General features: G+C 42.4%; 6 protein-coding genes, 1 long non-coding RNA gene and 2 pseudogenes across 7 annotated transcripts; 1 reads left to right on the top strand and 8 right to left on the bottom strand.

Moving 5' to 3' along the window:
- Nucleotides 1-10,323: 10,323 nt before the first annotated feature.
- On the bottom strand, nucleotides 10,324-58,223 carry basp1 (brain abundant membrane attached signal protein 1). The gene is made up of 2 exons (XM_004078753.4): nucleotides 57,951-58,223; nucleotides 10,324-12,946 (listed from the first exon to the last, which is right to left on the bottom strand). The coding sequence occupies exon 2, from the start codon at nucleotides 12,935-12,937 to the stop codon at nucleotides 12,311-12,313; it is 627 nt and encodes a 208-aa protein (XP_004078801.1). The 5' UTR covers nucleotides 12,938-12,946; nucleotides 57,951-58,223; the 3' UTR covers nucleotides 10,324-12,310.
- A 13,230-nt stretch (nucleotides 58,224-71,453) lies between these two features.
- On the top strand, nucleotides 71,454-189,265 carry myo10 (myosin X). The gene is made up of 41 exons (XM_011486183.3): nucleotides 71,454-71,863; nucleotides 109,683-109,781; nucleotides 121,998-122,156; nucleotides 135,917-136,104; nucleotides 150,087-150,221; nucleotides 150,294-150,418; nucleotides 151,729-151,742; nucleotides 151,828-151,912; nucleotides 152,692-152,795; nucleotides 153,561-153,690; nucleotides 153,891-154,009; nucleotides 154,105-154,251; nucleotides 154,377-154,477; nucleotides 155,794-155,860; nucleotides 156,093-156,185; nucleotides 156,873-156,941; nucleotides 157,023-157,105; nucleotides 158,031-158,139; nucleotides 159,758-159,838; nucleotides 169,413-169,537; nucleotides 169,850-169,964; nucleotides 177,355-177,461; nucleotides 177,536-177,757; nucleotides 177,945-177,984; nucleotides 178,545-179,480; nucleotides 180,446-180,566; nucleotides 180,930-181,173; nucleotides 181,269-181,364; nucleotides 181,893-181,986; nucleotides 182,386-182,441; nucleotides 182,720-182,862; nucleotides 182,936-183,127; nucleotides 183,203-183,360; nucleotides 183,437-183,560; nucleotides 183,627-183,924; nucleotides 184,011-184,218; nucleotides 185,384-185,520; nucleotides 185,598-185,718; nucleotides 185,818-186,294; nucleotides 187,905-188,096; nucleotides 188,180-189,265. Exons 1-41 carry the CDS (start codon nucleotides 71,843-71,845, stop codon nucleotides 188,288-188,290), a joined length of 6,246 nt encoding a protein of 2,081 aa, XP_011484485.1. The 5' UTR covers nucleotides 71,454-71,842; the 3' UTR covers nucleotides 188,291-189,265.
- Nucleotides 189,266-191,716: 2,451 nt separating this feature from the next.
- On the bottom strand, nucleotides 191,717-200,435 carry LOC101160348 (E3 ubiquitin-protein ligase MARCH11). Its single transcript, XM_023965397.1, has 4 exons — nucleotides 199,806-200,435; nucleotides 194,494-194,649; nucleotides 192,873-193,065; nucleotides 191,717-192,612 (listed from the first exon to the last, which is right to left on the bottom strand). Exons 1-4 carry the CDS (start codon nucleotides 200,085-200,087, stop codon nucleotides 192,290-192,292), a joined length of 954 nt encoding a protein of 317 aa, XP_023821165.1. The 5' UTR covers nucleotides 200,088-200,435; the 3' UTR covers nucleotides 191,717-192,289.
- A 4,483-nt stretch (nucleotides 200,436-204,918) lies between these two features.
- On the bottom strand, nucleotides 204,919-213,208 carry znf622 (zinc finger protein 622). Its single transcript, XM_004078751.4, has 7 exons — nucleotides 213,079-213,208; nucleotides 211,287-211,869; nucleotides 209,765-210,025; nucleotides 209,529-209,691; nucleotides 209,336-209,451; nucleotides 208,290-208,433; nucleotides 204,919-207,597 (listed from the first exon to the last, which is right to left on the bottom strand). Exons 2-7 carry the CDS (start codon nucleotides 211,861-211,863, stop codon nucleotides 207,464-207,466), a joined length of 1,395 nt encoding a protein of 464 aa, XP_004078799.1. The 5' UTR covers nucleotides 211,864-211,869; nucleotides 213,079-213,208; the 3' UTR covers nucleotides 204,919-207,463.
- Nucleotides 213,209-213,950: 742 nt separating this feature from the next.
- On the bottom strand, nucleotides 213,951-216,199 carry LOC101159852 (tripartite motif-containing protein 16). The gene is given in 1 exon segment (XM_023965385.1): nucleotides 213,951-216,199. A coding segment is annotated over 1 exon segment (1,665 nt). The 5' UTR covers nucleotides 216,158-216,199; the 3' UTR covers nucleotides 213,951-214,492.
- Nucleotides 216,200-239,227: 23,028 nt separating this feature from the next.
- LOC111949094 lies at nucleotides 239,228-241,678 on the bottom strand (annotated as a pseudogene).
- A 7,097-nt stretch (nucleotides 241,679-248,775) lies between these two features.
- On the bottom strand, nucleotides 248,776-249,679 carry LOC111949047. The gene is made up of 3 exons (XR_002875070.1): nucleotides 249,537-249,679; nucleotides 249,311-249,420; nucleotides 248,776-249,222 (listed from the first exon to the last, which is right to left on the bottom strand). It is a non-coding gene; the product is annotated as an uncharacterized LOC111949047 (long non-coding RNA).
- A 10,834-nt stretch (nucleotides 249,680-260,513) lies between these two features.
- On the bottom strand, nucleotides 260,514-262,840 carry LOC111949046 (tripartite motif-containing protein 16-like). The gene has a single exon (XM_023965055.1). The coding sequence runs from the start codon at nucleotides 262,797-262,799 to the stop codon at nucleotides 261,132-261,134; it is 1,668 nt and encodes a 555-aa protein (XP_023820823.1). The 5' UTR covers nucleotides 262,800-262,840; the 3' UTR covers nucleotides 260,514-261,131.
- An 11,874-nt stretch (nucleotides 262,841-274,714) lies between these two features.
- On the bottom strand, nucleotides 274,715-283,290 carry LOC101160049 (annotated as a pseudogene).
- Between the last annotated feature and the right edge of the window lie 5,068 nt (nucleotides 283,291-288,358).

Here is a 288,358-nt window from a genome sequence, read left to right as displayed (position 1 = left end):
GTAGATGCAAAAATAACCCCTGATTACTTTTTTATTAACCGCTTAATTGTAAATCATATCATCCGAATAAGTCCAGATTCTCTTCCCAACATTTTAATCATGGTCTGTGTTTGGACTGAGGCCAGTCGCATCTGAGATGTAACTGAATGTTCTTCTGCTGTTGGTAAAATGTTGGATTAAGTTTACAATAATCTCCATTTACATAACTTTAAAAGGATTGGGGGCATTTTAGCACAAAAGCAAGGTCAATGACAGCCCCAACAAACCAAATGTGCTCCTGTTTTCGTTTCATGAAATGATACACTCATTCAGGTCAAATGATAATGAGCTTGGATTAACTTCCTGTTGGTCAACAGTGTTCAAGCTCTCACAACAGGACTACCAATGAAGAATTTTAATGAAACTGTTTATGGAACTGACCTTGAAACAGGGACTCTGATCTTTATACATCCCTGAGCTGCTTCAACTCAGTTCCGTCAAATCTTTGTTCCCATGATAAAACAGAGAGAATTTCCAAATCTAAGGCATAGCCCTCATGAAGGGCTTTATCTGAAAGTTAGACTGAACTGCAGATGACTGCCTCATCTTGACTGAACCCAATGCTCTCTCAGGCCTGTCAGTCTCTGTAATCGTCTGCAAAACTTGAGACATCTAAATTTAGAAAGTGTCGAGGCCAGTGGGTTTGCTGGCTGCACCAAAACAAAAGGTAGCTCAAAGCGAACACATTATGATATATGATGAATATGGATTGTTTTCCTAATACAACTGGAATCCTGTCATAATTTTACCTTTTCAAAATGAAAGCTTCTGTTTTACCTTCATGTGAAAAGGAATCAGCCTCTCTTCTGTGCTGCAGAGATGTTCTTTTACTCCAGACCAGTTCATGAGGGCTTGTGGGGGTCATTAGTCTATCATTATCTCTCTGATGGGTTTATCACCTTTTAATAAGTCCCTCTGTACTAAATACTTTGCTTTGCTGGAAGTCATTATCCTGCTTTATGACCCCATTCAGGCCAAACTGTCACTTTTTTTTATAAAAATGTTCTTCTTTTACAATTTTTTGCCAAGTCTCAAATCTGTGTAACATCTCCAACTTAATGTTAAGTCAATGTCCTGAAGGAGTTTGCATGTGGTATTTTATTTTGCTGCTCAATTCAACTCAAGTTTTTATGTCTTTTAGAAGCAGCTCCGAGTTAATCAGAGAAAATGTCAATGCAGTTCAACTAAAATGTATGTCAGGTATCAGATTCTAAGACAGTAAGTCCAGTCCTGAGTCACCTTGGTCCCAAGTCTCCTTGAGTGGACATACCTTTGACTGTATAGGACAACTGGAATTGGGTGTGATGTCACCCATAGAAGATGACTTACTTCCCGCTCCAATCAAACAAAGTCAAGGGACTCGCCATTCTTTCAGAATACGGACGGGGCTTTTTTGGAGCCAGACAACGTCAGAAAGCACTTGTTGGTCCGGAATCTGTCAATCAAACATGTAGCATGTTCAACTTAAGACCAGATACTTTTTATGAGGCATCTTATTGGTCAGTTTAAAGTTTTAGTTTTAAAAAATGTTGTAAAAAAAAATAGGAAAAAGCAAGAACATGTTAAAAAAAAGGTAGCAGAGCAACAATGGTGGTTCTGACAAAGAGAATGACTGAGCAATGTATGTTCTGCACTATAGGGCAATGAATGTTTTATATTCAAACTTATGTCATATATCAGGTGCATTAAGCAAGACAATAGAGTCAGAGAAGAATCTGTCATTCCATCTCACTTTATTAATTGCGTTCACAGCTGTTTGTAACATGCTACACGTTAGCCGCCTTAGCATATTTACAATACCTGTAACTCACAACCTTGTTTGCAACATGCAAAAAAAAAAACAGATTGATAAAAAGCAAAACAAATAGCATTGTGATCATGCTAACTCTCAACCGTGTTAGTAACTGGTAAAAAAAAAAAGGTCCAACACCGCTACACGTTAAACGTGTTAGCACGTTTACAACAACACCCGGCCTTGTTAACAATTCGTAAACAAAAACTGACATTTTGACAGAGCGCCGTGTTACTCTCAAAGTCGCTTCGACATCAGTAAACACAACCAATTTAAAAAGCACAAGTCATTTTTTTTTTAAATTAAGAATTTTAAATTAAGAAGTGTGCTTTTTAGTGCAGAAAATACAGTAATAGCTGTCTATGTGGTTTTGGCCTCTCGAAACAGGTACTTCCTGTTTGGATTGCGATGAGGGGTGGGGTCACTCAGTCCGGTTTTTACATAAAGCACAGACTCTTCCTGGACCCGATCGTTTTCGTGGATCAGGCAAGGCTAGTGTTTAGAGTGCAGGTTTCTAGAGGATGACTCAGAATGCGTGAACAGACTAAAACAACGCTTTGGGGTTGTTTTTTGTGGGTAATTTACATTATAATACACTTAAAAGCTCAAAAAGTTAATTTTGCACGATTTAGGCCCTTTAAAAGGTTTTTTGTTGGTAAACCAACTTTTTGTTAGCTTAATAACCATCTCTGGGTTTTTATTTTAACCATCTGACTTTCCATTGATGAGTGCATAGAAGCTGGCAGAGACAGGAATAATCTGCGGCTGCATGTTCCAGGGTCACGTCTGAACTGCGCTCACACAGCTGTTGCTTGAAAATTAGAATTCAGAGTTGTGGGTTAATAAGCAGTCAGTGATCAGTGTTGTGTGTTTAACATCCCAGCTGCTTCTGCAAAGCTTATGTAAGGGTTAAAAAAGACGTGCCCGGTGCAGATGAATGCATCTCCAGCACACTGGTGTGTGTCACAGAAATGTGTCTTTACATCTTTTTGTACACTTAGTTGATCATCTGTTCCTTGCGCGTGTTTGTATGTGTTTTGTGGCTCTTGTGTCTGTTGCTAGGCAAAAGTTTACAGCTGCAGCATGTCTACAGCCAGTGGTGACAGTCTAGGAAACTCTTGGACCAATGAGGCGGCTCAGAGTCCATACACGCCAATTATTTGACGGAGGCTGTTGAACATTTATAGTTTTCAGTGCCTTCATGCATTTTCTTGAAGTGCAGGTTTCTACCACGGCATTAATCGCTAACACTCATACCACAGTCTGCTTTATTTGACATGGCAGATCTGCCATCACTGTGCGCAAAGACACGAGGAAACATCTGTTGATATTTTTCCTCGCACAGCCCCATCACTGTACAACTCTGCTCAAACAGATCCAACGCTCGTTCTGGTTCCTTCAGAGGCAAACAAGAATTTGAGCTAAACCTGCTTTAAATATTCAACATATTATGTAAGATCATGCAAGAACCAGGGAGGGGGGGTTATTAGTGGGGAGGGGAGACACGCCAAACAATGAATATTTGACGAAGGCCTCACGCTTCGATGCTTTTTTCCTACATTTAGCTTTCACTTTGGTTTCATGAGAGAGGAGCAGTCACTGCCGGGAATGTTTAAGACGAGGGTCTAACTATCTGCTGCATGTTTTTTGAGGTCACCAGAGTTTTGTCGTTTTGTCCGTAACCACAAAACTCCAATTATCAGATTATTTCAATTATTGTTAAGGCCATTTTCTTCTTCTTTGTGGTGGTTGGTGACGTCGTTGCATTTGGATTCAGAAAACTTCTCAGAATTCGGATTTTATAAAAACCTGACCAGTGTCTTCAGATGTTATATTTGCCCAAAGTCATTAGTCTAACTTCTACAGTTTCAATGGATCCTGGAGTTGGATCTTCTGTGAAAAGGTGGATTGTTGTCTATGTAGTTGAGTTACTTTGTGTCTAAGTTTTGCAGTTTCAAAGGAGGTTTGACTTGTCGATTCTCCTCATCTGTTCCCTTTTTTTTTAATAGTTTCTGTTGGGCCGAATCCGAGTTGCTTACCTACCCCCTAAGGCTCTTCCCTCTTGCTCCAATTGTAGGGGTATTTGGAGTTGTGGTTGTGTCTGAACAGGTGTTTTTATGGAGGAGCCGTAGCAACTTAGGGCTGGATGTCCCTTCACCGGTAGGGGGATTCTTGTTGCGCTGCAGCGCAGAAGAGAAACGCATTTCTTCACGTAGGATGTGCTTTGTAGCACAAAATTTTCCATTAAAATGTGAGTATAGAGTTTTTGTTTTTGCATGACTTTTTAAAGTGATAAAACCAATTTATTTTCTGTGTGCTGGCAGCTACGGGCTAACGTAGATGACCAGCGACTATTGATGAAAGTTAAGCTGTTGTAACATCTCAAATTAAAAACATTCATTTTTCTATATCTTTCTGTTTGGAGGAATCAATGTAGGGAGAAGCTGTAGGGGTAGGGAAGCAATTCAAATTTGGCCTTAGAGCCTAGATTTACAGATTATCTTTGTCATTCTTTTTTCTTTCTTGTTTCTGGCTTTTGCAGTTTAGTTGAATTTTTTAAAGTGTTTGTCAAGTTTATGTTCGTCCAAGAAAGTTTCCAGTTCCCGCCACAAACCCGGTCTTTGGCTTCGGGTACCGCACCAATTCTGATATCAACTGTCATGTAACACAAGTGTTGAATTGTTGATGTATCAGACACACAAATGTCACATTTCACAACACAAAGGAAAAACACAAAGCCAAGCCACGTCTTGAAGTGTTTGAGGCGAAGAGTCTGTCCACATCTGTCAGTGAATCTGTGCACAAGAAGAGGACAAAACAGCCTTTAGGCTGAAACAAAGATGAGGTCAAGACAACAACAAGCCAAGATCAACATGAGGCCAAGAACAAGACAGTAGGAGAGACGACGCCTGGCTTCATGGGGTGTAACAAAAACAAAGAGCAATGAGCACAAACTATAAGAAAAAGAAAAGTAGACAGAGCAGTGAACCCTGTTGTCTCACTGATGGAAAGATAACATCCGACCCCTGTAGGAATAGCCAAATAGAAACATCCCATAAATTTATTGAGTCTTTAAATATAAAGTTATTTTTACCAGCCCTCCTTAACCCTGTATCACCAGACCTTTAGCTCCAGTCTTGACAGTCCTTTAACAACTAGAGCTATTCAATTGTGTATGAAATGAAACACATCCATAGCTCCCTCTCTTCGTCAGCCCGTGACCCTCCCCGGCAACCGCAAAACATTGAGACAGAGGACCGGGTAGGACCACATCACAGAGAAGGATAGGACCGCTCTAACAGTAATTCCTCACTCAGGTTTCAAAGTCATCGAGGGAAAGGTGGACACCCCATTGAGAGAAGCCGGCAGCTTGTTGATATGGGCGCAGAAAAAACCCTAAACTGTGAGACACAGAAGAACACAAACAGACTCGTTCAGATGTCCATGTAACACCAGGTGAAACAGCTCCATCAGAGACTGTTTGATAGAAAATGAAACTCTCTGTCTCTTTTTTTTTTTTTTACAACAATAGATTGTACTAGAACTCCAGCAGTTCTGATGAAATTGATGGCTCATCGTGGTGACAGCATTGTGCTTCTGTAATCACAGCCTGTCTGCATCTTTTGTTCTGATCCTCTACAAGAACCAGAGGAAGGACGTGTGATTAGACAGAAGAAGCAGGCAAAGACAAAAAGGTGTCTTTTTGATTGTTTTAAGCTGTCCGTGATGCAGCAGCGATGCAGCAGGGATGCAGCACATCATTCAGCGTAGACTCACCAATCTACCTTTATGGAGTTCAGTGCAAACTGGGATCATGCTAGGTCTGGAGGTTCTCTCATCGCTCAGAACCCCTTTTCCTCACTGTAATCTTTTCTCACCAAAGATTCAGTGTTGGTTCTGTGTTGGTGTCAGTCCGAGAGTTCAGAAAGCGTTTGTATGTCAAGTTATGCTTCTGACCTGGCGACATTCTCGTTCGGATCTTCTTCTTTCCCCTAGCTTGCAGTCTTCAGCTGACTCATTATGATTTGTCCCATTGTCAACCTTGGTTCTGTCCTTGACCAAGTTAGAACTTGGTCCAAATTCTTTAATCCTCCAGAAGCCTGAAGCTGTGTTCACTTTGAACTTGATTCGCGTGTCAGGAGCGGCCAATTTGAATTTTAAGTCAGTGGCACAGACGTGATCAGAGGCCGTACGGCACGGTTTAAGCATGCATTGGGCGAGATTTGAGCGGTGAGGAAGGATTTGAGCAGTGTGGGCAAAGCTCAAATATTTGAATCATTTTTCCATGCATTTTTTCAACCTGCTGTGTCCCTTTCAGATTAAATGAGTTTCTGGGGCCGTCCCGGCTACTGTTGGGAAAAGGCAGGCGCGCCCGTACAGTTTGTCAGTCGGTCGCAGCGTATTCGTCGCGCGGCGAAAGAGGGGCGGCTGACGTGAACTTGACACATGAATCAAGTTTGGTGTGAACACAGCTTTAGACACAACTGCCCTTACAGGTGGACATGGTCTGACTGCAGGCGTAACATGGGTCAACTTGTTCAGGTGGCCCGCAGGAAACCTTTCCTGCTGTGGGCTGCAAGTCGTAATTTACACTTAGACAACAAGTAAGAGGACGTAAGGGTGAAGTAGGTGAGACGCAGGTGTGTCGTAGGGATTTTACTTTTTTTGGTTCCTGCGAAACCCAGCGCAAGGAAGCCATTAGCGCTGTTCCGCTTATAAGTACACACTTCTTACACATAAACTAAACTCTGACTGTTAGAAATGAGGAAATTAAACAATCAGAGTTTAGGTTAAATGGACATCCTATGGACCTACGTACGGGTGTGCACTTCCGCATCACATGCACACCCTATGCATGCAGTATTTGTGTGCTGTCAGTAAGCAGTCAGTCACCCCTTATTAATGGCGGATGTGGTGTAAGGCCACTGTACCACAGCATCACCTGTATGGAAGTGTGTCCCACTTCCACTATCCAAACGGAAAAATTGAAGATACTCTTACCACAAACACAACAATGGTCCATTCAACTTTTATGCCACCCTTGAGGCGGCTGCAGGAGCCTCAGGAACTGTAAGAAAAACCTGTGTTCCCTTTATGATGCATCCGCTAATCTCCACAACCATCTGCAGACCCCAACAACCCAAAAGCCTGAAGCACCTGTACAAGTCAACCCTCCATACAAGTGCATGTGACAAAAGCTTTAACTGAATGCAATTTAACCCCTGTGCTATCTTAGATGACCCCACCCTTACACCGTGACAAAGGTGGATAAAGGTGGAAAGATTTCATGTAATCCATGGACACCAGTGAAGATCACAAATCATTGAAGAAAAAAGGTTCAGCGCACTGTCTAGTGGGTCTAGATGACCCAACTCCCAATGTTACAGTGCCTAGGATAGCACAAGGGTTACATAGACAAATCAGTAAAGCATTACTTAATGAGAGTTTCAAGCTGCTGTTGTTGGGAAAAAATTTAGGGTGCAGACTGGGAAAACCAAGACTACCTCATCTTCACCCTACATCACATGGACAGACTCCAGCAACCTGATGACCCAAAACAGGTTTTTTTTTCCCTTTCCACCTTTTGGGGTCGTCACAGCCTTCAATGATTCGCACAGGTGGTTTGGTAGAGAGTTTTTAATGCCAGATGCCCTTCCTGACACAACCCTGTATTTTTGAGGGAGACCCAAATAGGCAGCAGTGCAAAGGGAACCCACACTGGATTTTTACCTCATTGCACGCCCTAGTAATGGAACCCAGGTTTCCTGAGTGACAGCCAACTGAGCTATCCAGCCGCTTCAGAATAGGGTGGATGCTTTTTCCATGGACACCATGAGGATTCTCTGTGTCCCTTATCTAACCGCTCTGAGGTGGACGGAATTAATGAGTTACAAATGCCATTAAATAACATGAATCTCTCCATTTAGATGGAGTTTATGTTTAACGGCCCTTCCTCTGTGTGACAAAGGAAGAAAGAGGAACAGATCAATATTTGCTGTTTGACTGAACCTTTTCACATTTGTCCTTGTTCTTCTGCTCCCATCAATAGCTGGAAAACTGCAGGTCCTCAGAGGCAGCATGTAACAGTGAGTCAGTGTGTGAGTCAGAGGACCGGAATCAAACTTCTGGAAGATCCAAGGCCACATCTCCTGTTGATTGTTAGGCAACAGGAAAAACAATAATTCCAATCTGATGAGAACAGGGAAGTTTTTATCATGCTGCTGGTTATCATGGCGTCAAATGCCATAAAATAATCCCTTTCTTCTAATTTTTTAGTCAATCATTTAAATCATTGTTTGAAAACTAAAGTAAATGGAGCCAGATCAGTTTATTAATTAGCCACTTATTGCATCTCTTTTCACTCTTGTTAAAATAGACAAAAAAAATAAAATATAAAGTAAAATATCCACTTTGTTAAATTAATTTTTAACAAAATTGTGCTTGACATGAAAATGGTCTTTTGGCTGATGGGATTATTAAATGTTAAGCTTTTCAACTGTATTAACAAGTGTGTTAAAACAACTGATATCCATGTTGATCCCTCCATGTTTCCCCGCTTTTCTACCTTCCTCCGAGGCCCAAAGCGCTTTACAGTCACAAACCCGTTCCCTGTTCACATGCACATTCACGCGCTGGTGGCGGCTCAGCTGCCGAACACTAGCGCCAACCTTCCACCAGGTGGGGAGTGGGTGAGGTGGGAATCGAACATGCAATCTTCCAATCAGACGGCTTCTGCCCTTCCGCTGCACGTCTAAATGTTTTTAGAAGTGCGTTTAAATTGGCCAATAAGAACAAAAATTATTTCGGAAAGCATTTTCAACATATCTGTGTCAAACTAACATTGTTTAAGAAAAAGAACAGTCATGTATGGTGGAAGTAGTGTGATTATGTGGGATTGCTTGCCCTGATTGATTAAAGACGTAAATGAAATTTATGCTGATACCAGAAAATCCTGACAGAGAATGTCCTCCATACGTCAAAGATCCCAAACTCTAAGAGCAATTGGCTTTGATTATTGTGCAGAGGTGGAGTGCATGATTGCAGGTTCCCCTCCCGCCTGCGTTGAATTGTCCTTGGGTAAGACACAGAACCCCTCATTTCTCCTGGTGGTTGAGGTTGGTGCCAGCTGAGCCACCATCAGTGTGCGAATGAGACTGTGACCGTAAAGTGCTTTGGGGCCTTCAAGGAAGATTTTCACGGTTTTAGTTTCCTTGCTTTTGTGTTCTAGTTGTCTTTTGTTTCTGTCATGTTTTGAGTTCAGTTTCCTGTTTTATTTTGAAAGGTTTCCTGTGTTGCTGTTGTTTCGAGTTTTACTTTTGTCCCCATCTGCCCTCATTGTTTCCACCTGTGTCTGGTCAGTCCTGCATGTATTTAAGTCCTGTCTTCCCTTCCTCCTGTGCTGATCCATAGTCTCATGTTAGTTTGTTCTCGAGTTCCTGTGTCGTTGTAATCTAAGTCTTGAGTTTGCTTGCATGCTGCAGTGGAGGTTTGTTTACTTTTGGACTTTCAGTTATTAAAGACCCTTTTGCCTGGAACCTCCTGCCTCCTCCTCCTCCTCTCTGTGCCTGGGTGCTTCCCTCATTGCCCCTCGTAACAAAGATAGAAATGGGCCACATAACTAGACGCCGTTATCCAAAGTCACCAGCAGGGGAATTCTACGAGTTCTGGTCAAAAGTCTAGACGTAAATCTCAGATTCTGTTTTCTAACCAGAACAGCCACAAAAAAAACCAAAAACATCCCAAAACACGAACTTCTCAACAAACTGCTGCAGCTACTGTCACTGATCCCCAAACCGTGTATTATTGGGCTGCTTCTGAAGCCTGCATCTTTGGAGGATGTTTTAGTTTAGAAACACAGTTGCATAATAAAAGTGGTTTCAGGGTTGTAGTGGTTAGCGCTTTTGCCTCACATTTTGGACCTTTCTGCGTGGAGTTTGCATGTTCTTATTGTGCATGCGAGGGTTTTTTATCCAGGCACTTCAGCTCACTGTAAGAGTCCAAAAACATGCTTAATAAGTTGATTGATGATTCAAAATTGTCCCTAGGTGTGCATTTGAGAGTGTGTGGCCCTGTGACGGAGTGCCGACTATGTGTGTACCCCACCTTCACCCAACAGTAGCTGGGATAGGCTCCAGCAACCCCATGATCCTGAAAGGGACTAAGTGGGTTCTAAAGATGGATGGATGTTTTTGGATTTGAATCCGTGTTGGGCGTTGTTCAGTATTTGCATTATTTTCTATTTAACTCCTAAAAAAGAAACCACGTTTGCCTCAATTCTTCTCAGTTGATGCATTAACATCACTTTTTAAAATATTTATGAAAGATTTGAAAATGTGTTATCTGGTTATATTTAAAGCACTCATAAAAATGAGTGTTTGTGTCTCTTATGGGTGGAATAGCATGGAGCATCTCAGTCCTGGTGTCCATTTTCGGATCCAACTCTGAATTATTTTCTCTTTGTTCATGAAAAATAAAACTGACTCGCACAAGAATAACAGTTTCTTACATTTTATTACTGTTGCACCATTTATACAAGTACATATAATTTTGAATGCATCAAATTTCCATATCATCTTTTCTGTTTATTTGAACAAACGTGTTGTGTGGAAATAGCAGTGGTGAGACATGGAATGAAAATATCAACTGTAGTTTCCATGGATACAAACCGAGAAATTATTATTTACTCTTTTTTTTCTTTTCTTTTTTTTTTTACTTTTTTTTTCTCACTTGACCAAAAAGACAGGACGACAGGTTCACCCAACCACAGACATGCAATTTACCGAGTCAAGAGAGGAAGAAAAACTGAACGGAGAGACACACGGCGCTCCTCCAGTGATGCTCTGTTGGTTTCTGCTACGGTTTGACGAGTGCTGGGAGGAAGACGCCGTGAGTCGGATGGATGGATGGATGGATGGATGGATGGATGGATGGATGGATGGATGGATGGCTGGCATGACCACACGTATCTCTGCCTTGATACAAAGGTGGTAAAAGAGGAAAGTTGGTCTGGAATGGGGGTGGATTTTCCCTCAGGATTTTCCCTCAGGGTGAATCCGATTAGGGGAAAAGAATCATGGAACCATAATTTACACGACTTGCTGCAGATGTTGACCTTTACATCTAACTTTTTTCTACACACGATTCTGCCAACTCTAATTTATGTATTTTTAGACTCCAAAATGCAAAGCAAACACTTTCTCTTCGCCTGTACTTCTATGTAATTTCTGCAGTGGGGGGGGGGCTAAAGCAGGGGTGTCAAACGGGAGGCCTCGAAGGCCGGCTTCCTGCTGGTTTTCCAGAAATCATGACTTATCCGCTGCTGAAAACCTTGATCAGGTGTGTTTAGCTAAGACGGAGGTTTGTCAAACATGTCAAACCGACCTTCAAGGCCTGAAGTTTTTATAAACCCTGCCCTAAACTCTTTAGGCTGGGAAACTAAAGGGCTTTTGATGTGAACCGCACAGCACCAACACACGCTTCAATAGACACCGAGCTACAACGTTCTCGTTTCTGAAGTCCGTCTGCTCATCATTGGGTTCGGAAATAAGACTTTTCTACCAAAGTCTTGGATGTCTACAACCATGGTTTGGTCCCAAAACAGATGCTTTTGTGTTCTGCAGGGCGGGAAACACAAACCACAGAGTGAAGATGATCAGGAGGTATCTGAGTGCTGGTTCTGTTCACTATCTCATAGTTGGGATTGAGGATGAGAGATCTGCTTTCTAAGATCTTTCCAGCTGAAGTGTTTTGCAGATTCCATCTGTATTACAAACGTTTAAAAAAACCACTAGAATATATCTAAGGGTTCCAGTACAAAACGTAGAAGTCTATCTGAAAAAATCCCTACGACTGGAGGACATCTAAGAGTGTTTTGCTTTGCCAAGAAAGGCGGTTTTAATCCTGAAAGATCTAAGAAAAGCCTGAACTTCCTCCACTGAAATAAACACATATTTTCTCTGTTTCTAATGTTTCCAAAAGGAGGCAAAGAGGTGTTTGGACAGCAACAAAAGGGGGAATCACTGCACTGCATCAGAAAACAACACTCTCTAGAAGAGGATAAGGATTGGATGAAGCAAGGCTGAAGAGTGGACTGATGGAAGTCCAGCTGGTACTTAGACCCCTCCCCTGTCCTCAACCGTGGACATCCGAGGAGCGGGGAGGGTGAATGTGGGCCGGGAATGGGAACCTGGGCCGAGGTTCGGTGAGGATGGCGGAGGTGGGATGGCAACAAAGACTCGTATCAAAGTTCAAATACTACAGCAGAAAAAATAGAATAAAACATAACAATAATAATAGCAATAATCTTCTGCAGTGGCTCCAGTCCTCAACAAATCATCACCTTCATCATTTCAATTATTATTATTATTGTTATTATCATAATATTGGCGGGCTAGTAAATTCACCTTCTTGGTTTTTTTTCTTCTTCATGGTTGCTGAGTTAGATAATTTATTTCTTCATTTCCGAAAAGAAGCTGTCCATTAATCTTGAACTGCTACGGTTTGATCCTTGCTTGGTGCCTCTGTGGCGTTCGCTTCCTTGGCCGGGGGTTCGGCAGCTGGTGTAGAGCTAGGCGCAGCGGCGGCATCCTTTGCTGGGGCGAGAGCCTCCGTGGGTTTGGGCTCAGCAGCTGGGGGCACAGCTTTGGCTGCTGGTGCTGCGGGGGCCTCAGTCTTTTTGGCGTTGGCCTCACCTTTGTTCTCTGTCACCGGGGCGGGCGCCGCAGCCTTAGGCTCAGGCTCCTTGGCTGCGGGGGCTGACTCTTTGGCTGGGGCCGCAGCGGCTGGTTTCTCCTCGGCTTTGGCGGGCTCTGCTGACTTGGGGGACTCGGTTTTCGGCTCAGCGTTGGTGGCAGGTTTTTCAGACTCCTTTGCTGCGGGTGTTGCATTCTTTTCCCCATCTGCCGTGGCATCGGCGGCGGGTGGATCCTTGGCTGCCGTGTCGTTCACTGCCTCATTGGCGTCGGTGGCTGCTGAAGCCTCGTCTTTCTTGTCTTTCGGTACTTCGCTCTCCTCGGCAGAGGCGCCCTCTGCTTTGGCGTCCTTGTCTTTGGTCTTCTCATCGTTGACACTGTATCCCTTCTTCTTTTTGCTGAGCTTTCCTCCCATTTTGGATCTCTGGAAAAGAAGATAACAGTTTAGGAGTCTCATCAAATTTAGCTACAAAACGCTGTGTTGAGAAAACTTGACTTCCAACAATGACTCCTAAGTATTTGAGTATAGACATAAAGTATCCTTGGTAGGCCTGCATAGTAAATCGCAAATTTATCGTCATCACAACATCAGCCTGTGCGATACAAGTATCGCAAAAGTCCATATAGGCCGTAACAAATGGGTACCTTAAATGTTAACACACATGCTAAAACAATCTCATGGCAGCTTGAAGTATTTAACGAATCAAATGGAGGCGTTTATGCATTTGCTCATGCGGATGGAGCCCTTACATTGACAACAAATCAAATGGAGCCCTTTTATGTTAGATGTCTGCCCCCTCTGTAGACATGGGTCATTTGGAGTTCAATTTAAGTCATTCTGACTTTTATTTCAGCAAAACTGGTGAAAAAAATAATGTATTGGTTGTTTTTTGGATTGCAAGTCATATCGTCATTGCCATATTGATCACAAATAGTGCACGTCGCAAGTATTGCTTATATTGCGCAGCCCTAATCCAAAGGTGAAAATAAATATTTTCACAGGAAATCTTGAGTCGCTTGATAGAAGTGATCAACCCAGAAATGCTTTGAGTACTGGACTGAAATCCACCTCTAACATCTACAGATCATACAGCAACAAAAAATCAGAAAAAAACACAAATCTCGACAGTCTTTACATGTATTACTGAAGGAAAGTCAAGTTTATTCTTAAAGGGCCTTTATCACGCAAAGTCAACTTTTTGAACTTAGAGCTGTATCATAGTGTTAAATCTTGACCAAAGCCTTATTTTGATCCATTTAAACATTTCTGAGCATTCCTTTAAACCCTGCTCTCTGAGCACCAGACCCTCCCAACCCACAGAAATTAGCTTTTTTTTCACATCGTGACGTCGATCAGTGAGAACAGCCCCTTCCAAGAAGAGTCAAAACCAACAGCAGGCTTACAAACACACCCACTTTCTCCACGGAGCTAGCATTGATTAGCAAAATGCTTTCATTGCACAATATGCACATTCATCTTTGCAAAACTTTGGATGTTGTTCGTTTTCATGTGCGAAACACAGACCCGTAGCCGAGGCCGACTTTAGGGTGATGTCATGAAATGGCATCACCCTAAAGAGAGAGAGATCGAGTCGTTTTACCTCCTGGTAGGAAAATAAACTGCAAAAATAAAACATATTTTATTTAAACAATCTTTCTCTTGTGTGCCAAAGGTAATATATCATCATATATATGGATATAGTTTACTCTGAAAGGCTTAAGAAAAGCATGACATAGACTTTATACACAAGCTTTCAATTTAGCAAACAATAACATAAAGATTTTGCCAGAAACAACCAAAAGTCTTGACACACGCACAGCCCAACAGGATTTTTTGGTGTTCCTCAACAATGTCCAGTACTTTTTCTCCTTGTCTGGACTTTACTAGAATATCGAACTTGGTGCAGATACTTGTCTTTCTGCCCAAAGTCCCCTTCTGGCTCCTACCAACAATTTCTTCAATCTGTCTTTTACACTGTGTATTTGACAGCCAGAAAGCCCTATCAGTGAAATATTGATTTAAGTAATCTCTCATAAAACACATAAAACATGAAAAAACACATTTATTCATGTGCAGATACATGGAACACATCCAGTATTGAAACTCTTGAAGAATATAAACTTTTGTTTTATGCTGCTCATCTCCTGTAAATCTAACATCTCACTGGTGAGCATGTTAGAAAAGATCCCTGCAGGAATTCCTCTAAGTCCATAAGAAGTAAAACCACACGTGTTCAACTGAAAGTGGATTAATAGACTGTTTTTGACTTCCAAATAGAAGATAGAAGGTAATAAATCTTTTTGCTGATAAAAGCTCAATTCCAGGGGGATCTGGTTGATCTGCATTCAACAACTCTGCTTGATGTATTTTCAAAAAGACGTGAACTTGTACAGTATTTTGGGGTAATAAGTAACACTGGAAATGGCTGGTTGGCTCAGTTGGCTGCATGTAAGACTGACACATGGGAAACCAGGGTTCCTTTCCCAGGGGGAGGCATAAAAATCTCTGCCAAACCGCCTGTGTGAATCAGTGAAAGCTGATTCGCTGTGGCGACCCATGAAGGAATATGCTGAAAGGTGGACAATAAGTAATACTGAAAATATCCCAATGCAGAAGTTCTTAATCGTTTGCTGAACGATGGTGTTTGATGGCACCTGTCAAGATCTGGCCCCTCCCACCTGTAGATCAAGTCATCATTTCATTCACCTGTTGCCCTGATTGCTTTAAAACTTCCCTCTAGCATCTAGCGATGTCTAAAAAAAACTTTTAAGCACCTTTCATATTTACTGCTTCGTGGCTCCTTATGAATTCACTAGAATTAGGCCCCAGAAGCCAAACGTATTAGACTGGCACATGGGAATCTTGGGTTCGATCCCCAGCAATCCTCATCCAGTGCGGGTCCTTGAACAAGACTGTTTGCGCTATTGCCTAACTGTGAAGCAACAAGGGGCCTACATTGGGATCCCCCATAGAAAACATAAAAACAAAGGACAGATCGAGGTTTGACGTCACCCATAGAAATGGCCTTACCTCCAGCTCTCGCGAAATGAGGCAAAATCCCTCACCATTGCTTCCTGATAGAGGCGCCTCCATGTTGAAACCAGTCAACGGGGATCGGTCCGAGTCCTTCTAAGTCATCGTATCTATGAAAATGGCAACAGAAGTTGCCATATATAGGATGACTCAAAGCGAATAGGACGAATCACTGTTGACAGGTTTCAACATGGCGGCCCCCGAATCAGGAGGCAATGGTTCTTCTTATTTGAGAACACGAGAAGGGAGGGGTTGAGCTGTCCATTGTTTTTCCAGGCAATGAGATCCCCCTGTGCCGGTCCCCATACCAGATAAGACACAGGTTGTAAAAAAAAATCTCTGCCAACTCACTTGTGTTAGTCAGTAAAAGTTGATTCGCTGTGGCGACCCCTGATGGGATAAGCCGAAAGGTGAACAACAACATAGATTTCAAATAAGCAGCAAATACTTAAAAAGAGATTTAACCCTACAAAGCAAACAGATCTGCAAGGTCGCAGCCAACCCTGAAGGCCGTCTGCAAGCCCACTCCCAGGTCCACGTTCCCCAAACATGAGTGGAACCCACAGATTACTGGCATAGCCTCTAAGCTGGAGACCTTTGAGCAGAGAGATCACCATCTGTCCTCCTCGCAGGAACACGGCACACTCTGACTGTGATGGTGATGTACACGCAACAAATCGGCAAAGTCTCACAGTCTTTAGTTTTTACTGAACAACCTGCAACACTATTCCCTAACCAGTTTTCAATGGTTTTGTGCAACTGATACAGTTTTTAGGGTTAAGAAAAAGATATATGTTGTTACATAAATGTTGTCTATCAGTCAGCAAATTTGTATTAATAGGTCATAAGCTGTGTATCACATACTGCAATACTGTTACATTTGTGAGACACGTGCCTGTATCTCAGCTTGTAGACGGGAAACTGATTTTGGGTTGAGCTCTAAAGTTGACTTTATCATCATAAATGTCAAAGGGTGTGAGGACTTGGATCTCCGATTTGGAATTTTTGATTATACTTTCTTTGTTCTTGTCATGTTCTGTTTTCAGGTTTCCCACTCAGTCACACCGGGTCTAGGTCGCCAATCATCTATAGCTGTCTTTGTTAGTAATAATGATCCTAATTGAATCGCTTAATTCACAAGGGGCTCAAGTCAACAATTGTTCAAAATAGAGATATTATATGTTCTATGGTCTTCAAGGGAAAAGCTATCTGATTATGTACAAAAAAGTCTGTTGTAATGTATTGACTATACTTGACATTTAAAATGCATTAAGTGTAAAATTCCTGGACTTGCGTCTCTCTTGCATGGGTTTAGCTTTATCCCATAGATGGCAGCACTAGTTATTCAATATGGCAGCGCCCCTGTTTAATTCAAGAAGGGTCAAGTCCAGAGACTTTAGTTTGCCAGTCCTCTGAAATTATAAAAGTGAGGTGCTTCATATTATAGCATTTGTAAGCTATGAACTGGTGCTAAATCTGGGTAAAGTATTAAGCATTTGGTGTAGCCTCCCTTTAAGCCATGCAATTAAAATCATTTCCTGGAAAAACAAACCTCTTGGACTTCGGCCCCTTTTGAACTAACCGATTCAATTACAGTATAATGAATGGTTTCCCGTTCTAAAGCGTCAGACCCTCTGCTTTGTTACTCTTTAGTTGCTCCTTTGGTCTTGTCATGTCTAAGTTTGTTAATGTTAAGGTTTCTGCCACTAAGCCAAGCCAACCAAGCCTGCCTGGTCTTCTGCACTTCGAGGTTCTACCCCACCATTTCCTGACAAAGCGTACTTTCAGACCGAGGGAGTCCTTAAGACTTGAACTGCAAAATTTGTCAAAAAACTAATTTTTGACTTTCTTTTACATCTGCCGATTGGTTCATTGGTTGTCTGCCTGTAATTGTTCACGCTAGAGATGGAGTCACCTCGCCGCCACTGAGTGACTTCCTCCACTATCAATGCGGCACTCCCGTGAGAGTCCGGCGCTCGGTGTCTGCCTCATCTTTATACCAACCACAAAGAAGCTCTCTCTACTGCCTCGCACCATTTGACTCCCGGCTTGCGCTGCCAGGACAATGACTCACAATCGTATGTGCAGACAAAGGGGGATTGAACAAAAAGGCAGGCTTCTCGCCGCGAGCCGTGAGGTTTTAGTTGTTTGAAGAGCTGAGGCAGGGCCCAGACAACCTGGAGAAAATACTCCCCGCTGCACAAAAGCAACTGGCAGGCGGGTACATGGAATGGCAAGGAAGGAAGATAACGTAAGCTCACAGCAGGAAGCAATTCATTTACGTCCAGAAAAATGGGAGGAGCTTCATTAGACTGTATGGCAAGTTGTAGATACCCGTTTAGAAGACATAGTTTTCAAGATTTAAAGATGTAAAGATTCTGATTTTCTTTTGCTGAACTAAAAATATTTGTTCTTAAGCCATAGGTCTTTAGGGATCCACTTGGTGACAAATACGACACTGAGTGGGATTCCTATGATTTGTAGTTCCACCTACAAGGGAGACATTTTTGAATAGAAGTGCCTTTTAGCACAACTCAGATTTGTGGAACGTCCTTCTCTTTTGTTTATTACTATGCTACAACCCTACTGATTTAGAGCAACACACAGAAATTAGATCATACCTTTGTTACTTCAGGATTATTCTGCTGTAATAACTAATCATCTGGTGGTTCTTGGATTTGGCCTCAAATTGACCCATAATTCTGATGAGACTACAGGGTTTCATTCTTTAGGGTTAATACTTCTATAGTTACTTAAGGAAGCGGTCCCTAACCTTCAGGCCATGGACCGGTACCAGTCCATGAAACAGTTGGTATCGGGCTGCAAAAAAAAAAAAAAAAAAAAAAAAACTCAATTTTTTCCGTTTTATTTATAACTTTATTTTGAAGGAAGTTTTATTTATCTATTTACTGAATTCTCCCTCAAAACATCTAATTCATTCTTGACCCATGTCAAGTCATGGAAAGTTTTGTTTTAAAGTAAAGGAGCCGTGAGGAAACAGAAGGAGAGCCTTTGACTTCAAAATAAAGGTATTCTCTATTTTAAAGATAAAAATCAAATCAAATTTAAAGCAGCTGCAGATATTTTATAGAAGATGAAGATAAACTTCATCCTCAAAATTGAAGGGAAACTGGAAACTATAGGAAAAAATCAGATGCACACTTCAGCCTCGTACGGACCGATTCATTAAAATATCGTCTGACAATAAACCGGTCCGTCACCTGAGAACCACTGACTTAAAGTACGCTGTCCTGCTTGTGTTTCAGCTCCTGTTCTCCTACCAACGCATGACAATCAGTCATCAGACAATCAGAAGATTCAGTGGCTGAGGTGGTCTTTTTGCACAGCGGACTATGCGTCTCTGCATTTCAGTGTATTCATCATTGCAACAGTTCTGTCTTTGGTCTTATCTTTTGATGTTTCTTTGTTTTTTGCATTTTTTTGTGTCTTTCCTGTCCCTTCTGATTTGGAATACTGGAGGTTGAAAGATAGAAATTTACTACAAATACCTTCTTTGACCCTTTTGGATGGAGGGTCACAGCTTGAAAATGCAGGACTAGCAGGATCATACCTTCATGAGCCTATTAAACCCACCAGGGTGCCTTTGAGCAAGGCCCCATCCTGTGTCAAAACTCAGAGAAATGTGCGAGACACTGTGATGGGGCACAGGTGAAATCCTCCTGGGCAGGTTGGAGGACAGTGAAGATGAAGATGAGGAAGAACGCTGGTCTAGAATGATCACTTTGTGTAAATGTGAAGCTAAAAATGAGCAGAAGTCTCTGGATGGACAGATGGCTCGGTTCTCTTCCGATTTTTCCTCCAACTCTCACCGTTTCTGGCGAGTCATCTGTCACGGGCCCCCGTGCCAACTGCTGCTCCGCTTCAACCTTCGAGTTGCCACACACCCCCACCACCACCTAGGAACAGATTCCACCCCATCTCTGCCTCACTTCATCTGCACTCATAGAAAGGACTTAAGGACTTCCAGTTCCTCGTGAAATGGTTTCCTCTATCCAGCAGATGGGGGGGGAGGTGTCTCCAGGAAGTCCGGGATCTCTGCAAATCCTCGGTCACTGAGCTGCTGTCAACCTGGCGAGCCCGGCAGGTTCTGCGTTCCCGCCGTTCAAGCTGACACCTTAAAGGTTAGGGCTGTCACCGCCCGCCCCCCCCCCGGTCCCACTCACACTCGCTGTGTTTCCACGCCGGCTGGGAAATCGAGGTGACAGGAGAAAACAGGAGGAGAAAAGCACAAAGCTTTTTTTCCCCTTTCATATATATATATATATTTATATATATTTGAAATCCTGTCAAAAGGATCTATTTTTGCTTCTGCATTTGCATGATTAGAACAGGAAGCCAGAAGCTCATTAGCACGAGCATCTCAAATCGGAATCTTTTCTGCTGTTTTCCTTCACAGCAGGATCCTGTTTTTCACCTGGAACATCTGCGGAAACTCTCCTTCCCTCCCACCCATCACCCCTTTTTTCTCTCTGCAAACTAAAACGTCAAATATTTTGCCCTGAACCGTATGAAAGCACATGGACACGCGCCGTCCAGCTGGCAGTTCTAATACGAGCTCCGTTTCGCCAAACTGCAGTAGGCCGGTGGGGGGGTGAGAGGATGGGCGGGACAACTGGAGCAGAAAATCTGGCCCTGCCAAACAAACACAAATAAGAAAACACTCTCTCTGCTCAGCACTGACATGGGAGAAAACATGGAGGTGAAGGATCCTGGGGGAGAAAATCCCCACGGAAGAATAGATTTAGTACATCTCCTGGTTCTGATGGAGGCTTCTTCTAGGACAGGTTCTGGCAGGAGTTCAATTTAAATTTGCCTCTGAGTTGCGGGCGGGAGTGCTGGCGCAAAAATATGATCTTTTTCCAGAAATCAGAAATGAAATTGTACGTTTAATTTTCTGTTATATAATGTTATATTATGGATGGGTTAAGACTCACTGCACTTGTCTCAGACAGAAATGAACATTTTCACACTTTTCTCTCTTTTAAACTGTCAAACTTCAAATCTCTATAGAAAAACATGTCCAGTATTATAGAACGAAAAGAAAGCTCTGCCAGCGATTAAAGGTTTATGTACAATTGCAAACTGCCCAAATTCTGTGCACGAGAAGAGATTGATTGACAATCAGGATGCAGAACACAATGCACTGTAAAAGAAAAATGTTTTTTCTTTTCTTTTTCATAAAGGATGCCAAATTGTACCAAAAAAACTCACGGAAAAGGTGAACCGTGATCCAGTGAGGGAAGGCTGTACACAGCTCTTTTGTGGAATTACAAACATGTTTCTTGTCTGACATTAAGTTTAAATAAATAGAAGATTTTAACAGTTTTAAGTTAAATAATGCATATAACCCCAGAAAAGATGCACATATATTCTTTATATTGTGTTCCCAGCACATTTTCATAAAGGTGAAGTAAAATAGGTTTGCCTTTTTCAAAAAATTTTATAGTTTTCCCAAAAACCAAAGAACAACACCTTATCCAAGCAGGGCCTTCATCAAATTCTGCACAAAAAAAGTATAAAGACTTTATAAAATCGCGAAAAAAGTTATTTACTTTTCTTCCTTTGTAAACTTTTTTTGATTTCCTTGACAGGAACATGTAGATGAAACCCCAAAAATACAGGTTCAAAGTTCAAATAAAACACAAAGTTCACCACAATGGCTTGACCGCTTTTGTTATTTTAGACCACTTGATGTCAAAGCAAATGAAGCTTCAAGAAGCTTTTCCCTTTAGTGAATCACTTTGACATTAAATTGATTTAAATGCTTCGTGAGGCTTCATCATTCTTGGTAAAGGCAAGATAACAGAAACTTTATCCAAACTGGAGCAGTTTTCAAAGGATACATTTTAAAAAACAACCAAGAACCTGCACTTAAAACAATTAAAAGAACTAACAATTTCAGGACAGAATCAATAAAGATCTGACTAGTAACAGCAAAAATCATGGACTTATATTGACTAGAATATGAATAAGACAGCAAAATCAGCAGAAAGGAACTAACGGGATAAAAGGCAAAGAAGAGGAAACAAAGTCCACTGGATTTTACCAGAACAGAAAACCCTTTTATTGTGAAAGTTGAGTGCTGAGTTACAGACAAAAGATGGTTTGCTTTCCACTCAATAGACTTTAGCGCCCTTGATTCTTTAAAAAAAATATTTAAAGTCAAGTATGCTTTCTACTTTTCCAGCTGTAAACTCCAAAATAAATAAATAAAAATAAAGCAGACAAACCGAAAGCAAAAACGATGCAAAGCTAGATCCCGATTCTCTGAGGCCCGCAGAGCTGTTTTTTGCACCTTCTTTGCATGATGTTTGCATGCTTTTCATATTGCTGTGTGGGTTTTTTCCCATGTTTTGGATTTGACTCCATGTTCATAACATGGAAATTGTCCTTTCATTGAGCCTTTTCTGAAAAAGGCTATTGAGGACTCTGACGTTTTTCAAAAGAAATGATTATAACAGATACCGCTTCCAATGCTAACAAGTGTTTCATCAGCCGTGCCGAGAAATTACCATAAACAGAATTTCATCTTATAGTGGTGAAGATCAGTTTATGAAAGGGCACGAGGCTAAATGCTAAAACACTGTTTTGTATAAATGTTTTCCCCATAGAATAAGAATTTGTGAGACGTTTAAATGCATGAACCCTAATTTCTCTAAACTTTAACAATGGACCATCAAGCCGTCCAGTATGTACAGATCCTGCATTTTGCACATCTTAATTATACGACGAATTTTCAGGAAAATACAGAACTTGAAGTCAATGGTGGGCTGACAGTCCAGCCTTAGGGAGGAGGGTACAGTTACATGTTTGCTAGACTTAACAAAACCTAGTCAATCTCCTTCAGGAATCTCAGTGTTGCTGGAGCCTATCCTATTGTTGAGCAAAGTCGGAGTACATCCTGGACTCTGTTGCATCGCTAACCCCATTCACATGAACACCTTGGTATTAACCCCTGTGCTATCTTAGATGACCCCACCCTTACACTGACGTGTTCTCCCTACCATGAAAAAGGTGGATAAAGGTGGAAAGATTTCATGTAATCCATGGACACCAGTGAAGATCACAAATCATTGAAGAAAAAAGGTTCAGGGCACTGTCTAGTGGGTCTAGATGACCTAACTCCCAATGTTAAAGTGCTTAAGATAGCACAAGGGTTACGGTAACAGGGGGGAAATCAACATTACAATAGAAGTGTCAGGTAAAGGTTTTATGGTTTGGGCTGTTTTCCCTCCCCAGGCTTTAACATCAAGCAGCTACATTTCGTAACCGGAACAGCATTTTGCTTTCGAGCCCTTCCTGGGTAACTGACTGCCTGTCAGCCTGCCCCCAAAGCAGAGAAAATCCCAAAGACGAGTGTGTTAGAAAAATTTCCACAAACATGCACACATGTGCATTGGTGTTTAAAGGATCAATTTTTAAATTGGCAGAGCTTGAAAAAACGCCTGCGCTGGAAATGGATATTGATCGGAGCGACGACAAAGAGACGCTGTGCCCTCAACTGCTGCTAACCAGTCAGAAGATGCCGGCAGCTTGGCTGAAAGCCAGCGGGGCTCTTTTCTGCTTTCGTCGAGACATTTAACGGCCAACAGAAAATCTTTTCCAATGCTTTGTTTGCTGGAGGAAACTGAAGGCAGACCAAACAAACGGAAACTGATTTTGAGCGTCTCTCTGGACCCGGTGACATTTTCATGTATTCTCCCCCCTCAGACAGGCACATGACCACCAAGTCTGCAAAGCTCTGAGGAAACTTCACAATTCAGACCTTATATGCAAACCAATTTACCAATATGTAAAGCATTGATTGGTTTTGATGCTTTTACTGGTGTGGACCAGCCACAAGTGTGACGTTAACAGCTTCAGTCTGCTAGAAGAAGATGCTTTTAAATAATATAACCTTTGTCACTGGACATCATCTGGTATTTAACCAAATTTCCCTGGGCTGGAATTAATGTAACAGTCACTGAACTGTTAATTTGATAATTCAGTAGCTATTATAAAATTCTGTCAATGGAGTTTGAATGGACATTTTAAGAACCAACTGTTTTTTTATTAGAGAACCTTTTTACAGGAGGACATGTGTTGGTCATGTTAACATCAGACATCAATCCTTTAACACCAGTGTTTACATTATTTATGGAGAAAGGTAGCTTTGGACATGCAACACTTGACATTGGTTGATCGCATTAACGGTCAAAGATGTAGCGCATGCGCAAAGAGCCTGTGTTCTTTGCGCACATTGCAAAACTGAGTCTAATTGTGTCACTGAGTTCTGAGACGGAGATGTTCATTCACAGTTTTATATCCTCCCGTCTCGATTATTGCAACTCCATCTTCACATGTTTAAGTAAAAAATCTCTAGAACGGCTCCAGGTTGTCCAGAACGCTGCTGCCAGGCTTTTAACCAAGTCATCCAAGTTCTCACACATCACCCCGTTGTTAAGGCAGCTGCACTGGCTCCCCATCCACTACAGAGTGGATTTTAAAATCCTGGTCTTAACATACAGAACTCTTAATGACCAAGCACCATTCTACATAAAAGACCTGGTGCAGCCATACACTCCCAGCAGGTCACTGAGGTCATGTGACCAGGGTCTGCTGGCTGTTAAGAGAACCCGGTTAAAAACTAAAGGAGACAGAGCCTTTGCCGCAGTGGCCCCATCCCTCTGGAACTCTCTTCCTCTCAGCCTCAGATCTGTGGACTCAGTGTTTTCTTTTAAAAAGCAGCTAAAAACATATCTTTTTAAAATAGCTTTTTCTTAATTTCTTTTTAACATGTGTTTTTACTGTGTTTTACTGTTGTTTTATCGTGTTGTACTGTGAAGCACTTTGTGATTTTTATCTGGAAAGGTGCTATACAAATAAAGTTTATTATTATTATTGTTATTTAGGTGTTGCAGGTGTTAAAGGGCTGAAATACTTTTCCATGTAGCAGTACAGTACACTTTGTACTAACGTCTGGATTTTTTTGTGAGCAATACTGCTTTTGCTTGTTGACTGTATTCTTTGTCGTTGTTCTTGCACAAATTATAAATAAAGTTGTATTGTCCATTATTGGAACTGGTCGGAACAGGACGTTGTGCTAGAAAAATACCGCAACCGCGTCTCATCTGACACTCCTCATAAGGAGGTGCAGGGATGTTGTTGTTGGTGCAACACGGGGAGCTGGCATTCTTTACAAACACCTGTTATCTGATCTATATCAACCTTCCTTTGTCCAAACCACAACCATGCAGCAGAATCTGCTACTTTTTTAGGAACAAGGGCTGCGGTTTGGGTTGACTGGTCATTTTGTTTGAACCAATTCAGGTTAAAAACGTGTCTGCTTCCTTCTTCCTTCCATGTAAACCTTCTGCACGTTTTACATTTTCATGTAAAATAGTACTGTAAAGCATAACTGTGACGTAAATGATGGATATTTTCAATCATCAATCCTTCAATCCAGCTTCAATTCGACAGGTATTTGTGTTCATTCCTAAAATGTATGTGTGTAGATCAGCTTTAATAAGAATAAAAGAAGGATAAAAGAATGAACTTTACATGAATTTCTGTTGGCTGATTTAACAAAGAATATTTGAAATAGCGGTAAAGGAAAACAGCCATTGCCTGTAGTTTCTTCCATGCAATGTGCTGCTCTATTGTTCCTGTTTAGTTGACTCAGCACGCAGTGAGATGCTTTGTTCTGCCTCTGCAGGTATCATTACAGTCCTGCATGAGGCGGCATGCGATGGTGCTGGTCTGAGGGCGGCTGCTAAGGCGTGGCTGTCTGTTTCTGGCTGCTGCTTGTAGCTGTGGCTGAATGCTGGAGACCATGTGACACGCCGGGGGCTTCTCTGTCTCCAGCCTTATCCGAGTCTCTTCTGTCTGGGAATAAAGAAAAAAGAGGAAAAAAAACAGAGCGAGCGGCCGGAGCGCCGAGCACGTCTGACAAATTCAATCAGTCACATTAAGTGCAGGGTGGAGGGGATCTGCTGTCTCTGCAAGAGGCCTCAGCGGACACCTCTGACGCGAGTGTTCGATACTTTTAGTCTGCCAGCAGCTTAATTAAGACCAAGATTTGTTTTTGCCATCTAGGTTTAACTGCTCGAAAGCCACGTTTAAAAAAAAAAAAGACTTATTCTCAATTCCACCTGCTTTTTGTGAGCGTATATTCAGCTTTGACAACCCAACTGCAGAAGCTCTTTCTTCTCTCCAACTTTCATCTTTTCATTGACATTTTCCTCACAAACGCACCCATCTGTGTGGATCCTATACTATCCATAAGCTGCTGCAGCTTCAGCCGCACCTACTCCATCACTTAAGTGAGCCTGAAAGGCTGACCCGGATGTGTCAGAAAACAACGGAGTCTTTCAGCCTTTTTTTTTGTTTTTTTTCCAGCAGAAACAGGGCCGCAGGCTTCGCTGCTTTTTTCAATAACTCAGGCAGAAATGACAAAATACTCCAGTCTGCTGCGCAAAGAGAGGAAATGTCTGTGACTGTTGGACTGCAGGAAGAAAAAACCCACAAAATAAATGCAACCCAACATGCAGCCGACTTCTGAATTCTGAACATCAGCGAGCATCCTTACTAACCATTTTTAAAAAACCTCTTCAAAACCAATTTTATGGCCAACTAGTAAACCCAGCAAGAGGCTCTGCTCTGGTGCACTGTTTTATTTTGCTTTTAAACTGTGTTACGTTTTTGCTATTTAAGCCTCTTATCCTCTCAATTGTTTTGGTGTTTGAGCTTTTAAAGTACGCTGTCTCCCTTGACTGAGGTCAGGTTAAGGCATCATTGACATAAACTGATCAGTTTCAGAGATGGCGTCAATATTTCCTGATCAAGAATAACTCCAATAGTTTCTGACAAAAGTCCAAAACTACGGTAGCTCTAATGGTCAGAAACAGCTGGAAGTGGGCCAACTGGGTCTGGAAATGGAGCCCCTTTTTAGAAATAATGTTTTATTTTCACTTAAGTCTTGAATTCTAATGTCAGAAGATGATGGTTTCTGTGAAATGCCTCAAAAGGGAGCTTCACTCATCAAATTTGAAAATGTTTTGTCTTTAACCCTTGTGCAATCCTAAGCACTTTAACTTTGGGAGTTGGGTCATCTAGACCCACTAGTCAGTGCTCTGAACCTTTTTTCTTCAATGATTTGTGATCTTCACTGGTGTCCATGGATTACATGAAATCTTTCCACCTTTATCCACCTTTGTCATGGTAGGGAGAACACGTCAATGTAAGGGTGGGGTCATCTAAGATAGCACAAAGCTGAAACTCGGATCAATGGTTAAGAAATCTTTTTTATCTGTTTTTACATAACAGGTGATTTAAGCCTAACAAAGGTGAAACTTTTGTTGATAAAAGTATTTAATGAGAAGCTATAAAAAATCTTTTTGTAACTAAAAAAAAGTGATCTAAATGAATTTACAAGACAATGAATGAGATATATAGATAGATTGGCTTTATTATTTATTTATTTATTTATTAATTTATTATTGAATTTGCTTTTTTTTTTTTTTTAACCCAGGCGTACTTGTGTGCATTGTTTTATACCAGTTTAATGATCCTTTGTTCTGTAATACAAACTATAAATTTTAAACGAATAAATCCAAAAACTCTTTAGGAGTCTTTAAAGAAAAAGCCTTTGTAGCTGAAAGTTTAAGATGTCTGGAACTCATGTACCCCTGATTTAGATCAGAGCAGTTTTCAACATCAAACTGTCTTTTCTTCAGAAAAGAAAAAATATAATTTCATTTTGTCGCTTCTATCTAGACTATAATAGCATGAGAGCGACAAAATGCTAACTTTTTTAGGAGGGAAGACCTAAAGAGTTTAGTTTTAGAATAAAAAATCCTTTTTGATGAAAAAACACCAAAACCGTGATTTAAGTTTTGAGAAAACTTGGCTTTTTGTTGCCTCTGGTCTGGCAGCTATGTTAGTACGGTTCTAACCACAGACATGTGTTCATTATGTTGCTAATCTCTGATGCCAAATTTACGATTCTGAAGAGAGAAGATAAAACCTAAAGTGGCTTCTTGAGTGTGTATTTTAAAGCAAAGACAACAAAGTTAACAATAAAAGAAAGAAATATTCTAATAACACATTAATAAAATAAAAACCAAAGTGCTCTCTTTTAAAAACTGCTTCTAGTGGTCATTTGAGGATTTGCCACATTAGGAACTACCTGGTTTGCCTTGAATTCTGGACTGAAAAAACATAGTTAGGATTTAACCTTTCTTTGTTGCCTCACTTAAATTTTAAACATGTTGAAAAAAATCAACACAAGGAAATTTGTCTCACAATATGATCACTGGTGTCTCAAACCCGTCTTAAACTTGTCTCAGCCTCATCTCAAAGGTGTCTTAAACTCACATTAAACCTGCCCTACACTCGTCTAAATTTCGTCTCAGACTGGCTTCCTGTAGGTTTACAAACATCAGAAAATGCTACCGAGGTGCAGGACTCACAACTTTGTTGCGTTAATGAAGGAGATGAGCAAACTTTAATTAGCACATCAAGACAACACCAACAAAAATAACCCTTTAGACTGTCGTGTGCAAATGCATTTTTTTCACCGGTGGTTACACACAAGTTTTATCAAATCTGAGTTGCAATTTTGCTAACATAGGGCTGCACGGTAGAGCAGTGCCTAGCGCCCTACCCTCACAGCAATAAGGCCGCACCTGGCGGGGACCCACGCATGGCATGTTCTCCCTGTGTATGTGTGGGTTTTCCCCAGGGACTCTGGTTTCATAGGTGAATTGACAACTCTAAATTGTCCTTATGTGTGAAAGTGTGTGTGTGTGCAAGGGTGTGTGATTGTATCCCTGTGACAGACTGGCGACCTGCCCAGGATGTACCCCAACTTTGACCTACAGTGGCCGAGTTAAGCTCGGGCAGCCCCGTGACCCTGCAAGGGTTAAGAAAATGCTAATCCAAAAATCCACACTCATGGACTGAATTTGAAAGAAGCTGTCTAGCATTTATTAACACTATAGCAAGTAACACAAAAAAATGTAACGTTTAAAACTTCACAGGCAGTTGTGTCTCTAAATGGTGGTGATCGGTTGATCAGTGACCCATGAGTTCCGTCTGAAAGTTTCCTGTTCAGATTTCTGCACAAATGATTTACAAATTATCAAAGCTGCTGGAGGAATCTTTACAATGTCCTCCAAAAAACCTCCAGTTTTCTGCAACATACATGAATATGACCCATACCTGAACTCTTGTCTGCTAAACACATTCCAGATGGTTGGAGTGGAGAAAAAGAAGCTAGGAGCACGCACCAAATCTTCTTGGAAGAAATCAAATATATGTGCAAAGCTTTGGTTTCAGAGTCAAGAGTTCAGCTCTGAGTTTCTCTCCCACGGGAGATGTTGAAGGAGGGAACACGGGTGAAGGTATGTGTGGAAGCTAGAACTGGAATCTTAACTGAATTCAGAAAGAGATTTATGAACGCTTGGTCTATGGAGGCTCTCCTCCTCAAGATCTGGACGTTTATGAAGACACCTCAACATGTAATCAGCAGATGTTTTCTTGAAACATGTCTGAAAAACCTCCTTCCTGCTCCAGACGGATCCTCGGGTTAGAACCAAGAACAGTCAAAAAGGCTTCTGACCCCAACGGTATCAAGAAAAGAATGAAAAGAACTTTTGAAGTAAATACCTTTAAGAGGCAAAGTTCATGAGCAAACAAGTCCAAGTTTCAAGAGTTTTTGATGTCTTGACACACATGAGAGGTGAGAACATCACACTTACCAACATGCCTGAAGGCCTTTACAGTTCATGTGGCTGAAACCGGACAACAGCCAGTTTTGTAGCATTGCTATAACTACTTAGGGAATGAGATAGACAATTTTAAATGAACAACTTGGGAAATCTCTACATAAAATCCTTAAATTAGATTTTTCTTTTGATGCCATATTCTTGTACTTGTGAAGCTCAAAACTGCTTTATCAGATTTTTCACTAGAGATTGGGTAAATAAATGTATTGGTCAAGGTTCGTTTAAATCTACTCAGAAGGAAACGAGTTATAATGATTTAGTGTTTACTAAGAAAAGGTGTTCTTTGAATGGAAATCTCATAAATGAAGTCAAAGTGATTCATTGCTGCATCTGTCTGTAATGACCCTCTGGTCACACATATGCAGAACATTTCCAATAACATCTTTCAACTCTTTTGGACGAATGGACATCACCTCCAGATCTGCTCCATTCCTACACAACTGCTGCTGAAACCAGCTAGGGCAGTGATTAGAAACACAGCTGCTTTGTGCTGATATGCAATACTTTACAGTAGTGAAGTACTTACGCAATCACCGGGAATCAGCTGATTTATGTTGATAACGTAAATGGTCAAAAAGCTTCACAGACACATTTGGGTGTTGCCGGTGACATCTCCGGTGTTAAAGGGTAAATAGAATCACTAAAGCTTAGGGTTTATTCAGACTAGAAAAATCCTCTGTTCCAGATCGAGTCCCAAACGTTTTGTTTGGTCTGTATTCAGACCGGCAGCAAGCGGACCATTCTGTTCGGGACCATAGCTTGTAAACAATACAACGTGACTAAAGATATCTTCAGTCATTGGCCAGGAACAAGACAAAGACGAATGCGCTGCGCTTTACAATTCTTATCGGGACAGTTAACTTATTCAAACTTTATATGTAAATTACCAGTTTTGCACGTCAGGAACTCAATATTTCACTTGTTACTTCGGCACAGCAGAGGCTGTAAGGCGGTTACTGGCAAGGTGACGTGCTGTGTGTGCTTTAACTCAGAGGTTACTAGCAACTGCAGTGATGAGGAGACGTCGGGTATGAAAGTATGCTGATGAGTGTTTATGACATATACTGTAGATTGTTCGGGAAAACAGGGAGAAGCAATTTGTTGTTTTGATGAGCCTACCTTCATCCAACCACAATTCTATGAGTTGCTGTGTCTCATCGTTGTGGTATTATGGAGTTATTTCGAGAGAAACACCTCCACAGATGGGTCGTGGTCCTGGACCAGGAACCGCTTGGCTGAAAATGTGTTCCGGATAATCAAGGGACACAAACTGTGGTTCACTTTCATTTTTCTGTTTTAATCCTCTCTGCTGTATTTCCTATAATCCTCTACGTCCCTCTAAAATAGTGTGGTCCTAGTCTTATTGATGCATTCACATGCAGTTTGGCCACAGCAACACGTCTCTGTCCGAGGGCTTTCTGGACAAATCTCCCCCACCGTTCTGTGCTTCTGTGCACAGGCATTAGGGTTGGGGGAATGGGAAGAATCAAAAAATGTCTGCTTATGTGGAACATTACTTCTTTAACTAACCCAAAAATGTACACTAATATCAAGAAGTTTCAGGTTAAAATGAGATAAAACAACATTCTATGCTAAGTGTCTGCTAATTTAAGTTTAAAATCTGTGTTTAACTGCAGCCCTAACAGTAATTTAGCTGTGAAATCGGTAGAAATCTACTTATGTTTATGTTGTTAGAAGATTTCTTTCTTTAAATAATGTTATGTACAACAGAAACCAGGAAATAAACTCCAGCCGGTTAGCCGACGTGACTGTCTTTGTGTTTCAATCATTAACGCCGTGTTTAGCGTCTCTAGCGTCTTGCATTGAGGCGCCACTTTCCTCAGTGGAGCTTTTTATTTTCATCTTCATGCCTGCGCTCGCTCTGTTGCCGCCTCATTCATCTCCTTGTGGTTTTGGACATCCTGCTGCAGCAGCATCTTTTCTCTTTAATGAAGCCGATTCCTTTCTGCGTTCACCTGCCCGCTTCCTGCTGAAGTCTGCATTTGGCTCTGCGGCATGAAAAGATCTCCAGTTTGGTCCCAGTTTCACAGAGAGGCAGTCTGACGTTTGAATAAAGATGAGTGGAGAAGCTTTCCATTGATAACAGACACAAAGATCCTGTTTCAAAAGGAGACGGATGAACTGCATCACCTACATGTACATATTTGGACTTTTTCACAAAAGATATTTGGTTTGTGTTTTTTTTAAAGTGGTCCTTTAAAATTCAAACTTATTAGCTACAACTTTCCAGCATAAATTTAGCTTATTTTAATAGAAACTCCTTTAACAGGCACCACTAAATCACTGCGTAATATTCAGTTTCAGCTTGACCTGCGGTGTGCTTCAGCCACAAACTGTAAAATATATATATTTTTAAATGTCCACCTCTAGCTCCTTTTAGCTGCACGTCCACTCTGTTGATGGAGTCAGATTTAATTTGATGCAATAAAGAGCCGCTCTTTGGCAGTCATCCATTTCCTGATAGGGCTGACAGAGAAGCGGCTGCTGCCAAAGCCCTAACACAATAAACACGGAACACACACAGAAAAATGACACAAAATGGTTTCCAAGGAGTGAGAAACTCTTCTGATCCGTGCATGAAAGAGGATCTGCAAAAACTCTGAAAGGAACACTGTAACTTTCAAATAATAAACTTTATTCTGTAAAGTTTTCAAAAAATGAAGCAGTGAAGTGCATTCAAACTCTACAGCCTAATTGTTTATTTGTTTTCTTGAATAGCAGACTTGGAGGTTCTTAATTTTTTACGTACTAAATTTATTATTTTTCAATAAAAAGAATCTTAAAAGGTAAGAAATGGATCATAGATGAGGAAGTGTTTTGTTTTAGTGATGTACAGACATTTTGATTGTTTTCTTTGGTATCTTTTAAACTGGATTTTAATCTGCTGGTTTAATAAAAGTGACACATAAAAGAGCATTTAAAGGTGTCCAAATACAGGCCTCAATGTGCCTGTATGTTTTCCAACCAACCTGCCATTGAAGCTCCTTCTTGGCTAAACACACCTGAACCAGGTAATCAGCAGCAGATAAAGCAGGACCTCTGGAAAACCAGCAGGAGGCCGGCCCTCGAGGGCAAAGTTATAATAGTTTCGGATTTTTTATTAGTTTTAGTTTTTATTTCGTTTTGAATTTTTGTTTTTAAATTTATTTAGTTTTAATTAGTTTTTAGAGGCAGTTACTAGTTTTACTTAGTTTTTATTTTTTGAAATTGCTTCGTTTTAGTTTAGTTTTTATTAGTTTTAGTGTTAGTTTTAGTTTTTTCTTTTTTTTTGTAAATTAGGATATTTGTCAGGTGCATGATGCAAAATCACCAGAATAAGTATTTTATAATAAAAACTCAATCAAAGATACATTTTGAAACAGTTATTCTTCAGAGGACACAAGGACAACCATCCTTAAATTAAAATACAACAGCCGATAACAGCATTACGTTACGTGCTCTCGCTTCTTTTTCGGGGGAGGGCGGGCGACAGGCTAGCTTGTTTAGGTACTGTTGATTTGCGTTTTTGTGTGCGCCTTTTAAGTGTACTTTTAGATTCGTAGGGTTTTTCCCTTTGAGGAGCGTTCCACAAATTTTGTCTCCTGCTTCGACTACAAGGCACTTACTTTAGTTTTCGACGCTGTTATATTCAAAAAAGTCCCAAATAGGACTCTGCCGCTTTCTCCCAACTTTCAATGCAGCCATCACGCTCATGTAAATGTCTATGACCACGCTAGCTGGCAGTATCTGACAGACATCATGTGACGTCACAGACTACGTGATGCCGTAGGGGTTAAATACACAGTAAAACTAGCAGCATGAAGTAAATAGATTTCATTTCAACCCAAAAGACTTATGTATTAACAAAGACGAAAACGAAGGATTTTTTGGGGTTAATATTAGTTAGTATCAGTTCGTTTTATACACACAAAAAACAGTTTTAGTTAGTTTTCGTTTTTTTTAAAACTCTAGTTTTTATTTTTATTTCAGTTAACGAAAAGGTTTTTTCAGTTCTAGTTTTAGTTTTTTCGTTCGTTTTCATTAACTATAATAACCTTGCTCGAGGGCCTGAAGGAGATCACATTACGTTAAATAAACAAAGAGGAAAGACCTCATAATAGTAAAGGCTTTTTATATAAGGGCTGTACAGTCCAGCTTAATAATGACATCCTCTTTATTGAGCCATAAAAAAGTAAAACAGCTAAATCAGCAAATAATGACCAAAAAATGAGATTAGGCAGCATCTAAACTGAAAAACAGTTTTGGTTTGATCTCACAGGAACATTCAGTACGAGCCGCGTCATTTAAAACTTGTTATGGATTAACTATTTCTCTAACAGGAAGTCTGATCTGATTCACCCACGAGTTTGATAAATGTTCCTGCCTTAGATCAACACCATAAATCAGTTACCAATGAGAAGCAGAGGCCAACTTCCCCACTGTGACCCGTTGCTGAAAAAACTTTAGACCATGGTCAAAAACCAAAGAGATCGGATGTAGTCTGATTCACCATCTTCTTTCCACAGATCACCATCTACCAAAACGTATGCGTCCCATGATATGATAAAGCACAAAGGGTTTGTGTTATTTAATACATTTATAGGCAATATTAATTGAACATGTGACTTTAATGTGATGGGACTGCCTGCTTATTTCCACAGACGTCACATACATCCCTGCGGCATCGTTATGCTGTATCGGTTCTGCTGAGTCCCAAAGACCGCCCATCCGTTGGGCGAAGGTGGGGTACACCCTTTGACTATAAGAGAGCTGGGACGAGCGAGTGTGGCGTCACCCACAACAATCCAATGAAATGAAGTAAATTCAGTCGCCGTTTTTCTCCGAATGCGGACACCCCCATTTGGAGCCAGACATGATTAGTGAGCAGTGATTAGTCTGAGTCTGTCTGAACCTGTATTTCTATGGTAACTACTGTGGCCAATCAGGAGTGAGCTTGTTGGAAGTGCCCAGCCCTTTCACTGAAAGCAGGCTTGAGGGAATCTGTCATCTGAGGTGGGGGCCAGCGTTACAGGATTAATAAACACCTCAAGGAAAAGTGTACTTTTTAAAAAAACTCATAGAAGGTCTTTTCAGAAGCACAACTGAGAGCTTAAGTGTGTGAAGACACACACACAGACACACAAACAGTTTACTATTGACAAATGAGCACAGTGTGTCTGAGAAATGTGCAACCTCTGACCAGACTGCAGTTTCGCTCTGGCTAAAGCACACAAACACACACATAGGCCTGAAGGTTGCCATTAAGAAAACAAAACAGGCTCTTCCTCACAAAACATAAACTTGAGCAGCCAGCCAGCACTGAGGAGAAAAGGGAAGCAGAGGTCCTCAGTCATTCCCAGATAAGACCTGGAAGTCTGTACCTGCAGCACAAACACACCAGAACGTTTCCAATGCCTTTCCTTCCAAACATTCAGTGTTACAAAAATGGTACAACTACTTTTAAACACTTTTTACAAAGTGAGTCATGACAGTATTTTGAAAACTTGGATTGACAAGGAGGGAATTATCTGAAAAACCAGAAGAACGGGAAAGTATCAGGTTACGTTTTGGTCAAAAGACAAATTACCAGAAAAGTTTCCATTGCATGAAATATTTGTAACTCTATATTTGGACCAATGATAAAACTTTGACCTTTAGCTCCTTTGTTGACATTCTAATAACTACTGTTCATACATTTAACAGAATTTCAGCACATTCTGATGCAGAGAAAAGCGCCCACTTCCAATGCTTCCACGTTCAAAACTCTCGTCTCCATGTGTAACCACACAAGTTCCTATGACCGATTTCAGGCTCGACGTACAAAACGTTTGGCCACTGAATGAAAGTTAAGCCAGGTCAAACTTTGACCAATCAGGGACTTGGATTTGGAAGGGACAAGTCAATGGCGTTCCTATCAAATCACGAAAATGTCAATTGTTTGAAAATTGATTATGGAGGACAAATTAGTAATTAGGGTTTGTGCCCAGCTGGAATTCTATGACACCAAGTCTTTCATATAATGGAATAGAGCCGTGAAAGCAAAGGCCTGGACCAAGATTCACCAGATTTGTACTACTTTGACATTTCCGACCAAACCTTTTTCTAACTATAGGGAGGGGTCATGCGGTAGTAAGCGGCTTTGGCTGCTTTTCCAGTGTGAACACCATGGGCTACACATGTATTCAAAAAAACCTGTGTGTAGCGGTTCCTTGAACGCGCATCAAATGTTGGGTGTGTCCATAGCTTTATAGAGGTAATTCTCATAATTGTAATGCTTTTTAAAGATGTAAGAACCATACTGAAAATGGAAAACCACAGTTTCCTGTGTTACTGTTTAGCTGTTCATCACAGTGTACATATTTTAACATATTCGTCAATTCATTGACTTTTTTTGTTAATCAACTCTGATGTTAAAGGATTCAGTTGATGAAATGGTTGAGCTTTAGCTCCTGGCAATAAGTGCTGTGAGGCTCATGGAAGAAAAGGTTTATTTTTAGGCTACTGTAAGGTTATTTTAAGACAAAGAGGATAATTAACTCAACTCAACTTTGTTTATATAGCACTTTTATACAACAGCAGTTGACACAAAGTGCGAAACACAAGAAATAAAAGAAAACAAACACTAAAACACGTTAAAACACAAGATTAATTATAAGGAGATGAAACAATAACAAGAAAACTAAAATAACAGAAGTCTTATGTTGGATTAAAAGCCAGAGCATAAAAATGCGTTTTCAAACAGGTTTTTAAAATGGGCACTGATGGAGCTTCTCTTATGGGCAGCAGCAAAGTGTTCCAAAGCTTTGGAGCAGCGACAGCAAAAGCTTTGCCCCCTCTGAGCTTCCGTCTGGACCTCGGTACCTCCAGAAGCAGCGGATCAGCTGATCTGAGGCACCGGGCTAGGAGGGCAACAATCCCTAAAATGCACAGGCAGCCAGTGGAGTGCTGCTAAAATCGGCATTATGTGGTCTCTCATACGTCCTCCAACCAGGAGACAGGCAGCTGCATTTTGAACATGTTGGAGAAGTGAGAGAGACGACTGGCTGAGTCCAAAATAAAGAGAATTACAGTAATCCATCTGGGACCTGATGAACTGGATTACCGTTTCAAAATGTGCAGCTGTTAAGAACGGTTTTACCTTTACAAGCAGCAAGCCTTGGCGAAGATTTAAAAAGCTTGACATCAGCATTGAGCTTATTTGCTGAGCCCGTTTAAAATCACTGTCCAATTTAAAACCCAAGTTAGAAACAGTTGGTTTTAAAAAGCCAGTCAAAGGACCCAAAACCACTGGGGACAGTCCACTAAAATCATTCGGTCCAAAAACTAAAACTTCACTTTTCTTACATCCTTAAAGTTGAAAAAGATTTAGAGAAAGAATAGATTGGGTTAACTGATGAAATACGGCAAGTAACTTAAATTTAAAAAGGCCTTTATGAGTCATAAGTTAAATGAAAAAACTCCAGAAATGAATGAAATCTCAACAAGTGGCCGATTTTTCTGTTGCTGAACCTCCTGATAATCCAAAGCCCCAGGTGGCTCTGAGTCATCACTTATTTAGAGGAACACCAGCAAAGAAGAACATGTTTAACCAGATGCCACAGGGAGGAAGTCCCTTCCAGTAAACAAGAAAAACTTACTTCTGGTTTCACTTATGAAGCAGCAGGTCATCTTCAATGACTCTTCAATGACTCGCCACTAAAAAAACTGAATAAGGAAGAGATGACAACTCATTCCTGTTCAGACCCTTCTTTTCTTTAAAAAGAAAAAAAAAGATCCAGCAAAAGTCTGACTCAGCAAATCTGATCATGAAGCCGCTTCAGGATTCGTTTAGGGGGTGATTTACTCATGATGAGAATCACCACGGATCTCATTGCTGTGTCCTGCAGACAGCTAGACAGCTGACTGCACAACTTCATGGGTGAGTCACAGCCAACGCAACACATCTAAGACACCCAGGAACTGATGAGCATGCCAAGTTTCCATGGTAACGGTGGGGGTCTGAATGAAGAAGATCTCCTTCTCTTTGGTCTTGGGTCTTATACACTCTACCTTCTACCTCTAGAAGCTCATCAAGAGAATGCCAAGAGTGTGCAAAGCAGTAATCAAAGCCAAAGGTGGCTACTTTGAAGAACCTACAATATGACATATTTTCAGTTGTTTCACACTTTTTTAATATGTATATAATTCCACGTGTTAATTCACAGTTTTGATGCCTTCAGTGTGAATCTACAATTTTCATAGTCATGAAAATAAAGAAAACTCTTTGAATGAGAAGGTGTGTCCAAACTACTTGCAGCTTAAATTACGAGGAGATCCTAAGGTACATTAATGCCAAATTTGGTACTACAAAATTAATAACCGGCTCCAATACTAGTGAGCAGAACACTGAGACAGCAGCCTTTCCTCCCACACATTTAACACATGATATTACGCTAAACATTCATTCATTCATTCATTCATTCATTCATTCATTATCCCCAGAACTTTATTCCAACATCTTTTTGCCATTCTGCTTTGGTCTAGAAAGGCTTTCCTTCGTCATCCACTCTATTCCCACTCACTATGTTTTTTTTTTTTTTTTTTTCTTTTCTTTTAAAGTAAATTTTACGTTGATTATTTCTATGATGTATTGTGATTTTAATGCATTTTTCTGTTTTGTGAAGCACCTTGAATTACTTTGTGTACGAATTGTGCTATACAAATAAACTTGCCTTGCCTATGTAAATGTCATACCATGACCACAACAGATCTGTACCACCTTTCAGGTTTGGGCTTTTAGTAACAGAGGGAAAACAGCTTTGTCTGCCAGCAGCAGTACAGAAAGTGGAGGTCAAACAATAATAAAAACCCCTAATGTGCTTGAGATGACTCAAAGACCTTGGCAAGATGAAAGACTTGGTACTCTACTGTCTTTGGCTTCCCACAGTTTGGAATTCTTTCCCTGAGTAAAGCAAAGATAAGCCAGGTCACTCTGAACCACAGAGATGACTAACGCTCTGCAGACATAGAAAAAAAACTGTAAAGTGAGGTTAGGTATCTCTTATGGTATTTTTTACCCAGACAAACAGAGAAGATAACCTCCCCAGTAAAAACAGACATTTGGTTAACCTTATTGCTAGCTTGATGGTACAAAAACAAACTTTTGTCTAATAAAACTATAGTTTAAGAGCTTAACCCATAAAATCAACAATGAAAATGTGTTTATATCATAGATGTCACCTCATTTATGAACTTTGAATGTAAATGCAAACACAGGAGGCAGTTGTTAAGCCACAGGTGGAACTAAAATTGTGTTTTGTTTCCTCTCTGCATGTTTTTGTGTTGCACACTATTGTATAGTTGTCCAATTGTTACATAAATAGCGTAGCTCAAATAAAAAGGTTCGAGGCCTTACAGTAAAGTGATTTTTTATGCTGTTGTGTTAGCGCGTTAACGCTAACAGGATTCTAGCTAGCTCCCGTCTGTTTATTTAAATATGAGAACCATTTCTCTTCTTTTTGTATACCCTAGAGCCATAAAGAATTGATATATTAACATGTTTAGAATTTAATACTATTTTCTATCTGAGTAAGACTAATTTGTTAAATTTAGATTTATTTGTGAAATTTTGGCCCTAAACTAATTTTGTTTGGTTTTAAATAAGCCAAGTCACCAATTTAAACTCGCATTAGTAACATTTATTTGGGTATTATTTGTTTATAAAGTCATTAAAAGATTTTCTTTCCAAAAAAAAAGAAAGAAAGTAAGGAAATCACCAAATAAATTAAAAGTGAAATTAATTTAGGAACTTGATAAATCGATGTTTTAAAAAATTAATCAATTTGACTAATTGTTGTCTTGCACCTAGCTGTATTGGATTTCTAAAGGTTACATAGATTTAAAATTAGATTTACAAAGTCATACAAGAAGGCAAATCAAAAGCTTATCCATACATATTAATGAAAGTGTGATTTTGCTAAAAACTCAACTGTTATAGAAAAAACATCAAAGAAAATGTCTCTCTGCTTCTTTTAAAGTTGATGTGGTTAAAAAAAATCAAAAATAGATATTTCCGAATAATTGTGTGTAATTATCTAATCCAAAATAGTAATAAATAAATTAAAATCACTGCATCTCATGAACACCTTTGGCTTGAAGACTTAAACTGATTAATGTTTTTCTTCAGAATTTGTGGATTTGCTAATTATGTCACATCGTTTTATTCTTAGGTAATGACAAGAATTCACCTACACAGAGCCTACACTGATATTTAGTGAGTTACGTTTTTTTAATTATAATTTTGTTTATTTTACACCTTGCAGGTTTATTCAGCTTTAACTGACCTTTGAATAAAGGTAGAACTGTTTTACAATGTCGGCCAACAGTAAGTAAGAAATCGTAAAAGTTATTTTTTAAATTAACTGAAAAGTTGAAAGTTGTTGTTTATAAATGTACAGATTTGCTGCACAGTAAAGCTGAATAAAAAAACTAAAATATACCAGTCTGAAAGTAGGTTGCAGCTGCATGCGTTCACTACTTCTTTATTAAAACTTCTACGTGCGTAACCCACCATCATTTCTTTCAGTTTTTATGTTTTCTTAGAACAGAAACAGTTGACAAAATATGCAACCATGATGAAGTGAATTCCAGCATCTGACATGCTTTAGTTTGAAAGCTGCTTGTCTTTGAGAGACGAAATAAAAAAATAAAAAAAAGTTTTTTTAAAAGAACTGCAAATTTCATGGGAATTTGACCAAAGGATGTTGGCTGCAGGCTTGTTGTCCATATTTCTCCACAAAAACTGGACATTTTCTTTCACAGAAATGCTCTCATCTATCTGTCCTCCCTGTGTGTTTCTTGCTGCATTTCACAAATGTAAAAGTCTTGACAATTTTAGCTTTTAAACTCCTGTACAAGGGAAATTTCAACGAAGGAAGTCTTCAACATCTTAACAGGAACATTGGTTCTCTTTATGGGATGAGCAATTGATGAAATTAGTGCGCAAAGCAAAAGAGCAGCTCAAATTAGCATTTTTCCACCCCCACGTGAAAATTCCACGTATCTGGATGCTCGCAAACCGCTGGTTCTGAAATAGCCGCAAAGCCTGCGGGAAATCACAGATCTCTGGGAATAGAAAGTGGATCCAGTTCATACAAAGTGGGAGGTTTTCTCCTGAAAACACAATCACTTATTACCAATAGGATTTTTCCACATGGAGCTTTTAAAAAAATCCATCAAACAAGCTCCTTTACTGGGTTTTTTTTTCTGACAGGAGACTCTTGTTTGTAAAGGTTTATTGAAAAAAGAATTTGGCTCTCATTTCACTAAGGCAAGAATCCCACAAAGTCTTAGATACTTGTTCTCTGCTGGGTTTCATCTACATACAAATTCTTACTTGTCTCCTATTGACATGACTTGCAGTATCATTAAGTTTACTTTTATCTAAAAAACATTGTTGCAGTGAATTGGAAATGATGCATTTGTTGTTTTGCTATTTGTTCATGTATCTGAAGTTATATCTTCTTTGCAATATTGCTCACTAATATCACACATTTTCTTCCTGCATTGTTGTTGTTTTCATCCACTTGGTGACAATTGTTCTTTAAAGGTGCAAAGGGCTGAGAGCTTTTTCTCTGATATTAAATGTTTGGATTCATCTGAAAAGGCTGAGGCCAGGGGTCTAAGCTGTGTTGGCTTTGGGACAACATTGAGCAACAGGAAGACACGCGTGTTATCGTAACTGCAGGGTCACACGTCACCGCGCTGAGCTACAGATTAAGAAACCAAGTTTGACGTGTCTGAAAAGCACCAACAACTTCATCTTGAACAGAGGAAGCTCTGTGAACCACAGCCACCACACACAGGAACCTCAGAGCATCAGATCGTCCCGGCGTGAAAAACAGAAACCCATCATTCACATCTGACCGCTGAAGGCCGCGGCGCAGGAAGAGGACATAAACAGGAGTGCTAAAGGCCGAGGATTTAGGACGCTGATAGATTTCCTCTTATCGAAAAAGTCATCGCTTCTTTATCTGAGGGTGCAAAAGTAGACGCTAGGATTTAAGAAGCAGTCGCTATGTGTGTATGGAGAAAAAAACTGCAAAACACCACCTTCTATTTGAGTTTTTATGAATCTAGCATGAACTCACATTTATGATACCAGATTCAAATAATAAACATGGCTATCAACTAAAAAACTAATAAATGAAAACTAAACATTGGACTAAATCAGGAGGAAAAGACCCAATGTGGGGTTGAGTGCTGTAGTTTTTGGTCTTGTTCTGTTTGCTGTTTTTTGTTTTTGTTTTGTGGAGCTTTGTATTTTTCAGCATTATCTGATGACGGGATTGTTTTCTAACATGAACATGATATTAAAGTCGGCCCCGTTCAGGACCTGAAAGATGATCACGTAACTTTATGAAATTTTGTTGCTCAGTAGTGTTTTAGAAACCTGATGGATGGAGATTCAGGAAAAGGACAAAATTCGCTCCAGTCAACCAGCATTAAGAACATAATTTTAGAAAAAAATGGCTAAAACTGACAAAAGTCTAACGTAAATGGTTAAAAGCATGTTCATCTCTATAGAGAATAAAAGTGAAAGAAAAATATCTACTTCTATTGAACCCATGAAATCACTAAATTTTGGGTGGGGATATTTATATCTTCTCATAGTCGCTTAAATACATTTTTCAAACTAATTCCTATTTTGTTGCTGCTGAAGACAAACAGCCCAAACAGACTTGTTCTTGGCTCCGTATCAGGCCTTTGGAGTTTTTTTTTTTTTTTTGGTTTTCAATTTGCTGCAGTTTTCCACTTGTGCAGTTACATGTCACAATTTCCTAAAAGCCGGAGCTTCTCAGTTCATAATCTAAGATTAGGAGCAATTACACATTTTTTATTTTTTTTTCAAAACAAAAGCAACAGAAGAAAAGCTTAGAAATGTTTATTTGAAGCTGACGTCTGGAGTGCAGAAAAATTTGGATAATACGTCTTTTAAACATCTAGCATTCATTTTTTTTACATTTTATTATTTGTAACAGAGACGTTAGCTATCAGGTATCAACAAAGCCCAAATTGTTGTAACTCCAGAACAAACCAGTATCAGACTAAAATCTGGATGGAGATCAGTGATGAACAGGGCAGGCTTATCCTTCGAGTGCTCTGGATGCTGCCAATCCCCTGAAAGCTCATGGAGGCCCTAAATCACGCTGTGCACTGCAGTCCACTCAGTCTGTCAAAGGCGCCCTGAATCATCTCAATTAGAAAAGCTACAGAAAACCGCCAAAACGCCACCGTGTTTTCATCCGGACGCATCTGCCAAAGCCATTTATTTATGAAACCAGTTATTAATGCAAGATCTCTGCTTCAAAGAGGAACAAAGCAGCCCACGATGAAGAGCGAGTCCACATCAACTGATGACGCCTCCAAGTGCTGGGAGCTCTCAGATCTACATCAATCATGAATTATTTGATGTACTTTTTAACAGAATGCGTTAGCTGAGATGGATTATATGGAATATCCTTCCGGATCTCAATGCAAATGGAAAACCACAAAACATTGAACGGAAATCAAGTCTTCAAAAATCTTCAGTTTGAGGATGTGCTGTAAAGCTTTAACAGTTTTCACAGCTGGGTTGTTCATTTCTGTCTTCAGACAGTCAGCTTTGTTCTTTGGTCCTGAAAGTCCTGATGTTTCTGCAATTGAACCCTGCTACAGTTTACTGCTGTGTGACTGCCAACTTAAACGTCATGCATTTTTAAGTGTGTATCGTCAAAAATAAAGAAAGAAAAGTGTAAAAAAAAAAAAAAGTTCATATCTGATGATGTTTATGGAGGCCGTGGTCAGTCGGACAGTTCTGGCAGGCCACAGCTCTTACAGTCTCATGACCAACCTCGCTAAGACCAAATGCGGGCCAGTCTAAGCTACATTTTCCTACAATGCACAACAAACCGCATATTTATCGTTATCGCCATATCAAGCTGTGCAATATGCACATATCACAAAACATGGTGGAAATTGTAATAAATGGTTACCTTAAATGTGCTAAAACAATCCTATGTTAGCTTGAAATATTTAACAAATCAATTAAATCCATTCAAGCATTTGACCAATCAATTGGACCCTTTCACGTTGTTGACCAATTGGATGGAGCTTTTTATGTTAGATGTTCGCCTCCTATGTGGACTAGGGTCAGTTGGAGTAGAACTTAAGTTGTTTAGACTCTTATTTAAATTCAACTGTCGCAGTTAAATGGAATTGATGTTTTTTGGTTGTTTTACTGTTTGCTCATGTCTCGCAAGTTATATCGCCATTGCAATATTGATCACTAATATCGCATATCGCAAGTTTTCCTCATATCGTGCAGCCCTACTTTCATATGTTTAGTATAAGGAAAAACCCTTAAATTTGCACACTAAACTGTCATGAATAGAAAAAAGAACCAGTTGCATTTATGACAATAGATTTGTTGCAAAAAGTATTGTCCATCTGTAAAAAGGTTTCGTGTACTTGTAATAAGAGATTTGTGTGTCTGTAAAACATTTTAGGATTTGTAGAGAAAAATTGTCCGTCCGTTAAAATGTTCTGTACCTGTAAAAAGAAATGTGTGTAAATGTGTGTATCTGTAAAGCCGTTTCATCACTGTAGAAAAACTGTTTAATGGAGTCACAATTTTCTTCTAAAACTACAAAATCTCTGTACAGACTGACAATTTCTTTTCTACAGATACAGAACATTTGTATATGCGCTAAACATGGGTTTTGTTTGCGCTTTTATCATATGGTGTTCACATTAGACTGTCGCTACCTTTGTGCAAAATGTCAAAATGGTGCAAATCTCACACATCTTGGCTCCGGCTTTTTTTTCTTTCAAAGCTCAATTACGATAAATGAAAGACTTGGTGTCCTTTAATTCTGGCACAAACTGCAAATATTAAATTCTCCTTCACGATGAATATTTAAACGGTTGGTACTTCCATGTTTTGAGAAGGACGCCATCCATATGCACTACCGAGTCCCTGACTGGTCCAAGTTCAATTGATTCAACTTTTGACGCCTGCACGGTCACCCCGCATTTTCTACGGAGAGCCCAAATTTGTGTAGTGGCGCTTGGACACGTGGGTTTTGAATGCAAAAGCCTGAAACCCGTATAAACATGCGTTAACGTGAACTTTTCATTGAAAGCGGTCAGTCAAATGTGCGTTTTCAGGCCAGGTGTGAGTGTAGCATTACAGGTAGTTCTACAACAGATCTAACCTCATCTGTACAAAAACAATCAATCATCAGAGTGATGCTACAGGTAGTCAAGTTCTTTCAACCTGTCAACTTCACCAGATTTTGCCAGAAAGTTGTTTGTTTTTATCTTTACATTTGGCATGACGTCTGGTAACAGTTTTTTTCATATATATATTATGCTGACCTCCATTCTTATTTTCAGAAGCATTTAATAAATTATTTCTTTAAGCAGTAAAGCATGAAAGCAGCGCCTGGCACTTCCTCGTCTCTTCCCTGCCCACATACTCAGGTATGTGTTTGTTCTGTGTGAGCAGCAAAATGCACCATAAAGGGAAAGTATTCAAATAATGTGCAGAACAAAGCCGCCGTACAGAAAATGCAAACACAGCTGAGCACACAAACCTCTGTCCTCCTGACGGCGGTCCAGTTGATGAAACACCCTTTAACGCTGGTGCTGTGTGCAAACATGACGTGATTTGACGTGCTGGATTCACTTTAGGGTGGGTTCCTCTGAAAACGTGCACCCGGACCCCCGCCTTTGAATTCTGCACCAGCGGGCAAGAGACGTCCATGACAGCCCCCCAAGCCTCTCGTCCTCACAGCATGTTTTGATGGATGCCGGGGAGGGGCGTAGGGTTTGTAAGGAGAGGAAGATGGAGGTGGCTGCCACGACAGTTTGGAGACGGAATGATTGGCACCTCCAGTCCATCCCATCCCTGCTCAGGGTTGGCGCTGGTTTGGCGTGTCATGGAGCGGCTTATCTCACGTGTGTGTCATGAATGTTGGAAATTTACAGCTCATCAGCGGGTGGAAGCCCGATTTACTGCACAGCGCATAAACAAAGGAAAATTAAAATCTGATAACGTATTTTTTTTTATGGCTGGAGGGCAGAATTAAAGCGCGATATGACTAAAGGCTTGGAGGAAAGTGTTGCTTTGACTCTGAAAACCTAGTTAGACTTGACTGACGTGAAGCTATCTGTCCTGAAAAAATGAAGGGAAATGGAGCCAGCATTAGAATGAATGTTTTATGGAGATGGAGGAAGTCAGTGCAGAAGCCGTCCCACACAGATGTCCTTGTCACTGCTGGTGCTGTACTAGAACTTTGTGTCTCACTCAAACTATACAAACTGATGTTGACTGGATCCAACGGTAAAACTTTATTTTAACCTCACATTGGTCATATTTATTTACTCAATGCACCTTTTGGATGACAAAGTATTCATTTAAGGAAAATAAATTTTAGTCAGAGTAGAGTCCAGACATTTCCAGAACACTCTGAAACCCATCCATCCATTTTTTTAACCCGCTTGTTCCTGGTCAAGAGTCGCTGGAGCCCATCACAGCTACTTTTTGGCAAAGGTGATTTTCAAAGGAGGATTTGCTGATGACTTTGGACTATGGTTCTGGTCTGATGAAGAACACTCATTCAGATTGTCCAGCAAAGAACAGAAATTACAGTTCTAGCCCCATACCATCATACTACCACCGTTTCTGCTAGTTGCTCTGACATTCTGTATTTTTGTCCTTCCAGTCTTCATGATTCTATTTTTTTTAGATTTCTACTGATCTAGTTTTCTCCGCACACCGATCGATGTCATTCATAAATTGAATCTGAAAGCGTCAAAACTTTCTTAAATCTAAACCAAAGTAGTCCAAATGTTTTGCTGGACGACACCGTGAGGTGTTGAATTCTGGAGGAACGAATTCCCTCCAAACAGAAACAAGAACACAACCCCAAAAGGGAGATTCCAGCTGACGTGGAGGTGTATTTACCCTTTATTGCTCAGCATTTTTTTTGCACCAATAATGTTAGGTTGGGGGTGTGAGGGTTGAAAGCTAGCGGGAGGGCACACTGGATGAATTTCTATGAAACTCCTGCTGCTCTGCAGAAACTATGTCCTAGAAAACGACACGTTTTTTGATTTTGTCAAGTAAAAAATGGCATAATCATGATTAAAAGACCACTGGAAACGCTTTTAAAAGAGATCAAAAGATGATCGGAGTGGGACTTTGAAATGACAGATGTTGCTTCCCACAGTGTCTGTTACCAATGATTCGCAGCCCTACATGTGTGCTGAACTTCCTCCTCCAGTTGACACATTCACTGAAACACTGGGATGTGTGAGTCGACATCGCTGACACTGGAGTAGCTCCTGATCAAGCGTGGATCTGTGTTTGCGCTCAGGCCTCACTCCCAGCAGGGGGTAATCGCATTAGCATTATCATTTCCCTGCGAACGGCAAACGCAGCACCAGAACACGACGTAATTACTTTTGTTCCTCACTTCATGTCTTTGGTTTGCATGATTGCCTGCTGCTGGTTCCCTCGCCTGCAGTGGTTTGGAACTCCGCCCCCATTGAGTGTTTTGTTTTATGTGGTTACAAACTCTTGACTGAACGTTTGCCGTCACAGAGGTTTAGTGTCTACGACTTTGACCTAATGGCTCAATGTGAGCAAGCAGGCGCCGGGAAAATGTCTCCAACAGTGAAAACAGGAGTGTTGATACGGCAGACGTTCCGGCAGACCGCAGTCCAAGTCTGTGACAGGTTGAGTAATTGAGGAAGGGTTCATTCTAATTACTGCTTAGCTGTTTCCTGGCGGAATTGTCCGACGACAGCAAGACCACTGCCGAGTAATCTGCCGATGTCAGGTGAGGATGTCAGCTTCACCTGGCCCCCCACCCAGCACCGCCCGAGGACGGTTCCTGAGCACAGTGTGTCTTTTCTCTCCGTCAGCTCGCCTTCTATCTCTCGTGTCAATCAATAGCACTGCAGTGCTGGGCCACCGCGAGCAGCTCTGCTCCTCCGGCGTCCCACACGACCTCCTTTCCATCTGTCTGCGTGGGTCCCTGAGGCCCCGAGCTGGAGCCAGACGCGGTCCAGCATCAATCAATATCTCAACAGAACGGGACTTTCGAAGCAGCTTGGAGCCAACTCATGTTCCCAGTTGCTCTTAGTTTCAATTAATTTCTGAATTTTGGCCAATTTGCCGCAAACAAGGATTTCCTACAGTAAGGACTTTATTCCTGAAATACCCACAAGCCCCATGGTAGAAATGGTAGTAATGTCTCGATTTGCAGACACTATTATTCCAAGACTCCCTGCTTGGAGGGCTAAATGGTGGCGGCATGGAGAGGGGCTGCGTTAAGGAATGAATTATGATCTGGCCTTGGAGTTAGGAAAACCAAACAGTAACTGAAGGTTTTGACCTTTGATTTAGCGCCACATGGCCTCAAACTCTTGGTGTCAATGACCCATGACGGTCATCTCCGCTGTGCTACAGTTTAACTAGACATTAAGCATGTCGTCTTGAATCAGTGAGAGGTGAGATCCAAGCTGTCTGCTCAAACCAGATCCTTCCCCTTCTTGCTTGTGAGCCCTGAGAATGGTGGGCAACAACCCTTTGCTGCTTCCTGGGGATTTTTGCTTGATGTTCATGATCCGCTTTTCCTCGTGAGATCCGACTGCGCATGAAAACGTAAAGTACCTCACCCAGAATCATCTTCCAAATCTTCTTCTCCCGTCAGTCGTGGTGCGTGAAGAAGGGCGAAGACTCTCTGAGACGTTTCAATGAGGCTGCAGATGAGCGTAGAAACAGCTCCGGCTGAGAGCTACTGCCCACGCCGAGCAGACAGGCAGCCCCCCCCCAGCTCTGCATTTCTCTCCTCAGAATATCTGTCCTCAAGTTCCTGCTGCCAGCAAACCCAGTGACTTCAGAGGCGCCAACACTCGGCAGCATACACACGCCAGAGCGTCTTTTGCTATTTGAAATAAAAGATCTTGCAGCTTTTTGCATCAAAGATTTGTGTCACAATTTTAATGTCATTTCTCTATTAATAGAAAAAATCAGTAAAGCTTTAGTCACATGCACTCTTTGAGCTTCTCCACCTGCAAGCCGCATCCCTGATGATCTATTGGTTCTTCATGAAGCCTTATGGCACATGTGTCAAACTCAAGGCCCGGGGGCCAAATGTGGCCCTCCATGTCATTTTATGTGGTCTGCAAGAGCATAAAAGATTTTATTTCTTAAAATAAAAAATAAAAAATTGGTGTGTATTTATTCATATCTAGGGGGAATTGGACTTGAAATATCGGATTGGGCAACTATACATTTGGACTTAAACACTGTCCATATAACCAAACCTGACAGAATCAAATTTAAAAGGATTTATGCTAGAATAACAAGCAAATATATGTTTTCTATGCAACTGTAATTGTCACTTTAAAAAGTTATAGTAAATAAATAATGAGTTATATAACATAAAGGAGTAGTTACATTTATTTTTCATTGCATTTAGTTACATGTATAAGTTATATCTGGCCCTTTGAGGACAGACACTATGCTGATGTGGCCCTCAGTGAAAATGAGTTTGACAGTCCTGCTTTAAGGGAACCCCGCTCCAAAAGAACGGTCATCTTCTGGACGAGTCTGTCTCGTCTGGATCGAGCAGCACCTCTCAGCGCTGCGTCTGACCCCTGACACCGGCACGTCTTCATCCCGCAGCCAGGATCTAAATTGGATGTGGCGGCCGTTTGCTGTCTCCAGCCAAAAAGTTAGCCTGGGAGGGTTAGACAGGAAGGGGTCGGCCATGCTGAGTGGCGGGCCAGGCGAGGACGTGGGACAAAGTGGACTGTGAACTCCCACTGACCCGGAAAAGGAGCCAGTGGGGAGAAGATGCAGGACAACGATTATTCAGCACAATAGAGGCAACAGCACGCTCATCGTTGGTCATTCTGCAACATCCCTTCACCTTTTTTTATTTTAGAATAAAATAAATCAATTCAGTAGATAAAAAACGTATTATAATTACAAATAAAAACTTGCCCGAGCTACCTACCGGATCCTGTCAAATATCAAATTTAAGAACACCAGCGTGTTCAGTTTTCAGGAAAACAGTTCATTACTGTAAGTGTGGGCTCAAAACCCGCCTATCCAGTGACTTCTCGCCATTGCACGCCGCCCACACACCGCTGAGTGTTTCTGACAGGCCCTTGATTACGCCTCACATTACAGGAGAGAAAAATCCAGCCAGAGATATTGTTGCAGTTCTGCTCCCCTCCTCAGTCTCTCCGTGTTGATGGGAGCTGACAGATCTGGGACTGCAGCACAAAGGCGGGCGAGGCCAAACACCTAAGAGTCCAAAACTCTGCTACAGCGCCTCGTTATTTCCAGACCAGTGTTGGTACCAATTTAGAGACAGGAGGAGGGAGAAAGCAAACGCACACAAAGAAAGATGTCTGAGACAAACACCATTGATGCTGGATTCTTCATAATCGAACCACAGAAGCAGGATTTCTAACCAAGATAGCTGAAGAACCGATGAGTTAGGAATCTGCAGGATTTTATTTTAAAAAATTTAGAGAAATTCATCCTCTTTTTTTGCCGCTGAACCAGAAAGAACCATAAAACCAGAATATAAAAATGTAGAAAGTTTTATTCAGATACCAATTATCATAATTAAAATGACCTATGTTAGATTCTAAAATTATTCTAAAATAGGTCATGATTAATACAATTTTGATCTATTTTAAAATCATTCTTAGTGGTCTTTTGATTAGGATTATGCTGCTGTTTTTCATCGTATTCAAAAACCTGTTGGCTTTTCTAGGACATAGTTTCTGCAGAGCGGCAGGAGTTCTTTCGAATTTCACCTCTGAGTTTTGTTGTGGCAAAGCAACCCTCTTTGACTCTTAGCTCTCTATTTACACTCACTCCCGTCTCTTGTTTTTTGGAAAAAAAAAAAAATACACTCTCTCCCACTAGCTTACAGCCCCTCCCACTCCAGCCTAACATTAGCGGTGCAACAAAAACGGCGAGCAACGTTGGAGCTGTACAGTTTGGAGCCAGATTCCAGCTCAGACGAGGAACACAGAGTCGGACATGGATCTAGTCGTGGACGCATCAGAATGGAGCGGAGCAGAGAGCTTGTGGCCCCGCCCAGCATATTTTCTACGTCACAAATACGATCTTTTTCCTACAGCCTTACGATTTAAATAAAGAAATATCCAAATATTAAGCTTAATTGTCTTTTTTTATTTCCTCTATCATTAGAAAAACAGCAAAAAACACTATTTTCAGCATCTTTAAATCTCTAAATGTAATTGGTGAGAGCTAGTTTACAAGTTGCTCCTCCCCTTGGCCTCCTTCAATTGGCTGCCACTGTTCAGCAGCTTTCTGATTGGATGATGCTCAAGGTGATGACAAAAAATGCAGATTTTTTATAATTACCGGTAAAGATAAAGACGTAAAAAACCTTTTTTTACTGCTTCTACATGCTTATGCAGTAGAACAGGTGAAATCTGTGATGTAGGGTTACAGATGTTTGACAGCTGGAAAACTCCTCAGTAGACACACTTTTCTCAGATAAACATTTTCACACTTTTTTTATTTCGTTTAAACTCTCAAAGTTCAAACTTTCGTAGAAAACTAAGTCCAGTATTGGAGAATATAAAACAAAGATTTGATCACAATTGAAGATTTGTGAGATTGATTGACAAGAACAAAATACAAGAACGCCCTGAAAAAAAATCTGTGAAACAGCGAGAATGCAAACGAGAATGCAAAAGTTGAACCGCAACATCGCGTGGGAACATTGCACTACATCGTCTATTGCATAAAACCTGTTCCAACTTTTTTATCTTTCTGTCAAATGAGAAACTAATTCCTTCACTGGTCACCTGGAAAAGCGGCGGAAACTCTGGGATTGGGCTGTGACTGGATCGTCTCCTGTGGAAACAAAATGGCTTTTCTGTCGTCTCTGTGAGCTGAGAAGAGCTTCCCTCTGATCTATAATTCACACTGCATCCCCAAATCCGAAAAACCTATGCTGTTAATAATTGAGTCCTGCATCTAACAGGAGAAATAACCTCAAAACACGATTGCCACAAATTTCTGTAGGTTTGAATGACGCTGAATCCCGAAAATGGGAATAAGAGGCTGAAATAGTCGTGTGCCAAAAGGCAGATATTTGCATAGATTTGGATTTGTGAGCAAAGCCTGGTGTGGATTGGCTGTGAAAAAGCCAGAACTGTGACCATCTGCTGCACATTCAGGAAGAAATCAGCCTCCTCCTCGAACACGGGGTCAGGCTATGGGGTCGCCCGTTATCTGCCCCAGCCAACTGATTAAAGGGCGACTGAGTGGATTTGGGATTCAGCGCAGAGGAGGAATGAGTTTTCTGAGTTCATTCCCTCCCCACCGCGGTACAGATCTGATAGTCATGTCGCTGTTGGTTTGAGCTGTAATTTTCTGGAAGACGAACGGCGATGTGACAGATTGTTCTGGCGATGGACGCGCCGCAGCGGCATCAAAGCGGACTCCACACTTCTACCTTCCTTTGCTGCAGAAGTAAAACTCTCAAAAAAAAGCTTTATGCTTGAGAAAAAAGTAGGGGTGACTCTTTTGAGCCAAGGGGGGGGCAAAAGAGGACTTCACTGAGGTGACTGTGACAGCTCTGGGTGAGAATGTGACAGCTTGAAAGACGATAAACGGGGTTGGATTGGTCACTTAAGGCCTTCTTCCTGATCCGTCTTTGTTCTGCTGCACTTTGACACCAAAATGAAGCCAAAAAAAAGAAGTTTAGAGTCATTTCAGACAAAGTCCGGCTTCCTCAGTGAGGAAAGTAAAACCTTTGACTTCCTCATTCCTGACATGGACAGTGAAAGATCAGTAAAGCCAGCAGCTTCGGCTAACCACATCTGAACGCCACAGATGTCAATCAGCTCCAGTTTCACCCCAGTTCGTCAAGAAATTTGAAGCAGAACAACATTTTCCTCTGCTGGTAGCCAAACTCTGAGCTGCTATGAATCCTTTTTTTAGCTTTTGCCGCTCAGGATGACTTCAAATAAACTTTACAAATAAAGATAAAAGCACACAAAAGGCTAGAGTAGCTAACATATCCTCTTTTCCCCCCCACAATGCATTTTTTTATTCCAACTTTTTTTTTAAATTAGTTCCTTATTTACCAATGTAAACAGGAAATGACTGAAAGAATCGCGCACATTAAATGTAATGTGGCTAAACTTTAATGATCGTCTTCAATGATCGTTAAATTGATTGCTAAATTATGGTATAGATCTTTTAACACCAGAGATGTCACCGGTGGCGTCTAAATAAGAAAGTCTCTTTGAAATACTGTACTTCTTTGACCATTCAGATCCACGTTAATCTGCTGATTCTGACGCAGAAACAAAGAGGCTCGTCGTATTAGCATTGTGCCAGTATGCAACACATTACAGTAAGAGTTGCATATAAAACACAAAGATGCTTTTCTCTGTGACAGGATCATTAGGTCTGTCCGAATTCCCACCCTAACCCCTACATAGTGCACTATATAGTGCATTCGCCATTTCTAGTGCTGTCTGGATCTACAATTCCAAAACCGAGTGCCATGGAAACCAGTGTGCATTGATGCACACTAGATCGGCGAATATAGACCACAATGCATTGTGTCAGAACATTTATTTTACCAAAAAAATGTATTTAAATGTATTATTATAATAAACCATCAACATTTTTATCTTCAAAAGAGAGAGGACTCATAAATGATCGTCGCAAAATACCCATATTGATTAGATTTTCACTTCATAAAATCGATGACGTCATATCCGCCATTTTAAAAAAAGAAGTAGTGAGCATGGAGTCCGAATTGCTTTTAAAATTCACGGCACTACATAGCGCCGCTCTATCTCGTTTTTTAGTAGTTAGGGGTCAGGGTGGAAATTCGGACACAACGATTGAATGTGTAAACCATTCACTGCTGTAAAGCGTTGCAAATCAACACAGAGCTGCTTATCTCCTCTCCAGAATCTGTTGGAATTATGGTAATTTGGTAGGCGGTTGAAGAGTCACGGTAGTCAAAAGAATGTTAGCTCTGGTGCTAAAAGGTTCCGTCATTTTGTAGCAAAGCCAACGCCAACTAGCCATTTTGGCTACATCTTGTTCTCGATAAAACTTTACTTCGAAAGCGAGGACGCTTGGGTTTTTTTGATTTTCTGAGACAAAGTTTTGGTGGTATATCTGTTTAAAATGAGCAACATTCGGCGAGAAGCAGAGTTGAGTCGCCAGCCAACATGGACTCAAGCTTTTTTTGGTCAAAGCAGAAATGTGAAGGCATTCATGAAGACTTCCTTTCACAGAGAAACTACTTCGTTACAAAGCTTAGTCCAATGCAAAGATGCTCTGATTATACGACATAAATAAGCTTACATCCTGGTTTCTCAAACATTTTTCACTCGCGGCATATCGGCGCAAACCCGCTTTTCTCCGTCTCGGAATATGTTGAAGGTCGGTTAATTGGGTAAAAAGCGGTCAAAGAGTTGCGATAGGTCAATGTGCGTTTTATAGGTGTTACCGGTGACGTTGCCATTGGTGACGGGTTAAAAACTGCACTGAAACGGACCCTTAACCATGGTGCTATCCTATGACACCACCCCCCCCCTTACATTGATGTTTTCTCCCTACCATGACAAAGGTGGATAAAGGTGGAAAGATTTCATGTAATCCATGGACACCAGTGAAGATCACAAATCATTGAAGAAAAAAGGTTCAGAGCACTGTCTAGTGGGTCTAGATGACCCAACTCCCAATGCTAAAGTGCCTAGGATAGCACAAGGGTTAACATATGATCATCCGTGTGTTTTCATTTTCCTGGTTTTCTTTTGCAGTTTGAGTGGCGAACATGTTTAATTAAAAACACTTGAACAACTAACTCTTCTTAATATCAAACACAAAAAACAATAGAGCAGTTTCATGGTTACTTTGTGCAACATTTGGTCCATTTCTGGACAATCCTCAGTAGATTTCAGCTCAATATGGACATGACAGTACTATAGAGAATATCACAACTGTGGAGAAATAACTTATAACAAACTGATGTCATTTCTCTGTGCTCGGACTTTAAAAACCTTAAACATTTTTTGGTGACAGAACGATGTTTTATTGTCGTGTGATGGAGGGTATAAATATTTTAGAGGAAGTACGTGTAACACTGGCTCAGTTACAGGAGAACAAGCTTTTTTTTTTTTTTAACCCTGAAAGCTGTTGCCTCGTGGCTTCTTTTAGCTAAAAGCATCTTGTGCATCATTTCACACCTTCAAATAGAGCAGGAAATGCTGCAAACTCACCAAAAATAGACTCAAATGTCCTGAGGTGACAAAAGCGTGTGTGGAACTTTAACATCATATTTTCCTTTTTGGGGGTGTTTGTATTAAAAAGTTACAGGTTAGCAGGTTGAATTGCCCCTATAAGGCTCTCACTTTGGCCCAGAGTTAAGGAGGTATGAGACGGGTGGAGGAAGGCGGAGGCGGAGCCTCGCTTTACCGCTGCTGCAGAAGCGATGAGTCACCGTCGAGACTCCTCATCAAGTTACTGTTAGTCTGTGTGCGGCCAGATGAATGAACTAGACCTAACACTGATCGCCATGCCAGAGTGGTTACCATGGCAACTATTTTAATAGACCATTACTGCAAAAAATTCAAAGAGCTGAAATCAGCAAAGGCGTCATTTATGGAGTTTTTATCAAGCTAAATGACCTGATAACGATGCTCAAGGATCAAATGATAGAAGTTCTGCCGCATGTGGAATTTAATACCAAAGTTCTACGTGGTTCTGTTGGAGCTGGCGGTCCAGAAATGAAAAGCTAACACTTTTTTCTTATGGTTTTCAGCACTTTTGTCAAAATCTTCCGACAAATCCCATTTATATGATCTATTAATACAATCTAAATCATCAGAAATTGTGATTTTTCTTTTTTTTTCTGTCTGAATGGAATAAACCACAAATACTTCCTGTTATATAAACCCATTGGTTCCAATTGAACATTTCAACCAAAAGTTCAGAAAAGTCACAACAGAATGATGAAATTCACCACACAGGTTCTAACCCACACTAACAAGTGGGACATAACAGCAAAAGAACTTTAGGCAGCTTTTCTGGAAGGATCACTTTCATTTCTGCTTTGGTCAGCTTCATCTACAGACACATAACATCAAAAAGTAATAAACTGAAGGAAGCTTTAGCAGATTTTTAGTGGTTATAAAAATATGATCTTCCACATGAAGCCAAAACCAAATCGTTCACATATTTTACGAAACACCAGTAAAACTGATCACAAAAACCATTTTTCTGGAATGCTAAAGGTTACAGCGTGCTGTTTTGTGGGAGGAACTCTTTCATTTGAACATGTAAAGAAAACCCAACCCTCCCAACCAACCAATCAGGAGGAAGTTTCTCTGCAACCACAGTTGGGATGAACAGGTTTTCTCTTAAATGAAGGAAAAACCCTGAAGAAATGGGTCAGAGGTCAAGCTGATGAGTTGATGCTTTACTGATCGATCAGCAGAAAAGCTGTTTGCTGCTTCTCTCACATCTCACTTTGCTGTATTTCCAGTTGGATCTTTGACTGTATAAGAGACCTGGAGCGAGTGAGTGTGATGTCACAGTAGATGTGAGTAAGCAGCGATTGGGCCGAGTCGTTCTGGAACAACCAATCAGGAGTGAGCTTGTTGGAAGTCCACACCCCTACCACTTAAAATCGGACTACACAAAATCTGTCAAAGGTTTCGAACGTTGGATGTGAAACCACATACTTTTATTGATGCATCTGATTGGTCAGTTTATAACTTAAGTAACTTTTACTACAGAAAAAAAATGTGAAAAAAATTAGGATAAGTTAAAAAAAAAGTGTCACAGCAAGAATGGTTAACAGAATGACTGAGTTATAGGCGTCTATGGCATTTTGGACTTTTGGAACCAGCGGGTACTTCCTGTTTGGAACATGCACATGGAGGGGTCACTCAGTCCGGTTCTCATGTACAGTCATTGATTGGACACAAGACTCCCAGATATAAAAACACCCAGCCTTATTTAAATCGGACAATTTTTAAGAGTTAAATAAAGTCATAAAAGGATCATGATCGCAAAATAGATTAGGTTAAGAATAAAATAGCAGAAAAAATAATAAAAATCAACCAAATGGCATCTTAAAATAATGTCCTAGAAATTTGATCAAATAAAAAATGCTACATTTTTCTAATGAGTCCTCCACTTTATATCATGCAAGGATCAACTCAGCAACAGTTATATGGGTTGAACATTTTCGATTTTAAGGAGCTTAATGCAAAAATGTTCATTTATAACAGCCTTATATAGGCAGACACAGGAATGCACTAATTCACTGAGGTTGTGGGGTGATTTAAAAAAAAAAAGAAATATAGATGTGCAAAAACCAAAGCAGATAATTTCTCACTTTATGGCTCTAACAGAGGAAAAAGCTACAGATGTCAATAAAAAAAGTAAATCTTTTGATTTATATAAAGTATCCTCCATAAATCATTTTAAATGCACCCCCACCGATACGTGCGCGCGTGCACGCACACAATAAATCTGACCAGGTTCATGCAGCGCTTGTGCACCAATTCAAAAAAATTCGCGCGCCAGGAGCATTTTATTATTGCTCATCTTTTTTTTTCATTTTGGAGTAAAATCCAGTTTACACTGAAATGAGCCTCTTCCATCCTGTTTTTTGTTCTCTCCTCCATCATTGATAGTCAAGGTGGCATCTCTCCCATCCACACCCTACAGCCAGTGCGCATGCGCCCCGCGGTGAACAAAGGACCGGACAATGAAGGTGTCGGAGGATGAAGAGGGGGAGAAAGATGAGGGTGGCTGATAAAGTTTGACTCCGCAGTAGGGGGAAAAATCTGTCTATGAGGAAAAGAAAAAAAACATAAATGAGCTCGAGGCGCGGGGCGAGAAAAAGAGGAGGGGAGAATGCACGTGCACCCTCGGTCCTCCATCACACCCCTTTCTCCTCCTCCTCCTCCTCCTCCTCCTCCTCCTCCTCTTGTCATCCCAAACTCCCCTTTTTCCCTCTTGGTTGCAATCGCAGAGAAAACATCAAAAAGAAATGATTAGATGTGAGAAATGACAGCTAGAAGAAGCCGCGTGGACTCAGGCGCGCTCCCGCCTTCTATGGATGAGAATTCTGACAAAACCCCATAAAAAGGGCTCCTCACACCCCCTCATCAGACGGGGAGCGCGCGGAAACTCTCTATCAGTGATCGATGATTGATGACAGCGTGCGTTAGGAAGTCAAAAGTCCTTTTTCTGAGGAAAAAGTGGGGAAAACGTGAGCGCGTGCACGCTAGCGGTACACACCCCTTTGTGAGCACGCGCTCAAAAGGAAAAATGGGTTGTTAAAATAAAATGGTGTTCTTTTTTCACATTTTGAAACCCTTTTAGTTGTTTTTTTTAACCTTAGAACATTTGTCTCGTGCCTCCATTCACGCGCGCGTTATAAACACACCAGCTCAAACAAAAAGAAAAACCTGTGTTTTTTAAAGAAAAGGAAGAAAGCAGTAAGAACATGAATGTAAAGAAGGAGCGCTCTTACCGTGCACACCAATTCCCTGCGCTCGCGCTGCTCTCCTCGCGGTCTCCACTCGCGGTGGCTGCGTTTCCCCCCCTTTTTTTGCGGCTCTTCCGCGCGCGCAGCAGCTCGTGCTTGCTTGACGGTGCGGCTCCGTGCACGCGCGGGCGCTGTGCTAAACACTGTTCCGGCGTGCGTGTTTGAGCGTGTCCGTGATTTCCTGAAGATGCTCGACAGATGCGTGGTGCGTTCAGGGTTTTCACGGCGGCATGTTCCTCTACCAACTCCTACCGAAAATAAATTCCTGGTTTTCAGTTTCATTAAAAAAAATTACACTTGTCATACAAAAAGTCCGGAAGTTGTTTCCCTTCATATTTTTCCGGACATAAACTGAGATCCTGACAGCGCGTTCGTTGCCTTCGCGCGCCCCCTGCCCCCCGCAGCCCGTCACTGGAGGACCTGTTGGTCTGTGATGCTTTGAGAGGAACTTATGAGAGGAAGTCATCTCGACGCCTTATATCCGACGCTACCTACAGATAGACGCTGAAAAAATGTTTCTGCTGCAAAAAAGAAAAGTCGATTTTTATTGTGTTGACATAAGCAGCAGAACAGGAAGCTGAGGTTGGTGTGACTGTAAGATGGAGACCAGAAGAACTGATCCAGCAGCCAGTGCAGAAACCTGATCATGTGTGTGACATGTGTGTTTTACAGTTAGCAGTGCAGAAAATTATCTGCAGGATCTTGATTCTCCAGGCTCGTAAAGCTGGTAATGAACCTCTGCAGGCAACTAAGATGTGACATTTTTTACACCCAAATTATAAAAACGTGGTTTTAAATTTAAAAGTCAATTACTTGTGATTTTCAAGACGTTTCTCATGAATTACAGATAATAATTTAGTTTGGGATTCCAGTTTTTTTCTTGTATGCAGTACCTACAGTTGGTCACTAGATGGCAATGTTTATAAATGAAACTCAATTTTTGCAGCAAGAATAGCCCTGAATGGCTTGAGTCTCCCCTTTTCATGAAACCTTTATAATGTCAATGTTTGTGGTTTCATAGTTTTAAATAATCTATAATTAAATTTATAATAATGGAGGTAGACGAAGATAACTTTACAAATAAAACCTAAAATAATTCTAGAGAAAGCCATTCATTCACCTTTTTTCTGAAGCTGCTTAATCCTTTTTGGTGTCATGGGGCTGCTGGAGCCTATCCCAGCTACTGTTGGGCGAAGGTGGGGTTCACACACTCACATGCAGACCTATTTGAATGGACTTAAGTGTTTTTGTCATTTTTAATCATCTTGTTGCATTTTTCTCATGGAGGACGTGTATATGAAGAAAGTAAGATTAAAAATGTAAGTATTTTTATTCAAATTTTGGTGCAGATCAATGCACCAAGGGCTTCCTCTTAACCAGGAAGAGAAACGCTTAAAAAAAATAAACAAGCAACAAATATGAAACTGTGAAATGCTGGACCGTGAGCTAAGACACAGCAAAATGGCAAAAAGTCTGAGGAACAGTCACTCCTGAATACTGTGGCTCACAGGTGGGCTGAATGACAGGTATTAGGAACACCAGGTGGAGAATGGAGAGCATGCAAAGTTTGCCATGACACCCATAGACGTCTATAGAGAAATAAACAGCTGTTTATTAGTTTTATTAGTCAGTATAACCATTGTTGTTCTACTACTCTTTTAAAGGGCCTATATCAAGCAGAACCAACTTTTTTGAGGTTTTGAGTGTATTATAATTTTAATTCTCACAAAAAACAACCCCAAAGTGGGGTCCTAGCCCCCCTGTAGCTCCACCCCTGGTCAAAGATAACATATTACTGTAGAAATGGATTTAGTTTACTCTGATCTTCTTGCTAATCCTAATTTTTTTTCTCATATTTGTTCTGTAGCTCAGGTTCTAAACTGACCAATCAGATGCTTTTATGTGGTTTCACGTCAAACATTTAAAACATTTGGTTGACAGATTCTCTGTAGTCTGCTTTCAGGTGGTAGGGGTGTGGCCTTCCAACGAGCTCACTCCTGATTGGTGAGTGGTCGATCCAGATCGACTCAGCCCACTCGCTGCTCACTCACGTCAACTGGATCCAACATGTTGGCATCCATGTCGCGAAAAAAATGGAGACTGAATTGACTTCATTTGGTTGGAGCCGGAGGAAAACCATTTTCTATGTGTGACATCACACTCACTCGATCCTGTGCTAGTATATTATCCCTTATGCTATCCAAGGCACACTAACGTTGGGAGTGGGGTCCTCTGGAACACACAAGACAGCGCGCTTTTTGAATTATCTTTACTGTTGTCCATGGCATGAAATTCTGTCCACCTTTGTCCAGGGAGGGATAACACATCAGTGTAAGGTGGTGGAAACAAGATAGCACAAATAGAGTCAATTGTGATAATAAAGTATCTATAAGTAGATCATTACTTTTGTTATTAATTTTTTTTTTCTTGTCACTGTGGTTGCTGTAAAAAATCAAATCCTGGTTGCTTTATTGGGCTGCATGCTCCTAAAATCTCAAGAGTTAAAAAAAAAACTTCTTTGAACCATCAAAGTGCCTTTCTGTTCTTTTCCCTCAACTTTTTTTCCAGGAACAGGTATTTGTGCCTTGAAAACGTGCACGTTTGGCTCGGCTGCTCTGTGGGATTAAGGCAGGAAGAAGGTGGGATCAAACAGAGGTCAGTTTGTTCTGGATGATGCTGCACCCTAACCTCGGCCGACCTCAGATGACCTCTGGGCCGCGTTGCTGATAAGTCCTGCATGGAAGCAGAGCCTTCAGATCCTTCAGAGCGTCTACAAACACTGTTTGCCTCAAAGGGTCGGGTCAGTCAAATGGAAATAAAGCTCAGCGAAGGTCGCACAGTTTTAGTGTTGGCCAGAAAAAACACTGACAGGAAGCAGGACTCGGCTGAAGATGAAACAAGATAAAGGTCATTGACTGCTGTTTGTTATAAACTGAACTCTCCAGTGTGAGTACACACTATAACCGTAACTGGGTTTTCTTTGGAGACCCACTACAATGAAAATCATGTTTTTGGAGTTTTTAACACATTCATGTAGTTTTGTTTCTCACGACGGAGGACTTTTATGAATATTAAAAATGTCTTTCTGAGTACTTCCTTATTTAAATTGTTGTGAATGAGGAGCAGAAATCATATGCCCTTTGAAAAAGATTGTATTTGTGGCGTAGAAAATATGGTGGGCGGGTCACAAGCATCATTCTGTACCCGACTTGTGTACGTACGTCTTTGTTTTCCTTGTCTGAACTAGCATCTGGCTCAAAATTTTACGGCTGGATAGCTCCAATTTGGTTGCAGCGGTAATGTTAGGTTGGGGGTGTTAGGGGCTGTAAGCCAGTGTTTCCCAACTCTGGTCCTCAGGGCACAGTGACCTGCATGTGTTCCATGTTGCCCTGCTTAACCCTTGTGCTATCTTAGATGACCCCACCCTTACATTGACGTGTTCTTCCTACCATGACAAAGGTGGATAAAGGTGGAAAGATTTCATGTAATCCATGGACACCAGTGAGGTTCTAAAATCATTGAAGAAAAAAGGTTCAGAGCACTGTTTAGTGGGTCTAAATGACCCAACCCTCAATGTTAACGTGCCTAGGATAGCATTAGGGTTACACACACCCGAGAATGGGAGTCATCAAAGGCAGATGTGCTTGAACAGGGTAGGATTGAAAAAAGGCAGAACAGTGTTCCACAAGCACAAGGTATAGGGAAGACTGTTAAATCTACATCCTGAAAACAACACAGTTTCTTTTTTAGTTGACCTAAAAGTGAAATAGTCATAATTAAAAGACCACCGGGAACGCTTCTATGATAGATGGTAAAGTGGGTCTCCAATCTCTATTTTTTGAAGGTAAAAAGTTTACAAACTGGACAAAAAGCTGTTTGCACTATAGTAATCGCTATCAGGAGACAATTTAACTCTAAAAGTTGTTTGTTTGTTTACTGAAAAACGTCTTTCGCAAAATTGAAGGAACAGTGTTATTTTCGCAGCTCTCCAGGTCCTTTTTGTCGATCACTACCAGGGAGAATCATAGTCTATATCCACCAGATCCAGCCAATCAGCAGCTAGAAGAGCAGAGATTTCTGGAATCAGGCAGCTCATCCAAACAAGGAGCAGAGACCACAGGGCTGTAGGAATCAGCTGAGTGACATTGACAAAGTTTGAGTGACTGCTGTGGCCAAGAGACCGCCTCAAGACTCATGTTGGCTCTTTCACGATCCCACAAGAGGAAGAGAGGCCGAACAGAGACAAAATGGTATCTTAGAAATATCTCAACGAAGCCCTAAATATTAGATAAAAATGCATTGAAGAATAGATAAAAAGTTGTTGGTTATTGTGAGGATTGTGAACTTTGGTTTGTTTTTTGTCTGTTATGTTGTTGGTCATGTTCTGTCTTGAATTACCCCTCAGTCACAAAAGTTTCTGGTTTTCATGTTTCACAGCTCTTTATTTTAGTTTATTATCCTCAGTCTAAAAACAGTCGAAAGTGTCTGGTTTTCAGTTCTTCCTTGTCAGGTCATCTGCTCTGTTCTGTTGAGTCACTTTTTTTGTCTTGCCATGGGTTTTTGTTTTTAAGTTGGTTAAATTTCTAACTTTCTGTCATCAAGCCTAGTGTCCTGCATTTTGGGTCCTTCACCACCAGTTCCAGAGCTGACCACCTTAGACCCAGCAGGTGAATGTCCTCCCAACTCGTTCCTGAGGGGGATGCTTCCTGTTCCTGTGAAGGGTCACGGGGGCCGCTCCACTGCATGTGTCTGTGCCTGTGGAGGGTCATCGGGGCCGCTCTACTTCACGTGTCTAATGCTGTGGAAGGGTCACCAGGTTGCTCTACTTCTTGTGTCTATTCTTGTGGAGGATCACCGGGGCGCTCCACTCTATGTGTCTATTCCTGTGGAGGGTCATCGGGGCCGCTCTACTTCACGTGTCTAATGCTGTGGAAGGGTCACCAGGTTGCTCTACTTCTTGTGTCTATTCTTGGGGAGGATCACCGGGGCGCTCCACTCTATGTGTCTATTCCTGTGGTGGGTCACCGGAGCCGCTCTACTTCACGTGTCTATTCCTGTGGTGGGTCACCGGAGCCGCTCTACTTCATGTGTCTATTCCTGTGGAGGGTCACTCTACTTCATGTGTCTATTCCTGTGGTGGGTCACCGGAGCCGCTCTACTTCACGTGTCTATTCCTGTGGTGGGTCACCGGAGCCGCTCTACTTCACGTGTCTATTCCTGTGGTGGGTCACCGGAGCCGCTCTACTTCACGTGTCTATTCCTGTGGAGGGTCACTCTACTTCATGTGTCTATTCTTGTGGAGGGTCATCGGGGCCGCTCTACTTCACGTGTCTATTGCTGTGGAAGGGTCACCAGGTTGCTCTACTTCTTGTGTCTATTCTTGTGGAGGATCACCGGGGCGCTCCACTCTATGTGTCTATTCCTGTGGTGGGTCACCGGAGCCGCTCTACTTCACGTGTCTATTCCTGTGGTGGGTCACCGGAGCCGCTCTACTTCACGTGTCTATTCCTGTGGTGGGTCACCGGAGCCGCTCTACTTCACGTGTCTATTCCTGTGGTGGGTCACCGGAGCCGCTCTACTTCACGTGTCTATTCCTGTGGAGGGTCACTCTACTTCATGTGTCTATTCTTGTGGAGAATCACCGGGGCGCTCTACTCTATGTGTCTATTTCTGTGGAGGGTCACCGGGGATGCTCAGGGTGAACTCTGGTCTGGTTTTTGTCGGTTAGTTATGTAATGGTTCTTGTCATGCTCTGTTTTGAATTGACCCTCAGTCACACCAGTTTCAGGTCCAGTTAAGTGTCTGGTTTTCCGTTCTTCCTTGTCAGTTCATCTGATCTGTTCTGTTGGGTCAACTTTTTGTCTTGCCATGAGTTTTTGACTCAAAATGTATTGATGTCTAAGTTTCCGTCACCAAGCCTGGTCTCCTTCATTTTGGGTACTTCGCCATTAGTTCTTGACAGTCATCTTAACTTTTTCTTTTTATTATCTTCATCAACTTCACTCCTGAATTATTGAAGATGTTATGTTAACTTCTCCTATCTCATCTTCTTCGAATGCTTCTCCTGTTCATGGTCACAGGGATGCTAGAGCCTTTACAAGATACTGGAGGGTGAAAGTGGGGTACACCCTGGACGGTTTGCCAGTCCACCATAGGACAACATAAAAACAAACAACCACGCACACTCACATTAACACCTGACGGATTTACCAACTGACCATGAAGCACGTTTCAGATTGTGGGAAGAAGCCAAAGGACACAGCTGGGAATTGAAACAGAGTCATCTCGCTGTGCAGCAAAGAAGGCCAAAACACCACCATGCAGCCCATTACGTCAGCAAAAAATCAGTTGTTTCAAAAGATGTAGGTGTTTAGGACAGATAGACCAAATTAACTAAAAAGTTTAAGTTTTTTGCAGCCACCCGTGGGAGGGGCTGAGTCATCTTCCAATGGAGAGAAATATCTATTTTTATCCAGATAGAAAAGTGTTACGGACCAGACCTTATCAACATGACTTGGAAATAACAGTCCATACTTCACAAAAAATGTAGTTGTCACTACAACTAGTGAGTCTCGAGCTTCAAGGTTCAAAGAAAGATGTAAAAAATTATGACATATTTACAGTTATAAATAAGACCAATGTTTTTCCATAATATAATTTTATTTTTACCAATGACAACAAATCATGAAGAAGAACACATCCGCTTGTCATTGCCAGAGTGTCTTTGCCACATTTAAGCCTTGGTTGAGATAAAGAACAGGATCAGGAACAGAAACAATTTAATGGCTGCTTTGAACCGTTAATTTTAAATTTGTTTTTGACAGCTCCGTTCATTTTCAATCGAAGATGTTCAAAACAAGCAGAGATCAAGCGGACCACAAACAACCGTTTTCTTCTCCTTCAGCCTTTTCATTTGCAGCAGCGTTTCCTCACCTTTGACCAAGAGGACTGCAACACAGCCAAAGCTCTTCTGAGGAAGACGAGGCCTGAGGTCACAGGAAGAAAAACGACCGCTTCAAACAACGCAGGTGATTTCAAGACAAGCTTTGAGGCTCGGAGTTCTGCTGATCCGGTGGAGACAAGTCAGGACAGACAGTTTACGCTGTTAAGAAGCTCTGATCTGGCAGCACAGGCTCTCCCAAACATCTGTCATGACCAATTTGACTGAAATAAGTTTTTAATCTGTTTCTCTTTAAAGAATTTTGTTATGTTTTTTATTCCAAGACTTTAGTGTTCGTTAATATGTAACGTGTCCTTTTCTCTTCCGTCCATGGCACAACAAAAGAGCTTGTTGGTGGGTGGTCAAGATTATCATCAACAGTAGGAGGCCGTTAGAGACCCTTTTGACTGAAAATCCCTTTATTTTGCATCTCCTGCCTTTTTCTTTTATTCTGAAGTCCACTGGGGTCCTTCAGAGGGGCCTGGAGTACCAGGGGGGGTTCCAGCTCCTGCTAATGAGGCTTCAGGGTTGCTGAAGGTATTTGGAGGAACAATTTGTCCAGGGGCTGACTCTACCTTTTATAGAGAGTAACTCCAAACTCAAAAGATGTTTCTGGAATCTGCAGATGAAGTCACTGTCTGTGGCGCTTCATCTGGAACAGTTTGGCAGCGGCGGCTGCATATATATGTGAGATCCTCCAGTGCACATGAGGAGTCGTCATAAAGGATTTGCAGTAAACTCTAAAAACTAATACTGCACATTACTTTATTAAAAAAGTGAGTTCAAACTGAGTAGATGCACCTCAAATACTGTGTAAACCACATAGAAAATATTTGCAGAAAGAATTGAAGGAATTGACTTGATCTAACTGAAACCATTCACAGGAGATAACTTAAAAAATGAGCTGACTATCAAGAAAATCTATTTAACACTTTAAAAAGTAATACTGCACATTATTTAATTAATTAAGTGAAGCATTTTTACACTTTAAAATATTGAGTAAATATACAAGCTCTTAAATCAGACAAAACACATGATTATTGAGTAAATTTGCTTAATATTTTCAATTCCATTTGCAATGAAGTCATTTGGCACCTCACTCATACTTGGTGATGACAGAGGCGTGGTGCCAGTTTGCACCTATGGTCCCTCTGGCCATCACAGGGACATTCGTTCCCACTCACACACCAGTGGAGCCACCTCGGAGGCAGAGAGGGTGAAGTGTCTAGCCCAAGGACACAACAACAATTGACTGAGGAGAGCTGGGATTGAACTCCCGACCCATGGTCATTGGACAACCTGCTCAGCCACTGCTGCCCAAATTAAATCATCTACCGGTACTTTCCTTAAGTGGTTATTTCTGCTGATGAAAAGCTCATTCTGAACACAGAGTGAATGCTCGAACTTATCTACACAACATGCCAGCATACATCAACCTAGAGGACAAGGTTCGGCCGGTACTTGTTGAGTCCGATGAGTTGGCGACTGTAAAAGTCATGATGGCCTAAAACTTTAAAGCTTTCCACGGGTGCTCCCACCTGGCGTGAGAATGGATTATGACTCTAGTCCCAAACCTGTCTCCAAAAAACGTCAAACAACATATTGAAATTATACAAAATATTCCAAGTGGCATAACCTGTAAAATAATTCTATTAGTAACATAAAGTAGCTGCTGCAATGTTAATACAATTCTATTCAATTCAATGTTATTTATAAACAATATTTAAAAACCTCAGTTAGCCAAAGTTCTGTACAGCATTAAACAGGAGAAATTCCAGACTGACATATAAAAACCAAAATAAATCAATTTTAGTGTTATTAATATAAAACATTACATAAAACATAACTATACAATTATAAAAGCAATTAAAACAACAACTTGTAATTTAGAATATTTAGAACTCAAATACAGAAATATATCATAATAAAATAAAATAAAAGCCAAAAATATAGCCAATAAGATAAAAGTAAACGTTAATCAGACAGGAAATTAACAAGCTAATGTAGTTTATGTTCGTGATAATCATATTTCTGAATTGATATTTTATGCTCACGCTTAGTTTCTTAAACTATGGAGGCTAATGCCAACATTACTTACCGTAGTATCAGGTTGACAGTTCTGTTCGAGGACCCGCCCATCCCGCTGTCAGTCAATCTGTCTCTGTCTCTGTCTGATGTGACTTCTGCTTGTTTGATTTAGATTATTTAAGTTTAGGTGGATTTCTAACAAAGTTGAGTTAAATTCTATAATAATTACAATTTTTTTTAACTAATTTAAGTTTGTAGTTCATTCTAAAAAAAGTTACTGAAAATTATATTTCAAATGAAAACATTTTAAATGATTCATTTTGTTACTTGAACATTTGTTTATTTTGAACACATCAACTTATTTATCACATGTTCATTTTACACAAATGCTCTTTTGTTGCAGGGAACTCAAATAGTCTTCACGCCGATATTCACCAATTTTATTATGAATTCATAACCATGTTTTTCTGCACCCTTGAAATGTTTCTTTTGGAGTGTATGTACCCTTACCTCCCTCTAGGTCAGGGGTGTCAAACATACGGCCCTCCCAGATGGTTTAATCTGGCCCAGTCATGAAGAGTAAAAATTATAAGGATGTTTTTAAAAAAAAAAACACGGACGTTTGCAGTTCATTCCTGCGGCGAGTTTTGATTTTTGTTTCACTTTAGACCATCAAGCTGAAAAACTATTCAATTTTTCCAGAGGCAAAGAAATCTTTGACATGCAACAAACATTTTATATATATACCGTGTATGTATATATATATATATATATATATATATATATATATATATATATATATATATATAGCATACCATGCACGTTTTTTTTAAACTTTAGAAAGAAAGAAAGTCCCACTATCTGTCACACACCTAGGTGTGTGAAATTTATTCTCTGCATTTGACCCATCCCCTGGGGGAGCAGTGAGCTGCAGACGAGCCGCACCCGAGAGTAAGCCACGTTAGGAGTCTCTCCCAAGGACCCGCACAGGGTGATGTTAATTGCTCCATTACCATTGTTCATTCCCCACCAGGAATCGAATCCTGGATTCCTGCGTGGCAGCCCTTTACCTCACCAACCGAGCCAGCCAGCCGCTTGGTCTGCATGGTCCACCTTAAAGTGTATAATAATGTTCATTCCTCACGAAAACAAAGCCCCAAAGCGGTATTTAAATGCACACTGTGCACATCAATCTTTGCAAAAGTTTGAATGTTGTTTGTCTTCGTTGGCAAAATGCAGGCACGCCGCCACGTCTGACTCTAGGTTGACGTCAGGAAATGAGCGGCACCCACAAGGAGCAAAAGGCGGTGCCTCAGAGATCAAGTCGTCTGACTTCCAGGCAGGAAAATGAGCTATAAAAATAACTGATATTTAATAAAAACGTTTTCTTTTGTGTGCAAAGGTAATACACCATCATATACATTGAAATAGTTTACAGTAATATAAAAGGGTTCAGAATAGCATGGTATAGGCCCTTTAATTAGATTTATTTTAATTAGTTTACCTCCATAATGTGTATTTTTTCTGTGGTGGGACGATTAACATATTAATTTATTTTTTTTGGTTAGTTCTTCTGCAAAACTCATTTTTTACAGGCCTACATCACACATCTAAAATTTTAATTAAAAATATAATTGAAATAAACACCATTGCAATAGGAGTCTAAAATGAACTTTAAATAAACAGAATTCCTGCAGAACAAGTTTTAGTTGTCAAATAAATTAGTATAAATGAATCTAAATCTTAAAACGTTGAATGTTTGCAAAAACTGACATTTATTTTTGATTATGAAAAAGGTGAGGAATGACAACTTGAAACAAACAGAGGATTTTGTATGTTTTTTTTTTTTTGGTCTGTTGTAATTTAGAGACTTTGTTAGGAAACAGCAGATTAAAAAACTTTTGGAAGAATCTATTGGTGATCAGTTGGACATAGCGCTGCAGTGGTTAACATATTGCATGTAACATTTAAAATTGCACACATAGCCGTGGGGAGAAATGAACAATGGTGGCATTCCGTCCAGCATTGATGGTGCAATAGTTGAAATGAGGACACGAACTGAATATTTTGCCTCTTGTAACCCTTGTACTATCCTAGGCACTTTTACATTGGGAGTTGGGTCATCTAGACCCACTAGACAGTGCCCTGAACCTTTTTTCCTTCAATGATTTGTGATCTTCACTGGTGTCCATGGATTACATGAAATCTTTCCACCTTTATCCACCTTTATCATGGTAGGGAGAACACATCAATGTAAGGGTGGGGTCATCTAAGATAGCACAAGGGTTAATAACAGGTTAAATTTAATAACAGAGTTAATCAAAGGAATGTTTGGTTTCAACGTATTCTATTCTTACTCTGCAAAAACAACAAGCAACTCCAAAATGAGTTTTAATCTTTGGACATGAATGGAGACAAACATGAACTTAGATGGAAACTCAGCACGCCGGGTAAAGCTCAGGATGAGGCGTGCAGATGGGAGCCTCACGCTAATGGTAGCTTTCCCGGCTCAGCACCAACATGTCAGCACCTCAGTTTTTGACACAAAAGGCCAGGGGCGGAGCAGCAATCCAGCTAATGTGAGTTTTAAAGAAGAGGTGGAGCTCATAGATTGAGGCTAAATGCAGTTTGGCCCCAATTATTTAATCTTAAATACAGATGAAGCATGGCTGACGGGGGAATGATACACACAGGGGTTGCACACCTGAGACAAACACTGACATTGGTGAAACTTCGCACATGCTCAGAACCAGACAAAAAGTGCATGTCAGTGGAAAGGAGACCTCCCTCTTAAAAAGTGCATCACCTGCAAATGCCACAGAGACAAAAGCTTTGAAACCTATCATTTCCTCTCAAATACACACTGAGGGTGAAGGTCAGAGGGCAGCTGGCTGCTCTGCTGATCTCCTTCAGGTCGAGCACTGAGTGCTGAAGACTGCAAGGGGAGGTCAGGGTCCAAAGCATCAGGGGTCAAACGTCTAATTGCACGGCAATGAATGAAGTCACACACACATGGATACACACACAAACACACACAAATAACTAGCTACAAAGAAGTTAGTGCAAGTAAGTAGTCTAAAACTAGCATGTTAATGTTTAACCATATAACTAAATAATAGATAATAAACGAAAAAAACATTTTTAATAAACATCTTGGCTTATAGTTTGACATAACTTTGCTGCTTTAGTTGTCTTACAATAGTCACAGAGTGCATGATTTAACATTTAAAAATGAAATACACTTTTTCCAACACAAAACCATCTTTTGCTCCTGATCTTAATATCATGTTTAACTTTTTTGATACACTCAGTGATATATTTACCGATTTTCAGCTTTTTTTATTTTTATTTTTCAATTAACAAACACATTAGCTGTTTGTGCCACCTTTCGAAAAACCTTTAAGCACAAAGTCAAAGTTGTGGAGATTGAATGTACTTTTTTGAGTTAGGATACAACTTTAGATGTTGTAGATTTTAAAGGTATTTAATGTATATTAGATTTACAAGTAGAAAAAAATATTATTATTTTTTTTAACTTGTCCTGTCCAACAGCTGAGCACACAGAGAGGAGCTAAAGGCCTCTTGTGTTGGACATATTTTAGAGTTACAACAGGGGGTTCTGGATTTTCTAACACACTAGGTGTTTATTTGTATAAACTCCTTTTGTAATTTAGGCTAAAGTCTATTTATATTGATTACATTTGTCTCCTTTTTTTTTTTTCGGACCGGACTGAAAAGAAGAAGCAGAGGAAAGAAGCGATGTTGGAGACAGGGGGTAAGGGCACAGAAGAAAGGGGGAAAAGGGGATTTAAGGAAATCTGGAGGAGGATTAGAGATGTGGTGGTGGTGGGGGGGTACAATCGTTAATCAACAAGACGTGTGTCCACGCACATATACTCAAATGTTACAAACGTACCTGTTGGCTCCAAAAATCTTCATGTACAATCATGTCAACATGTACTCAACACAACCACCGTTCATGCACATGTGTATACAAACCAACACAAAGCAAGAGAGCAAGGTTTTTGCCTTGTTTTTTTCTACCTGTGTCCTTTTTTAATTAGAAACTATATATTAAGCTTTTATGACTCTTTATTTTTTATGTATTTTATCAGTATAAACAAGTATTTAGCATCTTCTATTACAGTCCTTAGTACGACAGAGTTTTATGGCCACACAAATATTGCGAGATTTAAAGTCGTAAATTTACAAACTGAGAAATTGAATTTTAAGCTTAATTTCCTTTCCCATGGTTATGAGAAAAATGCCGGAAGAACATGTTAAAAACATCAGAAACAGCATTTGCATTGGAGTGCGCATGTGCGTCTGTTTTATCTATTCCTTGACCGTTATAGCAGGTTTATTTTAATGAAGAATCTGAGTGGAATTGATGTATTTCTGTCATGTTCGGGAGCTTCAGACCTCCACATGGTGACAGCAGGAGGAGTAAGTGAGACGGCATCAGAGGAGGAGGAGGAGGAGGAGGAGGAACGGGGGCAGGGGGCGGAGCTTGGGCAGCATTGTCCCGTTTGACTGACTGAGTCGTGCGGGTTTCCAAAGTTTCACCGGCGACTCTGTGGTGTGCTCGCTCGCCTGCGAAGGTTCGGCCCGCGGGTCCAGAGACACGGAGGTTCGGAGGCAGGCCCGGAGGAGGAGGAGGAGGAGGTCCAACCGCAGGAGGAGCCCGCATGCGTTAAAGGGGCTCCCAGGGTCCTTCCTGCTGGATGAGTGACTCAGGAGACAAAGACAGAGTAACTTCAGTCGTGTGCGCGTCTGCAGCGGTTGTCAGGAGGAAGAGGATGCGCTGAAGATCCCCTCTTGTTGACTTGGAATCGAACCGACAACTTATGCCTGCACGGGCGCGCGCCGTCCACGCAGCAGTCCTCCTGGATTAAACTCAGCCGGGGCGATGGATAACTTCTTCACGGAGGTAAGAAGCATGTTGCATCCCACGGGTATAATCACACCTATAGGTGTGACGCGTGCGCACTAGGGAGCAATGCTGTCGCTTCTGAATAGTAAAGCAGTCATAGAGGTCTCAGAGGAGGTCTGAGGTGCAACTCTGCAACATGAAACATCACAGGAACTTTTCCTGGTGGGGGTGTAGGGGGGGTCCCAGTGGAGCTGTGGTATTTCCGTACCTCTTTTTCTAGTTTCCTTCCAGAAAAAAAACATGTAAAGCTATTATTAGAGCTTTTTGGCAACATGGATGTTATCTCTGAGGACAGTCTGGATTGGGGCTGGGGGAGGAGTGGGGGTTAGTTCTGCTCATTTTACAGCTCAATCTTTGCTGTTTAAACTTGACAATAAAAAGCTTTTGATTTAAAGTCTTTTGGTGCAGAAACAAAACACACACTGTACAAATCAACAGGTAGGCTGGTGATTCTGTTGAAACTGTGCCTTTATTGTTCCAATAAACTTTATTGAGAGGTTACTGCTGCCAGAAGACTTGTAGACTTCACTCAGGTGATCACAGCTGACTCATTGGGGCTCCTGTCACTGCCCCCCGCTGACGTCTCAGGCTCAGGTTGGTTTGGCGCAGCGGTTTAAATCCAGTTTCTTCACCTTATTGGTTCTCCTGCTTTGTTGTTTATTTTTTATTTTTTCAAAAGCCTGCAGTGCTTCGGAGGAGCCGAAGGTCACTCGGCATCACGCCAGCTCACAGGAGCTGCAGAGTTTTCCCCTCCACGTGCCCGACCCATGATGAGCTTTCAGCACTTCTTGAAGTCAGTCTCTCCTCGGGAGCTGGAGATAGCTACCGCTCCCCAGAGCGAAGGAGGAAGCAGGCGGGCAATCAACTCAAATGTTGGCCTTCGTATCAGTCGGCTAATCACAGCTGGAACAAAGAGGCCAGTCTTCAAGGAAGAAAACGCTTGACGAGGAAGTAAAGCTGCGTCAGTCTGAGCAGAGAGGAAGCTGGAGTGTTGATAGTTGGAGTTAGGAGAGCTCTGGTCTGGGAAGCTCCATCAGAAGCCGTGGTCTTCTCCGTCATTCCAGCTCTGACTCTACGATCCGCACTAGATGGGATGCATTCGGGAGTAGCTGTTGTTGAGTAGAGGGGCCCTTTGCTTATGCAAGAGTCTAAATATTAACGTCTAATCTTGATGAGGATGCTGCTGCTGTGCTGTGGGTGCAAACAGAGCAAACATCTTCACGGTCTCTCCTGGGGTTTTGGTTTGGCTCATTAGGGCCTGATGCAACTTGCACTAGTAGGACTTCCCGTGTCCCAAGGCGTCTCTGGCGGTTATTGTTTTCTCTGCAGATAGGAAAGAAAAAAGACGTGAAGGATATCATGATATCGTCCAACCACTTCTCTCCATGCTTTCTTCTAGGCCAGTTCTGCTGGCAGCGCTGTCGGTGTATGTGTGTCATGACCGTGCTGGAATATTATGGATATCTGCCAGCGGCAAGCTGGTCAAGAGCATTTTCCTATTAGAAAAAGACAACCCGACTAAAGAAACTTGATGTAAAAAGTGGGAGGTGTCAGATAACACAAGTACAATGCAGGCTTTAAACCATGACGTTTGCGTTGGATACATTTCTACACCCCAGCTTAAAGCAAAGTGTTTTCAGGTGAAACATAGTCTGCCATCTGATGGCACTTTAGCAAAGAAGCACAACCAAAACAATATGGATTCAACTAAAACAGTAGAGTTACAACCATTGAGTGAGAACTGGACTCTCGCATTCAAAATGGGAAGTACCGTCCTGCCAGAATCCCATCCATAGAGAAATAAACAGCTATTATTAATCAGTCAATCTATTGGTTAGAAGAACAACCATTCTCAATCAGTTTATTCATGATTTTTTTTCTGTAGTGCAAAGTATTGAAGTTAAATACAGACCAGGTGCCTCAATAAAAGTACGTGGTCTCACAGCAAACGTTTAAAGCGTTTGATTGACAGATCCTCCAGAGTCCGGTTTCAAGTGGTTGGAGTGTGGCCTTCAGACAAGCTCACTCCTGATTGGAGACTCTGACTTATGGTTCCAACATGGCAAAGTCTGTGTGGCAAAACAATGATGACTGATTGAAACCGTTATTTTTAACGGTTGAAAGCAGAAGCAAGTTCTTTTCTATGGGGGACGTCACACTCACTCAGTCCAGTTCTCGCATACTGTCAATAGTCGGAACTAATTAGTTGTACCAGTTCCGGTTTCTTAATAAAGAGGATGATACTTTGTAAAAAAAAAATCTAAACAGAGTTGTAGACAGATATAGTCTTTTATAAATATTTATAAAGTAAGAACAATCATATTTCTGAGGAACACCACATGTTAGATGTTTTGTAGACAAATGCCGGGAAACCAGATTTAGATGGTTTGGACATGTTGACATGTTGAGAGGAGGAACAGTGATCATGTTGGTAAAAGGATCCTGAGGTTGAAGATAACAAGACAGAGGACGTTTACGGATGTAAGGAAGGGGAATGTGAGGATGATTGGTGCTAGCAAGGACGATGCAGAAAATAGGGTTAGATGGAGGCAGATTCACTGTAGTGACCACTAAAGGAAGCAAGAAGAAGACATTACATTTGCTGAAACTTTTTTACACACAGTTGGTTCCTCTAACAGACTACGACTGTCTAATAATCACATCCTGTTCTTCTGCCAGGATACGACTTTGTCTCACAGCACTAACCGAACATCGTCTGAAATTTCATGGCATTTGTTGATCACAACTCTGTCTACCTTGAACCCCTAACATTTATGGGTGTCATGACATCATAGTTTTGGGAGGGTATGACATGGTCTTTCAGCTGCCCAGTACAACTATAGACCAGCCTGAGCGATTCATAGGAGTTTTGGGTCATAAGGCTTGCTCAAAGGCATTGCAGTTGGGCCAAACACTCCCGAGCTTCTGCTGGTTCCATGGCTTGAACCAACAACCCTCCAGCTGGAGAGCTTTGTCCCTAAATGCTGGGCAACCACTGCTTACTACTGCCAAAATAGATCTGCAGCTGACCAAAGCCAAAGAGGCCTTCACAAGTAAACAGCAACACCTACTGCTAGGAACAATACGACACAGACACGGTGTCTTTCACTTTCCTCCACCAAGGTGTAATATCTGCAGACAGCAGAGAAGAGTCAAAGTCCGGACTGGAAAGTCGGGTTGGTGTGTTCATGCTAGATGTTATCAAACTCATTCCTCCTTGTTTTTCCGCATGACAACATTTCCGGTTGTTGCTTTTTTTTGAAATCTCACGAACACTCCTTAAAAATGAAAACCGACTTCAGCGCTTGAGTCCTTCTTTTACCGCCATTTTTCAAATGTGTTCATCAGACAGCAGAATCTACCCGCTCTTCCATTTCCCTTGTGTACCTTTGACTCTTCCACTCTGCTGACAACAGCAATAAGAATGTGCGAAGCCGCCCTCCGTGTTGTAGGGGGCGTGGTCTTCAAAGAAGCCGAAACACTTTGGGTATGATGTTCATCAGGTCAAAGCTGGACCTGGCAGCACTGCTAAGTCTCTTAAGGGTTTTGATGAAGAGTGGAGATGCTGCCTTCAACAGGAGCTTCCTGCTCTCTAATTATAGGGCTGCAGCCAAAACCGCTCCTCTAAATAAACTCAGACTGCTGCTTTTCACCACTCAGTCATTCTGGTGAAGCACGAGCCGGCCTTTCCCGTCCAGGGAATGCTTCACCTCTTATACCGTTTGGTCACTACGGGTCCAACTTGACCCAAAATGTGCTTGGGAGACCCGCAGCTCAACGTTTGTCTTGTTCAGTGTCCCGTGAAAAGCCTTGTTGTGGGAGACAGGAGGACCTGCAGAGCGTGTTTGTGTTGACACTGCGATCTCTGTCTGTGACGGTTGGAGGGTTTGTTTTTATTTGAATTGGAGGGTGTGGAGCGCAGCGAGCTTCACCTGCCCACCAATCGGAGAGCAGTTCTGCTTCTGTCGAGTCTTTGCAGTAAACGAAGCAGGTCAGAGATAAGTCGGGCTTCGGGAAGCTCACCTGCCCCGAGGGGTATTTAAAGTCAGGTTATTATGCCGGATCATGCCATGTAAATGTTTTCTCTACTTCCAGAGTTTATGTTGGTAGCGCTTCATTAAATCTGGAATCAAATTGACATTTACATGTTTGTATTGAAACTTAAAAATGGCTTTCCAAATTTTGAGCAAGTGCAGACTATTTCCTATTTTACTCACTAAAAACAGAAACAATCAAAGATCTGGGAAATTTTGAATAAATTCCTTGTTAATCTGATAAATCCCTAATTTTGGCCAATGTTTGTGCCAGATTTTCTCGCTCCAGCTTCTTGATTTAATTTCAAACCAGTCTTAAACAGGAAGTCAGTCAGTTGCCATATTTTCCACACTTAAAAGCCTGAATTTTCTTTCCAAAAAACAACAGTGCGCTTCTGTAATCCGGAGTCTGTAGATTAAATCTACTTGTTCTTACTGGTGTAAAGCAATTTTCAGAAGTACACGGCTCTCCGTAGAAATACTTGGTTGGGGATTATTGTGAATACGCTAAGGCACCTCACTTGTAGCGGCGGAGGACTGTTTAGTTTTAAGGCCCGTACACACCGGGACGAATATTCGCCAGGCGTTATTCGCCAGCGTTTTTCGCCACGTCTTTTGTGTTCACACCCAGGCGATTTTCGCTGACGATGAGCCGAGCGAACATGCAATTACCTTCCCTGACATTAGATGGCGCTTAATGTAAACAGAAATACTCCTGTACACAAGGTGGCGCTGCGCAACTTTACGCTTCTTAAAGTCGCTTTTCACTCAGAAGAAGAGAGCAAGTATTTACGCGCTTGTCAGAATCATACAAAGAAAACATGAATATTTCAAGCATCAGTAGCTCCAACTGGTACTTGGTAAGGGGATATTTAAGAATGTCCGTCATTATTTCTTCGCGGCAGTGTAGACGCTACATGGCCTCTAACTTCTTCGCTGGTATGTGTGCTCAGCAAGGCAGTTTTGTGTTTGAGCGCCCCCAAGTTGTGTTTTACTGTAACTTCAAAAGCTCCAGACACGTGTGCAAAAGCGCCATTCTCATTGGTCGAATAGATTTTGACGCGACGCGTCGAAAAAAAAAAAACGAACCCGAGGCGTTTTTTTTTTTGGGCGCTTGGCGTTTTTTCGCCTCTGTGTGCACACTCACATTGGTGCCCTTTGTTTAGTCACGAGGCGTTAAACGTCGGCGAAAATCGCCGGCGAAATTCGTCCCGGTGTGAACAGGCCTTTACGTGTTACTAACAAGAAGTCACAGTAACATTTGTTCAGTGGTATCAGTCTGTTATTTTACGTGTTGCAAACAAGGTCAGGAGTGATAAGTATTGCAAATATGCTAATGCATCTAACACTTCTAACGGGTAGCATGTTACATAAAGTTTTACAGTTACTATGAACACGGTTGAAAGGCCTATATATCATTCAAAATTAACTTTTTGAGCTTTTAGGTGTATTATAATGTTCATTCCTCTTTATAAACAACCCCAAATCGGTGTTTTGATCCATTCAGGCATTTCTGAATATTCCTCTAAAAACCTGATCTCTGAGCACCAGCCCCTCCAAATCCAGAAAAACAAGCATGTTCTTGAATTGTGATGAAGACAAGTGAAGAACTGCCCCTTCGAGGAAGTGTCTGCGCTGCCAGCACCGCCCACAGGCTAACTCACACACTCAAACACACTTTCTCCACAAAGCTAGCGGCTAACGCTTTCCTTTTAAATGCACAATTTGCACATCCATCTTTGCAAAATTTGGATGTTTTTTGTTTTGGTGGGAGAAAGGCAGCCGAGGTCGGCTCTAGGCTGACGTCATGAAATGGGCGTCACCCACATGGCGGTGGCTCAGAGATAGTGTCGTCTTACATCAGGATTGGAAAATTAACCCCGAAAATAACATGTATTTCATTCAAAATTTGTATAGTTTATTCTAAAAGGCTTACAGAAAAAAGGATATTGGCCCTTTAATAAATTTTGATCTACTGACTGACCTTTTTCGGACTATTTTGTCTCGCTTAATGGGCCTTATAATTCTGTGCGGCTAATATATGACATAATTTTGAAATTATACCCTTCATTGACGGTGTGCCTTATAATCTGGTGTGCCCCATAGTACGGAAAATACAATACTCTTGAGTAATTACATGAGTTTGGATGGGGAAAAATGTTCTACACATTTTTTTTGGAGGTTTAAATTCTTCTCCATTAAAGTTTTAGTTTTCATGAAGGTTGGACTTCCTGTGCTCAAATGTTAACAATTTCAGGTCTATATTCTGCCTTCAATGTCTGCATTTGTCATTTAAAAGCCATAAAAAGTAATTGCCCAATCATAGACTTTAGACGCCCATAACACAAAGTCCCACTCTATTTAACCTAGCAACAGTTTTATGATGATCATAAGCAGAGGAGGCTCATGCTTTCATTTCCTCCCTCAGTTTTCTCCTGGACTTGTTGAAATGCTGAAACTCGACACCCGTGGAGCTGGGGGGAGTTCAGACAGCCTGCAGATTTGTCGTTTGTTTGCCACAGACGGCCCCCGGGCCTTGATGTCATTTAAGAACCGCCGTGTTACACGTCCAAGGCAATGTTTTCTGTTCTCTAGAGTTTCCTTCAACAAGTCACCATTAGGAGTCGGGGGAATGCTGGAAAAACACCACTATCTGTGGTTTTCTTTACATGTCATGGTCACAGATTCCTGTCATTACAGGAATTTTCTCCTGGCATTCCAGTTTGTTTGTTAACGATACGACCCATTTTTACCAAGAACTAAAAACCTTCTTATAAACTTCAATGTTTACAACCTCCTAAACGTAAGTGCCACATGTGAACTTTATTCACAACTAACAAGTGGAGAAGGTCTTTAAAACTCCCCAGTTAGACCCAACAGAAACATACAGAGAAAAGGGAAGCAGGGACTCCTAACTGCTTGAGCCTTTAAAGTTGGGTTGATTTGTTGGATGAGAAAGTAATTTAAATATTAATTTATTTACTTTTTCCAGAGGAAAAGGACTGTACACACTGGTCACTTATTTATCGCGATGTTCTAAAAAATAACCGCGATATGTGAAATCTGCAAAGTAGGTTTTATAGGTGGTTTAAAATCCCTTAATAAACACTTTCTACACTTTTCTCAGACAGACTTGACATTTTCACACTTTTCTCACTTTTTCAAACTCTCAAAGTTCAAACCTTTGCAGAAAATGAAACAACTAATAACTGCTCGCAATCAACTCTGGCAAACTGAACGCACTCTGCACAGGAGACACAGCACGGAGGTAACTGATTGACAAGGTCAAAAGCCAATCAGAACACTGTATGTTGGACCAATATAACCAAATGGGAAATGATCTGTCTTTTTTCAAACACACAAGCACATTATCTGAAACAAAACAGTCATATAATATGCTTTGACTACACTACTCAGAATGCCCACTGGGGCCAAGAGGCAGGCAGTTGGTCAGATGGATTGTTGGGAAGTTTTTCTGTTGAACTGGGTTCATATTTACCTCCTTAATCTGCCTTTGCAAAGAGTGCCACCTTACAGATATGTCAAACGTTATGTAGATGAACTCCCAACATTGTTCACTTTTAACACATAAACGACAAAACGATACAAGACTTTTTTGGAATTCATTATATTGAAGCACAGAACCTGACTCCACAATGCTTCTATGGTAGCTGTAATGCTCCCAACAATTCATCAAGTGGTGCGACTTCGTAGTTCACTAAAGTTGTACTAAAACACTTTGATAGATTTTTGAGCGCCGAGTACCACAAAAAATCGGTTTCAGGTCAGTAAACACAACCAGAATTAAACGGATTCTTAAAACTGCCTCTGTCTTTAAAGGGCCTATGTCATGCTATTCTTAAGCCTTTCAAAGTAAACTATATTCATATATGTGATGATATATTACCTGTGGAACACGTAAGAAGAATTTTTAAAATGAAATATGAGTTATTTTGCTACCCGGAAGATTTCTGAGTTACCGCCTTGTGGGTGTTGCCCACTTCATGACCTCAACCTAGAGCTGGCCTCTGCTGCGTGTCCACGTTTCGCTCACTTAAAAAAACAACATTTGAACTTTTGCAAAGATGGATGTGGATATTGTCCATGTAAAATGAAAGCCTTTTGGCGATCACCGCTAGATAGTGTGTGTGTGTGTGTCAGCCTGGGGGCGGTACTTGCAGGGCAGACTCTTCCTGAAAAGGGCGGTTCTTCACTTTGTGACGTCACAATGTTAGAACCCGCTTGTTGTCGTGGATTGGGAGGGGCTGGTGCTCAGAGAGCAGGTTTGTGGAGGAAAACTCAGAAATGTGGGAACGGTATCAAAATACCGCTTTGGGGATGTTTTTTGTTTAAAATTAACATAATACACTTAAAAGCTCAAAAAGTTGATTTTGTCTGACAAAGGCCCTTTAAAACCTGATTGTATTTATTTCCCATTTGTTAAAAGATGTTTCTGAGTTTTTCCTTAAGTAGAAATGAGGTAACCACCAGGATCAAATGGCCGGACTAGACGTCTGTGGTTAATGGGTTCTTTGATATTTTGCAACAGTCCATGACTGTCCTGACTCGTAATACTTTCATTACCATGATGGACGAACCTTCATGGAACAAACCCGAACCCAAAGTCTTGCCTTATTGTAAACATTTGGTTGAATTTGGAACAAAAAATGTCTTTCCATATTCTCATGGTGACATACTTTTTCCCAGCATCACTTTGGTGTAGAAGGGAAGAAGAAGAAAAAAGGCCAAGAATAACTGCTAGCTGAGTTTAAATGTAGCTCCTGAGTTAACAGCTACTCGGAGTCTGGACATGAGCCAGAGCGGTCTGCACTCAGTCTGTAGCTTTTTCCTGCTCAGCTGGCAAAGTGCAGACGGGACAACTGGGACTGTGGGAAATCAAACAAAGCCAGAACTGCAGGTCCAGACAACAGGTCTCTTTATTTAAAATCCCTACATTTTCTCTCATTTATCTAGATTTTTTTTTTTTTTTTTTTTTTTTGGGGGGGGGGCTTATCAGGCTTTATATGAAAACAAGAGGAGGTGGTTGGTAAATCACAGCATTTAACTTCAGCTGAAATAAAAATCTTCAAAGAATCAGAATAAAAGCAACAAAAAATGTTTTAGTGTCGCCAAAGCACCATAAAATTGTGTAGCATAAGAAAAAAGGTCAGTTTGTTGGACAACTGTCCCAACATTTGGGAGGTTTTCTGTGATTTCCAGCATTTTTAAAACAAAAAAAGTGAATGCCACGTCATGGAGGCAGATTACCCCCCAGAAAATTGTTTTAAATCAAGATGGCTCAAACATTTTCTTACGAGTTTGGACAAATATTAGAGCTGCCACTGAAGATTAGTCTGGTGAAAAGTCCGTCCAAGCACAACTGGGAAGCCATTCATGCTGGATCCTGGAAGATTCTCTGGCATTCTGAGAAACAAATCAAAAATGACCCAAACTAAACAAACCTTACACCTTCATTCTGACCCCGCGGTCTCCAAATTCCAGAAGAAAGAGATCCCTACAGGAAGGGTCCGTGGGATGGCAGCCATCTGTGTGCCGGTTCATCGGATGTCAAGGTCAGAGTCGGCGTTGCACTCCAGGGTGGCATTAAGGCGCCTCTCACTCATCTTTTGACTGTAAACACAAGGGTGTGTAGATTAGGATTCGAGGATAAGAATTAAAATTGTCTTCCAGATAAACTGCTTAACCTGGTTAAGCTTCCTGAAGGGTTTATCTGCCAGTGCCTGAGGGAGCAGTGTCTGTTGGTCCTGCTGAAAAAAGGACCCGCATTGGGGGAATGGTCTCTTTTTGTGCTTTTTGCTTGTTCCTAAACATAAAAATACACGGATTGCCCTTTGACCAAAGAGATGGACATGTATTTTATGAAAATAGAAGTTTCAGATGAAAGCATTAGCGCTTCTAAAAAGTTGAATGGAAATTCGAGGCACCAGGTTATCACACAACAGATCAAGTCTCTCCTCCAGGCTGCTCCCTGTTCCCTTCTCTACCTCTGCCGGTTCCAAGCCCGGATAATTCTTCACTCTACTCGTCTGTTTTTGGTTTTTACTCTGAACTTTCTCACAGAGGTGCTGCAAGTCTGCACTCGCCTGAACAAGAACTCATTCACCTCATTAGCGTCTGGCGTGGATATTTGTGGTGAAACCTCCTGAATAGAAGTGAAAGTTTCTCGCCATAAGCAGAAAAAGGCGTCTAGATATTTGAGATGAGATGCTTGTTACCTGCTGTAATATACTTTCTACATTTCTCCACTGTGTACTTTCGGGTCTTCTATTCATATCCTGATTAGTCATTTTCTTCTTTATTTATATTTGTCTTTCACAAACCTGATCCTCAAGGCTCAACATGTTTTCTATATCACTATGTTGAAACACATTTGTGAGATTTTTCTAATGATGGAAGACATATCTCAAAAAAAGGAAGCTTGAAAATGTTTGCATTCCTGAGTAGTTATTATAATCTTTGTGAATAAGGGCAGACAAAAAAAATGCAGTTTGAAAACGATCATATTTGCGACGAGGAAAATACGCTGGTTGTGCCACAAGCTCCCTGCTCCGCTCCATTCTGATGCTGCTACTTGTAGACGAATAGATCCATTAACGCAATTTGTTTTCCTCGTCTGAGCTGGGATCTGGCTCATAACAGTACTGCTGGATAGCTTCAATATTATTCACCGTTTTTGTTGCGTGAGGGGCTGTTAGCTAGCAGAAGAGCATGTAAACAGAGACAAATTTCTAATGAACCACTGCCGCCCTCCAGAAACTATGTCCTAGAAAGCAACACCGGTTTAGGATTTTTTTCATCATATTTATAAGACGACTTTGGAAAAAGATCAAAAGATGATTCAAGTGGGACTTAAAATGTTGATTCTTTTTAAAATATTTTTTATTTATCTTACAAACCACTTTAATTTGGTCACGAAAAACTTTTTGCACATTTAGCGGTCGACCATCAGAAGGTTGCAGGTTCGATTCCTGCCTCGCCTGCCCATATGTTGGGCCAGACACTAACACCACCTTGCCTCTGGCGGAAGGTTGACGCCAGGATTCCGCAGCGGCGCCGCCATCAGTGTGTGAATGTGTGAATGGGACTGTGAAGGCCTTTGGCCTTTGAGGAAGGTAGAAAAAAACGCCATTGTTACAATGATCCTTTTTTTGTCATCAAAATAATCTAAAAGCTGTTTTTGCTAAAAAATAAATAAATAAATGAATCACTTAGTAAAGCTCAATTTGATTTTGATTAATCAATGTTTTTTAAACGTGATGTCATGTGACTAAAATGTGGTAAACTGCCGTCTCTCTACTAATTGATAATGACAGATGCTGTTTCCCAATAATTGATCAAATAATTGAAACACTGCAACGCAAAAGAAATAATGTTTTTACCAGGATTATTTTTTAAACTGTGCAAATTTTAAACTTGAAAAAAATTGAAAATGCAACTAATACATCAATCCTCTAAGGCAGTGGTTCCAGACCTCTTCTAGACTACGACCCCGGTTTGAAATTAGACAGTTCTTTTTATGGACTGTCCTGTATGTGCCTGAACTTTTTGTTAGCCTCCAGTTTCCCTCAACTTTTTGGGAGATTTTTCTGGTTAGGAGTTCTGTGCAGATTTTTCAGATACAGCATGTAGGACTAGAATCCGTGCTAAGATGTAGCTGCAGCTCAGTAGTACGATGTTTGTACCGTCATCATTCTCATGGAGGGTCTTCTGCGAACCTTCGCAGTAACACTGGAATCTGTGACTCGCCACATGGGGGCCATTTCATGGTTGGACAGAGGCTGGGGGTATAATAAAGAGGAAAAAAAAAACAGTAAAATGAGGAGTGGGGCCGGTTGGCTGAACTGACACTGATCCACTAATCCTAATTCGTCCTGTGGCTGCGTGGTTCCCTGCTGATGAAATGCTCAATTAAAACCTGCTGTCAAAGTTTGTGGATTACAACACATTTGACTGAACACTATGAAAATTTATTAAGGAAAAACAAAAAGTCTAAATATAACATTGTAATGGAGGGACAGGTTTGAGCAGGACGAGTCTGGATATGTTAGTTCTTACTTCCGCACGCCGGGTTTGCGTTCGTCCCAGCTGTCACTGATGAGAAATCTAGAGGAAGCGTTCCATTCAAGTTTGATTTCTCACCCCAGCATTTTTTATTTATTTTTTACGATGCATATCTGAAGGCGCTGTTCACTTGTACTCAGGTCGTACACACCTGACGCCCAAAACTAACCGCACATAAAATTGATTGATTTATGAATTGCGGCAGTAAATTAGCAGAGAAAACTGCAGGAAGGAAGCGATTTTCCACGTTTAGAGCAGAACAAAATGCCTTAAAGGCATGCCTGGGGCAGTTGTCAGGTCAAGCATAAGGAAATGTGGAGGAAGGTTCTTTCTGGGATTCAAGAGTGATGAATTTTCTTGACAAGTACAGCCTGTGTTCAGAACTCGTTGGTTCCCTAGTTTCTTGTGTTTCCTTAAAAAAACTGTTGCTTTAAAGGGCCTTTAATTTGGTGAGCTGTAAACTCTACATAACAGAGACAGTTAATCAATAGCTGCGTTTCCTTTGACTATAAATTTACACAAATTGAATGGAAATACAACAAGTTTGAAAAAAACTCGCATTAATCGGAAAAAGTTTTTGCTCTTAGAGGAGGTGGTTTTTGAGATGTATCGAAATTGACATATTTTGCAAATCTGCCATGGAAACACTTTATTCAAATTAAATGAGTCATGTGACCGGAAGACACCAGATGCACAGCGGGCGCCACAACAGCATCACACACCTCATCAGAAGTTTAGCGTGGCGTGCCAACCAACCATGATTTTCCGCAATCATCAGGAGCTCGCCGCTCCACGGCCTGAATAAGACGCCAACGTCTCCTTTGATAGATGATAATGAGTGCCAGTGGCGTGGCAGAAATGGGAAAGTACGTGCTTTAAATCACTGTTCACATCCATTACAATGCGTTTGGTTTATCGTCTGAGTTGGTTTGTGTTTATTCACATAATTGAGATTTAATGAAAACACTGTAATTGTGAAATTGTGTTTTTGCACATACATGTACTGGAAACACAGCTACTGACCAGGGAAGGACATTTTGTGGGATTTGTTTGCCTTTACAATGGTTCTTTATGGAATGCACACTAGAAAATCAAGCACTTGAAATGATTTAAATCTTTGGTCTTGTCCAAATTACTTTAAATCACTGTAAGTATTGTGAATTTGACTTGGGATTGAGTCTGTCTGTCTGTCTACAATAATTGTAAAAAAAACTTATAAGAAATCCTTAAAAAGAGCATCTGCTGAATGCTCTGGAAATTAATTATGAATATATTATATTGGGCATCCACATTTTTGCATCTCTGAATGTTTTCCTTAAAACATCGATTTCAATTTAATGCTACATTTACTGAATCTTGAAAGACCTTTTATCTTATGCTTTGATAAATGGCATATACTGTACATACCGCTTTTCTACCTTCGTAGAATGCCCAAAGTGGTTCACAGCTACATTTACCCATACACACAAACAGTTACACACTGATGGCAGCTTTGCTGCCGAACCCTGTCGCCAACCTATAACCAATGTGGGGTTCAGTGTCGTGACCAAGGACACTTCCATGCATGGGCCGGCAAGGTGCAGATGATATTCTAGTTTATCTATACCACTTCAAGTAAAATAATAAATAAGTAATATAACTTACCTTTAATGAAGAGTCATTGTTTGCTTTGTCATTACAGCGAAAGTTGATTATATGGCTAGTTCATGTCACATATATTTTTCAAATTTTGCCTAATCAGAAGCCTTATTCCTCTATCAGCTTTTAACTAATACATTTCTTTGCCCCTAATTTCCCACCACATTTTATGAGGGTCTGGTGTCTTCTAAAACTCTACAAAAAAATAGATTTGGAATTTCCCCCTGATGAATAAATGACTTGTGTTGTAGCAGTCATACACATCCTGAGTGGAGCATGGATTCAGCAGCAAAGAGAAAAGGGTTTCCACTTTCAAAACTGATCGTTAGAGCTTGAGTGGCTTCACTGTTTGTATGGATGAAGCATGTGGAGCTTTTGGGTTGTTCGGTTCTTTTTCAAATGCAAAATACACACACACACACACAATGCAACTGTGCTGACAAAGTTCAACCCCGAAAACGCCAAACCTCCTTTTTCCCTCATAAACTCGCTCTCGTGTAACGCTGCGAGCTTGTGAGAGTGCAGGTCTCATCTCTGAGCTCTAGTCATCTGCCTCATTGAACAAGATACAGTGTTTATTTAGACCAAGGCAAAGAATGTGTGTGACAAACTTAAAATAAAATCATTAAACAGTTTACTTATCAGTAATTTAAATATGAGACACATACTGGGTCCATTTCGTTTTATGTGGTTTTAATAACTTGGAGACTTTGGAAACCAGAAACGCTCTGCCTTCACTTTAGCACATGTTGATTCTATTGATCTTGTTGAGCAGAAAACTGGTTGGTATCTCAAATTCTCTTTCATTGTTACTTACAGTGGGACAGCAGTGGTCTATGTGTTTTTTTCCCCCTTTTTATTGTTATACCTCAGTGAAATATGTTCACTTTAACCCTTTAACATCAGGCATGTCACCAATGACACCTACCGTATTTTCCGGACTATAAGTCGCCCTTTTTTTCATAGTTTGGCAAGGGGTGCGACTTATACTCCGCAGCGACTTATATTAGAAATAAATTGAAATAAATACATTGTTAACCCTCCTGTTATGTACATTTATGAGGAACAGAGATGATGTTCCTGGGTCAATTTGATGTATGAGGTATGTTAAGTGTTAAGAGTATGTTAAGTGACTCAGAGAATCAGCAAACTTTTTTTTACAGTAAGATCTTGAAGGCTAAGGACATAATATTCTATTTTCCAATGATTGCATAGATTCAGAAATGCAATAAAAATGATTACATTCTACAAATACAGGAAAAAAACAGAGTATTAGTTGGCCAATGATGCTTCATGAAAGGAATAAATAAATAAGTTTGAGAAAAAATTACTGTGAAATTATTAGATAAACAGTCTGCTATGATTGTGTTATATAAGGTTGTGAAAGTTAAAATGCGACTTATAGTCCAGTGCGACTTATCTGTGTTTTTTTCTACTTTATAATGCATTTTTGGGCTGGTGCGACTTATACTCCGGTGCGACTTATAGTCCGGAAAATACGATATTCTCTTTGACGGACCGAAACTATTCGATTGTTCCAGCTCTCCCACAACTGCTTTATGCTTACAACCTAAATCAGGTGTGTTCAGTCAATCGGGATGTGGAATCAGTCAGCTAATCAGCAGCAAGCAGGTCAGGGAGGACTGGAGAACAGGCAGGGTTGAGGCTCTTCAGGACCAGGGTTGGCCGGCCCTTTCCACCAATAGCAATAAAAAGCCGCCTTTTCTCTACCACAGAACCAGCCGATTTACTTTGATTGTGTAAAACTCTTCATTAGTGTAGTGTAATGTGTAAAGCTGTTTTTCTTAGCTTCAGAATCCGCTGGAATTATGTTAATTGTGTGTTAAAGCGTTCTGGTAATTGACAAATTGACATTCTGAGCTGGTTTTTGCTGCCATTCCCTGATGGGATATGCTAAACGCCTTAGCTGTAACATTCATGTATGCTGTTCAAATAGGAAACCCGGGTGGATTTGCTGACAGAAGGATGTCAAAGTTTCACATGCCAGTTTCATGTCAGTCCTAGCCATGGGAAACGGGGAAAAACGCTGTTTAAGTGTCCTTGATTAATGCTTCCCTAAAGTTAAGCGGTTCGAAGTCTGAATAAGCTGACTGATCATTTAGGCAAACAGATTTACAGCTCTGTTCATTTTTTAACCCTTGTTTATATGTTTGCTCGGCTCATTGTGGCGTGAGAAAAGTTGATGGATGAATGAAACATTTGTTCCTGGTGGGCTTGCTGGTTTCAACTCTAAATTCCTAAGAGTTTGGACTTGTTTAGAGTTCATTCGGTGATGGGAAACTCTCCTGGTTTTTAGATTTTAATCAGATGGAGTCATACTTGAGATTTGGACACAAAAACAAACTTTAATTTTGATTTACGTCCTGGTCTACCAGTGAGATTCATCTCTACATAGCTTCCATTAAGTTCATATCATAATTTGAATATGGAAGTGTTTCATTTGGTATGGTTGTTTTCAGAGTGGATACTCCAAAGGCAAAATATTTTTTAATAAACACATATTTTTGTGGCTCAAAGCTCAGAAATCCTTGTTTTAAAGATGTTCCAGCAGCTGCTGAAGCTTTCAAACAGACTGACTATCAAACCTTCACAGGCCAAACCACCACAACCATCAGTCTTCCTCATGAGGATGTTTGGCGACTCAGAATCTGTTCCAGAAAGTCATGAGAAGAAGTAAAAGGCTCCCTGTGTTTATTTCTCACACAGAATCGTGCAAACACACCAAGACAGAACAAACAAGGTTATCTCTGGAGTTTAGTGGGTCAGGCTGCCTCAGAGGGATTTTATGATGGAAAAACTCAGGAACCTTTTTTTTTTTTTTGGTTAATGCCAAGCCTGTAATGAGAAATGGCTAACTCCCTTGTCAGAGGTGGGGGGTCAGCTGCAACTTCAGTTGCTGTTATGGGCTTGTCTTCAGAACATGGTGGCGTTAAAGGAGAAGAACAGCTTCTGTCATCTTATCGTGGACGTTTATTAAAAGTCCATGGATCTTTAATTTGTCTTTGAATGCTCACCTTCTGTCTATTAACTCCCAGTTATCTATTTCTGGGTCACGAGGGCGGCAATTTATTCAGAGGCCCAGTATCCTTTAGTGTGAGCTGTTGGGAAAGTTTTCTCTCACTCTTTATTACTTTAGCCACTTAAAAAAAATCTACCAAACTTTGATTTAAGGTCATGTGTTTTGTTTCATTTTCATAATCAGAAATCCAGAGAGACCTTCCACTCGGTTGTATGATTGCAGCCTTGGTTTGCGTAAGCCTCGTCCCATTACTGATGGAAAATAAAAACATTCAAGAGTGGTCCTCCCAAATAAAACCTGTGCCCAACCAAGACCCAAGCAAACCGCCACATTTTGCTTTAAACTTGAAGCAATTTCCGAATGTTGCAGTTTCTCCCCGAACCACAGGAGACTGGTTCAAAATTTCCCATTGACTCTAAAGCAGTACATAACACTTAAATACACGTTTAGGCACAGGCTTTTCCCTTCACTTTACTTCACACAAAATGACCTTTTTTCTGCTGGACAGAGTTGGGCGGTGTGAACTTTATGGCCACTCCACTTCATGCTTCGTATTTGCCTTTTTCTTAACCCCGTAATACTGGAACTCAAGCTTCAGTGTAGCCGTTCTTTGAAATACTGCAATAAATGTAATTCCAACTGATTCTGAACATCAGCATTGTGGTGATATGCAACACTGTACAGCAGTGAAGTGTTTACGTAAATTACAAATTCAGAATCCGTTAGAAGTACGGGATTTGGGTAAACAGTAAACTAACCCGCCAGCGACAGCTGTGGTATTAAAAGGTCAAAGTAGAAACAATTAAGATCGACACACACCAGCCTAACCGTAAGGACCCACTCCGAAACTCTTTTTATCAATTGTAAAAGCGTTCCCAGTGGGCTTAATCAGGATCATGCGGTAATTAGTCCAACACAAAACAAAAAACAGTTTTTCTAGGTCCGGCACTGGTTCATTAGAAATGCACCTCTGAATTGTGGGTGGGACAGTTAGTGCGATGTAAGCCTGCCCAAACTTCCCATCATCCCTTTGTTTAGGCCCTCTTCCACTACCCACAACAGTATTGGTGCAACAAAAATGGCGAGCAATATTGGAGCTATCCAGCCGTTTCGTTTTGGTCCAGATGTCAGATCAAACTAGGAAAAAAAAGACGCACATGATCCAGTCGTCTACAAGTTGATGCCTCAGAGTGGAGCGGAGCAAGGAGCCTGTGGCCCACCGATTGTCACACCTAGAGGCTTTTTCAAATGGCATGTTTTTTGTCTGCTCCTAATTCACAGTGATTTGAATAAAGAAGTACTCATAAATGCAATTTTCAGAATAATTTTCTTAATTTACGTCCTCCATCCTAAGACAAATGCTACAAGAACATCTTAAAACACCAAAAAGACTATTTTCATTGGAGTGCATCTTTAAATGCTCATAACTATAGATCACTATATGAACTATTTTGTTTATAATCTTCCAAGAAATGGAAAAAATGAAGTAAAAATATAAAAGTTTCTTTTTCGTTTTTCACTATAGTCTGTTCTGTAAAGCATGTAGTGGTTTGCAGTTTGGTTCATATGGTGATTTTATACTAAGTGACCTTTAGCCCCTGAAACTTGTTACCTAGTTGATGTCTCTAGCTCTTTGGAGAGCTGGCCTCATGTCAGTCCTGAGCACGATTACAGGATCCCACAAACCAAACAAAGCAGAGTTGGGAGTCAGATGTCTTCTGGTGTCAGAAGGCTTTTAATTTTGCTGAGAGTCCACAGGAATGCAGAATGTGACCCCATGTCTGTGAAGAAACGTCCACCGCACTCAAGGACAGAAGCAGATGTGCTAACCCAGATTTTCACCATTCCGACAAATTAGAAAACAAGCTGAGATGTTTCTGACGGAGCTTTGTTTGTGGTGACACTGCTTCACAATATACAGGCCATCAATTGTGGGATTTAACCAGCAGCTGAGGACATAAATGTCTGTTGGTGCTTTCAGGTCCCAGTGAGGTACTGCTTTAATTTCTGCAGCCACACAGTGACTTTTGAAGGATACAATTGCCTCGTTGCATACATGAGGTGCCTGTTCTTTGTCTCCGAAGAGAACCTGAGACAGGAAGACGGTGTTTATATTCCCACAGTTGCCGGTGCAGCCGGTCTGCCATGCCAGGCCGCTGCAGCTGGAACCCACATGGGTCCTGCCGTCCCGACTGGCCGCCTGCAGCTCCCAGGTTTCATACTAACATGTAGAAATACTCCTTGGAAGCTCGTGCGCCACTTTGTGTGCTTTGTTTTTATTTCTTTTATGTTTTTTTTTTGTCAGCCCCATTTTCACACACTTGTACAAACAGTTCAAACTGAAGGAATGACTGTGCGCACACAAACACAGGCAGAAAGTAGGTCAGGTGGGCTTTGGTGAATGAAGTTTGGACATCTCCTCTGACCCGAGCTCAGTTAGTTCAGCTTCGTCATTGTTGATCTTGAGCTGTTGAAAGGTCAAGAGGTTTTCCTCCTCTGACTTGAGATTTCTCCGCCTGTTTGAGTTTGGCTTTTGCTTCAGAGGCGCACAGAAATCCCTTCCTGATGGATGTTCCTAAAGACTCATGAGTCGCAGTCAAGACGTTTACTTTGTCTGTAGCAGCTCAATCTAATTTTCCTCTGATGGTTTCGGACTGTTTTATTGAGGGGTTTGATTCTTCCATGTTCTCAAACCGTCCTCCAGTTTGATTTCCAACATGAACACATGTACACCAACTCCTCTTTCCAGCCTGGCTTTGATCCGACTTTGTGTCAAAGTGCCTAAATGGGGAAAAACTGGCTATATTTAAACCAGAGCCCGGCTTCCTGTGGTCTGGTCTGACTTAGAAAAATCTGGAAAGCATAATCTGGATTGTTGGAGAGAGGAGACAATGCAGAAACACTGATCTTCATTCTTTGGGATGGGAAAACAGTGTGGAGATTCATTGCATTGATTGAATACTTCAACCAAGGTTCTAACTTCCCATTGGACCATATCCCACAAAAGAGAAAAACAGAAAGGATCCTGTGCAGTATGGTAGTTTTCAGTTAAAGACTCGCTCTGATCATCTTTTGATGTATTTTAAAAGCGTTCCCAGTGGCTTTTTCAGTTAAATAAAAAAAAACGTGTTGTTTTTGAGGACATAGTTTCTGTTTATGACCTGGAAAAGGGGAATTCCTATCATGGGAGTTTGGAATCACCTGATCCAACTAATCAGCAGAAAGTAGAGCTAAAAAAAAATCCTTCGCTGGGATAGAAAAAAAAAGAAGCTTTTTAATCAATATTTTATGTATGCCAAATCATTGAAGTAACTTCTCCTAAAAGATTCAGGAAAAACCAGGACCTTTGATGGCAGAACAGGAGAAAATTCTAATGATCCGTACTTGCAAACAAAAGCCCAGTTTTTGTGTGGACACTGCTTTTGTGAGTCAGCGAGGAGGAGAAAACCCAGAAGCTGTCCACAATTGTGATTAGGAGCTGAGCTTGTGGGCCTCACAAACACCCACCAAACCGTGAATTTACATCCAAACTGCATTCAAGCTGCCACCAACACTCCTAAGTGGACCAAAAGTTACCCCGGAAAAGCAGGAAGCTCATTAACAAAGATCCCAGTCCAGACAGGAAGTGTGATGGAATTTCTCCACCTCTTTTGAACGTGTTCCTCTCTTTGGCATGAAGAGAAAAGCGAGTTTACGTTGGATGGTTGGAAGCCTCTCGGCTTGTTTTATGTGGCTGCCTTGTAATGGGAAACCAGACTTCGTCAGCCGCCAGGTGCTGGCCCTAAATAACCAGGAAATTCAAAGAAAAGCAGTGAATGTGGAAAAGGTCACAGTGCACAGGTGCTCAGACTGCCACATAAAACCACTTTAGCTCTTTAGTTTTTTAGAAGCTTTTTCAGAGATCTGAAGGAGATGGATTAGTTGAACCAAGCGTCTTTACCTCCTTTTTTCTCTGAGTTTTTGTTTCATTCTAAAGAGAACAAAGGAGGCAAATCAAGTTACTACTTTAGCTGGTCTGTAACAGCGAAACAGTCAACAGGAATTCAGCAGTGACTTTCCAGAATGCCCAAAAGGCCACACAGTTGATGCTGGTGAATAAAGTTGTTACTGTTTTTGCTTCTCCAGCTTGGAAACTGAAAAGTGAAGCTAAATTACTTATTTGTGGTGAAGGTTTTGGGGTCATTCCAAGGTAAAACGTTTTCCTCACAGTTTTGTTATCCAGTGACAGTCCAGAGGAAACCCTTCAAAAGCACAGCAACTACACAGAAAAAGGTTGGCGATGGTTTTAAGAACACCGGCTGCTTTGCTTTGATTTGTACGATGGTTTTGTTTCCTAGTTTTTTGGCAAAAGCTTGGACGGCAAATAATTCCATCAGTTAGTTGAGTGTCTTTAATATTTTTAATAGGTCGACCAAAAGAAGTGGCAAATTTAAAAAGGTGGGAGGCCCCGCCTTAATAAGCGTCTGACATTATCCATTTTAATTAGAATTATGACACATAAAGCGCGATGCTATAGAAACGAATAAGCATTACACTAGGGGGCGCTGTTTTGCAATTTAAACTTTTTATTTTAATTAACCGAAAGCAAACCATATGTTAAATTGTTATTTTTTTAATATTGTGTAGTAAATTGCAAAATGGATTGTCATTTGAATTTTTCCATCAAAAACCCGTGACAATTTAAAATGTAATTGACTTTGTTTATATTAGATTTTTTTTTATTGTTTTATTAAAATGTAATTTGTAAGACTGAAATCTAAATTGCAAAATGTATTTTTATATTTCAAGCCTGAATTGCATATTACTTAGAATTATGACTCAAAAAACTATACATTTTTTTTCTTCTCCTGCTTCACCAGATTGGAATAAAGAAATACTGAGAAAAGAAAGTTTTAATTTTGAATTCTTTTATGTATGTCATCATGAGAAAAATGCTACAAGAACATGTTAAAATTACGATTTTCATTGGAGTCTGTCTTCATGTACATTTTAGTAAGTAAAGTTTCTGAGTCAAAATACTTTCATCTTTGTGAAAGTGCAAAAACATAGATTGACTGAGGCTTGAAAACATAAATGTATGCAGTCATGCAGAAATGAAGCTAATTTCAGTGTTTTTTCTGATAAACATCTCAAGCAATTTTTCAGGAAGGCAACAATAGCACTTTTACAACGCTTGGTTTGGTCTTAAAAAGCCTTAAATGTAACTTCCTGTAGACTCACTCTAAAAAGAGCTGCCGTTGGTATTTTGTAATAATTTTGTTCCATTTCCAAGACTTCAAGCTTCCAGTTCAGAACAGCTGTTTTCATCATCCACTCAAACTCGGCCCTTTTTGTTGCAGCCTTCCAGGGAATCACCAAGATTTCCTAATGTGGGAGCAAAGAAAGCTGCACGTTTCTTCTGTGTTGTGTTCAGTTCTGCAAAGACAACAGCACATCCTGTTTACTGGCATCCCAGGGAATGTCGCCCTCAGATTAGTCAGAACGCTCTGCTGTTCAGCATAAAGAGACCTGTTGAGACTGAAGAGATGCTGACCTGAACAAGAGGATGATGATGAGGATGGGAATGATGATGATGATGATGCTAACTGTGACTCAAGTGCAGACAAACAAAAGCTGGCAGTCATCTGGACTCTGTGAAGAAGCCCAAATGAGTCAAAATCAGCAATTTGTTTGTTAAATTCTGATAACTGGCTTCCTTCTTTTTCGCTGCATGATCTTTATGGCTTCACACTGCAGGGCTTAATGCTCCGATTTAAAAAAAAAAATTCGATTCTTTTGCAAGGCTGCTCACATTTCCAATTAAATGCGAACTTTTTTGATCTCCTGTGTGACCGTGAAATGACCCAGAAGTGACCCGCATGCGCAGAATAGTACTCAAGGGTGAACGACGTCACTGTTGTTTGCGGAAGTAGCTAACGGTAACAATGGATGTCACCAACAGTGTTGTCAAAGCGGAGCTCTTTTTGCATTATTAAATTCATTTTCACAAAGGAGCCAGCACAATTACGATCTTCTCATTTTAAGAAGGCATTGGAGCTGGGATAGTCTGTGCTGATATTTTTTCTAAATGATGGATTGTTTATTTATGATCTCATAAAGTGCAGCTGTTTTCCTGCATTACCTGCTGTCTTTATGTCAAATACTGACACCACCGCCCACTGTTAAATTTGCGCCCCGGACAATGGCCCGTATTACCTGTGGCTAAAACCGCTACTACTGCCCCCCCCCCCCCCCCCCCCCCCCCCCCTGGCATCGCATCCACTATTTGAGAAGCACTGATTTAAAGGCACATTTCTTCAAAACCGCTCGCTTCAGACACAAGTCTGTAGGAGGAAAGACTTGATGGTTCAACGCCATTGAAGTCCAGATCTGGGAATTTCTTCATATCTAATCTTTTAATCATCTTTGTCAGTGACTCTGCTTCAGTGAAACTTCTTAATCCCAGCTGAGTCATCAAATCCCACCATTTCATCCAGAAGGCGTCCCTCACTCCGACATGCTTTGACAACTACCCAAAAAGAAAAGAAAACATTTTAAAATTGCGAAAGCACGTCTGGAAAGTGACAGTTTGACGGGATGTCGGCATGAAATTCCAGTATTCTCCCACACACGTGGAACAGCGGAACAGGCGTGTTACTAGTGGCGGTTCACGCAAGTTCCGGCGTCCGACAGGCTGGCAGAACACAGTTTGGGAAGTGCTGACTCATCAGATGATAAGCAGGTACAAGCCCTCATCCCAAGTCAAGGAAAACGGGAAAATCTGGATTATGAAAACATGGATAAATGGATTTTAAACACCTAGGAGTTCAACCACAACTTTACCCCTTGTGTATTGGGTGTTGGGTCATCTAGACCCACTAGACAGTGCGCTGAACCTTTTTCTTCAATGATTTGTGATCTTCACTGGTGTCCATGGATTACATGAAATCCTCTCCACCTTTATCCATCTTTGTCATGGTAGTAATAACACGTCAATGTAAGAGTGGGGTCATCTAAGATAGCACAAGGGTTAACAGAAATCTAAAATGTGTACAGCTCCATCCCCATAAGCCCTTGTGGTGTCTTTCTGAAGGTTTGGATTGAGTTTCAGTCACAACTGCCCTTATGGGGAAATATAGGCTGTCTAGAGGCAAATAAATGGTACGGGGTACGCAGGTGGCCTGCACAAAATATCAAGGCTGTAGACCGCTCATTGACCCTGTTAAGAGAAAATGTTCATGCACTTTTTTTTTCTCTGGGCAGGCTGGTAGCGACACGTCGTAGATAAAACATGTAGGGGTAAAGTAGGAGGAAATAGTTCAGATAGAACAGATTTTTTACTTTTTCAATTCCCCTATATCCTGTTAATGGCGCAAGGAGCCCATAAGGAGTTGGCACTCACACCTAGAGTGTGGCATACGACAGTCGTAAGTGCGTGTAACAAATACTTCACGAAACACTTAGCACACACAACACTGGTACGTTCCATTTTCAGCAAACCTCAGAGGAACTGCAAGACACAGCTGCACTCCCATTAAGATGTTCAACCGTCTGTCGTCTCTACAACCAGACGGCCTAAAAACCGACAGCACCCGTATAGCGGGTTGACCAGTGTGTGCATGCATTTTGCGAGATCTCACAAAATGGGATACAAGAAATAGCTTTTGCTTTGAGGGTTTGATGCCTCAGGAAAACAGTTTTTCAGACAGAAGTTGGGTAAAGTGAGACCAGATAGGAACAATGAACTGTCATGTGGAGCATGTAAACACGTCCATGAACACCAGTGTTTGCTGGCAAACTCTGCTCTGCGGTTCTGCTGTGTTTGAGGCTGTCGCTCTGAACTTTTGAAATGAAGTCTGCTGAAATGTCCAAGCAGACAGGCGTCCAAGCCTCTCCTAAGTCAGCTGCACGCTGACACGGATCCACCCTACAGCTGCTCGGCAGATCCACACAGACGCGCCTTCTAATTACCCCAAAGCAGCTGAGGAGAGTTTCATCTCAGCGAATTTCACGAGGTTTGAGGATTTAGTGTGGGAAAGTGCTGCTCTTTGGTTCAAGGCGTCCTGAAAGCATATCTGTGGAGCTCAGAGGTTTTTTCTTCCATCGCTGGATCCTCGCCGGGGCGTCATTGTTAAAATGCTTCTCCATAACATGATCGTTGACAACAGGGGGACGCTGAGCAGCTGCTTCCTGTAGTGCATCCACTCATCACTTTTGTCCCGCCCCCTCTCTGACACCGGAGTCCACCGCGACCTCTGACCTCCCCCGCCAACAACCGCTTTTGTTAATAATTCAGGCCCACCAGGTGTTATGGACTGGCAGGAGGTTTTTCCTTGCTTAGGGAGCAAACAAGAATAAACTTAGAGCCATCAGAGCTCAAAGTGTGTTATTGGAACGTCAAAAGACCAAATGATGAACAATAAACAGAGATAAAAGAACAATAAAAATGTATTAGAGCTTCAGTAAATAGGAAAGCTCCTTCCTGATGATTTGTCAAAAACCATCAACATCAGAGCTGCTCTATTGAGAGACTAATAAACCACAATAATCAGATGTTCTTTATCTGTGACAGCAATTTTAGATAGAAATTTACTACAAATATGATTATTATTTTTTCTTCTAAAGATCATTAGCTATAGAGTACATGCCAGGATTTTCCTTTGCACCTAAATGGGTTTAAAACCTTGCAGTCTGGACTAAAGTAGAGGATTTAGCTTGATGCCTTCAAGTCGCTCCTCTTTGATTCACGATCGGAGCAAACCGATCCTCCCTGACCTCGCGATGACACATCTAGAAAATAAAAACAACACTTGGACCGCACACTGGCCCTCTGACTGACAGCCATCTAAGAGCTGAGTCTGGACTCCGAATATATTCCGACCACAGATCCGAGCGGCTTTGGATGACGTCATCAGTGGAGAACGAAAGGCTGAGCCACAAAGTGGGAGAAGGTTCTTAAAAATGGAGAGTGTGGTCAGGGCTAGCTGGAAGGTCTGGATGAAAGAGATGTCTTTGTTCAAACGTGAACCTGAGCTGTTTTCTGTTGCCTGCTTTTCCCTGACAGTTAATGTAAGTCATACTAGAACCTGGAAGCACCTTAAAAAGCTTACCTTTAAGGGCCTGACATTTACCCTAAATGTAAATAAAGGCAACACTACAATGGCAGATTGCTGCTCAGAAGACTTGCTAGGCAAATTTTTCTGGGCCATTAAGGTGAGGCGGCCAACATCCTTCAGCTTTGCATAGTGTCATTTGATAGAATGGTAATGACGTTAAAGTGAGTCCATCTGTCATTCTGGTCCTTGTGGTTCGTAAAACCCAACCTGAACACGTTTGAGGGTCTTGGACCTGGAGGAAAAAGCACAAACCGAAATGGTGTTTCTCCTAACAAATTTGCTGTTTGACCATAGTTTTTTTTGTCTGGTGTGTTAAAAACGTTGTCAAATAATGACATTTGCTTCTATGTCAGCTTCTCATCATTAATGAACAACCCTGGGAGTATTTCAGGCAGGCAACTCTAGCAGTGCGTTTACCTGGTTCCTCCTCCCTGCTGGCGGTTCAGTCTAATCAACTCACCTGTTCAGCGTCCTACTTAAGTTCCAGGTGCGGTCCAATCCCTCTTCATCCATTTCCGCGAGCTCTGGGTTCGTCACCGCACCCTCCTCCCTGGCTTTCACCTGTGAGCTCCGTTAGGGGTATTTTAATACCCAAAGCTTTCTATGGAGATCTTTGTTTTATGAATCTGAACGGAGCCTTATGCCAAACTAAAAGAAGTATGGAAATACATTTTCTGTACCGCATGAGTTGTCTGACTAAAATGGTTATTGAGCAACTTTTCAGGAAGTTTACATTGTGTCATCTAAACAGCTTAATACCTGATCCCTTAGTCAAGGAAAATAAGACTTAAGGAAGCTGCTTTACACATAAGTCATCAAAGTATAGTTGGCTTCTTTTGACGCGGCTTAATTTGCTGCTCGTCCAAAAATGTGTTTATAAACCCAATTGTCTCCCCACATGTGGGAGGAGCTACTGTCAAAACATTTAACCTCATCACAACATGGAAGCAGTGACAGTATATGTCGCTTACAATGCATTAAAGACACAAAGAATGTTGAGAGATCAGGTTTATTTATTTTGAAGAGCTCTACAAAAGCATCAGTGATCACGTCTCCATGTCTGCATTCATGACGTCATTAAGAGATTCTCCCAGTACGGGGAGCTTCACCATCTAATGCAGGAACGCCGTCCTAATGACGGCCGATTTCAACGCTTCTTCTGTGACCCAGTTTGACAACACGCTGTCCCGCATTAGTCCTTATTATTTTTGCCGAGTTATTTTTCCTCATTTTCAATGCCTGCCTAACTCGTCCAGCCTCAGGAGACAACGGAGGACGCTGGACAGTCCCAATCATTTAACTTCTTTTATTTTCCACCAAGAATAGATGAGAGCTTGAAAACCTTAAAATAAACAAACATGATTAAACAGATAAGATAATACTGTGCCGTTTAACTACTTTTCTTGTTTTTTACTGTTCCATCAAATATCAGAAATTGAACTATACATACCAACGGCGTCCAGATGCCAAAAAAGTCATACAAGCATTGAAATGTTTGTCTCTCAGGAGCTCACCATGACTGCCAGACAAAACCCTCACCTGCACACTGTCACCTAATTTAAGCCTTCTTCTTACCTCCACCTACTGGGTAGGGGTCACACTCCCTCTACACTGCCCCCTGCAGCTGTGGAGGTGTACCCTACCTGGAACAAATATCTAACTCAATGTCAGGAGCAAAATAAAGAAAATAACAAAGGAGAATAGATAAATATTAATTGTCTTCATACTAATAAGACAAAGATTCTAAAGTTTAGGAGGAAAACAAACGGCCACAAACAGATTCTCCTCCATGTTTGTTTTGGACTCCACCCGCTGATTGCGTCATCAGCACGTCACTGGCCAAAACTGAGTTCCTGATTGGTTGACACTTCACAAATTCCTCACCAAATTCAGCTGTTTGGACTCTGGAAACTTTGTGAAACGAATCCGCTACACCACCACGCCTAACGCACAAAACGCACCACAGGACGTCTGGACACGTCTGTAAATTGACCTAACAATGAGCCTGGACACTCGGTATGAACGCAGCTTTAGCTCTTCATGTGAAGCTTGATGCCCTTATTAAGGATCGCGATGAGAATGTGTTTTGTGTCTGAAATTGGAATAAGAACAATTTCACCACAACATCCACAATTCCAGGAAAAGACTAAAAAACCCTTTTCCAATGCAACATTGGAGAGTTCAGTTTGTGTAATACCTAAATAACAGTCCAAAAAGCTGGGGGAAGGTTGTAGCAACACCAGCAGCTTCAGTCATGCAGGGGTGCAGGACCAGTGCTTCATCCGCACGCTTGTAACCGAGCCAGAGTATTGCAGCCCAAAGAAAACTATAATTGTAATTTAAATTTAGTTTAATCAGCAACTCAGCAGCCTCTGAGATGAGTTTATGTGCAATGCTGCAGCTGACCTGCGAGTTCCTGGAGTGGTAGGTCATCCACGTGCGCCCCTGCTGCATAAATGGGAGTTTCCATCTGCAAGTGTGCACTCCGGCATGAGTTCTCCCTTGTCCTTCATCGTCTTCATCAGTTTTCCCACAAAGGGCCTCTGCAATTCAACACTCTGGGAATGGCGAAGAGGAGTAAACAGGCATTTTGGAGAGGGTTACCGTTTCCCAACGTAAATCCATTTAATAAATCAAAACTGCTGCTGTGGTTATTCGAAGGCCCAACTGAGATTGGGCCTCAGAAATGATCCCTGCTGAACCTGTGGCATGTTTTAATAAAGAACAGAGAAGGGGAACTTGGTTCTGGATTATGGACAGATAGTCTGAATATTCAGAAGGAGCTGGATGTGGCTGCAGAAGCTTCACACTCACAGATGGTTTCATTTAACTCACGAAATAGCTGAGTTTAGCACTCTACTCCTAAACTAAAACACTAGAATTCAGTGATATATATTTTTTTTTAATTTCCTGATGGCCTGATGGGTTTCTTTGGGAGCAACAACTGCATATTAATTTCAGGGACATCATTTTTTTTTTTTTTTTTCAGGCGTTTGGGGCTGGCAGGCTCTCTGCTTTTAGAGCTGAGTGGTCGGTGGCGCTGCTCACCGATCTGGGTGGTTACCGGGTTTGTAACGTCTAATTAGGTACATTAAGGTCTGGAAATTCAATAAGCAGGAGCTGAAGTTTGGGCAGCACTTGTGATGACAAATGATGTGCACTCCGACATTGAAGCAAATGCTGTCTGGGACGCCATGGACCAACGGAGCACAGAGACAAACTCATGTTCCTTTTTTTCTTTCTTTTCCATTTTATCCAAAGCAGATGGCAGAACTTCCCAAAGAGAACTTAGTTTTCTGAGCAGAAGAATTCAGTTTGGGGTGAAGTTTTTATAAAGGATCTTTTCACAGTAGAGATACTTTTCGATAGATGCATAAAGGATTAAGAAGAGATGAAGATTTTAAGTGTCTCTTCAATGTTGGATGCTTTTGAGTGAATTACATTTTTCTCCGTGATTATAAAAAAAAAAACTTTTCGTGTTTTCCTTTTCCTCTGTTTCAAGTACTGGTATATTTTAAAATCTATACACTGGTTGGTTTTTATGTTTCATTTCTGCACTAGAAGCTTGATTTCTCGTAGTCAAGGACGACTCTGAACAGAGAATTTCAAACATGCTAACAGTATTTGATAGCAATTCAAGATCTGGAAATGTTTCAGGTAAGGGAAGAGATTCCTATGGGGGACATGAAGAAGAGAAAGTAGTGGAATTGTATTCCCTCATTGTCAAACTTTTGGTGTCTGTGCTAATAATTGACTGTATAAGAGAACTTGTGTAAGCGAGTGGGACGTCACTTACAGAAAACGCCTTACTTCCGGCTCCAACGAAATGGAGTCAATTCAGTCGCCATTTTTCTGCGATGCAGATGCCGCCAAACGATGTTAGTCAGTAGTGATTGGTCCGAGTCAGTCTGAGTCAATGCTTCTATGGGAACTACTATCGCCAATCAGGAGTGAGTTTGTTGGAAGTCCACACGGGAGAATCTGTCAATCAAACATTTTGGATGTTTGGGGTGGGGCCCAATGGGCGCCACTTGCTTTTATTGTGGGATTGAAATGGATGATTTGGGCAGTTTATAACTTGAATAACCTGCGACAAAGAAAAATATATAACGAAAAAACAAATAAAATTAGCAAAAACATGTTAAAAGCTGTTTACTTCTCTATAGAAGTCAATGGGATTTTGGCTTCTTGGAGCCGGGGAGTGCTTCCTGTTTGGAACGCGAGGGAGGAGGAGTTACTCAGTCCAGGTCTATCATACAGTCACTGGTGTTGATGTGTGTAATGATGTACGATACCCAAACTCTCAGAGTAGTAGTGAACATTTCCACTCCAGCTTCAGCAGTAGTGAAGTGAAAGTGCTGATGGCTCTCATGTTTGTTGATTCTTTCTCTTCAGCTTTTGTTTTGGATCACTCATTCTTGGCTCCTTTGACACCGTCACAGACTGTTCTCCGAGTCAACACAAGAACTAAAACCTGTCTCTGAAACTCCTGTCCTTCAAATTCCATATCCCTTCTCTGCATAACTGCAGCTGATTGCTTTCTCTGCAGACGTTCACAGTTATTCCTTTATTTCCTCTGGGCTCTGCATTTACCCAGCGAACCCCGGTTCTCTCATTATTCCTATTGTGTTATCACATGGAGGGGGTCTGAAAACATTTCCTCCAGTTAAAGAAAGACGCCTCAAACAGTCTGACGTCTTCTGTGAAACGACTAAATGCAGGAAGGAACATTTTTCACGTTTGGTTGAAGTCTTCTCTCTAAGAAAAGCCTGGAAATCAGTTTTTCTATTATGAAAACAGAAGTCTTATCAGACCCGCCCTTCTTAGCTGGATCTTTGTTCACTTTATTGTCCTATCAAACTTGATAGGTTCAGGCGAAATCATGCCGTCTTTAGCCTGGGAACTCCTTGTTTTTTTGTTAGTCGAAGTTTTCCCACATTTAAAGGAAAGCTCAAACTTTGACATTAATGTCTGTTGTCCAGATTTCCATAAACCCTGTGCTGTTTTCTTTTCTTATTGTGGTTCTAGCTTTAAGCTTTAGCAGTACAACATTTTAAACACGTGGATATGACACTTGTGGGTGTTTTAGCATTGTATACGATAGAGGAGACTGCATTGTTTCTTTGAAACATCTGCTTTGGACGGATTTGTTTGTTAAAGCAGAATGCAGAGGAGCTGACCTGTGATCAGTCGCTTCAGATTAAAAAAAAGAGCAAAGGCTTTTTTCAGACATAAAAAAAACAATGTTTGATGCTCCGTTTCTGAACCAGTGTTCACCTTTGTTCTTCTTAAAACACTTTAAATCACCCTTTTCTCCTCTCAGACATCCATGTTGAGCTTCTATAAACACGAAGTAGACGATTTGGTCTTTTTTGGTCTTCTGCAGGCGGGACGGATCATCATCTTCATCATTCAGCATTGTTGAGAAAGTGCAATTATTGTACAGCAGAGATGCCTGAAAGTCGTCGTCAAAACTCCAGTAGGTTGTGCTGAAATGATGAGAGGGCACTGGAATAAAACTCAAAAACAAAACATCAAGTCTCAAACTAGGTATCATCCTTTATGGCTTATGGGTGGATACAACTCTCTGCGGGAGGAAAATGGGCAAACCTGTACGAGACACGCAGAAAATATCTGTTTTATTCTACAGGTATTCTGTGGGCCACAGCTCAATGTACCTGTGGTAGAGTGTGCACCCTGAGATTAGAAGGATGTAAGTTCAAATCCACGACCGAGTCATACCAAAGAGTCTGAAAATGCCTCCCTGCTTGATTAAGGGGTTGGACTGGGAAGGCAAACCAGCAAATGATTCCCGATCATGGCTGTGTCTGCAACTCACCGCTCACCCGGGGGATGGTTCAAATGTGGAGAACAAATTTCAGACACCTAGGCGTGTGACAACCAATGGGACTTTGTCTGATCGTAGTGAACACTTGATATGCTACATACTATACGCAAAGGTGAAGTAGGTGGGACGCAGATGCATCGTACAGGTTTTTTACATTTCTCAACCGCCCTAAATCCTGTGGACTGTGCAAGGGTTCTTAGGTGCTTTTCATGTGATAAGTCTGTACTCCTTGCATACTACGAAGGATTGTCTTTTTCATTCCTTCCGACAGCCTATGTCTAGGGTTGTTGTGACAAATGTTGTACTAATGATTAGTCTTGCGTAAGGGCACAGTGTTTTCTATTGGCATGCTAGGATCGACAGTTCGTAGCAAACACTTACATGTATATAACATGCAAGACTAAAACAGGGAGAAGCAGGTCAGTCGCAGGAGTGTCGTACGGATTTTTCATTTCTCCTCACTACGACCCTTTATGCACCCGGAAAATCCAAAATCCCACAGTTCCCTTTCAGGTCAACCCCTGTATGGGTGCAGGTGACTATGAGATGAGATCATGTTTTTTTTTTTTTTTAGCCTCCTGATGACAAGACTCAACTTGTTAAGGAAACATCTTAGAATCATCCCCACTTTGTCTGTCATGGTTTGTACTTTGGGGTCAGATGTGCCCTGGTACAGAAGTACGGTGGCTTGTAAGTCAGTCCTAATTGCTGATTGTTGGGTTTTGTGTCTGATCAGAGCAGATCGCCCATGTTTTGTTTTCCTGTGATTTTCAACAGCTTTAAAATGGTTCATTTACTAAAACTTTAGCCAGAAAGTTCTTGCAAAATTTCAGTTTGAAGGCAGCAGCAGAGGGGCTGCAGCTGCTGGGGGAGAGAGCCTGCTTTGTTGCACAAGTGGTGCAGACGAGGTGAAAGGTCAGAACCTGCTGCTTGGATTATTGACGGAAAACAGCTGGACCTCTCCTGCTTCTTCACGTTTTCGCTCTGGCCAGGCTTTACATGCACTGGCTGCATGTTTCTCTCACAGGCGGTCACTGGGGGGGGGAGTGATGCTTGTTGGCTAGAGTGAGAATGCAACGTCAAACCCTCACAGACATTCCCATTGAGGGCTCTCATAGATGGCATGTCTATGGTGAAGAACAAGACTCAGTTTGTTGCACCAGAGGAAGTGGAATCTCTCAGACGAGACAGCTGCTCATTTCCAACCCCGATGGCGTACGAACGCCCCCCCCTGTCTTTGGCACCCTGCAGAGAGAGCTTCAGACGCTCGTGTAGAGGCTATGGAGACAGGTCAGTGCTTTCAGGTCAGGAGGTCTGTGTTTTGGTTCTACCTGGGAAGGGCTAACAAGCTGGAAATAAAGGCCAGGAAGAAGATTCCCTCTGGATAATGGATGCTGTTTGCCAAAGAACAGAATGATTGCAGAACCTGAGAAGCAACAGCAGATATGAGCTGCAGGAGCCATATCTCCTCTCCAGAGTCTTGAGCGTCTTCTGGTTTAAGTCTTGCTCGGATGAGCCTCCATTTGGTTTCACGTTAGTGTTGGGAAGTGAACTTCTTAGCAGGTGGATCTTAGAGGATCCTAAAATTGGGTTTTGATCTGAGAAATATGGAAAATGTTATAAGATAAAGGATCATTCATAGTTTCCTGTGACCTCACATTGTTACCGTGAGCGCCCCCTGAAGTCCAGAAAGCTGCAGCCCGCCGTCTGTTAGGGGTGGAGCCTGTCCATTTGTTCCTGCTACAGTAGTGGCTTGCCTGATAATAAAAACAAGACCTAATCATATATTAAAGTTGCACTTCAATCATTTTTTGATCTATTGTGAAAGTGTTGTGGTTACACTGTTTTTAGCCAAAATCAAAGAACCTTTGTCGTTTTCCAGATCATACACTGCATGTTTAAAAGGGCAATGTGATTGTCCAGTGAAATGAATAAAGAAACAAACAAAAAAGAAATCTAAACTGTCTGTTACTGTAGACACATAAGTATCGGTATCGGCAAATTTAGGCTATCGGCCACAGTTGCAGGGGAAATATTGGTTATTGGTATCGGCCAGAAAAAATTATTTCGGCCCATCCCTAGTTTTAAGCCTAAAGTTAAAAAAATCAAATAAACAATTTAATTTGGATCATCAAATTTCTCATATTGATGATTCTAAATTGTTTCTTGGGTGTAAGTGTGTGGCTGTGTTGGGTGCACCACACACCAGCTAGGATAGGCTCCAGCAACCCTGTGATCTGTGACCTAGAAAAGGATTGAATGTGTTGGTTGGATGGATGGATGGATGGGTGGATGGATGGGTGGATGGATGGATAAGTAGATAAATAAATGGATGGAAGATAATTAAATGGATGGATGGATGTATGGGTGGGAGGGTGGATGGATGGATGGATGGATGGGTGGGAAGGTGGATGGATGGATGGATGGATGGATGGGTGGGTGGATGGATGGATGGGTGGGAGGGTGGATGGATGGATGGATGGATGGATGTATGGGTGGGAGGGTGGATGGATGGATGGATGGATGGGTGGGAAGGTGGATGGATGGATGGATGGATGGATGGGTGGGTGGATGGATGGATGGGTGGGAGGGTGGATGGATGGATGGATGGATGGATGTATGGGTGGGAGGGTGGATGGATGGATGGATGGATGGGTGGGAGGGTGGATGGATGGATGGATGGATGGATGGATGGATGGGTGGGTGGGAGGGTGGATGGATGGATGGATGGATGGATGGATGGATGGATGGATGGATGGATGGATGGATGGATGGATGGATGGATGGATGGATGGGTGGGAGGGTGGATGGATGGATGGATGGATGGGTGGGAGGGTGGATGGATGGATGGATGGATGGATGGATGGATGGATGGATGGATGGATGGATGGATGGATGGATGGATGGTCTTGTCTTTGAATGTATCTGAAGAATCCCTTCTTTCAGTTCTGGTGTTGAATTCATGACGGGAGGTTTGGAAGGTTGTGGTCTTCATTTTCAGATGCTCTTAAGTTGGCTCCTTTACGACACTGATGCTGTTCGTCTGCATCCTCTCCACCTCGTGAGCGTGTCACCTGTCCTGTGTAATCATTTTTGTGTGGCCACGACTCATGCCCCTAAAGCGCACCTCCTTCCATTAACGGACATTTCAGTGTTTGTTTTCTTGAGTTTATCATTAACTACAGAGGAGTCCAGACAGTCAGCAGTGATGGATGAGGGGGAGTGGACGGGAAGGAGAGAGGGTGGGGGGGGCCTGAGAAGATTAGAGGAGAAGGGCACAATGAGAGCCTCCTCCTCGTCTGTCAGCACAAAGAGGCACACGCCGCCTGCAAACAACAGGAGTGTGCCCGCTTGTGCGATGGGGGGGGTCTTGTAAAGTGTGCCGAGGGGGAATCTGGATGGCGGCGGCAGATTCCTGCCGGAGCTGGAGCGCGGGAAGAATGTCCACAGAGCTCTGTGCTCGCCACAGTGGAGCATCTCCCTTTGTTTGCTCTCTTTTTGGAGCATCAAAGAGCCGAGGTCAGCCCTTCTGATGCCTCACTCGCAGTTTTCCTCTTTGTTCCACAAAACCAACAGCTTCACCTGACTGTCAGCATTAAAGGAGGGGCGGGAGGGGGGGCTACTCTGTGTCGCATTTTTTATCTCCTCAGGAGATCACAGAGGCTTTTAATCATGCCGCTAAACTCCACACATGGGGGGGGCAAACAGGCAGACTGATCCACTGCTGACTGTGCAGACCTGAGCTTTACTCCCACCTGTTTTCTGCCTGTCCACAATCATCCGTCCAGGTGGGATGTGTGTGTGTGTGTGTGTGTGGGGGGGGGCACTCCACTTCACTCCAGGGTTTTTCTTTGCGCATCACAAACAGTTCCACCACAAAATTCAGAAATCTGTGACAGCAAAGAAACACTTTTCAGTCAGACTGTCTCCTTAATTGTTGAAGCCTCTTCCTCTGCAAATGTGCAGCCTTTGACACAGTTGACCACTCTATCCTTTTAAACAGACTTCATGGTTGGAATTACTGGGACAGCTTTTAGTTGGTTTAAATCCTACCTCACAGATAGAGATTTTATTGTTAATTTAAATGATTTCTCATCTGAAAGGCACAAACTGACTTGTGGGGTGCCTCAAGGCTCCATCCTGGGTCCCACACTTTTTAATCTTTACATGCTTCCACTTGGTAATGTCATCAGTAGACACGGCATTAACTTTCATAGCTATGCTGATGACACTCAACTGTATGTAGCTGTGTCTCCTGATGACACTGGACCCCTGGATAACCTTTTAAACTGTATTTTAGATATTAAAATGTGGATGGGAGAGAACTTTTTGCGGCTCAATCAGGACAAGACTGAAGTCTTGGTTATCGGTTCTGAAGCTGAGAGAGATAGGGTCCAATTTTATCTGTCAACCCACTTTATGCACATATGTGATACAGTAAGGAACCTCGGTGTGATTTTAGATGCAGATCTTAGCTTTGAAAAACACGTCAATCAAGTAACTAAGACTGCATTTTACCATCTCAGAAATATCGCCCGAGTGAGACCCTTTCTCTCTAGAGCCAGTGCTGAAATCTTAATTCATGCTTTTATTTCATCAAGATTAGATTACTGTAATGCCCTCTTTTCTGGGGTAAAGAAAACCACTCTCAATCGCCTGCAGCTAGTCCAGAACTCTGCTGCACGCCTTTTAACGAGAACCAGGAAGAGGGAGCACATTACACCAATCTTAAAATCTTTGCACTGGCTCCCTATCGGCTTCATGATTTTTTAAGATTCCTTTAATAGTTTTTAAGACAGTCCATAAGCTTTTAGCTTATGAACCTCCTAGAGCCCTTAGATCCTCAGGTGCGGGCCTGCTGATGGTCCCTAGAGTCAAGACAAAAATCCATGGTGAGGCCTCGTTTAGACACTACGGACCTCGTCTGTGGAACAGCCTGCCTGAGGATGTGAGGGCCTCATCCTCTGTTGAGGTTTTTAAAAAGAAACTAAAGACTTATCTATTTAACTTAGCTTTTAATTAGATCTTATATGTGGTATCTTTACTCTTAAATTTTGTATGCTATTTTATCAAATATTTATTTGTTTAATGTCTTTTACTCCTTTTATATCTTAACTTATTCTAACTTATATTTTAGACTTTTTTTAAATTAATTAATTAATTTATTTATTTATTTTAGGCACTAAATCATCTTATCTTATTTTATTTTAAGTAATAGTTGCATATTTTAACCGTTTTTATATTTTAACTTTCTTATTTTATTATTTTTACATTTTAGACTGTTTGAGTGTTTTCTCACCCTTGGCCGGGGTGTTAGTGTTCGGGCTCCAAGAGATTTTGGCCATGCTTGTCCTCTGGCATCTCTTGTTCTGACTCCCCGGGCTGCCGGGCCTGGTGCGCCCATGTTTGGTGCTCTGGGCCTGGGGGTTGGGGGTCTCTGGGGCGTTGGGTGCTGGGGATGAGTTGTGCTCGTGTTGCATACATGCTGACACCCCGGCCAACAGGAGGACAGGGCGGACGGCGCCTTCTGGGTTCTCTTTTCTTAAGCTCTGTCATTTCTCTTTTACATGTGCTTGTTTTTGTGTGTTTTATTATGAGTGGCTTATTTAATGATTTTATTTCATATATGGGGTTTGTTTTTATTGTATTCTTGTTTTTTTTTTTTTTTTTATTGGAAAGCACTTTGAGCTGTCTGTTTGACATGAAAGGTGCTTTACAAATAAAATTAATTTGAATTTGAAATTAATTTGAAATGTCTGATGTACCGGTTAGTGATCTGGGGGGGTGGGGGTGCTCCTGTGTGGCCTCAGGCAGAGAGAAACCCGAAACTCCATCAGATTTGTTTGGATTGGAACAGATTCTCTGTTTTTGCTCAGAGAAAGGTCACTGCCTTGGTATTCCCATGGCAACCTCAGATGCAGGTTAACAGAATCCTGCAGCAGCTGGACGTGAATTCAATCTGATACGTTGTTATTTTCTCGCAGATTTGTTTGCTTCTGATCCCCCTTATTCTCGTTTTCTTCACTGTTGGCGGCGTGTAGTGACGTGTCTTCACTAACATGCTCTTCTCTCTCCTCAGGGTGACCGAGTGTGGTTACGGGAGGAGGAGCAGTACCTCCCCAGCACCGTGTCCTCCTGCTCCGGGGGGGTGGTTGTCTTTGCCACCGACTATGGCCAGGTAACCGATGGAACGAACGGTAGAAGATCATGTCTCCACAACTCTGAATTCACATTGCCTTCGTTAGATGATGTTGACCCGGTCAGGTACTGCAGGTTTTTGGGTTGTCCAGGCCTGTATAGGGATGGAGAGAGGAACGGCTGCATCTTTAGTGTGTCGATCAGTTCCCTTGAGGCTCATGCGGCCACCTTAAGGATGAAAATGGAACACATCATTGGTGTATTTTAAGTGTATCATGAAGTATTTGTAAGGATAATGTAAGCTGCACGCACTTATGGCTGTCTTACGGTGCTCTTACACCACACTTATAGTCAATTGAATGCTAAATGCTGAATGCAAGGGGTTTGTAGGTGATATATAAGAGCCCGTAGGATACCCACGCAAATCACACTCTGGTTTACTAGTTTCTAACAGTCAGGATGCATGCAAGGAGTCCACACTTATCATGGGGAAAGCGTTAATGGGCTCTTTGCACAGTCAGCCGAGTCTGGGTGAGGTCAAAAAATTGAAAAATCTATATGTCGTGCCTATGTCTCACCTACTTCCCCCCATGACCTGTCGTCTGCAGCATGCCCCTAGAAAAAAATGTCCATTCACCAAGCGGACTACGGCTTTGATATTCCGTGTGAGCCACCTGTGTCCCCCAAACAGGTTCACACATTTTTCACCTGCAGACAGCCCGCATCTACCTCTACGGGTATCTGTGACTCAGGCTCAAACAACATGATGATGTCCTTTTGACAAGGTCCTTCCAAAGACGGGAACGCCTCTTACTTATTTCTGCGCCTCAAAGGAGGATGCTTGTCCTCTACTCCTCGTCTCATGGTGAACAGAAAGCAAAGGCTTATAGAGATCTTCCCATAATTTGGGATCAGTTCAAGATGCTGCAAATCCCCTAAACCCCATCTGGTTCTGCATGACGTCTTTGATCCGCGTGTTGTCACAACAGAGAAACAAGAGGATTGGGGGGGGGAGTCAGATGGTGCTCGGGTCACCGTTGTTGCCATGTATGGTTAGGGTCGAGTCTCACAAATGAACTTGAATCCACTCATGCAGGACTTTCTGAGGTCAGTGGCTGGTGTTTACTTTCAGCTCCACATTTTTACATTTATTAGATTTTGGAATTCTGTTCACCTTTCAGCGTATCCCATCGGGGTCACCACAGCGAATCAGCTTTCCGTGATTCACACAGGTGGTTTGGCAGAGACTTTTACACCGGATGCCCTTCCTGACACAACCCTGTAGTTTATCTGGCGTGACGGAGGAGGAGGAGGGTCTCAGACAGTAAAGACCTTGAATGTTGGGGAAAACACACCAAAGAACACTGGTCTACCTTTCTGTTAGTACTGGCCCAAACTAATATGAACTGCAATCAAGATCAATGCAGGTAGTGTGTGCTTGGGCGTTTTTTTTTTAACAATATTTTTTCTGCTTGTGAAAGTATGCAAACGTTTATGGTAGCCTTTTATTGTGTTTTACGCCGTCTATTGTGATAAGCATCTTGCACAAGCTGATATTAAAGATTTTGAAACAAAGATTATTTGTTTAATACAAAAGAAAAATGACTTGACAATGGCATTTAGTCCCACCTTTTTGTGCCCCATAATGTTATTTTTACAGTGTTCATTATGGTAAGGCCATGTACACACTAGGCATGTGTGGCATGTTCAAGAACGCGCTGAATGTGGATTTTTAATGCGCTTTTAGCAGATGGTGTTCATGCTGGACTGTCGCTAATCTAAACTGAAATGTTGAAGTGGTGCAAATTTTGCCCCAGGGCTTTTATTTCGCCTGCATTCTGATATGTGGAAAAACTTGGTGTCATATAATTTTGGCTGGGCACAAACTGTAAGTAATTTCTCCTTCAAAATGAATTTCTAAATGGTTGGACAGCATTCATATGTCACTCCTAAACCTAACCCAAGGTCCTGATTGGTCAAAGTTAAACTGGTTTAACATTTGACGCTCGCATAACCGCCAAACGTTTTGTACATAGAGCCCAAAACAGATGACAAAAATCATGAAGCTACGCGTAAATGTGATTGTTTTAAACACGGAAGCCTAAAATGCGCATATACGTGCGTTTACATATACTTTTCATTGGAGGCAGTTGCTTGAACTGAACATTCGCAAGCCTGGTGCGACTTTAGATCAACACTTTATTTTAACCTTTTTAAGGGACAAAAGATTGACTTCCAAAATATCTTGATAAGTCTGTCCAACATATTGTTTTTTTCCAAAAAGTTTGTATCTATGAGTGCTTTCATTTTAAAGATGAAAAAAAATGTTTTGGCAGATCAAACAACTATTTTGACAACCGGCCACTTGTGGGCGAAGGCAAACAACTATCTATTGGAATAATATCTAAAAATCTGAAATTTGTGAAAGAATATGTTTTTTCTGGAAAAGTCAAATCATCAATTTTTCCATCTGTGTGACAAACACATCTCTAGAGGAACATGAAGTCATCAGCATTATGAGTGTACTTTAATCAAATAGGCTAAGCCTCAAATCCTATTTTAATTGTATTTAATACAGTTGTAGCTGTAACCAAAGCAGAAATGTCCACCCACATCCAGACTCCATCACTACCACATGGATCTTGAGAAAAAAAACAAGTTCTTCTCACACTTGTGGTGAGATCCAACGACCCCTGTGGAACCCGGGAAAGATTTCCTCTGAGTTCAGCCTTTTTGTCAGTTGTTCTGAGTTACACCACGGCCTTCCTGTGCTGACAGCTCCAACAAAGACTTCCTGTTTGGAAGTAGAAGGTTAGGGCCTGCGAATGTGGTCACTGGGGGATTTAGAGTCGTGTTGAGCTGGAATATTGTCCCCAAGATTTACAGATTACAGATTAAGTCATTCTTATCTTCTGGGTGGAGTTTACTGGAGTTTGTATAGGAAATATTTTCATTAGAGACTTTTATTTGATCAATTTCAATGATTGGTTGGGTTTACATTGATTAAACAGAGCAAACGGTTGACTTTTTCTGCTGCCAGACATCAGATAACTGGGGATTATAATCCTGTACGGCCACAGGAATTTAGCACCAGTTTGCTGAAAGAACGTGCTAATCTATCTGGTTGCATTGTATTGATCTGAACAGACGGTTTTGGGTTTATTTTTAAGGTTTTTGTTTTATTTCTCTAACTTCCTTCCTGTTGTCCTCAAAGCTTCAGTGAAAAAGAAATCAATCCAGAGTCATTGTTTTTGTGATTGACATTTAAATTATTATCTGTATTTTCTTTCTTCTGTTTAACCAAAAGATTTTCACTTAATCGTTTACAAAATAAAACAACCATATTAGAAGTCATTTTGTTTCTTTTTATGTTATTTTATTGACTTTTTTTTTATTCTAAATTCTGTGGATTATCCCTAAATGTTTATATTGATTTAAATTCAAGGTGCACTTCTGTGCTGAGTGTTGCTGCCAAACTACTGGACCCATTCGATTTTCATCCTCGAGTGTGTGATTGGATTCAGCTCAACATGAATCTTTTCCTCAAGCTTAGAGGTTGGACCATGAACTCTGTGGACTGAGTGAGTGAGACGTCACCCACGGAAAACAATTTACTTCCAGCTCCAACCACATGAAGTCAATTTGGTCGCCATTTTTACACGATACGGATTTCTGAACCAAAAAATTGTCGGTATGCAGTGATTTGTCCGAATCGATCTGAGTCATCATTTCTATGGCAACCGACGAGGCATCTGATTGATCTGTTTATGTCTTGAATAATTTGAATTGAAGAAAAATATAATTAAATAAATGAGGATTAGCAAGAACATGTTAAAAAAGTTGCAGAGTGAGGAGGGTTAGAGTAATAGCGGATTATTTCTCTCTGGCTTCTTGGGATGAGCAGGTTTTTTCTGTTTGGAACGCCGGGGGGGGAGGGGTCACTCAGTCCAGCTCTTTTATACAGTCAGTGGGTTGGACATAATCATGGTTTCACAACAGCAGGGCAGTGGCGGTGTTCTCTGCTGCTGTTTCTATGGAAACAGTAACTCTATGACCCTCTTGTGGTGTTGGAGACCACTGGTTCTGGTTTCAAGGGTGGGGGCAATGAACAGCTCATGGGTGCAGGTTCCTCTGGTGTTGCTCTGACTTTATTGTTTTTGACAGTGAAAACAGACCCCTTCCACCCCCATGACTCCAGGACAAAGCCAGAGATGAAAAGTATTCAAAGAGCACCTGTTGCTTTTAAAGATGACGGGGGGTGGGGAGATTACCTGCCTGTCAAGGGGAGTTTGTAGACATGCGAGAGGTGGAGATGCCTGAATCCAGCTAAAACTGTTAACGCTAATAGCTTCCATGATGTTAACACAACGAAAAACAAATGGAGGCTGAAGATTCACGATGACCCCGTTACCTGCATCCCACATTTTACTATCAACACATTACGACCTATCGCTTTGTCACAACTGCCCTTCTGGGTTTATACGGGCGGTTTGCGGATAAAAAATGAACAACCTTGGGAGAATCTCAGGCAGGAAGCTCAGCAGTGTGTTTACACCTACCTTGTGGACAGTTCAGCCCAATTAACTCACCTGTTCCGTGACCTACTTAACTCTTGTGCTATCTTATGTGGTCAAAATGACCCCACCCTTACATTGACATATTCTCCCTACCATGACAAAGGTGGATAAAGGTGAAGAGGATTTCCTGTAATCCATGGAAACCAGTGAAGATCACAAATCATTGAAGAAAAAAGGTTTTGTGGGGTCTAGATGACCCAACTCCCAATGTCAAAGTGCCTTGGACAGCACAAGGGCTAAAGAACCAGGTGTGTGCTCTACACCCTCTGTCATACATTTGTCGCCCCCCCTCTCCCACTTCCACCTGTGAGCTCCGTTAGGGGTAGTTTTATGGAAGATCTTGTTTTATTGTATCTGAACGGAGCCTTATGCCAAACTAAAAGAAAAATCTGGAAAATAAAGCTTTCTCTACTGCACGAGTTGTCTGACTGAAATGGGTAAGACTATAGGGGCCTCGCAGGTATCGCAAATATCAAGATCGTGGAGTACCTGTCGAGTCCATCGACTGAAAATATTCATCCACATTTTTTTATGGACATACCGCAGGTGGCAGGTTGTAGCCAACATTAACACAACATGCAAGTGTAACTAAGTGTGTCCTTGCTTGCCCTGTACAGGTTTGCCAATTTATCGGCCATGAATAGCCCATATCTAGCAGCAAGGATAGCAAAAAGGATTGTTTTCCACAGAATTAGACACCTGTCAACAAATTATTGGAATCCCTCGTCAGTTCGTTTATTTTACATGTTGTAGCCTCCAGCTGTTCTTCGAAAGTGTCCATCAACTTAACTGCATGATGGTCTTCCTATCCTATAACTTCGCTGCCTTTCGTCTTTGAATTTAGATATATCACACTCATGGCTGACTGGAAGGTTTTTTATCTTGGCGATGTGTTGTACATATTTAATTCTTTGTTCTAAGTCCAGAAGATCCTGAACTCTGTGGGTAAACTTCTCAAGATCTTCAGTTTGAAACACAAACAAACTTCAGAGGAGCAAACGGAGGTTGTTTTCCTCTCAGCACTAACATTTATCCGGAATGGGACAGGACTGAAGGTCATGGCATCAACAAGAACGTCCGTCCTGATATTCTACTCAGTGAAGACCAACTGATGGATAGATCAGGAGGAAATTCTCTGTTAAGGATTCAGTTTTCAGTCTGGTTTGAATTCACTTTCCTGGTCTGTGTGAGTGAGAACAGCAGGTTTTATCCTGACTAATCCAGGAACAGATCCTGTTGATCCAGAAGCCCCTGACCCCCCCATCTTCAGAGATTTACTCCTGCAGCATCTGCCGCTCCACTTATCGGCTGACCCCTGTAGTTTTGGTTTTGGGATGCCGGAACCCCATTCGTGTCTTCAAAGATGTAGTAATTATTTGAACATTTGCTCCTCCTGATTGGATTGAGCTAAAAAAGGAAAGAGTTTTTACTTTTGAGCCTCTTAGGTTGAAGAGAATGAAAAACTCCACAAACCACATTAAAGTCCCACTCCAATCATCTTTTGATCTATTGTAAAGCGTTCTCAGTATTCATGAGAATAAAATAAAGGTTTTGTTTTTCTGGGACGTAGTTTCTGCAGAGTAGCAGGAGTTTATCAGAAATTTGGCAGCAGATCAGGGCAGACTTGAGGTTTGGTAAATATGACTTTATGAGGAAAAGCAAACTTTGGAAGTGTAAGTTAAAAAAATATTAATTGAAGATTTTCTTTAAAAACGGAGTGGAAATTTGTGCTTAATTTCCAGATGTTCCACCACCCTTATTCTTTTAATTATAAATAGGAAAGATCTGTATAATTTTGCTGTTGTTTTAAGTCAAAATCTCCAATCTGTCTGCAAAGAATGTATGAAATTAACAACAATACAGATTAATGGTAATTTTACACCACTTTGGACAAAAATCACAGAAAATCTGCTAAGATTTACAGTTTTTGACAGTAATACTCTCTAAAAAATTGCTTAATTCCAGGACAGTTCTAGTTAAGGTATAAAACCAACAGCACTAAGGATCTAACTTTATTTTTCCTTATATTCAGTCAATTTGAGTTTGACTTGTTACACTTTGTTTGATTAAATATATATATTTTTTCTTTTAAATTGGTGGAAACATTTAAATGATTTCGGCTATTTGTGTCCAATAGGAAATTTCTAAACTGAACCAAAGTCCACAAATCATTGGGATAAAAAACAAACAAACAACTGATTTGTTCTTCTCTGCAACAAAGATTAGAACAGGAGGGTTCCTCTGATATTATTCCTGCTGCTCCAGCCTGAGGTGTTTTACTGCTGGCTGTAAATAAAGCCAACTACGGGGCTCGTCTAACAGGTCAGATCTGCGGTTTGCTGGTTCACCTCCGAGTCAAAGGAAACTCGGACTCGCTTCAGGTTTTATTTGCGAACATCCGTGTGTCTTTGTAGCGCTTTCACCTGGATGGGACAATGAATCTGTCAGGACGGGCGGGTCTTTCTACAGTCAGAGAAGCGTTGCTTCCTCCTGCGGTGTCACTGCGGGAGGAATGTGGGAAATGATGTCTGGCAGGATGCTGGGGGGCGTTTTGGGTGTTAATGTGTGAGGTCACATGTGAGCGACTCTTCACACAGAAGCCGCCTTTCTTTGGAGCTGCAGCTACAGCTGCTCCAGAAACCTCCAGGGTCACCTGATGAGGAACAGGCTCCATTTGAATTTCTCTCGTGGTTAAAAACCAGATTACTGATCCAAGAGAAGAACAAAAAAGAAATGCAGCAAACAGCAACACTTACATCCAAGACCAGAAATCGTAAAAATGTGCGATAAATGTGTTTAAAATGACCACAAAATGACTGAAACGTCTATTTGTTCATGGGAGAAATCATCTGTCCTTACATTTGATGGACTTGTTTAATGTCTCTTGAATAATGTGTATCAGAGAAAAATTGCAGCGATGTTCTGCAGGGTTTGATCATTTCTTATCGGTTCTGCAGAGCACCTAAAATCTTCTGAAGCCATTTTGCTAAACTTTTGCAGACCTGCTGCAGCTTTTATGCAGACTTTCTGCAACCTCACTGCAGACCTACAGTCCTACTACAGATCCTGTGTAGACCTCTTACAGATCCCTCCTAAATCTTCAACAGACATCCTGCAGACCCACTGTACCCTCTGCAGTGGAAACCACCTGATCTCCTCCTGCGGAGGCGGGATCAGGCGAGCTGTGCTTGGACCTTCCTGACCTTTCCCTATGAGCAGAGAGGTGTTGGCCAGTAACGAGCAGACAAATATTTGCAGGACAAACACGCCTCCTTGTGTGAACACAACACAAACTGCCATTACGTTTCCATACTTTTGTTGGAGACGCAGCCTCAGATCTAATTGTTTCTGTCTAGCATCTTTGTGTTTTGGGCTGTTTACTCTGGGCGGTCAAATGTGAACGTTAGAAAGCGAATGCTTAAAAGATCAGTAACTTTAAAATACTTCAGTTCCAGCTTACAGAAAATCTTAGTACTGATCCAAATCAGCTTAAAAGTTTATTTTTGAGGAAAGTGAATCATATTTTCAGGACTTTTTCTGCAGCAGCTTAGTTAGCAGTTCATCTCTGGCTTTATCTATGATAATTTACCTTAAGTCCAAAAGTTAGACTTTAGTTTTTTGAAGTAGTTAGTTCATAAATGACTGCTTACACAACACGCCTGCTTTTTTTTTTGTAGCTTCTTAATCAAATTGATGAAACAATTTATTACATTTTGATATTAGTGCTTCGTTTTTAAAATTAATTTGTGTTTCTGTGTGTTTTTTCCGTCAAAGTACAAAGACTAAAATAATCAATATGGGGTTGATATTTGGGGACTAAGATGTTTGATAATTATTACTTTTTAATACCTCTAACTAAAACTTATGGAAGTGCGATGGAGGGCTGTTTACTTCTTTTTTTAAATTATGACTTTAAAGTCCTAAATTTATGAGAAAAAAGGCATAACTAATAAAATAAATGACTTTTATGACTTTTTTCCTCCTAAATTTATGGCTTTAAAACACATACATTTACGAGAAAAAAAAGTCATAAATTGACGGGAAAAAACACCAAATTTGTCTGTTTATCTGAGTCGTGTTCGAAGATGAAAGCTGTGGAGAGTTTTGTGCAGCTTTATTTCTGGATAGGATTCAAAAACAAAGAAATTCTGGACCTTTCTGAACTCAAAATCAAGTTATTGTCAGTGAAGCGGCTTTCCAGGGTTCAGTGTTGGTAAAACTGAGTTTCATATGTGAAACAAGGAGCTCAGAGACACGTCTGGGTGTGGAGGACCTTACGTCATGAACCTGTCATGTGCAGAAGAAACACACGCCTACACACGCCTCCTCCTGCAGATAAAACATCTCGTTTCAACTTTTCAAACACAAAGATGAATGAAAGTAACCTTTAGTATTAGCATAAGAACATTGAAAATGCTAAAAGCTGGGCCTCCTCACACGGAAGCATCACACAGACTTGTGGGTGTGGTCAACTTTGTCAACTTCGCTAAAAAAATTCTGATCTTCGCTTAAATTTATTCTGTTGTTTCGTTTTTATACTTTTGTCTTGTTATAGACACAGACTCCGATCCATTTGTTTATGTTTTTGGCTGTTTACTCTGGTATAATAATCGCTACAATTCTCTTTTTTAGGACTATGACTGTTGTTGTCCTAAGTGAGGAGCTAAGGACGCGTCTACAAATTTGATTACTCAAACACACTGGTTCCCTCGAGAGAAAGAGTAATATTATCAGGGATTTCTGTGGAGTTTGTTTTAACAATCCTGAGTTCTTGGGATGTTTTTGAGATTATTTATTGTGTGTTATTGAGAAACAGTTATTATTTGTCTCGGGTGTTTTCGTCTACTTTTTTGACGGTCCCTGTCTCCGTCTGCAGGTTCACATCAATTCAAACTCCTTCTGTAACTCGTTTTCTGCATCACCACAGACAAAATTAACAGTTCATACTAATTAATAGAACTACATCCAATGTTTTACTCTGTGATGTTTGTTGATAAAGTCAATAGGGGAAAAAAGCAGACTGGCGATATCCGGAACAGCACATAAACAAAGCGAATCACGTCAATAGCCGCATTTCCACTAACTACGAAATTGTGCAAATTAGATTTCCAATAATAAATTACACAAATAAAAACACTACAATTTTGAAAAAACTTGCATTAATCCAAAAAAAAAAAAGCTTTGCTCTTGGAGGAGGTGGCTTTTGCGACGTATTGAAATTTCCACGCACAGGGATAGGTCCCTCAACATCACACAGCTCATCAAAAGTGAAGCGTGTCATGTGGAATTGTTGGATCCACAGGTCTTCTTTAAAACCACCTGCAACGATTTCCCAAAATGTTTTCATCCGTAGCCGCTCCCGGCCTGAATAAAGACGCAGACGTCTCCTTTGGTTGATGATGATGAGCACTAGTGATGTGGCAGAAATTTGAGTGTATCTGCTGTAAACAAAGTATTGTTCACATCCATTACCACGTTTTTGAAAGAATTATCGCGTGAGTTGGTTTGTGTTTATTTGCATAATTAGGATTTAATGGAAACAATGTAATTGGAAAATTGTGTTTTTTTGTCATGTCTAGAATTTCGATAAAGTTTTGTGCACATGTGTCATGGAAGCACAGCTGATGACACGAACACATTGAGGCTTTACTACTTCTAATTGCAGGTCATCTTACAGTTTCATGAGCACATGAGGTTAGTTAGTTTGTAGTTCTTTGCTTTTGTAGTACTTAAAATTATTAGAACAAAATCATAGAAAAAATTATTAACACACTAATAAATAAGAACGAAGATCATGCTTTGTTTTTTGTTTTTTTTGTTTTTTTATTGAATGCAACACGCTTCCCTAATAGCTGCATTCTCATGAAGTAAAAGACAACACTGTTTAAAGCAGAATCTTTTTATGAGTTTTTTTTTATTTTTTTTATCAGTGACGGGACCGTGGGTCAGGATTCACCCCAACATCCGAACCTCTCGTTTGAGTTCACTCATATGTTTCTTCTGCATGTCTAATCTTTAAATCATAAAAAAACAGGGTTTGAGTTCTGACCCTTCGACCTCTAACACGGAGCTGCATTCCTGCGTGAAAAAGTCCCAGCCTTCGCGCCTCCCTGCTTGTGTGGGGTCTATAAGTCAGACAAAGTTTTGAGATAACCGATGGGTCAGCTGTCCTCATGAGTCCTGCTAAAGGAAGTCCACGTGTTCCTGGTTTTAATGAGAACTCTCAGTGAATCCGTCAGTTTCCAGGGAAAGACAAAGAAGATAACATGGTCGTTTCCAGTTCTCTTGTTCCTGCCATTGATCATCATCAGTGTGACATTAGAACATGTGCGTTTCAAACTTTCCTTGTGCTTCCCTAGTTTTAATCAGAGTTTGATCCTGACAAAAGAAAAGTTAACTCTTTACTGAGCTTCCAGTTTGCGCCGTATCTGGGACATCTTTTGCTGTGAATCAGTGGTTCCATTTTTATCAGGAGCTGGGGAGAAGCTCTGATGAAGAGTTTGGATTCTGATGTTCTCTAAAGCCTTACTCCCAGCTACCCTTATGGTTGGATACAGGCTATCTGCGGGCAAAAAATGGGCAAACCTTAACATTATTAAGGTCGTAGACGTAGACTGCTCTGTGAACCCGTACAGCAAAAATGTTTATGCACATTTTCTCCACTCTTTATGTACTGCCCATCTGTACGCTTTTAGGATATGGTGTTCACACTGGACTGTTGCTACGCGATACGGGCTACAGTTGGAAGAGGCTTGGTGCAAAATTTTAAAGTGGTAGAAATCTGGTGAAGCTTAACTCAGGCTTTTTCTTTCACAGCTGTACTCCATTATATGAAAGACTTGATGTCATAGAATTCCAGTCAGGCATAATCCGTAATTATTCATTTCTCCTTCATGATCAATTTTGTAAAGGGTTGGTATTTCCGTGTTTTGGAAAGGACACCACCCATACGCCACTACCAAATCTGAGTCCCTGATTGGCCAAAGTTCAACTGGTATATATTTTAACACGCGTGTTAAAAAACACGGATGTGTTGTACCTAGAGCCCTAAATGGAACTAAAATATTACATTGAGACAAGTAAACATGAGAATGGATCAGCCTAAAACCTGCATTTATGCCATTTATGCACGTTAACATTGACCTTTGATTGAAAAGTGGTGGCTTGAACGGGCATTTCCCCACCCGGTGACAACGTAGCTTTACTTCATAAGTGTGTGCACTTTGCATTACCTTACAAATGCATCTCAATACACTACCATACACGTGACAATTGGACGTTCCATTTTCAACAAGCCTCAAGGGAACTTTGAGACATAACTGCTCTTCCCTAAAGATGCAGCCACTCCTCTCTATGACCCTTCCCTGACCCAGACAAACCAGAAACCCGCAGTACCCGTACGGGTCAACAGTTGTGCGCTTGCATGTGACTTAGGCTTTAGGTATGGATTTATTCTGTGCCAATATCAAACTGACCAATGGACTGGTGCTTCTGTGACCCATGGTTGGGGACCCCTATTCTTATTGATCTTGTGTAAACAGGAAGTGGACGTCCTTCAACTCACAGTGGAATGTTTCCTAAACTTTGACAGAAGAAAGTTCAAAATGAGTAAAAGCTAACTTGAAATGCTTCAAAATATTTGGGCTGAAACCTTTTTTTGTTCTCGGTGCTTTCTTTAGGTGTACACCTACAAGCAGAATGCACTGAGCTGGCAGAAGGTTCAACCCATGCACCACAGCAGCATCAGAGGCGTGGAGGACATGGCGACCCTCGAGGACCTCCACGATGGCGCCATCATGCACAACCTCTTCCTGCGTTACCAGCAGAGACAAATCTATGTAAGTGGCTTCCGGACTGGTCTCTGATTCAGGCTTGATTCCAGGAAGTGGGCCTGAAGTGTGACGGAGTGTTACGAGAATCCTGATCCGATCTGCCTTTCAGAGTGGGGTTTGCGTTGTCGCCGTCTGTTTGTCAGAGCCATACCGCAGTCACCTGTGAACAATTGCACTGGCTCAACCGTCGTGCAACCACAAGGAAGCCTGTGCGAGACAGTCCATGCTTTTTGACTAAAATAAATACTTTGGAAACTTTTAAAAGTAGAATAAAGAAGAAAAACCTCATTTCTGTCGTCTAACAAACGTCTGGCTTAGGTTATCACATTAACAAAGAGGCTCTGCTGACCTCAGTTTGAGTGAAATCGTGGAAGCTCTGCTTCACTGCCAAACAAAGGAATACGTGGAGCAAACGTCCCTGTCCCGTTTCAAACTCATGGATTAATGGACAAACCTGACCCGCCACATTCCTCTGGAGAAGCAGCCGGCGACAAAGGCGGCTTTGTGCTCTCTGCGCGCATCAGCCACACTAACCTTTGACAGATGCCATCTCGTTACTTTAATGACATCTGAATGCTCCCGTATGGTTGAAATTATCCAATCAGTTCATCACAGACGTCCATCTGCAGCCTGACTGCTCTCTTTACCAGAAAAACCAAGTGCAATACAACTGTAATTAGGGGAGAGTTTTGGTGCTAAATTTTAACAGAATTATTCACATTCCAGAACATTTTCCAAAAGGCCACTTTTAGCATACATGTCCACAAGCATGAATAGAGAGTAGTACTGGAAAACATGGAAAACATGGATGATGTTGAGCAAGTAGCATGGGTTTATATGTTTTGGAGAGCTCTACAGCGGTACTGGGAATCAAGTTGCCGTATGTGGGTTAACCAGATCCTTTAGAGACGCTACTTCCGTCTCTCTGTGGCCCAGTTTGAAGAAATTCTGTCCCGCATTAACCCGAGGGGGGAAAATAATTTCTAAAACTGGAGGATCTTCTTGTTCTGGCATCCATGAAAATAAGAAAAACATCATTAACCCGTGGAGCTGGAATGATCGCGCTTGCTACGACGGCACCCACGGAGACTCTGCGTCTACCAGGCGGCTGGTTACAAATCGGTCCGACTCCGTGGACCTTGTGACTGGAGAGCGACCTGTCCAGGCTACCCCGCCTTAGCCCAACAGTGGCTGAAATAGTCTCTGGCGATGCCGCGGGCCCAGCAGGTTGAGAAAATGGATAGGATGGATGGGATTAACCCACTGATCAAGTCACTAAAAACGTCTTTTGGCCACAGCTGAGTTCCTAATTGCCGCCCAAATCGCGCCTCAACGTCTGCCAGACTGACCTGCCACTTGTATCACGTTGCAGGACCTCAGATTGCGCCTTAACATTGAAACGTGACGCCTGTGACCCGCGAATCGCACAAGTGAATGAATCTTTAAAACTAAGTTCAGAAACACATGTTTTTATTGTTAAGAAATAAAAAGTAAAACTGTATTATTCATCCAGAGCCCTAGTTGACAATTCTCTGTCCCCCCATGCCTCCCTGCTCTCTGGCTTTGGGGGCCCCTGTGGCGGTCCTGCTGGCCCTGGCTTGTGTGGCGGGTGTAATTACCCGGCGGGCGGTTTTCTCTGTCTGCTACAGTGTGGGTGTTGGGGGGGGGGGGGGGGGGGGGGGTCCTGGCTGCTGTTGCTGCTGCTGCTGCGGTGGGGGTCTTGGTGTGGGGATGAGTGGGCACTTTCCCTCCTTCTTTTTGCATTCCATCATCCACCTTAGAAGAACAAAAATAACCACTCGAGCACAGGCGTTAGCTCACTTTTGCACAAACAGTTTACGTGGCTGAATGAAATGTTTCACACATGTTAGTCTGAATGCATAAGTATACGTGTGAACATTAGTTGTATTTTTTACATGTTGACTTGTTTGTATGTGAACATTTTTGGAGCAAACAGGTATGTTTATAGCATTTGAGTGTGTCAGGCCCCGCCTCTCTTAGATCTGTTATACATCTAAACTTGACAGTAATGATTATAAACATACAGCAACTTGTTGCTTTATGCTGCTTTATGATTTTACCCCCCGCCCTTCTATAACCACCCTCCTACCCCCCGTCTCTAACATCAGTCTCTCTTCTTCCCTCCTTTTCTTTCCGTCAGGTCCAACAAAAAACTGTTACAAATATAATTAGTATGAATAAAGTTTAGCCCCAAATTCAAAAGGGGTTTATTCAAATACACACATTGTGTGTCAGAAGATTCATAACCCTTTGTTGTTAAGTAAAATATGGCCAACACAAGAGGCCTTCAGCTCTCATCTGTTTGCTCAGCTGTCAGCTGTTGGACAGGACAAGTTAAAAAATATATATATATATATATATATAAATAAATAAATTACAAAAATGTGATACAGACCAGGAAGTACCAAAGAGTGCAGTTCCTCAAAAGACCACTAGAGGGGGGTTGCAACGGTCTCATTTTCCCATTGACTCCAATGTTAAAAATTTGAAATCATGCCAAGAATAAACCTATACAGTTTGTACACTCATTTAGGGACGTGTTGTTAAATGTCAAATGTTCAATGTTAAATGTCTTATATAGAGACACAGAAATTGATACTGATATTATTCAGCCATAGACATGAAAAAACAAATGATTTGTACAGACAAACAAACAAAAATTAATTGAGCCATTCTTATAGAGTGTGGTGCTAAAACAATGGTTGTATACAAATTCCCTCACTAGTTCACTAAAGAGGGCAGGACTGGCCGACCGTGGTCCTCAACAGCTTCAACCCTGCCTGGTTTCCAGCCCTCCCTGGACTGCTTGATGTGGACCTCAATCAGGATGTGGAATCACTTGAGTCAGCCATTCAGCAGAAAGATGGTCAAGGAGAACTGAAAACCTGGCAGGATTGTGGATCTTGAGGACCAGGGTTGGCCAGCGAAGTGTCTGAATCCACAATTCCAAAATCCAGTGCCCTGGAAATTCTCTGTGAAAAACTGGTCACCCACAATGCACTGTGTTTGAGTTAATTATTTATCAGCCAAGTTTTCATCAGCAGAACTCTGTCTTTGTTGCAGACATGGCGCACAGACATCATTAGCCGAGGTCTGAAACTGCAAGAAGCTCCGGTGCAACAGTTTTACAAATCTCAACACTTTTTTTATATCCTTTTGAAAATTAATTTAAAAATTACAGATTTTGTCTCGTTTTAAGCTCATGCTGCACACTGAACTGTTTATTCACAGGAAAAAGTTTTAACAAAATGTGCCACAGTTCTGAAGGCTTGTAGAATTTCAGTTTCCAGCTAATGATGTCTGGGCGCCATCTTGTCTGCAACCAGGTCCCCCTTGCTTTTTTGTGAAATGGATGACATCATATTTGGAATTTATGAAAAATTAAAAGCAGTTAGCATGTGTCCGAATTGAGTTAAAATCCAGAGCGTTGGATAGTCTCAACGCTATGGAGTCTTTCAGGGGTTAGGGAGTGGTGAGGGAACCTGGCCAGTGTGTAACGTCTTTCTACAGTCCAGCTCAGACAGACTGCAGAGGGCGCTGTTCATGAAATCTGAACACTGTGTGCAGCTTCCAGTTGTCGTTTTTTTTCTCCCTGTGAAAATATTGTGCTTGTCTAAAGTGCATTACAGCCACTTCACTTAAGCGCAGTTGAAATTCACCCCGGAGGCCGCGTTCAGCCCTCAGTTGCTGTGATTGTAACCAGCTGTGCCGTGGAACGGTGCACTCATTCGTCTCCCCCGGCAGATTCCAACAAATGAAGCCCCCCCATACCCATACCCACCCCCAGCTCCAGCACCCCCTCACTTCCAGCAGGGGGTCAGTCAGACCAAGAACTCCAAGAATTCCCACCACAGGAATTTTCATCCTGCATTTGAGCCACCATTAGTTATGTGTCACGTTTAAAAATAAGAGAATATTTAAAGGTGAGTTTAATTGTGAACAAAAACAATCTGTAAACACAGTTACAACTGACCAATGAAATATTAGAACCTTTTTGAAAACATTTAAAGTCCTTTTTTATTGCTTACAGTAAACGTAACAGTCCCAAATGTTGATATAAGTTGAGAACAGCGTTTAGCAACACTCCCACAGACGCAGAGAATCCATCTGAGAAATCCTAACTATGCTTGTTTCATGATCCCTTTCTGGGCAAGGCGACACGCGGCAGACATTTATGGGCTTGTTGGAGTTTCAGCTTGACTAATTCACCAAAACCTTCCTTTAGTTTCCAAAAAATCTGTCTCAACTTGAGGAGAAATGAACATGCAAATCCTGTCTCACTGAGATAAGAAACATCTCCATCCCCTTCACTGCAGACCCCCTTAACAGACGTTAACAGAGTGAGCCCCAAAGACCTGCTGTTAGCCCAGACACAAAGTGGAATCTTTGGGCCCCAAATATTTTCATAACTATGAGAGATGACAAAAACTGAAGAACATGGAAAGAAGTCCAGGCCTCACTTGTCTCCAGGAGTTTGGATCTTTCCTTCCCGCGTGTTTTGATACTCATCTCAATGCAGCGTCCATGAGTCAGCACATAAAAATACCAGCTCACTTTGTATTGATACAATACAGTCCAATGCTTTTACCTAAATGGATACAATTTAGATATTTAATATTCATTTGGTGTCTGAAACGATAAATGAAAATGTGTTTTAACAAAGAAACTTTTTTTGTTCTTACTGGCCCTTTTATCTCAAGCAATAAAAACAAAATGCCTATAGGACAAAACAGCTTCAGCAATGAAAACCTGGCATTTTGGGCCTATTAGATGGTTTTGTTCTTTGTAGTTAAATCATGTCATATTAAAATATTCAGGTATTGTTTGCAGTGCTGTGTTAAAAAGAGCTATCATAAGTTTAGTTCACATGACACCCTCACTGGGATTGACCCGACTTGGTAGACGCAAGCTGATTGGAAGTCTTTTTGCTTCCGTCAAATGTAAACAAAAAGACAAAACAGGAAGAGAGTTTGCCAAAACTGATCAATGTTAAACCATTTTTTTAGCTTGTCCTGTCCAACAGCTGGGCAAACAGATGAGAGCTGAAGGCCTCTTGTGTTGGACAGATTTTACTTTAACAACAGGGGTTATTAATCTTCTGACAAACCAGAGGTATGTCTGAATAAACCTCTTTTGTAATCGAGGCCAAACTTCATTTAATTTATTTTAATCATATTTCAAAAGAGGCTTTTGGGAGAATCGTAGAGATGTCCCTTATGGACACTGCAGACGTTGGCACACATGGTGAAACAGTCCAAGAGAACCAGCTGCTAGTTTTGGACCAGAATGTCTGGATTTCTGTTTGGCAGATTAAACCAGAATGGAGAGAAAATGCTGACATATGTTTGAGATCTTAGGAATATGAATAAAAAAAGATTTATTTGTGATACAAAATATGTGCATGAATTAATAAATAGTCTTTGGCAGTTTGGCTCTGGGCCGATCACGTCTGTCATGCTGGTGGGATAAGCTCGGACCATAAATAAAAGTCAAAAAGTTAGGTAAAACCTAGTTGTGTGACATTTGTTCTCCCCATCCCCTGGGGTAGCGGTGAGCTGCAGTCGCGCTCAGGAACTATTTGGTGTTTTAACCCTTCCCAGTCCAATCCCTTAATGCTGCGGGTCAAAGTGGATCCCATTTTTAGAGTCTTTGGAATGAATCTGCCGTGGATATGAACTCACAACTTTCCAGTTTCAGGGGGGACACTCTACCACAGGGGCGCCCAAATCCAGGCCTCAAGGGGCCTACATGTTTTCTTACCATAAAGCTCATTATTGGCTCATCTGTTGTTGATGACCTGATCCAGCAGATAAGGCTGGGTTTCTGTAAAACCTGCTAACTTTACTCACACTTTATTAAATAATGAAGGGAACTATTCTCCAGGTTGGTGGAGCTTATTTGGGATTAAAAAAATCTATGCTGCTGCCTTTTGTCTTTTTACTCCCAGATGTTGAAGGAGATCGTCATTCCTCAGGGTGACATTGTCTCAAAGTTGTGTCTGAATTCTTTCGCCACTTATCTTAGTGGTTTAATCGGTCCATATTGCGACCTTTTCTTTTCACTTTTTGCCTGGTTTTAGCGGCTCAGCTCACAAACTCAGCTGTGGGTGCTCTGAATCCCAGATTTCTTTCCTGATCTTCCGTTGCAGCACAGCGGTTTGGCAACAAAACCACAGACACAGACTCTTGTAGACACTCTCAGATCAAAAAGCAGCTTGTGGAAAACGAATTTACATTTCGGGTTTTGGACAAAGCTGCCTTTTAGCTAAAAGTTTTGATTATTCACAGATGTACAGCAGGAGCTCTCTGTTTTTTCACAGATCTAATCCTGATGTCACTTCCTGTAAAGAATTTTACTCTTCCTGTCAGAAATGCGTATAAATGCACGGAACAAGTGGTGCGAGTGGAGTTTTTAGTGATTCCTTGCATTCTCTGGTTTCTAAATAGGCCTGGCAGAGCCTCCATGTCCATCTGGTGGCGGTTCAGTGATCGTTTTGTCAGGAAGACAGATTTGTCAGGAATCTGGTGGACAGATTGCTTCAAGCTCATTTGATAAGACTTTAAATTGGAGGCTTTTATATTTTTTTAGCTGCTGTTGGGGTGTTGGGTGTGTTTTCTATTTGACCTTTATGGGCAATTGTATCTCAACTTAAAGAAATAAAAAGGTTTTTTTTTCCCAAACACCGCTCCTGCTTTCAGTGAGATGGCCTTTGTTTTTATTTTTTTGTTGTTTTTTTTAAAATGCATTGTGATTGGCTGTATACAATTGTCAATCAATCCCCTCTATCCCGTGTTTCTTATACAGAATCCATTCAGTTTGGCAGCCCCTCCCAACCCAAAAAAACGAGCAGTTCCGCACATTGTGATGTCATAAACTGAGAACCGCCCCTTCAAGGAGGATTCTGCACTGCCAGCATCTTCCCCATTCTAACACACACCTAATTTCTCATTCAAGCTAGCAGTGATCACCAAAACGCTTTCATTTTATGTGCAGAATAATCACAAATGATGTTTTGATGTTTCATCTTTGGATGTGCATATTGGATGAAAATGTGCATATCATTCAGATGTGAATGGCCGACTGTAGCTTGACATCATGAAATGGGTGTCACCCACACGGCGGTGCGTCCGAAATCCATTAGTCTTACTTCCGGATTGGAAAAACTAGGAAAAGAGCTAATTTTTTTTTTTTTAATCGTTCTTTAGTGAGCCAAAGGTAATATATGATCATATACATGGATATAGTTTACTCTGATAGGCTTGAGAAAAACATGATAGATTTAAGAGTTGTTTTATATTAAGTCAACCGTCATACCATGCACCAGTGCTTAAATACTCTTGTGGGATCCCGTTTTCCAAATACTTCTTCTGGCCCTTTTTGTTTTAGAGGGATGTGACCTTTTATTAGTACTTCTCCAAATCTCAAGACAAAATTCCAGGTAAGGCAAAGTCAATGAGGAGTACAAATAATTCCTGTAGGGAACGGAGAGAAATTGCGTGATCATTTGTGCCCGCAGACGGCCCATATCCACCCACTAGAGCAGTTGTGAGTACGGCTTTGAACAGTTTTCACTTTCACACTAGAGCTATAAAGTATCTTGTTGCGCTTATTGTGCGATGAAGCGTTTAGTTTGCCAACAACGGTGTCCAAACGTCCTCATGTTACAACACCAGAGGACATTCCAGAGAGAGAGGAGAACCTCCACCTCTCACACCTGCAGGGATATGAAAACCAAACAGCAGACTGAGCTCAGCTCACTTTAATCACAATCTACATCAAATGTGCAGAAATGTATCGCTGCTGCATACCCCCCCCCACCACCACCACACACACACACACACACACTCCGCACCCCCCTTTACATTTCCTGCCATCAGTCCGTCAGGTTAGTCGGCTCTTTTCTTCTACCGCCGTTGTGTTTTTCCTCCATCTGGTCTTCATTTCCCTCACGGTGAGATTTGCTGCCAGAGATTTTCTCCCCCAGCTCTGCAGTTCCACCATCAGCATCGGCTGGTGCCGTTCTATAAACAGTCAGGAACCTAAACATTTGACTGTGTCAGCTTAACAGCAGGACCTCCTTCCAGAGGTTTCTTCATAGAGACACCCTAATGCTCGCTTTACCAGAACCTTTGTTTTATCGTGGCTGCTTGAACTCAATCAGTCACAGAGTCAGGAAAGCCTTGAAAGCCACAAGCGGTGTTGTACGGCCCACAGGCGCTACCCTCTCCCACCCTCACTGGCTACTACCCACCCCTCACTTTCGCCTTTTGCCCCGTCTACCCTGATCAAAGTTGACAAATTCAAGAAAACACAGCTTTCTCCAAAATGGCGGCTTTTCTGTTGCTTTTATCACCATAGCAACCATTTTATTTTTTTGATTGCCTGGGGTGACAGGTTCATGTAATTTTTAGAAGATTTGGCAAAGGTAAAATTTGGAATTTCCTCGGCAACAGAGGTTCTTTGGTAACCACGCCCACATTTGTAATATGTTGATATCATATGTTACATCATTTCATTGAGCTTCAGCCAACGATTTATGTTATACGTTTTTCAAAATATAAAAATCTGTGAGCAACAAGGAAACGCCACCTTTGCCAGCTCGCCATGCTAACTCTGTTGGCAATGCACAATTTCCAGATCAACATTCTTTTCCTTCAGTAGCTTCCAGATGATGCTCAGGGAGTTAGGAGGTGATGGAATAAATTTCCCTAAACGTTTAAATTTGTATGTGAGCCTAAATGTGACTTTGGTTTTTTATTCATGATGGCAGCCTTTTCCTTGGGTCAACAATCAGGGACACCTGGTTGTGGTTTTGGACTTTAGCCGTCGTTTACTATTTTAAATAATCTGTTTCACCAGGAACTTAGCGCATGCACATTTTGATGAGTGTTTTGCTCAAAGGAGCAGCAAGAAAGAGGAATTGCCGAAACAACAATGTCCTTGCAGTCCAGCCAAAAGGAAACCTGCCGACTTTGAAGCGGCCGTGCTCGCCGGTCAGGTGACCGTGAATCTGGATGCTTTTAAGTGTTTGTGTTGAGAATTTGAGCCTTCTGCCACAGAAACCATGTAAGAGGGAGAAAAAAAAAACACTTTTCTCTGTTTAGCTGGATAATCTCAAGGAGGATTGTGGTGAGGTGCCTTACAAACCCCTCAGGCTGAAAAGGTCTAACAAGTCCTGAATAAAGTGGGTATTTCATTACTTATGTCACCTCTGCGGCACGATCGGGTGTATTTTGATCAGGTTTGGGGTTGTTTGGTGGAGGTGAGTGAAAGGATTTAGCTCTAAGTCGACCGACCAAACGAGTCCTCCAAAGCACAACATTATCCTAAGGAATTTTCCCATGTGAAGAATTCCTCCAGCTCCTGTTGATTTTCCTGATGATGCTTTTCGTGATGGCCTGGAGCATTCTGGGAAATGCAGATAAGTTTTCTCTTTCATTTGTCACGAGGCTGTGGGCCATGTGAAAGGATGGTGGAAGTGCCGCAGGAGAAGCAGGCAGTGTTGAGTTTCACGCAGAGCCGACGTGGAGTTTCTTTAAAGCAGTAGTATTTGGTGTCTCCAGTTTTATTTTTATTAAGTCTGGGACAGGGCAGGTGTCTTTTTTTTCCTTCTAATTGGGAATTGGGTGCACCAATCCAGTCCAGGCTCATGCACATGATATTCTGCCCAAAACCCAAAACTAAGGCAACACACCAACAAGGGACTTGACCTGAGGTCCAAGAACAGGACTGGGATCAACATCAGCAGGCAGAAACATCAACTTGAAATACCTTCCTCGAGGGAAGAGAACACAACAAACTGGCAGAGTGTAGGTGAAGGCATGGAGCTTAAATACACCAGGATCCAGCTGCAATGAAGGATCAATCTAATTCTGGAGGAGTCTGGAGGCTGAGCAGGTATGGCAAGCCATGAAGGCCAAAAAAGGCCCCTAGATCCTGACACTTAATAGTCTTTTCTCTGACAGACATGAAAACAGACCGATTTTAATACTCGTCTGTCTCTTCAAACACTCTCAAAGTTCAAACCTTCATAGAAAAATGAGTCCAGTTTTATAGAAAGACGCCAAAAACCTGCTAGCAAATGAATATGGATCGGGAAAGCTGAATGCATTTCACCACGAGAGCCCAGAAGATCATCGGCTGCCCTCTCCCATCCCTGGAAGAACTGTACATTTCCCGCTCCCTAAAAAAGGTTCCGAAAATTCTGCGGGATCAATCACACCACGGACATTCTCTGTTTGAACTGCTGCCTTCAGGCAGAAGATATAGGACGATTAAAACAAGGACAAACAGATTAAAAAATAGCTTCTATCCAAGAGCCATCGTGGTCTTAAATGCTGCTAAATAAAGTTAATTTATTAGGGAAGCGTGCAATACCTTGACAAGATGTAACCTCCTTTTTATATTTTTGTATCTTATATTGCCTTATTTCCCAGTTTTAGTTTTTTTATTTTAATTTGACTTTTTTATTATTCCACCGGAAAAAATTGCACTGTAATTTTGTTGTACATGTACAATGACAATAAAGATATTACTATTTCTATTTCTACAAGAGACAGTGCGCTGTAAAAAACAAAACAGGAGTATTCAAAAACTGGACTTAAATAAATATTTAAAGTTATGAATATTTCTTGTTTTTAAAGTTGTGCATGAAACTCTTTATTAACATAAATTCAGTAGACATCAGAAAGCTAACCAATCACAGCTCTTTGTGGCTCCAGGCTTCAGTACTTTGAGGCCTAACTCATCCAGAAAAGTTAGTATTGTCTAAGTTAAGACTTTACTAATGATAAAGGTAGCAGGTAAGTCTTTATTATATATTTTATCTAAAAAGAATGTTTATTCCCTGAACTCATAGCCAATAATTGACTTTTGTCTTGTGTTTATATCATTATCTGCTCAGAGGGATTTGTATAATTGGCGTGAAAAATGCAGCAGCTTCTGCCTTCAGTTAGCAGAAAATGTTTCCATTTGGTTTTCTGTCCTCATGGATTGTTATCCCCAAAACAAAGTGGCGCTCTGCAAAAAAAGCACGGAATTAGCACCGTGATCTCCCAGCTCTGCGCTTAATCGTTGCTTACACGGCTGTGATTCGAGTTCTTAGAGCGTGGTTTTTGCTCAGACACGACACAGAGTCCCAGGCAGAAATATTCACCCTATTTTCTTTTTCTGTTCTCCCACATCCAACTAGACTTTTTCACCAAGACACTGAGCCTCCTGCTTTTAATTTCTATGCTTGTTTTAGCAAGACGCGACCTGGAATCTCTGCTCCGATTTAATAAAGTTGAATAGCAGTTTGACTAACTGTATTAGAGGTAATGAAATGATAATAAACAGAGAAAAAATGATGGAGAATATTCAAACGGAAAAATACAGAGAAGTGTATGTTTTCATGGGTCAGCGGGTGGGATTAGCAGGATCACAGAGTCGAGTGGTTTTGACCACAGAAAACAGACGCTCTGCAGACCAGAATGTCCCACCCGCCCTCCCCTTTTATTGTATCTCTTCTCCTGCTGGAGGCGACGGCCTAATGTGCAGCTTTGGGAACAGTGTGCACAGCGTTAACGAGATTTTTGCTCTCAGTCGAAGGTGTACGGACAAAATTTGTAAAGAATTCAATTTAAGAGGAAAAAAAAACATCTGGATTTGTGGTTATTAAGGCCTTTTCAGAACTCTTTCTTTCAAGCTCAATCCTGAATAAAACTTGATCTGCTGTTAAGTTTTTATTTTTGTTTTTTGCTTAGTTCTTGGAAAATATCTGGCTTTTTAATGCTCCATTAAACTTTGCTTTGTATCGTTCCTGATTTTATCCTTGAGAAATTACTGCAAATTATGTTTTTCTGTCGACTAACCAACTTCCCCAAGTCCAGCCTGGAACTCTTTAGTTCAAATTATAATCATCTGCAGTTATACTTGCAGTTTATAGTAATTATATGTGGCTGTGCGGCGCTGTTCTTGGGACCTCCTTGGAGAGCAGCAACAGCGTTACAAAACAAAGCAACAGACACAACGTGGGGGAAGGCGGAAAGGGCAGAGGTGCTGGGGTGGGACTGGGGCATCGGGGTCACATATGAATCACAAAAGTTGCAGGCTCTCGCCTCTGCCTGTAATCACACCCAACACAGCAGACCACAACAACAATCAATCAGTGTCAGACTTGGATCGTGGTTACAGTAGTTTCAATAGTAGTGGCTACAATAGTGTTGAATTAAAATAGGAACCTCCGTAGAAGTTTTTGGACCATGACAACCATAACATTTTTATCATGTTTTGGGCTGAAAAGAAATGTGTTGTCAGTTTTGTGTCTCTATGAGGAAGTATTTTTTAAAATTTCCATAGCAACCGATTTTTAAACTCATTGTGGTAATGTTATTTAAATAATCATTACGACAGCCTTATAAGTAACACTTTCCCTGTCCACCCAACATCAAACTGCACAGAGCCATGCATGTTAGAAAACAAACTCCTCCATGAGTCATTATAATTGAGCATCTAAGCATGTAACAAGACTGGTTGCTAAGGAAAGTTAGAAAAATGACATGCCTATAGGAACATATAAATCTGTAGACATGTTCAACACTGTGAGATGGGAAAAAAGTCATATGGTTGCTATGACCTGTCACCTTCACAAAGGCCACCATTGACTTGTTTATACTCTTCCAAAATGCCTTTTTTTCTCCTGCTAGTGTTGTAAAGCAGCTTCACACTGTTTTCCTGGTTTGAAATGAGTCTTAAGCTAAATTCACAGCACCCTCTGCTACGTGTGTTGAACCAACCACTCTTAATAACAAAGTCTATGCAAACGTACAAAACTCTTGCGTTGGCACATTACTATGCAAGTTCAATGACCGTTTCCTGGCTCTACTGTACGTACAAAGCGCACACCCATTGAACGTGCGTTGAAAGTTAGATCAGTTAAATTCTAATGAATCAGGGACTGTAATTTGGTAGTGATGTTTCAATGGCGCCCTTTTTTTCACGGAAGTGCCAGCAGTTTAAAAATTGATCATAGAGGAGAAATTATATGACGCAAAGTCTTTCATATATCCGAATAGAGCTGTGACAGAAAAACATTTCACACCAAGCCTCTTCCACCTGTAGGTGGTGGACATTAGCTAGTAAAGAATAGAAAAAGAAACAGGAGAATCCCCTCCTTGTCCAGTGTAAACACCAAATGCTAACATGTCCGGTCTGAACGCAGCATCAGACGATCTACCAGCTTTTCATCGCCATGGTTTTCCTGTAAAGAGGGTGTGAAAGCGTCACCAGAAACAGCCTGACAAAGTGATGACGAGCTCTTTCTTCAGCAGCCGTTCTGAGGCACAGTCGACTCCCATAGACAAGTGCTGATGTGCTCCATTCTCCCCCCCTGAGTATTAGTGGATACGTCACTGAAGAGCAGCCAAGATGCCTTTTGGATTTGCAAACGTTCTTCTTCAGCAGTTTGGTTTGTTTCCCTTTGAAAACCGAAGTCTGAAGCTGGTTTTAACCAGAAGCTGCTGCTGAGCTTTCTCGCAAAGTTTTATTAAACTGTTGATGATATGCCACTTCTCCTTAAAAAAGGTTTCATGGTCCTCGGTTTTGCCTGAACAATTAGATTATCTTTTGTGTATTTGGCTCATTTCAACCGTTGTTTTCTCTTCCGCAGCAAATATATTTGCTTATGATTGAGTTTATTTGAGAAAAGTAATTTAAACAGTTCCAGTCATCTAAAGGTGTGTTTTATCATCTGTCCTGCTCTGTAGACGTACATCGGCTCCATCCTGGCCGCAGTTAACCCTTACCAGCTGCTACCTGGTCTGTACGACCGACAGGCCATGGAGATGTACAGCCGCCACCACCTTGGCGAGATCACCCCGCACATCTTTGCAGTCGCCAACGAATGCTACCGGTCGCTGTGGAAGAGGCAACAGAACCAATGCATCCTGATCAGGTGTGTTTTATGTGTTTCCTCTTCTTCTAGAAAGCCCCAACTGTGTTTTTTTTTTTTGTTCTCTAAGGGGCAGCAGAGTCCAAAATGTGCCCGGAACACAACACATTTGACTTTGTCCTTTAAAGTTTTTCTTCTTTATCTCCTTGAAAGTTCCTATTAAGGATATCTGCTCCTCTGCTTTCAGGGCTCGCGATTGAGCCATCAACCATATCTGCCCCCTTTGAATCAACCTTTGTGGTCTTTAGTGTTGATCCAACACTTTGATCAAGTTTCCTGGTTTCTTTGGCTGCACCTCTGACAATCTCTACTCTGCACAGAATCTCTAATCTGTCTCCATCCTCTGTCGGCTGAGTTCCTTCCTCACATCCTTCCTCTTTGCTTTTCAAGTCTGCCTTCAAGCCATTGTTTCATCTGACTTTCAAAACTGCTTCAAAATGATAACATTCAGCCTCCCAGTTTAGCAAAGGCCGGAAACCGGAGAGATTCTTGTGTTTTAGTGTGGGACAACTGCTGGTTTTGTGGTTGTCGAGGTATCCTGAGGACGTGCCTGCTTTGCATTGTTTACGTGTGGTCAGAAGTATTGTTTTCACAAAGAAGTATCCGCAGAGGAAGCTTAACCATGTAGCAACTGTGGTATCTTCTTCACGGGACACATAATTGTGTTCAAAAATATGTGTTTACACGATGTTTCTTATCTTCTCTATGGAAGCCTAAAATAACCGATTATTCCAAAGTTTGCTGGGCAGAGATACAGTAGATCTCCCCTTTTTATGGGAAGTTTGCTAGATGTTATGCACCTTTTAGCATAGGTGAGCCACAGCGAATCAGCTTTCACGGATTCGCACAGGTAGATTTTTATGCTGGATGCCCTTCCTGACACCACCCTGTAATTTATCTGGGCTGGTGACCGGCACTGGGGGACACAGACTTGGGCCCCCTGGAGCGTGAAGGGTCTCGCCCAAGGACCCACACTGGATGAAGCTCATCACGACCCCTGGGAATCGAACCTGGATTTCCCATGTGCCAGGGCTGTGCTTAACCAACTAGTGAGTCTCACAGCTCGAAGTCGCCATGGCAACACTGCTAGTCAGTGGGTAAGTGCCTTAAGCGGCCTTAAAGTGACAGAAGAAACTTTTATAATCCTCAATATGATGCCCCCTCTCCCTCCAGTGGAGTTAGTCACAGTGGTCACAGGTTGTCCACGGGCAGCAAATACGGTAACCTGTAAGGGGCATAAAGTTGGCCTGCACCGTATAGCTAATCGTAGACCCCTGGGTGAACCCGTAGTGCGAAAATGTTCATTCACATTATTTTCTATAGGCATGCTGCGAGCAGCAGGTCATAGCAAAAACCTAAACAACACGTTAGGGCGAATGTTTTTTTTCAATGTACAAAAGAAGAATTAAGAGTAGAACTAGTGATAGACAGTAAAATAATTACTTTTTCAAATTCTTTACAAATTGGGAGGATCAGGCATATAATGAAATGTGAGCAACGTTTTGCATTATTGTGTGTTCTTACAGATCAGTGTGTTGTAGTTGTGAGTCTTAGTCATTTCAAAGAGTTACAGTGACATGGAGCAACAAGTAAATGTGTGTTTGTGTTAGCTGAGGTCAGTGAGAGTAAATCCTAGAAATCACCAGCGAACCTGAATGCAGCAATAGTGAGCTCTTAATGAAAGCACATAAGTGCAGAAATTCCATGCAGCCACTGAATGCATTGCTTGCTGCGACGTAAGTATAAAATCTTCACAATAAAGTCCAAATTAAATGTTTGAACCAACTCTGGGATGATTGTTTGTGGTAGCATTTTTTTGTTCTTTTTTCGGGGGGACAGACACTTAAAAGTCATGGTTGTGAGTTTGAGCCCCCTCTCAAAGACGATGAGCAATGCCTCACCTGCCAAAGTGGCTAGTGACATTGTTTTTCTACCAGCCAAGTTAAAGTCTCTGCAACCCTCACGGGCCTGGACAGCCCAAATGGCCGCGGTACCCTTAGGGGTCAACTTCATACGGGTTCATCTTACTAAGACTTAAGGCCAGGTCCATCCGTGTGTGGAATGTGCTGCCAAATTCTCGGAAACGCCTTTGGAGACGGCTTATGGTGGAGAAGTGGACATTCAATTCCCTAGCAACAGCTCTGGTGGACCTTCCTGATATCAGCATGCCAATTGCACGCTCCCTCAAAACATGCGACATCTGTGGCATTGTGCTGTGTGATACAACTGAAGATTTCAGAGTGGCCTTTTCTTGTGGCCAGTCTAAGGCACACCTGTGCAATAATCATGCTGTCTAATCAGCATCTTGATATGGCACACCTGTGAGGTGGGATGGAATGTCTTGGCAAAGGAGAAGTGCTCACTATCACAGATTTAGACAGATTTGTGAACAATATTTCAGAGAACTGGTTATTTTGTGTATGTGGAAAATGTTTCACATCTTTGAGTTCATACCATAAAAAATGGGAGCAATAACAAAAGTGTTGCGTTTATTTTTTTGGTCAGTGTAGTTACCCTGGGCCTAACAGTCGCACCAAGGCTGCTGCTTTAAACCAACTTCCCATGCTGCACTGCTGCTTTTTACAGCGTGCTGAAGATCACTCTGGGAACCAGCTTTTCTAACCATTAGCTGACACTTCACAAACTCATTTGGGCCTTTTTATTGACACTGGGGATAACAGCACTCACATGCCCCCTTTAAACGCACTAAACTCACTTTATGGGGAGGAAACGCTCTGCTCTCCTGCTCTCCTTTTTACATCCACTGGGTCGCCCAATTCCCTAAATTGTTCATTTATACCCGGACATTTTCAAAAGCCAAAATGTGAGTGGCTTTCTACAACTCATCTCATCCTCATGAAAGGTGGCGTGACACAAATGACTTGATTAAGACTGAAGGACAGATAAAGTTGTTTCTGTCTCACCAGGGTATGAGCCAAAGAGGGTTCTGTTTTCAGGAAGGTTCTCTGAAGCTCTGTGGATTCATTTGGTTTGTTGAACAATAAAAAACTGAAAGCCCCCCCCAAAAATCCTACTGTAAACAATTGGAGGTTATACCGTGATATGGGACTGTATTGCGGGAAAGTCATGCTGGATCTGTGTCAGGATCTGTAAACAGGTTTGCTGGGACGAATATTCTTTTGATTTTTTTTTAACAATTTAAAAGAAAAGTAGAGGTCCGTCTTTTCACTGTTAATGTTGCAGGATTGTTTTTTTCTTGATGACCATTCTTGAGCTCCATCAGCACTGAAACTGAAGGGATTTGCCTCCATGGTTCACATTTACTGTGACGTAAACAAAGATTTCACGCATTCTTTTTTCTGGGATGGCTCGCTTCATGCTCCTCACCGGGACAGAACGGCTCTTTTGTTAGGCTGGACGTTAGACAGAGTGAGGAATATGTAAACACGTAAACACAAACTTGTCCTGATGTGGCGGCGAAGACCTCGATCCACAATGAGGCGTTTTGTTTGCTTAGAAGGATCGTTGCGGGACAAATGGGTCTGTTCCTTCCCGGATCTTTCGAAGGGCTTCTGCAGCCTCCTGCTACTTTTCAGGGATGTCCTTCAGCCAATTTTCCCACCTGTTCCTGAAGCCGCTTAAAAACGAACCGCTTTTGTGTTCAGCGTGTGGATGGCCGCAACAATGCAAATCACAGAGGACAAACCCACCTCTGCCGCCACGCGTTACTTCAAGCACCACAGTGAAAAACACTGTTTTGCTCCCTGAGACTTTTACTGCCTCTGAGCCGTTAATAAGCTGCTAATTGTTGCCTTGAAGCAAAGTGCTAAAACCTCCAGCTGGAGCAGCACCAAACAGCAGCAGATGACGTGCAGATCCCTCTTGAGGGTGGATCTAAACCTAACCCTAACCCTGATTCAGTTTGCTAAACATTCACTTAAGAACACAAAGAATAATCATATTTATTTCAAATGTTTTGGGAGCAACATGAAATTAGTCATCAATGATGGTTTACTGCCAAAATCCGGCATGACTAAAACTAGAGTGATCGAATAAGGTGACAGCATTTTAATAAGGCGAGATCTTAGGAGTTCATAGTCATTGGTGGTCCTTTCAACATCTTTGTGTGCTTGGACATAGACAAATAAACCCCCTAGACTGATACTGGTGAACCTGTACTTTTTTTCTGTGTGAGTTTTCAACTTTTCTTTGGTAAAAAGTAGCAAATTCATGATTTTCCTCTTCAAGTACACGGGAAAGCGGCAGGTGAGGCAGCGTCCGCCACAACCAGCCTGCGCCGCACAAACTGACAGAGCTGCAGCTGAGCCGCGCTTTACTGTTTTGTCTTTCTATCATCACCAAAAATGTGTGTGCCTTTGCCTGAAGGCAGAGGGCACTGGTGTTCCAGAGAATATGACAAGAATAATGGAATTAGTGATAGCAAGTCAAGTGCAACCGTCCAGTTATCCTTCAAAATTGATTCTAAATGGAGGATTACGTGTCTATACTCAGGAACTCGGTCAGACATGTCACTGGTAGTGATCTCCATTGAGACATTGAGACTTTTAAAAGGGCCTATATCATGGAAAATCCATTTTTTGAGCTTTCAAGAGTATCCTAATGTTCATGGCTAGACCATGCTAAAACATTGGTCCATGTGGAGAACAGGTTGGCAAACCATCTAGAATACAGAGAGATCCATGACTTTAAGGATGCTGAGCAACATTATGCAATGAACAACAGTTTTTCTCCCCGTCAGAATCAGCTGATTAATGTTTATCACATAAACAGTCGAATAGTTACAGCATTTCACAAAGCATGTGTCATTTTCCGTCGTCGGCGACATCTCCAGCGTTACAGGGTTAATTAAATTTGCCAAAACGTCACTACAGAACCCTAAATCCTAAAGGAGTAGTATTGTAGTCAATGACAGGAGTCTTGACAAACACGTCGACCATTTTCATGGATCATACCATTGTATCCAGCTCGCACGGGCTTTACCCATCCCGTAAATCCGTGTCTTTTCCAACCGTGACTCTATAGGAAGACGGGCTTTCTCACTGATGCAGCTGATTGGATGTTTTGTGTTTATGTTTGAGGGAATAAATGTTAGAACCTTACATACTTTGCGGCTTCTTAACAATAGAAGCAGATGGACCTGACCTGGTTTGTTTACTCACCACATTTATGAAGTGTGATGAAGGGTTTTTTCGGGACACCCTGAACTAAGGGATCATTCGGAGGGAAGCCCTGCACAGCTGCCGGCGTACGTGGACGGAGTCACAATGACCCACAACGCTCACGGCAAAAGAGAACAAAAAAACAAGCTCTCGTAAAACGCCAAGCACGGCAGCGGCCGACGCGCGCACAAAGGCGGCGCCTCTTGCCATAAATTGCAAGCTGGCACTTTGAGGCCAGGCAGGAAGCTTTCTTGTCGGATTTAAGGGATTGTGGGAAATCAGAGCCAGGCAGGAGTAGGTGAAGGAAACAGTAGCTGGTGAAAAAAGAGAAGGAGGGAGAACCCAGCTCCAATACAAGACCATCTGCTCATTAGGGGATCCCACTGGAGCAGGTACCTGCCCGCGTTCAAACACGCTGCCTTCATGGAGATCCCCCACATGGTTGAGAGCACACATCCGAGCAGTATTCCAAACCACCTACAATGAAGCTCTTGGAAGGCCTCCTGACTTTCATTCATCTCAGTAACTACGAAGAATAAACTGAAGTTTCAAACCTTGAACCTTTCCTGGTTCTGTTGGTTCGGAAGACAAACCATCATACGGTCTTTCACTGCATGATCTAAACGCCTTAGGCCCCGCCCCTTTCAGTTGAACTAATACATCCACTGTTGGACGGCCACATTAGTGTGGCACCTCTGTAATGCTCCCATTCCTATAGTCCGTTTCCAACATCTGGTGGAAAGGCGGGAAGCTGGACGGAGACTGTTGGAGGTTCAACCTCAGTCACTGAAACATGACCAATCACCGGATTGTTTGTTTATTTGTTTGTTTTACATTTTCCAGTTGTTGTCAGTCCACACGTTTTTTGAGAACTAAGAACTCTGGAAGTGCATATTGTCCTCTGTAGAAGCCCAATCCTGCATTTCCGATCCCCTTGTGTCTTGACATGACAATCTTTTCTATTATAACTCACAAAATATTGAGCTGCTTGTTTTAGAATTGAGAACTTCTCCTCAAAGAAAGTCCCAAAGTTTCTGACACTTTCACATTAAATTCAGCCATGTCCAAAGTCCGGCCCGTGGGCAAAATGTGGCCCGCGTTCAAATTTCCCCTGGCCTGCAGGCTCCTGTCATAAAATCAATAACCCTAACCCTAACCCAGCACGTTGATTGGATAAATTCTGTTAGAAGTCATAAACCTGTGGCAACAGCATGCAGTGGGACTTTTCTGTGACACTTTCTAGCTCATTTTTAAAACATTGACTGTAAATAAAATAAACAGATGTGTTTCTCTGATCACAACTGCAGTGTTTTATACTTTGTGTTATTATATATGAGTGGGTGTTTAGTAATGATTAATATATAACATATATGAACCCAGACTTAATGGAGACTAAAGTGTTTTTTTCCAGACTGACTTTTTCTTCATTTCCTTTCTGGTCTTCAAATCTGAAATTCACAGAAGAAGAAAAAAGTTCATTCATCAGTTCATTAGCGTTCAATGTTCAAAGGCTGCAGGTAAATTGGTTGGCCCCGAGAGATTTTCACTTCACCAAATCTGGCCCTCTTTGTGTATACTTTGGACACCTCTGCATTAAATCCATCTTTTTCCCCACATCTCCTGGCGGTAAACATGTAAAACAAACCTTACATCTCTGTCTCGAAGGTTTACAGTTTTCCACAGCATAAAGGCTTAAATCCACCTTTACTGGGGATTTCCACACTCAGGTTTGAAGTGGACTGGAGGAATATTTTAAGGTGCAACACCTTTGTGTCGAACACAGAGACCATCGTCTGGAGGAAATGACCAATCTCATCAGAATAAGCAGAACAATCTGAAGTAACATTTTGAAACATTCAAAAAATATACCCCTGGCAATCAGTATCTTTTTTACTGCACGAGAAAGCAAATGTGTGATTATAGTTGCCATGGCAACAGGATAACTATGTTGCCATCGGATCGTCCCCTCACGTCTTCAATCATATCATATTAAAGTTCATCATTCATTCATAAGAATTGCACTTTCTGGGAAATATTTCTTTTTGTTGCAATAATACAACGTCAGATCTACTGATCAATAAATTCTGTGGGGATTTTTTGCAATAAAAAACAGGTTTTAGTTCATTTTTATAATATGGGATTTGATATTTTTATGAATGAATGTTTCACTGTTTTCCGTTTATATCACTAGTTATGTAGAAATTGATTTCATTTACAAAAAAAATAGACAAATGTTGAAAGAAAAAAACATCTTTGAGTAAATAGAATAGAATTTTGAACTTTTAGATGAAAATCAAATGACTCCAGTGTTTATTACCACCATATTCTTTTAAAGACATTGAACGTGTTTCTCTCAGTTTTCAAAGAATGAACAGTTGTAATCAAAAAAGTGTCACCACTCAGACCCCTCAGTCCCTGACCTCCTGACTCTTTGGATGGGTGGGGGTTAAATGCCACCCTCTCCAGTCTTGTTAATTACTCAGGCATGTGGGGTCACTAAAAGCCCGGCAGCAAAACCTTAAAAAAACAAAACCAAGAGTCTTTCCTCCAGGGATTCTGACAGAATCAATTCGGGTCGCCTCTCAGTTTAGCTTTTGAGATGTTAAATGAGGCATATTGTTGTCCAACACCGCAGCCGCTTTTCATCTGTGTTTACAATCAGTTTGGGACTTAAAGTATTGAAGCTATTTTTTAATCTATAAAAAAATGAATTTATTTTCAATTAGTCCTTTCTTTTGTTTGAAATACTTGTAGAGGCATATATTTATTCATCTTTTTCACACCTCTGGGTAATTTAGAGTTGCCAATTCACCTATGAAGCATGTTTTTGGACGGTGGGAGGAAGCAGAAGATCCCGTAGAAAACCCACGCATGCACGGGGAGAACATGCAAACTTCACACAGAAAGGTCCCCCACTGATGTTCTGGTTCGGGTCCCCCAGCCGCGACTTCAACCGGGGACCTTCTTGCTGTGGCGCAAAAGCGCTAACCACTGCACCACCGTGCAGCTTTTTAGAGGCGTATAAAAATGTTTTAGTTTGCAGAGCATAGCAGATCTGAAGCTTTTTGTTACATTTTCCAAAGAAGGTTTGAAGTAAACCTTGATTTTTTTTTTTAAAAAAGCTGCTGTTATAGGAGTACGGCAGACACTGAGGGTCATTTCTGTTGTAGTTGAACCCTCACAAACAGGATCTGTTGCAGATTTTAAACTCCTACACTAATTATCTTTTGATCTGTTTTCAAAATCGTGTCCAGTGATCTTTCAACCACGATGATGCCATTTTTTAGCCTAAATCCTAAACCTTTGTCTTTTTCTAGGACATAGTTTCTGCAGAGCGACGGTAGATCATTAGAAATCCACCTCTGAGCCGTGGGCCGGACCATTGGCACAAAGCAGCCCTATGTAAATGCTCTTCCACTAGCCTCACACGATCAACCTAACAATACTACCTAATACCTAAACAATACCTAACAGAAATGAGCAATATGGTAGCTATCCAGCTGTACAGTTTTGACTCAGATAACAGATCAGATGAGGAAAACAGAGACGCTCATGGATCTATGTGTCTGCAGGTGGATGCATCAGAATGGAGCAGAGCAGGGGGCTGGTGGCCCGCCCAGTGTATTTTCACAAATAAGTGCTTTTTCAAGCAGCATTTTTTCATCTGCTCCTGATTCACAAGAATTTGAAATGCAGTTTTGAGCTTAATTTTCATTTATATATGTCCTCCATCATCAGAAAAATGCCACAAGAGCATGTTAGAAACGCAGTTTGGCTCTTTAAGCCCAAAATCTATGGTTTTATTTAACAGCGGAGGCTTTAGTTTCATGATATCATGGACCGGTTTTCTTGCAAACACCTTCTCGGTGCTTAGTAGTGTGAGGTTGAATTAAGTGTGGAAGGATTTTTCTCCGTTTCTCCTCCATTGTCAGAAGTCCTGCACTTGAGCAGAGAACACAGGCCTCGGCTTCTCTGGGTGAGCTCCAGCACCGCCGAGGTATTTTGTCCAACCCGCTCAGTTACCCGTCTGTGTGTATCGGGATGGGGGGGGTACCTTGGGTGGCAGCAGCATGTAGAGAGCCAGCGATTAGTAGAACGGCTGACTGCTGATTTAGCTCCATCTGAATGTGTGTGTTCTAGTTTGTGCCGGCTGGCCGGCTGCCCGGGGTCTTTTAACTTCAATTTAACAGCCTTTTCAGACGCAGTCTCATCAGAGTCTGAGCTTTTTAAAATGAGCCGCACACACGAAGTGCTCAGTGCTCCCTGTTGGGCAACAAACAGGGCAGATTCACAACCAGAAATTATTCTTTCAAAATAAAACTTTGTTTAAAAGTCAACCTCTTAAACTGACTGAACTTTCATGAAACGTGCCAGGTCTGTAGTAGGGCAAAAGCAATAAAATCCGGTTTTAAAGCGTCAGCTGAAAAAAAAATAAAAATAAAAGGAAAGTGCAGAAAGAAACTAAACCCACCAATATAATCCATAGTAACCCGTCTGCGGAGAAAAAACTGGTTCAAATTTCAAGGATCCGGAGAACTCAATGAGTCCCTTAGTCTGGATCATAAAACGTTTTATTCCCACAGTCATTGTTATGAATGCTTCACTTTTAAAAGTCTTTGTACTGCATAGTTCTCCTAATAAACCCTTTCTGTCCCAGAGCAGCTGAGAAAGAATCAACCTCACCGGCATTTTCCTGTCCAGTGTCCTGGAAGAAAAAGAACGGTGCTCCTACCAGAAGGAGGGGGGGATAGACTTTCAAGTCTTGTAGCAAAATCTGGAGTATTAGAAAATAATCTTTTTTAAAATAGTCTTTTTACCTTTTTACCCTCAAACGGAAGAATATCAAGGTCATAGACGGCACGGTGAGCCCGTACAGTGATATTGTGCATGAGCAGTTTTTCCATGGGCGTGCTGCTAGCAACAGGTGGTAGCAAACACTTAAACCACACACAGGGTAAAGTGAGGGTGAAGTAGGTGAGACACATGCATGTTATACTTTTTTTTTTCAAGCCCTTCCCCCAAATCCTGGGGACTGTCTCTCCTGGGGAGCCCCCAAAATCCTAGGAGCCCGTAAGTGCTATTTACGTGATAAGTGTCCACTCCTTGTGTGCCCCTTTTGCCCATTCTTTGCCCACAGACTGCTCTTATCTAGCCATAAGGGCAGCTGTGACTAAGACCTTACTAATGTCTAGAGTGTGGCGTAAGGCCGTATGACAGCATCACCCGTACATCATTAGTGCGTTCAATTTACATTACGAAACGTTCATGATGCACTTATGCTATGTTCCATTTTCATTGAGTCTAAACTCTAAAGGGAACTGCGAGACACACCTGCGCTCAACTTACAATGCGGTAAGGTTTCTCTACGACCCTCAAAAACACACAGCACACGTACGGGTCAACCCCCCCGGGTCAACAGTAACATAAGAACTGGAGTGAGCACGTCACGTTCCAAATAGGAAGTACCCGCCGGCCCCAAATAGCCGAAATCTTATAAACTTCTATTGAGAAATAAACAGCTGTTACTCAGAATAACCATTCTTGCTTTGATAATTTTTATTGACATCTTCTCGTTAGTCCTAATGTGGACTAGATTAGAGACAGTGGTCGCCATAGAAATGTAGACGGACCAATCACGGCCTACTGACGACATCTGGTTCCAACATGGTGGCGGACATGTCGCGGAAAAATGGCGACTGAATTGACTTCATTTGGGTGGAACCGGAACCTGAATGTGTGGGATATTAGCTTCAATAAAACACATGATCAGGTTTTTCAGAGTAGCTTCAAATCCCGACTTCCAAATAGAAAAAAACAAATGCAGTTGTGTTGTGCAAAGCAACTTGCACATATTTGAACCCATCAATTGGAACTCTGGAAGTGTTTTTTCTAAACACAGATGACCAGGTATTTTACCCCCAACCAAGAGACTGGCAGGCAGCAGCTCTTCCTCTTGAGCTTCAGCCACAGTCTTGTTGAACGCTTGGTTTCATGATGGGAACATTGCACTGAAGTGGTTCCAAACTGAACTGTTCTGATCCAAGCTGATGTGCTGCTTGGCGTTAAAAAAGTTTTCTTTGTGAAACCAAGTGAAGCTCAGATGAAGGTGAGGTCCACGCCGTACTTTGGTACCTACAACTCTGATAGGCTTGTTTCTCTCATCCACCATGTCCACCTACAAACATCTGGGCTGTAGTTTCTTTGTTCAGTCTTAAAATGCTTCATAAATAGAGTTCATCAATAAAGCGGCGCTCCAGAGGGGAAAAAACAGAGTGTCCCAGAGGTTTCCAGTGCTTCCACATACCTGTCAGTCCTGTCATAACATCCGTGCGCTCGCATCTCAAACTGGTTTCTGTCATGTGCGGCTCTGTCCTGCGTCTCCTGCCTTAAGGGAAATCCTCTCCCTGCCACTCAGTCAGTGTGTGAAAGTTCAGCTGGTTTTACAACATCTGATGGTCCGCGCATGAAAAACATCTGAATTTACAAGTTTTGTTCATCTCCAGGACAACCAGACTCTCAGTCCCTCTTTGAGCTGTCAGAGCGGTCAGGGCAACATGCACGCTTGGTTCCAGTTACACACAAGTGACCGTCGCAGCATATGAACTCATTTCTGTCTGCATGCCGCCAGTTTTATAAATGGAAGGCACCAAAAGATCGCACACTCCTGCCAACTGAGTGTTTCTTTTTTCACTAACGTACCCTCAACCACATGATTTTGTAACCCCGATGGGGCCGGCGTGAAGTTCGATTACCTTGGATGGCAGCCACGTGAAAATCACACACTTTATCTGTGCACATGCTCAGAGCATCTGACAGGGGACGGTTTTTAAACCAGCAGCTTTAAAGGGTGGTTCTTATCTCTGACTTTCATGAAAATGAGAAAAGTTTTTGGAAAAGGAAATGTTTACACAAAATATTGAGAGGAAGTGTCACATGTAGAAAGTGCAGTAAGTGATGTGCATCAAAGAGTTTCCTCCAGCTGGTCCAAAACACGTTTCTGAGCTTAATTCTAAAGGTGTGAGTGTGTGTGTGGCTGTGTGTCTCATTGTGTTACCCCGTGACGGACAGGTGACCCGTCCAGGGTGAACCCCGCCTTCGCTCAAACAGGAAAGTGGCAGATTTCAAGGATGGATGGATGGAATTTTGGGTCACAACTTCTATTCTTTTTTAATGTTTTAGTAACTCAGATTGCAAACCTGTTCATCCAGCTGCTGCACTGTGTGTTTGTGTGTGGGGGGGGGGGTGCCAGTGATATCCGTACTCAGGTCATTATGGCGCAATGGACAGGCAAGGGTCGCACTGCATTTGGGTGGGTCTTACTCTATCTCAGGGGTCCCCAAATCCAGGCATTAAGGGCCGTTGTCCTGCTGGTTTTCCAGAAAATCTACTTTATTTGCTGCTAGTTACCTGAATCAGGTGTGTTTAGCCAATAAAGAGCTCCAATGGCAGGTTGGTTGAAAAACATGTAGGACACCGGCCCTCAAGGCCTGGATTTGGGGACCCCTGTGCTTGAACTCAATAGAACCAAAAAAACAAAAAAAACAGTGGGACACTACAGAAGAATAACTTTCATGTTGGGTGTCAGAACCTGTACTTTACCACTCACCGGAGCTGGGCTGGACGGCGCAGAGGAATGGTGTCTGATAGTTTCTCTCATGGTTCTGGAAAGGCTTCCTGTGGAGATTCATTTCAGAGGTTTTGGTTGGAGTGTCGCTGCAAAGGGGTTCTAATTAACACAACTTGTCAGACGCTCACTGTGCTCCTGTGGGATGCCGGGTTCATGCTAAATGTCACTGTGGGTAAAGAGGGAGGGTCCCTGCAGGGCCTTCACTCTGTCCAGCCTAACATTTACGGATGTCCAACTAATTGCAGCTCGGGTTCTTGATCGTCTGCCAACCGGCTGAGACTGCAGCAAAGTTCTGGTCACTGATCAAAGCGATAAAGTCAAAGAGCTGACAGGGCTTTCCCAGGTCCAGAATCCAGGTCAGGTCTTTGTCCGCAACAGCGTGAGATGACAAATGGAAATGTGAGTCCTGACTGAAGGAAGTTCAGTCGATGATGTTTTATACCTTTTTAATGTTCCGGTTCTGGTTAGAGGAAAATATTGAAAGACTCCTGATAGTTCTTCTCTTTGCAGTTCAAGTTTTGATGTTGGTCATTTAATAAAAAAAAGGTCCAAATTTTAGAATATTGTGTTGAAACATGAAAAGTCAGATCAAAAATATAACCAGAGTGACATAAAAAAATCCTTCTAAAGAAACAAAGTAAGACACAAAATATTAATCTAATGTGCCTAAATCTGTAAAGAAACATAGTTGCTTTGCTAAAAATTTTGTTTCTCTTATATTTTACTTTTTATTTTCTTCCCAATTTTTGAAATATGTCTGAATTTAAAGAAACAATTAGAACCTTTGTATTTTTTATATTTTGGTGATTTGTTACCTATTCTTTAGAGATTACTTCATAAAGATTCTTTGAACTACGTATAAATGTTTTTCAATTATTATTCAGACGTTTTATCCATTTTTTTATCGTCTTTCGTAAATATTTTCCCAACAGTTTCTGTCTGATTTTTATTCTTGTGTTTTTCTAAATGTTCTTTTTCTTGTTAGGAAAAGAAAAATGTTTTGATGTTTGCTGTTAAAAGTCAGATGGTTCACTTGTTGGACATTGTTTGAATTTCTTCCTTTGACTCAAACTTGTGCATCTATCCATTCTAAATGTGCAGAGTGCCACCTAGTGGTCGTTGTGGATAGTTTCCACAGCTCATACGCTCAAGTTTTAGAGTTTAAACACAAATATTGTAAATGCATCAACCTGTATCTATTCTTTTTTTCTTCTCAGTGGAGAAAGTGGAGCCGGCAAAACGGAAAGCACCAAGCTGATCTTGAAGTTTCTCTCCGCCATGAGCCAGCACTCCCTAGAGGTCTCCTGCAGAGACAGAGCTTCCCACGTGGAGGAGGCGCTGCTGGAGAGCAGGTGAGTCTTCATCCCACCAGAAGCCGCCTGGTTAGATAACAGAAGAGCTGACGGCCGACCGCTGCCCCACAGCCCCATCATGGAGGCGTTTGGAAACGCCAAAACCATCTACAACAACAACTCCAGCCGCTTCGGGAAGTTCGTCCAGCTGCATTTCAGCCAGAAGGGCAACATCCAGGGTGGCAGGATAGTGGACTGTATCCTTCTGAACCCTGAAACCCCTCCCTGTGAAAGCAGCCTTCGCTTAACGTCTCCCAAAACCTCATTTCTGAGCAGGAATGAAGTGTTCCAAAGAAAATCCAGATTCATACGTTATTTATGGAAGCCTGACAGCAGCGTTTTCAATTGTGCATTCAAATAAACGAATAACAACTAAAATGGAAAACAAAATTTCTATAATAAATATTATATAATATATATTATTTACCTAAAATAAAACATTCTCTTAGTTATAAAATCACTATTATGTAAATCTTACAGAAAGACTGAATAAAAAAATCAAACGAACAAAATAACAAATTATCCTTAATGATTGCAATTTATTATTTGAGCCGGTTTAGCCCGTGCTGGTTTGCGGCGCGTTCCATCTGTGAAAACAGGGTTCAAATCCAGGCTGCTCCCTATCCCCTTATCTGCTTCTGTGCCGGTCCCCAGCCCAGATAAATTGAGAGGGTTGTGTCAGGAAGGGCATCCAGTGTAAAACATTGCCAAGTTAACCATGCGTCATCCTTGAAGAATGAGTCGCTGTGGCAACCCCTGATGGGAAAAAAGCCAAAAGAGAAAGAAGATTGCAATTTAATATTTGCAAAAATCTTTGACCTAAAAATGTAGGTTACTATTTTTTATTTAAAAAGTGTAATATTGTGATATTTATTTAAAGTCCCACTCCGATCATCTTTTAATTTATTGCTAAAGAGTTCCAAGTGGTTTTTTCGTTATGATTATTTTATGATTTTTTTGCCAAAATCCAAAAACCTGTCGGTTTTTAAAACATAGTTCCTGCAGAGCAGCAGGAGATCATTTGAAATTCACCTCTGAGTTGTGGGCGGGACCACAGGCGTGGAGCAACCCCGCTCCCCTTCCTGTTACCCATAACTGAGAGCTCTTCGTTTACAGCTCCTTCCAACTACTTTAATGTATGATAATAAAGAACATATCTTCTCATTTATATTTACATTCAAATCTGTTGAAATGGATTTACAAAATATTATATTTGAATCGTTATTCTGTGCTTCAGTTGGTTCCATCTTTTTGTTGAATTTGATCAGTTGAATTCCTAAAGTAACACTTTAAGTGTTTTGCTTTAATAAAGTAAATTTGGTTTAATTTGGTCACGTTTAATGCTCTACAGCTCATGTTTAGGCCAAATGTTAGCCGTTTCTGTGTGTCGCTGCAGGTAAAGTGCTTGAAATAAATAGGACGAGTGAAAAAAATGACCTTTTTACGGTTTGTTTCTCTCAAATCACCTGTTTGGTTTTTCTCTTGACTCGTTCGTTTTCCACAACAGACCTCTTGGAAAAGGTAAGTGTGTTTTTTTTGTCTCTCAGTTGCAGGCCTTTCCTAGAAAAAAATTAAAAAAACATCTACAAACACGTTTCTTCTGCAGAACCGAGTCGTGCGTCAGAATCCAGAGGAGAGGAACTACCACATCTTCTACGCCATCTTGGCTGGAGCCAACAGCCAGCAGAGAGGTGAAGCGAAAACCACAGACCCCGCCTTTTCCACCTTAAGAGGGAAACTTTCCTTCAGTGAAGCGCAAAACTTTGGCATTGAAGGAAATCATAATATATATGTTTTGTCTAAAAAAATAAAAAATAAAAATATGCATCAAATCACTTCTGTTCCAAAATTACCTTCATTTAGCATCTAAATGTAAGCAAAAAAGTCTGTTTTTTCTATAGCTGGCAATAGATTCAGGTGTCAAGAGGTTAAAGTACATGTAAAAGTACTACGTATATGAAACCTGTGTAGAAAAAATACAGTTTTTTTGAAAGCAGAAAGCACAGTGGAGGAGGGATGATAATTTGGGCATAATATCTTTTTTTTAATCATATCCCAGAATTGTCCACATTCTGATGTAAGTTAATGTGTCCAACACCTATGGAGAGGTTTGAAACATAACAGAGAACGATGGGATGTGATACCATTTTAACTCTAACCTGGGGTAGAAGTTTAACCCCAGGTAATAGTGATATTGTAATAAAAAAGTAATAGAGTTGTTATTGTGATGCATATATGTGGCAATTTTTCATTTTTAAAAACTAAACTGATGAAAAAATTCAATATATTTTAACTGGAGGTTTTAGTGTCAGTTGGGCTAAGCTAGATGTGTATATTATTTTCTTCATTTACTGTATCCGGTTAGTTGATAAGATGTGCATGGATGAATGATGGGGCGTATTACAGATTTTGAGTGTGTGTTGTTGTGTTTGTGTGGTTACTGTATGTGTGCATTTTTGTGTGTTTGCAGAGGCGTTCGGGTTAACCCACCCTGACAATTATCACTACCTGAGACAGTCCAGCTGCCTCAGTGAGAAGACAATCAACGACAAAGGCACTTTTCAGGAGGTTCTGGTAAATGACAAAGACTTGATTTATGTATTTATTTTTTTCTAACTTGTTCTGTCCAACAACTGAACAAACAGATGAGAGCTGAAGGCCTTTTGTGTTGGACAGGTTTTACTATCCCAAAAAGGGGTTATGAATCTTCAGATAGCCAGTGTGTAAATTTGTATGAACCCCTTTCTGTTCTTTATTTTTTTTTAATTATTTTTTATTTATTTATTACAGTTTGTGTTTTAAGTGTATATACATGTTCTTTTTATTAGGGGAGGAAGAGTGGGAAAGTGTCTGTGTGGGGGTGGGGAGGTAGAAGAAAAAGAAATAAAGAGAGAGGGGGAGACAAGTGTCGAGTTGCTTATTTGAATAGGTTATTATTTGAAGCTGTGAAATATTTATGCTAGATCTGCTGGAAAGACAAATTATTACATCCAAAAGTGAAATTCTGACACTAAGATCAGCGGAAGACATTTGTCCATCGACACACTGTGGAGAGATAAAGCAGACGGAGAGCAGTGTAAGTGGAAGATATCTTCCGTAAATGTCAAATACTAAATGGAAACTAGGAACTGCTTTCTTTTCTCTCACTTTTGTTATCACGTTTGGTCCTTTTGAGCAGCAACTCCTCCCCTTCACCTAAAGGTTTACTTTCCATCCAAACCTCAGAGAGCTCTCTGAAGATCAAAACCTGCTCCAAATGAGAAATGACAACATCTGCTTTTGCTGTTTCACCCAAATGAAAGAAAAACAGAGAAAACTGTCGTTTCTCGTGGTTTCCAGAACGCCATGCGCACGATGCAGTTCACCGAGGAGAACATCAGTGACATCCTGCGCCTCCTGGCCGGGATCCTCCACACGGGGAACATGGAGTTCATGACGGCAGGGGGGGCGCAAATCTCCTCCAAGACAGGTTCGAGCGAACTTCTTTTCTTTTGTTTTTGTTCTTGGAGTTTTGCTCTCTGGAAAGTACGGCAAGCCAGAAGTGACAAACCGTGGTTGTAAAATGCTCCTTTAACCTTCCATAGAATAAAACTATAATGTAGACTAGATAAAGCAGAGTATTTAAAGGTGTCTGTGAAGCAGCAGGACTCATGAATTGCGTTCATGCAGCTCTCAGCTGGACGGCAGAACTTCTCGGGTTGAACTCGGATCAGCTCGCCGAGGTCCTGACCCACCGTTCCATGATCCTCCGGGGCGAGGAGATCTCTACACCTCTTACTGTGGAACAGGTTTGCCTTAAGGACTTTGGAAAAATCCTTTTCTTTTTTTTTTTCTTCATTTGGAAAACGCAAATCTCTAAAACTTTGATCTGTCGTGCCGGCAGGCGGTGGACTCCAGAGACTCCATGGCAATGGCACTTTATTCTCAGTGTTTCAACTGGATCATCCACCAGCTCAACAACCGCATCAGGGGCAAAGAAGACTTCAAATCCATCAGCATCCTGGACATTTTTGGGTTTGAGAACTTTGAGGTTCGTTCCAACTAAAGAAAATTACCTGATTTATTCAAAGAAATCACATTTTGTCTTAAATATTTTGCAGGGCGTGAAAATAAGTCAAATATTTGACAGCGGTGGCCATGTTTTCCTTCCCACAGGTCAACCGCTTTGAGCAGTTCAACATCAACTATGCAAACGAGAAGCTGCAGGAATATTTCAACAAGCACATTTTCTCCTTAGAGCAGCTTGAATACAATAAGTACGTATTTTTCTGGTCATTTTTTCTCTCAAAAATCTTTTAAAAAGTCCAGCTGGTTTACAAAATGTAAGTGTTAACAAGACTTTTCCTTTAGTGTGACCTTTTTGTTTATTGGCCTCAAATGTAATTCAGATATATTGCACACATTTCCACCACTGTCCCAATATCAAGTTGTGTCAATTGTTAAATGAAAAATGTCAAGTGTAAATTGACCACAAAACACAACTTTGCTCAACAAAGATTCCCTAGAACTATGTTTATGGCTCTGCGTTGAAGTTATTTGCGTTTTTAGCTCAGTTGCAAAAGAGCTAAAAACACTTTTGTTCAGCTTCGGTCTAAAACAGACAGGTGTAATACATTTTTAAAAAATAATGACTTTAAAGTCCCAAAATTCATTGCTGTTAAATTATGAGAATAAAGTCATATATTTATGACTTTTAAATTCATAGGCCATAGGCATATAACTTTTTTCTCCTAAATTTACAGGTTTTGTATATTTATGGCTTTAAACACATACATTTCGAGACAAAAAATCTAATTATTTATGACAAAAAAAGTCACACATGTACAATAAAAATAGTCATACATTTACAAGAAAAAGCACCAAAGTCGTCTCTTTATCGGAGTTGTACTCTAAGATGAAAGTTGTGGAGCGTTTTGTGAAGCTTTATTTCTGGATAGGTTTCAAAAACTCAACCTTTTAGTGACTTAGAATCAAATCATTATGGTAAGTGGAGCCGGCTTTCCGGGGTTCGGTGTCGGTAAAGCGGAGTTTCATATGTGAAATAAAGGCTCTGAGACACTTTGCTACTTTATTCTCCTTTTCATTCATATACCAAGAAGTCCGTTTGTCTCATTACGTCATGTAACTCTCATGCGCACAAGAAAACGCCAAAGGGGAATGAAAATAGTGTTACATTCATCCCCTCCTCCATGAAACGCCTTGTTTTAACACAAAACAACAAACCCAGACAGCAAGGCCAAGTGCTGCCATTTGGCTCAAAACTGCACAGCTGGATAGCTCTGAGGTTTTGGGTTTTACTATTCTAATGTTAGCTAGGGGAGGGAATGTACACAAAGGGATTCTGGGATATCTACGTAGGGTTACTTCTACGCCATAACCCAGAGGTGAATTTCTAATGAGCTCCTGCTGCTCTGCAGAAAATATGTCTTTTAAAAAATGACCCAAGCTTTTTGTTTTTTGATAAAAACTGCATCATCATGATTAAAAGACCACTTTTGATCACTCATCTTGCTCTTGACATGTAATTTTAAATCCATTAAACCTGAAAAACCTTGAATGTTTTTCCATGCAGGGAGGGCCTGGTCTGGGTGGACATTAACTGGATGGACAATGGAGAGTGTCTGGATTTGATAGAGAAGGTAGGAACCTGTTTTGTTTATGACTTTAGTATTTAAACCAAAGAAGAAAAAAATGTCGCAGATAAATTTAAAATAAAGTTCAGTCTGCAGTTCCCCATAGACGTGTTAAATATCCATTTGTTACTTTAAAAATTTGAAGAAGAAGAAAAAAAAACGCTAGTTATACCGAGCAATGATTGTAGTTTTGTTCAAAATCCAAAGTTTTATTTTGATGGTTTTGATGTTTCTGCAGAAACTGGGTTTGCTGGCGCTGCTGAACGAGGAGAGCCACTTCCCCAAAGCAACGGATGACACTTTACTGGAGAAACTCCACAGCCAGCACTCAGTAGGTCTAAGCCTCTATGACAGAGTTACAGCTGGCTTAAGGATCATATAAATACTTCATACTATTATTTTATTTCCTAAGTGTTACTTAAACTATTTTAAGTCAGGACACTTTCTAGGTTTTCAGCTCTACAAAAATTTCACCCTTTATTAAGCAATTTTTGCAATTGATGTTGCATTTTCTGTTTAATTATTTTGGCTTTTTAATGTATATTTTTACGTAGCATTGCTCTTTCTTTGGTTTATATTTAACTAATCTAGTATGGTGTTTCCCATTTTTCTAATACATGTTAGTTTTTGCCGTTTTAAAGTTTAATTAGCTTCTTTTTGATCTGCCTCACATTTATTACAGGTTTTTATCCTAAGCTGCGTCAGCAATGATTTCAGCAAAAAACTAAACTTTCGGCCTCGTCACTTTTCTTTGCCAAAATGGTTTTAAGTTGTGTTTTTTTATTCCAAAAAATTGAATTCTTTAGTTATTCATCTTCAAATTAAAGCTGGTAATTGAGGAAGTTGTCCATTGGGTCATAAACTTACAGTTGAGCCACAAAAGACTTTAGTAATTTTCTGTAAAACACAATTGTGTTTACTCTTTGGCTTTTTTGATCTGTTGCTAACACGGTTATAAAATGAACAGTTTCCATGTTTAATGTGAAATTTCTCACATTTCTTTGATTTGATTCTGCAGAAAAACCCGTTTTATGTGAAACCTCGCGTCGCCGTGCACTACTTTGGAGTCAAGCACTATGCAGGGGAGGTATGGAGGCTTCAGACGGCCGCTTCGCCTCAGCCGGCCTGTGTGCCCGGGTGTGTGACGCCCCCTTGCTGCTGTTTGCAGGTGGTGTACGATGTGAGGGGGATGCTGGAGAAGAACAGAGATACTTTCAGAGATGACATCCTGAACATGCTGAGGGAGAGCAGGTGGGCTCAGCGGAGGTTTTCAGATCAAATAGTGGGAGGAGTGGGGAGCCTTTTGGAGAAACCTCCAATGCAGAGGTTTCTCCTGTGACATCAGAGCTCAGGAAGAACTCTTTCTTCTTTACAACATGTTTGTACAGCGGTCCTTAGTTCGTCATAGGACTAAAGATAACCAGCAGCAGACAAAATCCACAAAGAGGTTTCTTCTTTTTACATCTGTCTCATAATTAGGATTATGCTGTTTTAAGCCAAAACCAAAATCGTGAGCCGTTCCTGCAGATTGGCAGTAGTTTGCTCCTGCTGGCGTGGAGAAAGCCTGCCCTGGCTTCCCATCATCCCTTTGTTTACACTCTCTTCTGCTGACTTACAGCCCTTCACCCCTCTAAACTAACATTACCAACAATTTTTTTTCTGCTCCCAATTCAAAACGATTTCAACAAAAAAAAGCTTGAGCTTAATTTTCTCAATACTTCCTCCATCATTTGAGAAATGCTAATGTTAAAAACACCAAAAACTCAACTTTTGGTGAGTCTTTAAGGCTGTACAACTTCTCACTACATACGTGATACACTTTTTTCAGACAGATATGGACCTTTTGACATTGTTTTCTTTTGTTTAAACTCTCAGAATTGAATCCTTTATAGAAAAATGAGACTAGTATTGCAGAAGGAAAACAAAGTTCTGCTCACGATCAAAGATTCCTGCTGAGTTGGCAAATTGAAAGCTTTCTGTACAGGAGACACAGCACGGATAAAGAACAAAATCCTACAAATTTGCACACACAAAAATCTAGACGAACACTGTATTCAAATTTTGACTAAATATAGCTCTGAAAAAACAAAGATGTAGAGAACTGAAAAACAGGCTTAACTTTTTTGGGGCTTTTTTTTGCTGCAAATTCTCTTTCTAATGGCTCTGTGCTTATCAGGTTGGACTTTGTCTACGATCTGTTTGAGCATGTTCTGAGCCGCAACAAGCAGGACACGCTGAAGAGCAGCTCCAAGCGCCGACGGCCCACCGTCAGCTCCCAGTTCAAGGTAAAATGTCCGAAAAAGCTGCATGCGCACCACAAAACCGCCATCTGCAAAAGAGGTGACAGCGGTTCACCACGTGTCGATTAAGTAAAAAGATAACAAGGACGTCAATATGCGAAACTGTTTTTTCTTGCATTTTTGATGACAGACAGGGGAAAGCCTTTATGTGAAGGAATTTTAAAAAAAGTGGAGTTTTATTTTTGAATTTTCTTTTTCCCACATTCCCAGTAAGCATTTTGTGTTAGCATTAGCATTTGTTAGCCTTTATTCGATTTTTGTATTTTATTTTGAAAATAAATCATCTTCGTCACGAAGCTTTTAAGATGAAAGGCACACTTATTTTATTAATCATTTAGTATTTATCATTTAACAGATTTGCCACTGGTTTAGTATGTACAGGCAGGTTTTTGTTCTGCTAAAAAATTTTTGCTTTTTCTGTCTTTGTAGCATATTTTTGGTAAAACAACATTCATGTTTTAATGTAAATTTGATCTATGGTTCTTTGTTTTTAGATGGTAGACTTTCTTGAGATATCTTTTTCTTTGTTTTTGTGGATCTGATCCATCTGAAAATTAGGGCTAAGAGCTTGAAACTCTTTTCTTAGAACTTCTTGAATCTTTGAATCTTGAACTGTTTTATAAAATAAAAGTGCAGCTGAAGTTTTGGACTTTAACGACAGCTGTGTCTAAATTCCCTCCTAACTCCATAAACCCTAAAAGACTATAAAGCCCTGAGTTTTAACTCAATTCTGACACCATCCTCACTACTTTAGTAAAAAAATAAAATAAAAAATATCAACACCAACTATGACGTCACAAATTTCCCAAAGTAAAAACCTAAAATGTATAAACATTTATGAAGATTATTATGAATCTATTGATGTAAACTTAGATGGTTTTTTAGAAAAACTGTATCAGCTTCATTTTCAAATGACAATTGTTCAAACGCAATGCATTGTGGTATGTTTTTGTCTAGTGAGCATCGATGCACACTGGTTTTTCACAGAGACTTCTGGGAAATTTCCAAGGCATTGGATTTTTGAATTGTAGATTCTGATTGGCCAAAAAGAAATGGTGAATGAACTATATAGTTTATATAGGGCACTATGTAGTCAAGAAAGTGGACATCAGTGCTCACTAGATTGGCAAATACAGACCACAATTCATTGCATTTGAACAATTTTTAATGTGAAAATGTATTTTTTTTTATAAACCACCCATGTTTTAATCTTTACAACAATGTAGATTCATAAATATTTTTTGTAAAACGCTTGTGTTTATTAAGTTTTTACTTCGGGAAATCTGCGATGTCACATTTGCCACTTAAAAAAATAAAAAGTAATAAAAAAGTAGTGAGCATGGTGTCCAAGTTGCTTTTTCAAAATCCAAGGCATTAAATAGTCCTGCACTATAATGTTTGTTGGTAGTTAGTGAATTAAGACATGACCTCAGTCTTCTGTAGCCGTTTTGTCGGCCATTTTTCTGCTGTTTATGTAGAGTATCAGCACTGATCAGATCCAGTTTTTGTGGTTTCAGAATGAAGCCTTTTGGCTTTTACTGCCAAAAATACGGTGTTATTTCTATGTTTTCACTGTGCTTTGGCGTGCTTGTCTCCTTTTCAGGTCTCTTTGCACTCCCTGATGGCCACGCTGAGCACATCCAACCCGTACTTCATCCGATGCATCAAACCCAACACACACAAGGTGCGTAACGCCCCGACATGCATGGCCCTGCACGCCGGCCTGCCTTCGGCAAATATTAGCCAGCTGTGATGCAGGAGCACAGAAAATGTCAGTCCCAGGAAAGATTAAAAGCGTCTGGCCCTGCCTCTGACCTTTAACCCCAGGTCACATGGCAACAGACAGGAATCTAAGGGAATGTAAATGATGCAGAAGAGAGAGATTTTCTATTTTCAATCACTCAGTTCTTCTTTTAAGAGTTTGTTCAACTTTGGATTTGTTTTAAGAAAATGTTTTTTATTTTATTTAGGATGCTACAAATCAGGGCTGCCTAAGGGTGGAGCGATTAGCACTCGCACCTCACAGAGAGACGTGGTCCTGCTTAGACCTTTCTGTGTGGAATTAGCATGTTCTTCTAGTGCACATGTGTGCTTTCTCATGCTTATAGGTTAATTGATGGCCCTAAATTGTCCCTGGGTGTGAATGTGAGTGTGTGTGGTTGTGTGACCTTCAATGCACTGGCGACTTGTTCAGGGTGAACCCCGCCTTCACCTGACAGAAGCCAGGATAGATTTCAGTGATGCTGAACTGGAATGGCGTGTTTGGAAAATGAATGGATTCAACAGATCAATGGCTGGGATTATAAAACAACGTGGTTACATAATAGACCTGCGACTGCTGATCTGTTCAGGGTAAACCCCGCCTTCGCCTGACAGTAGCTGGTATAGGCTCCAGCAACCATGTTAAAAATGAATGGAGGCATTCTATAAATGAAGAAAACAACCCCAGATGAACATTTCAGAATATATTGAAATGATGATTCATACATAATATTATGTTCCTGTTAGCCCTGACTGTGAACGTTTCTTTTCTTGTTAAAGCATCAATCTCTGTATCAAAAATCCTCTTCGCTTTCATGCAGATCATTTTCTTGGAGATATAATAATACATGTTCAAACTAGTTCTTCTAAAACATCGCTCACTTTCTTTGCACTTCCACCAGGAAAGCTGGTTTGCTTGTTTCTCCTTTTTCTTCTCAGAGTCATCCATCTGTCATTCAGCCATTCTCTGAAACGTTTGGGACCCACCCAAAAATGTCGTGCAGATTCCTCACCAGAATGTTCTTTGACGTGTGCCACCGCATGAAGTTTAGACACTAAATCAAATGAGTGTTTCTTGGCCATCGCTATTTTGGCTCACAACACAAAAAACTCTGCTCTGACCCCCGGCATCTGCACGACCCAGTGAAGATGGGTGGATCTTAAAGGAGCCCAGCCACTATTAGAGACCTGCTGCTTACTGTAACAAGCACCTCTTAGACCTGAAGTCAATAGGGGCACAATTGGAAGATGAATGGTATGCAAAGCTAAAGATGACTTCTCACACGGGTCTTAAACGGTTTAAAAACTCTCACCATACATAGATATAGATGGAGCTTTTGGATCGAGGGGAAGGGGGGGTATTTTGGAGGGGGTTTTGTGACGGAGTCTGAGCGACAGTGGAAGATGTGTGACGCAGATGAACTGCAGCTGTGCCGTCAGTGAGAGCAGGCCGGACTCTGCCCCGGGGTTTCTGGACTCACACACAGGGTCTTTCTGTTCGTCGCATTCAGGGGGGGAAATGTCGGTGCTTCCTGTTTCAGCAGTGCACGATAAAAGATAGATACATTTTCATTACTTTTTTTTCTTTTTTCGTCTTTTCTTATAAAAAATACTCATTCTGAATTTTCACTCTCCTCAGGAGACAGTTCAAACTTCAAGATTTAGGGATTTAAACACAGAGAAACTTGGTTTTGTGTTTTGAAACTCATCTTGAGTAATTCCCGTGGCCTGCATTCGCCAAAGTTCTTGACTTTTTACCTCAAAACAACCAACATTTATTTAAAGAATGTTACGGTACTCTAGTCTTTTTCTTCTTTAACTGGAATAAATATCACAGGTCCACAGCTTTTTAAAACATGTCAGAGACAATATCTGCAGAGAATTCTGGGAAATGTCCAGGGCTCTCGATTTGGGAATTGTAGATTCAGACAGCACTACAAAATGGCGAACGCACTATATTGTGCACTATGTAGGGGTTAGGGTGGGAATTTGGACATAGCCACTCTCTTTGACCGATGTAGCTGTTGGTCACTTTAGCTAGGACTTTAACATACTGAACCATAGAATTTCATCACAAACACACACGTGGGTGTTTCAGGGTTCTTTAGGAGGACCAGCTGGACCCTCTGCTGCTCTTTAGAAGACAGAACGAGGCCGTCTGGTCCCCTGCCTCCATTCAGATTGAATGTAAACTCGGCTGGATGATGACTTTTGAGTGGAGCTTAATGCAGTGCAGGATGAGGGTGTCAGTGGCTCCCTGGGGAGAGGCTGGGGTCAGGGCGACACGGCACGTGGCTTTAAGAGTCCCCCAGAGACATCTCTGTCATCTGCCCGTGTAAACCAGAGCTACCATGAAGGGACAGCATGACAGCGTAATTAACCCTTTTAGGAAGGATTCAAACAGTTGTTTCAAATGACGAGACAGTTAAAGAAAAGGATGTGTTGTGTTTATTATATCCTTTTGTTAACCGACAGTTAAATGTTTCATTTAAAAGAGTAAAGTACTGATTATTTCAGCTGAATTATTGTTGGGTCAAAGGTGCTGCCTGGTAGAGTGGGACACATGTATGGGGGCGGGGCCTCAACGTTGTGCTTTAGCCTGGAGGGTCATGGGTACTCTGCAGATGGCATGTGCATTGTCTGTGGAAATATCAATATATTGGCAGGATGCGTAATAGCAAAACTGTCTGCGATGAGGAATGAGGACGTTTTTGTGTTTTTGTTTATCTGCAAATGCGACATGAGTTCACACAGACATCAAAAGGCTTTTCGGAAAATTGCTCTTGATGAGTCAACCAACATTTTTTTTTTCAAGTGGATGCATGAATTTGTCCAAACAAATACTTGCTTAGTTTATTCTTACAGCACAGCAGTTTTTTTTATTTTTATAAATGAACTGCAAATGGGTTTATTGAGCCTGCAAACTGTAAATACAGAAAAAGATAGTTAGATGCAGACTTAGGCAGGTAAATGCTTAAAAAGTAGGTAAGTGCAGAGAAACATATAGAGGGGAAAAATCGTATTCAGTCATCCATGTATTCTGCAGGTTCTCCCACTTAAAAAGATTAGAGAGGCCTGTAATTTGTATCATATGTATACCTCAACTATAAGAGACAAAATAAATCCTTAAAATCACATTATTTGTAAAATTATGGTGGAAAATAAATGTTTGGTCACCTGCAAACAAGCAATATTTCTGGCTCTCACAGACCTGTAACTTCTTCTGTAAGAGGATCCTCTGTCCTTCACTCCTCATCTGTATTAATGGCACCTGTTTGAACTGGTTATCTATATAAAAGACACCTGTCCACAACCTCAAACAGTGACACTCCATACTCCACTATGGTCAAGACCAAAGAGCTGTCTAAGGACACCAGAAAAAAAGTGTTGACCTGCACCAGGCTGGGAACACTGAATCTGCAATAGGCAAGCAGCTTGGTGTGAAGAAATCAACTGTGGGAGCAAATATTAGGAAATGGAAGACATGCAAGACCACTGATACAAGACCAAGATCTCACCCCATGTGGTCAAAATGTTCACAAGAATGGTGGGCAAAAATCCCAGAACCACACGGGGCACCTGGTGAATGACCTGCAGAGAGCTGGGACCAAAGGAACAAAGGCTACCATCAGTAACACACTACGCCGCCATGGACTCAAATCCTGCAGCGCCAGACGGGTCGCCCTGCTAAAACTAGTACATATGCAGGACCGTCTAAAGTTTCCTAGAGAGCATTTGGATGATCCAGAAGAGGATTGGGAGAATGTCCTATGGTCAGATGAAACCAAAATGAGACTTTTGGTAAGAACTCTACTCATCGTGTTTGGAGGAGAAGGAATGCTGAGTTGTAAACAAAGAACACCGTACTTACTGTAAAGCATGGGGGTGGAAACATCATGTTTTTAGGCTGTTTTTCAGCAAAGGGACTATGGAAAGCATGAATGGGGCCATGTATCATCAGATTTTAAGTGAAAACCTCCTTCCATCAGCAAGGGTGTTGAAGGTGACACGTGGCTGGGTCTTTCAGCATGACAACGATCCAAAACACGCTGCCTGGATAACAAAGGAGTGGCTTCAAAAGAAGTATTTCAAGGTCCAGGAGTGGCCTAGCCAGTCTCCAGAACTCAACCCCATAGAAAACCTTTGGAGGGAGTTGAAAGTCTGTGTGCCCCACAATATCTTAGAACATCACTGCTCTAGAGGAGATCTGCATGGAGGAATGGGCCAAAATACCAGACACAGCTTGTGAAAACTTTGTTGAGACTTGCAGAAAACCTTTGACTGCTGTCATTGCCAACAAAGTGTATACAACAGAGTATTGAGTTGAACTTTTCTTATTGACCAAATACTTATTTTCCACCATCATTTACAAATAAATTCTTTAAAAATCAGACAAAGTAATTTTCTGGATTTCTTTTCTCATTTGGTCAGTCATAGTTGAGGTATAGCTATGATGAAAATGACAGGCCTCTCTCATCTTTTTAAGTGAAACTTGCATAACTGGTGGCTGACTGAATACTTTTTTGCTCTGTTGTAAAGAATCAGGTATATGCAAAAAGATGCAGTAAGTGTATAACTGGCCCTGAAACTATTTAATGCCAAAAGAAACAGATGCATGCAGAGGAAGAGGAAGGCAGATAAAGAGAGAAACTGGAGGAGACATGAAGAAACGAGTAGATGCAGAAAGTCAGCAGTCGCTGTGGTAAACTGCCATGTTTGAATGTAAACAGCCGAGTGGTTTTCACACAAACGGACACCGTGAGTGGCCGGCACAAATTAGCCCCGGCAGCAGATGCATCTCCATGGCAACCACAGCCCTCCCTCTCCGCTCTCACTCACACTGACAGGGAAGTGGGGAGTGGAGTTGTGGCTTTGAAAGCCTTTGTCTGGCTGTGACAGAGCGTGAGAGGGATTGTGTCAGTCCGAGCTCAGCAGCGGCTGCGAGCCTCACACCGCACTTCTTGGAAGTTTGGTCGTCTTTCTCCCTGACCTGTTGAGTCTGCAGCTGCCATGCAAGGTGAGACCTGATGCATGCTCGCCGGTGCCTGCATGGTGCACGGGGGGTTAAATTCCCTCTGGGGCTGACGTTGTTGTGGTACGACTCCGGGGGATTCAGCAGTTTGCAGTCAGACAGCAGCCAAAGCAGGTTTTTCTGTGTTGATCTTTGATTGACAAGAAGGATCTGCAGGACCAGACCAGGCTTCAGAGCTGCAGGAGGCATTCAGCTTCATCCACAATAATGTTATAGATCCCCATCAAATGTGGGGGCACTTTTCAAAAAGGGGGTGCAGTTGAACTGTGTTAGCTTCCCTGATGAAACACAAGCTTTTATTTTTAAACTGGGACATGACCCACAATGCTCTGCTTATCTTCGCCTTAATTGGACTTGAAGGATTTCAGTCCAGAAAGAAATCCCGATAAATTTAAAGAGGCAGAAGCGACGGAGCCGATGAGGATTGTCATCCAGCCTGGGGGAGTGTGGGGGGGCAGCATTTATTCAGCTCTGCAAAAAAAAGCTGTTTTCTTTTTAATTGGATTACATTTCCGCTTCAGGGTTTTCATTAGAAAGAAAGAAATGTGACACGAGTGTGACTTTAGACTGATTAGTAGCAAATAACCTATACTCAAAATACTAAAGTGTTTATATGAAATCTTCACATTATCCTTTTTATACCTTTTTTTAATTTTTTAGTTTTGTTTCGTTTCAAGTAAATTTAACTATATTTAGTTTGAAATTCTTGCTGACATTAAAACTCAGGATTCCCTCTTCAAACTGGGCAATCCTTGAATCCAAAATGCTTTGGAGTTGGATTTCCAAGCAGAATGTTCCGGGGAGTCCCTCCTAACTTTGTGGAGGAGCCCCAGTAATACTCCCTGCAGAACCCCACCTTTAACCCACAAACCCAAGCAGATTCTGGAATCTAGCCAGATGTCAGCGGAGCCCTTCAGCTGCAAAGGGGTTTTTCAAACTCCAGACCAGTTCACTCTTCTCGGGAGAGTGAAAATGTCAACTGAAAAATGTCAGAAGTTCTTTAGATTTTTGAAAGAAAGAAGTTCTTTCAGTCAGAAGAATCATCGTCAGTTTTTGTTTCCTATCAAAACTCCCTGTGTGACTGAAAAACCTCTACAGCATCAGGACCGGTCATTTCCAAACCATCAAACTTCAAGACCTGCTCAGATGAAAATGATGTTTTTAGTGCTTTTAACATGTTCTTGTGGCATTTTTCTGACGATGGAGGACGTATTTAAAAAAATATAGCTCAAAATTGCATCTGAAATTGTTGTGGATCAGGAGCAGATGAAAAAATGAAGTTGGAAAAGGAGTTTATTTGTGACGTAGAAAATCCACCAGGCGGGCCACAAGCTCCCTGCTTATTCTTAAATCAGAATAAACTAATGCAGCTCTGCAGAAACCATGTTCTAAAAGAACAACAACTGCATCATTAGAAGACTACTGAGAACTTTTAAAATAGATCATATTGATTGACAGTAAAAGTGTTTTTTAGTTTTAAATGAATAAAAATGATTTTCTAAATGGTTCATATCCCCAATTATCAAACCAAACTAAAGAGAAATGTTCACCTTTATACACAGAAAACATCCTGTAAAAGTTCAGCTCTGCATGATTATGTATATGGTAAAGTAGTTTAAACAGTGGTTTGATTCCCCAAAGGCTCAGATTTGTGTGGTCCACCCCCACTCCCACCCCCCACTGGGTGTGCAGAGTTTAGTTGCCGTTTCATTGTGAGTCTGTTTTCTTTTACCCCTGACAGCTGCCTCCCCCTTCTAGGAAAAGATTACCATACCCCCACCCCACCCCACCCACCCACCACCACCTTTGTGTTCCTTAAAGGGCCCCGCCCCCTCTGAATGTGTTAACTGGACATTGGGCCTCTATAGTTGGTTGGTCTGCCTGTGGATGGGAGAGCATCTTCTCAGGGACACGCCCACAATCAGAGGTTTGGCTTTTAGAAGAAACGTTCTGACGTTCTTTGAATGTTCTCTTCTCCAGCTTTGACCTTTTTTTTATTCATGACATAAAGCTTGAAGTAGGAGGGGAAAGTTGATAGGACAACAGGTTTCTAGGAATGTATTTGTTTTTTTGCCTCAAAGTCGGACTTTTGGACCCAAGGGTTTGGTCTTCAGTCTTCAGCTCCAGAGTGTGTGAAAACACACCTTCACCAGGTGAGGTGTGAACATGTCTGAACCCTACCTGTAGGGTTTCTATTGGGTTTATGAGCGCTGAAAACACTTCCTGGGTGCTTCGGTTCCTGACTGGGGTTGAACCTTTTTGCCTCTTTGAGGATGCAAAAGGAGACGGCGTGAGAAAATGTGGTAAACATGCCACCCACACATTGTGTTACTGTCCAGTTTGTGGGCAGGAGTGTGCGTCTGTGACACTCCTTCCAACTGGTCTTCACTTCCTTCAGCTGGAATGAGGAGAAGCTTCCAAACAGACTTGCTGGGTCAGGGCCAGCTTCCGGACACTGCCGGCCCTTGTGCCGCCGCCTCGTGTCCTCATGCAAATTCAAATGAAGCCGACGAGGTCTCCTCTGCGGCCGGTTGGGGGGTGAAAGGCCCCCATTCAGTGGTTCAGTCAAGACCTGCCGGGGAATCAGCCTCCATTCTTCTCAAGCGGTCCATCAATGGACTATCATGGAAGATGGGCCTGATAAAAGCAGCATTACCATCAGGAATAAAAGCCCCCTCTCTGGTTTGAAGCTCCGCCCCCGCAAATGCCCACAGAGGTTAGGGGTCGTGAGGGTCCCCTGGAGAAGGGCTTTAACTCTTCTGTGGAGATAACAGTGATTCAGTGCGGAGTGTTGGGGGGGTAAGGGCGGGTCCTTTCAGCCCTGTCATGGCATGGGTTTTGGGATGCTAGTTTTCAGAATAATAATCATAAACATGAACTTTATTCTATAAAATGGTTTCAGGACTCTAAGATTTGAGGGTGAGGATTTAAATCCGCAAAGTCTGCAGGAGACTTTGAGCTGGAAGGTCATGGACTAAAAATGACAGATCTGCAGGTCTTTGAGGATCAGCTGTTTAAGACTAGTCCCCCGTCACACGTACAGGGTTGACCCATGGAGGGTCGTAGAGAGGAGGGGCCGTGGGTCTTGGAGTTGCCTTAAGGCCACCTTTATGTACGTCCTGAAAATGGAGCGTACCATTGTCGTGCATGTGTTCTAAATGTATCATGAAGTATTCATAATGACGTGCAGATGATGCTGTCATAGTGTGCTCTTATGCCAGACTCCAGTCATTACCTCACCTACTTTACTCGCAGTAGAAAATGTATAGGAACATTTTCGCTCTACTGAATGGTGCATCTTAATTATTTTTTTGCAAGGCCTTCCTAGGAAAAAGAAAATGTTTCGCGTCCCAGCACCCCCCCCCCCCCTTACACACACACACACAGCGACAATATATATTAGGTAAGTATTTATAAAAATTGTGTAAGTATACCTAAAATTCTTTCTTCTAACATTTACGAAAGAAAAACAATAGAAATCCATTTTCAACAAATATTACATTTATTTAGCCACAGAAACCCTGTTCTAGTCTAAAACAGAAAAGAAGCTTAAAGTGCCTGAAACAAAAAAATCTGTTAGTTCTTATTTACTAGAAACATTTTGACCAACTTGAACCATTTGATGCTGAGAAAAATAATTCAATCAATAAATATTAAATGTAATTGATCTAAAACATTAACACAGCAGCACCAAAATATTTAACTTTTTTAGTCGTTTTTCGGTAAAAAACATTGTGCTGATTTTTTTCTAAATGATGGATTGTTAATTTATGATCTCCTAAAGTGCAGCTGTTTTCCTGTATTACCTGCTGCCTTTCGGTCAAATACTGACACCAACTAAATGACAGGCGGACAAAAAATACATTGATGGAAAATAAAAACACGTCATCAAAATGTCTACAATAGTTCATAAAGAATGACATTATTAGCATGAGCTGAGTCATCTACAGGCATGCGGTGATCCTGGTGGTGCACAACAGGCAGCGCTCCACGTGCACGTTCCACCTGCAGCTTGAGCCCACTATCCCTCCCCTTTCCGTCTCACAGGAGCAGTGTGACAGGAGCAGCTGCAGGGACGGCAGTTCACAGTTTCAGGCTGTTGCAAACCCTGTCATATAACAGATAATAGGAAACCAATAGTGACGCAGATTTTTTCCAAGCCCTGAGCCGCTGTCACCACCGACCCCCGTTGAATTTACGCCCCGGACATTTGCCCATATTACCTTTGCCTAAAACCGCTACTACTGCGCGCCCCCCTGGCATCGAATCGGGGCGCGCCCAACTATTTGAGAAGCACTGGTCTACGGCCATGATATCTTTCTGTGTGACCTGCGTAAAGGTTTGTCCAGTTTTTCGCTCGCAGACAGCCTAAGGCAGGTGTGCCTGAGGCCTTACTGAGGGCCGGGGGTATCAGAACCATTACCCAACGCTGCAGAAGGTTCTTGATTCTGACTCTGTTCTCCAGATGCCTGACCACTTCGACCAGACCGTGGTTCTGAACCAGCTCAGATACTCGGGCATGTTGGAAACCGTCAAGATCCGCCGCACCGGCTTTCCCATCCGGAGGCCCTTCCAGGACTTTTGCTCCAGGTTTGTGCCTCAGAAAGACGCTCTGCTGCTGCAAATGCTGGTTATACTCCATATCTTCATCATGAACCACAGGAAGTCCACAGCTGGGTCGTACCTAAAACTTTCAAAATAAAATCCAATTAATTGGAGCATCAAAGCTGGGAGGTTCGGGCTTCATCTGAAGGGACGGTTCAAGTCTGTCTTCTGTGCTGTGGCGTGGTTAAAAACAGAAGTGTGCCAGCGCAGACTCAGATATGTTTGATCTGCTAGATCACAGTTCTTGAAAGTTGTGATATGTCAGTTGTTCTGAACTCCTCTTTTCTAATTTTTCAGGTATAAGGTGCTCATGAGAGGTGTGCTGGTGCCGGATGACCCCAGGGGGCGCTGCATGCAGCTGCTGCACCTCTACGACAGCAGCAGTGTAAGCTGGCAGCTGGGCCGGACCAAGGTGAGTGTCACTGCTTTTATGATCCCTCTCAAGGCAAACGTTGGTAGGTATAACCTATTTACTATTGATATAAAAAGTTGAGGAAAGGAGAGGAAGAACCCATTTTCCCTGTGGGATTACCTGAAAGTGCGCCTCAGGTGCTGATTCTCTGAAAGAACAGATTTGCATTTGTCTGTCGGCACTGAGGCTTCCAGCTAAACCTCCCCGTCTCTCTGCCTGGGGCTAAAGCTGCTGGATCTGCATTCTCCTCCATGACCTTCGTCACTGCCGGTGGATGCCACTTCATTTTGACTGTGGCGCTCTGACCTTTCTGGCCTTGTGTGTCTTCTGCTGACGGACAGAGGGGTGACATCCAGAGATTTTTGGGTTTGCCCTTTTATCTGGAAGGGTTGGGGCCTTCCAACTAGCTCACACCTGTTTAGCGAGAGTGGTTGCCATAGAAACGCTGACTCAGACCGACGCGGACCAATCACTGACGACGTCTGGGTCCAACATGGCGGCAACCGTTAAGTGAAAAAATTGACGACTGAATTGACTTTGGTTAGGACTTGGAGTAAAGCATTTTTAATGGATAGAGTCACACTCAGTCCAGATCTTTTATACAGTCAGTGGGTGTCAGGAGGGACAGATCAGGTCTTTAGGACTGTCAAATGAGATGCCACGCCCACACATTGGCGTTGTATCAGTCAAATCTAATTATTTTAAAGCGCCTATATAATGCTTTCGTCAAGCATTTCAGAGTAAACTATATCCATATAAGAAGTGGCACATGAAGGAATGTTTTTTTATATAAAATATGAGTTATTTTCGCAGCTCATTTTCCTATCTTGAAGTAAGACGACTAGATCTCTGACACCGCCTTTCACTCCGTGTGGGCGCCGCCCATTTCATGATGTCAACCTAGAGCTGGCCTTGGCAGCGTCGTCGAAAAACTTAAAATGAAACTAAAAGGAAGGTGTTTTTGCCGATCACAGCTAGCTCCGCAGAGAAAGTGGGTGTGTCAGTTAGCCTGGGGACGGTGCTGGCAGCGCAGACTCTTCCTGGAAGGGGCTGTTCTCACTTTGTGATGTCACAATGTGAGAACCCCCTCGATTTATTGGAGTGGGAGGGGCTGGTGCTCATTTTGCAGGTCTTCAGAGGAATACTCAGAAATTGATGAATGGATCAAAATACCACTATGGGATTGTTTATAGTGAGGAATGAACATTATAATACACTTTAAAACATTAAAAAAAACTTCCTGCTCAAGAAATATTTCAACTCTTTCCATATTTGCTCGTTCAAAGCAAACACTTCTTTCCACAAAATGTTCACACTTTTAGTCAAGGTCAGTAGACATCTCTGGAAGGCAGACTTGCAGAGGTATAGAAGGTAGATAAAAGTTCACGTTAGCAAAAGTCCTAAAGAGTCCAGAGTTTCCTCCAGTAATGCAGCAGGTTTCGACCTTTAGCCTTTGCTGATCTGTCACTTTTTTTTGCTTCTATTTAATCAAAACACTGCAGTTCTTTGTTATATAAACAGGAATATGTAGAAAACAAGTGTGTATCGTGACTGCCGTCCGCTCTTTACCTTCCAGACTGTCGACAATTGGCCGTTAGCCAACTAACATGGCATGTAAACCCCTAAATCAATTCTCCGCCCTCAGAGGTGTTTGTGGGTATCAGTCAGCTCATTCACACGCGCCGCGTTCAGTGCTGGCGTCCTCTCGGCACGGCCTGACCTGCGCCTGCAGGAGCAGCACGGAGGATCAGAGGGGATCAGACCGAGCTCATTAGCATTTTAATGATTAAAAGGATCAGAGGTTTGCTCTGGTTCAGGAGCTGTTGATGCTTCACTGCAGCTCCTAAACCCTAAAGCGCAAAGAAAACCGCGGTTTCATTCCTTTGTGTCTTTCAGCAGAACCACAACACAAAAAAAAAATTATTCATCGTTTTTAAGCCAAAAACAACACGAGAAAACAATGGAAGTTCAGAATTTTTGTTTTCTTGTACAATTGAAAGGAAAGCAGCTTCTAAAAAACATTTAAAGATATTTAAAGACGAAACTGACCGTCCTTCTGTATTTATAGGAAATAAACATTTAATCATTTAAAAAAGCTGCTTGGTTTTCCTTGGAACATATTGAAGATCTGCATCCCATCAGCCAGAAAAGCAGCTGTTAACCAAAAACTAGTAAATAATCCTGAAGACTCATGAGGTCAAAGGTGAAGGAAAGCTGCAGTCTAAAGCTGGAAAAGTCAGTAAATCAGGAGAAAAGACAAACAATTGAGGCTCACATCCAATCTTTTTTTAGTTGCATCTAAATGTAAATTTTCTGTCATTTGCTCTAATTTGAATTTTCACGACTTTCTTCTGCATGAAAGCTTCTGGCTCTGAGGTTTTTAGTTGAATTGAAACACAAACATTGTGAAAAGCAAACCTCTTTCTTTTCTCTGTTGCTATGGTGACACATCATTCAAAATGGACCAGATCCTTCCTGCTTTGGTTTTAAGACCAACGCTGTTCCAAATATAAAGGAGTTGAAATATAGACAAAAATTCAGTAAATGTTGTCCATAAATCAGGATCCTCTTTATTAGTTTGTACTTTCAAAGGTTCTTTGGAGCCTATGGAAGCTTAACGCTGGCGTGATGTTTGCCTCTGGAGCGGATGCAGTTAAGCTTCAGGCTTCACACCTGAATGTGTGAAAAGCAGCGTTTGATGCTGAAGGTCAAACGGGAAGAAAGAACTGATCCAAAAACCGTTTTATTTTTGCCTCCTCTCCACCCTTAACCATCGTTTTTTCTCTCTCTCGTGTAACCAGATTTAGTTTTATTGTGAATAAAAGTGGACTTTTATTAATAAATGAATGCTTACCTAAAAACTAACAACAAATTTGGATTTGATGGATCGTTATTTCATCCTGGAACTCATCGTCAGTGCAGACGCTGCTTCGCTGTGTCCGCTCATGTGAGGCGGGACCATTGATTGTATAACAGAACTGGACCGAGTGAGCGTGACCTCAACTACAGAAAAGGACTTACTTCCAGCTCCAACCAAATACAGGTCATTCAGGCGCCATTTTGAAATCGACACTCAGCACTGGTTTGTCCGAGTCGGATTGATTCAACGTTTCTATGGGAACCACTCTCACCAATCAGGGGTGAACTTGTTGGAAGGCCACACCCCTTCCACTTGAAAGCAGGCTCTGGAGAATCTGTCAATCAAATGGTCTCATGTGCGGCACCTGATTTCTATCAGTTTATAACTTGAATAACTTACCCTACAGAAAGAAAATATTTGGATTAGCAAGAAAATGAAAAATAGTTATTCTGACCAATAGAATGACTGAGTACAGCTGTTTGTTTCTCTATAGAAGTCTTTGGGATTTTGGCTTCTCTGCAGCAGGTTCTTCCTGATGGAATGCCAGGTGGGAGGGGTCACTCTGTCCAGTTCTCATATACAGTCAATGGGCGGGACTCCTACTTATTTATCCTGCTCCTAAGTGACAAGTTAACCCGTGACGAACTGCTTAGCGCCGTAACTTCCGTGGCGCCTCTCACTCTCCTCCTCCCTCCTAATCGGATTAACCCCAGCGGCCTCCAGAGGGCCCGGCTCCCGCATCAGTGGAGCCCCGTTCGGCTCCTGCAGCGGTGCTGGGAAGTGGGTTCTTTTCTTTAACTCAGGGATGTGGCTGAGTACCCCCCCCCCCCCCCCCCCCCCCATCTGCAGAAATCTGCAGTCTTTAGCAGCGGGAACAAAAGGAGAGGAGGATTTGGATTTGTTCATTTCTGTTCTTCCTCTGGAAGGCTGTGTCGGACGTTTCATTACATTTCTTTTTTTAAAACAGCACACAGGCCCTTTTTTAAAATTCTAATGGGGTTGTTAATCTTTTATTCCCACTGTGGCTGGAACAGGCGTGAAGCTGAAGGCTGTGTGGGATTCACTCCAGCACATTGGTGTTATGATGAAGAGACTGTGTACCACAGCGGTAGCATCCATTTTTTAAATGTCGGAGAAGAAAATAAAACTGTCAAACATCCAGGTTTTTCTGAGACCGCTGATGCTGCCACCCTAATACTTACAATACTGCTGTTAAGGCCACATGTACCGATACGGGGCGGTTGTGGGTGCTGGGGGGGTTTTGGGCGGTAGAGAGGAGCAGCCACATCTTAAGGGGGCGCAGGTGTGTCTCGCAGTTTCCCTGATGCTCGTACCTTATAGACCCATTCAGATGAAAATGGTGTTTTTAGCTTGTTCTTGTTCTCATGAAAGGAGGACATTTATTAAGAAAAAGTCAAATTAAACCTGCATTTCTGAGTATGTCTTTATTCATATACTTGTAGATTAGGAGCAGACAAAAAAATGGCGTTGGAAAAAGCTTGTAGCAGTGACATAGAGTCTACGGAAAAATCGTCTCTTCATTCTGATGCATATACTTCTACACGACTAGAGCCGTGTACGTCTTTGTTTTCCTCGTCTGAGCTGATATCTGGCTTAAAACTACACGGCTGGATGGCTCCCAGATTGCTCGCCATTTTTGTTGCACCGGTAATGTTAGCTTGGGGTTGTGAAGGGTTGTACACTAGTGAGAGAGAAAGTGCAAACAAAGGCATGATGGGAAATGAGTGCTGGCTTACTCCCCATGGACAGTCTCACCCACAACTCAGAGGTGAATTTCTAATGGACTACAGCAAAACCATCTTTGGTCAGTCTACATCAGGGGTCGGCAACCTGAACCTCTCAAAGAGACATTTGGATCAGTTTCCCACAGAAATGAAAGCACAGGGAGCCGCAACACTAGGTGTGTTGGAAAAAATGTTTTTGCCGACATATCGCGATACTTCATTTGGCAATACTTGTATTGATTCAAAATGCTGTCAGGATATTAATTTAATCTAATTATTTCAATTCTTTATGAGTGTGATGTTTCCTTTGATCTTTTTTCCATTTTCCACAACTTTGAATGGACTTTTCCGTCTGTCAAACACCCAGAGTTCAGATGAATGAGATGATGGAAACAAATTCACTTTGATGCAGACTCATTTCTATTTATTCATTTTCTTTAAATCCAGTAAACCCAATAAATTATATTCATTTAATGGATGACAACAATTTTTGTTAGGAAGCCGCTGTTAGTGTGTCTGGAATCAGAAGCAGTGAGTCTAAGCCCCGCCCCCACCTCTCTACCTGTTTGCTGTTTTTCCCTGTGTGCAACCCCCCCCCCCAGCACTTACCACACAGACAGCGCAACATACGGACATCATAGCAGCAAGGTGACTGGATAGTAGGGGCGCCCTAGAGAAAATTTAAATTATTTTACACGGAAATGGGTGGTTTTGGTCTGGGGAGGGGGGGATTTGGGGGGGGGGGCATTCATGTGTCCCCCTATGATGAGATTATCACTGACTCTATCCAGAAAAACTTTCCATCCCATAACAGACTCTGGTCGGCGTTCACAGCTGCAGACACGCCCCCTCCGCGCGTTCACGCTGCTGTCTCCCTCCTGCCCGCTCGCTCTAAATGACGGTGTTAAAGGCACCACGACAATCTGAGAACATGATAGTTCATTCATCTTCAGCCGTTTTATCCCTTTCGGGGTCACGGGGCTGCCGGAGCCTATCCTAGCCACTTATGGGCGAAGGCAGGGGGCGCCCTGGACAGTTCGCCAGTCTGTATAAATAACATGATAGTTATTTTACAAAAACACAGAGAGCCGCAGCACAGGAATGAAAGCTCCGGAGTAGCCGGTTGCCGACCCCTGGTCTAGTTAGTTGGATCGATTGTGGTGAGTTAGCGTGGCGTGACTGTCAGGAGTGATTTTAGCTTCGAGGCGATCAGAATTAGGTCCCGCCCCAGTCCATGGTTTTAAGTTTTCATTAAAAAAAAAACCATAAAGCTAAAAGGCTGAAGATGCCTTCTTATGAGGGCTTCTTCAGCTCCGTTGGGAATCGTTCTCACCAACCCTGCTGCTGAGGATGCAGCTGTGACAAAGTCAAGCACAACAACAGATCAGGTCAGCTGGGAGCAGGGTAACAACCAAGCGTGTGACAACGATTCAATTCACTGGCGTGGTTGACGATTTGATTCACTTTGGATTTTGGGTTCTTTTAAATGATCCGATTCACTGACTTAAAATCAATCCAGGACATCTTTAGCCAAAACTTCAACCAGTGAGATAAATTCCTGGTACTGAACAGATCAGGTGACCTTTTACCAGATTTTGCATTTCTCGCACAATAATCAAGTGTAAATTAAATATGTGTACAAACAAACATTATAGGGAACATGATTAGAACATTCTAGCACACTGTATGGTCACATGACTGCTAAAGTCAAAGTGTTCCTTTTTTTGTCTTGGGGTGTGTTGTCTGCTGTGATGCATTTAGTCGTTTTTACATTATAATCATAGAAACCTACAATGTCTCACTCCAAATGGTATTTTCCAGTTTGGATTTGATTATTGATTGATCTCATTTTTAATGGTATTGGTTGATACATTCTGCCTCAGACAGATTGATCTGGTTTCATCCTAGGAACAAAAATCGATTCATCGCCATGCCCCTAATGAAAGCCTGGCCAGGCTCGATAGAGGGAGAACAGCTTATAATGTACAATTTGCCACACATTCCTCTGCCGTTGGAGTCCGAGGTTCTGTCAAGCACGTGGAGTCCTTCATCTGTTCAAAATAACCAGAGACCCAAATACAAATCAATAAAAGCTCTACTAAAAACAATAAAACATGCAAACTCCACTAAACAGGCCCTGGAGATAAAGACAAATGCTCCTCCAAAAGGTAATAACGATCCTTTTTAGCACTTTTTGGCTTCATAAAAAGGGTAAGTGGGGGTTCTAAGCTCAGAGAGGGGTGTTTTGCGACCACACTCCTCCGCTGATCCATCTCCCTTTCCCTTTTTTTGATGACTAAGCGTCGTGCTTGGTCGTCCAGTTTCACGGTCCAGAATCTTCCGTTTTTACTCCAGGAAGGGGGCCTCGGGGTGCAGATCTGGAGGACGGGTCACTCCCATATTCTTTTCATCTTCATCGGAAGGAGGCTGCCCACACCCTGGTCCTGGGGTAGCACAGATCCAGGAGGCGTATTACCTCCATCCTGGTCGTAACCTCATTCCTGTCCTCCATGGACATATAAAAGCCAGTAGCTGCCAGGCGCCTGTTGCCTGTTCTGGAATAACATCTGCGAGGAGTTCAAGTATCTCTGAATTTCTGCTCATAGTCCCCCCTTCTAGAGGAAGAAGCCCAAAATTACACAAACAAAGACCCAAACTGGGTTCCCACTTCAGACGGAATCCTGATGAGTTTCTCACCTTCATCTGCTTTGGTTTCATTCACATGTATGGAAAAACTTAAAAGTAGAAGGGTTTAGTTTGGATTATTGGTATCCTTTGGTCTCAGGTGTTCCTGCAGGAGTCTCTGGAGCACCGTCTGGAGAAGCAGAGGGAGGTGGAGGTTCTGAAAGCAGCCATGATCATCCAGGCGCACGTCATGGGCTATGTGGCCAGGTACGGCTCCGTGTCCGCACTCGGACTCGCCATCTGACTCAGGAAAGCCTCCAACACTGCTGTCACCCACGCAGGAAGCAGTACAGGAAGCTGCTGCAGTGCATTGTGGTCATTCAGAAGAACTACAGGGCTTTCTACTGGAGGCGGAGGTTCCTGCTCCTCCGCTGGGCGGCGCTCACCTTCCAGAAGCGTCTGCGGGGACAGCTCGCCCGCCGGGCCTACAGCCAGCTGCTGGAGGAGAGGAGGAGGAGGGAGGAGGAGAAGCGCCGCAGGAGGATGGAGGAAGAGCTGGAGAGGTGGGAAGTTCAGGATTGTGTTCATAGAAAATCTGTCTCTTCACCATTTAACCTGCACATTTTTCCAATGCAGAAGTCTGTTTTCTGCTTTGTGGTTTGAAGATGTTCCCACTGAGGGCAGAAACGTCTTCCATGAATTTTGGAAACTTTTCTGACGTTTGGCTGTGGTTTGATTCTGTGTGTGCAGGGAGAGACAGAAGCTGGAGGCCGAGAGACTCAGCAGAGAGGTATGGAGACCCTGCATCCTCTCCAGGCTCACGCCTGAGTCTGACGGAGGAACCGTCAGAACACGACAGCCAGCCACGGTGTTAAAGCAGGAAACCTAATAGAGGAAAAGCTCAAGCTAGTTGAACAGGGAGCTTGTGCAACATTAAGGTCCCACTCGGATCATATTTTATATAATTTCAAAGCGTTGCCAAAAGGCTTTTAATTATGATTTTGTCATTTTTAGATAGAAAACCAACATATTTTCTAGGACATAGTTTCTGCAGAGCAGCAGTAGTTCATTAGAAATTCACCTCTGAGCTGTGGGCGGGACCGTTGGCATGGACCTCCTTCATTCCTTCAAAGTTTGGCATTTAAATAAAACATGGTATCGTGAACAAACATCCAGACTGACTGAAAGAGTCAAACATATTAGCTTAATGATGCTAGCTGGTTTTTTGGTTTCATGCTAAAGAATTGGCCTCAAATTAGCTTCTTCAAACTGATTGCTAATGTCGAATCATGCTAGCAAAGCTGAGCTGAAATCTCTAAAGCAGTTTGATTTGTGTTTTTCTGCTTTCAGGCTGAAGAAGCCAGAAGACGAGAGGAGTTGGCGTCTTCGGCTTCATCTCAGGCTCCCGTTGAAGAAGCAGCGGCGTCCCCGCAGATCCTGGAGGAGCTGGCATCAGGAGACACCTTGGAGGAGGCGTCTGCTGAGGAAGCGATCCGCCCTCACGAAGCGTCTCAGGTGGAGGAGATCCTGCGGCTAGAGCGGGAGATCCAGGCCCTGCAGAGACAGAAGGAGCAGCAGGAGCTGTCCCTGACAGAGGCCTCCCTGAATCGGCTCCAGCGCCTCCGCGACCAGGAGCTCCGGCGGCTGGAGGACGAAGCCTGCAAAGCGGCGCAACAGTTCCTGGACTCGCTGAACTTTGACGAGATCGACGAATGTGTGAGGAACATTGAGAGCTCTTTGGGTGTGGGAGAAGAAGATGCGAAGCAGAATGGAACAAGGAGGAGGACCGACGAAGAGGAGGTGGATGAGGGCTTCGGGGCGGATGATGAGGCGTTCAAAGACTCGCCAAACCCCAGCGAGCACGGCCATTCGGACGGCCAGCGGACCAGCGGGATCCGAACCAGCGACGACTCCTCTGAGGAAGACCCATACGCCAACGAGGCTGCGATCCCGGCCCTGCCCCCCACCACCCTGCTCCATCAGCCGATGCCCCCACCCGCCGGCCCCCCGGCCTGCCACAGCGTCTCATCCAGCGGGGATTCGGCCTACGGACACCCCAAGGCCGAGTCGGAGGCGCCGTCCGACGACCTGGTGGAGCTGATTCCACCGGACGAGGACTCCGACTACGACCAGGACGACTATGACGAGGGCGCCATCGTCTCCAGCGGCAGCATGGCCTTCTCCAACCCCCGCAGCGAACAGTGGTCCCCCGATTATCGCGGCTCTGTTGGGACGTACAACAGCTCGGGGGCGTACCGCTTCAGCTCAGAGGGGGCTCAGTCATCGGTCAGTTTTTAGGGGATTAGTCTCTATTTCACTCATGTAGACTGGAGCTGCAGGGCTCTGATGAAAATACAGTGGATAAGGTTTAAAAAAATATATCAGTTTCCACTGAATTTACCAAATACTAATCTGATTCTGGTAAATTTAGCAAATAAAATGAACTACATGTGTAAACATTGCAGCTCAGTGGGCTTGTGGTTAGAGTATCTGCCCTGTAACTGGAAGGTTGTGAGTTCAAATCCAGGTCAAGTTATACCAAAGACTCTAGAAGTGAGATCCACTGCCTCCCTGCTTGACATTCAGCATTAAGGGTTTGGATTTGGGGGGTTATACCCCCAAGCACGATGGCATTTGCGGATAACAAATCATGGGACTGTAACTTTAAGTGCATGCTCTTTTTGTGCAGCCTGACTGTTAGAAATTAGCAAATGATTCGTAGTTTTTAGCATTTGCGCGCAATCAGTAAGAACCCACTACTTCCACCTTACTAACAAAAATGCCTGTACGATTGCGTCACTCATACGTCATAAATAAGTACAACTTCCATTATCCCTACAAGTACTTACCACACGCATAACAATGGTACGTTCCAGTTTCATGACGTACCTTAAGGTGGTCATACAAGCCTCAAGTGAACTACAAGACACCCCTGTCCTCCAGGGGCCTGGACAACCAAAAACCTGTGACCAGTGCATAAGATACAGCAAAGGATGGTTGACCAAAGGGTATTTAAGTATGAGGTGGATCCCAACCATTATCCATTTCCTGTAAAATTTAAGTCATAAACTCATTTACCTTGTAAACCCAGCAGGTTGTTGTTGACCCACTGTATTTTCTACCAATCAATCAAAGTTTATTCAGTGGCAATGTGATCCAAACCTGACAGTTATTTGTGACCCTGACTCTTCAGATCAATTAAACATTAGTAGCATTTCAGTTTTCTTAGGCTTGAATCTTTTTCTGTCCAGTTTGAGGACAGCGAGGACGACTTCGACAGGTTCGACACGGATGACGAGCTATCATATCGCCGCGACTCCGTCTACAGCTGCGTCACTCTGCCGTACTTCCACAGCTTCCTGCACATCAAAGGTAAGGCGGATGTCCCGTAAGACAACCTGTACTCCCAGGCCTCTGATGAATGTCGCTGATGGGACTTGGAGTCATTTTAAAGAGCATCAATGAAATGGACACAACCAGAAAAATAGAGATTTTGAGGGAATTTCCTTTAAGAGGATAGAGATTGTTGATGCTTAAAGAAACAAAAGAAAGTCTTAAGCCAGCTGTTCAACACGGAGGTGGAAGGTTTATAATGTGGGTCTGAAGAAGGGTCGAATCATACGATCATGCGCCAGGATAATGATCCAAGGCAGCATCAAATCCACAACCGTGGTAGTCCAGTCCAAGTTCCACGTGTTCTTTGCTCACATGAGTCTGGGGTCCTGGTTCCCGCAGGCGGACTGATGAACACCTGGAAGCGGCGCTGGTGCGTGCTGAAGGATGAGACCTTCCTGTGGTTCCGGGCCAAGCAGGAGGCTCTGAAGCAGGGCTGGCTGCACAAGAAGGGCGGGGGCTCGTCCACGCTGTCCCGCCGCAACTGGAGGCGGCGCTGGTTCGTGCTGCGGCAGAGCAAGCTCATGTACTTCGAGAACGACAGCGAGGAGAAGATGAAGGGGGTTCTGGACATCCACGACGCCAAGTAAGCCGGCCGTGAGATGTCTGAACAGCGAATGTTCCTGGTCGTGAAAAGACGGATCTTTTTCGGAACAACAAGAATTCTTGGTTCTTTTCCAGAGAAATTATAGATAACACGGGCAAAGAGAACGGCATCGACATAGTGATGCCAGAGAGGACCTACCACCTGATTGCAGAGTCTGCAGAGGATGCCAGGTGAGTTTCCACTCCTAAATAAAAGCTGCTATTCAAGCATCTTTAATGCCCCACTCTGATTAAAAAATGCTGTTTTGGGTGTTTTTAACATGTTCTTGTGGCATTTTTCTCATATAAAGGAAAAGTCAAATTAAAATGGGTAAATTTCTGGGTATTTCTTTTATTTAAATCATTGTGAATAATGGGCAGACGAAAAAAATGCAGTTGAAAAAAGCTTGTGGGTGGAGCATAGAAGCTATGATCGGCGAGCCACAAGCTCCCTGCAATGTCATGCGTCCACATGTAGACAAATAGATCCATTTCCTTCGTCTGAGCTGGCATCTGACTCAAAACTGTACGGCTGGTTTGCTCCGATATTGCTCGCCATTTTTGTTGGCATTTTGTTTCACCAGAAACTTCATCCGATTTCTGATCAATCTTGAAGGTCTGTTTGGATAAACGCTGAACCGGAGCTTTTTTAGAGCAGTTTTATCCACGAGTTTCCCAGGGAACAAATGCTTAAACTGGATGTTGTCTCCATGGTTACAGTCAGTGGTTCAGCGTGCTGAGTCAGGTCCACGGCTCCACGGAGCAAGAGATCAGGGAGATGAACGACGAGCAGGCCAACCCCCAGAACGCCGTGGTGAGTACGCACAGACTCAAAGCATTCTGGGAAATGAAGCTGCGACATTGTAGCCTGTTTTATATTATGTTTCCAGCTTTGTGATGGACCTAAACTGTTTTTTTTTCTAAATTGAGAAGATATGTGATAAAAATATGGGTTTTCCTCCCACTCTATGTCTTCCTGTGAGCAGAAATGATTCCACATCTTGACTAGCAGACCTTGCATTATCCCTGCAGGAGGCTGGTGGCTGTTAAAAATGATGAGGAAACTGATTTCCTTTTAGATTTCCACCTGATGTAATTCTGTTCTGCAGACTCGTCTGTGGGAGGACAGGTTGTCAGGGCGCCGACGAAAGGTCAAAGTCATTAAGCACCTCCGGCCCCGTCACCCATTCCTCTCTTATCTGTGTCTCCTCAGGGGACGCTGGATGTGGGGATGATCGATTCGGTTTGTGCGTCAGACAATCCAGAGCGGTGAGCAGAAAAGCCTTCTGGGAAAAACTTTTATGTTTGTAGAAATAAAAACAGTAAATCTGGATATTGTATTCCATAAGTAGTTATTCTGCATCAGAGTTTAGACTTGTCTTCTTCTACTGCAATTCTTCTACAAAAACCTTGATGAACTTGCTCTGGAGCTGCAGGATTTGTCTTTATCTTTTAGCCAAAAGGAACTTTTATCTGAAAAGTTCATCTCTGGAGCTACAACAGCTTCGTTAAACTCTATATTATGTAACTCGACTGTCTCCTCGCAGCCCAAACTCCTTCGTCATGATCACGGCCAACCGCGTGCTGCACTGCAACGCCGACACGCCGGAGGAGATGCACCACTGGATCACGCTGCTGCAGCGCTCCAAAGGAGACGCACGCGTGGACGGACAGGAGTTCATCATCCGAGGTTGGACTCCTGCCACTGTTGCATCTCTGGAGGGGGCGGGGCGCGTCTTGACCACTGCTTGTTCCTCCATTAGGCTGGCTTCACAAAGAGATGAAGAACAGCACCAAAGCATCGCTCAAGCTCAAGAAGCGCTGGTTCCTACTGACCCACAACTCCCTGGACTACTACAAGAGCTCGGAGCGCAGCGCCCTGAAGCTGGGGACGCTGGTGCTGAACAGCCTGTGCTCGGTGGTTCAGCCGGACGAGAAGGTCTTCAGGGAGACCGGTGAGGACCATCCAAGCCACCGCGTAAGCGCCTTGCATCATGCGCGTCTGTTAAGCTGACTCTGCTCCCAAACAGGGTACTGGAACGTGATAGTCTACGGGCGCAAACACTCGTACCGCCTCTACTGTAAGCTGATGACCGAAGCGACGCGTTGGGCCAACGCCATCCAGAACGTCATCGACACCAAAGCTCCCATTGACACGCCCACCCAGCAGCTCATCCTGGACATCCGGGTAAGAACAACCAGAGAGGAAGCAGGAGAGACACCCACATAACAGGAAAACTGATGTCGCGCTCCTCCGCCTGCAGGAAAACTGCCTGAACTCTGAGGTGGTGGAGCAGATCTACAAGAGGAACCCCATCCTTCGCCATAGCAACCACCCACTGCATTCCCCACTGCTGCCGCTGCCCTACGGAGACATCCACCTCACCGGTGAGTCGCACAGATCTACTCGTGAATGAGCTGAACTCCCACTAACCCCCTCATTGGTCTGCTCAGCCCCCCGGAGCAGGAGCTACACCACCCTGCAGGAGGAAGCCCTCAAGGTCTTCAGCTCTCTCCAGCATCTGGACGGGGTGGCAGACCCCATCCCCATCATCCAGGGCATCCTGCAGACGGGCCAGGAGCTCAAACCCCTGCGGGACGAGCTCTACTGTCAGCTGATCAAGCAGACGGCCCGGCCGCCGCAGCCCGACAGCGCCGGCAACCTCTGCAAGTGGAAGATCCTGGCCTGCATGTCCTGCACCTTCGTCCCCAGCAGGAGCATCCTCAGATATCTGAAGTTCCACCTGCGGAGGTGAGCGTGTTTGCTAAAGAGGGGTGGGAAGGGCAAATGAGAGGCTTCGGCGTCAGATGGAAACATCTGTGGTGTGACGTCCGCAGGACGCGGGAGCTCTTCCCCGGAACAGAGATGGATCGTTACGCCGCGTTCGCCTTGGACTCTCTGAAGAAGACTCGGTGCAGGGAGAACGTGCCGTCCCACGAGGAGATCCGCTGCATCGTGGCGCGACACGACATGAGCACCACCGTTCACTGCCACGGAGGAGGCTCCTGCAAGATCACCATCAACTCTCACACCACTGCCGGAGAGGTGGGCGGGGCCTAATCGTCTCTGTCGGGGGCCGGGCGGGTCATCGGGGGGTTTGACCAAAGAGCCGTCAGGAAATGAATCTGTTCAGTCTTAAGTGAAAAAGAGGTCACCAACTCCAACAGAGCCAAAGGTCACATCACTGCCAGGACGTACAAATACGAAAATAAGAATATAAAAAAAAAAGCACCCCTGCTGCTCATCCGCCTTCCTTCAAATTTATAGATTTGTGCTGTAAATACAAAGGAATTTGAAGAATAAGCAGACAATCTTTTCACAAATTTGAGCTTTCTTAGTGTGAACCTTTTTATTTCTATTTTACAATTTGTTCTGTTACTTCATCCTTAAACCCTTAATGTCGAATGTTTCTAATTTGCGACATACTTTTTATTCCAGAAGTCTACCTAGTTTAGCATCACGTTGAACGGAAAAATACGAAAGAATATTTTTGTTATATCACTGGAAATAAATTCAGGCATGAAGGGGTTAAAACCGTTTTTTGTGGCAATGGTTGATTTGGTTTCATTATACAGTATTACACAATAATTGCACGGTGAACCTGAAACAATGTAAAAACACAATCCAGAGTAATACATTTAGTCTTTTTTTACTGCAAAACCCCCCAAAATTGAGATCTAACAACCAAATAAATATATAAAAAAACAAACCAAAAACAAGGTCTAAATAATATTTGATTTTTACATTATGATTCATTATAAACACTTGTGTGGTGTTTTAGGACATAGTTTGTGCAGAGCGGCAGGAGTTCATTAGAAATCTACCTCTGAGTTGTGGGTGGGACTGTAGGTGTGGAACAGCCCAACCCCCCTTCCCCTCCCCACTTCTGAGAGCTCTCTGTTTACACACTCTCCTTCTAGTTTGCAGCATTATTTGGTCTGAATGTGGATGAAAGTGGATTCATCAGAGCGGAGTGGAGAGCTGTTGTTACATAGTTTCTATGTAACATCAGCTCCTTCTCTGCTCCTGATCCACAACGATTTCAATAAAGAAAGACTCAGAAATGGACTTTTGAGCTAAATGTTGTCCTCCATCATCAGATAAACATGTCCTAAACACCATTTTTCTCTATGTGGGGGTTTTACTTTGTTGTAAAAATGTTCCGATGTGTGGTAGCAGTGATGTTTTGTGATCGCTGTTCTTCATGGAGGTGGTGGAGAAGCTGATCCGAGGTCTGGCCATGGAGAACAGCAGGAACATGTTCGCTCTGTTCGAGCACAACGACGCCACGGAAAAAGCCATTGAGAGCCGAACCGTCGTGGCCGACGTGCTCGCCAAGTTCGAAAAGTAAGTGGCCCCGCCTCTTTGTTCTGGAGTCGGAGGCAAGCGTCTGAACGTTAACCTGAACGTTCTGCGGTCTCCAGACTGTCTGCGAGCCCGGAGGAAAACAACACCGGCTGGAAGTTCTATTTCAAGCTCTACTGCTTCTTAGACACGGAAAGTGTTCCCAAAGACAGCGTGGAGTTCGCCTTCATGTTCGAGCAGGTAGAAAAGTTGGATCAATTCTGGGCTGGCTTTGTCCATGTACACCAAAGGTTCTGAAGTTGAGCGTGCATTTTGTTGAGTGTTTTCTGCCTCCTTCAGGCTCATGAGGCGGTCATCCGTGCTCAGTATCCGGCCCCAGAGGAGACTCTGCAGTTCCTGGCTGCCCTCAGGCTCCAGTACCTCCTGGGAGACCACAACCCCCAGGTCAGCTTCCCTGAGATGTCGCAGGTGTTCCCCATGGCGCGCCTACGGGCCCGGGTTCAGAACTCAGCCAAATCCTTCGCCTCGGGAACCGGTTCGGTGGCTGAGCGGTCGGGGACGTCCGAGAGAAAGCGCTCCAGCTTCCTGGAGGGAACTCTGAGGCGGAGCTTCAGGAGCGGCTCCATGAGTCGGCAGAAGCTGGAGGAGGAGAACAGCTTGGAGGCGTGGATGAGAGAAGAGACGGCGGCGGTGAAGACCAGCGTGGTGGACAAGTGGAAGAAACTGCAGGGCATGAACCAGGAGCAGGCCATGGTCAAGTACATGGGTCTGGTGAAGGAGTGGCAGGGATACGGATCCACACTGTTCAACGTTGAGGTGAGCTGGATTTACCTTCACTTTTTTCACTTTTCTTCACTTAAATACAGAACTGTCTTCACTTAAAAGACAATTTCCGAATGGTTCATTTTTGTGATCACTACGTGTTTTTGTATCACAACACAAGTGTAAGTAGTGACTGAAGAAACACTTGTAAACCTTATGTAGGCTAGTAGTTGAAATAATATCCTGAAAGTCTAAAACTACGCTCACACCAAACGTGAATCACGTGTCAAATTTGGGTCTGCTGCCTCTCTTTTGGCGCGTGTCAAATTCACTGCTCGACGCTTGTCTAAAAATACGTTCATAAACCTGATGCTCCTGACACGTGTGGGAGGAGCTACCATCTGTATTTGTAGACGTGTCGTGCATGGAAGACATGTATGATGCTGAGAGATCAGGCCATCTACTGCGGGAGCGGCGCTTTCAGCGGTACGTCCGTGTCCCTGCGACCCAGTTTGTCCCACATTAGTCCTAGGAGGATAAAATATGAATAAGAATAAAATTAGAGGACCTTTTTGTGGTTGTCTAAGGAGGAGAACGATCAGGTTCTCCTTCATGTTGGGTTTGGACTGCAACCAATGACTGAGTCCGTATGACGCCATGTGTCTCCTTTGCCAAAGTTGCAACATTTGAACTCTGAAAACATCACGCCACACCGCCTGAAACACGCTATTGGCAGACCGCCGTGCCACGCCCAACGCTCCAAACGCGACCCAAGACCTCTAATGGTGTTTGTGCGTTGACTTAGCATTGAAACTGTACACCCCTACCGCGTTCAGTGTGAACGTAGCTTAAGACAGCTGAAATGTCAATAATGAAGATGCAAAAGGATGCCTCACATTATCACAGCTACAATGAAAATGAGATTTACAAAAAAAAGAATTCTTTGTAAGAAGCAAAATTACCTGAAAAATTTTAAGGCAGCCGGAAAAAGATTCCTAAAACAGACAAAAGTTCATAAGATGAATCAGATAAAACTGTCAATTTATACATTCAGGCTAAAAAAGTTGCTAAATTCTCTTGCATGGTTTAATGTCCCTTAAATAAAGCTAAAATGCTGAAAAAGCTAAATGTGATGTTGAAAAGAATAAAATGACCAATTTTTTTTGGTTAAATAAAAAAACAAAGATCTCTGAATCCCAAATGTTTGTAATAAGTGAGGTCTAGGTTGCCATTTGAACCCTCGACCTATTCTAAAAACAGCTGCTCAGTGTTTTAGCGACGGATTGAAAAGTTTGCTCATTTTGAAAATACGCTTAGCTAGCCGAAAAAATGAAAAGCAACAGAAAATAAGTCGGATTACGCTTACGGACGTTAAAACAGCTGAAAAAATTAACTTATTGCATTCTCTGTTTCTTATACTCTTTTTTATTTACTACATTTTTTGTTTATATACGTCAAAGTAAGAACTTGGCTTCACTGTTGCTTATGATATTAAACACTTTGAATCTTGAAAAGTAATTTTCCTGAACAAAGTAAATTTTACAAATAACAGGCAGATCGTAGAGGTCGCTGTAGATTTCAGGAGAAATTTGTAGCTTTAGTGCAAAATAATAAAAGCATGGCTTCAGGATCAGAAACAACCTTTTCCTGTTGTTGTCCGGCAGTGTGGGGACGGCTCGTTCCCCTCTGAGCTGTGGCTGGGTGTGAGTCGAGAGGCCATTTCAGTGTACAAGCGGGGCGAGCCGTGGCCTCTGGAGGTGTTCCCGTACGAGCAGATCCTCTCCTTTGGAGCGCCGCTGCCCAACGTCTACAAGATCACAGTGGAGGGTCGAGAGCTGCTCTTTGAAACCCAAATGGTTGGTGGCGAACGACTCTTCCCCTTCCAGCCGGCGTGTTTCCTCTGACGCCATCCTCATAACGGTCTTGGTTTCTCCTACAGGTCATGGACATCGCCAAGCTCATGAAGGCCTACATCAGCATGATTGTGAAGAAGCGCTACAGTAACTGTCAGTCTGTCAGCAGTCACGAGAGCCACTGCAGCGCCTGGTGAAGTCAGCCTTTGAATCGGTGCCGAAGCAGCTTCATCAGGAAACCATGAACTCCAGCTTTTGTTTTGAAAAACTGATCAACGCCTCCCGCAAAGAATGTACCTAGGATGAAGGATCAAAGATCCTGCCTAAAACTCTCAAAATATATATTTACAGTAAGCTCTCAAGGCAAATTCGACTTTTAAAAAGTGTCTTATTTTTTGGAGGAAAGCCACATTTTGAGGTTCTGATTGTATTTTGTCAAAAAAAAAAAGAAAATACAAGAACTTAGGTTGCTCTGATGTTAAAAAAAAATCTCTTGAAGCTCCTCCGAAGCTTTTTCAAAACATGACAGACCGTCTCTAAAGGATCAGGGCTTCACAAGTGCCTGGTCTTGTATTGACAAAGCAACTCAGTTGTGTGTTACGTGACCTAAACAGTGCTCCCATGTTCCCTTTAATGTATTAGCGCACCGCAGAACCCGTCCTCCTGTACAAGTTATTCAAGCTGTGGAACTCTAATCTGTTACATCAGTAAAAAGAACTTGTTTTTGCTTCTCTGTTGATGTAACTTGACTTTCTAGAAGAAAACAGATCTTTTGCAGAAGCTGGAATGTCATGTTTTTTGGGATTACATGAAGCCGTAGAGGAAAAATGTGGAATTTGGTCCGATCTGTACGTTTCAGCATGGATAACTTGTTCGGCCGGACTGTTTGTGGTGAAACATTCCTGCAACATTTCCCTGGAGCTCCGCAGGCGGCAGGTCCATCCAAAGATGCATGTGCAGGTGTTCTTCCACAGTGCCTTCCTGTAAATTGTGTACTTATATTGGTATAATGTGCAATGACATATATAGAATCAAATGGCTGTACATTTCATACTGGAAGTCTTTGCCTTCTGATTGATTATTTCATGATAATTTTTTGGTAACTTTTACATTCATGTTAGCTGTATTTTGTGTTGATCTGAGGATTTTAACAATAAAGTTATGTAATTGGACAGTGGTGTGTGTATGACAAATACAAAAATAATCTCAAAATAAAATGTGCTGTCCAAAAAAAGAAATAGATAAACAAACGAGTTTAGCATGGTATATGCTAATTTAGCTAATAATGTTGCAGCATGTAGCTAACCTTTGCTAATTGAAAAAAAACTAAAAGTTATATACCCTAAGAAACTTTAAAAATAACTGAAAAGTTTACGTGGAATAAAGTTTCAAAAACTTATGAAGGAATTATGCTGAGTACTAGAAATCAGAACATCACATGCAAAAAACAAAATTACCCCCCAAAAAAGTGCAGAATTCTAATGTATCTTTATTAGAATTCTGTATTATCTTATACTAAGTAAAAACATATTTAATTAGCCGGAAAATGTTCAAAAGATCTAAAAATTGCTGAGTAACACAGTTATGATGTGATACATTTGTAAAGAGCATCTGCAAAAATGCTAATGTATGCGCTAAAATAAAGCTAAAAAAGCTCAAATTGACTGAATATAAACCAATTTCAGAATATATACACAAAACCTCAAAAGAACAAAATAAGTTGAATTTTTGTAAGGAAATAGCTGCAGCTCACCTAACAACAGGTTAAATGTTGGACAGTGTAAAATTATAATTTATGCCAAATTATCTTAAAAAGATACAAAAATGATTAGCCAGATTGGCTAATAAAAATGCATTTATATTAATGAAGTGCAAAATGAAATAATACCTTTACTGTAGAAAGTGTGAGAGAGCTGAGAAGATCATTTTCAAACAATACCAGAAATTCAAGCTACAAGCATTACCCTTGTTCTATCCTAGGCATTTTAACATTGGGAGTGGGGTCATCTAGACCCACTAGACAGTGCTCTGAACCTTTTTTCTTCAATGATTTGTGATCTTCACTGGTGTCCATGGATTACATGAAATCTTTCCACCTTTATCCACCTTTGTCATGGTAGGGAGAACACATCAATGTAAGGGTGGGGTCATCTAAGATAGCACAAGGGTTAAACGCTACACAAAGTAAAAAAGTGCGAACAACGAAGAAAACCCCAACAGTCTTTCAAAATAAAAGTGTGAAATGAAACCTTATTCTAATATTCTAGATTAGGAACCTCTGAAAGGAAGCTATAAAATATATAAATTGATTAAAATTGAGTAAATGAATGAATCCTTTTTTATTTGTGACATTAATCTGAACTTTCAGGGTTCATTTTAAAAAGATTAAAAAAGGCTCCACATGGTGCATTGTGCAATATTCTCCAAATAAAAAGATGTTTCTTGTCTGACTGAAGTAAAAGAAAAAATACAAATTTGATCCATTTGTATAAATAATCTTTATACATTACAGTTGAGTTACATTCAAAACAAAGAGGAAAACAGCAAAGACACATTCAAGTAATTTTCGTGCATTGAGACGTCTTCAGCCTCTTAAGGCACCAAAAAAAATTTAAAAAACCCAAAAGAGGCCAAGTCCAAAAATCTGTTCAAAACCCTGCAAACCCACAGACGTAAACTGGAAGCTCCACAGAACACTGTAAAAAAGAATCCCAAAGCTGTGCTTACTCCAGGCCCAGGAACTGATGCCGATGAGACAAACCAGGAAGAGAAGGCTCAAACAAAGACACAGTATGACTGGAAATGATGCAGCGACTTCTGCAGCTTCTCCTTTGTGCATTTAGAAATGTCTGTCACTCCTTTGGAAGTATTTTTCCTTTTTCTGATTTTTCGATCGGATCAGCAGCCAAATTGTGCAAACAGTCTGTATTACAAATACAAATCGGGATAAACCTGTTGAACTTTAACTAGCTGAAGGTAAGGCTGGTGCCCTTAAATGAGAGAAAAACTAGCTATGCTAGCTTTTCTCTCTGTTTCAGATGAGGAATAAAAACTACACGAAAAAAGAAGCAGCAATTCATTTATCCAACTTATTCTTAAACTAAAGTTTAAATAAAAGAAATATAAACCGTTCAAGCTGTCAGGCTTCTGTCGGCATTTAGAAATTATACAATTCCTTCTTAATCTGGCGTAATATAAAAAAAATGAGTTCAAGTAGCTTATTGTACTTCAACACCTAAATGTTAAGAATGAATCTGCATTACATACAGACAACAACATGTTTAAGTTAACATGAGTGACTAGATTTATGAGACTGCATCAAATAACTTTGAAACTTTGGTCCGACTGTTTATCGTTTCAGCTTTTGTAACCTTGTGATTATTGCTTTAGCCTTCAAAAATACGTCTTCAACCAAAATAAAGCTTGATAGCTAACGATAGCTCGCTAGACAGTGTGGGTCAACCATTGACTGCATATGAGACCTGGAATGAGTGACCCCTCCCCCCTCGTGTCCCAAACAGGAAGTACCTGCCGGCTCCAAGAAGCCAAAATCTCATAGACTTCTATTGAGAAATAAACAGCTGTTATTCAGTCATTTTATTTGTCAGAATAACCATTCTTGCGCTACTACTTTTTTTAACTTGTTCTTTAAAATCTTTTTTTTTTCCTTCTGTTTTTTTCTATAGAAGTTTTTCAAGTTATAAACTGACCAATCAAATGCCTCGATAAAAGTATCCCAAAAAATGGCAACCTAACTGATTACATTTTTTTTATGGGTGACGTCACACTCACTCGGTCCAGTTTATGTATACAATCAATGGTGTTAATTAAGGTCAACTTTAAAAAAGCTTCATGCTAACGTAGAACCATCAATCTGCAGTTAACATGACTCGGCAAAAACCAATGAACACATTCAGAGTCCAGACAGAAGAATCCAATTTCAAATCCAAGACTTGGCGAACAAAAAGTGATCAACTTGGTTGCATTTAGTCTGAATTCCACACAGCTTTGGATGCAGCGCTTCGCCGTCGGACTGATGGGTGGATGAAGCCCAAACTCAAACCTTTATGCGTTTGAAAAGCAGTGAGGTGGGTTTGAGGGCCGGCCCCCAGACAGAGAAAAAACAACTCACTTTAAAAAAAAGATTTGGCAACAAGAAAAGTCAAAAAGAGATTCAAACTGCAGCTGTTGGAGTTCTACACAGATGTCACACGAATCACGACCTCTCCAGAGCCCGCGTCCTGGCTCGGGTCATTCCGGGGCAACAGTCTGGGGCAGAACGGGGCCAAGCAGAGGCAGTTCCATGGATGGGGCCCGATCTGGGCGGAATGGACGGGGCTGCTGGGCCCCATAGTGGCCAGAGGCAACCAAAGCGTCCTAGGGGCCACAGATGGGGGGCCAGTGCTGATCTCCTCCATGTCCTTGGCTTTGTCATAACTCTGAACATCCCAGTGAAGATTGACAGCCCGCCAGCGCAAGAAGACGTTGTACACTGCTGCCCCCTCATGGACAATCAGACCTGTTACAATCCAAACATGGAACAAGCAACTCTTTTAAATGTTTTGAAATTTACCTGGACTTTGTAATCTGTATTTAAAAGACTACACCCGCTGGTTTTGCTGCTTTACGTGTTTATATTTTGTAATTTAAAGTTAAAAACTGTTAAAAACTTAAAAAGCCAATTATTAAACCGAAAAACAACGTTGGGATGCTTCTACTTTCATGAGGATTGGTTACGAACTTAAGAGTTTGATTTAATTCCAGTGCTGAGGAGCTCACCAACGCAGACCAGGTCCATGAAGCCGTACATGGCGTAGCAGATCTGGAAGAGGACGTCGCGGCGCTGCCAAATGGCCTGAGGGCTCAGCGCTGACCAGAAGAGCCAGGAGATGCTGGCCACCAGGAAGAGGGAGCCGAGGAGCACGGCGATGATCTGCACCTTCTCCACCAGGGTGATGGTGATGGACTGCCACTGAGGAGACCGGGAAACACCTCAGCTCCAACACAGAGGAGGCAACAAAAACAATTGAAAAATGAAAAGAGACGAGTCTTTCTCACTACATTTAGAAGTGGAGAAAAGAACTAAATCTATGAGTTTAAATTTAGCAGGTTTGTGGAAAACCAAACTAACTTCAGCTGGAAGAGAACTTTGTTGAGTGGAAACCTTTTCATGGTGAAAAGAGTTAGGACCTCTTTGAGGGAGAGAAAAGGTCAAGCCAATAATTAGTGTACAGGGCTCTGGATTTTCAAAATAAAACGCCTCACATGGACCGCTCTCTGAACAGCCACGCCTCTGTTTGGTGGGACCTGCAGTCAGAGGACGGTAACCCAGTGTAAAGAGAGCCGTCTGTGTAAAGCAGGTACATCTACGCTTAGGCTCGGATCATGAGGAAAAGTGAACGCTAGTCGGGCAGAAGTCTGATTAGGGCATTGACCTCAAGTTCAAAACAGGAAGTACACCTGGCTCTAAGAAGCCAAAATCCCAGAGACTTCTATAGAGAAATAAAAAGCTATTAGTCAGAAAAAACATTCTAGCTTTGCTAATGAAAAAAAAATTTCTTTATAATCCTTTAAAAAAGAAAAACTTTTTTTTAATCCAATTTATTCAAGTTATAAACTGACCCATTGGATTCCTCAGTAAAAGAGGTGGTCTCACGTCAAACGTTCGGCACATTTGATTGACGGATGTACGCTTTGCAATGGTGGGAGTGTGGCCTTCCAACAAGCTCACTAGTGATTGTTGAGAGTGGTTGCCATAGAAACATGGACCCAGACCATTGACTGTATATGACAAATGGACTGTGTCATATGCAGTGTGACATGACCCACAGAAAATGGCTTCCCTCCGATTCCAACCAAATGAAGTCAATTCAATCGCCATTATTTTGTGATATTCCACGTTGGAATCAGAAATTGTCAGTATAACTAAGGTCACATTTCCCATAATGCCACTGCCCGGTGACCTAAATGCCAGTTGTTCAGCAAATGTTATCAAAAACTTTTTTTTTTTAAAGTCACGCGGTGGCATGAAATCTTGAAGATTCTGCCGATGCCTCCCCATTGAACGGTGGCAGTTGAATTTGTGACCGTAGCATAAGCAGAGATAGGTCCAAATCGATCTGGCAACCACTCTATCCAATAATTCTATGAACGTTCTGGAATGCGGTGCACGTAGGATTTACAACAGGATGGTACAGAAAGGAGAAACCCTGATTTGGGTTTCATTTAGGACCTGCTTGTGAAGTAAACTGTGAATGTCAGACTTGTGGAGAAAGGGATCCTTTTCCTTACATTCTGCACCAAAGGCTCCTCCCACTTCAGATAAGCCTAAAACGCATCTACAGAAAAGGTGGTTTTTCATTTCATTCTGCAGAAGAAGTGATGCATTTGGCCGTTTCACCTGCCACGGCCTCTTCATGTTGATGGCGATGACCTGGAAGCGGTAGCAGCAGAGCTCGCAGGTCCAGCAGCCGCGCTCACTGATCCACTTCAGCAGGCACTGCTGGTGGGTGTACCTGACGGAGCCGTCGCAGCGGCACGGGTTCATCAGGTCGCCCTGAACAGCACAGACAAAGACGGAGCTTCAGCCATGGATGTTTGTGATGACCAGAAGGTTCGGGTGGAGGATTCTCCGCCCTGCTTCAGTAGCTTCACAAACCAAATGGGCTTTGACCTCTGACCCTAGAGGTTTGCTGCTTTGGGTTTCAGTCTTCAACATGAATCGCATTGTGTCCACCGACCTACTCATGTGTGATGACGTCAACGTGTCAACATGTCAACGTGAGATGACTGACTGGAGAAGAAAAGCTCACATTTTTTTAAAAGATTTCATTTGCTGCGGTTTTATTCAAGTTTGTTCCTTTTTCCAAGCCAGAGGTTGTGCGGATGTACTGACTGCATGAACTGTCATCTTTGTAGTCTGTGTTGTGTTTTTCGTCTGGAACAGATGCTGCATGAACAAAACTTATGTCAAAATCTAAACAACAAAAACACATATTTTATGCATTTATACATTTTATAGATAACCTCTGCAAGGACACCCCCCTCCCCCCATGGCTACACAAAGCACCTCAGATTAGAAATCAAATCTCAAATTACATTCACTGCAGGTTTGAATGTAATGTAATCTGAAAGTAATCCCTTTATTACATTACTAATGTGCTGCATAATTCCTGCATTACTTAGATATAGTTTCAGGATTACTTATAATCTAGATTATTTTGGTTTGCGTAAAAGCAGCAGACAAACTTTTGGAGCTTTGGTTGGTTTAGTCCATAAGAATGAAAATATAATTGATTCACTTTGGAATTACAGAAAACAGAGCAGTTGAGACCCGCGTCTGTCAGAAAGACTCCAAGTGGAAATATTACCAAGATAAAAGAAGATTAGACCCAGAGAACCTAAGAACTATTTTCTTAGAGCTAATTGGAAAAAAAAGGTTAAGTTTATTTTGGGTAAAACAAATAACAAAGCCAAAAAAAAGGAAATAAAGTAACATAAAATAAAGATGAAAATTGACCAAAAAAAATTAAATTAACCTCTTGACACCCAAATAAAAAATATGTATTAAAGAAAATCACTTATGATTTGGCTTTCAAGCAGGTGCTAAGTTAGATTAAATTTGGAGCCGAAGTGGTTTAATAAGAGTCAAGGGGTTAAAAATGTAATAAGAAAGTATGTGAATGAATGAATGAATGAATGAATGAATGAATGAATGAATGAATGAATGAATGAATGAATGAATGAATGAATGAATGAATGAATGAATGAATGAATGAATGAATGAATGAAATTAACCAGGGGCCAACATTGACCTTGTTGTGTTCTCCAGGAGTACTATCACTTCAGTTAACCTCCAACAACAGGCCAGACACATGTTGACTCTTTGTTGAAAGCAGTATATTCATAAAACAAAAAATGTCTCAGTAATTTGTAAAAAAAAAAAAAAAAAAAAGAGTAGAAATTTCCAAAAAGGATTTAATTTATTGATGTTTTTTCTTGTCTTAAAGCCTTGTGTTTTCACTGCATTGAACATTTTAATGCCAAGTTAACTGAACCTGGAACCTGTAACACACTGTATGCCTCTAAGTAAATCAGTAAAGCCTTAGACCTAGTGCAGGCCTAAGGGGTTCATCTTTGGGCATATCCCTTCAGCTTTGCCATAGCGAATGAGCTTATGGTAAATGGTAAATGGCATATACTTATGTAGCGCCTTTCTTCCTACAAGGACAAAGCGCTTTACAGTCACAGACCCATTCACCCAGTCACACACACATTCACTCACACATTCAGACACTGGTGGTGGCTTAAACTGATGTACACGTGAGGTTTGGCAGAGAGTTTTGTTTTATTGTATTTTATTTATACCGGATGCCCTTGCTGACATAACCCTGTATTTTATCCAGGCTGGGGACAGGTACAGGGAGACCCATACCCAGGTCCCCTCATGGCTAGAGGATTGCGTAGTAGTCAGTCAAAAATGCCTTTTTAAGCTTAAATGTATTTAATATATATCCTCCATCATCAGAAAATGCTACAAGAACATTTTAAAAACATGTAGCTTCCTTTCCTCCGCTCAGGAATTTTTTTTAGTTAAACTGGGTTATAAAAGTTTTGACCTCAGTTTGATGTTTTTCTCCGCATTGCGCCGCTTTATAAAAGAAGCACCACAATCTGGACACGGCCTAAAAACACAAACGCCTGTGTGATGACAATCTCCCAGGATGCATCACTTTTTGACACAAATGGATCTTTAATGATTACAAGCAAACCACGTTTCCAGAACTGCCAAGAGAAAACGGATGCAAATGAACTGCTTTAGCTCTAAAACGTCTCCAGATGGTTCAATTCCTTCCAGCCTTCACCTCACTGCTTCCAGAAGGAAAAAGCAGGAAAAATCAACACGCCGGCTGTTTCTGCGTCTTTGATTCATCTCTGCCACAGCAGCTATAGATTATCCCTCAGTCAGCTCAGGATTACATAGAAACTCCGTTTCTGGATCAATGTTGAACCCTGGATTCACATCACATCCTTTTTTATCGATACCCCTTCACAACTTTCCAATCATGGAAAAGTTTTTGTTCTTCCCTCTTGGTCAAACCCTTCCAGCGGGTCATGCATCAAAGAGAACCGAGGATTTGTCCACCAGCGCCATCGCTCACATCAGCGATCATTTCTCCAACAGCAGGAAGAGACGCAACATTAATCACGGCGCCGCCTCCTTCCTCCCTGCTAGCGCTCCACAGCAGACTTCCCTGCTGCTCCGACCTGCCAGCTGAGCTGCGAGCGGCATATTAATAGCAGCTTGAGGTCAGTGGTCAGAGAGGTCATTTTTCCCTCTGCCGCGTTGACCTCGTGGGTTTAAAAGGACCTTGGAGGCTTTCAACTGAATGAACACGTCAGTTATTCACTGAAGCTAGACTGAACCAAACCCAAAGACTGGTTCCACAAGTCCTAAAAACAAGTTACTGAAGCCTAAGTCATGAAAACTCCGGACGGACAAATGATTGTTGAGGTCAAAACAGCAACTTTAAAAAAAAGGTTTGAAAAAAAAGGCTTTGCAACACAGGCGCAGGCCTCAAATAAGGGTAATAACTTCACTCTCTGTTTGATGTTGCCATGGCAACAGCATCCAGTTTGGGTCCACTGAGCTTCTGAAATCAGTCATAAAAGTTCCTGCACGAGTCCTTTAAATATCAGAATTTGGATGAAAGTAACTTAAAAGAAATTATGTTCTCCCCCATGTGTTGTTTGTTTAACCCTTGTGCTATCCTAGGCACTTTAACGTTGGGAGTTGGGTCACCTAGACCCACTAGACAGTGCTCTGAACCTTTTTTCTTCAATGATTTGTGATCTTCACTATGGTGTCCATGGATTACATGAAATCTTTCCTGCTTTTATCCACCTTTGTCATGGTAGGGAGAACACGTCAATGTAAGGTCGGGGTCATCTAAGATAGCACAAGGGTTAAAGAAATGCAATTCAATACAGTTTCGTGAACTAAAATGTAAAAAAAAAAACCACTTATAAATCTTTATATACTTCATCTGATCATCTATTATTCAACAAATATAGAAAATAGCAGACAGAACGATTCCAATGACTCATACATTTCCTAATTGCATAACTTCACAGCGTCGTCATCTGATCACAAAGTGAAGAAGAGAAAAATGTTTCTGTTGTTTTCCAAAAAAGGGCTGTTAAAGATTCAAACTAGGACTTTACCTTTCATGGAAAAGATGCAGTGGAGTTTTGGAATTCCATCAGGATCTACTCAAAGTTTTCCTCCTTTAGCCCTTGTGCCATCCTATGACCCCCCCCCCCCCTTACATTGACGTGCTCATATCAATAAAGTTTAGTATAAGTTACAAAAGGGGTTTATTGAAATATACACACTGTGTCAGAAAAATCCTAACCTCATGTTGTAACAGTAAAATATGTCCAACACACTTTTGTCCAGCCTGCAGCTTTGGACCTGAATCAGATAGCAGTCTGGACCCGGAGGCAGAGTCATTCGATTAGCTTTGCTAACAGGCTCGGAGAACAGGATATTCACTTATGCGTCCACCGCCCCGACTCCTCTTTCTCTAAAGCTCCGGCTGGGATCAGTCGTCCCTCCCCGTTTGGCTGTCACGAGCCAAACGGGCCTGCAGAGTGTCAGATTTCAGAGATGGATGGATGGAGTGTTGATTTGTCCCTGCTGGTCCACATCTGCAAGCGTTCTTCTGGGAAGACCTGCAGACAGGCGGACGCTTCGCTCGGGAGCCACGCTCTAAGTGGATTCTATTCCGACATTCCCTCCAAAGTGACGGATGGGAATTCATTCACAAGCAGAATTAAAAAAATGTACTTTTGTGATTTTAGAGGACTAAGTACAAGGGATCCTTATTTTGTGATAAAAAGTTATTAAGTTATTATTGTTTTTGTCTGTTTAAAAAACATAAATCCAGCCTGGCTTCTACCTCACCAAATACTTTACTCCAAGTTCATTTACAGAAAAATTCAAATGCAAACTGGATTACTAAAATCAAATGCCAGAACCACAGATCATGAAAAAGAATGTCACAGTTGCTGTATTTTCCTTCTAGGGGTTGAGTCTCATCTGAATCAAAAGTCTAACAAAAAGCATAAATTGTGATTATAGTTGTGTTTTCATATTTCTTGTGTCAAATTTTAGTGCCTGAATATTTATTTATTTGTTTGTTTTCATCTGGACAGTGTTTTATAGCATGAATAGCGCTTTTTTATAAATAAAATTTGATTTGATATTTTCTAAAAAGTAAAACGTCTTAAACATTAACTGATATTATTTTGTAAGCTTAGTTTTATGTTGCAGAATTTCTTTTACTTTACTCAAAAAAGAGCGGATAAATGTTGCAGAAGGTTTGTTCTCCAGAGATAACTACTATACCTCCAACAGTATTTTTCTTAAAGAAATGTAAGTTTGGAATAAAAAAAATAGATTTTTACATCTTGCAGTGTTTATTTGTAAAATAATGTATTTACAATATTTCTAGAGTCATTTTAGAAGCTGAGTGTTACGGGGTGGCGGCATTATGTTTTGCCCAAACCCCCCAAATTTGTTTGAAACGCCCCTGTCTATGAAAAAACAACAACATTATCTTAAATGAACATGATTCCTGTAGATTTGTTGCGCTGATATGCTTACAGCCATGACGCGCACCTGTCACCTGTCAGAGGGCGGCACCTCACCTGCTCTGCGCCCTGGAAGCAGATCCGGCAGCTGGGGGTGGGGATGCAGGTGTCGCTGCTGCTGTTGGAGGGCATCCCCTGCGCTTTGCAGGACGTGCCCCCTTCCTCGCCGGAGAAAGGCCCCCCGCGGGCCTCCGCAGCTGCGTCCCCGCAGCCGCGGGCCTCCTCCTCCTCGTCTCCGCCATCGGGGTTTTTGGGGCCTCGGGAGCCGAGCACCTCGCTTTCCTCCCGGGTGTGGCGCTGGCTCGAGCCTCCACCCGCCTCCGTCTCCGCCGCGCTCATAATTCCCTGACGCGTGCAGACAGAGGTGCGTCCACGCCGCCTTCAGGCTCCCGGATCCGCAACCGCCTCGCGCGCTCCGGAGTCCCGGGGAGCGTCTCCGCGCAGCTGCCGCGCATCGTCGGTGCGCGCCGGGCGGATCCTCTGCAGTCCCGCGGCTGCCGCTCCTCTGGGCGCAGAGGGGAAACCCGGACCCCCGCAGGGTTCTCTCAGGAGGCTGCGAGGAGCTTCTCCCCGAGGAGGAGCAGAGCCATCAATGTGGAGGAGCAGCCAGAGCAGCCAGAACAGAGGAGCGGCGGGCTCCTGCTCCGGAGCCTCAGGATTCACCTGCTGGGTTAAAGGAGACGCGCTGTCACGGTCAGGGGTGGAGACTGCAGTTCACTCAGTCTGAATGGAGCATCTGTTTACACCAAACCCTTCAAGACAACAAACCAGATAAATAATAATTATTGCTGCCATATTGTCTGGTTTCTAAAAAGGATCCCAAAAAAGACTTTGGTAATGTAAAACACTTAAGTACATTCTAGCAAAAACAAAAATAAAGTATTTTATCCCACATTAGAGGGTGTTTTAAAGAAATGTAGTCCCAAAAATACATTTTTGTTAACTAGTAATTAATATTTATAATTCTGAAATCATTCTACAACCAAACATTTCAAGGAAAAGTACTGGTATTGACACTAGCCCTGTAAGTACTTGGTATTGGATCAATATCCAAATTCCCAGCATCCCTACGGTCAAGTTATTAGACATGGATGAAACATTAAAATGGTTGTTTTCTAGTTACATTTAAAATGAACTAAAATTTATTTTTTTTGGTGTGTGTTTCTTGTATAAAACAAATGAATTCATGACAACTCAGATCGAATCGGCTTCAGGTAAGGAATAGTTCTTGAAGATCTCTTTTGAACGGTTCCAATTCTTGCATTTATGCACCTACGCCCTTCAATTTAAGGCTGAAAGGTATAAGAAGCATAAGCTGTAGTGGTGTCCCAAAGTGTATTTTCCAAGGGGGAGCCTTAGGGACCCACAACTGATGATCCCTCCGCCCCACCATGTGTCTTCACGTTGCTGTGCTCTGAAGCACAGAGGTTTACATTTAAATTGAAGTAATGAGTGAGTTTTTTTTGATTTTTTAGAGTAAAACCGATGTAACATATTCTCAAAGCGCTGGCAGCTAAGCGCTAACGTAAATGACAGGCAACTACTGATGACATCATCACGCAGTAGGAACGTCTTAATTTGAAGTCAGTATTTTTTCCATACGTCTCTGCTTGCTTAGGGAGAAGCTGTAGGGGTAGTGATGTTTTTGGCAAGTTTGGTCACCTTAACTTCTGTCTGGGCCCCGCCAGGCCTCACACTTTAATCTAAAGCATTACTTGGATATCTTTTTCTGTAGTGGCGTCATAAAAATACCAGTTTTATGGTTAGAAGCCTCACCTTCCACACTTTCCCAATCCTCTGTTCTACATAAAAGCACAAAAGGTTTGTGTTTCCCAAGTTCAACCCATCCAAATGGGTTATTCTTAGAATGAGAATAATGAACAAATTGGTTGCTAAGGGAGATTAACATTTGACTTCCATGGAGAAAGTTTACATTTAGCGCACATTTTTGCCACTTCAAGATATAAATAAATAAATAAAAACCTGAGGGGTTTCTATGGAGCAATATCTTTCATAAAGGCCACTCTATGATTCAAAGTGCAGCTTCAACTTCCGTTCTGATGCTAGAAATAAAACAGTTACTCAGGTACTTTAAGGTCAAACAGCTGCTTTAACAGCATCCGGACGGCGTGGAGGCGGGAGCTAATCAAAGCTGCGGTTATCAGCTCCTAAACCCTGTTAGGAAAGGAAGCAGTGAAGGCTGAGTGGAAAGGTCAGCCGTGAACGGAGGGAAAACCTGCATTCAGGTGTCCTTGTTTCTGTGTCTGGACACTTTAACGGTCTGTAGAAGCCTGCCTGCAGGTTGAAAGTAGGCAAAAGGAGTTGGGGCTCCTTTCCTGATCAGGCCTCTAACGTGTCTTTATCAGGGTAGAAGGACTGAGAATGAGCCTTTTGAAGCAGCACCAGCACATCCTTTCTGCTGTTTTATAGCATCCAGTCATCCTTCCCCAGATCGACGTGATAATGAACTTCCTCCCAAGGATCTTCTGCTGGATGTGTTTCCAAGAAGAATCTCCTCTTTTTGCTATCGTTTCAGAGGATGTCCATAAGTTTCCGGAGAGCGGAATTGGAGTAATGGACTCTAATGCAGCAAAGGAAATGATCCACTCATGTCCAATCGCTACCTACGAGGCACCAATCAATAGTGGATCCCCCAGGGCTCGGAGAGAACAGGATCGTGATGAGAGGAAGGGAGCGCCGTCCGACTGACAGACCTCTGAAAGTCTGCTTTGATTCACCAAACAGACTTTAAAGACCCCCGTGGATGTCTGCAGTCCTTCATGTTACACACAACAAACTGTAACAGGAGTCGATGGAGATACATGAAGGAGTCCCTGTATGCCTGTAAGAATAAAGCAGTAAACTAGCTTCTCATCCAGGAATTGGCTTTTTATTCCTACAAGCCATTAGTTCAACAATGGAACAGACCACAAACTAAAAGATTTAATAGTTTATGAATTAGTCAAGCAAATAGTGGGACATTCTCCCATTTTTACAGTAGAAACACTCATGAAATATTTATATTATCTTCACAAATTTGTAAAAAGTCAGTTTTAACCCTTGTGCTATCTTAGATGACCCCACCCTTACATTGGCGTGTTCTCCCTACCATGACAAAGGTGGATAAAGGCGGAAAGATTTCATGTAATCCATGGACACCAGTGAAGATCACAAATCATTGAAGAAAAGAGATTCAGAGCACTGTCTAGTGGGTCTAGATGACCCAACTCCCAATGTTAAAGTGCTTAGGATTGCACAAGGGTTACACCTGACAACAATATTTTTTTGAACTTTCTAATTGACATTCTTGATTCAAACTTTTATTTACTTGTATTTTTAATGTTTGTGTTTGATTAGACTCAATAATATTTTTTCACCAAAATGCATCAATTTCTAACAGAAAATTAAGTTTAATCACCTTTACTTTAAAATTAAAAAATGTTGACAGCTTTCTCAGCCTTTACTATTCATTTTTAGATTTACAATCAAATTGAGTCGTTTTTTTCTTTCTTTCATTTTTCTTCAGGAACATTTCATTGTGTCAGTGTGGAATTTGGGTATGTTAGACTTTCTAAGATTCTCTCTGATCATCTTTTGATCTGTTTTCAAAGCGTTCCCAGTCTTTGGATTATGGTTATGCCAAAATCCAAAAACCTGTGTCGTTTTCCATGACATGGTTTCTGTAGAGCGGCAGTATTTTATTACACTTTGCCTCTGAGTTGTGGATGGAACTGTTAGTGCGGAATCCGCTTTCCACCATCCGTCTGTTTACTCTCTCTCCTGCTATCTCACAAACCCAAAGGTGCAATTCAAATGGCGAGAAAGATTGGAGCTATCCAGCCGTCCAGTTTCGATCCAGATCCAGCTCAGATGAGGAAAACAAAGACAAACATGGATCTAGTCATCTGCAGGAGGATGCATCAGAATGAGGCGGAGCAGCATTTCATTCGTCTGCTCTGATTAACAAAGATATGAGGACAGAAATGCTCAGATTCTTTGTATGCAACCTCCCTCGTGACAAAAATGCCATAAAAACATGTTAAAAAAACCAAATTACAGATTTTCAACACAGTGGGGCTTAGAGGATGTTTATTATATCATTTTAATGCCAATTTTTTTGTCAAAACACACCTGAACAAATGCAATATGGAGGAACGGTTTTATTAAGTTGAAATTAAGATAATTCAAATATAAATCTTGGCGACATTTTTTTTCCAAAGTTAGTTTTGTTTTAATGGTTGACCCATAACTGATCCTAATCAGCATCATAAGGAGGAAAGTTTGATTGTATCTCCAACAAAAACCTCGGATTCCTGTGTCTGAATGCAGAAAGTTCCATGTTCCTACCTTAGAAATGGTTTGTCCACGTTATGATGGTTACCATGGTAACATAAGATTTTAAAAGCATGTGACTTGGTTTAAGAAGAGCATTGTTCCTGCTGCAGGTTTGCTTCTTTTCTGGCTTGAAAACTTCTACTTCCTAAAAACATTCAATAACTCTACAGCTTTGAACTTGATATGTTTTTGGATTAAACTAAAGCACAAATGAAATTCCCGTTTACAGAACATGAGAGAACATAAACTACTTGTAAACTTGTGCTTTTTATTGTTTATGTGAGAAAACAAATATTTCGGCCCTCTGGAGACTTTTATTCTTTCAGCAGCTGGATGTGGTTGCCATGGCAGCACCTTTCTTTCCAGGCTTTCAGTGTGTTCCAGTTGGGATGCTTCTGCACTCCAAACACACACAGAGTGGAAACGTAAAAAGGTTCACGAAGAGTGAAAAGTATTCACGGCTCAGGTGACGCATCAGAAGCATGGAGTTTTTGTTAACATGTCATTGAACCTGTGAGCGGCGTTTTATGACCTGCAGGAGCTGCCCGCCATCACTGCCCCCTGTGAGCCAGCCTGTCAGGCTGAGTGGCTGCTGCAGGCGCCTTCTCGCCAGCTCCCCACGCCACCCCTGTCAGAGCTACACGTGACAAATTGATCAAAATGGTGGCTTTTCTGTTGGTTTTAGCTCCATAGCAACCATGTCGGGGGGGGGGGGGTCTATATAATTGGTCTGTATAATTTGGGTCTGTATAATTTGTAGAAGAACTTCCAAAAAATAAACTTTTGGATTTTCTTAGTAACTGAGGTTATTAATGAGCCACGCCCACTCTCCTAATACTTTCATATCATATTTAATTTCATTCAGCTCGAGCCAAGGATTCATGTGTTACATTTTCACAAGATTCCAGAACAAAAATGTGTGGGCAACAGGGAAACGCCACTGCTACGTCACAATTTCAATCTTACCCAAAAAGCCTTTTTTCCAGCTCGCCATGCTAACGCCGTTCAAAGTCTACAACTTCTAAACCCAGAATTTTTTATCCAGGTAGCTTCTAAATGAAGCTGAAGGAGGCAGAAGGAGATGGATCAAAACCCCTAGGAGGAGTTTCATCCTGTTGCTGGTACTAAAGGTGTTTGTTTTTTTTGTCAACATGGCAGCTGAGGTCAAAGGTCAACGCTAATTCGGTTATGGTTGTGGACGTAACTTGGTGTGTGAAATTTCTCAAACAGAAGTTTGTTTCCCAATTTGTGGAAAAATGTCAAATTTCACTCTTTGCCACACAAGCTTTGGGTTCCGTGGCCATCCCATAATAATATTAAAACTTCTTTTAGATATCCCGACACGTGTTTTGGTTTTATTAGTCGAGTTTTTAGCTTTATGAGATTTTGGCTCCATTCCTTTCTGGTCAGTTTTATCTGCTGTCATCTCTTTTTTCTTGTCGTTTCCTTTACCCAGAATTCCTTTTCCCTGGTTACTAAGCGCATGCAAATTTAGATGAGCTTTTGAGCATCTTTGGGAAATTTGGACTCAAAGGTGCAGTGAAATAGAGGAAACCATCTGGTCCTTGCACGACAGAATGACATCCAAAAATGAATTTACTAAGGAATAGTTGGGATTCTGAGGACCATGATGCTCTTTTTCAGAAAAAAAACTTCCTCTCAAAGTGCTGCAGTGACCCCATTTTCTATACCGGCCTTTGGACTCTGAGGACGAGCAGAAACGGAGACAAAGACACGAAGGCCGTAGGTTAAAGGCTGGGTGAGAACAGGACCGACCCGGCTCCAGCATCACTCCGCCTCCTGCCTGACCTCCACGGCGCTAATGCCTCCCAGCCATCCCTCGTCCTCATCAATTAGTGTCCTCGCCGTCGGCCTGTCTGCGCCGCCCCTCCTGCTCCGCTCTTCCTGTTGACGCCGTCCTACAGCGGCGTGCCCTAAACCTCTGAAACCATCGCGCCGCAAACACACTCTGGGCCTGCAAACAGGAAGCGGACAGGCTGCCAAAGATAAAGTGGAGGACCACAAACAAATGGGAGTAACTGAGCTCGCTAATGTGGCGGTGCGGTGGGTCGGCTTCCTGCCCGAGGACCATCAGTTTCCATGACATCACCTCTGAGAGTCAGACTCACTGAGGCCCGACGTTCACCAGACGAGAAGAAGAAAACTAAAGAGGTCCACGTCACTGCAGCACCAAGGACAGAGGCCAAAGAACGACGATGGAAAAACATTTACAGAAGCTTTACGGTGAGATGTGAGCAATAGTTTAATAAAAATAAAAGTTTTCATAGTCAAAGTCAGCTGATATGGTTCCGATTTCTTTTAGAACGAGCCGATTCACCGACTGGAAACTAATTTAAGAGATCTTTAACCAAAACTTCAACCAGTCTGACTCAGAAATACCTGAATCACAAACAGAGAAGGTGAACTTTTCCAGATTCATCCGATTTCATGCAACAGAATCAAAGTAAATTAAATATGTGAACAAACAGACAAGTAAAAAAGGATGAATGTCGTATCCATCCACATCTTAGTTTCCTGAAGTTCAGCCCGCTGTTGTTTTTCCACATCACAATAATCCAAAGGGAACATTATTAGACATTATCACACGGTGTGGTCACATGACTTTGTGTTTCCACACACTGGACTTTAATGATGGACGGATCGTCTCACGCTGGCCTGTCTGCTGTGTCAGGTCAGTTTTACATTATAGTAAAATAAACCATCAAGTCTCAATCCAAATGGTATTTTCCATAATCAATATAATGGAATTTTTCATTTTAAAATGATTGGTATAGATCAATTCACAGCTTCCCTCAGACTGATGGATCTGGTCATAGGAATATAAATCGATCCATAGATCAAGTTGATTCATCAATACACCCAACTGAACACCGACCAGAGTCTGGGACTCGGATCTGAGCCCCCTGAACGTCAGCAGACCTGAACCTAGACTTAAAGGAAACCACGACCACAAACCTCCCCGCTGTCCTCCAGGCTCCGCCCTCTCCTCTGCAGGTGTCTTGCTTTAGAAATTCAGCTGATTTTTCCTAAATTCTTTCCTTTATTGCATTTTTTATTCAGTGAAGCAAACTGGAGTTTGTACAGCGTGAGGTTTTGGAATCATGCAGACAAATCAAAGCGAAAACTGGGTTGAAAGGAGGAAGCCCGGTTTCTGAAGAACTCCAGTTCTGATGGGTTTTGGGGAGCAACAGAAGTGGAGCTGTGGGCTTCAGAAATCTGATTTTGACCACAGATGACATTAAAGCTGGTGGTAGATCACACGTTAGCCATGTCCCGATCACGTGAGACCTTCAGCGGTCGACTCAAACCTCAGCGTGGAGGCCCGTTCAGAGTCCTGCTGGTTCCGCTCGGGTCGCCTTTTAGAACATGACTTGGGCTCTGAAGTGCTTCTGCAGGTTGGCGTTGTTGCTCATCCCCATCTTCAGCATCCACCTGGACTTCATCCTCTGGACAAACTGCATGTCTCTTTGCCTCTGAAGAGCAGAGCTGCTGCCTAAAATGATACAGAATCCAGCAGAGATTGGTTTTTCATTTTTTTAACGATGTCACAATCAAAAATTCTAGAATCTTAACCCTTTAACCCCAGAGTTTTAGCTCCAGTGCTGACATTCTTTTGACTACTTCAACCTTTTATGCGATGAATGTCATTCTAGTGGATCCTAAAGCGGAGAAAAACAGCTTTTCTAACCAAATGTCATTCATATCTTCCTTAAAACTAAAAATTATTGATGACTCTGTAGTTCCATGAATATGATGCCAAGTATTCATGACGAGTTGATTTCATTAGAATCATTTATTTGTTTTTAAATTGATGGGATTGGAAATATTTCCATTTTAAATTAAATTCTATTACAACTAGTTATCTACATTTTAAGTTCCACTCTATTCTCCAAGTCCTCTCAGTGGTCTTTTACTTGTGATTATGTCATTTATAGGTAAAATCCTGCATTCCAGATCCATCTGACTGACTTCATTTATTGCTCTCATCAATGTTAACTTCCATCTTGGTGAAACTTTGAACACTGAGAACAAAGTGAGAACAAGGTGAACGCCGTCCAAGCGCTTTATGCAGCAGCGAGTCTGTGCTAATCCTGTGAGCACATCTATGGGGATTTCCATTGAAGGTTAGCCTGAAGCTAACGCAGAAAGCTGCTCGCTTCTCCGGTTCACAGGTGTCTGCCTCACCTGCGTCGCCTCCCCAGCCCAGCGCCTTGTATTGCCGGAGGACTCTGCCCACCGCCTTGGTGTTGTGGGTCAGAACCAGCGCTCGCTGCGTCCCAAAGCGCTGCTTGTAGTACCTCACGAGGGAGCGGTGGCCGACCTTTGCACCTGCACAGACAGATCCTCGTCACACGTGGAACGCCTCAAAACTCGCCAGGGTGAGATCTACAGAAACGCTCTTTGACCCAGATTTCTGGATCATGTGATCTGCAGATGCTGATTGACGTCGACAGTCTAAAAACAATGTGAACATGAATAATTTAAAAAGCTCTTTGAACTGCAATAAATGTAGAGAGTTGAAATTTACTAAATGCTAGAAAGCAGAGAAATAAAACAAGGTTGGAAAAACAAAAAGAGATTTTTATGTGCATCTTTTACCCCTTTATTCATTTGGATTTGAGGATCACAGTGATCCTCTGGTGATCCTCAAGTGATCCTCTGTGAGCTCGTGTGTTTGCACAGACACATGAAACAGAGAGTGTTAGCCCGAGGGTCTACGGCGGCTGGGATCGCCCTGTCGTGTCATCGGTGAGGCCCCGGCTTATGCTGACAGCCTGTCGATGCCTGCGCTGCTACAGGACAATTTTTAACAGTCAGACAGGGTCAGGACGCCAGCAGGGGGGCAGGGGGGTGGCAGTCTGAAATCAGCCGATCTTCAGACGATTTTGAGACCTCAGAGACCCTCCCATCAGTCAATTATCGCGCTGCTGTCTTCCTGCGACTGAATTCAATGTGAACTTTTCCTTAAAACGTCGGCATGTGAAAATGCTGAAAAACTGCCGTTTAGTCCGCCGCGCTGCAGCATTTTGGTATTTGTGAGCGTAGTCTTAGCTGAGGGTTCTGCTGAGTAAACCAGCAAAGCAGCAGCAGCTCCGCCCCCAAACATCAGGGGAGTCTAGAGATTTCAAATACGGCAGCAACCTCTTCCAACGGCAAACAGACATTTTACAAAGAGCCGACTCAGAGCGACGGTTCAAAACTCATCTCTGGAACTCCCCCCATGGAATCACCTGATGGGAGAGTCAGCTCCAGCGTGTCCTCATCGTACTCCAGGTTCCCGTCATCAGGCAGCTCTTCCTCCGCCTCCTCCTCCTCCTCTCCCTCCTTCCTGTCAGGGTAGCTGCTCCTGTTTGCACAAACATTCAAAACCTTTTCTTCCAGCTGCACCCTAAGGCGTTTGGCTCATCGGTTAAAGCGGATCACCTGAAGTCGTAGAAGTCTGCGAACTCCAGCGCGGCGTCTCCGTCTGTGAAGAGCTTGCAGTGGCTTTTGTCGGTCATGTGACTCTGAACGGCTTCTGTGGAGTAGAACGAGCGGCCCTTCTCGTTGCACCACAAACACACGTTCCCGGCGCCAACCTTCTCTCCTGTGGAAGAACGGCAGGAAGCTTCAGCAGAAGCTGAAGCTGGGTCAGAGCTCTGAAGCCCGGCTGGACTCACCCAGGTACCGGATGAGGCCCCTGAGGTCCACCAGGAACTCCACGTCCGGGAGGAAGAAGCCGTGGACTTTGGTCATGTGGGCCACGTTCTTCAGGAGAGACTTGGAGTGGTGCGGGCAGAACAGGCAGTCGGTGACGGGGAGGGAGCCAGGCAGGGGGGCGGAGCCTGATGGATCCACAGAGTCACCTTCCTTCTGATCCGCCGCTTCCTCTTCATCTTCGTCCATGTCTTCCTCCTCCTCCTCCATGTCCTCCCACTCCTCTGGAAGATTTGCAGTCAAACAACAACAACTTTAACGGCGGCCTCCACCGACGAGGTTCTGCTGTTTAGGATTCTAGACTTCTTTGGAGGAGGAGAAGCCAAAACAGGAAGGAACTCTTCATGTCAGACTTAAAGGACCGTTTTAGGGTTTCAGCTAAGCCAACATGCTGGTGGTTGGGACTCCAGCTTCTAAAGGCAGATCGTTTAAACCTGTGTAGCACATCGTTCACACAGAGCCTTTAGCACCACACAGAGGAAAGCAATAATCCCATCCATCCAATCCCCCCCCGCCCACTTCCTCCCTCCCCCTGCTCACTTCCTCCACCTCTTTTAGGGAGTTTCTAAGGCCTTCCCAGGCCAGCTGAGGGACTTAGGCTGTGTCCGCATTCCTATGGTTTTGTTGATATTATTATATTTTTATTCTACGTTTATTTTTTTTCAATTTAGTTTTGCTTTACATCATATTTAATTGATTGTTTTTCTGCTTTAACTGTATTGTGTTTTTTATTGTTCAGCGCTTTGTGATTTTATCTGTGAAAGGCGCTATATAAATAAAACTAACTTACTTAAATACATAGTGTGGTCGCCATTTTGTAGTGCTGTCCAAATCTACGGTTCCCAAATCCAGTGCCCTAGAAATTTCCGAGAAGTCTCTGCGAAAAACCAGTATGCTCACTAGAACTGCCAATAAAGACCACGATGCATTGCATTGCATTTAAATTTTTTTAATAAAATATCCATGTTTTTATCTTCAGAACGCTGTGTCTGATCAATAAATGATCGTCGCAAAACGCTCTTTTCAGTGAGATTTTAATTTTATGAAATCTGCGATGTCATATTTGCCGTTTAAAAAAATAAAATAAAGTAGTGAGTGAGGCGTCTGAATTGCTTTCAAAATTCAGGGCACTACCATAGTGCAGCACTATATAGGAGGGATTGGGAGGGAATTCAGATACCCTGCCGGACACACGCGTGTCCTGGGGCTTCCCCAGACGGGGGCTCCGCCCAGTGGGACATGACTGGAACACCTTCCCGAGGAGGAGGTGTTCTGAGGGTCTGGGAGGCATCCGGACCATCCGAACTTTGTGCATTTAACTTCCAATGAGGATTCCATGTAAATGCACATTTTTCTATTTTTCCAAGCAGCAGAGAACTCTACACTTTCGGGTCACGGTTTGTGTCTCTGCGCAGACGTCACATCAGCACCACCTTTTAAAGGACTATGATTTATGAGGAGAAGGGACCAGTTTCATCTCCTTACCCTCCTCAGCTGGTGCTCCTTCCTCCCTGTCTCTCCTCTTCACCTGCTCCTCCAGCCACAGGCTCCTGGGCGGCTGCTCACACCGCTCCGCTCTCCGCTTGGAGGCTCCTTGGGACGGCTGGCCCCCCGTCTGCTTGGCGGGACTGGGCCTCTGCTGCTCTTTGAGGGCCTGCTGCAGCGCCTGGTTCCTCGTGTCGTGATCCACCTTCTCCTCGCCGAGCCCCTTCTCCAGGTTCTTCTCGTTCATCTTCTCCACCTTCCTCTGGGCGGCGAGCAGGGCCTGCTTCTCCGCCTGCTGGTGCTTGTGGGACTGCAGGTGGTTCTGGTGAGCGTTTGCGCTGGAGAACCTCTTGTTGCAGACGCCGCAGACCTCTGTGGCGGTGGACTCGCTCAGCTGCTGCTCGGCGACAGCCCTCTGCAGCAGGACCCGCTCCTGGAAGTTCTCGGCGGTGACGGGCGGCATGTCGGCCACTTTCCGCTTCAGGTTGTACCGGTGCCAGTCGGTTTTGTAGTGCGCCCGCTGGACCTCGCCATCGGCAAAGGTCACTCGGCAGCTGATGCAGGTGTAGGAGGCCATGGACACCTGGAGACCCAAAAGGAGAAAACCGTTTGCTGCCGGGTCACAATAAATACAGAAGTCTTCTGTTTGAAATCAATAAAGGGAAAAGCATAGATCAAAAGCTGTAGAATACAGAGTTAAAAGCAAATGAGGCAAAAAGGTTCAGGACAACTGTAAAAAAAACAAAGACATATAAATATAACAAAAACACATTTTCCCACTGCAGTCATCTTTTGGAAAAGCCTTTCCCGCTGTCTTTTACTTATGATTGTGGCGTTTAAGTCAAAAATCAAGAAACCTGTGTCGTTTTCTAGGACATAGTTTCTGCAGAGTGGCAGTAGTTCTATAGAAATTTACCTATTAAGTTATTGCCCCCCCCCCCCCCCCCCCCCATTCCCGTCACCCATAACTGTTTACACTTTTTCCAGCTAGCTTACAGCCTCTCTCCCCCAACTAAACATTAGTGGTGTAATTAAAAAATGGAGAGCAATATTGAAGCCATCCAGCCGTACAGTTTAGATCCAGATGTCAGCTCAGATGAGGAAAACAGAGACGGACACAGATCTAGACGTCTAAGTGGATCCATCAGAATGGAGCGGATCAGAGAGCTCGTGGCTCGCCAACTGCTTCTACGTCACAATCTTTTCCCAAATAATTTATTTCATTTGATCCTGATTCACAAAGATTTGATTATATAATTACTCACAAATGCAAATTTCAGCTAAATTTCATCCTTTATGATTAAAAATCCACAAGAACATTTTTAAAACGCTAAATATGCAAAAAAAAAAAAAGTTAATTTTCCTAATAGATATCATTCACCGTCATTTTAAATCTGCTTTTCGATTTAGATTTCCTTCATTTTAACCTTTCTCGATTTTCCCAGGGGAAAATAAAATCAAAATTAAACTGAAATGAACGTCAGTTGTCAATCATCAAAAGAAACAGAAATAGTTATGGGTTTGTGAAATACTGTATTTAGTTAGAAAACAGGTTGTTTTCAGCAAAAGGAAAAAATTAAATAAAAATGTGGATTAAAATCATAGAAACAGCACCACAAGCAGAGGTTAATCATTTGATTTTCTTTGGCTACAGTTGAATTTTTACAGACTTTAAGCAAGCTAAGCGTCGCCATGAGGAACGAACGGTAGTTAAATAAATCACTAATTTTCACCAAAACAACAACTGTGATATGTACGTATACTTGAAGACTTTATTTGGACATTTACTTACCAACTGTGCCCACTATCAACTTCAAAAGGAACTTTAAATCGATCAAACGTTGATAATTTCCAAGTTTCTGAGCACGAACCACACCAGACCAACATAAAGGTTTCTTCTTTATGCGATTTTAACACAAGGTTTGGATCGATTAGCGCCACCTGCGGTATCGGAGTGTTATATCTTTACAATTTAAAAGGAAATAATTGCGTAAACAGAGCAGACAGTTCATTTATGAAAGAACATTGACTTTAATTCTGAACTTTGAACTTATTGCTCAACTTTTCATGCTGGAATCAATCAGAGAAGCACCAAGATTTCCTCAGTTTTAGTAGAAAAGAGAGATTAGAATCCTGGTTCCTGATCCTCTCCAGTAGATGGCAGTAATGCAGCATTCCTTTGTTTTCTGCAGCTGCTTGAAACTCATGAATTTAAAGCCCCAAAGCCTGAAAACAGGACTTTCTGAAAAGAAGATCAGAATGATCAGAATCTAAAGATTGTCTTTCAGCTTCAGTCCAGTTCAGTGTTCTGTCTGAGCAGCTGATTACACTGAAAACCAGACCTTTGGTGTTTTCAGCTTTTGAATCAAAGTAAAAAAAACTTTTGGATCAAATCTTGAGGAAAACTTCTCATTTGACTGGAATGAAACTGTTTTACTGCAGAAAGTCAAAAGGACACAGACTGACTGACAGAGATGTTTCTGCTCTAAACATGATCTGTGTCATTTCTGGAGTTCCAGGAAAACTGCCTCAGTTCTTCCCTCATATTTTCTTCATCAGATTTCACACAAACTCTGGAATGAAGACAAAAGAATCAGGATGTTTTTATTGTCAGATGATGAGAAACAACTTTTCTCTGAAGAACAAAGAAATGAAAACACAAATCTTCAATCCAAAGTGGAAATGAAGCAAAAAGAAAGAAAACAAAGTTGTAAATGTTCTTCTTTCTACAAACACAATCTTCTCCTTCAGTTTCTTCTCTTGTTGTGTTACAGCTTCCTTCAGTTATAATAATAATAATTAATGGATTAGATTTATCTGCTTTTCCAGACGCTCAAACTTACTGTGTGTCCATTATCCATTCACTCCTCATTCATACTTGGTGATGAATGATGAGTTCACATAACAACAACACAAAAACAGGAACAAAACATTTGTGTGAAATTTGAATTCAAACAGTCAAATCCCAAAGTTCAAAGAAACAACAAGAAAACAGATTTTACTCCAGAAAGTTTGAGATTCATGTTCAAAAATGTCTCAAATCCACATTCTAGGGATTTTTCATTTCTCTCTTTATTTCTGACTACAAACATTACTCCACAGAATATTAACAGTTAAAACGTTTAGTTCAAAATGATCCAAAGCAGAGAAATCACTACAAACAAACATTTCACTTCAACATTTCATAACACACTGAACTTTAAGAACTATTTGAGTTTACAGAACTCTGCTGTGGCTCCATAACCCATCCCCAGTCCAGCATGAAGTGGCTGAGTAAATGTGGTCTGGACTCTGTGGAGGAGAGTCATGCTTTCAGAGACGCTGTAGAAGGACAGAACACCTGCTCTGTGATCCAGGTACACTCCTACTCTGAAGGAAACAGGAGCTGAGATGGAGGTTTTTGTTCTGTTGTGGTTAAACGAGAATCTGTCTGGAGAAGTAAACAATGACCAAGATTTATCATCACAACCAAATGCACTTTCATTTCCAGATCTGCTGATGTTCTTGTATGCGACTCCTACACAAACAAAAAAACCTCTCCTCTCCACCTCCCAGTAACAACGTCCAGTCAGACTCTCTCTACTCAGAACCTGAAATCGATCAGTAAATCTGTCTGGATGATCAGAATCAGACTGAGGTTTTTCCATAAATGTCACTTTTCTGTTTTCCTCTGACAGTAACAGTTGTCTGTGTGCTGTGTTTGGATCCAGTGTGATGTGACATGAATATTTGAAGAAGTCAGCTCTGCTCTTTGGTTCTGGTTCTGGTTCTGGCAGTAAAACATCCACATGAGTGACTGTCAGTGAGATGTTTGTCCATTCCTCTCTCAGAATGTCCTGCAGTTTGTCTCTGAGCTCTGACACAGCTGCTGTCACATCCTCAAAGTATCTCAGAGGACGGACATTGATGCTGGATGAGTGTGTGGACTCACTGAGTGGTGGCAGTGAGGGGTAGTTGAGCAGAAACTGGCTGTGATCCTCTGTGAGTGAGAGCTGCTTCAGCTCAGCGTCTCTCCTCTTCAGCTCAGTGATCTCCTGCTCCAGCTCCTCCTGAAGATCTTTGACTCGACTCACTTCAGTTTGCTGCTGGGATCTGATCTGCTGCTTCACATCACAGCTTCTTTTCTGGATGAGACGGATCATCTCAGTGAAGATCTTCTCACTGTCCTTCACTGTTTGATCAGCAGAGTGATTGATGGCCTCCACCTCCTGTTGAAGCAGCTTCACCTCCTTCTCTCTGTCCTGGATTCTCTGCTGGATTTGTTGTTGACTCTCCTCCAGCTCTCTCTGCCTCTCAGTCCTTTCTGCTGCAGCTGAGACTGTGTCGTGGCCTCTATGTTCATCCACAGAGCAGAGATAACAGATACACTTCTGATCAGTGCGACAGAACATCTTCATCACCTCATCATGACGGGAGCAGATGTTCTCCTGCAGGTTCTTGGAGGGTTCCACCAGCTTGTGTTTCTTGAATGCAGCTGCATCCAAATGAGGCTGAAGGTGTTTCTCACAGTAAGAGGCCAGACAGATCAAACAGGACTTGACGGCTTTCAGTTTTCTTCCAGTGCAGACATCACAGACCACATCTACAGGTCCAGCATAGCAGAGATCAGCAGGAGCAGCTTGGAGTCCAGTCTTCCTCAGCTTCTCTATTATATTTGCTAACATGGTGTTTTTCTTCAGAACAGGTCTCGGTATGAAGGTCTTCCTGCACTGAGGACAGCTGGGGATTCTCTCCTCTTCATCTCAGAATCCTTGAATACACTTCATGCAGTAGCTGTGTCCACAGGGAATAGTCACCGGATCCTTCAGCAGATCCAGACAGATGGAACAGCTGAAGGTTTCTTGATCCAGATCAACTCCTTTCTGCGCCATTTCTCCTCTCAGACACAAAGACTGTGAGAGTTTCACTTCCTCAGAAATCAGTATGATCCTCCCATCAGATGGTTTCACCGTGAGTTCAGCCAATCAGCTTCTTTCTTCTCTTCCTGTTAGTTACGCCCATCATGACAGAGGAGGAACTGCAGTTCTTTCTGCAGTGAAGGTTTCCTCACAGCTCGTTTCCCTTCATGACTTTCAACTTTCAAATATTCTGTCATTAGGAGGATGGATTTCAGGATCAGATTCCAGTTTTTGGTTTCCCAGAAGACTTTATTGCAACTCATAAACATTTATTGGTTTTACCGTCAGTCAAAGATCATAAAAGAGACAAAGTACAAAGTTCTTCATGGTTATCAACAAAACTTCTGTTTACTAATTTGGAAATAGAAATAATTCATCTTCTAGTGAGATTTTATTTGAGGCTGAAAATTTATTAACATATTATAAAGTTTAGTTTTTACTTTTGTTTTTGATGCAGTTTATTTAAACAGTTTATATCTTCTGGTTTAAATGGTCAAAAAACATATGTTAATGAAGGCAAATATAACAAATGAAGCAGAAACACAACAAAATAACAGAAATATAATGAAGAAATTTAAATTCGTTGATCATTTTCTTCAACCAGTTACAGTTTATTATATTACAGTTTAATAGAAAACTTTTTCTAAGTTTTCCTAAAAGTGCTAACATTGTGATTAGCATCATCAAGTGATTCAGGAAAACACATTATTAAAATGCTAATTACTCTAACTATGCTAGCTACGCTAATGTGGCTAAAAGTGCTAACATTGCGATCATCAACTGACTCAGAAAAACACATTACCTAAAATGTTAATCATGCTAACTATGCTAGCTATGCTAATGTAGCTAAAAGTGCTAGCACAGCGATCAGCATCATCAACTGACTCAGAAAAACACATTATCTAAAATGCTAATTATGCTAACTCTGCTAGCTATGCTAATTTGGCTAAAAGTGCTAGCACAGCGATCAGCATCATTAACTTACTCAGAAAAACACATTGCTCCATTGGTGAAAGCCATATGTCATGAGTTGATAAAAAAAACACTTTTTTTCAAAATGGCGGCTTTTCTGTTGATTTTATCTGCATAGCAACCGTTTTATGTTTTGTTCCCCTCGGGAGGACGAACAGATTGATGTCAGTTTCACACGAATTGGAAAAAGTAAACTTTTTGTTGTCCTTAGCAACAGTGGTTTTATGCTTACCACGCCCACATTCCTTATATGTCAATGTCCAGCGTTTTTCATTATGTTCAGTTCCTTACATGGATGCATTCATTCAAATTTCACTGTATTGCATTGAAAGGCATGGGAGTTATAACAGTACGCCACTTTGCTAGCTCGCCACGAGCACGCCGTTCAAAATCTACAACTTATAATTCCAACATTTTTTTCAAAGTAGCTAGCCATTGATGCCCAAAAATTTTCGAGACGATCGATGAAAATTCCAACGACAAGTTCACGTTTGAATCTGGTGGTAAAGGTGTTTTTTATAGAAAATTCAAGATGGCGGCCTTTTCCAGAGGTCAAAGTTTGACGAAACTCCAGAGCTGATTGCAGACTTATACTAGGGACAAGTGTGTCAAATTTCGTGAAAATCCCTCAGAAAAAAGTTCATTTTCCCATATTGTGTTAAAACGCGAAAAACGCAAAATGGCAAATTTTGGCACAAAACGGCCGCCAAACCGTTGGTCATGACGGCAACACGTAATGATTTCAAAACTTTGTTTGGATATGCCCGACAAAGTTATCTGGGTTTCGTTAGCCGATTCTTTAAAAAAAAATCAGAATTTTTGTTTTTTAGCCGAGTCATCACTTTTTTTGCGATGGTTTTTTGTTTACCACGCCCACATTCCTTTATCGATTTTGTCGTATGTGACATCATTTTGTTCAGTGTGGGCCAGGGAACCGCATATATCAGTTTCAGGAAATTCTGATAAAATATGTGCAAGCTAGCTAAAATCGCAACAGTTGCGAATTCGCCACGCGCACGCCTTTCAAGATCTACAACTTCTAATTCCAACATTTTATCCACAGTACCTTGCCATTGATGCCCGAGAAGTTTTCAAAAAGATCGATAAAAATCCCTAGGACGAGTTTTCGTTTGTATCCATTACTAAAGGTGCTTTTTTTGAAAATTCAAGATGGCCGCCCCTTCCCAAGGTCAAAGGTAAACGAAACTTCTCTGGTAGTTGTAGAATCAAGCTGGTGGCACGTGTGTGCAATTTCGTAAAAATCGCTCAAACAAAAGTGTTGTTTTCCCATATTGTCAAAAAACACGAAAATCACCATTTCTCTGTGTTCGCCACAAAATGGCCGCCAAGCCGCAGGTCGTGTGGCCATCCCATAATGATTTCATAACTTCTTTGGGATATCTCCAACACGTGTGTTTTGGTTTTGTTACTGTACTTCAAAATATTTATGGCCCGCAGCAGCAGTCACTAACTGCAAGGACCATATTGTTTTCGCAGTTGGAACGACAACTTCGCCGCCTTTCAGCGAGAATGTGACCCCCGCCGCATGCTCGAAAAGTCACCAAAACGTGCACACATCTGGGATAAATTGCGAATGAATTTTCCACAAAGTCAACGTCACCCCCCCGAAGACGATGACATCACGGCCAGCGATCCCGTCAAAAAAATGAATGGGCCGAAAATTGCATATGGGGCCGAACAAAATGTAGTTCAGAATACAGTTGCGAAACCCAAACACACGTGTTGGGGATATCCCAAAGAAGTTTTGAAATCATTACGGGTCGGCCACACGACCTACGGCCTGGCGGCCATTTTGTGGCGAACTCTGAGAATTGCTGATTTTTGTGTTTTCCCACGATATGGCAAAACAACACTTTTTTTTGAGCGATTTTCATGCAATTGCACACACTTGCTGCCAGCTCCAGTCTACAAACGGCACAGAAGTGTTGTTGACCTTTGACCTTGGGAAAAGGCCGCCATCCTGCATTTAAAAAAAAAAGCCCCTTTAGCGCCACATAAAAACGAAAACTCGTCCTAGGGATTTTTTGCCATTGTCTCGTAACTTCTTTGGCATCCATAGCAAGGTGATCAGGACAAAATATTGGAATTAGAAGTTGTATATTTTGAACGGCGTGCGCGTGGCGGATTCGCAACCGTTGCCATCTTAGCTAGCTCACACATTTTTTAATCGGAATGTCGTAAAGAGGAAATATGCGATTCCCTGGCACACGCTGAACAAAACGATGTCGATAAAGGAATGTGGGGTGGTAAGCAAAAAACCGTCGACAAAAAGACTCGGTCTTTTTGCCGACTCGGCAAAAAGAAAAAAAATCCGGATTTTTTTTAAAGAATCGGCTAACAAAACCCAGATAACTTTGTCCGGTATATCCAAACAAAGTTTTGAAATCATTACGTGTAGGTGACACGACATATGGTTTGGCGGCCATTTTGTGCCAAAATTTGCCATTTGGAGATTTTCGCGTTTTTACACACTATGGAAAAAGGAACTTTTTCCCGAGCGATTTTCATAAAATTTGACTCGCGTGTCCCTAGCCTAAGTCTACAATAACCTCTGGAGTTTCGTCAACCTTTGACCTCGGGAAAAGACCGCCATCTTGAATTTTTCTATAAAAAACACCTTTACCACCGGATTCAAACGTAAACTTGTCGTTGGAATTTTTATCAATCGTCTCGAAAATTTTTGGGCATCAATGGCAAGCTATTCTGAAAAAAATGTTGGACATAGAAGTTGTAGATTTTGAACGGCGTGCGCGTGGCAAGCTAGCAAAGTGGCGCACTCTTATAACTCCCATGCATTTCAATACAATACAGTGAAAATTGAACGCATGCATTCATGCCTGAAACTGCATACATTGAAAAAGACTGGAAATGGACATATAAGGAATGTGGGCGTGGTTAGTATGAAACTGACATCGATCTGTTCGTCATCAAAAGGTGATCAAAACACAAAATGGTTGCTATGGAGATAAAATCAACACAAAAGCCGTCATTTTGAAAAAAAGTGTTTTTTTTTATCAACACATGACATATAGCTTTCACCAATGGAGCAATGTGTTTTTCTAAGTAAGTTAATGATGCTGATCACTATGCTAGCACTTTTAGCTTTGTTAGCATAACTAGCACAGTTAGCATAATTTTCATCTTAAACAATGTGTTTTTCTGAGTCAGTTGATGATGCTGATCGTTATGCTAGCACTTTTAGCCACATTAGCATAGCTAGCAGAGTTAGCATTATTAGCATTTTAGACAATGTGTTTTTCTGAGAGAGTTGATGATGCTGATCGCAATGCTAGCATTTTTAGCCACATTAGCATAGTTAGCATAGTTTACATAATTAGCAAATGCAGCCTCGACTAGTTTTTAATTTGTGGGCAGTGAGGGCAGTGAGGGCAGTGAGGGCGGTGAGGGCGGTGGGGGTGGCGGTGGTGTGTAGAGTTGGGCGTGGAAGGCGGGTTGCGTCAGGGGGCCATACAACGGCGCTTGCGGCTTTAATTTTTTTGGCCCCATAAGCAATTTTCGGCACATTCATTTTTTTTACAGGAACGCTCGCCTTGATGTTATCGTCGGGGAGGGGTGACGTTCTCTTTGCCGAAAATTCATTTTCAATTTATCCCAGGTGTGTGCCAATTTTGGTGAGTTTTCGGGTATGTGGCGGGGGTCAAATTTGAGCTCAAAATGTCCGTAGGAAACAGGAAATGTGATAATGAAACAAAGCAGAAACAATATAGAAGTTTTTGCGGTTAGGATTTCCTATGTATTTCAATGCGGCCTGTCTTTTACTATAGGCTGGGCATGTCTTTTTTGGCTTTAAATCCGTCTTTTGAGGGCTTTTTGGGGCTTTTCCGTGTTTTTGTCGTTGTTTTGCGATTACAATTTTTACATTTTTTCGTTGGTGTTGTGTGTGTGTGTGTGTGTGTTTTTGTTGCGTTACACAATTGTCGTGTCGTTGTGTGCTCTGGGCGACTTTTGACACCATTTTTTGGCGTTTTGACGCGTTTCTTTGACGTTTTGGACTTTTTGAGTGTTCGACACTCGTAGCAGTTACAATATGGTCCTTGCAGTCTGTGACTGCTGCGGGCCATAATAAAACAGTGTTTGTTAAGTAAGACAGAAATATTTGATTTGAATTTAAGATAAATCAAATTTATCTTTTAAAGCCTTTTTTCTTTGAACAGTCTGTAATGTGAACCAATTTCATGTGAACGAAATCTGACAGCTATTTTCCAATTGGAGATAAGGTGTTGGACGCCATCGTGCTGGAGATTCAGTGTTGTCATCCAAATGTTGGCTGCAGGATCATGATGGAACATCTACCATCCAGAAGGTACACATTCAAAGGAAGGCTGGACCTCCAGACAAAATAACATCATGGTAGAGAAACAGCAATGGGAGGGCAAAAAAAAAGAAAAAAGATTAATCCTTGAGGACTGGGGTTGGAGACCTCAGTCCTCCATTCAGATTGCAAGACGGCGTCAGTACAGTGAACCAGCACCCAATCACCTCTGACGTATTGATGGGAGTCAGAGATATTCAGTCAATAATCTCTTTGACAGATGAATTTATTTTCAAATATATTTGGATTTATATTTAATGTATAGGAATGTCATATTACTGTTGGGAAAATAGACAGTAATTGCTTTCCAAATTAGCCACGAGTGACGTCACTCAGTGATGTAATTTCTTGGTGAGCGTAATCCAGTGCGGATCGTTGCTTGACTGCTTGCTCTTGTTTGGCATCAGCCTGATTACTATAGCCTTACTTTAGTGTTATCTGGTTTAATATTCACATTTAGCATTTCTTAGTACACTAGGATATACATTACTGTGTTAGCCGCTTGGAGTCCATTTTACTCTTAATTTGCAAAATAAACTGCTTCTCCTTAGCTCAAAAACCGCTAGCCGTAGCTCATCACTTAACAGGGCTTCCACTTCTTCTGCTTTCCTTTCCTGCCCCATGTGCCATATGTTTAGTGAGGATCTTGCCTCCTTTAGTGAAGATAGTGGTAGATGTGCTAAGTGTAGTCTTGTGTTAGACTTGGAGGCCAGGCTAGAGCAGTTAGAAGCGCGGCTCTGCACAGTGGAAGCTAAGCCGGCTAGCCATGTTGTTACTCGTAGCACGGGCCGCGCTGCCAGGGATAACCCAGTTAGCACCCCAGCGCCTTCCCAGCAGCCGGGAAATATATAGGGGTTTGCACCGGTTGGGAGGAAACATAGTGCTAAACTCAAAAACGAGACTCCACGTCAGTAATAGGTTCTCCCCCCTAAGCGACACACCCGCTGAACCCTCGACTCTGGTCATTGGCTCTTCTGAAGTTAGAATCGTGGAGTTCCCAGCGGCTACAGTCAGATGTTCTCCAGGGGCCAAAGTTGGTGACATTGAGGGAAACCTTAGGATGGTAGCTCAGAGTAAGTCCAGGTTCCGTCGAGTCGTGATTCACGCAGGCGGTAATGATGAGACAATCAGAGGTGGTTAAGTTAAACGTAGCTTCGGTGTGTAAACTTGGTAAGTCAATGTCAGAAACTGTCATTTTCTCTGGCCCCCTGCCAAACTTAGTCAATGATGAAATGTACAACAGGTTTTCATCACTTAACCGCTGGCTTTCTTGATGGTGCCCAGAAAACGGCGTTGGTTTTGTGGATAATTGGAGCGCGTTTTGGGGGAAGCCCGGTCTCATGCGGAGAGATGCCGTCCATCCTACTCTGGACGGTGCCGCTCTTCTTTCTAGGAACATTTCTGTTAGCCTTAGTCTGTTAACCTGACAATCCAGAGACGAGACCCGGGCACAGAGCAGCAGTGTAAAACTCTCCTCTGAGCCTCCCTTAGGGTTAGTGCTGGTGCAAAACCCATGAAAGTCAAGCAGGTCCTATTTTTAGCTTATGTGCTGAAAGACAAGTGAAAGGAGTGAGACACAGAAACCTTACAGTGACAGACACCAGTTCTCTATGACCTCTCAATAACAAGAGGCAGAATTATGATGTAATTAAATGTGATTTATTAAACATTAGATCAATTTCCTCTAAGTTCAGGAAACACAGCATTCATTTTCACTGTTATGTAGATGATACGTAGTTGTATTTCTCCATGAAGCCTGACCAGAATGACCAGATAGAGAAACTGAATGCCTGCATCAGAGACATCAAGACCTGGATGACAATTAATTACCTCCTCCTGAACCCAGAAAAAACTGAGGTCATTATACTAAAAACCTCAGAGATGCTACGTCTGATCAGATAGTCTTACTGGATGGCATATGTATAGCCCCCAATTCCACAGTTAGAAACCTAGGGGTTTTATTTGACCAGGATTTATCATTCAAGGCTCACACATCTCAGGCGTGTAGAACTGCTTTTTTTCACCTCCGGAATGTTGCTAAGATCAGAAATATACTTTCTAAGAGTGGTGCTGAAAAACCCATCCATGCATTTGTTACGTCGAGGCTGGATTACTGTAACTCCTTGTTAGCAGCGTGTCCTAAGAGTTCCTTAAGAAGTCTCCACCTTGTTCAGAACACAGCAGCTAGATTGTTAGCAGGAACTAACAGCAGAGATCACATCACTGCTGTGTTAGTTTCGCTCCATTGGCTCCCAGTTGATTTCTAGAATCAAGTTCAAGATCCTCCTGTTAACCCATAAGGCCTTACACGTTATGGCCCCGTCCTATATCAAAGACCTCACAGTGCCTTACCATCCAATAAGAACACTTCGTTCGCAAAATGCAGGACTGCTTGCGGTTCCTAGAATTAGTTAAAGTACGGTTGGAGGTAGAGCGTTTAGCCACCAAGCCCCTGTTTTATGGAATAAACTCCCAGCTCATGTAAAAGAGGCAGACACAGTTTCTACATTCAAAGTTAGACTGAAAACATTCCTCTTTGGACAGGCTTATTGTCAGACTGGCTATTGTTCAGAGAATATTTACCCTACTGTTAATTTGTTTAAATTAAACTTAACAATAACAATAAAGTTGTTAGTGGGGTGCTAGAAGTTTAAAGCTTGGGAAACCATGGTGCACTGGGGTTCTGTCTTCTATTTTTGTCTACTTCTCCTCTTCTTCTCTCCTCTATTCTTGATAATTTATTTATCATTTTGTTCTCCAAGCCTCTGTTTGGTGCAGTGCGATTCATGTACTGTCCCTCTTTCCCACTCCCCAACGGGGGAGTTCTGTCCTGTGGGAGTGCTTCCAGATCCCAGTTGGCTCATGCGTGCTCCTGTACCTGACTGTGTACCTCGTCTGTGGCTCGCCTCTACTACTACTCCTACACCTTGTTGTGCCCAGTTTAGTTTAGTCTATTTAGTCAATGTTTTAGTATTATCCTATTGAATTCTATGCATTTATGATCCTTTTTGATTGTATGTCTACCTTACGAACCCCACTGAGACGACTGTTGTTCTGAATTTGGGCCATCTAAATAAAATTGAATTGTATCGAATACAAACTCCCACTGTCTACCTTTAAGGCCAAAACAATCTTATGGCAACTTGGCGCATTTAACAAATCAAACAAATGACTCCTCTCCTATGTCGACAAGAGACATTTGGAGTATAATTTTTAAAACCGTTGCAATGACTCTTTTCACTATTTGTTTAAATACAGCAAATTATATTGTTTTAATCACTAAAATTGCATATCACGGGTTTTCCTCATATCGTGCAGCCCTATTTATGAGCTACATGTAATAAATGAGTGAGTTAAAGGCCACAAAGTTCAAAATAAAGGTTTTTTTTTTTAAGCAGTGAGGACTGAGGAGGGACTCTGGAGCTTGCTGGGATTTGGTCACTAAGAAACTGGACCAAATGACTCTCTTAGTTCTAACAGTAGCAGACCCCTGAACTATGCTTTTTGTTGCATACACACTCCTTACCACACCATACTTTATACTCTAATACATATATAAAAAACTTGCCCCTATCACCCTTTCGTGGGTGGTTTCTCACTCAAGCTCGGGTCCTCTACCAGAGGCCTGGGATCTTGAGGGTTCTGCGCAGTATCTTAGCTGTTCCTAGCACTGCGCTTTTCTGGATTGAGATGTCTGAGATCTTTCCAGGTATCTGTTGCAGCCACTCCTCCAGCTTGGGGGTTACTGCCCCGAGTGCTCCAATTACCACAGGCACCACTGTCACCTTCACTTTCCAGGCTTTCTCCAGTTCTTCTCTGAGTCCCTGGTATTTCTCCAGTTTCTCATGTTCCTTCCTCCTGATGTTCCCATCGCTTGGCACTGCCACATCCACCACAACGGCTTTCCTCTGTTCTTTGTCCACCACTACAATGTCTGGTTGGTTCGCCATTACCATCCTATCAGTCTGGATCTGGAAGTCCCACAGAATCTTTGATCTCATTCTCTACCACCTTCGGAGGTGTTTCCCATTTTGACCTTGGGGTTTCCAGTTCATATTCTGCACACATGTTCCTGTATATTATTCCAGCCACTTGATTGTGGCGCTCCATGTATGCTTTACCTGCCAGCATCTTACACCTTGCAGTTATGTGCTGGATTGTTTCAGGCGCCTCTGTGCACAGCCTACACCTTGGGTCTTGTCTGGTGTGGTAGATCTGAGCCTCTATTGTTCTGGTGCTCAGGGCTTGTTCCTGAGCTGCCAGGATGAGTGCTTCAGTGCTGTCCTGTAGGCCAGCCCTTTCTAGCCATTGGTAGGACTTCTTGAAATCAGCCACATCAGTTATGGTCCGGTGGGACATCCCATGCAGGGGTTTGTCCTCCCATGAGGATCTGTCCTCCAGCACTGCATCCTGTGCTCTCTATTGCCTCGGACATTCACTGAGCACACTGTCAGTTGGGGCCTTAAGCTTGATGTAATCATGCATCTTGGATGTTTCATCCAGGAAAGTGGCTTCTACACTCACTAGTCCTTGGCCTCCTTCCTTGCGTCTAGCATACAGTCTCAGGGTGCTGGATTTGTGATGGAACCCTCCATGCATAGTGAGGAGCTTTCGTGTTTTAACATCCGTGGTCTGTATCTCTTCCTTTGGCCATCTTATTATTCCTGCAGGATATTTGATAACGGGCAGTGCATAGCTATTTATGGCCCTGGTCTTGTTGTAGCCATTGAGCTGGCTTCTCATGACTTGCCTTACTCATTGGAGGTATTTAGCTGTTGCAGCTTTCCTTGTTGCCTGCTCCAGGTTGCCATTTGCCTGCGGAATTCCAAGGTACTTGTAACTGTCCTCAATGTCTGCTATTGTTCCTTCTGTGAGTGAGACCCCTCCTGTGTGGACAACCGTGCCTCTCTTTGTCACCATCCGGCTACATTTCTTGAGCCCGAATGACATCCCAATGTCAGTACTGTAGATCCTGGTGGTGTGGATCAGGGAGTCAATGTCACGTTCGCTCTTAGCATATAGCTTGATGTCATCCATGTAGAGGAGGTGACTGATGTTTGCCCCATTTCTGAGTCGGTATCCATAGCCAGTCTTGTTGATTATTTGGCTGAGGGGGTTCAGACCTATGCAGAACAGCAGTGGGGACAGAGCATCACCTTGGTATATCCCACATTTGATGGACACTTGTGCAAGTGGCTTCCCATTGGCTTCAAGGGTGGTTTTCCACAGCTTCATTGAGTTTCCTATGAAGGCTCTTAGAGTCCTGTTGATGTTGTACATCTCCAAGCATTCAGTGATCCATGTGTGTGGCATTGAGTCATAGGCTTTCTTGTAATCAATCCAGGCTGTGCACAGGTTGGTGTGTCGTGACTTGCAGTCTTGAGCGACTGTTCTGTCAACCAGGAGTTGGTGTTTGGCTCCTCTGGAGTCTCTACCAATGCCCTTCTGTGTGTCACTCATGAATTGATCCATGTGCCTATTTATCTTGGTTGCAATGATGCCTGACATGAGCTTCCATGTTGTGGAGAGACAGGTTATTGGCCGGTAGTTGGATGGGACTGCACCCTTTGAGGGATCCTTCTGGATCAGGATCGTTCGCCCTTCTGTTAGCCATTCGGGGTGAGTTCCATCTCTTAGCAGCTGGTTTATTTGTGCTGCCAGGCGCTCGTGGAGTGCAGTGAGCTTCTTTAGCCAGTAGGCATGTATCATGTCAGGGCCCGGTGCTGTCCAGTTCTTCATACCTGAGACTCTTTCTTGGATGTCTGCCACTGTGATGGTTACTGGATTCTGTTCAGGGAGGTTGCTATGTTCTTCTCTCAGAGAGACCAGCCACTGGGCATTGCTGTTATGTGCTGTCTCTTTCTCCCATATACTTTTCCAGTACTGTTCAGTTTCTAGCCTTGGTGGGTCTGCTCGGCTGTTTTGACCCTGCCACTGAGCGTACACTTTCGCAGGTTGAGTTGCGAACAGCCTGTTTATCCGTCTGGCTTCATTGTCTCTTGTGTACCTCTTTAGGCGGCTGCTCAAGGCTAGGAGCCTTTGTTTGGCAGTTTCCAGTGCTTCAGGTATGGGCATCTGGCTGTATCTCTTAGGTACTTGCTTTCTCATTGTACCTCTTTGAGCCTCTGTCAGCTTACTCACATCCTTCCGAGTTGCCTTGATTTTGGCCTCTAACCGTTGCTTCCATGGTGGGTATTGTTTTCTCCCATGGTTACTCTTATAGCCAAGCATCTCAAGGATCACTGCTGCTGAAGTGTAAACCAGTTCATTGGTTTCTGTGATGGTTGTGGTAGGAATTGCCCTCAATGCTTCATTCACAGTTTCCAGTAGACTTTCAGGCGGTACATCACTTAACCGTTGTAGCTGGTGTCGGGGTTGCCAAGTGTTCATTCTAGACATGATCTTGTCTTTCAGGTCAGTTGCTGCCTCGCTCAGCGTAACTGTGGTTGTTGGGGCTGTGTACCCAATCTCAGGGTGGGAGTGTAGTATAGCCTCCTCTCTGACCTGTTGTTCTGGCTCTCCCGGGGTATTGCCATTGTATTGTATCGCTTCAATCTCAAGTTGTGATAGGAGTTGCCGTTTGTGGATGTTAGAGCATTGGGCTACCAGTTGTTTGGCAGTTAGCCTTGATTGTGGGTTTTGAAGCATCCATTCATTCCACATTCTCTGCATGTAACCACGCTGGTTGGGATTACTTGAGTAGTAGCATTCTAACAGAACCTTGTTCTCGCATCTAGTCCATTTCCGTCTTGTTCCAGTAGCCCACTTTCCATCAGAGTGCTCTGGTCCCCCAGCACCTGACGCAGACCTTGTTTGGCCGGGCGACGTCTGAGCCGGCATGACATGTGGTTCATTGTCTCTCATGTTTGTGAGGTAGGCTGTAGCGTAAAGGGTCTTGCCCAAGGACCCTCACTGGGTGATGTTAATTGCTCGCCATTGTTATGGTAATTGCCCCATTTCCATTGTTATGGTAATTGCCCCCATTTACCATTGCCATTATATTGTTCATTCCGCCCCTGGGAATCGAACCAAGGTTTCCTGCGTGACAGTCCTGTACCTTACCAACTGAGCTACCCATATATATATATATATATATATATATATATATATATATATATATATATATATATATATATATATATATATATATTCAAACAAGAAAGGTGGTGGCCTGTGGTCTTCTGTCTAGCGGTGGGCGATAATGGGGATTTGGGTATCAATCTGATACCAAATAATTACAGGGCTAGGATCACTGCTATTGATACTGATACTGTTTCTTTTAATGTTGTTAGAATAATTTCAGAAATACACAATTGTTTGGTAATTAAATGCATGATAAGAGAATACAGGACAGACACCTTTGGCAAATAAAAACGTTACTGAACTAATTATAACAATCTGAACTGAACATACATCAAATATAGAACATTTATAGTAATAATAGCATAATAAGAAGAAAACAGTAGCTAGTGAGAAACAAAGAAAAGCAAAAATCTAAGTAAAACAGCATCACAAACATACATTGTCAGTTTGTTCATTTATAAACTGACAATGTTGCCAGATTGTGTCAGGATTCAGAGACAGATCCAGACGCTGGAACCCGGAAGGAAACACACAGGTAAGTGAATTGGTAAGTAGTGTTTATTTCTCCGTTGAGGGCTTCTGGTGAAGGGTGAGTTTTTGGGCGTGATGAAGCTGGAGATTTTTTTTTTTTTTTTTTTTTAATTTTTTTTAACTTGTCCTGTCCAACAGCTAGGCAAACAGATGAGAGCTGAGGGCCCCTTGTGTTGGACATATTTTATTTTAACAAGAGGGATTATTAATCTTCAGACAAACCAAAAGTATGTCTGAATAAACCCCTTTTGTAATTGAGGCCAAACTTTATTAATTTCAATCATGTTTGAAAATCTTTGGTGTTGGACCGGACGGAAAAGGAAAGAGGGGAAGAAGAGAGAGGGACGCTAGAGAGAGGGGGGGGTAGGGGGTGATAATAGGAGGGGAAGGGGGGTAAGACCATGAAGCAGCATAGAGCAGACAGGTTTACTGGTTGTTTATCATTACGGTACAGTTCAAATGTAGTACAAAAAGGGCGGGGCCTGTTCACACACACTCAAATATTATCAACACACCTGCTAGATGCAAAAATGTCCACATGTCAACATGTACACAAAACAGATAGTGTTCACGAACGCATACCTATGCCTTTAAACCAACTAGTGTGAAATCTTTCATTCATTCAATCATGCAAACTATTAGTGCAAAGGTGAGCTAACACCTGTGCTCAAGTGAGTGTTTATGTTCTTCTAAAATGGATGGTGGAATGTGTAAAGAAGGAGGAGGAGCGCCCAGCCACCCCCACACCCAGACCCCCGCCGCAGCAGCAGCGGCGGCAGCCGGAATTCCCCCAACGCCATACGGGAACAGGCAGGGAACAACCGCCCCCCGGGCGACCAAGACCGCCACCCAGGCCAGGGCCAGCAGGACCGCCGCGAGGCCCCCAGAGCCAGAGAGCAGGGAGGCGCGGAGGGAAAGAGAGCGCCCCCCCAGCCCAGCCAGGAAAGCAGCCCCCCCGCCGCGCCGGAAGAGCCCAACGCAGGGCCCCACCGGAGAGGGACGCCCACAGCCCCAGACGAGCACCCCACCACCACCCAGGAGTTCCGGGCATCCCCCCGCCCCGACCCCAGGTACGAGCCAGGACCCCCCAAGGGAGACCCGCTCCACACAGGCTGGAGATTTTGACACTGCGTGGCTGGAGGTCTTGACGAGGCGTGGCAACCTCAGGAAGCTTCAGAAAGGCTGGAGCTGCTCGTGGTGACTTCCACTAGGGTGACACTTGTGGTGTGCGGGTCCTGAGACAGGGAAACAAGATTAGTAGGGTTCGAGGCAACAAAGACCAAAGCATGAACTTAGACTGGACCAAGTTTAGTCGCCATAAGGAACCAAGGCGTTGAATGCTGGAGCTGAGCTTGATTGAAGTGAGTGGTAACAGCTGGTGGAGTCAGGAGCAGAGCAGAGCAGAGCAGAGGGGGAGGAGAACTGACAGAGGCACCATGACAGATTGGTCAGTTTTTTACCCAATCTGGCAACACTGAAGACAGATTGATGCTTTGCTTGTAATTAAATTCAAATTTTAAATCACTACTTTTCACCTAAAAAACAACTGTAATATCTACGTTTACTTAAAGAGTTTATTTGGACATTTATCCAATCCAATCCACTTTATTTATATAGCACATTTCTCAAACAGGCGGTTTCCAAAGTGCTCTACAGTGACCAAAAACCAGACAAAAGATTCCCATCAAAATAAAAACAAAGTACACCAGTGAAATGAATAAACATAAAATAAAAATAAAAACAGGATAACAACACTGATAAAAACAAAGAGGACCACACAACTCACGCGGTGTTAAAAGCTACAGAATAAAAAATGTTTTACAGTTTTTCTCCAAAGGTTTGGCTCATTTCTTGAAACAGAAATTATATTCTCAAAACAATATGGACAAACCTTCAAACCACTTGGCAATTGTTCACTACAGAATGGCATTTTTCATTAGTTTCATCAAATTGCAAATGTCTTAGTTCATGTCTCAATGTCTCAGTACATCTTTGCAAATGATTGAGTACAGGTAGCCTTCATTTAGCACAATTTCCAAGTGAATAGATCTTGTTGTTCTAAACTGATTGTTGATTCTCAGTCTAATGGTTGTTGGCTCCAAAATGAGTTCATTGTGTAAGTCATCACATGCACAATAGTCTGTTCAATTGTCAAAATCAGTCAAGAACATAATACCATGAATACGATATATGAATCACTTGGAACATTTGATACATTTATTACAGCAATTGACAGTTAGGTGAAACTAGAAATTGACTAACGAAGGAGGATGTCCCAGGCCAGCGAAGGGGCAATATAACTATGTGTGCTGCCATATCTGAGAATGGTGTGGCCACTCACACCATTCTCAGGGTCCCAGCGAGCCAGCCCCCAGGTCGGTCCTACCCATGCACTCACACACACATACTCACAATCATCTGGTTACCCTCCCTACCCCCGCCGCCAAGCAGTAACCCCCCCCCCAGCCGGCCGACCCCCAGCGCCGCATGCCCGCCCCTTCCCGCAGCCGACAGGATACCCATAAGCCCGGCCGCCCTGAGAGGACCAGGCGGGTGAAGACCGGCCGCCCCCCCCGACCCCACCCATGTATGGAGGTGTGGGAGTGCTGTGTGTGTGCTGCAGGTAAAATAGGAGGTCACCAGTGTGGGGGGCTCCACAGCTGCCAAGCCGCAAAGCCCCCCACTCCGGAGTCCCTCTGTGAGTGGTGTGTATTTGCTGTGTGTGTGCTGCTAGCATGCAGTGTGTGTGTCTACAGAGGAAGTTAAAATTGTGGAGGGGGCCAGCGAAAGGTGAGCACGGATGTTTCACCGTGCCCCCCTCCACCAGACCCTCTCCACAAGGCCCTAGATGAATCAGAGTGTCTAATATGCAAGTAAAAAGCGGGGAGGAGGGCGGGTGCCAACGAGAACCCAGAGAGGGGGATCCCCAGTGAGCCCCGCCAGCATACCCCTCCCATCCAGATCCCGGGGCCCTATGTGCCTGTGTGCAATATTTGTTTGGGTGAGAGCGGGGAGGAGCGGGCGGATGGGCACAATCGGGGAGAAGGCTCCCCCGAGCGACCGGCCCCCCAGCCGGCCGCGGTAGGCGACCCCCCTCCCAGAGCGGCCGGGCAGCCAGAAACGCCAAGCCAGCCGCAGTTGGAGGCCAGAACCTCGCGGCGCCGAGAGACAGCCAGCAAGGAAGGGTCCCGGTGCCAGAACAGGGGGGCAGGGGGTCCAGCCCCACCATTCATACCCTGGCCCCCCTAACGACTAGCACACTGCCCCCCCAGGCCCCCCCCAAAAAATAAATAAATAATAAAATAATAATAATATTAATAATAATAATAAAATAATTAATATAGTAATAATAATAATAATAATAATAATAATAATAATAATAATAATAATAATAATAATAATAATAATAATAATAATGAAATAAACCCACCCAAGTGAACCCATTAACCCCTGCTGTGACTGCGGCGTCGACCCCCGGGGGGCCAGGCCACGCGCCAACTACCGGCCACGGGCGAAACACCGGCCACGGGCAGACGACCCCAGAGACCCAAGCCCCCCCCCCAGCCCCCGCCACGGCGACCAGCCACCCAGCACGGCACCCGGCCGCCGTTCCCGGTCAGCCGCACTGCCTACCCTGCGCCCAGAAGGCACCCGCCCAGGAACCCCTGCCAAGTTGCCGGCAGAGTGTGCGCCCCCACCACCACCCCACCCTGGCAACCAGAGCCCCGAGCCGGGAGAACGACAGGCCCGGCAGAGCCCACCCCCCCAAACCCACCCCGGCCCACCCAACCAGCCAGGACCCGGCTCAACCTATCACCATCCCACCCCCACTAGGTGATGTGACTAACCAGCTGGAGCCAGGGAAAGTCTGAAGCCGAAGCATTACGATATCTAAATCAACTAATCTGGTAAGAAGCCGTTGTCCATCTGAACGCGGACGGAGCGTCACCGGCTCAACAAATATTTGACACTGCTTTGTCCTGAGAGACAAAGAAACTTTAAAGAACTGCGTGTAAGTAATATAAAGACTGGGTGTATTTGGGTGGTGGTTTCTGCTAAGGGTGATGTTGTATAATATGTGTATATTTCAAAATAACAAATTAACTGTGTCGTGTTGGAGTTGTTTGGTGTAAATAGAGGAAAAGAAACAAGTACATATGGTGAAGAAAGAAAGAGATCTGTAGATTTCTCTCAAATCTGGATATGTTTGTGTGAGTCAAGGATCACACTAGATGGAGCTTTAACACTGCCTTTATCATCTAAAATGCAGTTATTTTACATCAGACCTTTCAGCTCGCTCCAACATCCAAAAACTAAACTTCCTTTCTACGATGTCCTGTAAGGGTTTTAAGAATATAGACATTCTATCGAATGATCTACATCCCTTCTGGTTAGCTCAAGCCTTCCACCGTTATAAAACAAAATGTCACAAATTGCTTGATGGCTCCAACTTAAAGTAATACATCTTACTGACTTGAAAATATTTAACAGCAAAACAAACATTAACATGTTTTAGCTAGCAATAACATTTGTTTATGTTCAAAACACTTAAACGAAACATTGCTTGTGACAGAACAATACAGACCTAACAGCCTTTAAACAGCTCTTTTTTTTCTGTTCCTTTTAAACACTCATATATCTGGGGTTAGGCTTGCAGTCACGCCCAGAATGTGTTATGTAGTTATCACCTGATGAGTCCTTCGGAGGTGATGTATTGGGCGTGAACTCTGTGAGTGGTTGGCATTGTGACAGAAGTGTGAGCGTTTTCCTTATTCGCTTTGGAGTCAGCTTGAGTTGCATTGTCCGAGTTGTCTGTGAGGTGCGTTGGGTGCAGCTGTTCTGGCACCGGAAGGATGTGGCACCGGTTCCTCCTTTATTCTTTTCCTTATGACTGTATGATGTAGGACAGAACTGGCCAACCGTGGACCTCAAGAGCCTCAACCCTGCCTGTTTTCCTGCTCTCCCTGGACGCTTTCATGCTGACTACCTAAATAAGATGTGTTCAGTCAATCAGGATGCAGAATCACTCTAATCAGCCACAAGGTGGTCAGGGAGGATTGCAAAACAGACAGGGTTGTGGCTCTTGGGGACCAGGGTTGGCCAGCCTGGATGTAGGATCTTGGTTCTGAACAGATGCTTCTTACGACCCCTAGCTTGTCATGACCATGTCTACATCTGAACTGCTTGCCCTTCTGGCAGAGGTGGAAGTGGGTAACTTGACTTGTTGTGACGCTTAAGACTTAGACTGTAGTGCAGGAGTGGCGAACAAGTTTGACACCAAGAGCCGAAGTTTTTCACTGTGAGAGTCAAAGAGCCACACCACACACTGACCTGCCAAGACGTACACACAAAAACACGCAATTAAAGCCATGTTATTTTCCATAAAACACTCCTCTCCCTACAATACAACAGCAAGTATTGTACTTGTGTGCATTTCAAGGAAAGTGTCCACCTTCAATACACACAAGCACCTCTCTCTCATCTCATAAACACACACAAACACAAAAATAGCAAATTAAAATATTCACACAAGCATGCTCAGTCAGGTGTGTTTTCCAAACTACATCTCAGAATTTCTTACCTTGCTGGAGTGATGGGATGATGATCTCAGTGGGATTTCTCTTGTTTCTTGTAATCCTCAACAGATCAGGTTTATATTTAGTTGTAGCCTCTCTGAGCAGCTCCTTTACGTGAGCGTCAGTCAGAACGGACCGATGCTTTGTTTTCACGTGTTTCAAGGTAATAAACAGGGACTGGCAGACATATTGAGGAGAACATAAACAGCAGCTTGAGAGCAGCTCTTTTACACGCGGGTATTTCTCCATTCTCCAAAACGTAACAGGGCCTTCTTTCAAAGAGATTTCCGCTCAATCATCTCAGGTTTGCTCGCTGCCTCATCAGTGACAAGCGGGGATCTCAGGCAGTCAGTCTCTGCATTAAAGGATCCATGAGAAAAGTGATCTTCGGTCGTTTCTGCTGCAGGTCCTCAAACCGCAAAGTAAAGTTTCCGTCCAGCAAGCAGCATCACGTTCTGCTTTATTCATTTGGATTGCAGCCTTCTGCTGTGAGCTCCTCAAAGAAGGAAAGTGGGATGATTGCCGTTTTGAATGTGCACTTTGAAAAGCTCCAACTTGTTGATAAAGGAGGCAATTAGTGTCAGATCAGGAAGAGTTTTTATTTTTTCCCTGGGATACGTTTTGTTCTTTTCTGCCATTAACTATTTTACTGCTTCCAAAAGCTCATAATAATTAACATAGTGACTTGCCATTCCGTTCAGTAAAAAAGTAAGAATGTTCCCATTCTGCCTGTGTTTATTTTTATACTCTGAATATGATGAAACGCAAGAGCCGCATGCTTATTGTCGCGTGTTCGCCACCCCTGCTGTAGTGGTTGAGGTGTTAGGAGTGAAGTGCTTACCGGCAAGGCTATACGGGTCTGTCTGGACATTATTTGTTGAGCCGGAGAGCAAAGTGTTGAGTCACGGGAAGTGCTTCTCATGTTAAGAAGATTGAGGAACACACCAGTCCTGTCTCTATGAGACTTTTCCATGAGTGGTTTTGCACTGAATACTGCCTTCTCAGCAAGACCATTAAATTGTGGATATTTAGGACTGCTTCTGACATGAAGGGTTACATGAGGGATTTTCAATCCCAATGCTTTGCAAAATCCTTGAACATCTGGCTTGTGTTTTGAGTTCCATTGTCTGTGAGAAGAACATGAAAACCATGAACAGCAAAATGTCTCTTTAACTTGCTGATGGCACTGGATGATTTCAAGTCACTCAAAATGTCAACTTTGAACCAGCCTGAGTACGAATCGACAAGCACATGGTAGTGTTTACCATGCCATTCAAAAATGTCAGCTGCCACTGTGGACCAGGGGAGTTTTGGAACTGGGTGTAGGAGAAGTGGCTCCTTTTGCTGTTGTTTCTTTGTGCTGTTGCACACTGCACATAAGAGATACTCCTCTATTATGTCTTAAGATAAGATAAGATATTCCTTTATTAGTCCCACGATGGGGAAAACGCAGAGCCAAGGATGTTCCTGGCTCTGCGTTTTGTCACTTCTATTCCTGGGTGTCCTGCATCCACTAATTTTATTCTCTGCGCAGGGACTTTGGAACAACTGTTTTGTGGCCTTTTAAAACAATGTCATATTCTACTGTGAGTTCATCCCGGTATGGAAAAAAGGGTCAAAGGGCAGGGTCTAACTGTCTTTCCTTCCCTGTTTGATCACAGTGCTCAGAGCTTTGAGCTCCAGATCTTCCTTCGTGTGCTTTCTCATTTTCTCCAGGCGGTTGGTGGAGATGTAGCTGACGGACATGACGTAGAAAGCACAAACAAAGAGCCAGAAGGTCCTTCTTGATCAGTGCATAGCGTCTGTCTGTACCCGCATTTACATGGGCAAAAGTAATCGGAAAGAACGCCTGATTGGAAAGAATATGCGTCATGTAAACACGCTGTTCGGAATACTCTGCCCCGATCAGCCTCGTTCGGATCAAACTTTCTTTACGATCGAGATAGGTGGGTTATGCCGATTGTTGATCCGATCGTTGTGCATGTAAACGGTTCATTCCGATCGTGTGTGACTTCTGCTCTGGTTTACGTCATGCATAGATGGTGTTTCGCTCAGAAAGCTTTGGAGCTCATACAGGACAGACCAGCTGCTCTGCTGAGGCCCTGTGAAAAGCGCAGCTCCGCTCTCGCCCCCTGGCTCTCCCCTCTCTTTCACCCCTCACAAGGGAGATACGGAGGGTATGCGTGTCCACGGACGTATTGACCCGGCACCTGAGCTCTGCGTTCGGGCTCCGGTGCCAGTGGACCGAGTGAACCTCTCTGAGCAGAGCAGCCGGATTTATTAATATGTGTTTGAGGGGAGGGTGCTTTGTTATGTGTGCGTTTTGTTGTTTTGTTATGTGTGAGACTTCGGACTGCGAGCCGAACCGCCGCTCTGGGTTAGCGGCTGCCGGACTCACGAGAACCGAGCAGCGCTTGAACCGCCAGCTCATTAAGCGGCTTTGGGGCAGTGTGTGAGCGCCTTTTCAGAGCAGAAATGCCGCACAGTCCTTAGAAACAGTTTGAAAGATCACATGGAACTGTGTTTACAGTTGTGCCCCGACAAAATAAAGGCTGATGTTATTCCCAGACATTTACGTGCAGCCAAGCTGCAGATTGCAGCGTTTCCCGCATGGTCCTGGATTTTGTGTCCATCCAAAGGCTAATGTTGTTAGCGCGTGTTAGCCTGTCCTAACACTGGGTTCTCCTTCCAGCTCCGTTCTTCCACAAAAAAAGCACTGACCACACGGATTCAATATAAAATGATGAGCGAACAGGCACTTCATAATACTCATGACATTAATAAAAGCCGGTTTGAAAGATCGTCTCGTATATTACCGAGCTGCTGCATAAATATATGTGGCAGCAAAGGTTTGTTTACAACGGGACACATTTTTCTTCCGGTATTTTCGACAGTACTGCGTATGCCCAAATGATTTATTCCGACCGAAAGTGTGACCCATGTGAACGTTTCTTCTAATCGGAAAAAGGTTTTCTGATCCCATGTGCACGGGTAAATTTTAACCCGACCATCGATCCGATCAAGATATTCTGCCCATGTAACCGCGGCTACTGTTAAGGGGAATCAGGACGACCCAAATGCAGGAGCAAGGAGGCAAGTGGAATGAGGAGAATAATTTAATTTAGCCAGAGGTTCAACTCCAAACATAACAAGATATATTTTAGCCAAGCCAAGAACATGAAGAACCAACAGAAAACGACACTGGAGTACAGAATCAGGTGAGCCTAAAAAGAACAAACAAATTAACTAAAGTGCAGGCTGTGCACACTTTAGGTAAGACAGGAGAAGGGGCGGAGCCCTCCAGGAGCCACAGCCAACCTGCACAAGAAACAAAGGAGAGAGAACAAAAAACAAAACAAAAGAAAACTCCCTGCTCTCAGACAAGGTCCTTCTTTACGCCTCCTTTGTCGTCCTGAACTTATGCTTCAAAGTTTTCAGTTCCTGTCTTCTATTTTCTAAAATTACAACATTTAAAGAAAAAGTGTCTGTATCTTGGCCCATATGTCCTGGTAAAACCACCCGAGCCCGTGGTCCAGTTAAACATCTTTAGGCCCAACCTGAAAGAGGTCAAAGAAGCAATGAAGCTGCTAGATCATGCTCCTCCCCAGGTCCCAGTAAACTACCCTACAGAGTCTATAAGCAGTGCCCCAAACTCCTTCAGCCACTCTGGAGGACTCTGGCTGCAGAGGGAGTCTGGATTGTAGAAAAAGAGAAGCCAATAACATCATGCAGTTTTGTATAATCTTCCTGTATGGCCATTCAACCATGCTGCAGCTTCCGATCAGTGGCCTTTCAGACAAGTTTAAGGTCACATGAGCCAGGGAGCTGATGATATACTCCTCTGACACAAAAGTTGCTGCAGCACTCACCACCACACAAGACTGGAAACACCAAGTCAACCTGGGAAGACAACTCAAGTTCCCAGAAAACATCTCTGCCATTTCACTCCGCCCAGACATGGTGTTAGCATCAGAGTCATCAAGGCAAGTGGTCCTGGTTGAACACACTGTTCCCTGAAGAGACAGAATAGAGGAGGCCAACAAACGCAAGCAGGTAAAATTCCATCAACCTAGTGTCAGAATGCCGTTTCATCAGGGGTGTTAGAATCATTTCATCTACACGTCAGAGAGATTGATAAAAAGTGATGAAGTAGATGGAAAGTATCAACGTATTTGTCCTAATGAATCTGCAGTCTGTGTGACTATGTTTGATTAAGACAAGTTTTTCCCTCAAGGACAATTTCAAAGTAAAAGCTGAGGAAGGCAGCAGCACAGAGAAGTTTTCCAGAAACAACATGGTTTCAAGAACCCGTCTCTCTGAAACCCTCATGAACTTTCACCTTCAAACATCATTTAAATGTAATTAATCTGTCCGTTCAGTCGAAAAACATTTACTGTATTTTCACGACCATAGAGCGCACTGGGTTAAAGAGGGTTTTAGAGTAAGTCTTAAGGCGTGGACACGTTAAATCATACCGGTAAATCATGCATGCTAGTGTGTGTTTAAAAAAGGCAGCGGGAGCATAAATGAGTTGGTTGTAATTTATTTTTAATTTTTTGAGTCATCAATCAGCTTTCAAAAATCCATCAAAGTCCTCATCCTCTGTATCTGAGATGAACAGCTGGGGTAAATTTCTATCAAAAACACCAATTCAAATCAATTTTATTTATATAGCCCAAATTCACACTGCACTGACGTCAGCCACATGCATCAAGGCAGATCAGGATAGCAGACTTTGCTTTATGCGTCCATTGTCAGGCCTTCAGGTCCCGCATGCAGCTTTCCGGTCAGCCCCGGCGTCCCTCCGCATGGTCGACGCCCCTGTCTCACAAGGCTCCCACTGCATCCTAAATGTCAGCGTCGAGCTGGCGATCAGCTGGTCTGCCCTTCCTCTGCTCTCACCCAGAGTTTCCTTCCTTATGAAACGCTTCAGCTGCGCTGCGCGCGTCTATCTCAGGTGCTTGTTCGTTTCACTCCAGGGCAACTGCTCCGAGTTCCCTATAAGCAGTGGTGAGGAGTTCTGCCCAATGAGGTCCAGGTGTGTGCTATCAGGTCCATGATCCAAACAATTAAACCGCATGCAAGAGTAAGAAAAACTCAAAACAGCACAACACACAAAACCACCCAACACCAAAAAGAAATACCAAGGATCAGCACAAAAATCAAACACATTCCAATCCACCTTTGACAAAAGTCAGCAGCGCTTTGTCCATGTTAGTGACGTGGCAGATAAATCCCTAAAAACAAACATTTCACTTCTTTCAGGAACTATTTGAGTTTACAGAACTCTGCTGTGTCTCCAAAATAATCCAACCTCAGTCCAGCATGGAGCGTCTGAGTGAATGTGGTCTGGACTCTGTGGAGGAGAGTCATGCTTTTAGAGACGCTGTAGAAGGACAGAACACCTGCTCTGTGATCCAGGTACACTCCTACTCTGGAGGAAACAGGAGTAGAGATGGAGGTTTTTATGTTGTTGTGGTAAAATGAGAAACTGTGTGGAGAACAAACTAATGACCAAGATATATCATTATAACCATATCCACTTTCATCTCCAGATCTGCTGATGTTCTTGTATGCGACTGCTACATCAACATATTCCCCTCTCCACTCCACCTCCCAGTAACAACGTCCAGTCAGACTCTCTCTACTCAGAACCTGGAAACAATCAGTAAATCTGTCTGGATGATCAGAATCAGACTGAGGTTTTTCCATCACTGTCACCTTTCTGTTCTCCTCTGACAGTAACAGTCGTCTGTGTGCTGTGTTTGGATCCAGTGTGATTTGACGTGAATATTTGAAGAAGTCAGCTCTGCTCTTTGGTTCTGGTTCTGACAGTAAAACTCCACATGAGTGACTGTCAGTGAGATGTTTGTCCATTCCTCTCTCAGAATGTCCTGCAGTTTGTCTCTGAGCTCTGACACAGCTGCTGTCACATTCTCAAAGTATCTCAGAGGACGGACATTGATGCTGGATGAGTGTGTGGACTCACTGAGTGGTGGCAGTGAGGGGTAGTTGAGCAGAAACTGGCTGTGATCCTCTGTGAGTGAGAGCTGCTTCAGCTCAGCGTCTCTCCTCTTCAGCTCAGTGATCTCCTGCTCCAGCTCCTCCTGAAGATCATTGACTCGACTCACTTCAGTTAGACGCTGGGATCTGATCTGTTTCTTCACATCAAAGCTTCTTTTCTGGATGAAACGGATCAACTGAGTGAAGATCTTCTCACTGTCCTTCACTGTTTGATCAGCAAAGTGATTGATGGCCTCCACCTCCTGTTGAAGCAGCTTCACCTCCTTCTCTCTGTCCTGGATTCTCTGCTGGATTTGTTGTTGACTCTCCTCCAGCTCTCTCTGCCTCTCAGTCCTTTCTGCTGCAGCTGAGACTGTGTCGTGGCCTCTATGTTCTTCCACAGAGCAGAGATAACAGATACACTTCTGATCAGTGCGACAGAACATCTTCATCACCTCATCATGACGGGAGCAGATGTTCTCCTGCAGGTTCTTGGAGGGTTCCACCAGCTTGTGTTTCTTGAATGCAGCTGCATCCAAATGAGGCTGAAGGTGTTTCTCACAGTAAGAGGCCAGACAGATCAAACAGGACTTGATGGCTTTCCGGTTTCTTCCAGTGCAGACATCACAGACCACATCTTCAGGTCCAGCATAGCAGAGATCAGCAGGAGCAGCTTGGAGTCCAGTCTTCTTCAGTTGATCCACTAAAGCAGCAAACATGAAGTTTTTCACCAGAACAGGCCTCGGTATGAAGGTCTCCCTGCACTGAGGACAGCTGGGGAATTTGTCCTCTTCATCCCAGAATCCTTGAATACACTTCATGCAGTAGCTGTGTCCACAGGGAATAGTCACCGGATCCTTCAGCAGATCCAGACAGATGGAACAGCAGAAGGTTTCTTGATCCAGATCAATTCCTTTCTGTGCCATTTCTCCTCTCAGACACAAAGACTGTGAGAGTTTCACTTCCTCAGAAATCAGTATGACTCTGACCCTCCCATCAGGTGTTTTCACTGTGAGTTCAGCCAATCAGCTTCTTTCTTCTCTTCCTGTTGGTTACGCCCATCATGACAGAGGAGGAGCTGCAGTTCTTTCTGCAGAGAAGGTTTCCTCACAGCTCGTTTCCCTTCATGACTATTAATTTTCTAATGTTTTATAATCATGAGGATTTCAGGATCAGATTCCACTTTTTGGTTTCCCAGAAGACTTTAATGCAACTCATAAACATTTATTGGTTTTACTGTCAGTCAAAGATCATAAAAGAGACAAAGTACAAAGTTAATCATGGTTATCAACAAAACCTCTGGTTACTAATTTGGAAATAGAAATAATTTATCTTTTAGCGAGATTTCATTTCAAATGAGGCTTAAACTTTATTAACATATTATAAAGTCGTCGCTGCTCCTTGCCCTTCTGCCGTGGTTCGGGGTGGGGGTCGGGGCCTCCGGTGCCTGGCGGGGGGTGGTGGGGCGGCGCTGGATGGGCTGGCCATCTGCACCTGGGGCTGGGATCGGCCTTTCCCTGGCTCTGGGACGGGGCGGGACAACCCTCTCGGGGCCCCCGGTCGCTCTGGGTGTCATCCGCTTTGGCTGCGGGGTCTGGGGTGGGGTGGGGGGCTTGTCTGCCCTTTCTTGTGGGGGGGCGTTCTGGGGGGGAAGGGGGGCCCACTATTGGTACGGGGCGGGGGGGGTTGACGGGTCGGGTCTCCGCTGAGGCAATTGGCAATTGTTCGTGTCCCTGGGGGGTGGGTCCTGGTCCTTGCCCCTGAGCGCCGGGCCCCGCCAAATTTCCAACTGTGGCCGAACCTGGTCGGGCCATATTTACAACACACCTTGTGGGCCCCCTTTTTTCCTCGGGGTTCCCCCCTCCTGGGCGGGGGCGGCGGGCCCCTGCCTTGCTCCTCCCTGGACCAACCGTGGGCCGGGTGGGTGGCTGCCTGGAGTGCGGAGCGGGTTTCCCTTGGGGGGTCCTGGCTCGTACCTGGGGTTGGGGCGGGGGGATGCCCGGAACTCCTGGGTGGTGATGGGGTGCTCGTCTGGAGCTGTGGGCGTCGTTCTCCGGTGGGACCCTGCGTTGGGCTCTCCCGGCGCGGTGGGGGGGCTGTTCTCCTGGTTGGGCTGGGGCGCCGCTCTCTCTGCTCTGCTCTGTGCTCTCTCTGCTCTGCTCCCTGCTCTCTGGCTCTGGGGGCCTCGCGGCGGTCCGGCTGGCCCTGGCCTGGGTGGCGGTCTTGGTCGCCCGGGGGGCGGTTGTTCCCTGCCTGTTCCCGTGTGGCGTTGGGGGGGTTCCGGCTGCCGCTGCTGCTGCGGCGGGGGTCTTGGTGTGGGGATGGCTGGGCACTCTCCCTCCTTCTTTTCACGTTCCACCATCCATTTTAGAAGAACATAAACACTCACCTGAGCACAGGTGTTAGTTCACCTTTGCACTAACAGTTTGCATGGTTTAATGACTGAAATATTTCACACTAGTTGGTTTTAAGGCATGGGTGTGCGTGTGAACACTATCTGTTTTGTGTACATGTCGACATGTGGACATTTTTGCGGCTAGCAGGTGTGTTGGTAACGTTTGGGTGTGTGTGTGGACAGGCCCTGCCCTTTTTGTACTACATTTGAACCTTACCGTAACGATAAACAACCAGTAAACTTGTTGCTTTATGCTGCTTCATGGTCTTATCCCCCTCCCCTCCTATTATCACCCTCTTACCCCCCTCTCTCTCTAACATCCCTCCCTTTTCTTCCCTTTTTTTCTTTTCCGTCCGGTCCAACACCCAAGATTTTCAAACATGGTTGAAATTAATAAAGTTTGGCCTCAATTACAAAAGGGGTTCATTAAGACATACCTCTGGTTTGTATGAAGACTAATAACCCCTATTGTTAAAGTAAAACATGTCCAACACAAGAGGCCCTCAGCTCTCATCTGTCTGCCCAGCTGTTGGACAGGACAAAAAAAAAACATATTATAAAGTTTAGTTTTTACTTTTGTTTTTGATGCAGTTTATTGAAACAGTTTATATCTTCTGGTATAAATGGTCAAAAACATCTTTTAATGAAGGTAAATATCAAAGATGAAGCAGAAACGCCACAAAATAACAGAAACATTATGAAGAAATTTAAATTTGTTGATCATCTTCTTCAACCAGCTACAGTTTGTTACATTGCAGTTGAATGGAAAACTTGATCTCACTGTGGTCTTGGTTCTATCTAAACAGATGAAAACTTTTTATGTTTTAGTTTCATCATTTACATGAGAGAACAATAAGAAATAATAAAACAGTGTTTTGTAAGTGAGAGAAGTAATTGATCATTTGAAACAAAAATCTGATTTATGTTTTAAAGCCTTTTTTCTATGAACAGTCTGTAATGTGAACCAATTACATGTGAAGGAAATGTGACAGCTATTCTTCAGTTGGAGATGAAGAGTTGGACGCCATCGTGCTGGAGATTCAGCGTTGTCACCCAAATGCTGGCTGCAGGATCATGATGGAACATCTACCATTCAAAAGAAGGCTGGACCTCCAGACAAGATAACATCATGGTAGAGAAACAGCAATGGCAGGACAGAGAATAAAGAAACTAAAGATTGGTCCTTGAGGACTGGAGTTGGAGACCTCAGTCACCCATTCAGATTGCAAGACGCCGTCAGTACAGTGAACCGGCACCCAATCACCTCTGAATATTGATGGGATTCACAGATATTAAGTCAAAATTCTCTTTGACAGAAGAAGTTCTATTCAAATATATTTGGATTAATGTTCATTCATTCATCTTCTTAACCATTTTATCCCTTTCTGGGTTTCATGGCTGACAGAGCCTATCCGGCCACTCGAGGGCGAAGGCTGGGGATATCCTGGACAGGTCGCCAGTCTTTTGCAGGGCCACAAACACACCCCCATGCAGACTCACATTCACACCTAGGGGCAATTCAGATTAACCAACTAACCTATGACGCATGTTTTTGGACAGTGGGAAGAAGCCGTTTTCCCAGAGAAAACCCACACATGCATTGGGAGAACATGAAAACTGTCATGGTTTGGGTTTCTTTTGTCTTGGTTTTTGATTTATTTCTTGTTCTGTCATGTTTGGTTCCGTTTCCTGTTTTATTTTGAAAGGTGTTCTGTTTGGTCATGTTCCTGAGTTTTACTTCCTTGTCCCTATCTGTCCTGATCATGTTCACCTGTGTCTTGTCTGCCCTGTCTGTATTTAAGTCTCGTCTCTCCCTTCCTCTTGTGCTGGTCCATTAACATCTCTAACGTCTTCATGTCATAGCGTCATTTAGTCCTTGGATGTTTCATGCCACGCCACAGTAAGTCTAGTTTTGTTGTTGTTATCCTGTTCGGCAGCGCCTTTTGTTTGCAATAAACCCACTTGCCTTGGAACCGTGTGCCTCCTGCCTCTGCGTCTGGGTCCTACCTGCTCTCCTGCCTCCCATACCCTGACAAAAACTCCATTTTGTGTTTGGCTTACTGTGAATGTTTTAAAGGCTAAACACTGGTTTGTTGTCGGCTGTTTCACGCTTTGTCATTTCCTCCCGTTGTGGTAACTTATTTTTTGCACCATGAGTTCGGGCGGGAGGGTTTAGTGATGATGACCACGGTTTATGTGGTCAAAGATCCTCCTGTCTTGTGTCTCTGCCTCTTTCATCACAGTTGGTCTGATCAGCTGGATCTCATCAACAACCATTCTAAACATTTTAAATGGAAAAATAAGTGTCCATCTCTCAGTTATTCTGTTCAGGTAGCAGAACATGACACCAATACTGTTGTCACCTGTCAGTTTAAATCATTCAAATTGGATATAGATTGCTTAACATTGTTCTAATTTTTGTTTTTGTCTAAACAATCATTGAATGATAAATACATGTTGTTTTTTTGGATCTTACCTGCCATCAGAAACATGTGGTTCTCTAACAAGGTTTGGGAAGGGGGAGGAGTCAGATGTTCTGTTCACCATCAAACAGTCTTGTAACATCTGTGTTTCCTAAACAGAGAAAATCTGAATTACCATGAAAGGAAAATCTTCAGGTGAGAATTATTTTACTTTAACATATTTATCTGTTCTTTCATTAATACTGAAAACAGGAAGTTAAATTTTTTTTTCCCAGCTTTATACAACGGCATATTAACTTACAAAGCACAGCATTAAGGAATCAAGAGGACATCAATAATAATCAATTCCAAATATATTCTAATAAAGTAAGTAATAAACATGGCAGGAACATATCAAAAATAAATCTGATAGATCTAGAATAATTTGCTTAAAACATATAAAAAAAGCTTACAAAAAATACATTACATAACAGTTTTCTGAGAGGACTATTTATCAAACAACAAAGCAGAAATTGTTCCAGTGTTAGTCGCCTTGGGTGTGTTAATCTTTTTGATGTATTCATAATAAATTGGAAGAAGAATAAAATTGGATGAACTGATTCAGGGAAATTATTAAAAAACTAAAATTATTTTCTATATTTGAGAATTTAGATATAAACATATTTCTGGGGTAAATGTTATGTAGATTTTTTTATGTGACAGGAAGTTACATTCTGTAATGGATGCAGCAGGTTTGTGATGTCATGGATGGTCCTTTACTGCCACTATGTGGACAAAGATTGGAATTCCTACTCTTGGCTGATCGACAGCTGAAAAAAAACATGACCTGCAGTTTTTCCATTTTATTAATCATTTCCCTTTTGAAGGAAGTTTTATTTTAGAAAACTACTGGGTTCTACCCACAACATCCCACTCATTCTTGATCAATCCAGTACTTCAAGGGTGTCTAAATTCAGTGCTCGAGGACCGACCTCCTGCTGGTTTTCCAGAAGTCCTGCCTTATCTGCTGTCGATTACCTGGATCAGGTGTGTTTAGCCAATAAGGAGCTTCAATGGCAGGATTATTGGAAAACAGGTCAGACACCTGTCATCAAGGCCTAGCGGTGGACACCCCTACACTATTTTCTTAAAGAGGATAACCGCTAAACTTAAACCTCCAAGCTAGCAGAGTTAAGAAAAAACAGACATGTTTGGAAAAAGAAATCTGCATTCAACACACAAAAACCAGGAATCTTTACTCCAAATATAGATTTATTGTTTCCACAGACCATAATAATAATGCAAAATAATCAATAAACCACTGTCTAATGTTATAAAGAGGCTGCTCATAAAGTTGTTCAAACAGGGATTCATGTTTATTATTATGTTTAGTATTTACCACTTTTAGTGACTTTTTTGTAAATGTAACCGTCGTACCGTAAAAGTTGGATGAGACTGAAGTTGACATTTGATTTTTTGGTTTTTATTTTGACAGTTATGGGTTAAAGGGATAATCTAGATCAGTGGTCCCCAACCACCGGGCCGCGGACCGGGGAAATTTTGGCACCGGGACGCACAGAACAAATAATTTCCATTTTATTGTTTTTTTTTCGCAAAAACGTTTTATTTTGAAAATTGACCGTTTTTTCTCTGTTACATCCGTTACACTTAACGCACGTCAAAGTTGCGACACCAAACATCACGTGATACACCCCGCTAAAATTAAACCCAAACAACCAAAATGAGCAAAAAACAAACTTCGGCTGGAATTGTGGCTCGACTGGAATTGTGGCTTGGCAGGAATTTAACTGGAGACGTGACTTCGAGATAGAGAGAGAACCCAGGTCGGCACTTATGATGATGTGAGGATCCTGCAGGAGGTAGATCGAAAGCTTTGATTAAACTAAGTTCAATGCGAGGTAGATCCAGAATAGACAAGTAAACATAAGACCAAACACTGCACCATAGAGGGCAACGAACTGGCGATGAATATTGGAAGGCGGCCACCATATATACTGGAGCAGGAGATGAGGTAATTGCAGACAGCTGGGTTCAATCTGTGGAGGAAGCAGAGAATGGAGGAGGGGGGACTCCTGGACACACCATGACAAAAACATTATTTTTCTTCAACGTCTTTGAAAATGTTTCATTATTTAAACAATCTATAAGTCCAGTCTGGTTGGTTTTACAACAGCTCTACCAGACCTGGTTCTGGGGGTACATGTTCGTTCAGATGAGTTCTGGAACAGTGACTCTGGTGGTTGTTGTTCTGGAGCACAACCTGAAACCAGTTGCTCTGTGTTGCTCTGGCTCTGTTCGGGTAAAGTCTTCATGACAACAAGGTGACGTCGATTTCTCCTTACTGTCCCATGAGGTCCTTCAACCATGTTTGAGTGAGGGGTTGTGAGTCTGCTCACCACAGCTCCCCTTGATCCTAGATCTGGTATCCACACTTCTTTTCCTGGAACAAGTTGGTCAATGTTCCGTGCTCGATGGCCCTGATTGAACAGCTGTCCATCTTTCATCCTCCTCTTGTTCTCCTTATGTGAAACAGCTTCCATGTCAGGAAGAGCAGGTTGTAGAAGAGCTGGAAATGTTGGCACCGTGGTGCGAAGCCTCCTCCCCACTAGAAGCTGAAGCAGGGCTGTATCCCTTCTGCAGTGGAGTGGCTCTGTATGCAAGCAGGGCAAGATAGGGATCAGCAGCTTTCTTCAGGAGATCTTTTATGGTCTTGACTGCTCTTTCAACTTCACCATTACTCTGAGGGTGTTTGGGACTGCTGGGGATGTGATGGAAGCCATGAGATTGTGCAAACTCTGAAAAAATTGCTCCAGAGAATTGAGGTCCATTGTCTGTCACCAGCTGCTCTGGAATGCCGTGGCGTGCAAAGATAGATTTTAAGTGGTGAATCACGTTTGCATACTTTGTGGTTGCACTGCAAAAAACCACCATCTTAATTCAAGAAAAAAGTACTTGTTTTTAGTAGAAATTGACTAGAAATAAGTCAAATTATCTGTCCATGCAGCTGGTAAATTTTACTTAACAAGATGTCTTGATTTAAGTAAAAATATCGAAGCCATAGTAAATCGGTTAAATCTTGAAATTAGGCAAAAACACTTATTTTAAGCAGTAATTTAAGACAAAAAAACTAGAAACTAGGATATAGGAGCTTGATTAAAATTTATTGCCTACTAAAATTCAGAAAATACATCTTGAAACAAGCTGTTGCAAAAGATATTTTTTCTTGTTTCAATACTAAAAAGAATGAAAACAAATTCACTTTTCGATTCTTTTATTCAACTTACAAACTGAGATTTGTGATACAAATTTACCCAAAGGCACTAGGAATACAACTATTTCTTTAACAACACAATTAGAATACTATTCTAAAGAACAGACATAAACATTGAACTGCAAAAGCAGTTTATCTTCCAACAAATTCTTTACTTTAATGCTCTTTCATGTGGTGGTGATGTCCCACTTGTGAATTGTATCCTGAAGGATCTCTGTCTGAATGACAGAAGGGTGGCCACGCAATTTGTGTAGGTCAGATGTAGTGTGTAATAATATGCCATTTAGAAAATCAGACCCTCGTGAAGCTTTTCTTTTTCAAACGTCACTGGCATCAAACCAATAGCAACGATTCATCTGCTGCCATCGAACACCAAGACTGGACTTGACAGGCCTCTCTTCTGGATGAAGACGTTTGGATCTTTTGTTGACTATAAAGCAGAAAAAACGTTTTTCCTTTAGTATCTCCAATGTAGTAATTTCTTTATGTATCTGCTTAGGGCAAAAATAAAAATTTACCTCCTGAACATGCAGTAAAGCTTCACTAGCACACCCCAGTTTCTTTGATGGAGGTGCCACTGGGGGAAAGAGAATGGGAAGGGCCTTCACCAGAGCAAAGTTGGCTTCCACTGAAACACAATAAATTAAATTTTACTTCTTGAAGAAGAAACACATAGAACCTAGAATTTTCTGAGAAGAAGCATTCACGCATCTAACTACATGTATCAAAAAGGCATAAACTTACTTTTATCCCTGTTGATTGGTGGCTTTATTGCCTTCTTTCATACTCTGTAAAATGACCCTGGTGCAGCAATCCTCCCATCACATTCTGACTTCCTCAATGAATTCATCATAGTGGGGAGCAAGGACTCTATGCATTTCTCTAGGCACCTGCAATGACAAACCAAGTGATGAAAAATATATATACATTTAAAATTTTACTTTATACTTTTTACATAATACTTATATGATGCAGTTCTCTGGATAAACATCCACGATGGATGAAGCTCTGGTATCTCCTCTTATGGCTCCACAATCAATGTAAGCTCGTTTGGCCTGAAACTCCAGATCAAAAAACTGTTAAGATCAGCTTGGGCTTCTACTTTTTGTACATTTCCTGCAGAGTTTTATAATGCTTAGCTTGTACTTGCATACTATCCTTATTCACCAAAAGTGATCAAAAATTGTGTTTTAATTTCTGCCAACAATAGTAACTCTCAAACTTAAAAATGTTAAAGTCACAATTTTTAATAACAGCAAGTTTTCATTCTAACTTTAAGATCATCAAGCATACATGACAAACAGTCTTTCAAACTGGCCGATTTGGGTGGGAAACTGCCCAATCTAGCAACCCTAGCATAAAACTGAGTTACAGTTGAGCAGTATTGGGCTAGCAATAACTCAAGTTAGCTTACTACAATAGCATACTTCTTAACACTGAAATACATTTTTACTAAACAAAAAATTAATTTAACATATTTAAACAGAACCAAAATCTCATTAATTGTATTTTAAAGTATATTTATGATGTATACAGGATACTTACAAAAAAGTGACGGAGTAGCTAAAATAGTGCTAGCGCACGCTAGCTAGTTGCTCCGTTAGCCTGCTTCTCAAGATGTTTAAACCCACTTTATAATCTTTACCAGCTGCGTGGAGCGTAATGGTGATTTATTCTATGTCATATAATTTAATATAGCTTACCTCCTTTTATCTTGTCTGTAGTATCAGGTGACACAAAGGGGTAGGAACCTTTGTATGGGTGGATTTGTACCTGGAGGGAAGAGCAATAAAAGCGGAACCTGTGTGAAGCTACCAGCGTGTCTCGTGTGTTGGTGATATAAAAATATATAAAACTCAGCCACTTGAACATGGTGTCAGAAGTGAACCCAGGAGGGGTTTGAACTGAAGAACTCAGGATAAAAATAATAGTGTGGATTTTGCCGCTCGTAGTCGCCATCGAAGTCCGGGACGGCCGCCATGAGTCGATTCCAGGTACCCCCACCTCAGAAGTTTTCCTTCAAGGCAGATGACTGGCCTAAGTGGATAAAGCGTTTTGAAAGGTTCCGGATTGCGTCTGGTTTGGAGACTCAAGCCGAGGAGAACCAAGTGAATGCGCTGATTTATTCCATGGGGGCGGAAGCCGAGGATATTCTGGTCTCGCTGCACCTGAGTCCGGAGGAGGCAGTCGACTTCCACACAGTCAAGACAAGGCTGGACACTCATTTCGTGGCTCGCAGAAATATAATTTTTGAAAGAGCAAAGTTCAACCAACGACAGCAGGAGATGGAAGAGACGGTCGACAGCTTCCACACTGCGCTGCAATGCCTGGCGGAGCACTGCGGCTACGGCGCTCTTCACAGCGAGATGGTGAGAGACAGATTTGTTGTGGGTTTGAAAGACGAACGGTTATCGGAACAACTACAGATGGATCCAAAGCTGACTTTAGAAAAAGCAGTTAATAGAGCACGACAGAGTGAGCAGGTTAAAAGGCAGCAAGAGATGCTTCACAGTAACTTCAGAGCGGATGTGCAAGTGGATGGCGTGCACGCGCGTCAACACGGCGGCGCGCGAGCGAAGACAAGAGCACCGCCACACCGCCAAAAAGTAATGACACACACACAGGACACAGTAATTCAGTGCACAAGATGTGGAGATTCAAGAGGACATAGCATGCAGCAATGCCCAGCACGTGAAGCAGTGTGCAATCAGTGCAGGAAAAAGGGACATTATGCAAGAGTCTGCAGAACCAAACAGAGGAAAGACATGAAAATTGCTATGGTGACAGAGGACTCAAATGATGGATTTGCTTTTTTAGGTTCAATGTCTGATAAAAACACAATAAGTCCTTGGATCACAGAAGTGGATGTGAACAGCCATAGCACAGTGTTTAAAATTGACACTGGAGCTGATGTGACTGCAGTTTCAGAGACGTTGTACAAAGAAGGACAGTTTGGCAAGCTGGAGAAGCCAACAAAAGTCTTACGAGGACCAGGAGGTTCACGGTTACAAGTCCAAGGTATGTTCACAGCTAACCTTCACAAAAATAACAAAAACACGAAGGAGGACATCTATGTTGTGAAAGGTTTGAGTATGCCGCTCCTGAGTGGGACAGCAGCTATTGCTCTACAGCTGGTTGCCAGAGTAGAGAACATCATTCTGGACTCCACAGCGACTGTTAAAAGGGAGTTCCCTAGGCTTTTCAGTGGACTCGGAAAAATGGAGGGAGAGTACAACATTGTGCTGTAACCGAACGCTCAGCCTTTCTCTCTGTCCACACCAAGACGCATATCTCTTCCCCTTATGCCAAAGGTTAAGGAGGAGCTGACCCGAATGGAGCAGCAAGGGGTCATCTCAAAAGTGGACCAGCCAACTGAGTGGTGTGCACCCATGGTGGTGGTGCCAAAACGCACAGGCAGGGTGAGGATCTGCACTGACCTAACTGAACTGAATAAATCTGTGTTAAGAGAAAAACATCCTCTTCCGTCTGTTGAAAACACATTAGGGCAGCTGGCTGGAGCCAAAGTATTTTCAAAGTTGGATGCTAATGCTGGATTCTGGCAGATTCCACTATCTAAAGACTCTTCTCTGTTGACTACCTTTATAACTCCTTTTGGACGATACTGCTACAATCGTCTGTGTTTTGGGATCTCGTCTGCACCCGAGCACTTCCAGAAACGAATGTCACGTATCCTGGAGGGTCTCGAAGGAGTTTTGTGTCAGATGGATGACGTTCTCATCTGGGGAACCACACAAGAAGAACATGATGAGAGACTGAGAAGAGCATTATCTCGTCTCCAAGAGGCAGGTGTCACGTTAAATGACAAATGTGAGTTTTCAAAAAGCAGGATTAAATTCTTGGGTCAGATTATTGAAGGATCAGGAGTCAGCCCAGACCCTGAAAAGGTTAAAGCCATCACAGGCATGCAGGAGCCTAACAATGTGAGCGAGGTGAGACGTTTTCTTGGAATGGCAAATCACCTTGGAAAGTTTTTGCCTCACCTAGCAGAAAAGACACGCCCTCTGAGAGACCTGCTGAGGAAGTCTAACATGTGGAACTGGGGTTCACAGCAGCAGAAAGCCTTTGAGAGTATCAGAGCTGATCTGACGACACCCCCGGGACTCGCTCTGTATAACCCAAATGCTGAAACGCTGGTGTCTGCAGATTCTTCTTCCTATGGGATGGGCGCGGTTCTCCTCCAAAAACAAGAAAATGGAGGATGGAAACCGGTCGCGTATGCGTCCAGAGCTTTGAGCGAGACAGAGCAGCGCTACGCCCAAATTGAGAAGGAGGCGTTGGCCTTGACATGGGCATGTGAGAGGTTTCAAGAGTTTCTCATCGGGAAATGTTTTCACATGGAAACGGATCACAAACCGTTAGTCCCACTGCTGGGATCAAAGAGATTGGATGAGCTGCCACCCCGCATACAACGCTTACGTATGAGACTGATGAGGTTTTCTTTTACCATCTCTCATGTCGCAGGCAAAAACATCGCAACGGCAGACGTTCTGTCAAGAGCTCCTGTTGGAGGGAATGATTCTGACTTATCGGAGGAAGATATCAACCTGTATGTGGACGCGGTCATAAGCAGCCTACCAGCTACTGAGAGCAGGCTTCAGCAAATTAAGACTCATCAGGAGAATGACGTCATGGTTCAGCAACTCAAAAAGTGCTGCGTGGAAGGATGGCCAGATAAGTTCTCAGCTGACAGATCCCTGCAGCCTTACTTGCAGTACTCAGGAGATCTCTCAGTTCACAGCAGTTTGCTACTTTACGGTAGCAGAATAGTGATTCCTGCATCACTGAAGAAGGACATTCTTTCAAAGCTGCATGAAGGACATCTGGGGATAACCAAATGCAGAGCAAGAGCCAAGCAGTCAGTTTGGTGGCCAGGTCTCAGTAAAGAGTTAACAGAAATGATAGAAAAAATGTGATGTCTGTGCTCGTGAGAGAACAAACCTGAGGGAAACTTTGATTCCTACTGAGTTTCCTACAAGACCATGGTCCACAGTAGGAGCAGACCTGTTTCAGTTTGGTTCACAGCATTACTTGATTGTGGTGGACTATCATTCCAGGTATTTTGAGGTGGCCAAGCTGACATCTACAACATCTGAAGGTGTTATTGAACACTTTAAATCTGTGTTTGCACGACACGGCATTCCGGATGAGGTGCGCACGGATAATGGACCACAATTTAGTTCTGAGCACTTCCGTAATTTTGTGCGCTGCTGGAACTTCAAACACGTGACTTCAAGCCCGCATTTCCCACAGAGCAACGGTGAGGCGGAACGAGCTGTGAGGACGGTAAAGAATCTTCTCAAGAAGTCTGGGGATCCATATCTTGCTCTCATGGCTTATCGTTCTGCGCCTCTAGCAAATGGATACAGCCCTGCAGAACTTCTGATGGGCAGAAGGATAAGGACGACTGTTCCTATGATTTCTTCTCAGCTTACTCCAGAAGGTGCGGATATGAAGCGGCTGAGGAAGATTGAGCAGAAGTACAGACAAAAGCTTCAGCTAGATTATAACAGCAGACACAGAGCACATGATTTGTCTCAGTTACAGCCTGGAGATCATGTGTGGGTTAAAGGTCTGCAGGAGAGGGGCACGGTTGTTTCGGCTGCAAATACTCCAAGGTCGTACGTCATAGATACACCAAAGGGGGTCCTGCGGAGGAACAGATACCACCTTTCACCAACTCCTGTGGCTCCAGAAACACCTGCTCTTTCTCCCCCGCAAGATACGAGAGGAAGTGTGGCCCCTGAAGAAAACGAGTTGGAACAGGAGACTTCAGTGTCTGGAGACGGTTTCCAGTAAGATTCAAGAGATTCAAGAGGTTTTTATTGCCATATTCTGTGTAGCTACACAGAGTAGGAATTTGTTTCGGTGCAAATGTGCAACATAAAACAGAAGAACAGTAAACAACAAAAAATTTTACGCAATGGACAGAACAAAAATATAAATAGAGTCAGTAGTGCAAGGAGTGACAAAACAGTGCAAACTGAGAATGTTCAAGGTGCAGGTAGTGGGCTGGTGACTGATTGGACATTGAAGTGAAATTTGGGGGGGGGGGGGTTACAGGGCGTTTAAGAGTCTGACTGCAGAGGGAAAGAAACTGTTCTTGTGTCTGGAGGTTCTGGTCCTGATGGACCTTAGCCTCCTGCCTGAAGGGAGTAGTCTCAGTAGGTAATGTCCAGGGTGAGAAGGGTCGGCAGCTATCCGGCCTGCACGTCCCCGGGTTCTGGAGACATATAGTTCCTGGACAGATGGGAGGCTGCAGCCGATCACCTTCTCTGCTGAGCGCACAATACGCTGTAGCCTGTTAATGTCTCTGGTTGTGGCACTAGTGTACCACACGGTGATGGACGAGGTGAGGATGGACTCAATGATGGCCGTGTAGAACTGCACCATCATCTGGGCCGGCAGCCGGGCTTTCTTCAACTGCCACAGGAAATACATCCTCTGCTGGGCCTTTTTGAGGAGAGAGCAGATGGATGGCTCCCACTTGAGGTCCTGCGTGATGGTGGTGCCGAGGAAACGCACAGAGTCCACTAGGGTGATGGGAGAGTCTGACAGGGTGAGAGGGGGTGAGGGGGCTGTGACTTTCCTGAAGTCCACTATCATCTCCACTGTCTTCTGGGTGTTCAGCTCCAGGTTGTTGATGCTGCACCACGACACCAGCCGGTCCAGCTCCCCCCTATAGGCAGACTCATCATCATTAGAGATGAGTCCGATGAGAATGGTGTCATCTGCAAACTTGATCAGTTTGACAGAGTCATGGCTGGAGGTGCAGCAGTTAGTGTACAGGGAGAAGAGCAGAGGGGAAAGTACACAGCCCTGTGGAGATCCTGTGCTGATGCATTGGGTGGTGGAGACATTCTTCCCCAGCCGCACACACTGCCTCCGGTCTATTAGGAAGTCAGAGATCCACCTGCAGGTGGAGTCAGGCACGTTGAGCTGGAGGAGCTTTTCCTGGAGCAGAGAAGGGAGGATAGTATTGAACGCAGAGCTGAAGTCCACGAACAGGATCCTAGCATAGGTTCCCGGGGAGTCCAGGTGCTGCAGGATGAAGTGTAGGGCCAGGTTGATAGCATCGTCTACAGACCTATTGGCTCTGTAGGCGAACTGTAGAGGGTCCAGGAGGGGGGAGGTGAAGGACTTGAGGTGGGGGAGGACCAGACGCTCGAATGACTTCATGACTACAGACGTGAGTGCCACAGGCCTGTAGTCATTGAGGCCAGTTATGCGGGGCTTCTTGGGGACAGGGACGATGGTGGACAGTTTGAAGCAGGCCGGGACGTGGCAGGACTCCAGGGCGCCGCCAGCGTACCTAAAGGACTACGTTTGTTCAAACAATAGGAACTGAGTGAGTTCTGGGGCAGAATAATCCCCACACTCAGATTGAGGATCTGAGTAGTCTATCTCATTCCTCATAGATAGAAGTTTGTGGTTTTATGTGAAATGCATGGAGTTGTTAATGGTTTCACTAGGATGTGCACTTCATGTTGGTTATGTGTATGAACACTTTACAGAGGAGCAGTGCAGTGTTACTGATGAGAAATCTTTTTGTTATGTTACCCTGACGTTCTTCATTTAAGAAAGGGGGATGTAGTATCAGGTGACACAAAGGGGTAGGAACCTTTGTATGGGTGGATTTGTACCTGGAGGGAAGAGCAATAAAAGCGGAACCTGTGTGAAGCTACCAGCGTGTCTCGTGTGTTGGTGATATAAAAATATATAAAACTCAGCCACTTGAACATTGTCCGCCGAATATTATATTCCTAATTGTTTTTCCTGTTCGTTCTCGTCATGTTCTGGATCATCAGATGTACGTCGCAAATGTGACAAGATGGCGCTGGGTCGGTCACAATATGAAAATACTCAAAGGGTATCCCAAAATTGCAATAAATAGAATTAATTTTTTTGTGTTACACTTCCTTATGCCATCATTATGAAAATAAATAAGTTATAAAACAGCATATAACGTGTTGGCTCTACTAGTTTATCTTAAGCAAGTCTTCTGAACATATTAATCCCGCTTCATTTGGTCACAATGGACTTTTCCATTTTTGATTGTGCCTGCCGGAATGTTCCATTGAAAAATTACGACAAAACATGAAAAATACATATTTTAAAAGATCAACTATTCTACGTAAACCTTGGTTGATATAACAAATAACTTCTTTGATTAAGGAAGATAATCATTGTCTGATTTGTACAATCTTTCGATTCAAAATAGATCTTTGCACAAAATATTGAGTTGGTATTGCCCAAACCAAGCGCGGTAGAATTATGATTGCATCATCTGTGGATTGCAAAGTACTGTTTATAATTTAAATTTAAATCAGATAACCATGCTGTTAGAGTGAAGTGGCTTGTTCTCAATATTAACAAATATGTATGTGAAAGGTCACTAATTATCATTTCTGCGAATAAAACAATACTTACTTTTGGACCTACACAAAAGATTTTGTGGTAACAATGGATTGTTGACAAGACAGACAACATTGTATTGAAGCCAGGTTTACGAAACACTGTTTTAACAGAGACCTTCTTGCTTATGAACTAGCTATACCTAATCTTGCTTACGTTTATAAATGCTGAAAACAAGCTTGGTTATCATATCATTTCAAAATCAGTGTTTTGATCAAATATAATGTTGATGATGATATTGCAGTAAAAAACAAAAATACTTATCTATTGTTTATCCTATAAATATTGGATGAGCTATTGAACATCAGTATTCAAGTACATTTTTGGATATCAGATAATATGGTTACATCTAAAATAAACTTAAGACCTTAACCTGTGCTTAAATCAGGCCTGCAGTATTTTTTCTTGTTTTGCATGGAAAATGATTAATTTCTAAACTGATCAAGAAAGGTAATGCATATTTTTGTCTTAAAACAAGTTTAATAAACTTAAATTAGGACGTTTTCCTGTCCTTAAATCAGGCTTCCAGTGTTTTTTTTCTTGTTTTGCATGTAAAATGACTACTTTCTAGATTTACAAACTGATCAAGACAGGTAATGCATATTTTTCTTAAAACAAGTGTAATAATCTTACACGTGCTGCTGTTTTTATCTAAAATTAAGATCAATAAGATTTTACAGCTAGTTTTAAGATTGATAATCTTAGGTAGATTGACAAAATTTGCAGTGTGTAAGCAAAGCGATTTCAACAAATCTGGATGCATAATCTACTACTAGCAGGTAAGTTTTGGCTCCCAGCATGAAAAAATCTGCTCCCAGTTTTTGCCACGGTCTTCCTGGGTTGGCAACAACGGCTCTGCAGGATTATGCCTCTCTTTACTGCAGATCCGGCAGTAGAGAACTAACTCATTTATCTGCTGGCTTAATCCAGGCCACCACACCAACTGCTGTGCACGTTTCCTGCATTTCACGACTCCTTGGTGACCTTCATGCAGAGTTGTGAGCACTCCGTTTCTCATTGAAGAAGGGATATAAGCCTGTCACCCTTGAGCAGCAGTCCATCATGTACTGAGAGTGATGCTCGTTCCGCCCAGTAGGGTCTGGTTGCTGGTTCACTGTTGTAGTGAGTCGGCCATCCTTGCTCACAGAGTTGCATCACAGGTGCACACACACTGTCCAGTTGCAGCTCTTGTTTCAGGTGCTCCAAATAGAAGGTGATTGCTGGTAAGTTCTCCATTATCCTGTCCACATGTAGAATTGTGTCCTCCAGCAACTCCTTGCCATCCGGTGTTTCATTATTCAACAGGGGAGCACGTGATAGCATGTCTGCCGTCCACAAGCTCTTTCCTGGCACATGCCATATGGAGTAGGAATAACGCATAAGGCACATTTTAAACCGTTGAATGCATGGAGGAAGGGCATCCAGTTGCTGGGACCCTAACAAACTCCGGAGAGGTTTGTGGTCAGTCTCCATCTGGAAGTGCTTGCCTATGAGGAAGTTTCTGAACCTTTCACCAGCCCAAGTGAGTGCTAAGGCTTCTTTTTCTATGTGGGCGTATCTCTGCTCTGTTTGCGTGCATTTGTGCAGCAGTTCATTTATTCATTCTTTGGTTGAATATGATTTGTCGCTGTTGGGCCACCTGAAATTTTCTATGTGCATTATTCCCACGGTAATCCATTCATCTTGTTTTTTGTTCTGGGTAGTTTGATCCTGGGCCCCTGTGTCCCTGTTTTTCTGGTTATTTATGTCTTGCGTTTCTGGCCTTTCCTTCTCGATGCTTGGAGTGGTTTCGTTATGATGATGAATGTCGTGTCTTCGGTCTCCCACTTGTTTTCTGAGTCTGCCCCCTCTGGTTTTGGGGGAGAAAATCTATGAAGAGTGGTTTGTAAATGTCCGGCCGCCGAGGATTTAGAACATTAAGCCCAAATCCTCAGCTCTAATGGTCCTTTAACGGATCATGTGGTTATGAAGGAATTCAGCTGTGGAGATTATACTAAGGTCGTTTCAAGAAGTGAGAGGATAATCTTATGTGTCATCGGTGCACTTGTGTTTAAATAACACTACGAGCAAATTTGAACATTAACCGTAGAAACTATATCACTGACACTCTCTAGCTTAGTTCCAAGAATTAAATTTTGTGTCCACAAGCCAGTCTTCTATTTTCCCTGCTTATGCAGATGACTCTCGGCTAGAAGCATCTCCATTTAGAGACTTGTTGTACTCCGCCTCTAAATGCATGAGGTTCAGCCAAGCTAAAAATTCTACCAAAACCTACGATCCCTCATGGATCTCAAGTTCTTCCTTTGCAGTATCCAGAAGCCCTTGGCTAATTAAAATTTCAGTAGTCTGTGCTTTTGTTGTCCACCTATTTGAGAACCACTGATATCAAATACAAAGCATCAAATCCAGCCGAGCTGCAGTCCATTGCTATGTGAGATGCAGACCTTCCTCATCTACGAATCTCATTGGTCCTTGGATACCCTGCCATTAGCCTCCTCCTCAATGACTTTCTAAAGGTGCCTCCCTCCGGAAATGACAGAAGGTTACTTCTCTCTTAACATTGGTGTGTAAAAAAAAAAATGGTGTTAAGATTACGTGCAGGTTCTATATTTCACTATCATTTCTCTGTTGGAATCTGTGATTCTGGTTGTCTTCTATGGTGCGATGAATCCACAAATAGGACTTTCCTTAACTCACTACTTGATGTCATTTTCACAGATTTGTTCTTTAAAAGCACTGTTATTCCATTTATCTCAAGCAATCTAAAATTGATCAGTTTCTAAGTTATTAATCTTTGCCATGAATAATACTGCTTTTGTCTTTATCTATGCATCGCTTCTTGACCCTGCAAACCCTACTTTCCGGTCAGCACTTCAGTTTCTGACGGATGATATTGTCGCCCCTGCATTCTTTGATCTGGTGCCGCAACGACGACTGCACTCCATGTACTGAAAGTGATGGGGCGGTAAAATTCCTCAGAGTTTCAATGAGTTTCTTATGTGAATCAACAAATACGTTAGCATCAGAATGGCATACAAAATCTTGGATTATAGATGCTTTTTATATGTATGTGTGTTTCTATAAAAAAAATTGAACATGTTTAAATAAAGTGTTCAAAAATAAAGAGTCAAAAGGACAAAGACTAACTGACAGATGTTTCTGCCTTGAACATGAACTGTCATTTCTGGAGTTCCAGGAAAACTGCCTCAGTTCTTCCCTCATATTATTCCCACTTTTCTTCATCATATTTCACACAAACTCTGGAATGAAGACAAAAGAATCAGGATATTTTCATTGTCAAATGATCAGAAACAACTTTTCTCTGAAAAAACAAAGAAGTGAAAACGCAAATCTTCAATCCAAAATTGTAAAATGAAACAAATAGAAAGAAAACCAAGTTGTAAATGTTCTTCTTTCTACAACAACACAAAAACATGAACAAAACATTTGTGTGAAATTTGAATTCAAACAGTAAAATCCCAAAGTTCAAAGAAACAGGAAGAAAACAGATTTTACTCAAACGTTTGAGATTTATGTTCAAAAATGTCTCAAATCCACATTCTAGAGATTTTTCATTTCACTCTATATTTCTGACAACAAACATTACTCCACAGAATATTAACAGTTAACCCTTGTGCTATCCTAGGCACTTTAACGTTGGGAGTTGGGTCATCTAGACCCACTAGACAGTGCGCTGAACCTTTTTTCTTCAATGATTTGTGTACCTCACTGGTGTCCATGAATTACATGAAATCTTTCCACCTTTATCCACCTTTATCATGGCAGGGAGAACACGTCAATGTAAAGGTGGGGTCATCTAAGATAGCACAAGGGTTAAAAAGTTTAGTTCAAAATGATCTAAAGCAGAGAAATCACTCAAAACAAACATTTCACTTCTTTCAGGAACTATTTGAGTTTACAGAACTCTGCTGTGGCTCCAACACAACCAAAACCCAACCTTAGTCCAGCATGGAGCGTCTGAGTGAATGTGGTCTGGACTCTGTGGAGGAGAGTCATGCTTTCAGAGACGCTGTAGAAGGACAGAACACCTGCTCTGTGATCCAGGTACACTCCTACTCTGGAGGAAACAGGAGCTGAGATGGAGGTTTTTATGCTGTTGTGGTAAAATGAGAAACTATCTTGAAAACAATCTAATGACCAAGATTTATCACTAAAGCCAAATTCACTTTCATCTCCAGATCTGCTGATGTTCTTGTATGCAACTGCTACACAAACATATTCCCCTCTCCACTCCACCTCCCAGTAACAACGTCCAGTCAGACTCTCTCTACTCAGAACCTGAAAAAAATAAAGAAATGTGTCTGGATAATAAAAATCAGACTGAGGTTTTTCCATAAATGTCACTTTTCTGTTCTCCTCTGACAGTAACAGTTGTCTGTTTGCTGTGTTGGGATCCAGTGTGATTTGACATGAATATTTGAGGAAGTCAGCTCTGCTCTTTGGTTCTGGTTCTGGCAGTAAAACATCCACATGAGTGACTGTCAGTGAGATGTTTGTCCATTCCTCTCTCAGAATGTCCTGCAGTTTGTCTCTGAGCTCTGACACAGCTGCTGTCACATCCTCAAAGTATCTCAGAGGACGGACATTGATGCTGGATGAGTGTGTGGACTCACTGAGTGGTGGCAGTGAGGGGTAGTTGAGCAGAAACTGGCTGTGATCCTCTGTGAGTGAGAGCTGCTTCAGCTCAGCGTCTCTCCTCTTCAGCTCAGTGATCTCCTGCTCCAGCTCCTCCTGAAGATCTTTGACTCGTCTCACTTCAGTTAGACGCTGGGATCTGATCTGTTTCTTCACATCACAGATTCTTTTCTGGATGAGACGGATCATCTCAGTGAAGATCTTCTCACTGTCCTTCACTGTTTGATCAGCAGAGTGATTGATGGCCTCCACCTCCTGTTGAAGCAGCTTCACCTCCTTCTCTCTGTCCTGGATTCTCTGCTGGATTTGTTGTTGACTCTCCTCCAGCTCTCTCTGCCTCTCAGTCCTTTCTGCTGCAGCTGAGACTGTGTCGTGGCCTCTATGTTCTTCCACAGAGCAGAGATAACAGATACACTTCTGATCAGTGCGACAGAACATCTTCATCACCTCATCATGATGGGAGCAGATGTTCTCCTGCAGGTTCTTGGAGGGTTCCACCAGCTTGTGTTTCTTGAATGCAGCTGCATCCAAATGAGGCTTAAGGTGTTTCTCACAGTAAGAGGCCAGACAGATCAAACAGGACTTGATGGCTTTCAGTTTTCTTCCAGTGCAGACATCACAGACCACATCTTCAGGTCCAGCATAGCAGAGATCAGCAGGAGCAGCTTGGAGTCCAGTCTTCCTCAGCTTCTCTATTATATTTGCTAACAAGGTGCTTTTCACCAGAACAGGTCTCGGTATGAAGGTCTTCCTGCACTGAGGACAGCTGGGGGTTTTATCCTCTTCATCCCAGAATCCTTGAATACACTTCATGCAGTAGCTGTGTCCACAGGGAATAGTCACCGGATCCTTCAGCAGATCCAGACAGATGGAACAGCGGAGAGTTTCTTGATCCAGATCAACTCCTTTCTGCGCCATTTCTCCTCTCAGACACAAAGACTGTGAGAGTTTCACTTCCTCAGAAACCAGTTTGACTCTGATCCTCCCATCAGGTGTTGTCACTGAGTTCAACCAATCAGCTTCTTTCTTCTCTTCCTGTTGGTTACGCCGATCATGACAGAGGAGGAGCTGCAGATCCGGAAGAGAAAGAAAGAGAGGGCAATACTCAAGCAAAAGGCACCATTAGTTACAGTATTTCAGGCTTTTGATCTATTAATCTTTTAAGATGAGATATTTATAAGATTGATAGATTATAAATCAGTTAATTTGAAAGATGGCTTATTAACTGTGGATTTTATATATGTAAATTTTCAATTGGAGAAGTAACAGATTAATACCATTTTCTAACTTTTTATCATCAGATTTTAATATGTAAGAATTAGTTTGACATTAATCATAGCATTATTGTTTAATTTGGAGCTTATAAATCTTTTGTAATTGGATCCAGAATTTAATTACAATGAAAAGAAGAATAACTAATTCAAGAAAATCATTTCAAAAACTGCAGATACGGTCTTTATTTGAGAATTTGGATATTGTTTGATATTACATATTTGTGGGATACATTTTATGTTAAATTATTCTTTAAAATGTATTTAATTTTGCTATTTTTACATATGTGGCTGTAACCATGCTATTTTCCTCTTCTTTTTATTTAGATTGTTCAATTACGGCTATGAATCCGGAGGGGGGGATCTGTGGAGTGGTGGGGCCACTTGAACACAAGTCGGGGGATGATCACCCCGGTCGGGTTTGCCTGAGCGAGGGGTTTGATGATTAAAGACCTGAAACACCCTATGACCTTGGGTCTATCACTGATGATGTGTCCAAGTAGCAGACAGTTGTCTGCACAGAAAGACGATAACCGGGGCAACAAGGGCCATCGCCCCAAACTGCAGTTCCTGTGAAGAAGAAACCTAAAGCAAGCTACAGAGAACCCTTCTGAACTATACCCGCAGGGGTTCCCGAGAGGCGGGGAGAATGAGAATCTGAAACGGACAGATCTATCGGCAAAGACATCAGCTAACGGTCAACCTAGAAAGAGAACGGTCTGTACCTGCGGCAAGGTGTGCAAAACCTTGACAGGTCTCAAAATCCACCAGACCAAGATGAGCTGCCTGAAGGGAGGAAGAGTAAAACACAGGGGCAATGGCCAGCACTATAGATAGATGAAGATTATAGATGAAGTTCTCATCACAGACCCTGGTCAGATTAAGGAGGACCCAGGCCCAGAGTCCCCCCACAGTAGCGGGAAGCTTCTTTCTATTTCGGCTTTTCCCATCAGGGGTCACCACAGCGAATCATCCTTTTCCACCTCACTCTATCATGAACATCTTCTGATGTTGTGATGGAGAGGAGGTCACTGAACAGACTCCTTTCAATCATGGACAACCCATGATTCCTCTCCACCCTGTTCTGGACAAACAGCGTAGCTCCTTTTCGAGAAGGCTCAGATAGCTCCGGTCCAAAACTGCCCTGTACCAAAAATCCTTCATACCCAATGCAATAACCCTGTACAACAACTCACAATGCAAAAGATAACCTTTGCACATTTTTATTATCTATTTTATTAGTTTTTTTTCTATTTTGCACATTTCTTTTGCACATCTTTTTTCCTGCACTGTTCTTTAAATAGCTTTTTAAATTATGCTACCTTGATGTCTGCATTTATGCTACATTTTCTTTGTTCTTGTTTTTTTTTTTTAATTTCATTCTAAGTCTTTTTTTCCCTCTGCTGTCAGTTGCTATGGTGACAAACAAATTTCCCACGTGTGGGATCAATAAAGTATTTCTGATTCTACCCTAACATTAGCCAACTTCATGTTCTCTGTTAAGACATCCATATATCTCCTCTTTGGCCGTCCTCTTGCCCTCCGGCCAGGCAGCTCCATCTCCAACATTCTTCTACCAATATATCCACTATCCCTCCTCTGAACATGTCCAAACCATCTCAGTCTGGCTTCTCTGACTTTGTCGCTAATACAGGCAACATGAGCCGTCCCTCTGATGTACTCGTTCCTTATCCTGTCTAACCTGGTCACTCCTAAGGAGAACCTCAACATCTTCATCTCTGCTACCTCCATCTCAGCCTCTTGTCTCTGTCTCACTGCTACCGCCTCTAACCCATAGAGCAGAGCTGGTCTCACCACTGTCTTGTACACCTTTCCTTTGAGTCAGAGAGAAAAACCAGAACATCATCAGGTGAAGTGGCCTGCCACCAACAACAAGGAGTTAGACGAGGACATATATAAGATTATGGAGATAACATCAAAGGGCGGACCACAAACTCCAGGCCATATTCACCTTCATAATAAACATTGGCCCAGAGCGGTTTGGGGTGAAAGAAAGGCCAAAGAGTAGCAAACCAGCAAGACCCAACAGGCGAGAGCATGAGATCGGTCAGCTGAGGCAGGAAAACCCTGAAACGCATGTTCAAGACAAAAAAGGAAGAGGAAAGAAGCGCCTTGTCTGAGATCAGGGAGATTTTGAGAAGAAAGCTCTTCAAACTAAGATGAGCTGAGCAGAAGGAAAGAAAAAGAGAGGGCAAGAAAAGTGTTATCAAACAACTACTGGGACATTCGGGAATACGCAGAGCTAGTGTCAGAATGCCGGTTCAACTGTGTGTTAGGATCATTTCATCTACATGTCAGAGAGTTTGATAAAAGTGATGAAGTACATGGAAAGTATCAAAGTATTTTTAATAATGAATCTGCAGTCTGTGTGACTGTGACAAGAAAAGACAAGTTTTCCCTCAAGGACAATTTCAAAATAAAAGCTGTGGAAGGCAGCAGCACAGAGCAGTTTTCCAGAAACAACATGGTTTCAAGAACCCGTCTCTCTTGAACCCTCATGAACCTTCACCTTTAAACATCATCTTAATGTATCAAAGCTGTTAGTTCAGCAGAAAAACATCTAACTGTTGGGTCTTGTGAAGCTGCAATCTGCCAACATTCCTTTCTACCTTTATCCACCTTTGTCATGGTAGGGAGAACACGTCAATGTAAGGGTGAGGTCATCTAAGATAGCACAAGAGTGACGCACAAACGTTCCAATTTAGAGTCAACAAATCCCAGCCTGTCACACTCTTCCACACAAGGACGAAAAGAAAAAGAAGCACTATTGTTGTCAAATTTGTTAGCAGACAGCACAAAGTAGAAATCTTCAAGCAGGCTCAGGAATTTTAGAGTACTGGGCTCTACTTAAATGAACATCTGACAAAGAAACAAGCTGACATTGTCTGGAACAGTCGGATCCTTGGAAAGCAAAAGAAAATTCCTCCAACCTGAAGCAGAGATGGAAAAGTGTCCGTAGGGTTAAATGGACCATCAGAACATCCAAACATTTACAAGATTTGGATGTTCAGATTATGCTGATTATGATTTTGAACATGATATGTATCCAGATCTTCATGTTTTTAATCATATCAAAGACTCTTGTAGATAGTAGATATTACACATAAGAACAACTTAAAATTTGGTCTAGATGAGACATTTTCACATATTCATTTCAACTGCAGACGTCTATCTAAAAATGTTGACAAAATCACTGATTGACAAACTAAAAAGTAGATTCATGTTTTATCTGAGACACTGATGTACAATAACAAGTATCAGCAGTCCTTTTGTTCACATGAAGCCATGTGGAGATTTTTAGTTCCTTCTTTGTTCTCCTCACTTCCAAGTTTTAGGAGCAGAACATCTGTGCTGCTGTCAGAAATATCTAATTTGATTTCAGAAGATCAAAAAGGTCCAAAGATGTTTCTCATGATCTAAAAAATCTTTATCTTTGATCACAACTGACTTGTAGATCACGTTTAAATGTTTGACCACCAGAGGGCAGCACTGAAACACTCAGCTCATTTATAAACAAACAACTTTGTTTTAAAAAACAATTTTTTTTGAAGAAATAAAATGTAGTGTATGTTTGAGTTTCACTTGTTTTTACTTTTATTTTTGGAATTTCGTTTATTTGAGACTTTTTTCTTTACAGCCAGTCAAACACCAGGTACAGTATTTTACCTTTCCTCCTGTAGTTTTATACCTGAAACCACGTGGTTTAGTGAAAAGTTTGTTCATTTAGATTTTAAACTTCTTCAAGTTTGAAAACTGACATAAACTGACAAATAGTAAACTCATTTTGAGACCTAAAAGAGTTCAAATCTTTGATTTTTCTGACTAAAACTCCTTTATCTTTCATCAGAGTTCATAAAGAAACTGTTCTTTTCAGTTTCAGACCAGAAAATCCTTTTCTGCAGGTTTTTAAGTTCATTCTTTTGGCAATAGCAATGAGGAAGAGACGGGGAAGGAGAAATGGCGCTGAGATTAGGAAGGTGCTATTCAACGCGATACTCAGCTAAGTAAAGAAATGTGGGCACTATTGAACTCTGGAGAGAGAGTGGACAGCAGTGTTGTATTTCTAAAAGTAAAGACCTACTTTTCACTTCCCCAGCGACGCAAGAGGAGACACGCGGCACCTGCATGGAATGATTCAATTCAATTCAATTTTATTTGTTTAGCCCAAATTCCCAACAGCAGTGTGATCTCTGCTCCCATCAGATCCTTCACTTTTTTTGAGTCAAGATATTATTTTATAGACTTAGACTAACAACCCAGCTGCATTTTTTTATGTGAGCAGGACCACCAAACTGTTTAGAAATGGATGCTAGTCAGCAAGGTTTGAGCTTGGCAGTTGCTGCACAGTTTGTTATGCCATGGTTTATGGCAGGGGTGGGCAAACTAGGGCCCGCGGGCTGGATCCGGCCCGCCTCCATGTTTGGTCCGTCCCACTGAACAATATCAGTGTTTTTCATTTTTATCTGGCCACACGATCAAGACCCACATAGAACGTGAAATTTTATTCCACCCCTCTGCAGTCTGTACTCCAATCTGAAACGCTCTAAAATCCCTGTCAAATAGAACAGAAGACAGTCTTCGCTTTCTACATAGCAGTTCATCTTTCCAAGTTTAGCTCATTCTTTTAGAACGATTATGCTCCTTTTTTTAAACAGCGCACTTGTTCTGTGTCCTGATTGGCTGGAGACCTTGTCAATCAATCTCCTAAGTCCGTGCCGTGTCTTCTGTACAGAAACGCGGAGCTCTTCAGATCTACAGAAATCTCTGATCGCAATCAGATCTTTGTTTTCCTTCGCAGATCCTGGACCTAATTTCTATGAAGGTTTGAGAATTTAAACAAGTGAAAAGGGAAAAAATGTTCATGTCTGTCTGCGAAAAGTGTATTTAGGCAGTGAGGAGTTTTACTGCCATAAACGTCTGTAATCAGACTCGGTGGATTTCACCAATCACGGTTATTTTTAGAACGAAACTCCTGCAATAAACAAGGGAACTCTGTACTGGTGAAAAGGTAACGTAGATATATATGCATAGCTGCAGCAGAAAACATAGAAATTTGCTTTTTTTCATCATGAGAAACAGACGCGCAGGGCGCAGCGCAGCTGCTCAGTTTTAGCTCAAACTGTGAGACGTGAGAAGCTGCAGTGATCTAAGTCTCAGCAGGACAAAGACAGGAGAGCATCCAACATTCATTGTTTTATCTTTTTAATGTATCAGTAAATTTTTTCCTGACTTTTTGTCTCTGAAAAATCACAGTTATTTGGTCATTTTTTATTTCAGAAATAGTGTTATTTGTTTTATTAAAAGGATCATGAATAAATACAACTTTATTTTAGGGCTTTACAATAAAAGAAAGATAAAAGAAGTTAAAAGAAAAAGAGTTATTGTGGCCCTCACAAGAAAAACTCTAAAATGCTCTTGTCATGGCTAGCAGGCTAAGGCAGACTCAAGTGCTGGAACCCGGAAGGACACAAGGCAGGCAGAAAGGTAAGTGGTAACTGGTTTTAATACAGCAGAGAGGATGAAACTGAGTCCCAGGTATCCTGTGGTAGACAGCGGAGGTGGTTGGAGGGTCTTGTCGTCAGATGAGACGACAGGACTGTTGTGTATTGAAGTTAGTAATGTTGAACTCCATTACCCAGCATGCATGTGTTACCCAGAATGCTTAGAGAATGGTCACGTGAGAGTGCACTGAGCAGAGAGCTAGGAAGCGGTTGATAGCCATGCACTGTGTAGTACGTTGAAAGAGACTGTTAAATAAAAGGTCATAGAAACCCAGCGACTGACTTGGCTTACTTTAAGATAAGCAAGACAACACAAGGACTAAATGACTTTCAAAGCCATGTGTATAGAAGCCCAGGCCCTAGCACAAGAACTACACAAGGATGAGGAGGCTGCTCTGTCAAATAGTCACCTATAACCCCCAGAACCAGGATGCTATTAAACCAGAACATCGCAAGAATCACTTAAAGGGCGAACTGAAAGAGGAACTGTTGGGTGAGATAAAAACAGGGATAAATGAGCAACTGAAAGAGCTTTCAGCCGATCTTACAACAAAGATGAGGCACCAGCTTTCCAACCATCAGCAGCCCACTCTGACCTCTTTATCCAATTGGGCTAGACCACAAAGCCATACCCCCACCACTTCCCACCAGTGGGATTCAGACGAGAGACCTATATGCTGGAGTTGTGGAGTGGCGCTGCACCCAGCGATCATCAACGTCTCAGGATTTTTAACTTCCCCTACAGTATTACAGGCTACTGTGCAACTGGAGCGAAGATCCGCCCTGCCTGGGGAATGCCCCAAGGTTTTACTTAAAATAAACAACCAGCCTATCCCCTTAATACTAGATAGAGGGTCACAGGTCACAATGCTTAGTCAGAGCTTATTCGACAAACATCTGAGACACTCTGCCTTGGCTGACCCTACGAGCTGCTAACAGACTGTGAATTCCCTACAGAGGCTACACTATTGTGGACTGTTTTGTACGCAGTATGGAGGTCACTGGAAAAGGTATTATTGTTGTGGATGATGATTGCCTTTGCCCAGATAAAGGGATTCCAGGTATGAACATTAATAAACCTGTTTGATCCATCCTCAAACGGGGGAGCCACCCAGGACTATGGGCATTCAAAACCATCATGATCTCTGTTGCAGGGAAGGCATGGTCAAGAGGATTTGCAGTATGCAAACGGGCCACCACGGAGGCTCCTATCCCATCCTATGAAGAAGTTGCTAAGTTGCTCCAACAGTCACCTATCATCATTCCATTGCAATCTAAGATCGTCCTGTGGATGCAGGTACCGGCAGCCCAATCATCTCAGCCTGTACTGTGGTTGTGAAGCATTTTCCAGACAATGACACAGAATGGCACATAGGACGAACCTTTGCTTCAGTGGTTGGTGGACATGTCCCCTGTAAAGTTTGCAATCCTAACCCATACCCTGTCGAGGTATCACAGTGCCAGACTCTGGCCCAAGTAACTGAGGTAGTAACTGCTGATATACAGGGTGAACATGAACTTGAACTTAACTCAGTGGCCCCAGATGTGGTGGAGGTGGCAGTGAGACGAGTGGGTGTTGTGGATGGTGAGAAAGAGGATGCAAATCCTGTATTTGCCTTACAGGGAGATGGCCGTACTCCAGACTCACAGAAGGAGATGACCAGTCTCTTGCATAAATGGAGGAGAGTTTTCTCATGCCATGAAGATGATTTTGGCAGAACAGGAGTTGTAAAACATCAGATACCCACCACCTCTGCACCCCCTGGTCATGAGCGGCCAGCTTACACCAAGAACTACAGGCGCTGTTAAAAACATGTTGGGAAGCGGAGTGGTGAAAGAAAGCTCTAGACCTGTGTTTCCCAACGCTGGTCCTCGGGGCACACTGTCCTGCATTTTTTCAATCCAACCATGCTCAAACACACCTGCCTTTGATGACTATCATCGTCAGGCTTCACAGGGCCTGATGATGAGTTGAATCAGGTGTGCAGAAGCAGGGCAACATGGAAAACATGCAGGACAGTGTGCCCTGAGGACCAGGGTTGGGGAAACACTGCTCTAGTCCATGGGCACCACCAATCGTGCTGGTAAAGAAGAAAGATGGCAGCTTGAGATTTTTTGTTTAATATAGGAGATTGAATGCCCTCACCCATAAGGACATCTATCCCCTACCTTGCATGTAAGATTCCCTGACAGGACTGGAGGCAGCTAAATGGTATTCCACCTTGGATTTGACTAGTGGAAACTGGCAGATGGATCCTGTCGATAGGAAGAAGACAGTGTTTACAACACCCTTTGGCCTGTATGAATTTGAGCGAATGCCATTCAGCCTCTGCAATGCAATAGCAACCTTCCAGTGGGTTATGCAGCGATGCTAGGGTAATTTGGTCAAAGGCTCTCTCTTGATTTATTTGGATGATGTTGTTATTTTCTCCACAGATTTCAATGGCCATGTCAAACACGTGGAAGAGGTGTTAGAAAGATTGGATCAGCATGACTTAAAGCTGCAGCCCAAGAAATGTAACTAGTTCCAGTGCAGGGTGATTTATTTGAGGCACACCATTAGCAAAGGAGAAATATCCACTGACCCCACTAAGACGATGGCAGTGAGGGAATGGCCAGTGCCTCAGACTGCAGGCTATTACAAAAGGTTTATACCTCTCTTTTCCAAAACTGCAACACCCCTAACAATGCTGACCCGCAACACCTTTGGAAAGAAATCCACTCCAGTGACTTGGAATGAGCAATGCCAGCAAGCTTTTGACAAACCACAGCAAGCCTTTGCTAAGTGCTCCTGTTTTGGGTTATGCTGATTATGCTTATAGCCTGGGAGCAGCACTGACACATATTCAAGATGGGAAGGAAAGTGACATGGTACCTCCGGGAGTCCTCTCCTCCCACTCTGCTTAATTCGCAGATTGGACCCAGCTGTTGGCACTTACCTCATCTCCTGCTCCAGTATTTATGGTGGCCGTATTCTAGTATTCATCGCGAGTTCGTTGCCCTCTATGGTGCAGTACCTGGTCTAACGTTATCTCGTTTCCTCTAAAATAATCTCGTCTTGAAATTATTCTCATCCAAGTTTTAATCTGCCTACAGGACTTCTACACCTCGAGTGCCGACCTGGGTTCATTCACAAGTTCCACTTCTACCAGACCACCTTGCCTGCCACGACTCCAGCCAAGCCCAATCACCAAAGAAAGACTCACCTTCATGCCCACGCCTCGGCGTATCTCCGGTGACGACATCATGAACTCATTGCAATTTCCACAAACTTTAATAAATCCTTACTCGCCAAGCTCTGTGCATCTCTTCCTGGGTTCCAGCGTTTGCATCTGTTGACGTTGCAGCCGATCATGACAGAAAGAGTTATCGCATATGCAAGCAGAAGCCTTCAGCCCTTCAGAATACAATGACCAGAACTGTAGCTTATTGAAGCTAGAGCTGCTGGCTTTAAAGTGGGCAGTAGCAGAAAAATTTAACAATGAGGGGTGGCCCAGGTTGCAAATTTCAGGTACACTATTAAATATCAAAACAAAAATGTGTATGCGCTTTCCAGGATCCCAGTGCAGAAACCAGATGCATCTGCATGGGTGGTGCGGGCAGGTTAAGATGAGACCTGGCAGGAGCGACAGGCAAAGGACCAGGGTCTGTCACAAATCTACGAACAAAAGAAACAGAGACTCCCCAGACCTATGGTGTGTGCTGATACCTCCCTGTATCTCAAGGAAGTAATAAAGGAATGGGGCAAAGTTTTAAAAAGGGACGGTATCAAGGGAAGAGAATGGAAGGAGCCAGGTTCTGGGTTTGCCATCTTCCAGGTATTTGTCTCCAAAAAGGAGACAAGGGACGTATGGGGGACGTATCACGAAGAGATGGGCCATCCCATAAGCGAGAGAACAGGCATGGCCATCTGACAATGTTGCTGCTGGCCAGGGATTTCACGGGAAATCGGGATGTGGACAGATTCCTGTACTCAATCTATTGTCAATAAAGCTGGACCATCTGGGTGGGCGCCACTCCACCCTATCTGCACATCATATCCATTTGAGGTTGTTGGTGTGGACTACCTCTCTGGGACGTCCAAATGACAAGTACAATACATCCTGGTAATCACAGACCTGTTTTCAAAGTATGCTATTTCAGTGCCCACCAAAGAACAGTCCACGGACACTACGTGCAGGCCTATATAACCACTTGATCCATACCTTTGGTTGCCCAGAATGCAACTTAACAGAAAGTTGTGCTGCCTTCGAGTCTTCACTAATGAGCCAACTGAGCCAGCTCTATGGATGTCAAACAAGCCATACCACATCGTACCACCCGCAAGGTAATGGATTTGTGAGAAGTTCAACCAGACGCTGATAAGACTGTTAAAATCTTTGGCTGAGATGCAGCAGCTAGAGTGGCACAGCAAATTGTCCGCTTTGGTTGAACCATACAATGACACAGTCCATAGGACCACTGGGATGACTCCACACTTTGTCGTGTTTGGAAGGCACGCTAGATTACCAGTGTGGACAACCGGCCTCCGCCCCACCGTTGAGAGAAACACCTTGGACGGTTGGGTAAAGCAGCATACGTAACTTCCACGGGAAGGCCAGGGGGAAGTTAAAGCCAAAGTGGACCCCCCAATGCCATTTGTTGTGGTGAACCAACTGAGAGAATATCACCCAGTATACCTTCTTCACCCAGAGGGTTAGGAAGCTCCCACACGCACAGTTCACCAAAACAATCTAGTTTGTACCCTGTTGACATGGTGCAGGAAAACCAAGTACTCCAGGAGAGAAGGAAGAAGAGATTGAGACGTGACATGCTGTGTGGAAGGAATTCAACGCAATACTCAGCTAAGTAATAGAACATGGCACTGTTGAACTCTGGAGAGAGTGTGGACAACATTGTTTTAGTGCTGAGAGTAAAGACCTAGTGTATTTTACACTTCCCCAGCAACGCAAGGGCAAAGGCTATAGAAAGGAGACATGTGGCGCCATCCTGGCTGATATCTGCTCCCATCAGATCCTTCTCTTTTTTTTGATCCAAGATATTATTTTATGGACTTAGGCTAACAATCCAGCTGCATTTTTATCTGTTTTACTTTGATGATCTTAGATTTTTAAGATTGGGCAATTGTGCTGTTTAAAATTTTTTATTTCCTACTTCCTGTTTGGCATCTTCATTTCTGAATATTTGGTGTCTCTGAGAACCTAATACTGATACCTTGATTAAAAGCTGTTTATGACATTTATCCTGCAAGGACACCTTCACAGAAGAACTAAAGAAGCTGGAAATCAAACCAGCATCAGCAACCAGCAGTTTCCTGTTCTGCACAGTTTGTCTTTGTTGAATGGTTTGGATGAGTGGAGCTGAAATACACTGAAGAGCTCCTTCTAGGTCAATATTGTTTACTTCCTGTTGCATATTTTTGAAAATGTTTTCAGTTAACTTAGTGTGTTTGTCAGCTGATAGTTGCAGACTTTGTCAGATGTTACAGCGCCCCCTGTCAGTCTCTGTTTGGATGTATTAGCTCAGTGTTTGGAATTGAACAGAGAAAATCTGCATCACATTCAGAGCAAGAAACTATGTTTTCATCTGAAAGAAGGAAACATTCAAAACAGTTGAAACTGAAGTCAAGAGTAAAAATCAAACCTACAGAAACTTTTCCTCAGATTTCTGACAAGTTGGAACAAAGTTGCTCTCAGCTGCTCTAAACTAGACTCTGGTTGAGATTCTTGGAGACACTGTTGACCTGTGTGAGCAGACAGTTCATTCATTGAGGAACATTTGATTGGAAAGAGTTTTGAACTTTTCATGCTTGAACGAAACAGAGAAGCAGCAATATTTCCTCCATTTTAGTAGAAAGTAGAGCAAAGAATCCTGGTTCCTGCTTCTCTCCAGTAGACGGCAGTAATGCAGCGTTCCTTTGTTTTTTCAGCTGCTGGAATCTCATGGATTTAAAGACCCAGACAAAAGAGTCAGGATGTTTTATTGTCAAATGTTTAGAAACAACTTTTCTCTGAAGAACAAAGAAATGAAAACACAAATCTTAAATCAAAAGTGTTTAATGGTGATGTCACTGATTCCATTTGTGTTGCTGCTTCCTTCAGTTTACATGACAACACAAAAACATGAACAAAACATTTTTGTGAAATTTGAATTCAAACAGTCAAATCCCAAAGTTCAAAGAAACAAGAAAACAGATTTTACTCCAAAAAGTTTGAGATTCATGTTCAAAAATGTCTTAAATCCACATTCTAGAGATTTTTCATTTCTCTATTTATTTCTGACTACAAACATTACTCCACAGAATATTAACAGTTAAAATGTTTAATTCAAAATAATCCAAAGCAGAGAAATCACTAAAAAACAAGCATTTCACTTCTTTCAGGAACTATTTGAGTTTACAAAACTTTGCTGTGGCTCCATCATCACCAAACAACCTCAGTCCAGCATGGAGCGTCTGAGTGAATGTGGTCTGGACTCTGTGGAGGAGAGTCATGCTTTCAGAGACGCTGTAGAAGGACAGGACACCTGCTCTGTGATCCAGGTACACTCCTACTCTGGAGGGACCAGGAGCTGAGATGGAGGTTTTTGTTCTGTTGTGGTAAAATGAGAATCTACCAGGAGAGCAATCTAATGACCAAGATTTGTCATTTAAACCAAATAAACTTTCATCTCCAGATCTGCTGATGTTCTTGTATGCGACTGCTATACAAACAAAGTCTCCTTTCCACTCCACCAGTAACAACGTCCAGTCAGACTCTCTCTACTCAGAACCTGAAACCAATCAGTAAAACTTTCTGGATGATCAGAATAAGACTGAGGTTGTCCCATCACTGTCACCTTTCTTTTTTTCTCAGACAATAACAGTCGTCTGTGTTAAGTATTGAATGTAAACTATTTCACTCTTACTCTTTCTACTCCATTTCCCATGAGTCACTTCTGTTCCCATGAGTCATTGTTGTGGTATCTCTGTGTCGATGGTTGATGACATCACTCGCTAAATGAATGAGCTCTGATGTACCAGAGAGACGAATTTGTTCCGTGCTCAATGGTTAATAAATATGCCTAGAGGAGGCTAAAGTTGATCCTGTCCCGGAGTCTTCTTCGTCTATCCACTACGCGGATGAAAGATCGGAGCTGCGCTCAACAGGTTATGGGCCCAGAGAGCAACGGACGCAAGTGAGTTTGAACAGAAGAAAAAGGCGCGAAGAATAACGCGAAGCTTCTGCTACTTATGAACCAGCTCGGAGACGAACCGAAGTTATTGTCGGGACAGTCTACATGCGACGTATTACGCATCACAGAATAAAGTTACTGACAGTTGAAGGAAAGAAAAAGAACAATTGAAAGAGCGACGTGAACTATGGCGGGCAGATCAATGACGGGAATCATGGCGGCACCGCAGCTTTTCTTCGACGGATCCGAAGACAAGTATGATCTGTGGGAAACAAGATTTCTGGGTCACCTACACAGCCTAAAGCTTAAAGAGACTATTTTACGAGCACCTGTTGGCGCCAACGCGGAACAACTTGCGGCAGATGGCAGAAAGAACGCTGACTGCTACGCGGAGCTTATAAGGCTGGTCGATGACAAAAGCCTGTCTTTGATACGACATGAAGCAGCAGATGATGGCAGAAAAGCCCTTGGGATTTTAAAAGAACATTATTCTGGAAAAAGCAAGCCACGAATAATAAATATGTACACATCTTTAACCAAGCTACGCATGACGGAAAAAGAGAGTGTAACAGACTATATAATAAGAGCAGAGAACATCATCGCAGCATTAAGAGATGCAGGTGAAACGATGAGCGACGGACTAATCATAGCCGTGATACTAGCAGGACTGCCAGATTCATTCAAGCCCCTAGCCATTCATGTTACACAAAATGAAGATTCAATCACATTTACAGACTTTAAAAGAAGACTGAGAGTCTATGAGGAGTCAGAGAAAATGAGCAGAACAGAAGCTGACAACGTGATGAAAATGCATGTGAAACAGAGACAAAGCACTCACAAAACTCAAGCCACGTACAAGAAAGATGAAAGTACCACTGTGATATGCTACAAGTGTGGAATAAGGGCACAAGGCAAGAGACTGCTTTAGAAAAGTCTGGTGTAATTTTTGCAAAAGCAATACACACCAAGAGTCCATGTGCAAGAAAAAGGGGAGACGAGATGAAACCAGAAAAGTTGCTGTTGAACAAGAAAGCAATCAAGATCACTTCTTCAAAGCAAAGTACAACATGCAAGAAAGCATCCCGAACAACGTGAAGATGAAAGGCATCATGGTGGACGCAGGAGCCACATCCCACATTGTAAACGACTTCAAGAAATTTGAAAGCTTCGACGACTCGTTTCAGGCTGAGACTCATTCAGTGGAGTTAGCAGATGGAACCAAGTGCAGTGGAATGGCGGAAGGAAGTGGGACAGCAACGATCTACATACTAGACAACGCTGAAAATCAACACAGAGCCCAACTACAAAATGCACTCTTTATGCCATCATATCCGCATGTCATCTTTTCGGTGGCAAGGGCAGCCAATGGAGGAGCAACAATCACCTTCAAAAGAGGGGAGAGCACCATGGTCACCAAAGATGGTAGCAGGTTTGATATCCATGAAAATGGAAACTTGTACTACTTACCGACTGTTGAAGTAAGTCCTGATGATCAGTGTAAAGTGTGTCATGACATTCAAACCTGGCATGAGATCTTGGGTCATTGTAACTATGATGATGTACGGAAGTTACAAGGTGTTGTAAAAGGTATGGAAATCAAAGGGAGTTTAGGAAAACCAGATCAGCTGTGTGAAGTGTGTACACAAGGGAAATGTACAGAAACCAGGAACAGAGAGCCAGATGCAAAGGCCAAGCAACCTTTAGAATTAGTCCATACTGATTTAACTGGTCCGATGCACACACCAAGCATGGAAGGACACAAATATACGCAATCTTTTACTGACGACTATTCAGGCACCATATTTGTATATTTTCTCAAGTCGAAGAGCGACACAGTGACAGCTACTGAAAGATTTTTAGCCGATGTTGCACCTTACGGAGAAGTTAAGTGCATTCGTTCAGATAACGGCACCGAGTTTACCAGCAGAGATTTCCAAACTCTGTTAACCAAGAACAGAATCAGACATGAAACATCTGCACCCTACTCACCTCACCAGAATGGAACAGCAGAAAGAGGTTGGAGAACACTATTTGACATGAGTAGATGTTTACTGATAGAGAACAAACTACCGGATCAGTTGTGGAACTATGCGATACAGACATCAGCTTATGTAAGAAACAGGTGCTACAACAGACGCACAAAGAAAACAGCATATGAACTGTTTACAGGCAAGGAACCAAACGTATCCAAACTACAAAAATTCGGATCTGAATGTTTGGCTTACAAACAAGAAAAGAGAAAACTCGATTCAAAATGTGAACCAGGCATTTTCGTCGGATATGACAAAAACAGTCCAGCTCTTCTTGTGTATTATCCGGAAAGAGAAAAGATTCAGAAACACAGGTTAGTGAAATTCACTACAAAAACTACCAGAGAAAAAGAAACTCAGACACCAGAGAAGTACACAGAACATGATGTTGGATACATACATCCCCAGGTTCCTGAAAATGGATGGAGATACAGAAAACAAACCAAGTCGGGATGATGTTTCTGAAACTTTACCTCAACAGAGTCAACGTGCACAACCAGGTGAAATCAGTGAGACTGTAGGCAGAAGGAACCCACCCAGAATCAGAAAGAAACCGGTTCATCTGCAGGATTTTGAGACTGATAAGACAGTGGACAAAATGCAGGTATGCATAGACTACTGTTATAGAGCAGTTTGTGACATTCCCCAAAACTTCAGAGAGGCAGTAACATCCAAAAACTCAAAACAGTGGAAAAACGCAATGGATGAAGAGATGCGATCACTCACTGAGAACGACACTTTTAAACTCACTCACTTACCAACAGGCAAACAGACAGTGGGGGGTAGATGGGTATATGCGCGTAAAAGAAACATTGATGGATCAGAAAAATACAAAGCAAGATTTGTTGCAAAAGGTTACAGCCAGAGACCAGAAATTGATTATGAAGAGACATTCTCTCCAACAGCAGACATGACGAGTGTTAGAGTACTTATGCAGAAAGCGGCACAGGAAAAACTCATTCTTCATCAGATGGACGTCAAAACAGCCTATTTACTCGCACCCATAGACTGTGAAATATATATGGAACAGCCAGAGGGTTATGAGAAAAAGTCGGAGACTGTTGAAAAACTTGTGTGTATGTTGCAAAAATCTCTTTATGGTTTAAAACAATCAGGGAGAAACTAGAATGCAATGTTACATGCATGTTTTTTTTTTTTTTTTTTTTTTTTTTTTTTTTTAACTTGTCCTGTCCAACAGCTAGGCAAACAGATGAGAGCTGAGGGCCTCTTGTGTTGGACATATTTTATTCTAACAAGAGGGGTTATTCATCTTCAGACAAACCAAAGGTATGTCTGAATAAACCCCTTTTGTAATTGAGGCCAAACTTTATTAATTTCAATCATGTTTGAAAATCTTTGGTGTTGGACCGGACGGAAAAGGAAAGAGGGGAACAAGAGAGAGGGACGTTAGAGAGAGGGGGGGGTAGGAGGGTGATAATAGGAGGGGAAGGGGGGTAAGACCATGAAGCAGCATAGAGCAGACAGGTTTACTGGTTGTTTATCGTTACGGTACGGTTCAAATGTAGTACAAAAAGGGCGGGGCCTGTTCACACACACTCAAATATTATCAACACACCTGCTAGCCGCAGAAATGTCCACATGTCAGCATGCACACAAAACAGATAGTGTTCACGAACGCATACCTATGCCTTTAAACCAACTAGTGTGAAATCTTTCATTCATTCAATCATGCAAACTATTAGTGCAAAGGTGAGCTAACACCTGTGCTCAGGTGAGTGTTTATGTTCTTCTAAAATGGATGGTGGAATGTGAAAAGAAGGAGGAGGAGCGCCCAGCCACCCCCACACCCATACCCCCGCCGCAGCAGCAGCGGCAGCCGGAATTCCCCCAGCGCCACACGGGAACAGGCAGGGAACAACCGCCCCCCGGGCGACCAAGACCGCCACCCAGGCCAGGGCCAGCAGGACCGCCGCGAGGCCCCCAGAGCCAGAGAGCAGGGAGGCGCAGAGGGAAAGAGAGCGCCGCCCCAGCCCAGCCAGGAAAGCAGCCCCCCGCCGCGCCGGAAGAGCCCAACGCAGGGCCCCACCGGAGAGGGACGCCCACAGCCCCAGACGAGCACCCCACCACCACCCAGGAGTTCCGGGCATCCCCCCGCCCCGACCCCAGGTACGAGCCAGGACCCCCCAAGGGAGACCCGCTCCGCACTCCAGGCAGCCACCCACCCGGCCCACGGTTGGTCCAGGTAGGAGCAAGGCAGGGGCCCGCCGCCCCCGCCCAGGAGGGGGGAACCCCGGGGAAAAAAGGGCGGCCCATAAGGGATGTTATAAATATGGCCCGACCAGGCTCGGCCATGTTGGAAGTTTGGCGGGGCCCAGCGCCCAGGGGCAAGGACCAGGACCCACCCCCCAGGGACACGAACACCCCCGGCTCAGGTGTAATATGAACCCCCCCACCGCGCGGAGAGAGCACCGCCGGGCCCAGGGAGCCGGCACCCAAGGGACACGGCCGCCATCGCCAAGAGGCCCGCACCCCCCACCAGGGACGGGGTAGGGGACAGATGGACCCAGGTCCCACCTTCCTTGTAAAATGTGTGTGCGTGTATGGGTGTTTGAGAGGGTGTTTGTGTGCATGTGTGTGTGTTTATGTTTGAATGTATATATTGAAGGGGGAGGGGTGTGTGTACTAAGGGGGGTGCAGTTAAAATTGGCGAGTAGGGCACTAAGGGGACATCTCCTGATTACTCACAGTGATGTCCCCTCACCCTCCACACCAAGGGGCCCTAAATGTCTAAGGTGCGGTTAAAATTGGCGGGTAGGGTGCCAGGAGGACATCTGCTGCTTGCTTGCAGTGATGTCCAGGCACCCCCCCTACCAACATGCATGTTTAACCGAGAATGGATTTGAACAAAATTCAGCCGATAACTGTGTGTATTCAAAACAGAAAAAGGATGAAAAGGTCATTCTTCTAATATGGGTTGATGATCTAATTTTGGCAGCAAACGAAGAGAGTGTTCTGGAAAGTGTGAAAACGATGCTAACTGAGAGGTTTAAGATGAAGGACATGGGAAGACTGAAACATTTCCTAGGAATAGATTTTGAGCAGACAGACAGTGAAGTCAAAATGTCACAGGAAATGTATGTAAATAAACTACTGGAAAGGTTTGAAATGAAAGACTGTAAACCAAGAGAAACCCCATGTGAGTCAAAACTTGTATTTTCAGAAAATGCTGAAAAAATGAAAGATGCAAGAAAATACAGAGAAGCAGTGCGAAGCTTAATATACTTATCCACTTGTACTAGACCTGATCTTAGTTTTGTGGTCAGTAAGCTATCCCAGCATTTTTCTGAGCCAACAGAACAACACTGGAACACAGTGAAACACGTGTTCAGATACCTTAAAGGTACAGCAAAACATGGATTGTGTTTCAAACAAAATGCAGAAAATTTAGGATTGAAGGCATACAGTGATGCAGATTGGGCGTCAGATACTGCAGACAGACGCAGCACATCTGGATACTGCATCAGCCTTGGTGATGGAAGCTCTTTCATCTCATGGAAGACCAGAAAACAACCCACAGTGGCATTATCCACCTGTGAAGCTGAATATATGGCTTTAGCATCAGCCATACAGGAATGCATTTACCTGGAGCATTTGCTAAATGGTATAGATAAATATCAGTACAATCAGACAAAAGTGTTTGAGGACAACACTGGTACTATGCCCTAGCAAAAAACCCAGTAAACAGACAGAGGTGTAAACATATCGACATAAAGTATCATTTCATTGTAAAGATAACTTTACAATATTGCCCTACAGAGCAAATGGTAGCTGATGTAATGACAAAACCAACCACCAAATCAAAACTGAGGAGATTTGCGCAAGACATGTTTGGCACCTAGACGTGCAAAAGTTCTTTAAGATGTTTTCCAAGAAAAGAGGAAACTGTTTTATGTTTGTGGTTAATATGAAGAGTTAAGAGCGAGTGGGGGTGTTAAGTATTGAATGTAAACTATTTCACTCTTACTCTTTCTACTCCATTTCCCATGAGTCACTTCTGTTCCCATGAGTCATTGTTGTGGTATCTCTGTGTCGATGGTTGATGACATCACTCGCTAAATGAATGAGCTCTGATGTACGAGAGAGACGAATTTGTTCCGTGCTCAATAGTTAATAAATATGCCTAGAGGAGGCTAAAGTTGATCCTGTCCCGGAGTCTTCTTCGTCTATCCACTACGCGGATGAAAGATCGGAGCTGCGCTCAACAGTCTGTGTGCTTTGGTTCTGGTTCTGGCAGTAAAACATCCACATGAGTGACTGTCAGTGAGATGTTTGTCCATTCCTCTCTCAGAATGTCCTGCAGTTTGTCTCTGAGCTCTGACACAGCTGCTGTCACATCCTCAAAGTATCTCAGAGGACGGACATTGATGCTGGATGAGTGTGTGGACTCACTGAGTGGTGGCAGTGAGGGGTAGTTGAGTAGAAACTGGCTGTGATCCTCTGTGAGTGAGAGCTGCTTCAGCTCAGCGTCTCTCCTCTTCAGCTCAGTGATCTCCTGCTCCAGCTCCTCCTGAAGATCTTTGACTCGACTCACTTCAGTTAGACGGTGGGATCTGATCTGCTGCTTCACATCACAGCTTCTTTTCTGGATGAGACGGATCATCTCAGTGAAGATCTTCTCACTGTCCTTCACTGTTTGATCAGCAGAGTGATTGATGGCCTCCACCTCCTGTTGAAGCAGCTTCACCTCCTTCTCTCTGTCCTGGATTCTCTGCTGGATTTGTTGTTGACTCTCCTCCAGCTCTCTCTGCCTCTCAGTCCTTTCTGCTGCAGCTGAGACTGTGTCGTGGCCTCTATGTTCATCCACAGAGCAGAGATAACAGATACACTTCTGATCAGTGCGACAGAACATCTTCATCACCTCATCATGACGGGAGCAGATGTTCTCCTGCAGGTTCTTGGAGGGTTCCACCAGCTTGTGTTTCTTGAATGCAGCTGCATCCAAATGAGGCTGAAGGTGTTTCTCACAGTAAGAGGCCAGACAGATCAAACAGGACTTGATGGCTTTCAGTTTTCTTCCAGTGCAGACATCACAGACCACATCTTCAGGTCCAGCATAGCAGAGATCAGCAGGAGCAGCTTGGAGTCCAGTCTTCTTCAGCTTCTCTATTATATTTGCTAACATTGTGTTTTTCACCAGATCAGGCCTCGGTATGAAGGTCTTCCTGCACTGAGGACAGCTGGGGTTTTTTCCCCTCTTCATTCCAGAATCCTTGAATACACTTCATGCAGTAGCTGTGTCCACAGGGAATAGTCACCGGATCCTTCAGCAGATCCAGACAGATGGAACAGCAGAAGGTTTCTTGATCCAGATCGATTCCTTTCTGCGCCATTTCTCCTCTCAGACACAAAGACTGTGAGAGTTTCACTTCCTCACAAACCAGTTTGACTCTGATACTTCAATCAGGTGGTTTCACTGAGTTCAGCCAATCAGCTTATTTCTTCTCTTCCTGTTGGTTACACCCATCACGGCAGAGGAGGAGCTGCAGATCAGGCAGAGGAGAACTGAAGAGAAGGTGGATATTTAACTTTTTTTTAAAAAAATCATCAAAACTTTTGTTCTTCAGCAGATCTAGAGCTTGTGAGAGGTTCAACCAGACGTTGATAACACTGTTAAAATCCTTGGCTGAGATGCAGCAGCTAGAGTGGCACAGCCAGTTGTCCGCTTTGCTTCAACCATACAATAATACAGTCCATAGGATCACTGGGATGACTCCACACTTGGATATACTAATAATCTCATAAATATTTATTTGTTTTACTGTCAGTCAAATGTCATGACAGAAACAAAGTACAAAGTTCTTTAATTTGAAAATAGAAAGCCATATATCTTCTAGTGAGATTTCATTTTAAATTAGCCTGACACTTTATTAACATATAATGAAGTTTAGTTTTTACTTGTAAGCAGTTTATTTAAACAGTTTGTATTATATTGTTTAAATGGTCAAAATATCTTTTAACCCTTGTGCTTTTAACCCTTGGATTACTTCCGGTTCCGGGTTACACAGCAGGACGCGTGGCGTGCCTCTCTGCGATTACAACTATCTTCAAATTACTTAAAAAGTTGATTTTTCTCCAAAAAAGAGAGCTGACCATGCCCCCGAAGAAACCCCAGGAATATGAAGAACTCAAAAAGTCTCTTGACATTATTCAAGAAACGCTGAAAAGTTTTATGGATCAAGTGTCGGCTAAGCTAACCCCACTGTGGGATATGATGAAAAAGTGTCGAAGATTTCGGGCTCAAAACGAGCAGCGAGAAAATCAGGTCGAGATTCTGGAGAAAAGACTGGACGATGTGGAACAGCAAGTAAGGATGAATAATGTCATTCTCACTGGAGTACCAATCAAGCCTCGAGCAAAGCTGAATGCAGCAGGAGCTAGCACTGCTAATGCTAGCGCTAGCGTAGCTGGCAGTGCTAATACGGAGGTCGGTGGAGAGTCTCTGGAACAGCAAATACATTCATTTCTCACATCTAAAGGGATTTCCCTGGATCTCAATACCATCAAGACCTGCCACCTGCTCCCCAGGAGAAAGGAGACGGATAAACCAGCGATCCTCATCAGGTTTGTGAATCACAAACACAAACTAGCTCTGATGAATCAACGCAAAAATCTCAGAGGATCTGCTGTTTATCTGAATGACCATCTGACCAGAAGAAATGCTGAAATCTCAAAACATGCACTGCTTCTCAGGAAGCGTAAGCAGATTGAGAACACTGGGGTTTAAAGGCTGCAGGATTTACGTCAAACCGCTCGGTCCAGATGACCGGACCAAGGTTCTGGTCGTGAACACCATGAAGGACTTTGAGAAGTGCTTGATTACGGTTGTCTGAAACAACGTGGAGTAATAAACCAAAGAGCCAAATAATTTCAAGAAATATGACACCAGGAATCATCACTTTCTCCATCGTCTGACGTCACCTGAATAACAGCAGAGTTCTGACCTGCAGACAACTTGACCTCAACTTTCACCGCAGCTGATATCAGCTGAAGAAGGATATGGACCTGAATCTAATGTCTGCAGACATAACATCGAAGAGAACTATAAACTCTCTTTTGAACCCAGGAGATCAGCTGTTATCAGTAAAAGAAGAAATAACAACCTTGGACAATTCGACAGTTTATGGACCCTTTTTATTTTTCCCCAACAGCATTACTTTATTATAAAAAAAAAAAATATATATATATATATATATATATATATATATATATATATATATATATATATATATATATATATATATATATATATATATATATATATACAGTGATCCCTTGCTATATCACGGTTTACTTTTCACGGTTTCGCTACTTCACGGATTTGGATTGTGCATTGTGTTCTGCATTCTGATTGGCTAAAAAGTCACTCAGCGAGTAGCTCAAGAATGGGACCCTTTGATGAGCCGTTCATTACAGTTCTCCAACATAATCGATGGTGGCATGTCGGTGTATAAGGATCTTTAGCAAAGAAGAAAAAAGAGCGACAACAACTGCCTATCACTATGTTCCTCTCCCGAACAAACACACCTGCAGCTGCACCGCGGGCTTCAAAAGGAAAAAACGCTGCAGAGGATGCAGCGGCTCAGTATGAAGAGCAGTAAAAAGAAGACCGGTGTCACTATCTGTCCCACTGTACTTTTTTATTTTTTTCATAATCATTTTAAATTTTCCTCCGTTTAATCCACTCGGGTCGCGGTGGGCGGGGCTAATCTCCGCAATTTAAAGCCTTCTGTTCTTATCGATGATTGAAATTATTATTTGACAGCACACTACAGAAGTTATTTGTTGAAAAACGTTTCTAAAGTACTTTTATTTGTTAAAAAAACAATTGATTTAGCCTGTTAAATGGTTTGTTCTTTCTTTTCAATGTATAATAGTGAATTTCATTGTATAAAATTGTAAAAAAATAAAGGTTTCTACTTCACGGGTTTTGCTTATCACGGGTTCTATTTGGAACGTAACCCCCGCGATAATCAAGGGATCACTGTATATATAAAAAGAGTAAAACAAATGATTAATCACTTTTGAAAATTGTTAAATTGATTGACTTTTGATGATATTACTTCACTAGCTCCTAAAATTGATAAATTGATTCAAAAATCTTTCCTAATGTAGCATGTTTTTTTTTACTTTTGATACTTGATGAAATTTTGCTATGAAAATTCCTGAAATTCCTTTGTGACAAAGCAAGTGCGATGGGAGAGCCAAAGTCTTCTTGCTCCAATAAAATTTCATCTGGCTCAAAACTGTAAGAATGGATAGCTCCAATATTACTCTAATGTTAGCTTGGGGTTGTGAGGAGCTGTAAGCTATCGGGAGAGAGTGTCAAGAAAGGAATGCTGGGATACACTACATCAGTTTGGAGCGGGCCCCTTCCTCTTCCAACATGACGGGACACCAGTGCACAAAGCAAGGTCCACAAAGACATGGATGTCAGAGTCTGGTGTGGATAAACTGGACTGGCCTGTACAGAGTCCTGACCTGACCCCCTTAGAACACCTTTGGGATGAATTAGAGCGGAGACTGACAGCCAGGCCTTCTCCACCAACATCAGTGTGTGACCTCACCAATGCCTTCCCAGAAGAGTTGAAGCTGTAAGAGCTGCATAAGGTTGACCCACATCAAATTGAAATCTATGGGTTAGGAATGGGACGGCACTTCAGTTCATATGTGAGTCAAGGCAGGTGAGCGGATACTGTTGGTAATATAGTGTACCAGCGTAGGTTACTTAAACACGCCAAATTCTAAAAAGCTCCTGTTGCTCTGCAGAAACTGTCCTACAAAAGACAGGCTTTTTGACGTTTGCTAAAAACTGCATAATCATAAGTTCAAAAGAAACCAAAATAATTGAGGCTGAAAGGCATTCCAGCCTTTAAGCAAGTTCATGCCTTGTGCAAGCCAAGGCATGAAGGTTTCCTCCATCTATCCGCTATGCATGTTGTTGGCAAACTACTAGAGCTTCAAAATCCACTATCCACCGGAGCTGGCATCAACTTTGGAGTTTTATACAGAGGTTTGTCTTTTTCTCTTCAAATTATAATTTTACATATTTTGATCGCTCTAGAACAGGGGTGCTCACACTTTTGCAGAATGCGAGCTTCTTTAGAAACTAAGAGCTCCAAAAGATCTACATATATACATAATTTAAAATTCTCATATTTATGTGCTTAAGACACATACTAATTGTGAAAAACAGATTTGAATGGATGCATTTAGATAAACATGTAAGATAACAACATGATAAAGAGTTTCCAGCCTTTTGCTGACACAGTGTGGTGTTTTTCTGTTCTGTTTCCTGACTGTCTCTGTGTTTTGCAGGTCAGCTGTCGCTCCTCCTGGATGGCCCCTCCCTTTCCTGCCTGGTCTTCTCTGTGGAGGAGTGCACAGCTGCCTGCGCTTTGCAATCATGCTTATTTAAGTTGATGCTACTCAGTCCTCAGTGTCGGTGCGTCCCTGTTAAGTCAGTGGTTTTCATACTCAGCCGACACTGAGGTCTGTTTTGTGCTTTGGCCTTTTGTCTTTACTTAGTTGTTCCCTTTTTTTTCCTTTTGCAGTTTTCACTCTCTTGAGGAGTTTTTTGTGTTTTTGTGATCCCACCTTGTGGCGCTTTCTGTTAGTATTAAATCGCTCCTAAGCGCATTCCTGAGTCTCAGCCTGATTCCTATCTACACTGGGGTTTCCGTCCCTCCAGCCGTGACATTTGCCTTCAACAACTTGAATCCGTTTGATCTTAGTTGTCATGTCAGCGGCTCCACCCCGGTTTTTTTCCATGTTTATTTTGGCAACTACAGATGCTATTTTTTTCTGTAAAAACAACTGAACTATTTTTGCAGTGTACAACTCATTAGATATTGTGTAAGGACATCCTAATTATTGCTCAAACGGTTACACACTTTTACTTTTAAATTCAGCAAACTCTGCGCTTGCTTTTTCTGTTATTGTAACAGAAACAATAGTTTAGGTAGCTTGTAACGTCTGTCGGGGCGACAGTGGCTCAGGTGGTTGAGCAGGTCGTCCAATGATCAAAGGGTTGGCGGTTCGATTCCCCGCTCCCACCAGCCAAATGTCGTTGTGTCCTTGGGCAAGACACTCCACCCTCCTTGCCTCCAGTGGGGCTCCACTGGCATATGCATGAATGATCCCGGTGATGGTCAGAGGGGCAGGGAGTGAATGAATAATGGACACAATGTAAGCGCTTTGAGTGTCTTGAAAAGCGCAGATAAATCAAATCCATTATTATTATTATTGTAACCATGAATGTTATTTATTTATTTATTTTTCATTTTTGATGCAAGGTGTGAAAACCTCACAAGTTACAGGCTGACATTGACAAGTGGGCCAATGACATTAACATACTACTTCCATGCAAAAGGTATGTATAAAGTTGTAAGAGTATCCAATATAGAAAAGTGCAAATATTTTAACAAATGTTGGACTTTCTCACTTTTTAATATTTCCAGAGG

Source organism: Oryzias latipes, chromosome 17 (assembly GCF_002234675.1).
Source record: "Oryzias latipes chromosome 17, ASM223467v1".
Lineage (NCBI taxonomy): Eukaryota > Metazoa > Chordata > Actinopteri > Beloniformes > Adrianichthyidae > Oryzias > Oryzias latipes.
The sequence above is the reverse complement of the archived record's forward strand: the minus strand, read 5'-3'. Positions and strand labels throughout refer to the sequence as shown.

Bases quoted from the DNA above. Each gene is read 5' to 3' on its own strand.
- basp1 (XM_004078753.4), bottom strand. From the start codon at position 12,937: ATGGGAGGAAAGCTCAGCAAAAAGAAGAAGGGATACAGTGTCAACGAT.
- myo10 (XM_011486183.3), top strand. From the start codon at position 71,843: ATGGATAACTTCTTCACGGAG. The intron at 181,365-181,892 runs GTGAGTTTCCAC...CCATGGTTACAG, and splicing joins GAGTCTGCAGAGGATGCCAG to TCAGTGGTTCAGCGTGCTGA. The intron at 188,097-188,179 runs GTTGGTGGCGAA...TTTCTCCTACAG, and splicing joins TGCTCTTTGAAACCCAAATG to GTCATGGACATCGCCAAGCT.
- LOC101160348 (XM_023965397.1), bottom strand. From the start codon at position 200,087: ATGAGCGCGGCGGAGACGGAGGCGGGTGGAGGCTCGAGCCAGCGCCAC. The intron at 194,650-199,805 runs GTGAGGTGCCGC...TGTGCTGTTCAG, and splicing joins GCTTCCAGGGCGCAGAGCAG to GGCGACCTGATGAACCCGTG. The intron at 192,613-192,872 runs GTGAGCTCCTCA...GGATTGTAACAG, and splicing joins CATGGACCTGGTCTGCGTTG to GTCTGATTGTCCATGAGGGG.
- znf622 (XM_004078751.4), bottom strand. From the start codon at position 211,863: ATGGCCTCCTACACCTGCATCAGCTGCCGAGTGACCTTTGCCGATGGC. The intron at 210,026-211,286 runs GTAAGGAGATGA...CAAATCTTCCAG, and splicing joins AGGAGCACCAGCTGAGGAGG to AGGAGTGGGAGGACATGGAG. The intron at 209,692-209,764 runs GTGAGTCCAGCC...GTTCTTCCACAG, and splicing joins GGGCCTCATCCGGTACCTGG to GAGAGAAGGTTGGCGCCGGG.
- LOC111949046 (XM_023965055.1), bottom strand. From the start codon at position 262,799: ATGGCGCAGAAAGGAGTTGATCTGGATCAAGAAACTCTCCGCTGTTCC.